General features: G+C 32.0%; 12 protein-coding genes and 9 long non-coding RNA genes across 52 annotated transcripts; 11 read left to right on the top strand and 10 right to left on the bottom strand.

The window, feature by feature from the left end:
• Window positions 1-3,328: 3,328 nt before the first annotated feature.
• On the top strand, window positions 3,329-10,857 carry LOC102578066 (V-type proton ATPase catalytic subunit A). The gene is made up of 20 exons (XM_052444364.1): window positions 3,329-3,667; window positions 4,409-4,535; window positions 4,691-4,746; window positions 4,832-4,888; window positions 5,008-5,119; window positions 5,232-5,269; window positions 5,379-5,480; window positions 6,132-6,188; window positions 6,290-6,361; window positions 6,452-6,553; window positions 6,803-6,865; window positions 6,949-7,081; window positions 7,289-7,395; window positions 8,226-8,420; window positions 8,689-8,775; window positions 8,907-9,011; window positions 9,505-9,602; window positions 9,744-9,822; window positions 10,120-10,208; window positions 10,321-10,857. Exons 1-20 carry the CDS (start codon window positions 3,590-3,592, stop codon window positions 10,433-10,435), a joined length of 1,872 nt encoding a protein of 623 aa, XP_052300324.1. The 5' UTR covers window positions 3,329-3,589; the 3' UTR covers window positions 10,436-10,857.
• On the bottom strand, window positions 10,858-12,448 carry LOC102608161 (AAA-ATPase At3g50940). The gene has a single exon (XM_006465082.4). It carries the CDS (start codon window positions 12,241-12,243, stop codon window positions 10,891-10,893), a length of 1,353 nt encoding a protein of 450 aa, XP_006465145.2. The 5' UTR covers window positions 12,244-12,448; the 3' UTR covers window positions 10,858-10,890.
• A 1,137-nt stretch (window positions 12,449-13,585) lies between these two features.
• LOC102607572 (AAA-ATPase At3g50940-like) lies at window positions 13,586-15,188 on the top strand. The gene has a single exon (XM_025096989.2). It carries the CDS (start codon window positions 13,718-13,720, stop codon window positions 15,065-15,067), a length of 1,350 nt encoding a protein of 449 aa, XP_024952757.2. The 5' UTR covers window positions 13,586-13,717; the 3' UTR covers window positions 15,068-15,188.
• A 1,922-nt stretch (window positions 15,189-17,110) lies between these two features.
• Window positions 17,111-18,721, bottom strand: LOC102607184 (uncharacterized). Of its 2 annotated transcripts, XR_369252.4 has the most exons (4): window positions 18,569-18,721; window positions 18,331-18,481; window positions 18,136-18,221; window positions 17,111-18,038 (listed from the first exon to the last, which is right to left on the bottom strand). It is a non-coding gene; the product is annotated as an uncharacterized LOC102607184 (long non-coding RNA). The 2 variants fall into 2 exon arrangements; XR_369250.4 differs by having other exon boundaries at window positions 18,331-18,662.
• Window positions 18,722-19,996: 1,275 nt separating this feature from the next.
• Window positions 19,997-20,890, bottom strand: LOC107176527 (AAA-ATPase At3g50940-like). Its single transcript, XM_025100180.2, has one exon. It carries the CDS (start codon window positions 20,888-20,890, stop codon window positions 19,997-19,999), a length of 894 nt encoding a protein of 297 aa, XP_024955948.2.
• An 813-nt stretch (window positions 20,891-21,703) lies between these two features.
• LOC102606678 (uncharacterized) lies at window positions 21,704-24,063 on the bottom strand. 2 transcript variants are annotated; one of them, XM_006465078.4, is made up of 3 exons: window positions 23,897-24,063; window positions 22,824-22,976; window positions 21,704-22,178 (listed from the first exon to the last, which is right to left on the bottom strand). In XM_006465078.4, exons 2-3 carry the CDS (start codon window positions 22,969-22,971, stop codon window positions 21,916-21,918), a joined length of 411 nt encoding a protein of 136 aa, XP_006465141.2. In that variant the 5' UTR covers window positions 22,972-22,976; window positions 23,897-24,063; the 3' UTR covers window positions 21,704-21,915. The 2 variants fall into 2 exon arrangements, with proteins under 2 accessions (XP_006465141.2, XP_006465142.2); XM_006465079.4 differs by having other exon boundaries at window positions 22,824-23,009; window positions 23,897-24,040.
• A 1,672-nt stretch (window positions 24,064-25,735) lies between these two features.
• Window positions 25,736-32,640, bottom strand: LOC102631279 (7-dehydrocholesterol reductase). The gene is made up of 13 exons (XM_006465077.4): window positions 32,372-32,640; window positions 31,836-32,058; window positions 31,663-31,718; window positions 30,886-30,988; window positions 30,726-30,791; window positions 30,368-30,481; window positions 29,672-29,798; window positions 28,111-28,211; window positions 27,356-27,481; window positions 27,176-27,240; window positions 26,832-26,913; window positions 26,658-26,740; window positions 25,736-26,195 (listed from the first exon to the last, which is right to left on the bottom strand). Exons 1-13 carry the CDS (start codon window positions 32,470-32,472, stop codon window positions 26,129-26,131), a joined length of 1,314 nt encoding a protein of 437 aa, XP_006465140.2. The 5' UTR covers window positions 32,473-32,640; the 3' UTR covers window positions 25,736-26,128.
• A 3,355-nt stretch (window positions 32,641-35,995) lies between these two features.
• LOC102630575 (putative pentatricopeptide repeat-containing protein At1g16830) lies at window positions 35,996-39,978 on the top strand. Of its 11 annotated transcripts, none has more exons than XM_052431533.1 (5): window positions 35,996-36,322; window positions 36,514-38,322; window positions 38,416-38,512; window positions 38,603-38,767; window positions 39,244-39,978. In XM_052431533.1, the coding sequence occupies exon 2, from the start codon at window positions 36,617-36,619 to the stop codon at window positions 38,153-38,155; it is 1,539 nt and encodes a 512-aa protein (XP_052287493.1). In that variant the 5' UTR covers window positions 35,996-36,322; window positions 36,514-36,616; the 3' UTR covers window positions 38,156-38,322; window positions 38,416-38,512; window positions 38,603-38,767; window positions 39,244-39,978. The 11 variants fall into 11 exon arrangements, with proteins under 11 accessions (XP_052287493.1, XP_052287492.1, XP_052287490.1 ...); XM_052431532.1 differs by having other exon boundaries at window positions 36,443-38,322; XM_052431530.1 differs by having other exon boundaries at window positions 35,996-38,322; window positions 38,416-38,487; window positions 38,664-38,767.
• A 24,336-nt stretch (window positions 39,979-64,314) lies between these two features.
• LOC102611469 (LRR receptor-like serine/threonine-protein kinase FLS2) lies at window positions 64,315-209,620 on the top strand. The gene is made up of 22 exons (XM_052431602.1): window positions 64,315-65,043; window positions 65,250-65,393; window positions 65,675-65,893; window positions 67,026-67,169; window positions 67,451-67,669; window positions 69,921-70,139; window positions 110,635-110,778; window positions 135,828-136,187; window positions 136,613-136,831; window positions 137,985-138,128; window positions 163,072-163,431; window positions 163,857-164,075; window positions 202,864-203,007; window positions 203,123-203,194; window positions 203,283-203,501; window positions 204,077-204,220; window positions 204,496-204,714; window positions 205,293-205,436; window positions 205,552-205,623; window positions 205,712-205,930; window positions 207,131-209,119; window positions 209,250-209,620. Exons 1-22 carry the CDS (start codon window positions 64,344-64,346, stop codon window positions 209,600-209,602), a joined length of 6,666 nt encoding a protein of 2,221 aa, XP_052287562.1. The 5' UTR covers window positions 64,315-64,343; the 3' UTR covers window positions 209,603-209,620.
• LOC127898952 (uncharacterized) lies at window positions 78,210-87,764 on the top strand. Its single transcript, XR_008050713.1, has 2 exons — window positions 78,210-81,008; window positions 86,516-87,764. It is a non-coding gene; the product is annotated as an uncharacterized LOC127898952 (long non-coding RNA).
• Window positions 96,821-100,052, bottom strand: LOC102629497 (uncharacterized). 6 transcript variants are annotated; one of them, XR_008050697.1, is made up of 6 exons: window positions 99,850-100,052; window positions 98,264-98,993; window positions 97,951-98,043; window positions 97,768-97,866; window positions 97,385-97,668; window positions 96,821-97,077 (listed from the first exon to the last, which is right to left on the bottom strand). XR_008050697.1 is itself a non-coding variant. In XM_052431614.1 (4 exons), exons 1-4 carry the CDS (start codon window positions 98,603-98,605, stop codon window positions 97,615-97,617), a joined length of 588 nt encoding a protein of 195 aa, XP_052287574.1. In that variant the 5' UTR covers window positions 98,606-99,843; the 3' UTR covers window positions 97,171-97,614. The 6 variants fall into 6 exon arrangements, 1 of the variants encoding a protein (XP_052287574.1); XR_008050699.1 differs by having other exon boundaries at window positions 98,264-98,555; window positions 99,850-100,048; XR_008050700.1 differs by lacking the exon at window positions 98,264-98,993 and having other exon boundaries at window positions 99,850-100,046.
• LOC127898947 (uncharacterized) lies at window positions 116,623-119,504 on the top strand. Of its 2 annotated transcripts, none has more exons than XR_008050706.1 (4): window positions 116,623-117,147; window positions 117,548-117,589; window positions 117,680-117,770; window positions 119,263-119,504. It is a non-coding gene; the product is annotated as an uncharacterized LOC127898947 (long non-coding RNA). The 2 variants fall into 2 exon arrangements; XR_008050705.1 differs by having other exon boundaries at window positions 116,624-117,265.
• LOC127898950 (uncharacterized) lies at window positions 125,077-128,001 on the bottom strand. 2 transcript variants are annotated; one of them, XR_008050711.1, is made up of 3 exons: window positions 127,097-127,765; window positions 126,461-126,524; window positions 125,077-125,370 (listed from the first exon to the last, which is right to left on the bottom strand). It is a non-coding gene; the product is annotated as an uncharacterized LOC127898950 (long non-coding RNA). The 2 variants fall into 2 exon arrangements; XR_008050710.1 differs by lacking the exon at window positions 125,077-125,370 and having other exon boundaries at window positions 125,483-126,524; window positions 127,097-128,001.
• LOC102622787 (uncharacterized) lies at window positions 143,541-146,748 on the top strand. 2 transcript variants are annotated; one of them, XR_008050704.1, is made up of 4 exons: window positions 143,541-144,515; window positions 144,797-144,838; window positions 144,925-145,015; window positions 146,503-146,748. It is a non-coding gene; the product is annotated as an uncharacterized LOC102622787 (long non-coding RNA). The 2 variants fall into 2 exon arrangements; XR_008050703.1 differs by having other exon boundaries at window positions 143,550-144,396.
• On the bottom strand, window positions 152,308-155,009 carry LOC127898948 (uncharacterized). The gene is made up of 3 exons (XR_008050707.1): window positions 154,341-155,009; window positions 153,705-153,768; window positions 152,308-152,614 (listed from the first exon to the last, which is right to left on the bottom strand). It is a non-coding gene; the product is annotated as an uncharacterized LOC127898948 (long non-coding RNA).
• On the top strand, window positions 170,802-173,995 carry LOC102626484 (uncharacterized). 2 transcript variants are annotated; one of them, XR_008050702.1, is made up of 4 exons: window positions 170,802-171,758; window positions 172,041-172,082; window positions 172,173-172,263; window positions 173,751-173,995. It is a non-coding gene; the product is annotated as an uncharacterized LOC102626484 (long non-coding RNA). The 2 variants fall into 2 exon arrangements; XR_008050701.1 differs by having other exon boundaries at window positions 170,806-171,640.
• Window positions 209,621-211,311: 1,691 nt separating the features above from the next.
• LOC127898949 (uncharacterized) lies at window positions 211,312-214,082 on the top strand. 2 transcript variants are annotated; one of them, XR_008050708.1, is made up of 4 exons: window positions 211,312-211,696; window positions 212,097-212,138; window positions 212,236-212,326; window positions 213,751-214,082. It is a non-coding gene; the product is annotated as an uncharacterized LOC127898949 (long non-coding RNA). The 2 variants fall into 2 exon arrangements; XR_008050709.1 differs by lacking the exon at window positions 211,312-211,696 and having other exon boundaries at window positions 211,987-212,138.
• A 10,248-nt stretch (window positions 214,083-224,330) lies between these two features.
• Window positions 224,331-226,924, bottom strand: LOC127898951 (uncharacterized). Its single transcript, XR_008050712.1, has 3 exons — window positions 226,260-226,924; window positions 225,624-225,687; window positions 224,331-224,581 (listed from the first exon to the last, which is right to left on the bottom strand). It is a non-coding gene; the product is annotated as an uncharacterized LOC127898951 (long non-coding RNA).
• A 20,455-nt stretch (window positions 226,925-247,379) lies between these two features.
• On the bottom strand, window positions 247,380-249,596 carry LOC107175352 (HVA22-like protein k). Its single transcript, XM_052431615.1, has 5 exons — window positions 249,306-249,596; window positions 248,841-248,892; window positions 248,606-248,669; window positions 247,861-248,444; window positions 247,380-247,766 (listed from the first exon to the last, which is right to left on the bottom strand). The coding sequence occupies exons 1-4, from the start codon at window positions 249,316-249,318 to the stop codon at window positions 248,220-248,222; spliced, it is 354 nt and encodes a 117-aa protein (XP_052287575.1). The 5' UTR covers window positions 249,319-249,596; the 3' UTR covers window positions 247,380-247,766; window positions 247,861-248,219.
• An 11,534-nt stretch (window positions 249,597-261,130) lies between these two features.
• LOC127898592 (putative pentatricopeptide repeat-containing protein At1g16830) lies at window positions 261,131-264,734 on the top strand. Of its 9 annotated transcripts, none has more exons than XM_052431612.1 (4): window positions 261,131-263,494; window positions 263,587-263,658; window positions 263,795-263,898; window positions 264,395-264,734. In XM_052431612.1, the coding sequence occupies exon 1, from the start codon at window positions 261,390-261,392 to the stop codon at window positions 263,325-263,327; it is 1,938 nt and encodes a 645-aa protein (XP_052287572.1). In that variant the 5' UTR covers window positions 261,131-261,389; the 3' UTR covers window positions 263,328-263,494; window positions 263,587-263,658; window positions 263,795-263,898; window positions 264,395-264,734. The 9 variants fall into 9 exon arrangements, with proteins under 9 accessions (XP_052287572.1, XP_052287573.1, XP_052287570.1 ...); XM_052431613.1 differs by having other exon boundaries at window positions 263,795-263,922; XM_052431610.1 differs by having other exon boundaries at window positions 263,734-263,898.
• Window positions 264,735-273,863: 9,129 nt separating this feature from the next.
• LOC112495529 (putative receptor-like protein kinase At3g47110) lies at window positions 273,864-285,593 on the top strand. Of its 2 annotated transcripts, XM_052431603.1 has the most exons (10): window positions 273,878-274,657; window positions 275,105-275,248; window positions 275,364-275,435; window positions 275,524-275,742; window positions 276,530-276,673; window positions 277,497-279,485; window positions 279,615-280,007; window positions 280,093-281,216; window positions 281,399-283,933; window positions 284,892-285,591. In XM_052431603.1, exons 1-7 carry the CDS (start codon window positions 274,021-274,023, stop codon window positions 279,965-279,967), a joined length of 3,558 nt encoding a protein of 1,185 aa, XP_052287563.1. In that variant the 5' UTR covers window positions 273,878-274,020; the 3' UTR covers window positions 279,968-280,007; window positions 280,093-281,216; window positions 281,399-283,933; window positions 284,892-285,591. The 2 variants fall into 2 exon arrangements, with proteins under 2 accessions (XP_052287564.1, XP_052287563.1); XM_052431604.1 differs by lacking the exons at window positions 275,105-275,248; window positions 275,364-275,435; window positions 275,524-275,742 and having other exon boundaries at window positions 273,864-274,657; window positions 284,892-285,593.
• The last annotated feature ends 2,765 nt before the right edge of the window (window positions 285,594-288,358 follow it).

Here is a 288,358-nt window from a genome sequence, read left to right as displayed (position 1 = left end):
GCGAAACATTAAATTATTGTATATTCATCTTTTATTTTTTAATCCCAAAAATTAATAACAGTTGTGTAACCTTATCCTTTAAAAAAAACTTCACTGTCTATTATGACAACTTTTATTATTATTATTATTATTATTTATAGGAATCATATGTTTTTCTTTATTCTTCTTAGCTTATTCCATTTTGCATCATTTTTTTTTCTCACAAATGTCATCGTCGAATCTCGACGTGTGTCCTTTATGGATAAATTATTACGGATCTGAGGAAGCTTCGAAGAAAGTGTTCCCTTCAGTTCTTTCTTAATATCTTTTTACATACGTTTTTTTTCAAATTACATCAAAATTTTCTCGATCAAAGTTTTTGTAATGCTGACACAATCACAATCTAAATCAACACAATTATAGTATATTAAAAAAAAATTCCAATATAACTCAAAAATCTCACACATAATAAAAATAAAATTTATTCTCATATGAGGGCCGACCAAATATAAACTTGAAAATTATAGTGATAAAAAACATAAAATTTTCAACATACAAAAATTTCTCTAGTATAGTGAAGAGAAGAGAAATACGACACATAATAAAGTTGATGAATATTGATTTAGTTCAAGATTATGGACTTTGTTAAAGTTCGACAAAGTAAATAAGAGTCTGTTTGGGATTGAGGTATTGTAATTTAAAAGTTACAGTTGCTGTGGAAAAAAAGCTGTAATTATAAAACAAAAGTTAGTAGTATATAGTAAATATAATTTTTAAATAATAATTTTGACACAATTATTAAAGATATAATAGATTTTTCATCATACAAATAAAAAATCATATCAACATAGCTTATAAGCTACAGCAGTTAGTGTTTACCAAACACTTTACTGCTGTAGATTTTAAGATACAGCTGGCCAACCTCAATCCGAAACGCACCTTAAACCATATGATTTTACTGGAAAAATGTCATTTTCATCCCTAGGGTTTAATGTAATAGCTCATTTCATCCATACTTTTCAAAAAATAACCTCAAATATCGTTCTGTTAACTCACCGTTAGTGTAAAACCGTTAACTAATAATTCATTGAGGGCAAAATAGAATTTTTTATTAAAATGATACAAACTATATTAAAATACTTTTTACACAATTAAATAACACTACAAAGTATGCAAAATTCATTGACTTTTTCTTAAATGAAATCAACAATGATATAGTTTGATGTAGCCATTGAATAATTGTCATAAGGAATAAACTGTAATTTACATAATATCTTTAAATCATTAGAAAAAAAAACTCAAAAATGCCACCAATTTTTACGTGCTTGTATGTGCTGAATATCTTCTTTATTTTCAACTCAATTCAAGTCATTTTACAGTGCAATTAGAGAGTATACTTATATGAATAAGAAAATTGTGATATTTTTTATACTTAGATCTAGGGTTTATAAGGCTTTCATGCCGCCAAAATAAAAATAAGTGAAAAAAGAATTGCTTAAAATATAAATTTTTTATTTTTTTCGGGTATTTCCTATTTAGTGAGATTAGATAAAATCATTTTTAATTATATGTCAATTTTTATTTATTTTTTTAATTTTTTCTTTGATGGAAAATCTTTTTTTACCCTTAATGACAGTGAGTTAACGGAAGGATATTTATTTAAAAAATAAAGATGAAATGGGCTATTGCATAAAACCCTAAGAATGAGAACCGCTTTTTCTTGATTTAATAATGCCATTATACAATTAAGTTACATAATTCAATAATTTTTTTTATAGTTTAACAAAGTCAGGATCTTAGATTACAACATTTTTTAAAATTGACATCTATCGGTCACCACATTTCTAAATAATAATAAGAAAAAAAAGTTTTTCATAAAATACTTTCTCTAGTCTCCAAAATACAATATGGAATATTTAAAACTTTATTTCTCAATAATTTAGTTGCCAGAATGTCTCTTTCTCCCTTTAAATTAAAATCTTGTCATCAACTGTGCCTTGTAATTTTTTTTTTTGACTGAAAAAAAAACTGTGCCTTGTATAAAATAGGTGTAAAAAGAAACTTGGATTTTCTTGTCAGACTAAAAATGGGCATTTTCTTTAAAAGAAAAGCTACTTTAATTTAGTTAAATACAGGGGTCAACTCAACGATAATTAGCATAATTGATCAACACACTTTCGTTAATAAAATTAAATTGAAAGAAGAAACAAGAAAGTAAGCCAGTTTCCTTGGGCACGTGACTTGGGCAATTATTAGAAAATTAGTTAATAATAAATTAATAATAAAGGAGGTAGTGACAAATAGAGCCACACTCAGCATGTGCCACGTAAGTCGTAACCTTTTTGCTCGTTTCCCATCCATTCAACTTTGTCGCGGCACATCCCCAAATCCACGTGACAATCTACATTTTCACTCTCAACGGACTAATATAAAGAAATCGACTATTCTACTCTACGACAAGATCTTATTACTTCATAATTAAAAAATAATAAAATAAAACAATAACAAATCAACGGAAACCAGACCCGGCATGAGTAATAATGAGTTATACCGAATTGACCTTTTAATAACAACATAAATTTAAGCCAAATCACCAAAATCTAAATCGACGTAACAAAATAAAATTTACACATATACTTAAATGTTACGAGTAAAATATTATATGATTTAATCAGCTATCTTGTTTATACACTATTTACTTATTAAATTTTAACGATCACTATGTTTAAAGAAATTATTTGATATTTTAATGTTATTTATTTAATATATAAAAATTGTAATATAAAATAAATTAGAAATTTAGAAGACTAATTTGATTGTGAATTAAAACTATTTCTCAACTACACCAATATTTAGAATGTTTGAGTCAAACATAAAACAACTCCACCTATTTAGTTTAAATTTTAAAGCCTGATTATTATTTTTTTAGTATGAGATAATTATTTAGAATTAGGATACGATGAATGTAGAATTTTAGGAAATGTATAATAAAATTCTATGATAAGTTTTAAAAAGTTTCTGTATTTAAGAAAATATGGAAAAATATAAGGGCTTTGCGAGAGATTTCGCTTTTTACTAAATTTGGTTGTATCTAATTTTACGTGGTAAAATCAGAACCCCACATCATGACTCAGTCACCACGTGCAAAAGGACACTCAAGCACGGCGTCATGATACTTGCTCCCAACCCATCATAATCAAAACACGTGTCTCCTTTGAGTGACCAAAACCAAGAAAAAGGAAGTCTAAGAGCTAACAATGTATATGCCCGCACCTGATCAGTCCCTCCCTACACCATTAAAAAAAAAAAAAATGAATCCATTTGCAAATTACAAACCACCCATTTTATTTTTACAACGTAATAATTCTGCTCTTCCTTACAATCACAGGAGCGACTTCACGTTCTCTCGCTCTCGCTCTCGCTCTCTCTCTCTCTCTCTCTGCTGGACATCTGTGGATTCGCTCGATTGAAACCCTAGGGGCTTTGATCGATCCGTGTAACTAAAAATCTCATTTTGATTCTGTAATCAATCAGATCGCAGAATTGAAGCTTAATTATTTCTTTAAATCAACTCCTAACAAATCCGCTGTCGTTTTGCTGAATTGAGAAAATGCCGTCAGTTTACGGAGCTCGATTGACCACATTCGAAGACGAAGAGAAAGAGAGCGAGTACGGATATGTTCGCAAGGTATATCAAAATTCTATCTTTTACGATCTGTCGTCGTTTTGGTTTTACAGTTGATTTTGAACTGATTTATAATTGTGTATATACTGTTCATTGATATGTTTTGATTTTATTTGGCGTTTATTTGATCATTCACTTGATCTGTTTTCTTTCTATTTGAAGTAGAATTTGGAGTGAATCAATTCCATGGATTTTTGAACTCGTGTTTTTGATAATTAAGGTTTATTAAGGCGCTCTGGCATGATTTACTCTGTTTTAAATTATATGTTTTACTCAACGAGATAAAAAGTAGTATGATCACGCAGTATTTACTTCAGTACTCCTTGGTATCGCAGTTGATTGTCAAATTCGTAACTAACTAATATTCAGTTATTTGATTTTACTGGCACTTATGAGAGTAGTCTCGAGATAGATTAACTAACAGATTTTTTTTTTTTGCCTGATTAAGAGTTTCGTTGTTAAAAAGTCATCAGGTTGAAGTCATTTGGTCCCACTTGTTAATTTTCTGCTAGAAATCTTTTTTTGCATATGGAAGGATGTTTATTATTTAGTTTCAGATATTTGGTTCCAATTTTATTGCCTGTGCTTTCTTATATGTTGATATAGTTGTCATCAGTTTTCAGTGAACAGTACTGATTTTTGTTTTAAGTTTGTTATGCTATCTAAATTCAAGAACTACATGGGTTAGCACATGTATTGTATTTTTATCTGTATTTTCCCCCCCTTTTGAATGTTTTTGAACAGGTATCAGGACCAGTGGTCATTGCAGATGGCATGAATGGCGCTGCTATGTATGAATTAGTCCGTGTTGGACATGACAATTTGATTGGTGAAATCATTCGATTGGAAGGAGATTCTGCTACAATCCAAGGTTTCCCCTGATTTTGATATTTGTCTTCTTTTTTGTCGTTATGTTTTCTTCAGCACTATTCTCTGCTGAATCCTATCTTCGTTTTCTTCTCTCATCATATATACTTAAATTTACTTGAAATTGGCAAGAAAATTTATAATCCTTTTATATTTCAGTTTATGAAGAAACTGCTGGCTTGATGGTGAATGATCCTGTTCTACGAACACACAAGGTCATTTTCATTTTTTTTTCTTTTCCTGCTTTTCTGGTGGGTAAGGTGATTGCATTAGTTAATACATGAATCTTGATATTTGCAGCCTCTCTCGGTGGAGCTAGGACCAGGAATATTGGGAAATATTTTTGATGGAATTCAGGTTTGACTGGAACTTGGGCTCAAATCACGTATATAATCATAAATACTTTAGATTAATAAATTGCAGATTTGGATTCGATTTTTATGCTTATCTATTTGAGGTTCTTAAATTTATGATAGAGGCCTTTGAAAACCATTGCAATAAGATCCGGTGATGTGTATATCCCTCGTGGCGTATCTGTCCCAGCCCTTGATAAAGATACACTTTGGGAATTTCAGCCTAAAAAAATAGGTAACGGATGAAAAGTTAATTATATTTTAGGCCACAATTGACCATTAATGTTGATTTGATTTTTCTTTTTTATTCAGTATTGCTTAAATTGTATCCAATTTACTGATTGCAGGTGAGGGAGATCTTCTAACTGGTGGAGACTTATACGCTGTAAGTTTATTGGCATTGAAATTTGTTTGTTCTATCTTCTGAAATGATGTACATTTCTCGTAGTGTTGATTTTCATCTAAGATTTCTCTGGATGGCTTTGGATGTGCAGACTGTCTTTGAGAACAGTCTTATGCAGCACCATGTTGCTCTTCCTCCTGATGCCATGGGAAAAGTCACATACGTTGCACCTGCTGGTCAATATTCTCTAAAGGTTTGTCTCTTTAACTTCTTTAAGTAGTTTTTTTAATTCTATCTTTGATTCTTCATTATCGATGCTGCAACTCATTTTTTCGTTGAGTTCTAGATTATGTTTATGATATGCTATTTGAGGGATGTATCTTTTATCTGCTGAAGGATGTTTTTCTAGCTGATATTTATTCATTTCCTTGTGCTATGGAAGTTTTATTTCCCCAAAGGATAAGGTTTCTCCTAGCTTTATGACTACTTATTTCGACACTGCCATGCTAGTCATAGTTGTTTTAATTCTAGAAACTATGATGGTGAGATCATGGTTTCTGTTAATCAATGCCAAACACTATTTCCTAGTTTATTATACCTGTATGTTCTGTTGTTAATATCTGCAAACATTGAAACTTCGGGGATTGAATGAGCATGGTCTAAAGAGGTGATTTGGGCCTTTATTAGGATAAATAAATAGTGACAAATGGTACTGAATGCAGGGCCTGAAGTGTGATGTTAGGAATCTGTGATTAAATCATTTATTTTACAAGCCTCCATGTCCTTCTTATCTCGTTAATGCACTCCATGACACTAGAAAGAAGGGAAAAAGTGAGGAAATGTGATTGGTGCAATTTATTGATTATTTCTCATGAGTTTTCACTTGATCTTTGCATATTTGCAGGATACTGTGTTAGAGCTTGAGTTTCAAGGTGTCAAAAAGAGCTTTACTATGCTTCAAGTATGTAACTTTGTTTTAATCATTCCTATTCCGGAGTCTGATTCCATGATTACACGACTACAAATTTCTAAATTCTTGTTTTGTGTTTTGACCGTTTGCAGGCTTGGCCTGTACGTACCCCAAGGCCTGTTTCATCAAAGCTTGCTGCTGATACTCCACTGCTTACAGGACAGGTAACTGATTTAGAGAAAATATAGTGGTTGCATCATCTATGAATATTATTTTTGAAAGATGTGGTGACCTGACTACTCGTTCCATGTCAGCGTGTTCTTGATGCCCTTTTCCCTTCAGTTCTTGGTGGGACTTGTGCTATTCCTGGAGCATTTGGTTGTGGCAAAACTGTTATTAGTCAAGCTCTCTCTAAGGTGAACTTTGTATATCTGCAGTATGATCTTACTTTGATTATTTATGATAAAAGGAAGATTGTTGATTTATTGATAAATTAACAAAATTTATACTTTGTTATCAGTCAAGCTTTTTCTAAGGTGAACTTGGCATATTTTCAATATGTTCTTACTTTGATTATTTATGATAAAAGGAAGATTGGTTGATTTATTGATAAACTTTCTGAGTAACAAAGTTTATACTTACATGACTTGTCCATTTACATGCAGTACTCCAATTCTGATACTGTTGTTTATGTTGGTTGTGGGGAGCGAGGAAATGAAATGGCAGAGGTATGTGTTTGTCTTAGTTTGATTGCTCACTTTTTTTGTTTAATTTTCTTGAAGAATTTTGATTCAAGGTATCAATTAATTAGGTGCTTATGGATTTTCCTCAATTGACAATGACATTGCCTGATGGCCGTGAAGAATCTGTCATGAAGCGTACAACACTTGTGGCCAACACTTCTAACATGCCTGTGGCTGCTCGTGAGGCTTCGATTTATACAGGTAAAACCTAATCAGTGGAGCATGTAAAATTGTCGACATATGGATTCTTTATCAAAGATTATTGAACACGCTTTTTAAATGCCTTTGTAGTTAAACAGTTTTTGAAAGTTTTGCCATTACTGATACTTTAAGATGCACTGGAAGTGAGTCTTGTTATGTTGGGCATCATTTTGATACTTCTCTACCTATGTGAATTTGAATCGGCAGGAATCACCATAGCTGAATATTTCAGAGATATGGGGTACAATGTTAGCATGATGGCAGATTCAACTTCTCGTTGGGCAGAAGCGTTGCGTGAAATTTCAGGACGGCTGGTAAGTTCCTTTACTGGGAAAAAGCTCGCCATGATTTGACAATGTTTTGTATTTGTACTCTTGTTAAGAAAACAAGAGATGGCTTTGCAAAAAAATGCTTCATATATGTGGCACAATTGTCGGTCTTGGACAACAAGTTATTGCATGGTAACGCTACAATTTTTTTTGCATTTATTTTATTTTATTTTATTAATTAATTAATTTTATTATCATTTTGGTTAAAAAGTGAAAAGTCTATGAATGATGAAAAGTATGTGCATCTGTAATTTGTAATGTAGACGTCCATGAAAAAAGCTCACAATGAAGGGAGGGAAATGTCACTGTAGGAACAATTTCCAAAACAATCAGAGACTGATGTAGAATGAATACATTGATTGGTTAAATGCAGGGATAGTAGTTACTGGTGCCTGCAGCTCAATGTCATGGTTGATAATAGTACAGTTAGCATTCTGGCCCTGTGGGATATGGCTGACTAGTTGGTAGATTTCTCCCAGATTGAAATTTATGATATGTTTCATTATAAATGTAGTTAAATAGGGGTTTTGTTGAGAATTGTCCATCTGCTAAAAAAATCATGATGCTTATTTAAGAGGCACTAGTGTGAGGAGATATTGCTGCAACTAAGAGCATAGATATTAGTATCTGGATAATGAATTGGCACATGGTGTTGAAATGCCCTGCTACGAAACCCCAAGAACAATGGCAATTTAATGTTTTTTCTATTGTACCTTTTGTATTCCCCTTCATTGGCATTCTTTGTATGCACAGCACATTGGAATGTACATTTTGACTCTACTCTTTAACAATATCTTTGTTGATTTTTCTCGCAGGCAGAAATGCCTGCAGATAGTGGATATCCTGCTTACCTGGCTGCACGTTTGGCCTCATTTTATGAACGTGCTGGGAAAGTTAAATGTCTTGGTGGACCAGAACGTACTGGTAGTGTCACAATTGTTGGTGCAGTTTCTCCTCCTGGAGGAGATTTCTCAGATCCTGTAACATCTGCCACCCTCAGCATTGTGCAGGTAAACAATGAAGTTGCCTATCTGTTTATTTTCACAGGAAAAAAACGTAAAACAAATTATCTTATTAAAGTTGCAATAAAAAGTGTTTGCTGTCTCATTGTACGCCTCATGTTTGGAGTGCACCAAATTGACTTTCAGTCTTAATGGATCTTTGTTTCCAACTTTCTTCATTGGTCCCAGCATGATATGATAAAATAATAATTATTATTATTATACAAAAAGAGCTTGGTATGATCAAATTTTTACGAATTTCAATTTCTTTATTCAGGTCTTCTGGGGTCTGGATAAGAAACTTGCGCAGAGAAAGCATTTTCCTTCTGTAAACTGGCTTATTTCTTACTCGAAGTATTCAACAGTAAGTTCTTGAATCTGTTGTTTAATAATTTATGTTATATTGAAGATCTCTTCTTTGTAAAGCTTCCTGACTCCTATTGTCAGTGTAGATAAAGTACTATGTATTTACTAGTTTGCTTTTGATGTTTTCAGGCATTAGAGTCTTTCTATGAGCAATTTGATCCGGATTTTATTAACATCAGGACAAAGGCTAGAGAGGTGCTGCAGAGAGAAGATGACCTGAATGAAATTGTGCAAGTAGGTTATCTTTGGTCTTTAAGCTTTCACAGTTTTCTCTGCTGTTTCAAAGTCATATGAGAGAGAATTGCTAGGTGCAATAGATATGCCAGATTGTTGTCCCTCTTTTCTCCTACCCCTGTCTCAATGATATGAAGAACATTGAATGTCTAGAAATTTGTGTTTGCTTAGAAGCAAGTGTTATATGGTGATCATAGGACTTTTATAATCCCCAAGCTTTTGTGAAGATGAAGTCTAATACAATCCAACACTTGTTAGCTTTCTAGAAAATCATATACACTAAATTTCGGTGGTTTCCCCTGGGAAAATGGATATATCCCAAGAATATATTTAGACCAATCTGCCGCCCCCTCAGTTTCGTATATTTAAAGTGATTTGTGTGTCTAAACCAATGATACAATTATTTTGTACCATTAGGTAAGAAGATTCTGGAAAAATATGCACTTCCTATTTTTCTTTATATCTGAATCTCTATGTATATTCCTGCTGTCAGCTTGTCGGAAAGGATGCTTTGGCTGAAGGAGATAAGATTACGCTAGAGACTGCTAAGCTTTTGAGGGAGGACTATCTTGCTCAGAACGCATTTACTCCGTAAGTGTTAGTTTCTCTGTGTTTAATCTCTGTAGCATCCATTTTTCTGATATTCTTATTTATTCGGTATGTTGGTTTCACTTGTCATTAGTAGTTTTCTTGTTTCTTACATGCCCTTTTTTAATTGGTTTTCTTTGACAGATATGACAAGTTCTGCCCTTTCTACAAGTCTGTTTGGATGATGCGTAACATTATCCATTTCTATAACTTGGCCAATCAGGTAAACTTTTTATTTCATCTTCCTCAAAGTCCAATATCTCCAGATTCTATGTCGCTTCTTTTGGTCTTTAAAAGATTCTGGTGAAGGAAAGGAAATATGCATATGCTTTAACTTGCTCCGTTTTTCAGTACAAGTGATTATATATATATATATATGTTTCGGTTGGGTACTGGATTGCTGTCTTTTAGGCTTTGAACAGAGACATCTCGTTTAATCCTTTTTTAAGTGTGAAATTTTATGACTGAGAGATGCTTCTTTTGGGTTTGTACATAATAGAAATTGAATCTAATTCTGTAGGCCGTAGAGAAAGGAGCTGGTATGGATGGTCAGAAGATAACTTACACCCTTATCAAGCATCGGCTGGGAGATCTATTTTACAGATTAGTGTAAGTAAACTGTTCTGCTAGTTCATGTAAAAAATGAATTTAAAAAAAAAAAAGGGTATTTGATATATTTGAATGGAAGTATGTCATAATCTGTTGATTCATGGTAATGCAGATCACAGAAGTTTGAGGACCCAGCAGAAGGAGAACCAGCTCTGGTTGCTAAATTCAAAAAGCTGCATGAGGATCTGACCGCTGGTTTCCGCGCCCTCGAGGATGAAACTCGATGATTGAAAGTGTCAAGTTAGATTCTTTGTAGTCCCAGCGGCACCTCTGATCTTACGGTAACAACAGTTGGCTTCTCGATGTTCCATTGAATGGAGAACCAAAATGTTGGTGGGTCCATGTTATGCCACTTTGCAGTGCTTGTTTGGCCTTCTAGTTGCAGTGTGGTAAATTTGATTCTATTATGTATTTTTTTGTTCTTCCTGTCGTTCCCTCAATTCCTTTTTTTGACTAGTGATCAAAAGTTCGAAGTCCAATCCTTATTTATGTATTTATGCAATAAGTGTGTGTATTGAGTGACGCACATGTGTATTGATTTTGTTAAATGGCTTAGGAAAAACTGATGTCCGTTTTTGTTCTCGTTCTCATTCTCGTTCGCACTCTACGCTCGTTCTCCCCAATGGTTAATAAAGCAGAAATTGTCTAATGTACTGCAGAAATTATTTGTCAGTTTATTTCATTAGTTTGTTACTTTATGTTGTTCATTCATCTTTGCATGAAGAAACTTGACAATCCCCTGAAGGGAAATTTCAGCATATTTGCATTTGCTCTTCATCAATTCTCCCGCCACTTCTGCAGGCGTAACATTCACCTTCATTAGCATCTCCTCAATTTGCTCAAAAAGATGATGATGAGAAATCCCGAGATAGTTGAATGCGAGTTGCTCGAAAACAGATGCTGTACAATACGACATGTGAATGTGCATGTCCATGCGACCAGGTCTCAGCAGTGCAGGGTCAAGTTTCTCTTTATGGTTGGTCGTGAAAATTATGATACGTCCCTCGCTGCAACATGACCACAGACCATCAATGAAATTGAGCAGTCCAGAAAGTGTGACCTTATTATCTCCTTGATTGTGTCCTGCTTGATCCTTCGAGTCCCGATTCTCTAGCGTGATAGAGCAATCGATATCCTCTATAACAAGCATTGATCGACTAGGCATGCTAAGCAGCAGAGACCTGAGATCGGAATTCGATTGAACATCCGTTAAATCCAAGTCGTAGATGTCAAATTTTAAGTGATTAGCCATGGCTGCAATCAAGCTTGACTTGCCGGTGCCTGGAGGGCCGTATAGCAAGTACCCTCTTTTCCAGGCTTTCCCAACTCTCGTGTAGTATTCTTTCCCATTCATGAAGTTATCCAAATCCTCCATGATTGCCTTTTTGAGTTCTGAATCCAAAGCAAGGGTGTTGAAGTTCATCGCATGCTTAAGAACCATGTCATTTGCATCCCAACAGCCATACTCTACCGTATGAAGCTTAACCATGTGGTTCTCTTCTTTGATTGCCTTTGCTTTTTCTAAAACATGTGGCAAGTACAAATTTAGCACCACATCTTTGTGTTTCCTGTGAAAACTTAGCTCGTAATGTCTCACTTCTGATCGCAGTCTCGCATTATTATCTTGTTGGAGCAAATTTCTGTTTTTTGTTGCTTGAACTTGTTTGCAGACAAATTTCCATTTCAGCCTTAAATCACCAAAAACATCAACTATTTCTTCATTTCTATTGAGGGTTGTGCCAATTCTCTTTTCTTTCTCGCTCTTCATCACTTGAAATCTTTGAGCCGAGCTGGTGGTTGTCATGGAACCTAAGTACACATTGGCTGCATCAAACACTTCGTTTATCGAGAGCCCTTGGAACTCTTCTACAACAATGGTGATTTGCGGAGAGATATGGCAAGAAAGATTATGAAGGCTAGAATAGATGTAGTCTTGGATATCTGTGGGTAAAAGTTCATTGCAAATGCTCCGAATAAGCATGGCAGATGCAGCAAGTGAGGCTGCTGTCGACAAAACTGATTTTGCTTTAGGCATTTTCTGATTTTTGGCCTATTGAAAAGTGGAACTACGGATGCAAATAACAAACAGTGCTTTATGGAGTGTTTGTCAAGACTTAGCCTCCTCTTGCATTTTGTGTGAGATGCCTCGCGGAATTTATAGTGGCACATAATTTCTGGCCATGACTTGGAATAATTGACATCTACTTTCCTTCTTGAGCAAGGTCCGTTGAGGCAAAATTGACCTGGCATTCTAAGCGTTTCCAAGAATTGGTTTGATTATTAGAAGAAACGTAAAACGTGTGTGACCCATACTAGTCAAATTATGACTCTTCATTCCAAGGCCGACTCACAAATTGATACAGTGGGCGGTAAATAGTTAAATCTTCAGACAATATGATTATTTCAATAGACTTTATAAAATATCCAGAATTCAAACTATGTGACGGCAACAATAAACGACTCTTGCAAGTGATGGCTAGGCAAAGAATCATACAGGAAGTAATTATTAAGAAATAGCTTATTTCATTAAAGAGAGATGAAAGAATGATCCATTTAATTTGCCAAATCTTCTAGAATCACCATAGTTGGTAGCAAAATGATCCTTGGTTGCAAGCGATGCTACATATACATAGTTGGGATAAATAATTTGTATCACAAATGATGTGGGATATGATGTGTCATCATTTGATCGGTGGATTATATTATTTATACAAAATATGTATTCAACCATGTAAAAGCAATATTGTCGTTTGACCCAATTAAACTAATCTAAATTGATTTAATAAGTAGTTGTCATAATGAAACTATTTGATAATATCATGTCATCCACTAACTTCTGTATAATATAAATTTTGGATTTCAATTGTTTAATTAACGAGGGTTACAATTTTTTTTATTTTACTTCACACAATTTTTTAAGAATTTGAACTTTTAATTAAAAAAAAAATTAAGAATTTGAACCAATGTGATAAATGACGAGGATTACAATTTTTTTAAAAAGAATTTGAAGCAATGACTAATGCGATAAGCAAATATATTATCGCATTTCCATAATATTCTTATATATTAGACAAAATGTATTTATATGCACTTGCAGATGGCGGTGCATTGAAAAAATTGCGATTTGATTTAGGCTTCATTTTTCAATTACTTTTTTTTTTCCCTTCAACAATGACTGCCACAAAAACTCATTACCCCATTAAGAAGGAGAAGCTTCTTCAAGACCGATTCTCATTAAAATTGCTTTTTTGAATCCTTGGGCTGCAAGCAAGTAAAAGAGTTAGAATTTTCAAGGTCAAAAGTCTACAAGGCCGAACAAGGACTTCTCCCAGAAGTGTAATATTTTTAATTTTCTCTATAAATTCCATGAGTCTTGTTAGAAAAAATGCAAAAGAGGCAAAGCATTACTATCTTTGCCTACCCATCATCACAAAAAATCAAACATTCCAAAAGCACATTTTTTGGGAAGCGCTTATTTACACAAGTCTTTTCTTTCAGGGTATCAAAAAATGTCCAAAGCAAAAACAGTTTTGTCAACAGCAGCTTCACTCTCTGCATCCGCCATGCTCATTCGGAGCGTTGCCAATGATTTTCTACCAGCTGAGCTTTACGGCTACTTGGATTCCAAGATACATTTGGTTTCTCAATACTTCTCTTCTCAACTCACCATTGTTGTCGAAGAATTCCAAGGATTCTCCATAAACCAGGTATTTGAAGCAGCAAATTATTACTTGGGTAACAAGGCAACTACCACCTCCGCTCAAAGATTCCGGGTGGGAAAAAGCGAAAAAGAAAAGACTTTCGAAATAGCCCTTGATAGAAATGAAGAAACGTTTGATGTTTTTAAAGATGTAACGCTGAAATGGAAATTAGTCTACACACAAGTTCCCTCATCAATGGAATACAGAAATCCAAACTTGGGAGATTACAACGCGTCTCTTCGATCAGAAGTTAGACATTATGAGTTAAGTTTTCACAAGAAACATAAAGACGTAGTACTCAACTTGTACTTGCCCCATGTTCTGGAGAAGGCGAAAGCAATCAAAGAAGAAAGCAAAGTGGTAAAGCTTCATACAGTTATGCATATGCGTTGGGATGCAAATAACATTGTGCTTAAGCATCCAATGACATTCAAGACTCTTGCTCTTGATTCAGAGCTCAAGAAGGAAATCACGGAGGATTTAGAAAATTTTATGAATGGGAAAGAATATTACACAAGAATTGGGAAGGCTTGGAAACGTGGGTATTTGCTATATGGCCCTCCGGGGACTGGCAAGTCAAGCTTGATTGCAGCCATGGCTAATCAACTCAAATTTGACATCTATGACCTGGATTTAAGCGCAGTTAAATCCAATTCAGAACTCAGGTTTCTGCTGCTCACAATGCCAAGCCGATCAATGCTTGTAATAGAAGATATTGATTGCTCTGTCAAGCTACAGAATCGAGAATCATCAGAAGTACAAGCAACGAATCAAGAGGAGAACAAGGTGACACTCTCAGGACTATTGAATTTCATTGATGGTTTGTGGTCTTGTTGTGGTGAGGGTCGCATCATTGTTTTTACAACAAACCACAAAGAGAAACTCGACCCGGCATTGCTGAGACCTGGCCGCATGGACATGCATCTTCATATGTCATATTGCAACACTTCTGTGTTTAAACAACTTGCATTCAACTATCTGGGTATCAGCCATCACCACCTTTTTGAACAAATTGAAGAGCTGATAAAGGAAGTGAATGTTACACCTGCAGAAGTGGCTGGTGAGTTGATGAAGAGCACAAATGCTGAAGTTTCCCTTAACGGGCTTGTCAAGTTTCTCCATGCAAAGATGACTCAACAACAAAAAGCAACAAACTAACAAGGCAGGGACTAATTGTAGAAATTTTTTGGGCAGTAATTTGCCTTATTGAGGACACTTTTTTGGCAACAGATCTCTGTGATGTAAAATAACTAATCTTTATGAACAATTTCTTCTCATATGACCCTTTGCTGCTAGTTTATTACAGTTATTCTAAGATTTTAATTATAAAGTTTGCATAAAATCTCTAGAAATAAGTAGTTCGTAATGAGATCAAACAAATGCATCGTCTGCAATATGCCAACAAAGAAAACAGAGAATATAATGGAGATGAGAGCTGCATAATGGATTAAAATTCTTTACTCACATTTACCAAATAGGCAAATAGTGGTTGAAATATTCACAAGGAGCTCTTTCCCAGGATTTGACTGAGCAATGCAAGTGACACGCTTTCGTCTTCAATAGTCTTCTTTGACATTCATAAAGATGTCTAATATATCTTTGATGATCGTCTTCTGTTTTGAATCGAGAGAAAGGGTCTTGAAAGTCATTGGATGATTAAGTTAAAGAGCAACATTATTTGCAGCTCAATGTTAATGCAAGCATAACCATATAGCAGAGACTTCTTTGATTGCATTTGCCTTTTCCAATCCAGGGGGCAAGTACAAATGAAGTACTGTACCTTTGTGTTTCTTGTGAAAACTTTAGTTCATCTTTTCATTCTATGCACAAAAGCACTTTCATGCATGCTCCATTTTGCAGAGCACACTAACTGAATTCATGGAATTCGCTTCGGACATGCTGGTTTATCTATCTCGCATTTGCTCTCTGCTGATGATAGCTTAATTTTTGCTCAAGCAGATGAAAAAGAGTTTGCACAACTAACGAGCATCCTTGACAAATACTCTTGCAGCCTCAGGGCAGGTGATTAATTTTGAGAAATTTTCTGTTTTAATTTGTCCAAAATCGAAATGCGTCGCAAGGCACTGTCAGCTTGATCAAAATCACATCTAATTTGGCTGTTGTGTACTGCATTTTGCGTTAGGCCTCCCCTTAGTCAACATAGGGTGCTCTATACATCTAGATCCTGTAATTCAGTTTCTCATTGTATAGCAAAAATGGCCTTGTCTATTTTGAAACCTCTCCTGTGGTTAGAGGAGGTTTCGAAAGAGATTGAAGCTTTACAATCATATATATGTGATGAGTACTAAATCTTCTTCTTGGTTGAAAAAACCAAGAATAATTAAAATAAAAAATCAATTTCATTGTTTCAAGTGACAAATCATGATTGCCCCAACCCCAATAGAAGAATATTTCATAACAAAACTGAACACACCATCTTAGAAACAATCCAGAGCACTGCACAATTTTGAACTACTAGCTTCACAACCCCACCCTTTCACATAATGAACTAGGCATACAAGATGGTGTCTACTAGCCATACAAGATGTTGAATTCACCTAATTCTCAAGAATGTTCAACAATCTTTCTACCTCTAAGCCAAACTTAGCATTGCATTTTCCTATGACCTTATTTTGACCATGCTTTAGCATAACTGGTAGCACTATTTCATCATGTCAAATGGAGCTACAACTGGAATCATCAACATGTTTATAGTATATAGGAAAGATATAACCACCAACTGGATAATGATGAGCATAGTGGGACTCCCCAATACAGTAGGAGTTCTACAACATGAAGTAGGAAATACAAGTGAAACCAAAGGGTGAAACAAACATAGATCCCACCCCTGAACAGGCCTATATTGATTGCCGAAGGATGAATATTCGATAAACATATACAACCTAGACCTTTGTACTGCAAGCAACAATACAAAGAAACTGCTTCCAAGAAAAATAATAGGCCCTTATTTCAAGAAAACTGGAAAAATTGAAGGATTTAAGAAACAATAGCCCAGCATCATTATCAACTAAACTGGCAAACAGAACTTAAGCCAGAAGGCAAACTTCCCACTCATATCTGCAGTAATGCCAGAAACCAATTTCCTTATTGCTAGGAAAAATATCCCAAAGGGCTGGAAAAAGGTAATTGTCAGTACTTTGGCATAAGTTAATAGATATAAAGGCTATCATAATCTTGCTATCAATGGCAATGTAGCTTTACTTTATAGAAGAGAAACTCAAAAATAAAATGAGCTAAAATGAAAATAAAATTGTAAACACAATGATCTCCTCTCATTCTGTAAACTCTATACTCAGATATTTCTTTCTTATGCTACTACAGTCACTTCACCTGAGTAATAACTTTACAACATTTAATAGACCATATTCAAACATAAAAGAGAGAAAAAGAGATATATCAATGTACATTTAGTACTCCACCCAACAGACCAAGCTATATACATCACCCCTTGCAGTAGGCTTCCCGCTGGGTAGGCTTCCTGCTGCTGATACTCAAGAGGAAATGTAACCAAATGAGCCTGCTATATCACTGCCAACATGGCTCTCAAAATCACTGATCAAACCAGCAACCGGCAAAGTCTATAACTTGTGCTTCAAACTCTTCATTGAGCAAAATGCTGCTCACTTTGACATCACTACAGATGATTCGTGGAGCAAAGCCATGATGATGAAACACTAACCCATGAGCAATGTCACATGCAATTTTGCAGCTACTTGTTTATTACTTTGCCATAGCCTAAGTCTTACCTTGATCATGTATTCATAAACAGGAGAAGCTACTAGTTTACGAATTGGGACAAATGCTGCAAAATTACTTGTGGCTCCGCTCCTGGGGTAGCATTCCTTCATCACGGCTTTGCTCCGCGAATCATCCACAGGGATATCAAAGTAAGCAACATTTTGCTCAATAAGGAATTTGAAGCAAAAGTTGTAGACTTTGGGCTTGCTTGTCTGATCAGTTGGAAGCCTAGTTAGCGGTGATACAGCAGGCACATTCGGTTACATTACCCCAGAGCACGGCAGAGTGGGAAGGCCATGTATATGTTCTTATTTTCTGTAAGAAGGCCATCAAACATGCTTCCAGATTCACAGGCTTCAAGGTAAAATACCTAATCAATATTTCCAGGGAAAAAAAAAAATTTGTTAAGTCTCATGAATAATTTCTATAATTAAGTGAAGTCACATGAAGAGAGAGTAATTACTTACGATGCGTTTATAAGATTTAGCTTCATGCTTCCTTTCTAACACTGCAATTAGATCTTTGGCGGAAAGGTTATCTCCAGAAGGCATTCCTACAATTAACCCACACATATCATTGATGTGATGAAAATTTCTAATTAAGCTTAAAGAAAAAGAAACTAAAGCATTCAAAATAGTTTAATTTATACTAACGTTACTTACCAAGCATCTCGGGGCTACCATGATCTGCATAATTAAAAATAAAAAATGTACAATGATTTGGACCACTATTCACGACCTTGCCACTGCGCCCTGAAAGAGAAATTTTGTTGCAAAAAAAATTGTTGGCAGTACAGTTTTCACCATTGTAGTCCTGTAAAGGAGAATCATAACTTAAAGATCATGAATATTTTATTGAAAATATTCGAAAAGTAAAAAGGAAGAAAAAGATATATAACACCTGAGGGATTCTGCAGTGAGAAGAAACTAATGGATTGTGCAATGTGTGGATGAACAAAGGCTTTCAAAGCAGAAGTTAAACCATTTCCCTTCACTTCAGCTGCCCCTTTACTACAGGCTATTAGTAATAATAAGTTAGGTAAAGGGGCCATTCTGATTTCTCAAAAAGGCAGAGTGAGGATTATTAAATTTTCAGTCCTGACTTTACATTTTGAGAACTTTGACTGCATGCCCTCCCGTCCTTTACTTTCAAATTACTCAAACTGTAATGACTAATTTAACCCACCTAGAATATCAATTTACATTGTGTGAAGACTAATTTGATATCCCGGCCGCATGGACATGCACATTCATGTGTGCATTTAACTATCTGGGGATCGGCTATCATAATCTTTTTTGAACAAATTGAAGGGCTGATAATGGAGGTAAATGTTACGCCTGCAGAAGTGGCAGGGAAGTTGATGAAGAGCAGAGATGTTGAGGTCTTCCCCTTCAAGGGCTTTTCAAGTTTCCCCCATTCAAGATGACCGAACAAGATAATGCAACAAACTAACTAAGACTGAATTCAACATTTTTTTTTCTTTTTTTCGGATATTTGCCCAATTGATGAATGCCAAAAAAGAGTTTTAGGCTACTCTTTTTGAACAATTTCCCCCCATATGATCCTTTGCCTATCAATTTGTTACTTTCTAATTTGCATTTTAACATCATGAATTTTGAACTTCAAAGTCCTTTGAAGAACCAACAAATTGCATCATCTGCAACAAAGAAAGCAAGAGTATAATGCAGATGAAAGCTGTATAATTAGTTTAAGTTCATACTCATATTTGCCAACTACTAGTCGAAATCATTACAAGGAACAGGCTTTCTTGTCAGAATTGCAAATCCTTATATCATTGTCATTGATCCTTAGATTTTTCATCATAAATCCTCTACAAAGCAGCCGCATAGAAAAAGACAGTTGAAATGCTAATGTCTGATGAAATAGAATTGAATGCTAGCTCGTTAGTTTGTTGCTTGCAACTTTACATGGAGAAACTTGATAAGCCCTTGAAGGGAGACTTGAGCTTCTGCGCTGTTCGCCAACTCACCAGCCGCTTCTGCAGGCGTACCATTCATTTCCATTATCAGCATTTGCTCATAAAGATGATGATGGCTGATCCCCAGATAGTTGAACGCACGTTGCTTGTACACAGATGTGTTGCATTACGACATATGAATGTGCACGTCCATGCGTCCAGGTCTCAGCAAAGCTGGGTCTAATTTCTCTTTGTGATTTGTCCAAAAAAGAATAATGCGACCCTCACCACACCAAGACCACGAACCATCTATGAAATTCAGTAGTCCTGAGAGTGTCACCCTGTTACCACCTTGATTCGTTGCTAGTATTTTTGATGATTCCCGATTCTGTAGCTTGACAGAGCAATCATTATCTTGACCGACTTGGCATTGTAAGCAGCAGAAATTGAAGGTCAGAACTGAATTGAATATCTGTTAAATCCAAGTGATAGATATCAAATTTCAAGTGATTAGCCATAAAAGCAATCAAGTTCGACTTGCCTGTGCCTGGAGGACCAAATAGCAAGTACCCGCGTTTCCAAACTCTCCCAACTCTTCTGTAGTATTCTTTGCCATTCCTAAAGATGTCTAAATCTTTGATGATCATTTTCTTCAGTTCTGAATCAAGAGCAAGGTCCTTGAAAGTCATTGCATGCTTAAGAACAACATTATTTGCATCCCAACAGTTACGCAAAACTGTGTAAAGCTTAACCGTATTGCAATCTTCTTTGACTGCCTTTGCCTTTTTCAAAACATGGGGCAAGTACAAATTGAGGACTGTATCTGTGTGTTTCTTGTGAAAACTTAACTCGTAATGTCTAACTTCTGACCGCAGAGACGCATTGTGATCTTCCAAGTCCGGATTTATGTACTCAACTGACAGCGGAACTTGTGTGCAGATTAGCTTCCATTTCAGTGTTACATCTTCGAAAACATCAACCATTTCTTCATTTCGATCGAGAGTTGTCCGGAAAGTCTTTTCTTTCTCACTCTTCCCCACCCTGAGTCTTTTAGCTGAGCTTGTGGTTGTTCTGTCACCTAGGTATAAATGTGTTGCTTCAAATACTTGGTTTATGATCAATCCCAGAAATTCTTTGATAACAATGGTGATGCGTGAAGAAAGATATTGGGAAACAAAATGGAGGCTGGAATACCAGTAGTCTTGAACTTCGGTGGGCAAAAAATCATTAGCAATACTCCCGATAAGCATTGCAGAGGCAGCAAGTGAAGCTGCTATTGACAAAACTGCTTTTGCTTCGGACATGTTTTTGAAACCCAGGAAGTATAAGAGGTTTTTGCAAACCCAATACGAAGTTAGCTTTCAAAAAATGTTGTTTGGGAATGCTGGTGAAGGTGTGGCTTCTCTTTGCCTTGTACTGTTACCAAGTACCAGTTTTGAATAAGCTTCTCCCTTTCCCCTATTTGGTTGGAGTCAGAAATTGGGTTCTCAAGTACAATGAAAAATTCTAAGTCCAGCAGAGTCACGAGAGAATGCACAAATGTATTCACTATTGGCTACCATAAGCTGAGGTTGAAACCTCCAAAACTGAGGGTGAAACTTGAAACCTTAACGTGAAAAATGTTGACAAAATTATTAAATTTTGAACACAAATGTTGAAAATTTATCCATACAGCGGTGAATCTCATTGTAACGTATACACTTAGATTTTGCCATCTGGAACGAAGCAGTTGATTCTAAATTAGTTTATCTGTCAAAATTATAAATTGAATATTCATACTTGTGTATACTTTTCGCCATTTAAATTGTGTTTATTAACAATATACCGAAAACCTACTTCACTTACAGGATCTAATTCATCTGATTTGAGCTGTAGAAAAAGTCTATATAGTAGTAATCCTGAATATCAACGAATTCAATCTTTCAACTCCATTCAATTAACATCTCTCGAGACAAGTCCAACTTTCATGGCTTTTCCAATCACTTCAGTTTAAAAATGTACAAACTTACAATCTTGTGAACAAATCCAAATATCTCCTTCAGATGCATGCATATATGTAGCTATTTTCTTCAGATTTTTATGTAACTAAAAGAAGAGGAGTTTCAAGCTCAAGCAAATTCAACAAAGGACAGAATATTTCAATTACGTTCTAAAACAGCAAGAAAAACACAAATCGCATCATCTGTGTCACGTTAACAAATAAACAGAGAGGTATATTACGACATATGTGATACACCCACACAGATATATTCATATGATGTGAAATTTAAAAAAAAAAAAAGTGAAGAAGGCCAATACTCAGGCAAGGGTACACAAAATCGCATCTGAATTAACCAGGGCCAACTTTGGGGATGTCATAATGCTCGCTCATGTTTGCCAAATACTGGTTGAAATCTTGAATCCTATCGCGGTGAGATTTATTAGCTTCTTTTGCCAACCTGTTAACATCAAGTTTCTGTCTCTGCTCAATGTATCGTCTCTCAGCCGGCGTGAGATTGTCATCATAAGGAGCAGGCTTCTCTTCCCCAATTTCTTTGGTAGCATCATTTGTCTCTTTCTCATCAGGATCAGCTAATACTTCTGTGCTTCCACCTGCAGCGAAGAACAATCAAACGGGGTTCATAAAATAGTCATAGTGAGCTACAATAGCAACATGATATTATGTTGCACCAAAAAATGTCAACGATACCCACTTTCAGCAGCAAATGTATGTTTCCACTACACAAATCAATCTAACCAGAACAGAAAGTGTTTACACACCAGTAGTAGATATTATGATTGTATGACCATCTACCAATTTTACCAAAAGAAGGTCTTATAACCACAGCAAAGAGAACACAAGTAAGTGACTAAACACAATAATTGAACATTACAAAGTGAACATAAGCCACATTGATACAAGAATCAGATGTCATCATTATGTGAACCTTATGCTAAAGGAAGCAGCTGACCTATATTAACAACGTTTTAGAAGTCAATCCATCCATATTACAGTAACATTTAGGAAATACAACAGTGGCAAGTACCAAACTCGAAAAGGCATCTAAAATCTCTAATAATGTAACCAAAGCTTTTCCAACACCTAGGTTGACATGCATGCAGACAGACAGATCACAACTAAGGAATCTAACCAAGTTAAAGAAGATTACAAGAAAGTCTCATTTGTATGGTACCGTGGGTAAGATTGAACTACTAAACATACCAACTACTTGTTTTGGTAAGGAAAGATTTACCAACCTGCTGAAAGGTCATCTTCTATAACTTGAGCAATTTGATCATGATTCTTCTTATGTTTCTTTTTCTTCTTCATCCCACCAGCCTTCACATCCAAAGCTTTTCCCTTAAGCTTCAGCTTGCCACCAACGACATTATCATACGCTGACATCTTGCCTATGAAGAACAAACATAGGAATACTTCAGGGCCTATTTGACAAGCAATCCAGATCCAATTATTCAATTTTGAAAACAAAATATATATACAAATGCTTTCAGTCAGTAATTTTCACCCAAAAAAAAAAAAGAAAAGAAAAAAGGGATACAATTTTAAGACCGTTTTAAAAACAAGAAATGAAAAGGCTGATTCTCCTACATTCCTATCTGATTATACCCAAATCATAGCAAAGACTACAACAGTATCCTAGCTTTTCAAAATCCATTTTCCTATCGGGAACCAAATTTTCAGTAAACCTCCCAATTTTATTTCTAACCCTTCAGGTATGTTCATAGTTTTCGTATGATTAGATTAGGCGGTGAACCAAACCATAGTCTGACTTCCGGGCAAGTAGTGCTACTCAGTGCGTGCAAGGGACAGAATAAACCACCACAGAGAGTACCAGGCTGCTTTCCCTCAGCTTCTGAGACAATGCTGCAACTTAACCTCGAAAGCATATTAACTAAAAGGATTCAATAATAGCTAATGTTGCACACACATGTACCCATAAAATTAATGATTCCATTCAACAGCCTATGTGGATTAAATGCCACAGCAACTCAATCCCCAACACACCCTTACATCTTCAAACCTAAGTACTAAAAGAAAGTCAAATTTTCGTTTTTCATAGAATTATAAGATTTACAATACTTAACAGGGCCTAAAATACAAACGTCTTGAGCTTCAATATAATATATTTTGAAATAACTAAAACAACCCAGATTTAAATACTCATAATTAAGCAAACAAAGCAAAATACAATAGCCAATTAACAAAATTTTGGAGGGTTTTGCTTCCGGGTAAAAGAGCCAAAACCCTAAAAGTTAAAACAGACAAGCGAATGCATATATTAATGAACATAAAAATTTTTGCTTTGTACCAGAAACAGCGAAAAGCTTCGCTTACGATTACGGAGTACGAACCCCAGAACACCAGAACACAACTTCGGATTTTCAATTCGATTTCCTTTTAACTTGTTCAAAGCGCTGAAAATTTACCCGACCCGAATAAGTCAATTCGCACACCCCAATCTCAGTTGGAGGCCAAGAACATTTGGACCCAACTAGCTAATATATCACATGGGATACAATTACGAATTATTTGGGCTGGTTCTACGTACACGCACAGATTCTAAGTTTACCCCACCAAGAAGTACTCGTGCATTTAATTTTAGAGTGATGATACAGTCATAAATTTTTGTATAAATTTATCTTGTACAATTTGATGTGACATTAATTTATTGGTTGAATGAAAATATAAAATAATAGAAATAAATCATATGAACTAAGAGATATTTAATTCAATCAATAAATTAAAACCACATCAGTTTATACAAAATAAATTTGTACAAGAGTTTGTGGCTGTATCATTACTCTTAATTTTAAGGTGATGTCAGGAATTAACTTTTATCCATTTTTTTTAAAAAAATCTGATATTCAATTTTTTTTTCTTTTTGATTCATCTTATGGTGCGTTTACTTTACAGATTGAAGAATCACAATAATTGACGGCATTTACTTCACAAAAATGGAACAAGAATCAAAATCGGAATCGTAGGGCTCACCACTATTTGGAAATGAGAATGGGAGATTGATTCCCATGGGGAGGTGGTAATCAATCTCTCATTCCCTAGAGTTCCCATTTTTCCCCCATTAACATTCAAGTTTTCTTAAAATGTCCCTCCTTTAAATAAAAAATATAAATATCAAAAATAAAAAAGCCAAATATATAATTAATTAATATATTATTATGATTAATTAATTAGTATATTGATACATTATTAAAAAGAATTATTAATAATTGTAATTTTTGAATAAATAATCACAATAATTAATTAATTATTATACTATTATAATAATTAATTAATTATTATACTAATATAGTTATTATAATTAATTCATATATTATCATTAATTAATTGAAATAATTATTACTATTAATTAATATAAAAACTATAATTAATAATAATAATAAATTTAATTATTATAATTGATTCATATATTATTATTAATGATTAATACATATAATTATTACTATTAATTAATATATTAATATATTATTGATAATAATATATTAATAATCATAGTTTTTCAATAAATAATCACAATAATTAATCTATTTTTATTATTATAATGAATTAATAAATATACTATCATAATAATCATTAATATGATTATTATAATTAATTCGTATATTATTATTATTAATTAATTAATATACTGTTATAATAATTATTAATATAATTATTATAATTAATTCATATATTATTATTAATTAATTAATATAATTATTACTATTAATTAATATATTAATACATTATTAACAACAATATATTAATAATGATAGTTTTTGAATAAATAATCACAATAATTAATATATTATTATAATTAAATAAGTAATATTAACATTATTAATTAATATATTTTATAATAATTATTAATATAATTAATTAATTAATAATTTTTATAATTAACTAATATATCAATATATTATTGACAATAATTAATAATAATAATTTTTGAATAAATAATCACTATAGTTAAAATATAAAATAATAATTATGATAATAATTCATTAAATACTTTTTAGTAATTTGTTATAATCTAACTCATTCCGATTCCAAGACAAAGTAAACACATTTATGATAATCCAACTCATTTCGATTTCGATTAAATTTAATCCAACTGAACCTACATTCCATTAGAGGAAAGATCAAAACATAAGCCAAACTAACACCATCTCCTTTTGATGCCCAAGTAGAAATAACGCATAACTAGAAGCCAATTCAACTCAAAACAATAGAGCAGTTCTACGAAATACACTAATCTGAACCATAGTTATAATATCCCTTCATGCACAATTATCCCTAGCTCATCAAAAGCTGCAAAAGTGAAACCAAGGAACTAATGATCTAAACATTCATCACAGGAATACGCCAAATGCTTCCTCCTACATCACATCAAAACTTACAAGCACTCGAGGAAGTGTCTAGTCAGAGACAACAGTTAGGCGGAGATAAATGGTACATGGACTCACGAACATAACCATCTGATATGAAGAGGCCAAGAAATTTGAAATGAGCCACGGTCAGAGATTCAACATTGATAAATGTCTCAGTAGATTCCAGGAATGATCCGGTAGGGAACCTTCTGGCAGTATATTTTCCAGTATTTCCCGTATCTGCAAGCATGACCTCGTCAAAATTTCATTCAACTTTTACATATTGCTTAGTGACAAATCAATAGTATTACACACTTTTTCATTTCTAAATGGTATATAAACATAAATCAAACCTATCCGAAACTATGATGTGTGAAGTTTCAAATCCTAACCCCGTGTTACCCATAGAAATCTTAACAAGTAAAGCAACTAGTACCAAAATATTACACAGGCACTTAATAGTATCATTTTTTTTTTAAAGTAAACACATCCGCCAATAATTATTGCGTAAGCAAGGAAAATTATAGGGTGGTATGAGTGTTAACACTTTGTAATTGGGTGAAGTGGGCCTGTCTGTGTATGTGAAAGAAACAGGAGCGATACCAAATGCCTACACTTAAAGTCAATCAAAGCTTTAAGATAAAATTCAGTTTTAATGTAAAACATATCATAATTGAAGTTTGAAACTTGGTATCAGCTTACTTGGATCGACATCTATCATCGTCTCTTTTAGCTCGGTCGAAAAGAAGGATCGTAAGAAATATAACGTAGAAGTATGGTAGAAACTGCAGAAGAAGAGAAAAAGCAAGCGACATCAGCAAGATATTCAGTTGAATACTCAAGCAGCAATACTATTACATAATTGCAAATGCTTACATGATTAAAAAGAGCTGGAACAGTCCAAAAAAACGCAGCCAATATTTCAGGTACATAATGGAAATGACGGGCCAAACCCCACCTGCAAATATAGATATTCTTTCAGAAGACATCAACATTATTCACAATTGACATTATATAGGCAGATAAATTCCAAAGCAAAGGGTTTGAATTGACTTGACTTGGATAAACTTGTGGGTAATCTAAACTAGTTGATAAGCTAGCAGATAAGATAATGTGTGTTAGAAAGCAATAAGATAAATTTGCACAATGTAGGAAAAAACCTGTTTAGTACCTAGATCTAAGTATAACATTCAGTTACAACATAAAGATGGAAAACTCACCAGCCTGAGGTTAAAAGAAGGCTTTGTTTTGTTTCCCCAGATGATGTTGTGTATGAAGCAACAATCTGCAAAAGTATCAGAACTAGTCAACTCCAAAATACTCAGAAATGTGGAACCAATATAAGTAGAAAAAATTTTAAATTACAGAAAAAACATCTTGAGTGACACAAGACGAATCACCTTTGATGGTGCTTTGCCCCAAACCAGGCATCTGCCATTTGTTCTACGAAATTCTTGCCTTTGCCTGTCGCAATCATAATTAATGTATATGCAAAGAATGCCTGCCGCTAGAATAAAAAGTGCAAGCTGGAAAGGAGGTTGGGTATTATCAGAATCAAGAATATATAATTTAAATTGAATTCTTAAGATGGTAAACTTAAGTAATTATCCTCAACTAGGTTTCAATTTTGGCCAAGGCATTTTAATCAATCCATGAAATGACGAATTACTTCTTTTTCTTAGTTCTTATCAAACTTTAATTCCTAACTTAGCGAACATTGCAAAATTCATAGTTTAACCCTGCAAACCAGCATCTTTAACATGTTAATTATTTGGTAAAATCTCACAAGTTCACAAATTTATTAGCAAACTTTTTATTATATTATTTGGTACGGCATTCAAATCCAAAATCAAATTTCACTACTACAGTTTTTCCCCAATTCATCACAAGGAGCAAGTTCAACACTACAAGTCACACTCCTGATTCCTTTCGATTGATTAATTTAATGAAACATGATTGGTCAAACCATTTTTTAACTGTATACATGGAAAATCAGAAGGAAAATTTATCTTGTTGTAACACAGAAATTGAAATGTCCTCAATAGTCAATACTAGAACCAATCACTATTTATCAGAAAAATATGGCTAATCAGATACTTCTCAGAAGTCAACTTTATTACATTTGATGAACAACAAATAACAGGACACTACTTACCTGAGTGCCAAGATGCACAGGATGGTTAACTAGGTACATGCCAGGAGATGTATACACAGAAGGAACCCATACCAAGCATCCCCAACAAATATAAAACCCAGCTGGAGAGAAAAAATAAATGAATAAATAAATGTGTAATATATTTCTTTTATTGTATGTAAGAAACTACAAGTGGGAATCTGTCACTTAAACATCCTAGAGTTATTTATTTTCTAACCAAACTAAACATATGTGAAGCAGCAAGATGATATAAAAAGGTAAACAAGGACAATCATGATATGTCTTCCACAAGCGTTTCCATAATAATACATAACCGGGGTCAATAAACAACTCCGGACCAGTTTTATAGCACACCTCATATGTATAATTGAAAAGGAACCAGAAGTTGAAATGCAGATACCAATCTGGATGCGCAAGAAGAAGCCTTCTGTTAAAAGCTTTCTAATCCGCTAGAGCCAGTGGTTAAATGCAATCATATCCAATAAAACTGCTCACATTTTCTCATCCAAATAAAAGAGAGGGGAAAAAAGAAAAAAGTCAATACATTAAACATCTGAACAAACAGGACTTTAGAGAGATGTTTACAAGGCAGCCCCAACACCATGTAAACTGCTATGCTTTCATTTTTCAAAATACAACCACCAGTGATCATTTCAATGAAAATAGCAATCATTTTTTAAAGCTAAACATGAAATAATCTAGCAAAAACTTGTAAGCAAGAATAACTGATGATCAAAATGAAGATGGAACTCAAATGCTTTACTAGTATTTAGCAACAAGGTGCACAAATTTGTAGACAGCAGTTAAAAATCCAAAACTTGCAGCCAGAGTTTTGTTTTCTCATTCACTTATTTACTTTTCAGCCAGAAATTTTTCTTAATCGGCGCAGACAACACTTTTGCAATGGATATCAGGACCTAGCACACAACATCAAACTTTTACGAGAGAAAAGGAAGTTAAATTACTAACTAGAGGTCATCCAAAAAATTAACCAGCAGAACGAATGATAGGAATGAGTAGGGAAACAATAGGAAATGGGGTCTATTTAAGCTATAAGGCATTCATCTCCATGGAAAAGGCGAGGATGCAAGGTGTCAACTCATGAGAAAGTATTGATTGATATTTAACAATAATAAAAAGCAGCAGTACGTGAAATGGGGGAAGGAAATGTAGGTTAGCTTCAGAGACTAGATAAGGTTGAGGCATCAGAGAAGACTAGATGGATAAATCAATCAATAAGAAAATGTAGAATTTGTACAAACCTCACCTAAGTGAACAAATAAATTATTAATATGAGATAACACCATTAGCAGGTAAACAGAGATACAGCTTTGTCAACATAGCAAGAAACTCTAAATATCCCAAGACAATGACAATCACACCAACAGTATGGACTTTCATTGTACCTCTATAGTTCATAAAACATTTACATAAATGTTATCTCATCAAGGTCCAATTAACATTCCAACTTGCATGCACCAACCTTTCAGCTCACATGTTAAGAAACAATGGCTGCAAAACTAGCATGGGAAGAATAAAGGCAATTAGAGAATATGTAAACCTCGATCATGAGCAATGTCCATTGTGCTCCAGTAACCAGCTTCCCACAAGAAGAATTTTGTAACATAAATCAGCATCAATATAGTATTTACAAGCATGGAATCTTCGACTTTTGCATTTGCTTCATACTGGTAGGATAAAGAAAGAAGAAACCAAAAAAAAATGTTTTTAGATTTCTTATACAAAAAATTAGCAAAACATAATTGACTCTTGAAGGACATAAACTCCTGGTAAAAAATCAATGGTAATCTTATGCTAGAAGAAGACCTACAGTTGGAATTGCATCAAAGATAACAGGCCTGAAAGGTAAACAAGCAAATCAAGATAATATTTAATGCTATTCCAAGGTGTGCTTACCAGTTAAGAATTTGGGATCAATGGTCACTCAATATTGTAGCATATCTGACCAAGAGATCTAGAGTTCAAATCCTAAAAATTTCATATTCAATTAACTAAGTCATAGTAATGTTAGTTCATTTTGTGTTGCTTTGGACATGCGAATGAGGGTAGAGGCATATTAGAGTTAAAATAGATGGTGGAACTTTTCCTAGCAGCTAAGTTTGCCAAACACAATCAGTTAAATGACTTTGTCTACAAATTATATAAGCACCTAGAAAATGAGAACTCTCCAGTCTCCACTGCCTAGGTATTTCACTGAATTTAACATTTAGAAACAGAAATATGAAAGAGCTTCTACCTGCTTAATACAATAAGTGACAGCGAGAACAGCCCAAGACATCATCCCAAATCTGCAGTTTGTGAATACTTTGATGTCAAAGTTCTTGCCAATTCGAGGATACAGCTCCATACCCTGTAATAAGAAAGAACCTAATTGAGAACACAGCCTGGACGATACATGTGTACTTAAGAAGAATACATTGTCTAGCATAAATCTAATAATGACATCAACTTCTTTTCTCTAGTCATTAATTGTCACAGTAGATAGTTATTTCTTGGTCTTCTATATGTCTGCTTTTTAAATAGCATTTTTGAGGATAATAAGTGAAAAGGAAACATAAGCAAATGTAGAAATCACAAAGCCTGAGGAAACTCACCCAGTAGAAGTCAATTATTATGTTTCCACATGAACCAGAATCAGTGGAAGATGGGGCCAAGTGACCCTTGTAGACATAAAACATCAGTGTCAGAAATATTAACCAAATTATTAAATAGTGATTAATTAGAATGCCAATTGGCATAACTAGAAACCCTTACTTTAATATATAAGAAAATACAAAAGATGAAGCTTCCAAAAATAAGTGCCGAATATATTTCTCCCAGATGATCATAAACAATGGTGGGGTTGAATATTCCAAACCTGAAGAATGCATACAGTGAAAGCACAAGTCAACTTATTGAAAGTGTGTAAAATACACGAGAAAACAGGTAAGCAAATAGCTGGTAGAAAATTGGACGAGGTTTCCTCCAGAAACCATGCACTTCCAACCAGTGACTACAGGTTGGGGGGGGGGGGGGGGAGAAACTAAACTCCATTGAAAAACAACAAATGCAGCTGTTAAGATCTAGACAAAATATATGAAAACTAAAATAAAAGGATACAAAATACTGAACAATCATGTAAATAGCCATTCATAAATTTTGTTTCTAAATTAGATACAAAGATAGAATTTATATCCTACATAGCATGGAAACAAGTACTCCATCAAGCAGTAATTTAGCAGACCAACTAACCAGAGAGCCTTTTGACTTTGACACAATAACCAAAGAAGACATGAACTAGACTAAGGATAGGAAAACCATTAATGAGTGTATACGAAAATATTTATGAAAAATACAAGAATGAAGCAAAAGAAAAAGTGATATCTATCAGCAACAGTGCACAGCAAAGTTCTAACATCAGCAACAAAAGGAAGAAATGAAAAAAAAAAAAAAAACACCACTCACTACAACCTATAGACAACATCACAAAACACGGTTGTGCGGTACAATGCAATGTTTAGAAAAGAAGAAGTAGATGGAGAACTCCCTCACCACCAAAGGCTTAGATAGGTAATTAACGTAACTGCATATGCGGCCACACCATTTGCCTGCAACAATTGCAAACAAAGTCAAGAAGGATTAAGAATAGAACAAATTTCTTCAATTTTGTGCAACTAAAAGGTCTTAAAACTCCATAAATTCCACCAAAACAGTAAATATAATACCTTGTAAACTGGGCGATGCCCAGTAGGAGAAATCGGACCCTCAACCCTTTTGCCAGGAAGAAGAAGCTGAAGTGCAGCCTCAAATGCTCCGAAACAAGCAATTAATTTCCAAGCAACAGCAGTAGGTCTTGGCCATATATCTATAAACCCCTGCAGCCCATTTTGCCGCAAGTAGTCCCATGATTTGATAACAGACCCATCAGCATGTACCATTGTATACCATCTGGAAAAGGAGTACCAAAATTCAAACTATAGCTGTAAAATTTACACGATTCAATATGAACTTAATTACCCAGTTTATATAACTGGATTCTATTACCGGGTTCGGGTTTATACTGATTACTACAAACACATCTACATCACGATCGATGGACCAATGGTTGCTTATATCTATAAACATTTAACCACAAGGCAATCTTTTTAACTTCCACAAAAAATTAAAAATAATAATAATAACAAGATAATATCATGATGAGTAATTCAGAAAGTAATCAAGAAACAGATTCTTATCGCAGGATGAAGTGTACGAATCTTACAGCAAAATGACAAAAGGAGGGCAGAGAGTGAGGAGTGAAATCATGGAAACATAGGTGACTGCTGCTGAATGAACAGTCTTTGATTCTGTGGCTGCTGCCATTTTCTTGTTTCTTGATTTCTTCTTCACAAAGTCTGTTTATGAAATCCTCACGACTGTGAACTGATATATATTGACTCAGTTGAGGTTGAATTAAGTGTGTTGAGTGTGAGTGTAAGCGTGCTGGCAGGCTTGACTTGGAAAATCGACCTTTTTGGTTTTTATTTTTATTTTTATTTTTTGGGAAAAGACTTGCGTGTAAACTCCGATCTTTCCCCCTTTAATTTTGTATACAGAGAGAGGGAGAGGATCCTTTCCGTTATTAAAATAAGGGGTTGGTTAAAAGATATTAAAAATATATTTTTTTTTAATACATTACATTACATCATAAAATATATTATATTGAATTGTGTATTTTATTTTTTTAGTTTATTTTTCACTTTGATAATTTAAAAAATTTCTTATTTAATAATTACTATATATATGTGTGTGTGCATGCGTGTAAAATGGATAGTGCTAGTGAGGTAGAGTCTAATAAGGAAAATGCTATTTGAGGTCCAAGAAATACTTGTGTAGGGTAAGACATACCATTTTGATACCTTGATAGATATGTACATTATGAGTTCTTTTTTGTACGAAACAATTGCGAAATGTTTTGATTAAGGTCTTATCAATCCCTTGGACCAAATAGTGTTATCATTAATGGTGCAATAAATAATAAACTTAAACTCGAAATATGTATTATTAATTAAGAAGGGAACCCCTAAATTATATTTAATGTAACTTACATTCAATCGGTGTGAGACTCATACACTGTTCATGTCAGTGGTGTAAGTTAAATTAAATGTAACTTAACATTTACCAATTAAGAATTATGATCAAATGTGCATAATTACACACTTTATGATGCACGATGAGACCCGTGTCATGATGTCATTAGTGAAATGTATTACCCCACCAATTAAAAAAATCACGACAAAGTGCATGACAACATGCATCTACTCAGTCCTCTATTAATTAATATTTAAAAACAACTCAAAAATAGATAAAGTTCTAAACTACAAATCGTCCTAAAGTTTTTATACATCATACACTAATTTTTCTTAGATTCTTACTATATTTAAAAATGCACGCAGAGTACAATCCCCCCCCCCCCCCCCAAAATTGCACAAGTTCTTGCCAATTGTGTCCAAATGACTAATATAACCTTGTACATAATTCCAGTGGTTTTGTACATGGGTGCATGACACGTGAGCTTTGGGCAGATAGATGTCCTTTGTTTATTTTTTATTTTTTTTTTGGGGAATCAATCGGTAACAAATTTGAGATTCAGATTGGCACATGCTTGCATATTCAATTAGATTTTAAATTTATGTCAGATTATATTACAAGTGTTAATGTATCTAGAATCCTTACAGATTTTAGATCTAATATGGAGTTCTAATTAATAAATCAAGAATATGAATGGCTTTACTCACCCCTTATTATTATTTTTTTTTGTAATAAAAGAATAAGAACATGAATTTATATTATAATTATTTTTTAAAAAAAAATTATACTAAATATATTCATGTCCATGATTTTTTCATCTTAAGAAATTAACAACTTTTTGATTTTTTTTTTTAACAAAATTAATCATAAATGGAGTTTACTTGTAATTCAAGAGAACGTTTAAGTAGTACGAACCAAATGATTGAACTTAAAACACCTAACAACTTTTGCAAGACCCTTCCACAACACCCCCCGGGGGCCTACCGTGGGAAGTGCTTTAACGACCATGGACTGAGCAGCCTATGGCAACCCAATTTGTGGCAAGACCCATCCTCCAAGCCCACAATCATACTTGGGTTACTCTCGTTAAGATCCCTTGTAATTTTTGTTTTTTGTTTTTCTTGCAATATTTAAGTTTTAATTTGAGTTAGATATGATATAGTATTTATTAATTGGATGGTAGTTAAATAATTTTAGTAATTATGAAATCTACCATTTAATAGAAGAATGACACACAACATTAGGATTTTAGGTTAGATTCAGGGGTTGGTATCCCTAATAAGGGCCGGCTTTAGAGTATCTGGGACCTTAGATAAATTTATTTTATGAGGCCTCTTTTTATTCAGCAATTTCAATACTAAAAATAAATAAATAAAAGAGCTCAAAATTCATTTAATCTTTATTTTTTGAATTCAACAAATAATCAAGAACATCATAAAAAATTTCGAAAAACAAAACCTAAAATTTACTTCCTTTAGGACTTTTACAAAAATAAACAAACAAATAAATGAGAATAATACTATTTTCAAATGGAATATTTAGAATTGTAGCATGTAAAAAGTGGAGATGATAAATTAATGATCAAATAATAGATATGGACTTTGTATTTCAAGAAGTTATTTTTTTTTACTTTTTTGAATGAAATAATTTTCTTTCTAAAGAAGTGAGTAAGAAATTTTTTCATTTATGATTTTTTAGATTATAAAGTTCTTAATAGAAATTAAAGTGAATACCCAAAATCAAAGATTATAATGTTAAATAATTAAGATTTTTTAAGAAATTGAAAAGGTAAAAAATTTATTTATTTTTCTTGGAGAAAAAATAATGAATGAATCAATGATTAAACAACATTATTAATTGTATCTCTTTACAATAAGATTACCAAATATAGATTTTTTATATTAAAAGAATTCTTAATTATGGGATGATTGTTGATTAGGAAGATGTCTAATAGGTTTTACTATCATACATAATTTTTTTTTTAAATCTCTAGTAACTAGAGAATTATTAAATAAAATGCTCAAAAAATGAGCCCTTACTAAAATTTGGGAGTTAAGGCGACCGCCTTATTCGCATGTATTTAAAGCTACTTCTATCTTTAATATTATTGATTTTTGTTAATACCATTAAGAACTCATTGATTTAAAATTTTGTCAACACTGTTGAATGATAACGAAGGTCCTTTATACAACTTTAAGGCAAAAGAAATTGGAATAAATATATGAATAAATCACAAATTAAGATATTTAAGTGACATTATCAATATTACAAGAGAGGACAATCATATTGTGTTCTTAATTCAGGTATTAAACATAAAAAGCTTCTTTCTTTCTTTTTTTTTTGGTTTTTTATGTAGAATTTGACTATTACGTCTTGAAAATCAAATCTTCTATAACTTTATGGATTTTGCTAAATCACATCTATTGTAATTGATAGCTCATTTAAAATATACAAGTCCTACCACTGTAACAATTTTTTACATTATTTTGAAGGGATTGTAAGTTACAGTTACAGCAACTGTAACTTAGCAGCACCCTAACGTTATAGCCCCTTAATGTTATATACCTAAAAAGTTAATCATGATCAATTATTTGTCCGTTATACTCGTAAGTCAGATTATTCAAGAAAGCAAGAACTTATTTGGAGCCTAACGACAGTTAAATCATTTATTTTATTAAAAGATTTTGAGGAGCATAATGCCATCTGACAAGGATCTATATGAAGAAAACTAAAATTTATCGGCTTGGTTGTGATTTACACAAAAATATGAGGGCTTGATGTCATTGCAGCATATAAATATTCAGGGTTTTGCAGAGTTCAATAAACCCTTGAACCGTTCTGCTCTTTCCCTCTCAATATCTTCGCAGTAGTAGCATGAAACCGACTCGTATTTCAATTAGCCCCAAGAAAAATCTATTTTCCGGGAAACAAAACGAAAAAAAAATAAAATTCAACATCTTTGATTAAAACCCACTTCACTTTCTTGTATTGTTGAAAAGTTTTCTGCTAGTTCTCCTCTTCATTATCAAAGCTCAATATGCTATGGAGATGCAAACGGAGCTTGTTTTACACAGCACAAAGGACCCAAATCTTGAAAACGATAATATCCTTCAAGTCAATTCACCAAATTTCATCACCAAAGGTATGTGCAACAACACATCAGGATTTTCCTATCATTCTTGCTCCTCATATTGTGCACTCAACTTTATTGAACTGCCCTTCTGATTTGATTGCTTTGAGTTTTTTCATTTGGTGTGCAAAGCAACGTGATTACTTTCATGATGTTCAATCATTTGATCATATGATTAGTGTGGTTACTCGTTTGACTGGAAGGTTTGAGACTGTGAGAGGAATTGTGGGTGAATTGGCGCGTGTCGGGTGTGTTATAAAGGCACAAACTTTCTTGCTTTTTTTGAGGATTTATTGGCGTGGGGAAATGTATGGGATGGTTTTGGAGGCTTTTGATGAAATGGGTAGGTTTGGTTTTACGCCTAACACATTTGCGCGTAATATTGTTATGGATGTATTATTCAAGATTGGACGTGTTGACCTTGGTATTAAGGTTCTGAAGGAGACCCAGTTGCCGAATTTCTTGAGTTTTAACATTGCATTGTGTAATTTATGCAAGTTAAATGATGTTAGTAATGTTAAGGATGTCATTGGGATGATGGTTAGGAAGGGCTTTTATCCTAATGTCAGGATGTTTGAGATACTTTTAAATTGTTTCTGCAAAATGGGTAGGATCGCTGAAGCGTACCAACTGTTAGGTCTAATGATTACTTTGGGAACTTCGTTGTCTGTGAATGCTTGGACTGTACTCATTGATGGGTTTCGCCGGTTGAGAAGACTTGATATGGCAGGTTATTTATGGGAAAAGATGGTTCAGAATGGTTGTTCTCCGAATGTTGTAACATATACATCTTTAATTAAGGGATTCATGGAAGCCAAAATGTTCAGCATTGCATTTAGTTTTTTAGATATGCTGGAATCTGAAGGGCATGCTCCTGACTTGGTGTTTCATAATGTTTTAATAGATTGCTTATCTAAGATGGGAAGCTATGATGATGCACTTGATGTTTATGATGGTTTGTTAGAACTGAAGTTAGTTCCCGATTCTTATACATTTTGTTCTTTACTGTCTACTGTATGTTTGTCTGGAAGATTCTCTCTTTTACCCAAGTTAGTTTGTGGACTTGAGGTGGAAGCAGATCTAGTAGTCTATAATGCACTTTTAAGTTACTTTTGTAAGGCTGGTTTCCCGAATCAGGCCGTCAAGTTATATAATACTATGCTGGATAAAGGTTTCACGCCAGATAATTACAGCTTTGTTGGATTACTTCGTGGACTATGCGGAGCAAGAAAGATTGATGAAGCAATTAATGTGTACCAGGGGATAGTCATGAATAATCCGGCTGTTAATGCTCATGTCCATACTGCAATTGTGGATAGACTTATAGAAGTTGGCAGATGCCACAAGGCCATCCAATTGTTTAGGAGAGCCATCGTAGAGAAATACCCACTAGATGTTGTATCATACACAGTTGCTATTCGTGGACTTCTCGAGGGTGGAAGGACTGAAGAAGCATATATCTTGTATAGTCAGATGAAGCACATTGCTGTACCTCCCAATGCCTACACATATAGAGTAATGCTCCTTAGTTTCTGTAAGGAACGGAATATTAAGATGGTTAAATGGCTATTGCAAGATGTCATTGATGCAAGGATTGAACTGGACTACCATACATCCATCAGGCTAACTAAATTTATATTCAAGTTTCATTCATCTTCTTCGGCAGTAAATCAGTTAGTTGAAATGTGTAATTTGGGGTTGATACCTGATGAAATGTGGAGGAAGTTGGGGTTGTTATCTGATGAGACGATGACGCCTGTGTCACTGTTCGATGGATTTGTCCCTTGTGAAAGAAGAGCAGGCAATGCAAATCATTTATTGTTGAATGGTGGTGTTGGAAGATAACCAATTTTTGGGATCATCTTGCTCCGACGAACTTTCTGATATCATTGCTGCTTCCCTGATGTCAAATATAGTCGGAATCATAAATTTATATCTACTCAGACAGTGGAGTTTTTGTCATATGGAACTCAGCATGCTCTAGGACATTCAGGCATCTAAAAATCTAGCTGGTAATCTCTCTTTCCTTTTTTTTCTTTTCTCTTTTTCCGAAGAAATTTTTCAATAATCACCTTGGTTTTGCTCATTTTTTCTGTTGCTTTAAGAGGGGTTGTATCGAGGACAATTGCTTGAGATGCAAAGATAAAGCGGAAATATCTACTACATGTTGATCAATTGTATGTGGTATGCAAGGAAATTATGGTAATCGTTTTCCTTCCTGAAGTTTATTATTATTGGTTAGACCCCTGCAGAATTGAGAACTTTATTTTAATCACATCGTTTCCCCTGCAGAATTGAGAACTTTATTTTAACCACATCCTGCAAAATCTTTCCTCATCACACATGGATGCAGAAGGATCATGGGCTGGTTTGAGAGCATTAATCAGGAGAAACAAATGTGAAGTGATTGCACGTGGCTGCAGCAAGTATCTGCAGAAGCAATAGCAATTTTACAAGGTATTGAAATGACATAGATTTCAGGTTTGTAGCCCTTCCTTAGTCATTGAGTCTGACTCTTTGAATGTAATCAAATGAAGCAAAATCTCCATTTTGCTTATTGAAGTGCATGTTTTGGGCAAGAATATTTGATTTTAATAAGAAAATATGGGTATTCAAGAATAATGATCAAATGGTTTAATTTTGTATTAACTTAAACTTTCATAATCTTATCCTGCTGGCAGCGAAGAAAGATTCAGGTATATACATATATTTTTCGTAAAATGTTAAGATCAATTAGGAATGTTGACAGTAAAAAGTAATGACAAGAATATACTGGGGGCTGTTGCACCCTTAAAAAAAAAAAAAAAAAATTCAGCACCCATTCTTAGCAGAAAAATGTAGCACCTATTATTAAGGACAATTTAATTTAATTAAGTTTTTTTGTAATTTATTATTAAGTTCAAGTTATTAACAAGCCTCGGCTATTTTTTCAGATGAAAATGCTCCTGTTAGCAGCAAGAGAACTAGGAGAGGCAAAGCCAAATAGGGACGGCAAAAGTCCCCACGGGGACGGGTACCTTCGGGAATTTTCCCCATTCGGGGAGGGTATGGGGATAATTTCATACCCAATTTCTTATTCGGGGAGGGGACGGGGATGAGGTGGAATCCCCATCCCCTACCCATTTCCCCATTTTAATTTTTTAAAATTACTAGTAAATAAATAATAAATTTTAAATTATAAAATTATAAATATTGGTAAAAATAAAAAATATCAAAATATTTATATTATTAAACTTTTAGGCCTAATTAACTAATTAAAGTCCTAAATTTTTATTTAGGACATTAAAAAGACCGAGTAGATTCTAATAGCTAAACATTTTTTTTTTAATTTTAATATTCTTTAAATATTTTAAACTTAAATCTATTTTTTATTTATTTTTAGATGTTATAATTGCCCACAACGAATCACAATTTTAATATCTAATCTAATCTAATCTAATATTTGCTTTTGATTTGCTCCGATTTAACTATTGTGTTGTAAAGGAAATAGTCTACATTTATAAAGTGCCCACGCCACCATTGAAAAAGTTAATTTTGAATCTAAATTCGATTTTATTTGTAAAAATTTTGTATTAAACTATTAATTTGTCATGATAGTTTGTAAAAGAAGTTTGTATCCCTTGCATGTTGCGTTACTTACTAATTTAATGTATGTGACTTTTGTAATAGATATTAATTTAAGATATATTTCGAACTTTACTTTTATTTGAATTTTTTATTTTAATATGATTAACTCAAAATTGAAAAAAAAAATGTATTAGTTATTCGGGGATCGGGGACCCTCGGGGATTCCCTGTTATTATTCGGGGAGGGGATGTAGATTCTCTCAAGTAATTCTGACGGGGATGGGTACGGGGACATCGGTCCTCTCCCCTCCCCTCCCCATTGCCATCCCTAAAGCCAAATGCTTAAATTGCAAGGTCAAACAAATCCTTTGGTTAAATTAGCAATAGCTGGAACAGGGTTTGGTTTGAATTGTCTGTGTTCTTGAGGGTTCAATTTTCCTCTCACAAAAGAAACATAACTCCAGTTTACAGGAGAGGCAAACCGTGATTAATGATTTTATAAGACTAAACTTTATTTTTTATGTTGTTAATAGCCATCATTGTTAGTCAATATTAATTTGTTAGCCAATAAAGTTAATTTTGAATTACATCTAGGATTTATGTAGATTTTTTCTTTAATGAAAGAATTAATGTTCAATATTGTAATAATATTATGCTTCAACAGACATGAAAATGAATTTGCTTATGTATTGTTTCTTTCTGCACCATACATTATGGTTCAAGTTTTTACTCCAGTTCAGAAACTCTATACATACATCACTGAGAAATTAAATCGTGTAAAGGGGATAAATGATTTCAGATCAAATTGTTATCCTTTTTAGGCAAATTTCTCATAATATAATGCACACATCACATTGCTTCTTGATATAATAAAACAGAACAAGATCTTTGCTTCATCCTGCAGCATATATATTGATGATAAAACTTTTAAGGCCAGGTATAGAACATACGCACACTTATCCTCCATACTCATGGTGCGTTTATCAATTAATAATTGGAATGGACAGAAATTGAAAGAGGTAAGACTTAGAATGGGCTGAAATTAGAAAAGGTAAGAATTAGAATGGATTGGACCATGACCACGCCAAATTCACGACCGCAACCCATCGTGGTTCATTTTGTTGTCGTGGTCGTGGTCCATTTTGATTGTTATTTTCATTATTATTGTATTATTATTATCATGATTATGATTATTAATAATATTATTAAAAGAATAAGAATAATAAGAATAATATGATAATATTTTAATTGAGAAAAAAAGTAAAATTATGAAATTTGGGTAGGATTAAATGGTGAGTTTTAAGGAATGATACTTAATTCCCAACACCCTGTGATAATCAATTTTTCATTCCTTAATTTTAAAAACATGTGGGTCTCGCGCGTTTTATTCTCATTCCCTCTATTATTTTAACAAGTAAATACCTTTAATCATTCACATTCCATATTTTGATTTTCCAATCCCGCCAAAAAAACACACCATCAATGTGAATAAAAGAAGCCACATCTTTGTTGCTTTGCACCTATTTTAATCTAATTTGTTTATTTTTTTATAGCTTTGACACAATTTATTTTCCTCTTTTTCTAAACTTCTTTTCATTTATGTGGAAAGAATATTTGGAAGACATCGTTAGAGCTATTTACTCGATAGCAACCATTTATGGAACACCCCTAACAGAAGGACAAATAGTCAGAATCTTAGGATATCTGTAAGTACATATAATAGAGTTAATTGTCACAAGCCGCTCAAATTTGCCACTAATGGAGGCTAAATTGGTACACACGGGTTTACTCAATAAAAGTCTGCCTAAAGATAAGATGCGCTCAGCAACAAGGTGCGCTTAGCACTGGGCTGTCTCATACATAACTTACTGCAAGTGGACAACCCAAATTCAATAAAGCCTGGCCGATTCTAGATTTCTCTACAACTTGGAAATTGTCTAGAAAATTTTACACTTTTGCATTCAAGTACCTAGGAGATATTTAGGCAACTTGCACCACTTGCTAGCAACCAACTCCATAAATAGGGCTTAACATCCACCATTTTGCTCAACACACACCACCACACCACCACACACACACAACACACAAGCAACTCAAACAATTGTAAAAAACTCTTTTGTATTTTTCTCTTTCGAGTAATAAAACTCGCTTTGGCCATATTGCTCTCTTCTCTCTACCTTTTCCACAAGCATTCTTACTTAACTAGCTTGAAAATTTATCTAAACTTACTTAGCGACTTTTTGTTTTAGAAGTTGTTTAAGTGCCACACGAATTGCTGTGCAACAAAACTCATCCCGAGACATAATCTTGTAATAATTTATAAAATGCGTAGAATTAACTAAGAATCGTAAGGGTGGGAAGAGTCCTGCTGCCAATCTAAGTTTCAATTTTTTTTATTGTCAATTAAATTCATTACTTGGGTAATTGAGCTACAGTTTTGCAAAAGTTTAATAGTTAAATAAGATTAAATAAGATAAAATAAAAGATTTAAATGTTTATCATGTATGTATCTCTTTATTAGTTAAATAGTTTAAATTCGATAAAGGATAAGAAGTCATACCAATTAATTAGGATAGAGAGAGATTTAGGAGGAAACTAATTCAAACACAAAATTAAAGGCCACAAAATCTAGTTATTTAATGCTTTATCTGTATAAAATATAATTAATTCTACTATTTATATATAAAAGGTATAAAAGTTACATTATATAAGTTCTTTCTTATATAAATGATATAAAATTTCATCGCTCATAAACAAAATTGTATCCTATCACTAAATTATAATTAAATTATTTGATTGATGTATATTTCATAATACATTACTTTGATTTTGATAATTTATATGTATAATGAAAAGTTAACAAAATAATCTTCATATATAATGTTTTATCTTACAATTGATGAAAAGCATAACTCATGAAATTCATTTTAATAAGCACAAATGCTCAATTTCTACAACAAATGAATTCTTTTTAAAAAATCTATAATTTATGAAAAAATAAAAATGAAAATAATATAATTGATATGATATTTGGGAATTTGGTTGATTAACAATGATCGAAGCCATCTTTATGTTGATTGACAATCAATTGAATTCTTAAAAAAAAAATCTGTAACTAATGAATAAATAAAAACGAAAATAACACAATTGATATGGTATTTGGGAATTTGATTGTTAACAAAGAATGAAACCATCTTTACATTAATTGACAATCAAGCTTTGTATTATTTAATAGAGGCAATGACAATCAATTTAAGCTTTATTTGGTATAGTTTTTTAAATAAAACTTATTTAAGTAGAGATTTTATTAGTATAGCTTTTATAAGTAGAGCTTTTACATAAAAAAAAATTAGTTGTTTAGTTGTCCAAGAAAGCTTTTATTAAAGGATAAGTTTTTTTAAAGTTATATTATGAAATGAATAATATAAGAATGTTAGAAAAGTAAATAATATTCTAGACATTTTAATATAAAAAAAAAAATTCAACCTCTACTCTCAAAATTCCTAAATTTAAAATTTTGTTAGTGGAGGCAAAATAACTTAGTTAATATTTAAAAGCTCTACTAAAAAATAATAATAATTTTGATAAGTGTTTATGGGGTTAAATGAGTACTTACGACCATTTGATAAGCCCTACTAAATAGGCACTTAAAGTCTTGTGGAATAATTTCACAATGACAATCAATTTAAAGTCTGGTGAAATATTTTTATAATGATTTTGTTTATGATATACGGCCTCATTCAAACAAGTCTAATTATTTCTTTTTTTTTCTTTTTTTTAATCTCTTATAGTGAATCAATGATAAAAAATAATTATTTATTACTTATATGTAAAAAAAAATATTTTTAATAGTAGGATAAGCTAGACCTAAATTAAATTAAGATTTACGGAGTTACCTATAAATTAGGTAACTAGTAACTATTTTCTAAAGATAGCTTCCTAGATTTTAATAAAGTCTAGAATCTTGAACCAGATGGGCAGAATATTTATATTATTTTTTGGTTTGAGATTTTAAAGTGAAGAAAAGTCTGGGAAAGATCTAAAATTATGGGGTTTAAAATTCCCGCAATTTAAAATTTAAAATTAGAAAACTACTATATATATGTGTGGATGGATGGGTGGATTAGATATATTATATGTATGTTCTAATTCAGGATCTTGGATTTTTTAAATACAAGAAAGTTTTTAAGTTATGTGATTTAACAGTGTAATGGTATTATGCGATTAAACCATAATACCATTACAAAAGGGTATTTTTTTGATAAAAATATTTTATAAATGAATAGTTCCAAAATAATTTTTAAAGTGCGAATAATCTCACTTTTTCCCTATTCAAACATAAATATCTTATAATCAAATATAAGTTTTAAACAACAAAAGAAGTAAAACTCTTAAAAGTTCTGATCAAGAATAAAATTTAGACTTTGGACAAAAAAGCGAACAATCCCTTTACGTTTATGTTAATTTTATAAGTCTTAGTCTTATTTATTTATTTATTTATTTGGTGGGGGGAATTTTAGATTTCTCAAAACCCTATGCTATCACCATGCTAATGCAGCAGACCTTTTGCTTAGCAGGGGATGCATACAACGAGGCTGGGTAGCTAGGTAAGCTAAGCAAACGAACACTACTACAAAAATTTAGAGTAAGCACCCCAAAATGATGAGTATTTATATTTGCTTAGCTTTGAAATGAAGTGGGTTTATAATACAAACAATTGGAGGTTTTAGTGCGAATATGTGTTATTGGAGAAGGAGGAGTTTATGAAAAGTTGGTTTTGGCGCCAAGCGATAAGGATCAAGAGTTGTCATCTAGGCGAAAATGATACAAAAGACGTGTCAAATTGATTTTGAGCCGTCAAATGACTTGTCGTACTAACGTTATACGATGTAAACTTTTTTACGACAGGTAGTTCGAATCGTTTACGTGAAAATGCCCACAATAAAATTCTTATTTTAAAACATGATTGTAGCTTTAGGCTATGAATCCTAAGAACAACCTGTTGAATAATTAATATTAGGCTATCTAATAGGCCCGGTTGACAAGGAAAGTTTGCCTGACCAAGCAAGTGAGCCTATAGTTAGTACATAAACACTTTTGAATGCAATATTTTTAGAAGCTCTAGACTAATGATATATTCAAAAATTAAGTCATGAGTTAAGAATACGTTATCCAAATTGATATATATAGCCTAAAAATTATTTTTAGTCGATGTCAAACTCTTCATAATGCTTCATATAATTTTACATTATGATCTAAATGTAAATCGTCTGTCTTATTTTCAGGAAAAATCTGGGTTTAGTAAAACTCCATTCAATCATTTAAATAAAAGACAGTTCCTAATAAACACAAAAAATTAATGTCATTACATTTGCCCATCAAATGGTTGGCAATGAGCTGCTGTTGGACGAACACTTATTTCCAACATTTGCAATTTGTTCTGGCAATCCTAATATGTATAATGGTTTAGGCCTGATTTATTTGTTAATTTTGACTATTTCTAGTGATTATTTTATTTTATTTGTAAGTATTTAGAAAAAAGAAACCTACACCCCTAAGATTTAGGAAAATTATCATAAAGACCCCCAAATTTTCAACGAGGGACACCAAGACCCCTTTTTGACCTCAATACTCTTTGACTCTGTAAATCTCCAAAAAGATAACCCCAAAATTTTATAATAAATAGAAAATGACATTAAAATAAACGTAATAATTTATACATTTCAAAATAATTTTAATATTAATATTTTTATATTTTTCAATATATTATGCGTATTTTATTATATTAAAGTAATTTTTAATAATAGATAGAAACATAATATTAAAATAAATAAATTAAAATTAAAATTACTTTGAATATTATGTAAAAATTAATTTCAATATTATTTATGTGGAGATTTTTTTAATTGCAAAATCTATTTAACCCAAAGATTTATTTAAAATCTTTATAATATTACAAATATATTATTAAAATAAATATAATAATTAAATTTTTTAATATTATTTTAAATGTGAAAAATAATTTAATATTATTAATCTACTAGATAGATTATATTATTAATATTAAATTTGTGTTAATTAAAGACTTTTAAAGTCAATTTTCTAATTATTATAGTTAAAGGGTATTATGGATAAAAAAAAGGCCTTGGTGTCCATTTTTTAAAATTTGGGGATTCCTAATTTCCTATAACCATTTCTCTAAACTTTGAAGGTGTAGGTGTCATTTTCTCAAGTATTTATTGAAGGGCCAAAAGTCAAGGAATACCCTGCTATCTCCCACTTGGTTCAGATGGAGGGAGATCCACACTTTCAGCTAATATGATTTAATTAATTAATTAATAAATGCCATATAATCTAAGATAATTTTTTAGAACAAAAAATTTTACATATGTATCACTATTCTATCACCAGTCGTCTCCTTATAATTCTTATTGTATTGATTTATGTCTTTTCCCAAATTTATTCTATCGATTTAACAACTTAACATTTATTGTCGTTATCATTGTTATTAATATTATCAAATTTAATCACGATGGTCAATGATTTGAATATTTATTGTAAGTGAATTGGAGCAAAGGACATAAAAAACTAAATATATATATATTGTCAAATTGATCGATGGAATCCTTTTTTTTTTTAAGCCCGAAATGCTTGCTATAAAGAAAATCAAAAGCTCAATGGCACGAGATGAGCTGAAACTAAAGTTTAAAAAACTTTAAGAAAATAAATTGATTTGATAATATAAAAAATCAGGGGTATTTAGTTGCAAAGACCTATTTAATATGGCATTTTGAGAGAACATAAAATTACATGAATATTGGAGTTTATTTCCTAAACAATTTGAAATGGATCATTTGTTGGAGAATTAATAAATAAGACAAAAAAAACAAATTATTTTATTTCTTCAACAACACTCCTCACCAATTACAATTCTTATTTTTTCACCCTCTACACCTTAGAAATTTTGTTACTTCACTTGATACTTAAACCAAAGGGGAGAGAGGGTATTTATACATGAAACAAACTAATCACAACCATTCATTTATTCAACTAATACACAAATCCTCACCATCCATTAAAACCTACCACTCACATACTTCACCAACTATACCTACCACACCTAACACAAATAATTCAAACCTCACCAACCGTACCTACTCATGGAATCTTCCATGAGTTAGGCTTGAATTTATTTATCTTGGATCAAGTTTATGATCCAACACCCCTCCTTAAACTTAGATCCTGTGACACCAAACAAACTTCTGAATTTTACGAAGTCTTCTTGTTTGAGTGGCTTAGTGAAGATATCAGCTGCTTGATCTTGTGATTTTACATACTTGATTTGCACTTCTTTTCTTGCAATACACTCTCTTATGAAATGATAGCGAGTGTCTATGTGTTTGCTTCGATCATGAAAGACTGGATTCTTGGATAGGGCAATTGCTGATTTGTTATCAACACAAATCTCGGTTGACTCTTTTTGTGGCAAACCCAACTCCTTCAGCAAATTTCTGAGCCAAATTGCATGACAAACACTTGATGTGGTAGCTACATACTTAGTTTCACAGGTGGATAGCGTGACAATAGGTTGCTTTTTTGACATTCATGTGAAAGCAGTATCTCCCATGAAGAACACAAATCCTGTGGTGCTTTTTCGATCATCTACATCTCCACCCCAATCGCTATTGCTATATCCAACAAGCTTATAGTCATTAGAAAATGAGTATAACAAGCCGAAATTAGTTGTACATTTGATGTAGCGAAGGATTCTTTTTGCAGCTTTAAAATGGGTGGTTTTTGGATTCTGCATATATCGACTCACAAGTCCAACAACATAAAGGATATCTGGTCTTGTGCATGTCAAATAACGTAGGCTTCCAACCAAACTTTTAAAGAATGTTGGATCTATATCTTCGCCTTCATCATGTTTGGATAATTTAACTCCGCATTCCACTGGTGTGCTTATAAGCTTACAATCATTCATCTTGAACTTCTTGAGAATCTCATTTGCATAACTTTCTTGGGAGATAAATATGCCTTCTTCCTTTTGCTTGACTTCAATGCCAAGATAATATGCCATCAGTCTTATGTCAGTCATCTCGAACTCTTTAATCATCACTCTCTTGAACTCTTCAAACAAGCTTGGATTACTTCCAGTGAAGATGAGATCATCCACATACAAGCACACAATCAAAATGTCTCCAGCTTTTTCTTTGACGTAGAGAGCATGTTCATATGGGCATTTGGTGAAGTCGTTCTCTTGAAAATACTTGTCAATTATGCTATTCCATGCCCTTGGTGCTTGCTTTAACCCATAAAGAGCTTTCTTCAATCTAAAAACTTTGTCTTTATGTCCTTTCACTACATAGCCTAATGGTTGTTCGATGTAAACTTCTTCTTCAAGGAATCCATTCAAGAAAGCAGACTTCACATCCATTTGAAAAATCTTTCATTTGTTCTGAGTAGCCAAAGAAATAATAAGTCTAATAGTTTCAAGTCGAGCTACAAAAGCAAATACCTCGTCATAGTCTATGCCAGCCTTTTGACTATAGCCTTTTGCAACTAGCCTCGCCTTGTGCCTTTCAATTTCTCCCTTCGCATTTTTTTTTGTTTTATACACCCATTTGACACCGATCGCTTTGTGACCTTTGGGAAGAGTAGTAAGCTCCCAAGTATCATTCTTCACAATGGCTTTGATTTTTTCATCCATTGCAATTCTCCACTTCTCATCTAGTGCAGCTTCTTGGAAGTTGACTGCCTCACAATCAACAAAGAGGCAAAAGAGAGTGAGATTATCATGTCTCTCAGTTACCTCATAGAGATCTTGAAGACTCCTTGTACGTTCTTCGGTTCTTTCATTTAAAAAAGATGGCGGTGAATCTCCGCATGTGGTTAATGCTGGTGAGATAGGTGGAGTAGCAGGCTCTTGTTGTTCGTCTACTTATTTTATATGTGTATGATCATCTTCTTTAATGGGAAAGAAGTTGAAGTCATCCACACCAGAGCCAAAATCCCATTCTCCTTCTTCATCAAAAACTACATCTCGACTGATCACGATCTTCCCGTTGTTTGGATTGTAAAGCTTGTATCCTTTAGAGTTATTGTTGTAGCCGATGAAGATGAACTTCTCACTTTTGTCATTCAGCTTGGCTCTACTTTCATTTGGTACATGTACATGGGCAATGTTTCCGAAAACTCTTAGATGGGTGATGCCGAGTTTTCTTCCACTCCAAGCTTCTTGTGGCGTCTTGCCCCACACGCATCTTGTTGGAGATCGATTGGATAAGTAGACTGCACATGTAACAGCTTCAGCCCAAAATTCTTTAGGTAGCCTCTTACTCTTAAGTATGCTTCTTGCCATATCGAGGATGATTCTGTTCTTCCTTTCTGCAACACCATTTTATTGGGGGGATCTTGGAATTGTCAAAAGGCGTTGAATTCCATTTGCTTCACAAAACTCTACAAATTCTTTGAAAGTGAACTCTCCACCTCGATCAGATCTCATGACTGTAATCTGGTATCTACTTTCTTTTTCCATTGCAGTTTTAAACTTCTTGAAAGCTTCAAAGTTTTATGATTTTTGCTTCAAAAAATACACCCAAGTTTTTCTTGAAAAATCATCTATGAAGAGAAGGAAGTAGTTACTTTTACCAAGGGAGTTTGTCTTGAATGGACCGCACACATTAGTATGAATGAGCTCGAGTGGCTTCTGAGCTATTGAGTTTGACTCCTTTGGAAAACTCTTTTTGAACTGCTTGCCAAGTAAACATCCTTCACAAAGTTGATCAGGGTGATTGATGTATGGTAAGCCTTTCACCATATTCATCTTAAATAGTAGCTCCAGTCCTCTAAAGTTGAGATGCTCATATCGAAGATGCCAAGTTCAGGATTGATATTTGTGACAGGCTTTGAGATATTTTGCAACATCATTTTAAATATTTAAAGGAAACATTCTATTCTTTGACATTCTCACATTTGTAATTAGATTTCCTTTGTCATCTCTTAGGAAAAGACTATAATCTTTTAAGTGAATATCATAGTTTTTTTCTAAAAGTTGACCCAAACTAAGGATGTTGCTTTTCATATTGGGCACATAGTAAACATTCGAAATTATTTGGTGACTACCATCTTTTGCATGAAAAAGAATGTTACCTCTACCCCTCACTGGTACTTTTGAATCATCTCCAAAAGCAACACTGCCATTCACAGATTCACTTAGTTGCACGGACATGTTTTTGTTTCCACTCATATGATTGCTAGCACCTGTGTCAAGATACCATGTACTTTCTTGACCTCCACTTGTGTCATTGCGTGCTAGTAAAAGTGTTCCATCTTCACCATTTTTCTCTTCAGCATAGTTCACTCTCTCCTCAATTCTGGTGCTTGGAGCTCTGCATTCTAAAACATAATGCCCAACTTTTGACAATTATAGCACTGTACTTGGGATTTGTCATACCTCGATCTTGGATTGCCTCTGCCTCGTCCTCTGGTTGAGCTTTCTCCTTTGGCATAATTGGAGTTGTTGTTGTTGAAATTCCAACCTCGTCCATGACCACGACCTCTACCTCGTCCTTGACCTCTACCTCGGACATAGTGCCTTCTCTCGTTGTTAGAGCTTTCTTTTCTTTTCTTTGGATTGACTTCCATCTTGAGAAGTTGTTCTTCAATTCCTTGCTTCTTTTTTAGTTTTTCTCCATAGGCTTGCAACCTTCCTTGAAGTTGCTCGATCGTCATATCCTCCAGATCTCTTGTTTCTTCAATTGTCACAACAATATGGTTAAACTTCGAGTCTACTGATCGAAGTATCTTTTCAATGATCCTTACCTCTTTTAACTCCTCGCCATTTCTTTTTAATTCATTGGAAACGATCACAACCCGAGTAAAGTAGTCAGAAATTGACTCTGATGCCTTCATGTGTAAGGACTCAAATTCTCCTCGTAATGTTTGGAGACAAACCTTCTTAACTTGCTCCGCTCCTTTGTAAGAGGTCTCTAATTTCTCCCATGCTTCTTTTGAGAAGGTTGTATCAGCAATCTTTTCAAAAGCGTCTTCATTTAATGATTGAAAGATGAGATACTCTGCTTTATTATGTTTCTTCTTTAAGTCTTTTAAAGTCTCCTACTGTGCCGTAGTTAAAGTAGCTTCATTTTTTGGCACAATAAAGCCTTTCTCCATGACATCCCACACGTCATGTACACCCAATAGAGCCTTCATTTTAATACTCTAGTTGTCAAACTTACTTTCCTTTAATTGTGGAGCTTGAAATGACATCATACCACCATTTGCCATAACTCGTAAATTAAGTGAGAGAATTTGGAGATTCTGAATGGACAGATGGATCCGACACGTCGAAAAACCTTGGAAGGGACTCGAGTCAACTTTCGATCAACGGTCAATGCTGGTCAACGATCAACGCTGGTCAATGATCAAAGCCGGTGTAGTTGACTTGGTTCGGTCCTGGTTGGTTCAGTTCGAGTTGGCTAGGTTCGACTTGAATTGGTTCAGCTCGACTCGGCTTGGTTCAACTCGGTGAGTTGACTAAGCTTCAGGACAGAAAACTTCCGGTGACGAGTGTGGTCGCGTCCGACCTCTGATCAGGATGAGTTTTACGACGTCACGTTCCTCTCGTCGAGATCTTCGATTTGATATGCTATATGACTATATATAGCATCGAAAGCTAGCTCTGATACCACTTTGTTGGAGAATTAATAAATAAAACACAAAAAAACACACTATTTTATTTATTCAACAACACTCCTCATCAATTACAACTCTTATTTTTCACTCTCTACACCTTAGAGATTTTGTTACTGCACTTGATGCTTAAACCAAATGGAAGAGAGAGTATTTATACATGAAACAAACTAATCACAACCATTCATTTATTCAACTAATACACAAATCCTCACCATCCATTAAAATCTACCACTCACCTACTTCACCAACCACACCTACCACACCTAACACAAATAATTCAAACCTCACCAACCATACCTATTCATGGAATCTTCCATGAGTTGGGCTTGAATTTATTCATCTTAGATCAAGTTTATGATCCAACATCATCAACTTACATACCCTGTCCAGATGGTGATTGAGATGGTAGTGAAGCAATTAACTTTATGGACTAAGATCGATGGATATTTTACCAATAATAGAAAATGTGTGTGGGTGTGTGTATTAACGCAATGATAGGGAAACATATTTCCTTTTCTTTTTCTTTTTTCCTATTGGGCCAGGTTTAATGATTTGGATATCATCTATTGTAACTTTATTTAATTTGTTGCGATTTTTCTATATCAGCAATAAGTTGTAAAAGAATCTGTTACTAAATCGCGGTGAGTAAAAACTAAAAGGAAACAAAATAACTTAAAAAATGGATTTACCATTTTACAATTTGTATTACGTCTCTATAAATAGTAGGTGAAAAATAAAGTTTTTGCATACAATTTTTCTTTTTCCCTCAAAGAAACATCTGCGTGATTTCTTTTTTGTACTACAACAAATGGAGAAAGCCTCGTTTAAGTTAACTTTTGTTTCATTTTGCTATTACCATGAATTATTGATCTCAAACACTAAAATTTAATTTGCCGGCACCACAATCTTTGAGTTACCAAGTGCTGAAGCCTACACCAGAGGGTTACCAATTCGTTGTACCCAGGATTCTGATTGTGTGAGAGATTGTCCATTTAAAAATGGATTTTGCTGTAAAGATGAAAACAAACAAACCTGTCCTAAAGGCATTTGTTTTTGTACTCCACCTAAATCATTGTAATGTGTGATTTTTGAGTGCATCTTGTGTGTGAGAAGAAATAAATTTTTGTAACTACTAAATTAATAATAAAAATTCATTTGTAATTGAAGTATTTCACATTGTTTCTTCATGTCAACAAATAAGGTGATTTTAAGAAATTTAAAGCTAATTATGGTGTTTGATAATTTTTTAAAATAAGTTTCATAAAATGACCCAATCCTATACATATTTTTAGTGAAATCTAATCTTGAGAAAGTTTTATCTTTTATACAATTTCATATATATACTCACATATATTATATATATATAATTTTAAAATTTATAAATGTGGTACTATTAGTGAATGAATAAGTTAAAATTTAGTTAGAGGTGGACATTGACAACAATCATCTAAGCTCTTAAGTGTCAACTTTTGTATTTATTAACTCTAAAATTTTAGTTAATTTTCATGTATTGATATAAATATATCTGGATATTGTATTCTTTTTGGTGTATTAAAGTTTGAAACTTTGAATGACATCTTTAGATGAAAGAGCAGTCTAGCACATATTACTCCAATTTTTACATAGCTTTATTTAAGAGAGATGTGGAGTAAGGTTTTTTTTTTTTAATACTGATTACACATCATATTACTGCATTACACAAATATTTACAACAACTGCTGTTATAGCAGATATATTACACTGATATTTACAATCAGATATACATAATTGGGACTTATATTATTACATTGAAATATATGAAGTACATGCCCAGACAAATAACCCCTCACAAAAGAGGGATGTCTTCATTCCATTCGCATTTCGTAAGGGAGAAGAATTTATAGATATTAAGAATATTTAGCCCCCACAATGCTTTTGTGGGGGCTTGAACCGGGCAGCAGGCCACCACTTCGACCAAGGTAGAAGTAAATGTGGAGTAAGGTTGAAATGGTTATATGGCTTCCAATTTTTTTTTTTTTTTATACATATGTTGGTTGAATTAATATATGCTGGATAAGGACATAAAGATCCTATTAACATAACATTCCTGAATACATATTAAAACTATTAATTTATTTAGGTCTTGTTAAATTTTGAATTTGATCAATAGTAAAATTATTTTTGTATTAGATTTTTTATTTAATTACTTTAAGGATTGGATATGACGTAAAATTTTCAATCCACATCGAATCCGCAAAAGATTGGATTGAATGTGGATTGTGGCAAATCCGCATTTGATCTCAGATGTATGGATTTGATTTGGATTACATTGACTAATCTATGGATTGGATCAGATTGAAAATCTATAATCTGTAAAATCGTGGGTCCAATATGGATTTGCGTCCAATTTGTAGATCCAATACGTAAAATTCCCTATATAAAATTATTCTTATTTAATTAGGAAATAAAATTATTAAAATTTAAAAGATTATTATTATTACCATTTATATTGAGATAACAAAATTAAAGAATTAAAATTAATAAAATATAAATATATCTATAAGTTGGCAATTATTATCTATAACGCAACAGAAATATATTATATATACATGTATATAAATGGGCAAGTAAATTTTGTTTAGCATTATATCTATTTTAGTCATTTGTATTCTTATAGCAATTTAACACTGAGGTTTACCAAACACATATGATTGAGTTTAAAATTCACAATATTTTTAAAAATAAAATTTAATAAACATTTAATTGATTCTCTTCGTAGTTAAATAATTCTACAGAATAATAAACAACAATTATTTTAAAAGATGCAACATCACCAAACCGACTCTTAGTTTTGAGAGATTATGAAGAATAAGAAATTGTGTTTTAATCGGAAATAAACAAAAATTGTGTTGAATAATTTCTTTCAAGTAGAAATCATTAAGCAAATAAGTTATTGATGAAAATTTAACTTTCAAAATAGAGAATAATCCTTCACTAAATCTCAATGGGGCTAAATTCGAGTAAGATTTGATGGTAAATGATTGACAAATATTAAAATCCTTCATTTTAAACAAGAAAATAAATAAAAATTAAATTTATAGTGGAACTATATATTAAAATGGAGCCTAAAGTTTAGGAGAGCAAATATGATAATAATTCAATTTTTAAATAATAAAATAAAGCTAAAATAGGACTCTAGTAAGAAAGTAAATTAAGAAATAGATTAAAAAATTAGAAAAGAAAGGTAAAACACATGTCAACAGATTAAAAAATTAGAAAAGAAAGGTAAAACATATGTCAATTTTCTTCAATTATTAGACTTAATATACTTTTGACTAATAAACTCACATTTGAAAAAAAAAAAAATCTTCCCTATTGTCGACTTAATACACTTTGTCATTTTTGTTGGCTGTTTGTTTTATTAAATCATTCACCAGCTACTTGTGAATTTATGAAACCCAACTCATATAATATTCTCACTCTTTATTATTGCTCCAAAGCTAACAACCAACTAAACACATTTAATTTTATAGTTCTGAATTAAGTTCTTCAACCATCAGATACAAGATGTATATATCAATCAAGATCCCACAACGAAGACAAGTTACAGTCTTTTATTGACTTATTCCATCTATAAAGTTCATTAGTCATTCCGAATTTTCTGGTCAACTAAGTGAGTTGATTCAGTTTCTGGTCAACTAAGCTACAGTTTTTTATTGACTTAATCTATCTCTAGTTCATTTGTCTTTCCGAATTTCCCCTTTTTTTTGGGGAAAAAAAAGCCCCCTATGTTTCTTCCGGTGAAAATCTGTCCTGAGTCAACTAATTGAGTTGATTCAGTTTCTGTTCTTGGGACTAGTGAACAGTCTTCTGCTTGCAAAATCCATTCTTTCCCTTTTCTTCAATTGTAATTCTTAACTGTTTCTTCCCCACAACTTGAATTCGGTATACAAATATAACGGAAATCAAATAACTAGGAAAGGAAGTTATGTAAAATTCAAAGAGCATAACAGGATATTTTGACCATGAGATAAAAAATTAAAGGATTAACTTCAAATTAGGCATTACATCAAACGATTAAAATGGTACTCGACTAAAGATTGTAAACTAATAAATAATTAGTCTAGGTAGTAGTAAAATGTTTGCCAAGAAAGTACCACCCATTTGACACGTAAAGAATTATTTTACTTTTCATCCAAACTAATAATCATCATAATAAATAATAAACTGGATTGAATTAGTAACATTTGCCTCTGTGGTATAATTAAATAATCCGTTTAGGGTCACTCTATTATTAATCAATCATTGTCCGATTGTCTTTTCTTCCCTTGACAAAAATGTTATAACCCATTCAACACGCATAAATATTGATTAATGGGCCACTAATTTTTTCTTCTTGAAAGTTGAAAGAGAATTTTTGCAGCGAGACCAATTCAAGATAAAGATCATAAATGAGTGTCCCTCTGCATTAAGCCAGTCCTTCGCGTCTTCATCTTAATGCAAGGTGTCCGGGCCTAAAATTATTGCTTCAGTCTTTTTCAACAAGTTAAATTATACCAACCAATGCTTTGCAGCTTGCATTTCCTTTTCTCCTTCGTTTTAGCCCTAGGCTTTTGGTGAAGGCCTGAAGGATTGACTTAACGACACGGTCTACCTATTACCAATGCCAATGTCACATTAACTATTACTTCTTAATAGACAACATTAACATTGTACAAAGTATAAGCAGCTACTCAATTTGTAGAGAGTGAATATATATATATATATATATATATATATATATATATATATATATATATATATATTGTTAAGTTCATTATTTATATAATTAACATCTTATGGCAAGTTTAGTTAAATTGGAATATTATTTATTGCATATCTTGTAGTAGGAATTAATTTATTAATTCCCTAATTTGGTGAGATTTTAATTTATTAAGAATATTTGTTTCCTAATTTAATTAGATGTCTAATTTAGCAAGTCAATTAATGATGGAATTGGTTTAAACATGAAGTTTATTAAATACTCTAGATATTTCTTAGGAGATAAAAAAGGCAAGAAGATCAGATTTATTTCTATTTAGATTTATAAAAATTATAAGAGGAAAGAAACTCTTATTTGGAAAGAATTCAAGTCTTTTAAGACTTGTTATTTTTGTGAAACTCTAGTGCCTATATAAAGAGAGGTATTTCACAATTGAAGGTGCACAACATTGAGCATAAAGCAGAAAACCAAAATTCGGCCTCCTTCCTAGAGAATCCGTATTTGGTGCATAAAGTTGTGTTGATTTATTTTCTTATCTTCTTTTCATCTCTGTGGAGAGTCTATGTGGATCTTGGACCACTAGACATTGAAGAATTGAAGAATTGCTATTTATCACTTTGCGAAGTGTTTTGAGGATCGTTGATCAAGAGAGGTAGCAATTATTCAAGAGAAGCATATCTAGTCTAAGATTGAGTAAACTGTATAGTGATAAATTATAAGTGAAAGTCTTAAGTTTGGTAATTCATAGGTTGTAACATCTCAACTTAATGAATTGTTTTTTATCTGGGTGTGGCCTCGTGAATGTTGGATTGATTAATCTGAGCCACGTAAAAATCTCCGTGTCATTTATTTTCTGTGATTTATTGTGTTTTTGGAAAATTAATATTTTTTATGCAGATGAACAATAACTGTGAACATTATTTTTGAAAATTAATTAAATTGTTAATTCTAGAGTTTTAATTGCTTACATCTATTTGCAATAGATTTCAATTCCTTTCATATATATATATATATATATATATATGAATCCTCATCATCTAATACCAAGCACATGCTATGTTTGCATTCCATTGAGCACTGTTAAATTCTTCCAATGAAAATGATTATTTATATAAAAAGCATTCAGTATTGATTTGGATAATTTTCTGACAACTTGTGACGTCCTCATTGACACGCCAAGAATTTTCTTGAATGTGATATCACAGGCTTGTTTGAATAATTTTCAGGATTAGTAATAAAAGAAAAAAGATAAATATAATTTCAATTTATCCAAAAAATTTGAGTTTCAAGAAATGCAACATTTATATATGTCATGTTACTATAAGAAAATTTTAGAAATTTTTGAAAGGGTAGAAATATTTTGTGATACTATCACAATCACATATAAAAATAGAGTTCTTTTTTTTTTTTAATTTTTCACTCCTACAAATTTAAGAATTTAACTTAATAATTTAATCTATTTAATCAAATTAATAATCTCGTCTTGAGTCTGTAAATACTAAAACTTAATATTATATCCTTTAATCGTAGATGTTCCAAACTCACGAGAAGAAAATTTCTATCATAATTATGAAATTCATTATTAGAAATTTGTATAAAACTTATGATGTTAGAAGTCTGATCATAGGGAATAAATTAATATGATGATTATAAAAGAAAGCAAAACTTACAAGAATCATTCATTAGGATTATCAACAAGTGTTCTGAATGTGGACCTGCGGACTGGCTTCACATAAAATGATTGCACCTTTCGACAATTTATGAGTGTTCTTGCCCGGATGATGATATTTTCTTTCTAATCTTTGTATCAATCCAATTAAGCGCACACTTAAAATCTAAATACTCTAGTCTCATGGAAAGAATTCCTTCTGCCCGGATGATGATCAAGATTACTCGTAGTATTTCACCTTGACCACTAATGCTCATTCCTAGAATAACAGGAAGGTTGATATAAAGATTAGAAAATATTTATTTGCTCGAAAATTAATTGTGTTTAAGCATTTCAATTGTGAACCTTGAAATAAATGTTGATAATAATTTTGAATCTTTTTTTTTTTTAGTATTTGAGAAGAGAAATATAATAGATAAAAGAGGTTTGGATCTTCTCCTAATCTAATATTTTCTAAGTTTTGTATAAGATCATGACATCACGTCATTTAAGTCTTTCTAAGACTTGGATTTAATTTATTTTAGACTTTCCTTATTAAAATTAGAACACATTGTCTTATTGCCTCTAAGTTTAATAACTCTAAGATTAACGGATGTCCAATAAGCTTTAACCTCCAATTTCTTTCACTCTGCCCCTCTTTCTTTTTCTCTTTCCTATTGCATTTTCCTCTATTTCGTGTTCACTCAACAAACTTTGATAACAAATCAAGCATGCTAGATGCTTTTCTTTTCTTTCCTTTTTTTGTTCTTTATCAATCTTTGAAAGTCTTATCGTTGTTCAACTGTAATATTAGTGGCGGCGTTCCTGAGGAGATCAACAGCTTGACCAACTTAATAGCAACTTATTTAAAAGGCGATAAATCGAATGCGTCAATTCTGATTACTCTCCGCAAATTAAAAAATATTCGATTATTGAGTTTTCAAGATAATCAATTGGAAGGATCAATTCCAGACATTTGATGTCGTTTGACTGCCTTATTTCAGCTGGACTTAAACGGCAATAAACTTTCAGGATCCATCCCTACGTGCTTCAGCAATCTCACTTCTCTAAGGAACCTCTATTTGGTGCGCGGGGTCGCGCGGGGGGGGGGGGGGGGACAACCCTTATTTGGGCTTCAATGAGTTGACTTCTATTCCTTCAACTTTATGGAAGACATATTGGACCTTGTCTTTAAATGTTTTTACTGGTCCACTTCCTTTAGAGATTGGAAATTTGAAGGTTTTGTGAAGAATAAATTTGTTGATGAATAATTTTTCAGGTGTTATCCCAACTATAATTAGAGACCTAAAAGATGTACAATACCTCTTTTTCGAATATAATATATTTCAAGGCTCAATTCTTGATTCTATTGATGATTTGATAAGCTTGAAATCCTTGGATTTATCCAATAATAATTTTTCTGAGGCTACTCTTATATCATTAGAAGAACTTTAAAATCTCAAAAATAAAAATTCTTCTTTCAATATGCGAGAAGAAGAGATTCCTATGGAGGAGCATTTAAGAGTCTTGATGTTGAATGCGATATGATAACAAGTATTTGCCATCAAAACCTTATCAAAATCATTAGCAGTTGTTCAAATGATGGTTTTAAAGCGTTGGTATTAAAATACATGCCTCATACAAGTCTGGGTAAGTGTTTGTATACAAGCAACTAGAGCTGGCAAAACGGGTCATCGGGTCGTGTTTGTGTCGTGTTAGCTTCGTGTCGTGTCAAATTTAAGTCGACCCAAACCCGACCCATTTAATAATCGTGTCAAAATATTGAGACCCAAACCTAACACGGAAAAATAATCGGGTTACCCAATAACCCGTTTAATATCTATATATTGAATAAAAGTTACATCAAATATTTACACATTATCATACATACGTATGTACATACATACATACATACATAATTTATCGATATTATAAAATATACATATATACCAATATATTACTCATTTACACTATTGAGGTTTTAATTATATATATATATATATATATATATAATATTATATATCAATATTATAAAATATACATGTCTATCAATTTTTACACATTTACACTATTGAAGCTCTAAATGTATTTAAAATTTTATAAATAAAACACTGTGTTTATATTCATCCTTTTAAAGAATAAAAAAAAGAAAATTATTACTAATATTTGAGTTTTAATGATAAGAATATGTAAATTATTTTAAAATAGAAAATATAATCAAGTCATTGATCGAGTAAATGGGTCAAGAATTTTAATCTTAACCCGACACGGAAAAAAATCGTGTTGACCTAGACCTGACCCGTTTAATAATCGTGTTAAATTTAACGACCTATACCCATTTATTTATGTCATGTTCGTGTCGGGTAATACATTTTGGATATTTTTCAAAGATTAAACATAATGATAGATGTTGCATTAGTTTTGGAATATCTACACTTTGGTCATACAACACCTATAATTAACTATGATTTAAAGTTGAGTAATGTATTAGCACCAATAATGCACTGTGATTTAAAGCTGAGTAATGTATTGCTAGACGATAATATGGTTTTTCATTTGAGTGATTTTGGCATGACAAAGGTCTTATTCGGAGAAGATCAATTAGTAACTCAACCACAAACACTTTCCACCATAGGCTATATGGCACCAGGTCTGCTCCACATTAATTTTTTTTTATTTCTTTAATACTTTCTGATATGTTATTTATTTCTTATGATCTTCATTTGAGCATATTATTGTAATTTATTTTATCTTACTATCTAATTGTTGAAATCCATAGAATATGGAAGAGAAGGACAAGCATCCACAAATGAGGGATGTTTATAGCTTTGAGATTATGATAATGGAAACATTCAGTGGGAAGAAACCTACAAATGAAATATTTATGGAGAAATGACATTAAAGCATTAGGCTAATGATTTGCTACCCAATTCAGTTATGAAAGTTGTTGGTGCAAATTTGCTGTATTAGGAATACAAACATTTTATGACCAAAGAGCAATGCATGTCATTTGTCTTCAATTTAGCTCTGGAGTGTACCGTGGAATCACCAAAACAGAGAATCAATACAAAGAAAATTGTAACGAGACTTTTAAAAGTAGAGAATCAACTTGTTGTAATGAACACCATGACTATAGAAAAAATATAAATAGATTGAACGTTAAAAGTCATGGTTATGAAATTGATTTTAAGAGTCATGGTTAACTTTCACATGAACTTGTTCATAATTCAAAAAAAAAAAATTTAAGTAATCATATACAAGTCTCATTAATTTTATAATAGAAAACAAAATTAAAATATAAAAATATGAACTTGCAAAATCAAAACTTTGATATTGGAGAGAACACACATTAGTTGCGGCGGTAAATTGTAATGCTAATATGATATTTAATGACTTATATATTAGAGTATATGGTAAATAAGACATAATTATATTTTTTGTCAAATTATTAAAGTTTTAATAAGAACTTTCAAAAACTGTGATTGGCTTATTTTAAGTTGTTTATGAAAAATAAACCTTATCTTATTTTAAAAAACTGCATAAAATAGAAAAAATTATGAAATAAGTAATTTTTACAAAATTTATTAAATTTCTACTATAATCCCAATGGGACTATGATTAATCAATGTCTTGTCGTCTTTGCTTTCATTGACTTTTGACTTCTCTTTCATTGACTTCGCAACACGTAATTTCTGAGTTGGGTTGACTATTGACAAAAATGTTATAACCCATAAAGCACGCACAATTAACCGACGGGCCACTGATTTCTTCATCTTCGAAGATAATTTTTGCAGCGAGATCGACAAAAACTAATTCAAGTTAAAAGATCAGAAACGAGTGCCCCTAACAAATACAATTCAAGCCGCGGAGTTTTGTTGGACTTATCGGCACCTGTGAATCCTCGAAGCATCAAACGAATAGCAAAAACATTTCAACGTTTGTTGTCACGTGGAGAGGAATCTTTTCTCGCTTTAATTTCTCTCCTCTATTTTCTGATTTTTCTCTTTCACGTGGAGAGAAATTTAGGTTTCATCATAAATACTTAGAAGCACTTGCGAGTGTCACTTCATCATAAATACTTAATTAGTCATTACCCGATTGTCTTCTGTTACACTGGCTTTGCAATTCATGACTTTTGAGTCGAGCTAAGGATCGACAAAAATGTTATAACCCATAAAGCACGCATAAACACTATTCAATGAGCCGCTAATTTATTCTTCTTGAAAGAGAATACGAAAAATATGAGAGAGAGAATGGGACCGTGCAATTAAATTTAAATTCCAAGTGGGCAGTCCCACTCTCACCATCGCTATCTCTTATGCGTATCAAATTAAATTTGAAAATAGGAATATCTCAGCATGTCTCTGTGATAACGTTTTAATTCTCATGACCTCTTTTAATAGGTAGTCTTGGGTGTCAAAATTTTGAAACATTCAACTTTTATGATTTTTTATCAAGTAAATGCTTGTTTAGTTTTTGTATTTTGATTTAAATACTCATTTAATTCTTATATTTTAAAAAGTACTTCAATATACTATTATTATTAAATATATTATATTATTATCTTTACTTTTTCTTTACCTTTATAATGGTACCCTATCAACAATATTCTCAATATTAATTAATTTATCTAAAAAAATATAATTGCAAGTTAACTAATTATTAATTACCAAATTAATCAATAAATATCAGTATGAAAGAAATAATATTTTTTGTACTTTAACTAGAATCTGACAAATAACTATTTTTAAATAAATTAATATCAACTAACTGAAAGTAATATTTAGTATCATTACAATAATCTTACTAATAATTGTATACAAAAATTTAATTTATCAAATTAATTCTAAAAGTAAAATAATAACATAAAATTTTCTTTAATTTTTATTTTTTAGGCTAATTTGATGAATTAAATTTTTTCATTAATATCTCCAAGATTGTTATTGTAAGGTATTACCATTAAAACTAAAATATTAAAGGCTGGAACCTAATATATTTAATAAGAGAAGTATTTTGAAGTATTTTTCAATATATAAAAATTAAATAAACTCCTAAATTAAAATATAAGAACTAAACCATATAAACAAAGCTCTTGCCATTGAACAACTTTTTCATTAAATCCGATGGCTGAATCCCAAAAGTTGAAGGTTTTGATTGGATCCACATAATAAGAAGAGAGTAAAATATCTAGTGATTCGGAGTGAACCTGAAGGAGTGACTTAATGCAACGCGTTCCCCGAAAATTATATTACACATCTGACAAATTAATCTGTATTTATGAATTAACTATTATGTTTTGAAAATTTTCGCAAATAAAAGTAATATAAACATTATTATTATTTTTTTTTTTGAAAACGAGTTTTCTTTCTTTTGCTCTTGCATTTGCTCTGTATTTCATCATCGTTCAATCTCAATCTCTTGCAAGTTTATTATTAGTTACGAAATTCTGTAGGATTGCATGCACATGACGCCTTTGTAAACATTTATTTTTTCCGGAGAAAATTTTAAAAATTTAGTTCTGTCATCATCCCTAATAAAAGTGAAATGAAAATAGTGCTAATTGTAACCCATAAAGCACACATAATTAACAGGCCACTAACTTCTTCTTCTTAAAAGAGAATTATATATTGCTCAAAGAGAATTTCCATATTAGCCAATCATAGGTGATAACAATTTCCAATTTCCACATGAGATATTCATAATTTGGAGGGAAAAAAAACCAATTCAAGTTAAAGATCAGAAATGAGTGTCCCTCACAAATACAATTGAAGCCACATATTTTTTCCTTTTTGGTTATATTTTTATTGGCACTTGTAAATCCTTAAATGATCATACCAATAGCAAAAACACTCAAACATCTATTGTTCCATTGAGAACTGTTAAATTCCTTCAATGAATATGAATACTTATATAAAAATAATAATCGGTTTCATTGTCTCTTCTTTCATTGACTTAGGCAATTTGTCGTCAACTTATGACGTCCTCATTGACCCGTGAAGAACTTTATTACCCAACGCCAATACTTTGATGAAAGTGACACCACCAGTTCGTAAATTATCTCAAATTCAGAAAAAAAAGCATATAGAAATATAATTTTTTTTTCTAGGAGCATTATATGTCCTGTTACTATATATGGAGAATAATTTTTCTTTTTTAATGAGTAGAACTATTTTGCGATAAATTAATAGGATGATTATAAAGGAAAACAAAACTTACTGCAATCATCCTGAGTGTGGACCTGAAGGACTGGCTTGACGCAGCGGGTCCACATAAAATTTTGCACCTTTCAACAAGTTATGAGCATAGTCTTTTCACTCCTCTATTTTCTTTCTTGCTGCTTCTTCGAAATTTCGGTTTCATTATATATACTTGGAAGCAGCTATGAGTGTTCTTGCATTATCAATCCAATTAAGCACACACTTACAATTTAAATATTCTAGTCTCATGGAAAGAATGCCTTCTGCCCGGATGATGAACAGATTTCTCTTACTCCATTGCTTGATTCTTTCCTTCATGATTGCATCAGCCAACACTACAAGTATTACCACAGACCAACAAGCCCTTCTTTCCCTGAAAGGTCATGTAACTGATGATCCAGCCAATTTCTTGGCTAGAAATTGGAACACAAGTAGCTCTATCTGTAATTGGACGGGCATCACTTGTGATATCCGTACTCATAGAGTCACAGCCTTGAATATATCTAGGTTAAATCTCACAGGCACTATCCCTTCTGAACTTGGGAATCTTTCGTCTCTTCAAACACTTGATCTCAGTTTTAATCGGTTTTCGGGTTCCATTCCCGCCTCTATCTTCAACACGTCTTCTTTACTTTCTATTAATTTTAGAAACAATACACTATTTGGCGAACTCCCACCAAATTTTTGCAATCGCCTTTCCAATTTGGAATCCCTATTTCTTAAAAGTAACATGTTTCATGGCAAGATACCATCCACTTTATCAAACTGCAAACAGCTGCGAAACATATCTTTATCGCTTAATGATTTTTCTGGGACCATACCAAAAGAAATTGGCAACGTGACAAAGCTTATCGGGTTATATTTTCGAGGGAACCAACTCCAAGGTATGATCAATGAGGTTAATTAATTGATGAAAATTAATAATGTCTCACTTTTATTAATCCTGTCAGCCTATAATTATTTAATTCTATTGAGTAAATTTTTTTATCTCTTTTCAGGCAAAAGCTTTTTTTATTTCATTTTTTTCTTCTTGAGCGCCGGTTAATAATAAGTTAAAATAGTTAACGTATATGTTACTCATGGATTTTAGGAGAAATTCCAGAGGAGCTCGGGAATCTTGCAGAATTAGAGGAGTTATGGCTACAAAATAATTTCTTAACTGGAACCATTCCTTCATCAATCTTCAATCTTTCTTCCCTATCGAATTTGGATTTTTCAGTTAATAACTTGACAGGTAGTCTTTGCTAATAATATGCATTTGTGACATCAACACAAAATATTTGACATGAAATCACTGTTTATCTTTATATAATTGGTGATGCCATCGCTAACAAATGATTTCTTAAGAGGCATCATTCCTTCTCAACTTGGGAATCCGTCTTCACTTCAAACACTTTGTCTTAGCTATAAATCCCTCTCCGGTCCAACCCCTTCCTCCATCTTGTGCAAGTTTTCTTAACAAGATAATATTCGTTTTGAATAATGAATATAATATATTATTTGGTGAACTCCCAGGTGAACTCCCGGCAAATATTTGCAACAACCTTCCTTTTCTGGAAATCCTCATTCTAGACGAAAACGACTTTGACGGCAAAATCCCATCGACTTTATCAAGGTGCAAACATCTACAAACATTATCTTTGTCGATCAATGACTTCTCGGGAGACATACCGAAAGAAATCGGCAATTCCACCAAGCTTAAGTATTTATATCTTGACCAAAACAGACTCCAAGGTATGTGTGATTTATATTCATGTCATTTTTCTAGTTATCACTCCTAGTATTTTACCTGGACCACGGTGCGCTTGTTCCTAGAATAGCAGGTGTTTATTTGCTTGAAAATCAATTTAGTTTAAGCATTTTAATTGGAAACCTTATAATAAATACTGACAGTAACTTTGAATAAGCAGAGAATTATAATAGACAAAGGGATTTGGATCCTCTCATATTCTAATCTTTCTTAAATTTTGTATAAGATAATGACACAAGTTGTTTATGCCTTTGTGAGTCTATGATTTAAATTATTTTAGACTTTCCTTATTAAAATTAAAACACATCGTTTCATTGCCTAATTAAAAATCTAAGGCTAACAATTCTAAGATTAAAGAACGTCTAACAAGCATGAACCTTCTATTTCTTTCACTTTGTTAGTTTTTCTCTTTCTCTTTTCTATTGCATTTTCTTTTATTTTGTGATCACTCGACAAATTTTGATAATCTATCAAGCAAATTAGATGTTTTTCTTTACTTTCTTTTTTTGTTCATTTTTTTAATTGCCTTTCTAGGGTCCAAAATCAGATGGAGAATTTGAATGATGGAACAATATCTATAAGTGTGAAAAGTAAAATTGTTTTCACAGATTGCAAATAGAAATTGTGTTCAATTGATATTGTCTACTTCATCTGTCAATAGTTATTGCAGAATACCAATGACAATAACACATCCAATTTTAATCTAATTCCATGACATAAATTCGTAAAAGAATTAAGAATTAATTTACAATGTTTCTTCTTTGCTCATGTTTATGGCAAAAGTTTGAAAGTTAGTGATATAATAAGTAGTAGAGAAGAAGAAGTCAGAAAAAAGCAACAATTTGTGATAATGGCGGTAAGTTCAGACGTTTAATTAGGCATGAAAGCGAGCGTTTTGATTTTGGAATGGAAAGTCTAAACTAGATTAAATCCTACCTTAGAGCATGTTTGGTTCTGCTTATCTCGTCGTTTGACAAAAACTTTATTTATTTATGTTTTCATAAATTGTTTTTTTATTTCTTTTCGGGCAATAACTTTTTTTAGTTCCTTTTTTTCTTCTTGAGTGCCGGTTAATAAGTTAAAATAGTTAACGCATATGTTACTCTTGGATTTTAGGAGAAATTCCAGAGGAGCTCGAGAATCTTGCAGATTTAGAGGAGTTATGGCTACAAAAAAATTTCTTAACTGGAACCATTCCTTCATCAATCTTCAATCTTTCTTCTCTATCGAATTTGGATTTTTCAGTTAATAACTTGACAGGTAGTCTTTGCTAATAATATGCATTGGTGACATCAACACAAAATATTTGACATGAAATCACTGTTTATCTTTATATAATTGGTGATGCCATCGCTAACAAATGATTTCTTAAGAGGCATCATTCCTTCTCAACTTGGGAATCCGTCTTCACTTCAAACACTTTGTCTTAGCTATAAATCCCTCTCCGGTCCAACCCCTTCCTCCATCTTGTGCAAGTTTTCTTAACAAGATAATATTCGTTTTGAATAATGAATATAATATATTATTTGGTGAACTCCCAGGTGAACTCCCGGCAAATATTTGCAACAACCTTCCTTTTCTGGAAATCCTCATTCTAGACGAAAACGACTTTGACGGCAAAATCCCATCGACTTTATCAAGGTGCAAACATCTACAAACATTATCTTTGTCGATCAATGACTTCTCGGGAGACATACCGAAAGAAATCGGCAATTCCACCAAGCTTAAGTATTTATATCTTGACCAAAACAGACTCCAAGGTATGTGTGATTTATATTCATGTCATTTTTCTAGTTATCACTCCTAGTCTTTTACCTGGACCACGGTGCGCTTGTTCCTAGAATAGCAGGTGTTTATTTGCTTGAAAATCAATTTTGTTTAAGCATTTTAATTGAAACCTTATAATAAATGTTGACAGTAACTTTGAATAAGCAGAGAATTATAATAGACAAAGGGATTTGGATCCTCTCATATTCTAATCTTTCTTAAATTTTGTATAAGATAATGACACAAGTTGTTTATGCCTTTGTGAGTCTATGATTTAAATTATTTTAGACTTTCCTTATTAAAATTAAAACACATCGTTTCATTGCCTAATGAAAAATCTAAGGCTAACAATTCTATGATTAAAGAACGTCTAACAAGCATGAACCTTCTATTTCTTTCACTTTGTTAGTTTTTCTCTTTCTCTTTTCTATTGCATTTTCTTTTATTTTGTGATCACTCGACAAATTTTGATAATCTATCAAGCAAATTAGATGTTTTTCTTTACTTTCTTTTTTTGTTCATTTTTTTAATTGCCTTTCTAGGGTCCAAAATCAGATGGAGAATTTGAATGATGGAACAATATCTATAAGTGTGAAAAGTAAAATTATTTTCACAGATTGCAAATAGAAATTGTGTTCAATTGATATTGTCTACTTCATCTGTCAATAGTTATTGCAGAATACCAATGACAATAACACATCCAATTTTAATCTAATTCCATGACATAAATTCGTAAAAGAATTAAGAATTAATTTACAATGTTTCTTCTTTGCTCATGTTTATGGCAAAAGTTTAAAAGTTAGTGATATAATAGGTAGTAGAGAAGAAGAAGTCAGAAAAAAGCAACAATTTGTGATAATGGCGGTAAGTTCAGACGTTTAATTAGGCATGAAAGCGAGCGTTTTGATTTTGGAATGGAAAGTCTAAACTAGATTAAATCCTACCTTAGAGCATGTTTGGTTCTGCTTATCTCGTCGTTTGACAAAAACTTTATTTATTTATGTTTTCATAAATTGTTTTTTTATTTCTTTTCGGGCAATAACTTTTTTTAGTTCCTTTTTTTCTTCTTGAGTGCCGGTAGGCTTGGCAAAATCCGGGTCCGGTCCGGGTTTTGGTGTTGCCCGGGACTGGACCGGATGAGATAAATGCAAACCCGGACCCGAGTTAAAACCCGGTTTTTCCGGGTGCGGTCCGGGCTTGAGCCCGGCACCTTCCGGGTCCGGGTTTTGATCCGGGCTTTTTAAACTCGCATGTGATAAATTTAATTTTTTTTTTCAATTTTTTTCTTCAATTTTTTTTTTCATTTCTATAACAATACAAATTTTTAAAAAGAAAATAATCAAATAAACTCATTCAATTTCAAATTTTAAAAAGAAAATAGTCAAATACAAATATATAACACATTAACAATACAAATTTTGCACAAATGATAAATAAAAATTATTTCAATCTACTTTTTAATACCTAAATTCATCCAATTTCTAACTTAAACTCATTCAATCTATATATAAAATAAATAAATTAAATTCAACAACACAATAATTACACAATAAATTTAAATAACATCCAATATATCATAAATTCATAATTATATATTTATATATAATATATTTATTTTTTTAAAATTTATTAAAAAACCGGGTCCGGTCCGGGTTCCGGGTTTTTTGTGTTGAACCCGGACCCGGGACCGGAAATGTCCGGGTTTTGCCCGGACTGGATTGGCCGGGTCCGGTCCGGGCGGGCTTTTTTGACACCCCTAAGTGGCAAGTGCCGGTTAATAAGTTAAAATAGTTAACGCATATGTTACTCTTGGATTTTAGGAGAAATTCCAGAGGAGCTCGAGAATCTTGCAGATTTAGAGGAGTTATGGCTACAAAAAATTTCTTAACTGGAACCATTCCTTCATCAATCTTCAATCTTTCTTCTCTATAGAATTTGGATTTGTCAGTTAATAACTTGACAGGTAGTCTTTGCTAATAATATGCATTTGTGACATCAACACAAAATATTTGACATGAAATCACTGTTTATCTTTATATAGTTGGTGATGCCATCGCTAACAAATGATTTCTTAAGAGGCATCATTCCTTCTCAACTTGGGAATACGTCTTCACTTCAAACACTTTGTCTTAGCTATAAATCCCTCTCCGGTCCAACCCCTTCCTCCATCTTGTGCAAGTTTTCTTAACAAGATAATATTCGTTTTGAATAATGAATATAATATATTATTTGGTGAACTCCCAGGTGAACTCCCGGTAAATATTTGCAACAACCTTCCTTTTCTGGAAATCCTCATTCTAGACGAAAACGACTTTGACGGCAAAATCCCATCGACTTTATCAAGGTGCAAACATCTACAAACATTATCTTTGTCGATCAATGACTTCTCGGGAGACATACCGAAAGAAATCGGCAATTCCACCAAGCTTAAGTATTTATATCTTGACCAAAACAGACTCCAAGGTATGTGTGATTTATATTCATGTCATTTTTCTAGTTATCACTCCTAGTATTTTACCTGGACCACGGTGCGCTTGTTCCTAGAACAGCAGGTGTTTATTTGCTTGAAAATCAATTTTGTTTAAGGATTTTAATTGGAAACCTTATAATAAATGCTGACAGTAACTTTGAATAAGCAGAAAATTATAATAGATAAAGGGATTGGATCCTCTCATATTCTAATCTTTCTTAAATTTTGTACAAGATCATGACACATGTTGTTTATGCCTTTCTGAGTCTATGATTTAAATTATTTTAGACTTTCCTTATTAAAATTAAAACACATCGTTTCATTGCCTAATGAAAAATCTAAGGCTAACAATTCTAAGATTAAAGAACGTCTAACAAGCATGAACCTTCTATTTCTTTCACTTTGTTAGTTTTTCTGTGTCTCTTTTCTATTGCATTTTCTTCTATTTTGTGATTAGTTAACAAATTTGATAATCTATTAAGCAGATTAGATCTTTTTCTTTTCTTCCTCTTTTTGGTCTTTTTTTAATTGTCTTTCTAGGGTAAAAAATCAGATGGAGAAATAGGAGATGGAATAATATCTATAAGTTTGAAAAGTTAAAGTAATTTCAGAGATTGCAAATAGAAATTGTGTTCAATTGATATTGTCTACTTCAACTGTCAATTGTTATTGCAGAATACTAATGACAGTAGCGCATCCAATTTTAATCTAATTCCATGATGTAAATTTGTAAAAGAATTAAGAATTAATTGGCAATGTTCTTCTTTGCTCATGTTTATACCAAAAGTTCAAAAGTTAGTGATGCAATAAGTAGTACGGAAGAAGTTAGAAACAAGCAACAGTTTGTGATAATGGCGGTTAGGATCAGACGTTTATTTAGGCATGAAAAAAAAGTGTTTTGATTTCAAAAAGGAGAGTCTAAACTCGATTAAATCCTAGCCTTAGAGCATGTTTGTTTCTGCTTATCTCGTCATTTGACAAAAACTTTATTTATTTTTTCATAAATTGTTTTTTTATCTCTTTTCCGGCAAAAAGTTTTTTTATTTCATTTTTTTCTTCTTGCTCGCTGGTTAATACATTAAAATAGTTTACGCATTTGTTACTCTTGGATTTTAGGAGAAATTCCGGTGGAGCTGGGGAATCTTGCAGAATTACAGAAGTTATGGCTAGATAATAATTCCTTAACTGGAACCATTCCTTCATCAATCTTCAATCTTTCTTCTCTGTCGAGTTTGGATTTGTCAGATAATAGCTTGACAGGTAACTTCCCTAACGACATGCATATGTGAAATCTTCCTCTTCTTCGTAATTTTACATCTCCCGTTATAAATTCTCTTATAGGGATATGTCATGTCATTTTCACTATTTAATATTATCTTGTTATTTGTTAGAAATCTATGAGATTATGCAAAATTTTATAAATTATGTTACAGCAGATGGTCTATTAATAAACAATTTCTTAAACGGTACCATCTATTTCATCTGCAACGGCTTGATCTCAGTGATAACCAATTCTCCGGTTCTTTCCCCTCTTTCAAATTCAAAATGTCTTCTTTACAAGTTCTTGATTTCAGTGTCAATAGACTATCTGCTGAACTCCCTGCAAATTTTTGCAACAGTATTCCTTTTTTGGAAGAGCTTTATTTGTCCAAAATTATATTTTATGGCGAAATACCCTCCGACCTAGGAAATTGCAGCTATTTGCGAATCTTACTTTTGTGGTTTAATGATTTCTCTAGAGCCATACCAAAGGAAAACAGTAACTTGACCAAGCTTGAAAAGTTAGATCTTTAGTTTAACAGACTCCAATGTGCTTCTTACTATAGTTCATGTTATATCCACTCGTGTAATATTTTACCTTAATCAATGATGCGCAATCTTATAAGTTACAATATCTTGAAGGTTAGTGTGATATTTTACCTTAATTTAGTGTTTGAGCATTTCAATTGAATAAATTGAGAACCGGTCCTCGGTGGTATTTCAGGTGATAGATATGAAAAATAGGCTAAAAAAGTTATTTTACTGAAATAATAGTTAAGAATAGAGAAGTACAGTACACATTATTATTAAGCCTATAATTAATATTATCATTCCCCAGCTTAGCCCTTTATTTTCCGCCACACATGTGATCTTTTAGTAAGATTTTCTATCATAAATTCTCGGAAGTATTAAGATATATATATATATATATATATATATATATATATATATCATATAATGAAGGATCAAATTAATTTTGGTTCCAAACAATCGCATTTAGTGTTTATCAAATATTTTAATATTGTACCTTAAAAACTAGAGCTACTTAACTTCAATACCAAATACGCCTTAAAACATACTAAAGCATTGATGGATGAGTGGAGCCAAAATTGAGTTTGTTTTTATGTATTGTTTATTCTCTGAAACAAATTTAAATATAGTTAGTTCAAAATACAATTAAGATACCACATGAAATCAATATTCTTCCACCATGATATCAGTTCATATATTCACTGTAGTAGCACATAGAAAAATAAAGTAAAAATTTAGTTTGAAAAAAATTCTGATGTTCATACAAATATTATATTACTAATTCAAATTTATATTAAAATGAGTAGTTTCTTTATTTTTTTATTTAATAATGGCGTGAATCCTGGTATTATTAATATTTATATTTAATTAATAAGAAAAAAATTTATTAATTTATTAACATTTTATCTATGTATAATAATTAATCTTAAACTCATATTTAATCATTTTAATTACTAATACTCATTTCATGATATAAAAGTGTATAATTTATTATTTAAAATAAATTTGAATTATTTTTTTTTAAAATACAGGTGAGATACCATATGAAATCGGTAATCTCCATAATCTGGAATGGATGGCGTTTAGTTTTAACAAATTAGTTGGTGTTGTCCCAACTGCAATCTTCAATGTGTCAACACTCAAATCACTTTATCTTCATAGTAACTCACTCTCGGGAAGACTTTTTTTTACGTAGACGTCCGACTTCCAAATCTTGAAGAACTTCTCTTGTGGGGTAATAATTTTAGTGGCACAATTCCTAGTTTCATCTTCAATGCTTCTAAGCTCTTCACACTAGGGTTGGAAGAAAACTCATTCTCGGGTTTTATTCCAAACACATTTGGCAGCTTAAGAAACCTTGAGTGGCTTAGTTTAAATGACAATTATTTGACATCTTCAACTCCAAAATTGAGCTTTCTATCCTCGTTGTCAAATTGTAAGTATTTGGAGTATTTTGGCTTCTATAATAATCCACTAGGTGGCATTCTTCCAAGGGCTATAGGCAATCTTTCTCAATCTATGGAAGACTTTCAGATGCACAATTGCAACATTAGTGGCAGCATTCCTGAAGAGATCAGCAACTTGACCAACTTGATAGCAATTTATTTAGGCCGAAACAAATTGAATGGATCAATTCCGATTGCTCTTGGCAAATTAAAAAAGCTTCAATTATTGAGTTTGGAAGATAATCAATTGGAAGGATCAATCCCAGATAATCTTTGTGGTTTAGCTGCTCTGTTTCAGTTGGACTTGGGCGGCAATAAGCTTTGTGGGTTCATCCCTGCATGCTCTGGCAATCTCACCAATCTAAGGAAGCTTTATTTGGGCTCCAATCAGTTAACTTCTATTCCTTCAACTTTATGGAACCTTAAAGATATCTTGCACCTTAACTTGTCTTCAAATTCTTTTACTGGTCCACTCCCATTAAAGATTGGAAATTTCAATGTTTTGATACAACTAGATTTGTCGATGAATAATTTTTCAGGTGTTATCCCAACAAAAATCGGAGGCCTAAAAGATCTACAATATCTCTTTTTAGAATATAATAGATTACAAGGTTCGATTCCTAATTCCATTGGTGATTTGATAAGCTTGAAATCCTTAAATTTATCCAATAATAATCTCTCTGGGACTATTCCTATATCTTTGGAGAAGCTGTTAGATCTCAAAGAAATAAATGTCTCTTTCAATAATCTGGAAGGAGAGATTCCTAGAGAGGGACCCTTTAGAAATTTCTCAGCTGAATCATTCAAGGGAAATGAATTATTGTGTGGTATGCCCAATCTACAAGTCCTATCATGCAGAACTAACCACACATCAGGGAAAAATGATCTTCTCATAGGGATTGTTTTGCCATTGAGTACTATATTTATGATGGTAGTGGTTTTGTTGATCTTAAAATATCGAAAGGGAGGGAAATCACAGCTGAATGATGCTAATATGTCATCAGTAGCAAATCAGAAAAGGTTTACATACCTAGAGCTTTTTCAAGCTACAAACGGATTTAGTGAAAACAATCTAATCGGCAGAGGAGGTTTTGGCTCTGTTTACAAGGCAAGAATTCATGATGGGATGGAGGCTGCAGTAAAGGTTTTTGACCTACAATATAGAGGAGCATTTAAGAGTTTTGACATTGAATGTGACATGATGAAACGTATTCGCCATCGAAACCTTATAAAAATCATTAGCAGTTGCTCAAATGATGATTTTAAAGCATTGGTATTAGAATACATGCCTCATGGAAGTCTGGAGAAGTGTTTGTATTCGAGCAACTACATTTTGGATATTTTTCAAAGATTGAACATAATGATAGATATTGCATCAGCTTTGGAATATCTACACTTTGGTTATTCAGTCCCAATAATTCACTGTGACTTAAAGCCCAGTAATGTATTGTTAGATGATAATATGGTTGCTCGTTTGAGTGATTTTGGCATGGCAAAGCCCTTACTCCAAGAAGATCAATCTTTGACTCAAACACAAACACTTGCCACCATAGGCTATATGGCACCAGGTTTGTTACATAATAATTTTTTTATTTCTTTAATACTTTCTCATATGTTATTTGTTTCGATCTTCATTTACACATAATATTATAAATTATATTATCTTACTATGTAATTGTTGCAATCCATAGAGTATGGAAGAGAAGGACGAGTATCCACAAATGGGGATGTTTACAGCTTTGGGATTATGTTAATGGAAACATTTACCCGGAAGAAACCCACAGATGAAGTTTTTTCTGGAGAAATGACATTAAAGCGTTGGGTTAATGACTTCCTACCCATTTCAGTTATGGAAGTTGTTGATACAAATTTGTTAAGTCAGGAGGACAAACATTTTACGACCAAAGAGCAATGTGTGTCATTTATCTTCAATTTGGCTATGAAGTGTACTGTAGAATCACCAGAGCAGAGAATGAATGCAAAACAAATTGTAACAAGACTCCTAAAAATCAGAGACTCAATGCTTAAAAATGTTAAGGGGTAGACGCATTTGACACTCAAATTGATTTTCCTTCACTGGTAACAAATTGTAATCCTTGCAATGAATAACTCTAATAATTTTGTGTGTGAGTATTATCTAACTTTAAATTCTTGCCAATGCTAGGTCTGCTTTCCTTGGTTGTTGTGCCCGCATGTGATCCTGCCTTCTCTCACTTTCAAATATTCATTCTAAATTAGCTATGATTCGGAAGGGAACAAATTTGACGCTTGGTTCGTTTGCTGCATCTTATTCAATTTCTAATATGATTTGTTACTGTGCAATTTAACTCCCTTTAATTTTCCATAGAAATTTCTGCCATTTGTTTAGGTTTAATTATATTTATATTTTTTCTATAGGCAAAATCTGGACTTTCATTTATATAATCAAGTCAGTGTGATTTAATTATTGTTCTTTTGCTTTATGTGTGGAAAATTATTAATATTTTGTAGGACTTAGAAGGATTGAAAGTTTCAGTGCATTTAGTTATATACCCATCAATTTATGCGTATATCACATTTTATGACAACCAAAACTAGTAGATTGAGAAATGGACCTTATTATATGTCAAATGACCTAAATATTTTGCTCAAAACTAGGGAAGCTATTTACAGTTCCTTTTAAAATGATATTCTTACTTGCACGTAAAATTAGAGAAGAACATATATTCCACAGAAATGTTTTCTAAAAAAATGAGATTGAAGCATTGGGTTAATGATTTGCGACCCATTTCAGTTATGAAAGTTATTGATGCAAATCTACTAACTCGGGAGGACAATTATTTTATGACCAAAGAGCAACGTGTGTCACTTGTCTTCAATTCCGCTATGGAGCGTACTGTAGAATCACCAAAGTAGAGAATCAATGCAAAGGAAATTGTAATGGGATTCTTAAAATTTAGATACTCGTTGCTTTAAAATGTTAAAGAACTAGATGTATGAGACAATCAAATAGATTTTCTTTTCTTTCACTGGTAATGAATTATAATCTTTGCAATGAATGCCTTCAATAATAATGTGTAAGAGTATTATCTAACTTTTAATTCATGCCTAATTGCTAGATTTGTTTTCCTTGGCTGTGCCCTCGTATGATCCTGACTTCTCTCATTTTCATATTTATTCTAAATTAGCTACGGTTCGGATGAGAACGGATTTGTCACTTCGTCACTTGGTCAGTTTCATGGAAGTGTGATTGATTATCTTTTTTTTATTTTTTATTTGATTTTGGGTAGCCTTTTTGGTAATGTCAGGGTTACACTTGCGAAGGGACAGAAAGCTTTATTAAGAGGCTTGGGAGTTAAAGCTTGTGATTTAGGTAGGTAACTTTGTGCAATTGATGTTTTGTTATTTCAAAACTGAAAAGTGAGGTTGTTATTGGTTTTACATGTCTAATTTTGTTAGAAAATTGATTATTGAACTCAAAAGAAGATAAATAGTTTATTGGTTCTGCAGAAAATTTAAAGATTGGTGGACTGTTATCATAACTTTGATTGTTTCGAAATATGACTAAATGATGCTTGATTTGCTTGAAATTTTGAGTATTGTATCTTTGGAGTCTGGACATTTTGGAATGAATTGAACTAATAGTTGATTTATAATGGATTCGTCAAATTGGTCAGTTGCTGTTGGAATTCATCAGAAACTGTGTATATACCGTGTTTGGTGATATAAACCAATAATCTAATGGCGTCGAAATGAGCCAAAATTTTGAGATATTAAACTCTACAGCTTTAGCCGCAAACCCCTTGAGAGAACTGTTCACTTGTGTTTGATCTTATGAAACATTAGCTTAATGATATCAGAGAGTTATATGTGTAATTATGTTCTGGGAATTATCATCCCAACATATTGAGCAGTTTAAATTTTAATAAATCACCAATGCTCAGCTGTTTTTGTGTGAATTGAAAAGGCATTTTTGATTTGTTTAGTTCAATCCTGTGAGAACCTATTATAGAGTTGTCCAAATGGCTTGAAAATTTTATATGTTGTGCGTTTATGTGTCTAATAATATTCTGGAAGTTTTCATAATATTCTAAGTAGTATTGAATTTTTAAAGAAAATCAGAAGCTTAGGTTGTTGGTGTTTCCCCTCAATAAACCAGTTTTCTGTAACTCTATATTGGATCAAAGAAATAGTAATAAATGTAACTAAATTGAGCTAAAATGTTATACTCAAGGTTCTTTACATGTCTAGATTATATCTACAAATTTGTATAGTAACTTAAGATGGGTACTCACAAAATTGGTAAAGATTTATCCATTCAGCTTCTTTTTCTTTTATTGTTAATTTTTTGACCAATCTTATTTCAAATGTGTTGATATTCATTATATTACTTTTAATTTTTTTTTTGGCTTTTTTTCAGAAACTTTTATTGATGTTTCTAGAGACCCACCATCATTTACTGTTGCTTGATGATTTAACGCTATATATTGGTGCTATATAATCACCAGCTTTTATTTTTAATTCACCAGCTTTTATTTTTAATAGAAACAGTTAGCAATTTTTTGGGTTATTTGTTGCTCGGAGGTTTTGTTTCAATTATGTAGTGCTATAGATTGGAAGTTTGGAGTTGAGCTATTTGTTAATTTTGGGTAGGCTTTTTGGTAAAAACACCTCAAATTTTAAATAATCTCTTATGATTTTGTTTAATGGAAGTGTGATTGATTATCATTTTTTAAAAAAATTTTGGGTAGGCTTTTTGGTAATGTCAAGGCCGAGGTTAATACTTGCGAAGGTGACAGAAAGCTTTATTAAGAGGCTAGGAAGTTAAAGCTTGTGATTTAGGTAGGTAACTTCGTGCAATTGATGTTTTGTTATTTCAAAATTGAAAAGTAAGGTTGTTGTTGGTTTTACATGCCTAATTTTGCCAGAAAATTGATTATTGAACTGAAAAGATGACAAAGAGTTTAGTGATTCTGCAGAAAATTTAAAGATTGTTGGACTATTATCATAACTTTGATTGTTTCGAAATATGACTAAATGACGCTTGATTTGCTTCAAATTTTGAGTATTGTATCTTTGGAGTCTGGACATTTTGGAATGAATTGAACTAATAGTTGATTTATAATGGATTCATCAAATTGGTCAGTTGCTGTTGGAATTTATCAGAAACTGTGTATGTACCATGTTTGGTGTTATAAACGAATAATCTAATGGCGTCGAAATGAGCCAAAATTTTGAGATATTAAACTTCAATATGTCTATTTAAAATGTGGAAACCCCTTGACAGAACTGTTCACTTGTGTTTGATCTTATGAAACATTAGCTTAATGATATCAGAGAGTTATATGTGTAATTATGTTCTGGGAATTTTCATCCCAACATATTGAGTATTTTGAATTTTAATAAATCACCAAAGCTCAGCTGTTTTTGTGTGAATTAAAAAGGCATTTTTGATTTGTTTAGTTCAATCCTGTGAGAACCTATTATAGAGTTGTCCAAATGGCTTGAAAATTTTATATGTTGTGCGTTTACGTGTCTAATAATATTCTGGAAGTTTTCATAATATTCTAAATAGTATTGAATTTTTAAAGAAAATCAGAAGCTTAGGTTGTTGGTGTTTCCCCTCAATAAACCAATTTTCTGTAACTCTATATTGGGTCATAGAAATAGTAATACATGTAACTAATTTGAGCTAAAATGTTGTATTCTAGGTGCTTTACATGTCTAGATTATATCAACAAATTTGTATAGTAATTGAACCAACCTAAAAATCTAAAGGGATTATTGAACAAGGCCTGTCCTTTTTACGTGGTCTAAAATAACGCCAAAGGTTTCTACAGATTTTCATGAATTTTATTTGTACATCATTTGTTATTTGATCGTTGAAATTATAGACTTTGAAGTTTGGTCTTATAGATCAGAGATTGGCATTGTTTTGGCTTGAATCCAAACTTAAATGGATTCTTGAGATTGATTCTTATGTGTTTAAATGTCAATTTTCTTTTGGAATCTTTGAGCATGTTTTCATGGCCTCTTGGATAAATGAGATGTGATGAGAATCATTATGCTTAAAAGTGTGTGGGCTAATAGCTCATGCCTTGTTTTTTTCAAGTATTTTGTCAATGGAGATGCTGGAAGTAGTTTGTGCGCTATGCTTAGACAATGCTTTGGAGTTTCATAAGTTTTAGCTCACTTCTTGGATGGGGGAGTGACACAGGTCGACACCTTTTTTGTATTAGTAATGGTGAGGGAAAGCCTCCATTGCTCACGACATATGGTGGAAGATGATGATGAAAATTAATTCTTGTATGGCGTGCACCTGCCAACTCTCTTATTTACGCATTTCTTTTCTTTTTTTTTAATTATTACAAAGTTTTAGATTAGATGCCTTTGTTGTTAGGAAATTAAACTTTCTCCCAAGATCACTTCAAGCAATTTGTGAAGTAATAAATTAACAAGAAAAATTAAATGGAGAATACACTAATCACACAACACAAGATTTATGTGGAAAACTCCAAATCCGGAGAAAAACCACGGTCGTTGTAAAAAAACAACTAGAAAAAATATTCACTATGTGGAAAATTATTACAATCACACTTTCAGAAATAATTTCTCTTACCCAAGCTCCAAATACACCCAATTTCTCACTAAATTCTAGAAAACTTCACAAATCCCTCATCTCTTTTTCTCTCACAAGAAAATAGATTTTGGGGATGCTCGAAACTTATGGAGAACTTCCCCTTTTATAGCTAAAAATGGCTATAAAATAATATATTTTTTCTTAAATTTCTTCATTCAAAGATTTAAATGTCAACATTCAAATATTTGAATGTTGATAATGACTGGTGTTTGGGAGGGATACTGTTTGGGACAAATGCGTCGAAGGGACCAGGAATGACGAGCAGACATCTGATGGCGGAGTTCTGCGAACCGGTGTGTTCCGTTAAAGCCTGGCGCGTGGAAGAACAGGAGCAGAAACATCCTGCTCGTCCACGATGTTGTCGTCCGCGAGGCCAATTCCTATAAAAGGCATGAGGCCATTCCGGCTAAAGATCGAGAGGCGAGGAGACCCGGTCGACGGCAGTTGGCAAGACGTGCTCTCCAGCACGAGAATCTAGGCACAACAGCCGCGCTTTCCCCAGAACCGCGACGTAACACGCCAGGTCTCACAGAACCGTGGCAGCCACGCTTTCCCCAGAACCGTGGCGTAACACGCAAGGTCTCACAGAGCCGTGCCAGCCACGCTTTCCCCTGAACCGTGGCGTAACACGCTAGATCCCATGTTTTGCCCATAACGCAGCAGTTGGAGGCCCATACCGCCTCGAAAAGAGCGGAAGACTGAGATTCAGAGGAAGCCTATAAAAAGGTAGCCAACGAAGGTAAAAGGGTTGGCATTCTTGAGAAAAGGGGAGAAAACCACAAGAAACGCCATAAGACCTGTGGCAAGCTTTTCCCGAACCTTCATATCTGACTTGAGCGTCGGAGGGTTTGCGCCGGGAAAACAACCGGCGTACTCTGACTTATCTGTGTACGCAGGGACCTCCGGAGAAGAAGCTTGGCGAGGAGACCTCCTGGTAGTGACGAAGTTGATCGAGCAGAGATCCTGATCGTAGAACGAGGAGAACCGGAATCTCGCATCAACAACTGGTAAAAGATAATTTGATATAGATTAAATAGCTGAAGAAAAATATTATTTCTTTTTCACACTTTTTCTTTACATGATCCTATACAATTTATACAAAGATAAGGAGGTATTTTAGAACTATGTTATGGCTTGACATAGGAGAGTTTCCTATTATATCCACGAAAATTGTGATTTGAGAAAGTTTAGGCTAAAACTAATACTAGCCGTTGTTGTCAAGTCTTGAACTTGGTAAGCCTTTAGCTAGAAAATTTATTCCTTCCTTTTGTAGAGTTCATGATTGCCTTGTTGTCATTGTCTTGATTGTGGTTGATTTAAAATTGATTCTTATCAGCTGGCACCCCATCTAGAAGGGCGGTGCCAGCTTGCCACTTTTCACATTCTCCCACTTGGAGATTTGATTGAGAACCAATCAATCTTCACACCATACTTAATGTCTTCACCTTAGTCATAATTCTCCACATAAAGAATTATCACACTCCACCATAAAGAGTATACCACTTAAAATTAATTACCAATTCTAAGAATTTTACATCGACACATGTCAAATATCCTGCTGAAATTTATGGTGCAACTTCCACGTTGGCTTTCCTGGAAGTTTATGCCTTCCTGGAAGTTCATCAACCATCGACATAAATTCCACCACACATCCTGCATCAATGCCAACCATGCCTTGTGTGCAAATCTTGTGAACCCGCTAGTAGTAACACATTCCCTTTCATGGCACTAACGATATACTATGAGGATGTCGTCGTCATCTGTTTTACAAGGGACCATTGTCTCCTACGATGATGAGAGACTTACCACTAGCAATGCTATCAGTATCTGATATGGAGTCACTTGTCGATCTTGCTCCATTTCTACTATAACAATCTCTTTTTAAATGCCCCGATTGTCCACACCCCCAGCAAACTCCTTTCTTCTTAGATTTATCTTTCTTCCAATTCCCTACAACTGCCAAAGTCGAGACATCTGTAGTTTCAGTACTTTCACCGCTCAGTCTTCTTTCTTCTAAGAGTAAAGTACTAGTAACTTCTTTAAGATCTGTTGTCTCCTTCCGGTACATCAAAGTAGGTAACTTGTGTTTGTAGGAACTTGGAAGTGACCAAAGCAACCAAAGCACCTTGTCCTCATCTTCAATTTTAACTCCAATGGCTTCTAGTTCTGGCACAATACCATTGAGAACACTGAAGTGATCGGAAATTTTTGTACCTTCAGTCATTCGCAGTGTGTGAAATCCCTCCTTCAGGTACAATCCATTTGAGATGCTCTTTGTTTGATATAACTTTTCTAGCTTCTCCCAAAGTTCTTTCGCTATAGGAATATTTCCTACATTTACAAGAATATTTTTTATTAGACACAGTCGTATGGCACTTGCAGCTCTATCATCTAATTCTTCACAATCTTCATCGCTTATATTAGTTTTCCAGAGCCACTACCGGAAGCAGGGGATTGCTTTCCCTTCAATGCATTGTGTAACCCAGATTGAATTAACACATCCTTGACTTAAACTTGCCACAAGCCAAAGTTAATTCTCCCATCGAATTTTTCTATTTCAAATTTCACCAGACTTGAAATTTTCAATCATGACATATTTGCTTTGCAGATCAGCCTTTACTCTTCACTACAGACTATTTGGATTGGCTCCCACTGCTTCACGTCAACAATACCCTATATGTGAACAGTATTGTATACATGAATAGTACCGTTTTATGTGAACAGTGCCCACACCAAAATTTTAATCAATGGCTCTGATACTACTGTAAAGAAATTGAACTTCCTCCTAAGATCACTCCAAGCAATTTGTCAATCAACAAATTAACAAAAAAAATTAAATGAAGAATACACTAATCATACAATATAAGATTTACGTGGAGAACTCTTGTGTGGGGTCAAAATTTATTGTTTTGTTTATGTTGCAATAAGGGTATTTAAAGTGGTGTTAATTTGTACTTTGCGTAGATGAATTGGCAATATATTCTGATATTTTATTTATTTGTAACGTGCTTAATGTGTTAGGATTAGAACTAATTGAAACTGAAAATAGATAAGTTTTAGGTTCATTGTAGTAAAATGTCAAGTGAGTATGAAGATGGGGTTGAAGAATTTATGAAGTTTGCTGTTGGTAATTCTGAAGGCAGTAGCGTCATTAAATGTCCGTGTACTAAATGTATGAATTTATCCTTCCGTACACATAAAGTTGTTCGTAGACATTTGTATTTTCATGGTTTTGATGTTTCTTACACAACCTGGAGTTGGCATGGGGAAGATGTCAATGACACACCACTTCCTAATGTAGATGTAGATGTAGATGTTGATGTTCCATTTGAGTTTATACACTATGATGACGGTAACACAGTAATGGTTAACGATGCTTATAGGGATTGTGTTGCGAATCCTAAAGTATTTAAAGAACTTCTAGAACAAGCTGAGAAGCCTTTGTGCCCAGGATGCATAAATTTCACTAAGTTAGGCACTTTGGTTAGCTTGTTCAATATAAAGGGTAAATTTGGGTGGTCCGACACAAGTTTTACCGAGTTATTAAGTCTTCTAGCCAAGTTGCTACCTGAAAGTAATGAAATTCTTGTGTCTATGTATGAGGCCAAAAAGATAATGTCCGCTTTAGGCTTAGAATATCTGAAAATACATGCTTGCCCAAATGATTGCATACTTTACAGAAAAGAGTACGAAGGGTTGTCTGATTGTCCTAGTTGTGGTTTATCTATATGGAAAAAAAAAAGGATGGTAGTGTTGACCAATATAAGAAAGGGGTTCCTGCTAAAGTTTTATGGTATTTTCCGCCCATACCTAGATTTAAATGCATGTTTCAGTCCTCAGAAACTACTAAGGACTTGACTTGGCATGCAAATGAGAGAGTCGATGATGGTAAGCTCCGACATCCGGCAGACTCGCCATCATAGAAATTAGTAGATAACAAATGGCCTACATTTGCATTAGATCCTAAAAATCTCCGTCTTGGGTTAGCGGCTGATGGAATAAATCCACATAGCTCTCTTAGTAGTACATATAGTTGTTGGCCAATTATTCTTATAATGTATAATCTTCCTCCGTGGTTGTGTATGAAATAGAAATTCATGATGTTGTCCCTACTGACTTCTGGTCCTCAACAACCGAGCAACGACATCGATGTGTACTTAGCACATTTGATAGAAGATTTATAAACTTTGTGGGTAGTTGGAGTAGAGGCTTATGATGCCTACAGGAAGGAGTTCTTTAATTTGCGGGCTGTGTTATTATGGACTATAAATGACTTTCCGGCATATGAAAATCTAGTTGGTTGCACTGTTAAATGATATAATGCATGTCCATATTGTGTAGTAGACACTACTAAATGTAGATTTAAACACAGTGGTAAAAATGCATATATCGGTCACCGTCGTTGGCTTCCTCATGGTCATGAATTTTGAGACCAAGAGAAAGCCTTTGACAACACAATAGAAACAAAGTTTGCCCCGAAATCATTGGATGGGGAGAGTATTTTGCGACTGGTTGAGTCTATTGATTATAAATAAGGGAAGAATAACTTTAAAAAATGCAAAAGTTCTGACAATGATGACCGCATTTGGTGGAAAAAAATCCATATGCTATAACTTAGAGTATTGGAAGCATTTACTTGTATGTCATCAATTAGATGTTATGCACATTGAAAAGAATGTATGTAAGAGCATATATAGAACACTGCTGCATATTTCGGGAAAGACCAAAAATGGTCTTAAGTTAAGGAATGATCTTATGGAAATGAGAATTAGGAATAAATTAGGACCAACTTTAAAAAACAATGTTCTGTAAAGCTTTAAAAAGTATTAAGGTTTCAGCTGGATTTTCCTCAAACATAAAAAATCTTGTGTCAATGAAGGACCTTAAACTTCAGTGCTTTAAGTCACATGACTGCCATGTTCTTATGCAACAACTTTTGCCTATTACCATTCGGTGTGTCCTGCCAAAGCATGTTAAAGAAATTGTGATCAGGCTGTGTTTCTTTTTTAACTTGCTGTGTTCCAGTGTAGTTGATGTGTCAACATTGAAAAAATTACAGGCAGAGCATGTGGTGACTTTGTGCTTGTTAGGAAAATGTTTTCCTCCCTCTTTCTTTGACATGATGATACACTTGACTGTGCATTTAGTTAATGAAGTTAGATTATGTGGCCCAATTTACCTTCGATGGATGTATCCTTTTAAGAGATACATGAAAACTCTCAAGAGTTATGTCTGGAACCGCAACTGTCCTGAGAGTTGTATAGCGGAGAGTTATATTGCGGAAGAAGCATTAGAATTTTGTGCTAAATACATGTCAAACATGAATACAGTTAGGGTTCCACTTGGACATGTGCAAAACCTATCAAAAGATAAGCCATTATCTGGTGAGAAAGTGGTACAAATTCCTCCACATTCACTAGATCAAGCGCACCTGTATATCTTGCATAATACGCAAGAGGTGGTATTATACATTAGGTAATTTGGTGCATTTCTTCTAGTCAATTCTATATAATTTATTTCTATAATTTTCAGTCTAATTTTTTCATGTTCTGGATGTCTAGTGACCAAATGCAGTGGCTTAAAACACGTTATTCACATCAAAATGACAAATGGTTGCAAGAGGAACACAACCGTACCTTTGCCGATTGGCTAACTGATAAGGTTCCAGCATGTATATAATTAATTTTCACAAAGAAATCTCAACTTTTTTTTCACTTAATAAAGATGTTTACTTTTCTTCCTTGTCTTGTTAGGTATATGACTTGATTGAAAAGGGTGATCACATATCGGATACTTTGCGATAGTTATCGCATGAGCCTCTTCCTTTTGTAACTAAACATAATGGTTATGACATTAATAGTTTCCATTTTATTTCACGAGATCGAGACACAAGTCGAGTAACTCAAAATAGTGGAGTTAGTGTAGGTGATTCTAAAATATGTGATATGACATATTATGGAGTTATAGATGAAATTTAGGTACTTGACTATCATTTGTTGAAAGTCCCTACGTTGAAGTGTGATTGGGTTCAAAGTAGTTGCGTGAAGAAGGATGAGTTTGGATTCATCTTAATAGACTTAAACCGATTAGGATATTAATCTGATCCATTTATATTGGCTTCTCAAGCCAAACAAGTATTTTATGTAAACGATCAGATTCAAACAAAGCGGTCTATTGTCCGTCATATGCCTAGTAGAAGTAATCCTAATCAAATAAATGAAGATAAGGTCAATAATGTAACAGAATATCCTCCCTTCACCAGAGAATTCCCAACTAATGATTTGTTACGTTCCGCAAATGGTGACCGAGCAATCTATGCACGAAATAGCAAATAAGGAATTTGGGTTACCAATTGATTAACTTTTTCCTAGTAAGTGTTTATTCAATTATTCAGTCTATGTTACAAACTAATATGATAATGAATTATTGTAGCTACTTTATTCTTGCAACTGATTGAATGTTATATAGTTTTATATTATCAGTTAACTAATACAATTTAATTTACTTATTTCAGGTGCAGTAATATGGCTAAGGGAAACATGTAGTGGCTGATGTTGCTTCTGATCAGGAAGCTTATTTGGAAGATGAATACAACGACTTATTTGCCGAGATAGATAATTTAGCAGATGCAGAAAACGAGGCTCATTTTGATGGTGCTTAGATGGATGGTGTTGAGTTTGATGGAGGTGATAATGATGGTGCTGATTTGGATAGAGGTGATTTTAATGGTGCTGAGATGGATGGTGTTAATTTCGTTTCTCCTGATGCTGATGTTCCTGAAAGTAGTAACTCTAGGAGAGGTGTAAATATGGGAGCTATGCAAAATAAAAGACTTAAAACAAAGAAGGGAAAGATTATGGTACAATACAATGAAATGGGCGTTCCAATAGGCAATGAAGCCACTGAGTTGGCTTCGTTTTTTAGGGAATTAGCTCGTACATCAATTTCAATTCTCTATTCCGACTAGCATAAGGTTCCGCTGGAGACAAAAGAGCATTTGTGGAAATCTGTTCTAGTAATTCTTAAAAATCCATTGCATTCTACTTAATCCTTTTGCTGTCATTTTTCAATTATGTACTTTTATGTAACATAATTTTTATTAACTGTCACTTAAACAATCTTCCTCTTATCTAGGGTCGTTTCATTATTCATCCTAGAAGTAGGAAGCAGGTGATACAATCAATTGGAACAACATTTTGGAACTTCAAGTATATGCTGGCCAAAAACTATATCTGGAAGTCCAGAAATGATAAAAAGGAATTGTATGCACCCCCATTGGGTATTTTGATTGATTCCGAATAGATTGGTATTGGTTTGCTGGATTTCAGTTGGAGGGTTGCTGGGTATGTGGCTGGAAGATATAGCAGTGGTGTGGACAAATGTTGGGTTGGAAGATGTTGGGTTGTTGCTAAATGTGTGTTGGGAGTGTTGTTGAGTAAGTGGCTAGAATAGCAGTGAAGTGTAGTTAAAAGATGTATTGTTGTTGGAGGTTTTTGTTGGTGTGGAAAGATGTATTGGCTTGCTGCCATTATGCCAGTGGTGTGGAATGATGCATGTATTGGCTTGGTGGCTGGAATTTGGAAATCTGTTCTTGTAGTTTAACTGGATGAATTTTTTTTTTTAAATTTCGGATGTTGCTTATATATGTATTGGTAGTGATGAGAATATTAGATACTAGATGTATTTAGTTTGAAATTAACTTGTTGGAATGAATGGATGCTAATTAATATTAATTGTTAATTAATATTAATTATTTTTATCTTTATTTTTTTCATGATACTCATTTTTATTAATTAATTAAATTTGTAAACATGAATACAAAAATTAATTATAATCATTTTTTTAAATTAACTTTATGACGGGAAATTCCCATCATATGGTCTGTCATAAAGAATTTCCCGCCAAAAAATGAATAATAAATTTACAAATGATAACATAATTTCATGCAAAAACTGAATAAAAAATTTACCAATTACAATAAAATTTCCCGCCAAAATTCAAAAATTTGGCGTGAAATTTTAAATAAATTCAAATTTTAATTTAATTATTTTTTCACATTAAAATATTATGTGACAGATATATGACTATAAAATACCATCGTTAATTTATGACAGTGAATATTATGTCATACATTAATGAAAGTAACATAGATGACAGATGAAGTGTTTGTCATGCACCCCTTTTTATGAAGTGTTTGTCATGCACCCCTTTTTATGACGGTTATTTCCCGTCATCTATTGCATGTTTTCTTGTATTGTTCATTGGCTACACTCAAGTGCAGCGGAGTATTTGGATTCAAGAGTCAAGAATATCCGAAGGTTGTTCAAGATGCAAGGCTGTATCTTTGTAAATATATGCGATGCTAGCAAGTAAGGTATAACAGATTGCGCTGGTACCAAAGATTGTATATTAAATTATTAATTAGTAATTAGTCTTAGGGGGTTTGTTTAAGTGAGCGTGGTTGCTTATTGTGAGTGATGCACCACGTGGCCTCATTAGCAAAACCATGGGTTCCATTGCACTACTAATCCAATAAAAAACTGCCACAAGGCTCATCTGATAGTTGATTTGACGTTAGGACCTCTACCTTGTATTTTACGTTCTGTGACTTTCTAATAAAGATTTTCTTGTCTTGCATCAGTACATGAAAAGTCTTCTTCTTTCACGAGAGCTCTCATGCGAATAGAGCTTCATGAATGGAAGCATTCTTAAGGGCTGTAGGACCCATATGGTCACTCCAAGAGTGAGTGATTTAGTTTTTACCAGTAGGCCTTTTAGCTAGGGCTTTGGAAGGAAGGCAGCGAAGGAGTGTGAAGAGGTGTTAATGGGTATTAATAACTCAGTGTTAGGTTGGTTAGGTGCTTAAAGTATTCTTACCCTCTGAGCATTAATTTATCCATGGATACAGAGGAGTTAATTTGCAAATGCAGAGCAATCACAATAAGAGAGGAAGACAGACCCCAAATGTCGGTGGAAGTAAATATGAAAGCAAAAAGAAGAGAAGTTTTGGCAGGATGCCTGGTTGGCAAAGTTCTTCTTTCTAGAAGTGTCAACAAAGAAAGTCTCAAAAGTGCTTTGCAACAGGCCTGGCGAACATTCAAAGAAGTAAAAAATGAGAGCTTGGGAAGCAATATATTCATGTTTAAGTTTGCAGCTGAGGCAGACAAAAGAAGAGTAATAATGGGCGGCCCGTGGCACTTTGATAGAGCTTTGATTGTCCTTATCGAGCCGAGAAGAATTGGAGAGATCTCCAAGCAATCATTTACTTATGTTTCTTTTAGGGTGCAGATCCGCAATGTTCCAATTGTGTGTATGGAGAAGGATTTTCTCTACGAGCTGGGGGGAAAGATTGGTGAAGTAGAAGAGGTGGAGACAGACGAAAATGGAGATTGCATCAGGGAACTTGCTAGAATAAGGATAACTATCAACTTAACACAACCATTGAAGAAAATATTATTCCTCAAACAAGAAGGTGAAACAGATATACCAATGCCAGTGGTGTATGAACAGTTGCCCGACTTTTGCTTATGTTGTGGTATCATTGGGCACCAATACAAGGAATGCTCCAAGTACCAGGGGCAACCAAAAGAAGATTTTCCTTTTGGGATGTGGATGAAAGCTATCACAATTGGAGGACGCCTAAAGAAATATCGTAACAAAGAGAGATGGCAAAACGAAGGAGATAGAGCTGAGAAATCAGTAAGCTCGGAGCATCATGAACTGTCGCAACAATACCAGCAAGAACAGATGAACCCGAATGATCAAACACAGGTTAGAACCTGATATGGAGGAAATGGGTCAAACTAAAGAGCATGACAGCAACAACGAGGTGCAACGGGTAATTGAGAAGCATTTAATGGAGGGAGGGACAGAACTGACGGCTAAAAAGCAAGTAGACGGCTAAAAAGCAAGTAGAGAACAAAATGGAAAGAGTGGTTACAGGCAATGTAACAGCTCCTAAACAACTGAGAATTCAAGCTAGAGATGAAGTGACAAAAGTGAGGGAAAATTTGAAAGCAACTGGGGTTGAGATGCATAAGGAGATAATGGGCCCGAAAGTTATTCTCAATAGCCCAACCAAATTAACTCATGAAGAAACGGAGGCCGATAGAATAAAAGATGGGTTGGGAGTTTTTCAAAGTCAGGTTAATCGAAAGAAATGGAATAGGCAAACTCGTGCCTTAAAGAATGAAGGAGGAATCAAGTTGGGATTAGGTGCTCAAAAAAGACCAAACAATGAGGCAATAGGGCCAAGCCCGAAGCAAAAGAGCTGTAGAGGTGCTAGCCCTTCTCCAGCTGAAACAAAGAAATACACTACTTCAGCAGCAACAATAACTAAACAGCACTAGGAGCCATTGGAAATGGAAAAGATGGAACTCACAGTTGCAATCACAAAAGAGAGATCGGTAGAGGCTGGCAGCCAGCCCCGCCGGAAGCCATGATAGTTCTCAGTTAGAACATTCAGGGTTTGGGGAATCCCCGAATGTTTTTAGCTCTCAAGAAAAATCTCCAAATGCATGGTCTTCACCTTGTTTTTTTATGTGAAATAAAGTTGATGACCTCACAAATGAACGGGGTGTGCAATAAGCTTAATTATGAAAATTGCTTTGCTGTAAGTAGTATCGGTAGAGGAGGTGGTCTGGCTATGCTTTGGAACTCCGAAACGAATGTGCAAGTCAAATCTTTCAGCAAGCACTATATCGATGTTGAAATTCAGATGGAAAATGGTAGACAGGTTCGGTGCATAGGGGTCTATGGTCACCCAGAAATGAGACAAAAACGGCACACTTTGACTTTACTGAGGCGTCTAACAGATTTATCTTCTAGTCCCTGGCTTTACTTCGGAGATTTTAACGAAATCCTTCATCCTTGTGGAAAGAGTGGAGGAAATGAGAGACATCCAAATTTAATCCATGACTTTAGAGAGGCCTCGAGGGATTGTGACCTCCTGGACGTGGGATTCAAGGGGTACCTTTTTACTTGGAGTAATGGCAGGTATGGTCCTGGCTTCGTTGAAGAAAGGCTTGACAGATTTATGAGTAACAATACTTGGAGGGACATATTTTCGGACTGTACAGCCACCAACATTGACACATGGACTTCAGATCATTGTTTAGTATTGATGAAGGTTCAAGAAAGGGGTAACGGGATAATCAATAACAAAAGGCAGGCTACTCAAAGCTACTACGAAGGTATGTTGAGCCCTTACGATGCGTGTAAAGAGATTATTGAGGAGGAATGGAGCTAGCAAGGAAGCGGGAATAATGAGAACCCTGTGCACCTATTTCAAAAGGTTTCCAAGAAATCTTTGTCCAGGCTACTGCAGTGGAGTAAGGAAGAGTTCAGAGGTAGACAAAAGAAGCTGGAGAAGCTAATGAAGCAACTTCAAAGCCTCAAGCAAAGAAGAGTGCAGTATGAAAATGGGGATTCGATTAAAGAGGTGGAAAGGAAAATCGAAAATATGCTAGCTAATGATGAAATGTATAGGAAACAACGCTCAAGGGCTGACTGGCTGAAAGAAGGGGACAGAAACACAAAATTTTTTCACCATAAGGCTTCATCAAGAAAAAAAAATAACCGGATTTGGGGAATCGAAAATGAAGATGGAAGGTGGATTGATAAAGCTAAGGAAGTTAGTATGAATTCTGCAAATATTTCTCAAATTTGTTCACTTCATCCAAACCGAACCAAGCTCAAACAACAGCTATTCTTTCTGAAATTTTTCGGAGAGTTACTAGTGAGATGAATGAAAAGCTAAAGACACCTTTCACAGCTGACGAAGTAGTGGAAGCCCTTTCTCAAATGTGCCCGACCAAGGCTCCGGGTCCCGATGGCTTGCCAGCAGTGTTTTATCAAAAGCACTGGCACTTGGTTAAACAAGGGGTTATCTCTACATGCCTTCACATCCTCAATAAGCAAGGTACCATAGCCCCTCTCAACCACACTTACATTGCTTTAATTCCGAAAAAAGAGAAACCTAGGAAAGTTACCGACTTTAGGCCTATTAGTCTATGCAATGTCATTTATCGGATTGTTACTAAAGCCATAGCTAATAGACTTAAGCATGTTATGCACAAAATTATCTCCCCACTACAAAGTGCCTTCATTCCCGATCGGTTGATTACCGACAACATCATTATAGGCTATGAGTGCCTCCATAAGATAAGGCACTGTAAAGGGAGAAAAAATGGATTAGTGGCCCTGAAGCTTGATATCAGTAAAGCTTACGACAAGTTGGAATGGAATTTCTTAGAGCACACAATGGAGTCTATCGGTTTTTTGAAAGGTTGGATCAACCTAATTATGAGATGTGTAAGCTCCGTTTCATTTTCAGTTGTTATTAGTGGTGCTGTGAGCAAGGTAATTCAACCTCAGAGAGGTTTACGCCAAGGCTGCCCCCTTTCCCCGTACTTGTTCATCATGTGTATAGAGGCTTTTTCTTCCCTGCTGCTGCAAGCGGAGCAACAAAGGCTCATCCATGGTCTGTCATTTGGGAAGGACTTAAAGATCTCTCATCTCTTGTTTGCGGATGATAGTTTGGTCTTCACGAGAGCGTCGGTTGCCGATTGTCAAAACTTAAAAAGGTTCTTTGACTGCTACTCGACAACCTCTAGTCAGTTGTTCAACTTTGAGAAATCGTCTATGTTTCTCAGCGGTAACATCTAGGATGGGCAAGCTTCAACAATTAAGAATATTTTTCAGCTCAACATTGTCTCAAGGCATAAAAGATACTTAGGATTGCCTTCTATGATTGGAAGAGAAGTAATTTTTTAATGACATCAAGCTGAAGATTTACAACAAGGTATCAAGTTGGCAGCATAAATTCTTCTCCTTTGGGGGTAAGGAGGTCTTGATTAAGACTGCAGCTCAGGACATTCCTGCATACGCAATGAGCGTCTTTAAGATTCCCTTGGGCATTTGTGATGATATTCAGAGAGTAATAGCAAACTTTTGGGGGGGCTCAAAGAAGGACAAGAAGAATATTCATTGGTCAAGATTGGATAAGCTAAGTCAGTTCAAGTGCAAAGGAGGTATGAGATTCAGGGACTTTTTGAGCTTCAATCAAACGTTAATAGCAAAGCAAGGCTGGAGGATTTTGCAATTTCCAAACTCCCTAGTGGCAAGAATTTTACAAGCTAGATACTTCCAGAACAAGGAGTTTTTGAATGCTGGGCTCGGCTCCCAACCCTCCTTCATATGGAGAAGCATCTTATGGGGCCGACAAGTTATTTCCCAAGGTTCAAGATGGAGGGTGGGAAATGGTCAAAGCATTTTGGTTCATAAGTCGAATTGGTTACCCAGGCCCTCTTCCTTCAAACCAATTGCCAGACTAAATTTACCAGCTGATGCAATAGTTGTTGAGTTAATTGATGATGAGCATTGCTGGAATGAGAGACTGATTTACAGCTTTTTTGACAAAATAGATGCGTCAGCAATTGTTAGGATCCCTCTCCCTAGAAGACCAATGAGGGATGAAGTTATTTGGCATTATGATAAGATAGGCCAATACACAGTCAAGAGTGATTATCAGATTGTTTTGAGCCTGAAACTTCCAGCCACTCCATCAAGTTTAGAAAATTCCAACAGCCAATGGAAGTTTATCTGGTTGCTCACTATGCCTGAGAAGATAAGAATTTTTGTGTGGAGGGCTACAAAGAACATTCTTCCATCAGCTGAAAATCTGTAGAAGAGGAAGATTATTCGGGAACCCTTGTGTCAGCTCTGCAAGAATGGAATGGAGACTATCTTTCATGCTGTAGTAGGCTGCTAGGCTACTAAGAAAATCTGGAAAACCACCAGATTTGCAGATGACCTAAAGAGTAGTAGTGATCAAGATATCATGAGTTTTTTGCTGGATTTAAATTCAAAGAGAAGCAAAGTTGATATAGAATCTCTGGTGGTGATTATCTGGATGACATGGAATGCAAGGAATAGCTGGCTTTTTAAAGGTAAAAAAGATATTCCTCAAATCCTTGTTTCCAAGGCTGAAGCTGTGATGGAAGCTTATCAAAGAACCCAAATTCCAGCAGCTACTCATATTGGCAATCAACGAAGCTTGATCCGCAAGGCTTGGAATCCTCCCCAAAGAGGGTACTTCAAAGTCAACGTGGATGCTGCTACCAACTCAGAGAAGCAAATCTCAGGCCTAAGGGCTGTAATTCGAGATGAGAATGGGAATATGATTGCAGCTGCTATTAAGGTATCAAAATACTTTGGGGAAGCTGCTTATGCAGAGGCAGAAGCTATTGATTGGGGCCTGCAGATTGCTGATTGTGCAATCTTAAACTTGCTGGTGGTGGAATCAGATGCTCAAGAGGTTGTTAAGCTGGTAAACAACAACCAGGGCTGTAGATCCGAGATATATTGGATTATTTCAGAGGTGCAAAGTATGTTGAAATTTTTTCACTCTGTATGTGTTCATTATACTCATAGATCCTGTAATGCTTTAGCCCACTCTCTAGCAAAACTAACTTTAGAGAGACTTGAAACTGTTGTGTGGATGGGTTCATTCCCTTCTCATTTGCTGTACTTATTTTCTTCTGTGAAATGAATGTATTTTCCTTTCAAAAAAAAAATAAATAAAGATTTTCTTTGTTTCATTCACTTTCTCTTCCATTTTCCCGACTTAAACTATCCGCAAGAAACAACGAATCTATCTCATTTCTTCGCTAATTAAAGGGCATTCCTTCCTTCACGAAACTAAAAGTACTGCCTATTAGACAAGTTTAAACATTATTTTACTTTTCATTCAAAATAATAATATTCCAAATAAGTTGGATTGAATTAATTATATATTTTTGCCTCTTGTGGTATAAATTGCATAAGATTGAAATTTTTATACAAAAATATTTTTTTCATTCAAATCAATATGACCATATTTTATCATTAATTTTCTTATATTTTATATTATTTATTTTCTTAAATTATTTTTACCTGTGTGGTATAAATTGTATTGTTGTTTTCTCAAACTGTAGAGATTAAAAAACATTTCCCTGAAAAAAAAAACACAAAAATACGAAACCACGTGCTAATGTTTGCATTCCGGCCCAGTTAGGTCAATAGATCAGACTAGTTCATTTTTGTTACTTCAGTTTTTTAACAAATTTGTGAGAGTCTGACCGATCAATCTACAAATATATTATCAGTAGAGATTGCTATAAGGATACATGTATATGCTAAACTAAATTAAATTGAACCAATTTAATAGGTTTAATCACACTCGCAAAATAACTAAGTAAAACAAGACAATTATGACAATAATAAAATAAATCGGTTTAGTGTCAAACCATATTATTAAACGAATAGGAAATCCTTTCTCACTTTGATGTAATACACGGACTTTACATTAAAACAAACATTGTCCTGTTGTTGAAAAAAAACTTATGTTAAATTGTTTAATTAACTAAATTTTGACAAATGCAAGAGAGGGATGGCACCGTCCAATTAAATTTAAATTTCCAGTCCCACCATCATTGTCTCTCATGTTTGTCAAATTTAAATTTGAAAATCAGAAGGTCTCGCCACATCTATATGATGATGGCGTGGGTCCTATGGAATTGTTTCACCTAAGATTTTTTCCTCAGGACCTCCTTTAATAGAAAAAGTCTCGAGCGTTCTTAGTCAGTGGCAAATTCAGGATTTTGTTTCGATAGAAGCCATAGTGATTAAACCATAAACTTAACTTTGTTATGACATAAAAATCAGTGTTGTAAAATACTTACAATTTATATAGACATGACAATGATGTCTATTCCTGGAGAACCACACAACCCATATAAAGCATGACAATTAACATGACAATTCAAGATTAGTCCTCCAAAAGTGTCAAAAACCTTCAAAAACATTTGCCAAATATCCATAGAAGAATAGTTCAACACAAAATCTGAAAATAGAGTTTGACGCATAACACATTTGGTAACACATTAAGTTGTGACCAATTGCCAAATGCATTTGTAAGAACATTTTGAATTAAGTAGTGCAGCGATACAAAAGGTTTTGGGCATCTTACGCTAACATAAAGTTTCGTTTCGATCTCTGCACTGTCCTATGTTTGTATTCATCAAACTCTTTCTTCAATTCAAATAGTTGTTAATTAAATGAACCATAACTATCTAACCATGCCACAAAAAGAATTTGGCCGTCCAAGGAACATTGAGATGCCAGATCTTATTTCGACCCCTTGATGAACTACTAGAACTTTTTGCAACATCCATATTCTCCCAAGCCAAAGACATAAGATACCCTGATTTAACGGTATAAATGTCATCCTTCATAAAATGTCGTAACACCTCATTAGCCATTGGAGTACTAGGCAAATGAATCCAAAAAATGGATTCAACATCCATAGGCACAAAATACTCCCACATCAAAGAATCATTCCTACGATTACCATCCAATAATATAGGAGACACTTTTGCATCAAAACGAGGCACTAGAGACTGTGCAAAAATATTTGAGCAGTGAAATCCACACTACAAGAAAATGGGTCATTTCCGAGGGCAAATACCCTCAGAAATACACAAAGACCCTCAGAAAAACTCATTTTCGAGCAGGGTATGTCGTCGATCGTTGTCGTATTAAGTCTTATTGGAAATGTCAAATTTCCAATGAGTCATCAGAGAAAAAAATTATTTCCGAGCGCATTGCCGTCAAAAATGGAATTAAATGCTCTCGAAAATAAAAGATATACTGTCGAAAATAAACTTATTTTGCTGTTTAATGGCCCCCTTTATTTTATTTAATAATATTATTTCATTCATTTTTTTATTTTTATTGTTGAAATATCTATATTAGAGAAGTGATGTAACAAAAGTAATAATAATATTCTAAATGTACTAAATGTAACTTCATTAATTCCAAAAATTCATAAAATCACATTCATCATTCAAAAATACAACAAAAAATTCAATTTTATAGTATCTTTTATGCAAAAAATATACCAAATGTATATATGATATTATCATATCTTGAATGTGTTCAATCATCCTCTAAAGCAACTTATTCAGTTTCTGAATTATTTGCCTCAACTTCATCATCCTCATACCCATCATCATCTTCTTTCGTCAAAACAATATCCTAGGTAAAAGAAAGAATTTTAATCACTATTATTACCGAAATGAAAATTGGTATAAAATATAATAAAGATGCTGAGACTAATGAGAAAAATAGTGAAATAAAAAAAACTCTATATAAATGCAGTCTGTTTCAAAAAAATCTAATAATTATTTCATCATCCACCTATATTATAAGCTTGTCCATAGTCACTTAAGTTCATTAACTAACAGAGCAATGACAAGTCACCAATCATTTTCCACGAGGACTCAAAACATAGAACGTACTCATTCACTTAATCTATTAATAAAATGAACTAAACAACCTATACCTTTTGAGATGATTCTTGTGCAGACTTTCCAAGAACGAGCTTTATCAATCTTTTCAACTTTTTGACTTCTTTCTCTAAGTCTTTTTACTTTCACTTCCAAATTAGTACATTGATGCTTGTTACCTCATTGACTTGGAGAACCATACACATCCTTGCCTTTGATGCCTGCTCCCCAACCAACAACATGACCATGTGTTGGTTCTCCTGTTACTTCTCAATATATTTTCCATTCATCGACCGACGCCTCGACCTATAACAGTTGATCTCATTGATTCCACTATTTCCTATAATAAATACATATATTTGTCTGAGTGCATATAGTAATGAAATCATGCAAAAAAAAAAAAAAAAGGAATATCCTGGAAATTTAATATCAAACACACATGCATTTCCTTTGCCTTGTTACTTGCCCATATTCCATTCTTCCTTACATGAAACATCTTGAATAAATCAAGTGGACTAAGTTCAATACCTATTTGTTGCTGCAATAAAGAATTGAAATTCAATAAGATCATAATAAATAAAAACCATTTTTGTTATAATCAGAGTCAAACATATTCTCTTACCATTTCTTTTCTATGCTTAGCCATTGGGATCGAACTTGTAGTATGAATAAGTTTGGACTTGGTTCGGTTCCTCTTGTTTATTGTGCTTGTTTTCTATATATAAGTTTAAAAAAAAAGCATAAAATCAACTTAGTTATTCTAAAACCGTCAAGAACAACTCATGTATAAAGCACATGAATAAGATTTATAAGTTCCTATTTCTATAATGATTCTAGCAAATATAATTCACTGATGAATTAAAACAACAGCAAAACTTAGGAAAGAAAAGCACAGAAAAATACTATGCCAAATTGCCAATAGTCATTATTGATACCTTCCACCCCTCATCCATCCATTTGTCAACCATTTGTCTCCATATTCTTGGAGGCACATTTTCAGGAGCATGTGCATAACGCTCTCCAACAGTTGGATACTTCTTAAAAATTCCCCTCCTCAGCTCTGACATCCAACTTGAAAAACGAATTTTTACATGAAGTTCTATGACATCTTTAAGCTCATGTTCTGTACATATATAAGAAAATTGTGCTTCCTTGAAACGAGCAAATAGCGTCTCAAATTCTTCCTTTGGATATTCAGAATATTTAATATATGGTCCATTGATGCTGCTGTTGAAGATGACACCAATTTCACGTACAACTTTCAGTGTTATGATCATTACAAATTTTGAGAAATATTAAGTAAATTTCAAGCCATTAAAACTAAAAGAATTAAATTACATACAAAACCAAAAACAATGCAACTTTATTTCCTTGCCTATTTGTATCAAACTAGTTACAATCAAACAATGCAACTTTATTTCCTTCTATATAAGAAAGCTCAACAATGTCTTTTATAAGTTCATAGTAAGATATATTTTCATTTTCATGTTCCCTTCTCACCAAAACTCCACAATTTTGAGTTGTACTTGTTTCATCACAATCCATAGTGTGAAACCTAAAACCATTAACATTACAGCATGGGTAACAAGTAATACGCCTGCCAGGACCATGGGCTAAAGAAAGCATTTCCCTGTCAACTTGTCCATCATTATAAAGCTTAATGATCTATATATAAAAGATAAAAAAAATTTATTAAAATGTAGTTAAATAAATGAAAATGATAAAAATACCTAAATGTTAGACATTGTATCTATCTTACCCTACATCTAAACCAATCAACAAATTCTTGTCCATGCACACTCTCCATGTTTTCAACACCTGAACTAACAAGTATGCTCTTGTGTTCCTTGTCAATATGAACAACTCATTTCAATATTACATTTTTTCCAGTCATGTTTAATTTCTACAAAGTAGCCATCGTTCTTGTAATGCATTTAATTAATTATCATAATGTCAACAAAGACATGTCTTTTTTGCTAGCGTCAACCCATCAGTTAGCTCTAGCAAACAATTCTATATGCACATGAGACCCCAAATGTTTGTTTCACTTCATCTCCCTCCAACTCCTCAAAATTAAAAAATATCAACATCCTTTAGAGTCCATACTTAGCATCACATAACATTAAAAATGGAAAAAAAAAATAATTAATGAAATCCAGCAAAAAAATCATTAAAAGTAATCCAAATCTAATAACAAACAATGAATTCTAAATAATTAGCATCACAAGTAAGAGCTCCAAAATAAAAATTAAAAAAAATGCAATAACATCATCGGACTTACAGGAAGCTACCATTTGGCCTAAAACAAAATCGGAAGCAGCAAAAACAAATTAAAAACAAAATTAGAAGCAGAGAGTGAGCGATTATGCAAGAGATGGTAACAATTACAAACTTAAGAAAAATAATTAGCCTTCAGACTCATCATCAATGATGGAAACTATAACCTAACCCTAAGTTAATTGAAGGAAAAAAAAGAGATGAAATCTAGTGCAAATAGAGAAAGAAACAGTGAAATAATTACCAAAGTGATTGGGCGAGCAATGGACAATGAAAAATTGAAAAGTGAGAGATGTGAGTGCTTGCGCTGCAATGATTGAAGAACTTTTCCCTTCTTTTTCTTTCTTTTTCGTTCTTTTTAACTTCGTTCTTTTTCGTTTTGTTCTTTTTCGTTTTCTTTTGAACTTTCCCCTTTTGTTTTTATTTTTTTCCTTTTGTTTATTTTTTCGTTTCTTCCGTATTTTCTTAGCTTTTTAATTGTATTTCATTCTTTTAGGTTTTTAATTTTACCAAGAGTAATTAAATTTATAAGAAAAAAAATTATTGGAAGTTATGGTTGTGGGCTTGTGGTTTTAGTACTCTACTCCAAAGACCGGGCCCGAAGTGTGTAAATTTTGGGGTGCTTCTAGTTAAGTCTAGCAGGATTTTCGAGAAAGTATTCATTATCACCAAGGGCAAACTGCCCTCGGAAATATTGATCATATTTTCATCCTTATCCGACGGCCATCTTACACCTTGGGAAAAAGTACTTATTATCAAAGGTATTTTACGCCTTCGGAAATATTTTGGTCGGTGATATAACTGTTTATTGTAGTGGAATAGGAAAAGATCTTTGTTCCTTTTGAAGTCAAGGATTAATCGAGCAAAATTTTGAGACAAATGTTAGCGCTGATATAGCAGGGACATTTAAATTTGAACGAACTTTGGTTTGTTGGGTGATTTTGAAGATGAAGAAGAAATAGGCTGCTGATCATTTTTTGGAATCCCATAGTAGTAATTCAAAGCCAATGGGCCTGTATTTAGTTTTGTACCGCGCCAATTTCTGAAATGTTCAGTTCAGTTTGTTGAAATTTTTATGGAACTATATTTGGAAACTTGTTTCTCATGTTACTGCTTGATTAACAAGCATGAGCTTTAAACCATATGCTGGATTCTTCATCATGGGCCCCATGATTGAATAACTTTCTAGTAGTAAGTTGGCCCAAAACACCCAAGTCCAGCTGTCAAACATGTATATGGTTCCAGTTTCTTGGTGGGTCATCATCGCACAGGCCCATTTAAGTTAAAACTAGGATAGTAGGAAATTGAAACACTAAGCCAAAATAACGCTTTAAAGAGCAAAATTTTAGAACCCAAAATTGTTGCATTTGATCTAAAAGCCTCTCCAGTGACTTGAAGCAAATCCGTATTGAGCATTAACCACTCTAGTGGGAAAAATTGTTACATTTTTTCTAGGCATGAAAATGGCTGTTTTGTGGAACTCTAAAACATCTTGAGAGTTTGTGTTTATAGAGATGTTTGAATCATCTTTCTGTACGAAGTGGGTGCGTAGTGCACTGATTTAAGTTTCTATTTTATAGAGTTTGTGGAACTCTAAAATATTATAATCTTCTTGCAAATAGCATAAAAAGTGGTGTAGTGGTTGATCTTGATGGTACCCGCTTAGTAAAAGACTGCAAATACTATGGCCAATGTGCTTTTCATTGAATGAAGTGATGCTTTTGAAAAGCACTTCAATATTAGGTGAATGTTGAGTCCATATAAATATATATTATATTGACGGAGATACGGACTTATGTTGAGCTCAAATAAGTTGATTCGGTTTTAGGCGAAGACACCTCCTCGGAAATGTATACTTTCTGGAGTTTGAGGAGCTAACTAACGAACCGAATAATTAAAGAGGTTCCATACCTGCTATAACCATGCCAGAGGTCCCAACCTAACTCAAAGATGTCCTAGATATGGGTATTAAATGTTTATTTTAAAAATTACTATAATTAAAAAATTTTATACTATTAATTATTTTGGGGTTATTCTAATATTCTCGTTGAGATTCCTCGTAATTTTTGTTAATATAATGAATATCTCATTGATTTAAAAATAAACTTTTTAGTAGTGCATCTGTGCATGTCAGTAAATTCTAAATTAAGATAATTCAAAAGACATCTAGATTATAAGAGAGGCCAATGAGGTTACTTTCTTAATTCACTTAGCAACCATATACTTAACTTGAAACTTGAAAGAAAAAATTGGGGTACCTTTTAGCATTTTTTCTCATTGCAAAACCATATGCATATTTTACTTTTACAAGCAAACAATCAAAATTGTTAGTGCAATGATTTGTCTGATAATACCCTTAAAATTGAATTATCCATAGAGTTATTTTTATTCAAATTGTTTTCAGGCTATAATAGTTAAATCAAGATGGTCAATGATTTTAAGATTTATTATGAGTGAATTGAAGCAAAGGACAAGTTAAAATAAAACAAAATGTCGTAAATATATATCACGATCGAATAAATCATGCTATAAAACATTAATGAAAGAAAACTAAGTTGAACAATTATTAATAAGTCGATCGATTGAATCAATTTTTTAATTTCAAATGGTAGCAATAAATAGAAGAAAGTCAAAAACTCAATGGCACGAGATGAATTCAAAGTAAAGTTGAAAAATATACATATATATGGCCTTAAGACAATAAATGGATTCAATGATACAAAATCTGGGATATTTAGTTAATTGCAAAATAGACCTACTTCATATGGTATTTTTAGAGATTATAGAAATTTCATGAATATAAGAAAACTTCTTTTTTTTAACCCTAATCAACGTGAAATGGAAAATGTGTCTGCGTTGTTAATGCGAAGTTGGAAAAAAAATTAAAAAATTAATTTTTTTTCCTTTTTTATTGTTTCCTATTGGGCTAGGTTTAATGATTTGAATATTACTGTGTTGTAAGTTTATTTGATTTGTTGTGATTTTTCTATAAAATAACTTAGAAGTTGGGTGTGCCATTTTACCATTTTTATATTACATCTCTATAAATATTAGGTGAAGAACAAAGTTCTTGCATACAATTTTTTTAGAATTTTTTTTCCCACTCAAAGAAACATCCTGCATAATCTTTTTCTTACAGCAAATGGAGAAAGTCTCGTTTAAACTAACTTTCTTGGTCGTCCTCATGATCGTTGCATTTGGTTAGTCAATGTCCCAAATATCTCTCTCTCTCTTTGTATATTTTTTTACTAATTACTAACACATTTCGCTTTTTATTTCATTTCTCTATAATCATGAATTATTGATCTCAATTTGCAGGCACCACAATCTTTGAGTTACCAAGTGCTGAAGCCTACACTGGAGGGTTACCAATTCGTTGCACCCAAGATTCTGATTGTGTGAGGAATTGTCCATCTAAAAATGGATTTTGTTGTAAAGATGAAAACAAACAAATTTGTCCTAAAGGTTTTTGTTTTTGTACCCCCACCTAAATCATTATAAGCCGTGATTTATGAGTGTATCACGAGTATAACAAGAAATAAAGTTCTATAACAACTATAATAATAATAAAAATTTAATTTACAATAGAGGCACTTTCGCATTATTCCTTCATGTCAATTTTTTGAAAAGTATTGACATATAGCTGATTAAAAATTGACATATAGCTGATCAAAAATATTGTAAAAGCATGCTTAATTATAAGCCGACGAACAAATGAAAAATCATCGTGTATATGTATATGTATATATATATATATTGTTTGAAAAGTTAATTTTTTTATCTTTTATTTGAACTAAAGATAATTCGTTCAAATCCCAAGACCAACGTGGTTCTAATATATAGCTGATTAAAAATTGAAAAACAAGTTATTTTATGAGAGAGAAGAAATATATATTTTATATATATATTGTTTGACAAGTTAATTTGTTATCTTTTATTTGAACTAAAGAGTTATATAGCTGCTCAACTCATCCTAATAGATATGTATATAAGAGAGAAATGGTAAAGCTTGTGACTCTCACATTTTTCTTGCTTTAAATTGCAAGTTGCGATTCTAAATACCAACGTCCCCATTTTATCCATTCATTATCTAAATTTAATATGTAAATCAACAATCTAATTTATTTTCTTCTTCATCTGTTTAGTTTAACTAAACTTTAAAACTGAATGTCGCTAAAACAATAAATAATAAATAAATAAACTCTAAAAGTGAATGCAAAGTAGTGAATTTGTTGGATTCGTGCTTGGGTCAATCATTTTTGTTTATTTTAAGATAAATGATTTTTTTTTAATTTAGTTAATTAAAAATTTAAACAATAGTCAAGGCAATCAATATTTTGATTGAGATTTTCAGATATTCTAAATAATAAATTAGGAAAAAATTTATATTAAATCTCAACTAATTTTAAATTAATTTTTAAAAAAATTATATTGAATTGAACTCTATATGGTTCAGGACGAGATTCCCAATCCCAATAAAAATTTGGATAATTCTACTAACTTAAAGGTAATATTCTAAATTATATAAATTAAAAAGTGGCATAATTGTGATTATTTTGAACGAATTGGGTAATAAAACAAATAAAAGAAGGCATTAAATTCAAAAGACAAGACATGACACATGAGCTTGATAAATAAAAGGGCAATATTCACTAGCCACCTGTATGATACGAAGGAATTTGGAGTTAAGGGTAGAAAGGAATAAGACAAAGTGGGAACTGTTGGTGATAAAGCTACTTGCCTTTATTGAATTCATTCAGGCTATAAATATAGCCATACATGGAAGAGAAAATAACAACAAAGCTGGAAAATAGGAAATGCTGCAGAATAGGCAACAGAATAGCAACAGAATAGCACCACTCTACTACCCAAGACTTATTCAATAACCGACTCAATAATTAATGACTGAACAAACAAACTAGACTAAGTCTTCCATCTTGCCAGTAGGCCCACTATCACTTTCCATCTTGTTGCCACTACTAGCACGTGTATGCACATATCACTGTATTTTATGCTTTTTCAAAAATTTAAAAGACTAGAATCCACCACACATCAAGGGAAAATGATCCTCTCCTAGGGATTGTCTTGCCATTGAGTACTGTATTTATGATAGTACTCATTGTGTTGATCTAGAGATATGGAAAGAGAGGAAAACGAATACCAAAGTCCAAATGATACTAATATGCCACTAGTAGCAACTTGGAGAAAGTTTTCGTACCTAGAACTTTTTCTAGCTACAACGGATTTAATTAAAACAATCTAATCGGCAAAGGAGGTTTTGGCTCTATTTACAAGACACGAATTCAAGATGGGATGGAGGTTGTAGTAAAGGTTTTTAACTTGCAATATGGAGGAGCATTTAAGAACCTTAATGTTGAATGCAATATGATGAAAAGTATTCACCATCAAAACCTTATCAAAATCATTAGTAGTTGTTCAAATGATGATTTTAAGGCATTGGTATTAGAATACATGCCTCATGGAAATCTGGGTAAGTGTTTGTATACAAGCAACTACATTTTGGATATTTTTCAAAGATTAAACATAATGATAGATGTTGCATCAGCTGTGGTATATCTACACTTTGGTCATTCAACACCTATAATTCATTGTGATTTAAAGTCGAGTAATGTTTTGCTAGATAATAATATGGTTGCTCATTTGAGTGATTTTGGCATGGCAAAGCTCTTACTCAGAGAAGATTAATCATTGACTCAAACACAAACACTTGCCACCACCGAGTTTGTTCTACATTAATTTTTTTATTTCTTTAATACTTTATGATATGTTATTTATTTTTACGATCTTCATTTGAGCATGCTATTGTTAATTATTTTATCTTACTAGTAATTGTTGAAATCCATAGAGTATGGAAGAGAAGGATAGGCATCCACAAATGGGGATGTTTACAGCTTTGGGATAATGATAATGGAAACATTCAATGGGAAGAAACCCACAGATGAAATTTTTAATGGAAAAATGACATTAAAGCGTTGGGTTAATGATATGCTACCCAATTCAATTATGGAAGGTGTTGGTGCAAAATTGCTAAGTTCATGTCATTTGTCTTCAATTTCGCTATAGTGCGTTACTGTGGAATCACCAAAGTAGAGAATCAATGAAAAGGAAATTGTAACAAGACTCTTAAAAGCAGAGAATCAACTCGTTGTAATGAATACCGTGACTATATAAAAAATATAAATAGGTTGAACGTTAAAAACTATAGTCATGAATTTGATTTTAAGACTTATGATTAACTTTCACATGAACTTGTTCATTGTTTAAAAAAATTTATGTAATCATGTACAAGTCTCATTAATTTTATAATAGAAAATACAATTAAAATATAAAAAAATATGAACTTATTAAATCAAAATTTTGATATTGAGAGAACTCAAACTAGTTGAGACAGTAAATTGTGGTGGTAATATGATACTAATAGCTTATGTATTTTAGTGTATGAAAAAAAATAAGAAATAATGATCTTTTTGTTAAATTATTAATATTACAATAGAAACTTTGAGCAATTGTGGTGGCTTATTTTAAGCTACTTATGAAGAGTAAATCTCAACTTGTTTTTAAAAACTGCAGTAAAATAAAAAAATTATAAAATAAATAATTTTTATAAAATTTATTAAATATTATTTTTATAAAGAATTATGAAATAAGAAATTTATTAAATTTCTACTTTAATCCCAAATGATACTTAAGTGTCCCACCATATTATGATTAGTCAATGTCTTGCTGTCTTCGCTTTCATTGACTTTTGTCTTTTCTTTCATTGACTTCGCAACACGTAATTTCTGAGTTGGGTTGACTGTTGACAAAAATGTTATAACCCATGAAGCACGCACAATTAACGAGTGCCCCTAACAAATAAAATTCAAGCCAAGGAATTTTGTTGGACTTATCGGCACCTGTGAATCCTCGAAGCATCAAACGAATAGCAAAAACATTTCAACGTTTGTTGTCACGTGGAGAGGAATCTTCTCTCGCTTTAATTTCTCTCCTCTATTTTCTGATTTTAGGTTTCATCATAAATACTTAGAAGCACTTGCGAGTGTCACTCCATCATAAATACTTAATTAGTCATTACCCGATTGTCTTCTGTTACATTGGCTTTGCAATTCATGACTTTTGAGTCAAGCTAAGGATAAGGATGGCAACTGGATCGCTCTATAATGGATATCCACAATATCCATCTAATTGGATCGGATAATATCCATCTAAAAATTTTTGAATTTTGAAATGAATATTTTAAAATTATATCCAGATGGATATGGATAATTATTTTTATCCAATGGATATCCGTTTAACCCAACATAAGTTTAAAAAATTTTAATTTTATAAAATAAAAAATAAAAAATATAATAGACAAACAATTGTAAAAATATTATATTAACTAGTGAAAATTTTAAATTCCTCTCATATTAAAAACTAAAGTTTTCAAAATTATCTTTTAATTTTTTAACTTATTTAATACTATTAATAATTATTATTTTATTTTATTAATTTAATATTATAAATGGACATCCACCGGAAAGTCGCCGGACCACCACCGGACCTCGCCGGAATGTCGCCGGACCTCCGCCGGGATTCGCCGGAAAGTTGCCGGACCGCCGCCACCGACCACCGGACCACCATTTTATTATATATATATTATTAGTAATATAAATAGTTTAATAACCAAATTTAATTAATATTGGAATTTTAACTATTTTATATTATTATTTTTATATAAGAAAAATAAAATATATATGGATATCCATGGATCTCCATAGTTATATGGATAAAATCCATATCCATATCCAATATTAAATACTGGATATGGATATGGATATATCCATTATGGATAATTATGGATTTGTGTTTATCCATCCATAATTGGATATTTGCCATCCCTAGCTAAGGATCGACAAAAATGTTATAACCCATAAAGCACGCATAAACACTATTCAATAGCCCGCTAATTTATTCTTCTTGAAAGAGAATACGAAAAATATCCGAGAGAGAATGGGACTGTGCAATTAAATTTAAATTCCAAGTGGGTGGTCCCACTCCCACCGTCACTATCTCTTATACGTATCAAATTTAAATTTGAAAATAGGAATATCTCAGCACGTCTCTGTGATAACGTTTTAATTCTCATGACCTCTTTTAATAGATAAGTCTTGGGTGTCAAAATTTTGAAACATTCAACTTTTATGATTTTTTATCAAGTAAATGCTTGTTTAGTTTTTATATTTTGATTTAAATACTCATTTAATTCTTATATTTTAAAAAGTACTTCAATATACTATTATTATTAAATATATTATATTATTATCTTTACTTTTTCTTTACCTTTATAATGGTACCCTATCAACAATATTCTCAATATTAATTAATTTATCTAAAAAAATTTAATTGCAAGTTAACTAATTATTAATTACCAAATTAATCAATAAATATCAGTATGAAAGAAATAATATTTTTTGTACTTTAACTAGAATATGACAAATAACTATTTTTAAATAAATTAATATCAACTAACTGAAAGTAATATTTAATATCATTACAATAATCTTACTAATAATTGTATACAAAAATTTAATTTATCAAATTAATCCTAAAAGTAAAATAATAACATAAAAATTTCTTTAATTTTTATTTTTTTAGGCTAATTTGATGAATTAAATTTTTTCATTAATATCTCCAAGATTGTTATTGTAAGGTATTACCATTAAAACGAAAATATTAAAGGCTGGAACCTAATATATTTAATAAGAGAAGTATTTTGAAGTATTTTTCAATATATAAAAATTAAATAAACTCCTAAATTAAAATATAAGAACTAAACCATATAAACAAAGCTCTTGCCATTGAACAACGTTTTCATTAAATCCGATGGCTGAATCCCAAAAGTTGAAAGTTTTGATTGGATCCACATAATAAGAAGAGAGTAAAATTAATCTGTATGTATGAATAAACTATTATGTTTTGAAAATTTTCGCAAATAAAAGTAATATAAACATTATTATTATTTTTTTTGAAAACGAGTTTTCTTTCTTTTGCTCTTGCATTTGGTCTGTATTTCATCATCGTTCAATCTCAATCTCTTGCAAGTTTATTATTAGTTACGAAATTCTGTAGGATTGCATGCACATGGCGCCTTTGTAAACATTTATTTTTTCAGGAGAAAATTTTAAAAATTTAGTTCTGTCATCATCCCTAATAAAAGTGAAATGAAAATAGTGCTAATTGTAACCCATAAAGCACACATAATTAACAGGCCACTAACTTCTTCTTCTTAAAAGAGAATTATATATTGCTCAAAGAGAATTTCCATATTAGCCAATCATAGGTGATAAAAATTTCCAATTTCCACATGAGATATTCATAATTTGGAGGAAAAAAAAAACCAATTCAAGTTAAAGATCAGAAATGAGTGTCCCTCACAAATACAATTGAAGCCACATATTTTTTCCTTTTTGGTTATATTTTTATTGGCACTTGTAAATCCTTGAATGATCATACCAATAGCAAAAACACTCAAACATCTATTGTTCCATTGATATTCCTTCAATGAATATGAATACTTATATAAAAATAATAATTGGTTTCATTGTCTCTTCTTTCATTGACTTAGGCAATTTGTCGTCAACTTATGATGTCCTCATTGACCCGTGAAGAACTTTATTACCCAACGCCAATACTTTGATGAAAGTGACACCACCGGTTCGTAAATTATCTCAAATTCAGAAAAAAAACATATAGAAATATAATTTTTTTTTCTAGGAGCATTATATGTCCTGTTACTATATATGGAGAATAATTTTTTTTTTTTAATGAGTAGAGCTATTTTGCGATAAATTAATAGGATGATTATAAAGGAAAACAAAACTTACTGCAATCATCCTGAGTGTGGACCTGAAGGACTGGCTGGGTCCACATAAAATTTTGCACCTTTCAACAAGTTATGAGCATAGCCTTTTCACTCCTCTATTTTCTTTCTTGCTGCTTCTTCGAAATTTCGGTTTCATTATATATACTTGGAAGCTGCTATAATTGTTCTTGCATTATCAATCCAATTAAGCACACACTTACAATCTAAATATTCTAGTCTCATGGAAAGAATTCCTTCTGCCCGGATGATGATCAGATTTCTCTTACTCCATTGCTTGATTCTTTCCTTCATGATTGCATCAGCCAACACTACAAGTATTACCACAGACCAACAAGCCCTTCTTTCCCTGAAAGGTCATGTAACTGATGATCCAGCCAATTTCTTGGCTAGAAATTGGAACACAAGTAACTCTGTCTGTAATTGGACGGGCGTCACTTGTGATGTCCGTACTCATAGAGTCACAGCCTTGAATATATCTGGGTTAAATCTCACAGGCACTATCCCTTCTGAACTTGGGAATCTCTCGTCTCTTCAGACACTTGATCTCAGTTTTAATTGGTTTTCGGGTTCCATTCCCGCCTCTATCTTCAACATGTCTTCTTTACTTTCTATTCGTTTTACAAACAATACACTATTTGGCGAACTCCCACCAAATTTTTGCAATCACCTTTCCAATTTGGAATCCCTATTTCTTAAAAATAACATGTTTCATGGCAAGATACCATCCACTTTATCAAACTGCAAACGGCTGCGAAACATATCTTTATCGCTTGATGATTTTTCTGGGACCATACCAAAAGAAATTGGCAACGTGACAAAGCTTATCCGGTTATATCTTCGAGGGAACCAACTCCAAGGTATGATCAATGAGTTTAATTAATTGATGAAAATTAATAATGTCTCACTTTTATTAATCCTGTCAGCCTATAATTCTTTAATTCTATGAGTAAATTTATTTTTTTATTCTCTTTAGGCAAACACTTTTTATTTTTTTATTCTCTTTAGGCAAACACTTTTTTTTTTAATCTCCTTTTTTTATTCTTGAGTGCCGGTTAATAAGTTAAAATAGTTAACGCATATGTTACTCGAGCCATTCCTTCATCAATCTTGACAGGTAGTCTTTATCGCTCAATGATTTTTTAGGAGAAATTCCAGAGGAGCTGGGGAATCTTGCAGAATTAGAGATGTTATGGCTACAAAATAATTTCTTAACTCGAGCCATTCCTTCATCAATCTTCAATCTTTCTTCTCTATCGAATTTGGATTTGTCAGTTAATAACTTGACAGGTAGTCTTTGCTAATAATATGCATTTGTGACATCAACATAAAATATTTGACATGCCATCGCTAACAAATGATTTCTTAGGAGGCATCATTCCTTCTCTACTTGGGAATCAATCTTCACTTCAAACGCTTTATCTTAGCTACAACCAGCTCTCCGGTCCAATCCCTTCCTTCATCTTATGCAAGTTTTCTTTACTAGATAATATTCGTTTTTAATATAATATATTATTTGGTGAACTCCCAGGTGAACTCCCGGCAAATATTTGCAACAACCTTCCTTTTCTGGAAATCCTCTTTCTAGACGAAAACGACTTTGACGGAAAAATCCCATCGACTTTATCAAGGTGCAAACATCTACAAACATTATCTTTGTCGATCAATGACTTCTCGGGAGACATACCGAAAGAAATCGGCAATTCCACCAAGCTTAAGTATTTATATCTTGACCAAAACAGACTCCAAGGTATGTGTGATTTATATTCATGTCATTTTTCTAGTTATCACTCCTAGTATTTTACCTGGACCACGGTGCGCTTGTTCCTAGAATAGCAGGTGTTTATTTGCTTGAAAATCAATTTTGTTTAAGCATTTTAATTGGAAACCTTATAATAAATGCTGACAGTAACTTTGAATAAGCAGAAAATTATAATAGATAAAGGGATTGGATCCTCTCATATTCTAATCTTTCTAAAATTTTGTACAAGATCATGACACATGTTGTTTAAGCATTTTAGTGAGTCTATGATTTAAATTCTTTTAGACTTTCCTTATTAAAATTAAAACACATCGTTTCATTGCCTAATTAAAAATCTAAGGCTAACAATTCTAAGATTAAAGAACGTCTAACAAGCATGAACCTTCTATTTCTTTCACTTTGTTAGTTTTTCTCTTTCTCTTTTCTATTGCATTTTCTTTTATTTTGTGATCACTCGACAAATTTTGATAACCTATCAAGCAAATTAGATGTTTTTCTTTACTTTCTTTTTTTGTTCATATTTTTAATTGCCTTTCTAGGGTCCAAAATCAGATGGAGAATTTGAATGATGGAACAATATCTATAAGTGTGAAAAGTAAAATTATTTTCACAGATTGCAAATAGAAATTGTGTTCAATTGATATTGTCTACTTCATCTGTCAATAGTTATTGCAGAATACCATGACAGTAGCGCATCCAATTTTAATCTAATTCCATGACGTAAGTTTGTAAAAGAATTAAGAATTAATTGGCAATGTTTCTTCTTTGCTTATGTTTATACAAAAAGTTCAAAAGTTAGTGATACAATAAGTGGTAGGGAAGAAGAAGTAAAAAACAAGCAACAGTTTGTGATAATGGCAGTTAAGTTCAGACGTTTATTTAGGCATAAAAAAAGTGATTTTATTTTGTAAAGGAAAGTCTAAAATAGATTAATTGTTTTTTAAATCATGAAATCAATATTCTTCCACCATGATATCAATTCCTATATTCACTGTAGTAGCACCTAGAAAAATAAAGTAAAAATTTAGTTTGAAAAAAATTCTTATGTTCATACAAATATTATATTAGTAATTCAAATTAATATTAAGATGAGTAGTTTTTTTTTAATTTAATAATGACATGAATACTGAAATTATTAATATTTATATTTAATTAATAAGAATAAAATTTGATAATTTATTAACATTTTATCTATGTATAATAATTAATCTTAAACTCATATTTACTAATTTTAATTACGAATACTCATTTCATGATATAAAAGTGTATAATTTATTATTAAAAATAAATTTGAATTATTTTTTGTTTCAAAATACAGGTGAGATACCACATGAAATCGGTAATCTCCATAATCTAGAATGGATGGCATTTAGTTTTAACAAATTAGTTGGTGTTGTCCCAACTACAATCTTCAATGTGTCAACACTCAAATCACTTCATCTTCAGAGTAACTCACTCTCGGGAAGACTTCCATCAAGCGCAGACGTCCGACTTCCAAATCTTGAAGAGCTTTACTTGTGGGGTAATAATTTTAATGGCACAATTCCTAATTTCATTTTCAATGCTTCTAAGCTCTCCAGACTAGAGTTGGAAATAAACTCCTTCTCCGGTTTCATTCCAAACACATTTGGCAACTTAAGAAACCTTAAGCGGCTTGGATTAAATGATAACTATTTGACATCTTCGACTCCAGAATTGAGCTTTCTATCCTCGTTGTCAAATTGCAAGTATTTAAAGTATTTTAGCTTCTCTGATAATCCACTAGATGGCATTCTTCCAAGGGCTATAGGCAATCTTTCTCAATCTATTGAAGAGTTTTGGATAGTTAGTTGCAACATTAGTGGCGGCATTCCTGAAGAGATCAGCAACTTGACCAACTTGATAGCAATTTATTTAGGTGGAAACAAATTAAATGGAACAATTCCGATTACTCTCGGCAAATTACAAAAGCTTCAATTATTGAGTTTTGAAGATAATCATTTGGAAGGATCAATCCCAGATGATCTTTGTCATTTAGCTGCACTATTTCAATTGGACTTGGGCGGTAATATGCTTTCTGGGTTCATCCCCGCATGCTTTGGCAATCTCACCAATCTAAAGAAACTCAATTTGGGCTCCAATCAGTTAACTTCTACTTCTTCAACATTATGGAACCTTAAGTACATATTATACCTTAACTTGTCTTCAAATTCTTTTACTGGCCCACTCCCACTAGGGATTGGAAATTTGAAGGTTTTGGTACAAATAGATTTGTCGATGAATAATTTTTCAGGTGCTATCCCAACAACAATTGGAGGCCTAAAAGATCTACAAAGTCTCTTTTTAGAATGTAATAGATTACAAGGCTTAATTCCTGATTCCATTGGTGGTTTGATAAACTTGAAATCCTTAGATTTATCCAATAATAATCTCTCTGGAGCTATTCCTACATCTTTAGAGAAACTTGTAGATCTCCAATATATAAATGTTTCTTTCAATAAGCTAGAAGGAGAGATTCCTAGAGAGGGACCTTTCAAAAATTTCTCAGCGAAATCATTCAAGGGAAATGAATTATTGTGTGGTATGCCCAATTTGCAAGTCCCACCATGCAGAACTAGAATCCACCACAAATCAAGGAAGAATGATCTTCTCATAGGGATCGTCTTGCCATTGAGTACTATATTTATGATGGTAGTGATTTTGTTGATCTTAAGATATCGAAAGAGAGGGAAGTCACTACCAAATGATGCTAATCTGCCAGCAGTAGCAAATCAGAGAAGGTTTACATACCTAGAACTTTTTCAGGCTACAAACGAATTTAGTGCAAACAATCTAATCGGTAGAGGAGGTATTGGCTCTGTTTACAAGGCAAGAATTCAGGATGGGATGGAGGTTGCAGTGAAGGTTTTTAACCTACAATATAGAGAAGCATTTAAGAGTTTTGATATTGAATGTGACATGATGAAACGTATTCGCCATCGAAATCTTATAAAAATCATTAGCAGTTGTTCAAATGATGATTTTAAGGCGTTGGTATTAGAATACATGCCTCATGGAAGTCTAGAGAAGTGTTTGTATTCGAGCACCAACATTTTGGACATTTTTCAAAGATTGAACATAATGATAGATGTTGCATCAGCTTTGGAATATATGCACTTTGGTTATTCAGTCCCAATAATTCACTGTGACTTAAAGCCCAGCAATGTATTGTTAGATGATAATATGGTTGCTCATTTAAGTGATTTTGGCATGGCAAAGCCCTTAGTCAAAGAAGATCAATCTTTGACTCAAACACAAACACTTGCCACCATAGGCTATATGGCTCCAGGTTCGTTACATAATAAATAGTTTTTATTTCCTTAATACTTTCTGATATGTTTTTTATTTATTTTGATCTTCATTTGCGCATACTATTATAAATTATATTATCTTACTATGTAACTGTTGCAATTCATAGAGTACGGAAGAGAAGGACGAGTATCTACAAATGGGGATGTTTACAGCTTTGGAATTATGTTAATAGAAACATTTACTCGGAAGAAACCCACAGATGAAATTTTTTCTGGAGAAATGACATTAAAGCGTTGGGTTAATGACTTGCTACCCATTTCAGTTATGGAAGTTGTTGATGCAAATCTATTAAGTCAGGAGGACAAACATTTTATGACTAAAGAACAATGTGTGTCATTTGTCTTTAATTTAGCTATGAAGTGTACTGTAGAATCACCATGGGAGAGAATCAATGTAAAAGAAATTGTAAGAAGACTCTTACAAATTAGAGATTCATTGCTTAAAAACGTTGAGGGTAGACGCATGTGACACTCAAATTGATTTTCTTTTCTTTCACTGGTAATGATTTATAATCTTTGCAATGAATAGCTCCAATAATTGTGTGTATGGGTATTGTCTAACTTTTAATTTGTGCCAATGTTAGGTCTGCTTTCCTTGGTTGCTGTGCCCGCTTGTATCCTACCTTCTCTCACTTTTAAATATTCCTTCATTCCAAATTAGCTATGATTCGGAAGGGAACAGATTTGACACTTGGTCAGTTTGCTGCATCTTATTCAACTTCTAAGGTGATTTGTTATTGTGCAATTTAAGCCCCTTTAATTTTCCTTAGAGATTTATGCCATTTGTTTAGGTTTAATTATATTTATATTTTTTCTATAGGGAAAATCTAGACTTTCATTTGTTATAATCAGGTCAGTGTGATTTAATTATTGTTCTTTTGCTTCATGTGTGAAAAACTATGAATATTTTGTCGGATTTAGAACGATTGAAAATTTCAGTGCATTTAGTTTTATACCCATCAGTTTATGCATACATCGCATTCCATGAAAACCAAAGCTGGTAGATTGAGAAATGGACCTTATTATATGTCAGATGACCTAAATACTTTGCTCAAACTAGGGAAGCTATTTACAATTCCTTTTAAAATGATATTCTTAGTTGCGCATAAAATTAGAAAAGAACATATATTACACTGAACTCACAGATGAAATTTTTTCAGGAGAAAATGAGATTAAAGTATTGGGTTAATGATTCGCTACTGATTTCAGTTACGACAGTTGTTGATGCAAATCTACTAACTTGGGAAGACAAACATTTTATGACCAAAGAGTAACGTGTGTCATTTGTCTTCAATTTAGCTATAGAGTGTATTGTAGAATCACCAAAGCAGAGAATCAATGCAAAGGAAATTGTACTGGGTTTCTTAAAATTTAGATGCTCGTTGCTTTAAAATGTTGAAGAGCTAGACGTATGAGACAATCAAATTGATTTTCTTTTCTTTCACTGGTAGTGAATTATAATCTTTGCCATGAATGCCTTCAAAAATAGTGTGTAAGAGTATTATCTAACTTTTAATTCATGCCAACGCTAGGTCTGCTTTCCTCGGTTGTTGTACCCACATGTGTCCTGCCTTCTCTTATTTTCAAATATTCATTCTAAATTAGCTATGGTTCGGATGGGAACGGATTTGTCACTTGGTCAATTTGCAGCATCTTATTCAATTTCTAAGGTCATTTGTCCCCATTAATTTTCTATAGAGAACTCTTGCCAAATTGTTTACTATAATCAGCTTATGCGTGTACTGCATTTTGTCAATATCAAAGCTGGTAGATTGAGAAATGGCACCTATTACATATCAAATGATCTAAATACTTTACTCAAAGCTAGGCAAGCCATTTACTATTCTTTTTTAATGAAGCAAAATATAACGAGTTTTACTTGCTCATAAAATTAGAAAAGAAAACTAGGATTATTGCTCCATAAAGTTGTCGTTTACGATAAGTACATTATAGATTTTACACCTAATTTATTATGTCTGTAAATTCACCAATACAAGTTCTTATATATTAACAGTTGTATAAGGGTTAAAGCTACAATGCCCGGCACTAAGCCCGGACACCATATTGAAAATTGAAATCAAACCGTTCGATTGAACTTGAGATGTTGGTTCTCAAGTATATATTAATAAACATTTTATACCATCAGATTTCTCATTCATTTGAAATCCATAATTTTTCTCATCCATTTAACCCCCCCGGCCCCACTCTCGCCAATCTGATTTCTTCGCTTTCTTAAAAGGGAAATCCCTAAATTTCTTCCCTCTTTGAAATCCATAATTTCTATCATCTGATTTCTTTGCTCATTACCTAAAATCAAATCCATTTTCTCTCTCACACTAATCAACCAATCGGAGTCATCTACCCTAGTATTTGGTTTGTATACGAGAGCTAGGGAGAGGCAAAGTTGGTATCACGTCTGTTGCTGCGTTTCCAACCGCCCACCATTATTTCTGTCGTACCATTGACTATACCATCAGTTCTTCAACCTTCACTGCCGTCATCCTAGCTTTGGCCAAAATCGTGGCCGCGTGGGCTTCCTGAAGCCACCAGCGAAAACCCTCAAAACAAGTTAATTTTTTTCTCTTGATATACTATTTTTTTTCTTGTTTGGTTTTTGGTGTTGTTTGCTTGTTTTGAGATCTGCAATCATTGTTCGGAATCCTAAAGATGGGTGCTCACTAATTTGGTAAAGATTTCCCCATTCAGCTTTTTTTCTTTTATTTTTATTTTTTTGACCAATCTTATTTTATATGTGTTGATATTCATTATGTCATTTTTAAGCTGTTTTTTGCCCTTTTTTTAGAAATTTTTATTGATGTTTCTAGAGACTCACCATCATATACTGTTGCTTGATGATTTAATTCTATATATTGATGCTATATAATCACCAGCTTTTATTTTTAATTGAAAGTCTTAGCAATTTTTTGGGTTATTTGTTGATCGGTGGTGGTATGTTTCAATTATGTAGTGCTATAGATTGGAAGTTTGGAGTTGAGCTATTCGTTAAGAGGTGAAACGCCTCAATTTTTAAATAAGCTCTTATGACTTTGTTTAATGGAAGTGTGATTGATTATCATTTTTTTTTATTTATTTTGGGTAGGCTTTTTGGTAATGTGAGGACTGAAGTTAATACTTGCGAAGGTGACAGAAAGCTTTATTAAGAGGCCAGGAAGTTAAAGCTTGTGATTTAGGTAGGTAACTTGGCGCAATTGATGTTTTGTTATCTCAAAACTGAAAAGTAAGGTTGTTGTTGGTTTTGCATGTCTAATTTTGCTAGAAAATTGATTATTGAACTGAAAAGATAATAAATAGTTTATTGATTTTGCAGAAAATTTAAAGATTGTTGGACTGTTATCATAACTTTGATTGTTTCAAAATATGACTAAATGATGCTAGATTCGCTTCAAATTTTGAGTAATAAAAGCCGGATTGTATATTTCAAGTCTGGACATTTTGGAATGAATTGAACTAATAGTTGATTTTTAATGGATTTGTCAAATTGGTCAGTTGCTGTTGGAATTTATCAAAAACTGTGTATGTACCATGTTTGGTGTTATAAACGAATAATCTATTGGTGTCAACATGAGCTAAAATTTTGAGATATTAAACTTCAATAAGTCTATTTTAAATGTATTTTAAATGTTGAAAGTTCCTTGGTAATTGAACGTCTGGTTCTCTTTTGTTTTTTATGATTTTTCAAACTCCACTACTTTAACCGTAAACCCCTTGACAGAACTATTCACTTGTGTTTGATCTTATGAAACATTAGCTTAATGATATCAGAATGTCTTGAACTTTTAATATGTTATCAAGTTATATGTGTAATTATGTTCTGGGAATTTTCATCCCAACATATTGAGTATTTTAATTTTAATAAATCACCAAAGCTCAGCTGTTTTTGTGTGAATTAAAAAGGCAGTTTTGATTTGTTTAGTCCAATCCTGTGAGAACCAATTATGGAGTTGTCCAAATGGCTTGAAAATTTTATATGTTGTGTCTAATAATATTTTGGAAGTTTTCACAATATTCTGAATAGTATTGAATTTTTAAAGAAAATCAGAAGCTTAGGTTGTTGGCGTTTCCTGTCAATAAAGCAGTTTTCTGTAACTCTGTATTGGGTCATAGAAATAGTAATAAATGTCACTAAATTTGAGCTAAGATGTTATATTCTAGGTGCTTTACATGTCTAGATTATATCTGCAAATTTGTATAGTAATTGAACCAACCCAATAATTTAAAGGGGTTATTGAACAAGGCCTGTCCTTATTACATGGTCTAAAATAATGCCAAAGGTTTCTATAGATTTCCATGAATTTTATTTGTACATCATAATCATTTGTTATTTGATCATGGAAATTATAGACTTTGAAGTTTGGTCTTATAGATCAGAGATTGACTTTTTTTCGCTTGATTGCAAAATTGATGGATTCTTAAGATTGATTCTTATGTGTTTAAATGTCAATTTTCTTTTGGAATCTTTGAGTATGTTTTCATGGCCTCGTGGTTAAATGAGATGTGATTAGAATCATTATGCTTAAAAGTGTATGGGCTAATAGCTCATGCCTTGCTTTTTTCAAGTATTTTGTTAATGGAGATGCTGGAAGTAGTCTGTGTGCTATGCTTAGACAGTGCTTTGGAGTTTCATAATTTTTAGCTCACTTCTTGGATGGGGGTGTGACACAGGTCGACACCTTTTTCGACACCTTTTTTGTAATGGTAATGGGGAGGGAAAGCCTCCATTGCTCACGACATATGGTGGAAGATGATGGTGAAAATTAATTCGCGTATGGCGTGCACCCGCCAACTCTCTTCTTTACGCTTTTTTTTTTTTGTTTGTAATTACAAAGTTTGAGATGCCTTTGTTTATGGGTTTCATTTACAAGCTCTGATGAAATTAATCCAAAATAATTAATGTGTTGTATGTATTATTTGATTTTTAAAATAAAAAATTTACAAATTACCAATTGCACTAAAAAAAAGAAGGTTATTTGGTAATTTAAAATTGTCATCATAGTTATTTTCGTTTGAAGAATTAAACAAATTACAAAATAATGAAACAAATAATAACTAAAATGATAAATTATTACTTGGAGTGATAATGATCACTTAAATTATCAAATAATTTTAACACTAAAGCAACATTTTCATTTATTTTTTTCTTAATAGATGGGGCTTAATTAAACTTAATTAATTAATAATAAAAAAGAATATGAAACAAATAATTTTGATTATAAATTATCACTTGAAATGTCAAGAAATTTTGAAATGCAACATGATATTTATACATGTGTTAGACAATGTGATACATGAAATATCAACATCAAACATTCATTGTACTAGTTAACCGTTTCATTTGTTGTGAAATAAGCTGAGTAACTGTTTCATACTTAGTTGTTTTTGGAGTGGAAGCAGCTAACTGCTTAATTCTTTGCTTAACAATTTGGCTAACTGTTTCATTGTTAGCTATTTTCTTGAACGCAAGCAGTTAACCACTTGATTCCTTGTTAAATTAGTCGACTAACCACTTAATTGTTGAGTGTTTCAGGAGTGGAATCAATAAACCGCTTAATTCTTCGTTAAATCAATTGGCTAACTGTTTCATTGTTGGGTGTCTCTGAAGTGGAAGTGGTTAACCGCTAGATTCATTGTTAAATAAGTTGGCTAGCCAACTTAGTGATTATATGCACTGTTACTTTGTCTTCCTCACCTATTCTCAATTTTTCTCTTTATTCAAGACATGGAACAATTCAAGTAAAACAGGCAACAAGTGAGGTCAAACATATAACATGAAATTTATATTTAAAAAGGTCATGTAAAATATGCAATATCTGATGTCAAACATGCAATAGATGAGGTTAAACATGAGAACCACATCAACATGCAAAAATTCACTTGAAAGATGCAAAGACGGAAGTCAAACATGCAACATGAACGTGAAACATGAAACGAGTGGAACAATTTTCATTTTTTGGCTTTATTCAAGATATGCAACAATCCATGTGAAACATGCAACAAATGAGATCAAACATGCAACATGAAATTTACATGTAAGAGGGTCACATGAAACATGGAACGTATGGGGTCAAACATGCAACAGATGGGGTTAAACATGAGAACGACATCAACATGCAACAGTTAATGTGAAAGATGCAACACGAAGATCAAACATGTAACACAAACGTGAAACATGAAACAGCCGAGAAAATTTTCATTTCTGGCTTTATTCAAACATGCGAAAATCCACATGAACATGCAATATGAAATTTACATGTAAAAAGGTCAAGTAAAACTTGCAACACCAAAGGTCAAACATGAAACAGATGAGGTTAAAGATGAGAAACATGCAATAGTTCACGTGAAAGATGCAACAATGGAGATATACGAACGTGAAACGTGAAACGAGTGGGAAATTTTTTACGTGTAAAAAGGTCACGTAAAACATGCAACAGTTAAGGTCAAACATGCAACGCATAAAGTTAAACATGAGAACCACGTCAACGTGTAACAGTTCACATAAAAGATGCAATAACGGAGATCAAACATGCAACGCAGGCGTGAAACATAAAATACGTGGGATAATTTTCATTTTTTGGCTTTATTTAAGACATGCAACAATCCACGTGAAACATGTAACAAGTGCGGAGAAACATGTAATATATGAGGTTAAACATGAAAACCATGTCAACATGCAACAAGTCACATGAAAGATGTAAGAACGGGGGTCAAACATGCAATAAGGACGTCAAACATAAAACGGGCGGGAAAAAAAACTTTTTGGGTTATTTAGAATAACAAAGTTGAGAAAAATAACAAAACATGTAGAAAATTTTGATGTTAAATATGACACATCACATATAATATATGAAACAAACATTTTTAATTTATTATATAAATTTTTTCTTGATTTTGACAACATTATATCTTTCTTTTATTTTCTATTTATTTTTTACTATTAATATTTTTTCTATAATTTCTAAATTAATATATTATTTTATTTAATTTTTTAAATTTAAAATAATGTGCAACCGGTTAATAAACGGACTGTACCGGGTCTTTAGCTGCCAAATGATAGCCAAAGACAGCTTTTGAGAGCTCGACACTATACCGGCTCCTTGTATAAAACTCTGTTCTAAACATATCATGAAGGGATTCATTTATGTAGTTATGTTTTTTTTATGCTTTCACTTCACTTAAATTCATCTTGTCTATCCGTTACAAAACTTGCATATTATAGCTAAGGAAGGACCACGGTTCATTGGCTACACTCAAGTGTAGCGGAGTATTTGGATTCAAGAGTCAAGACTATCCGAAGGTTGTTCAAGATGCAAGGCTGTAGCTTTGCAACTGTATGCGACACTGGCAATATTAATTATATATTTTTCCACATCTATATAATAATAATTATTATATATTCAAAATAATAATAATAATCAGAATAAGTTGGATTGAATTAATTATATATTTTTCCTCCTGCGGTATAAATTGCATAAGATTGGAATTCTTATACGAAAATATTTTTCTTATTCAAACCAATATAACCATATTTTATCATTAATTTTCTTATATTTCATATTATTAATTTTCTTAAATTATTTTTACCTGTGTGGTATAAATTGCATTGTTATTTACTCTTATTTTTACCTGTGTGGTATAAATTGCATTGTTATTTACTCAAACTGTAGAGATTAAAAAAATTTACTGGAAAAAAAAATATGAACCCCCATGCTAATGTTTGCATTCCAGCCCTGTCAAGTCAATAGATCGGACTAATTTATTTTTGTTACTTCAGTTTTTTAACAAATTTGCGAGAGTTTGACCGATCAATCTACGAGTGTATTATCAGTAGAGATTGCTATAGGGATACATTTATGTATATGCTAAACTAAATTAAATAGAACCAATTTAATCGGTTTAATCACATTCGCAAAGTAACTAAGAAAAATAAGACAATTATCACAATAATAAATCAGCTAAGTGTCAAACCATATTATTAAACCAATAGCAAATCCTTTCTCGCTTTGACGTAATACACTGACTTTACATTAAAACAAACATTGTCTTGCTGTTGAAAAAAACTTATGTTAAACTATTTAATTAATTAAATTTTCACAAACATGAGAGAGGGATGGCACCGTCCAATTAAATTTAAATTTTCAGTCCCACCATCATTGTCTCTCATGTTTGTCAAATTTAAATTTGAAAATCAGAAAATCTCACCACATCTATATGATGACGGTGCGGGTCCTGTGGGATTGTTTCACCTAAGATTTTATCCCCAGGACCTCATTTAATAAAAAAAGTCTCGAGCATTCTTAGTCAGCAGCAGATTCAGGATTTTGTTTTGATGGAAGCCGTAGTGATTAAACTATAAACTTAACTTTGTTATGACATAAAATCAGTGTTGTAAAATATTTACAACATTGCAAACATAAGCGTGTGCGTGTATTTGTGTGTGTGCGTGTGTGTGTGTGACAATTGATATCTATTCCTATAGAACCACTCAACCCATATAAAGCATGATAATTGACATAAGAATTCAAGATCAGTCCTCCAAAAGTGTCAAAAACCTTCAAAACCATTTGCCAAATATCCACAGAAGAATAGTTCAACACAAAAATCTCAAAATGGAGTTTGACACATAACACCATTGGGTAATATATTAAATTGTGACCGATCGCCAAAGGCATTTGTAAGAACATTTTGAATTAAGCAGTGCAGCGATGCAAAAGATTTTGGGCACCTTACACTAACATAAAGTTTGGTTTCGATCTCTGCACTGTCCTATGTTTGTATTCATCAAATCCTTTCTTCAATTCAAATAGCCGTTAACTAAATGAAACAGAACTATGTAACCCTGCCACAAAAAGAATTTGGCCTTCCAAACAACATTTAAATGCCAGATCTTATTCCCATCCCTTGAAGAACTACTAGAACTTTTCGCAACATCCATATTCTCCCAAGCCAAAGACATAAGACACCTTATTTAACAGTATAAATGCCATCCTTCGCAAAATGTCGTAACACCTCATTAGCCGTTGGAGTACTAGGCAAATGAATTCAAAAAATGGATTCAACATCCATCGGCACAAAATACTCCGCAACAAAGCATTATTCCTACGATTACTATCCATCAGCACAAGGAGACACTTTTGTATCAAAACGAAGCACTAGAGACTGCGCGAAAATATTTGAGCAGTGGAATCCAATTGCCGTGATAGACATCCACTTGTGAGTTGCGTGACCCACACTTAATATGTCACCAAATACCTCGTTCAAGAACGCCATGCCCCCATAGAAGACTTCACCAGATATAAGATAAGGGTTATGACCATGCTTTGCGGTAAGAAAAGAACTGTGTTTAAAGTATCGAGCTTTCAGCACCCGAACTACCAAAGAATGTTCAAAGACCAATCACCAACGTTGCTTAGCCAACATCGCTCTATTTTTCTTTTTTTCTTTTTTTCCTTTTTTCCCCGAAAGGAACACCCCACTATTCAAAGAACAAAAATCTCTGAATCCATTACAAGTCTACAAATCAAAACGACCAAGCAACCAAGCCTACAAAGTGTTGAAGATAATTGTGCAAGCCGAATAGCAATTAGAAAATACCCTTATTCAATTAGAAAATGTTATCAGTAAATTTACGAAGATAATTATTATTATGATTTTTTGTAATTCACATATACTCCTCAACCTAGCTATTTGTTATCAATTCTTTTGAGAAATTAAAATAAAAAATAATATTTAATAAATGTGTTTTTATTGAGTCTTGCTTGATTTCCTGGATGTCAAGAGCGGAAACAATATTGGGCTGCCCTTTGGTCCTTTTGCACTTGGGCTTGCTTATTGGGCCATGTTACTGTTAACCATGCCGGTGATGAAGATCATATCGAACAATTGCCCCTTGTACTTTGTGCTTTGATGCCAAGGTGCAAAAGGACACGAAAAAAATAAAAATTTATCGTGAATAGAATGACTGAATCATGCTATAATCGTCATTGAAAGAAAATCAAGTTGAATTATTACAAGTGCTATCCACGAATAAGAAATATAATTATGCAGTAACTTGCTTGTATAATAATTTGTTCATAGAGTTTTTGGGCATCGCCGGGGGTTAATTATGAATAAACTTTTATTTAATTTAGAAGCCGGACCTTTAGATATCGGTTCATATTATAATTTTAAACTAAAGATGACTTGTTCAAACACCAACACCAATGTGATTTATAGATGTTGCTCACAAACTTATGATTAAAAAATAAATAAATAAAAGATATTTTAAGAAGAAAAAAAATCCTTAGCCTCAATCCAAGTAAATATTTTTCTACGTGGAAGGCAGCAGAACAATCTCTACAATTATGAACATGAGTCTCCAAGTTGGATTATGAAACGACCCGCCCCGCACTCCCCCAGGGCGAGTCTATCTAAACTCGTAAAATCGAATCAATACTATTTATGAAATCTAATAATACTATAAAAATTTCGGTAGAATCTCCCTTATAAATAAAACATTCTCAACCTGCAATTTATAAAACAATACTCCCAAAATAATTCAATATTCATCCATCCTCCACAACCGACTTCTCAAGCCAACATACCAAATACCACCCAAAATCATTCTAATGTTAAAATACAATGATTATCCTTAATTACAAAATATAATAAATAAATACAATTCGCAATATCCCAAATATCAAAATAATTAAATCTACGACATCCTGTCACCATCACATGGCCACAATTTCAAATCTAACTATCGTTATTGGGTCGACTGATGTACCAGCAAATCTCCTGTGGGTGGGGGGAAATATAATAAAAACGGGATGAGTATAAAACTCAGTGAGCTCAGTGAGTGGATAGTAATTTTTGACAAATAAATAAATCTATTTAAAATGATTCAATCTTTCTCAAATCAATTTCTCAAATCAATTTCATCAAAATATCATAAGAACTTACATAAACTTATTTAAGTCAAATCAATCACTGAAATACTATATTACATAAATCTGCATAAAATCGATGGAATCATAATACTTATCATATCAAATACTGAATACCAAAAACTATCATCAAACAAGTACCCAGGGGACTAATCTTATCATATCCGGACCTCGACGGACGGGCAATCAGGGAACCATCATGCTCCGGAGCTACAACGGATAGATGGGAAAAAAACTTATCATATCCGGACCTCAACGGACGGGCAATGACGCACTATCTGGGTAACGTCACGCCCCGGAGCTACACGGATAGATAGGGAAATACTATCTCATATCTCATCATATCTATGCATGCATAATCTAGTCCCCAAAGGACAAAAGCGCCCAAGTACACGGCCCAAAGCCTCTGTGTGTACTCAGACGGGCCCCAAAGGCATGTATCTCAACTGTCTGTTTCTCATATCTGTATCACTGTATCTCTGTATCTCAATAACTGATCTGTATCCCATATCTGTATCATTGTATCTCTGTATCTCAATAACTGATCTGTATCCCATATCTGTATCACTGTATCTCAATAACTGATATGTATCTCATATCTGTATCTCTGTATCTGGAGGGAAGGGTACTGTCTAATGATTTCAAAAACAACATTTATACACATGTACATAAACATATAATCACATCTGAAATCTCATTTTCTTTCTATTCAACATATCTCAAATCTGCTCAATTCTAATCTCATGCATTTACTCAAAATCGATAGTAAAATCATTAATCAAACTCATTCTCAATAACAATAAATATCAACACATAAATAAAAATCAATTTTCTAGAAAATCATTAAATCGAAGCATTAAACACTTATTTATCAAAACATACTGCACTGTATCATAAAATCATCATGTACTTTGAAAATAGGTTTTGTATATTCCACTCACAGTGACAATGTCCAGACTCGGTGTCGACAACGTCCGCGAGTTAAATTCTCGTTCGCGAATCCTCCTAATCAAGGAAACGCCATAATCATTCTCCGTAACTTTGAAATACAACCAATTTTATATAATAAATCTCGAAACGAATATCTATCAAAAATAAACTATTCCCGCATGCACAAAATTACCGAAATACCCCTACATACCAAAATTACCAAAATGCCCCCAACATCATTATTTTACCAAATTATCCTCAGAATCTTCAATTACCAAATTGTCCTTAATTCAGATCACATAAATAACCACAATGTCAAAAATTACGAAATTACCCTCGGAGTGTAAATTTACCAAAATGTCCTTAACAACTTAAGTTACCGAATTACCCTCGAAATCTCAAATTACCTCACTGCCCTAACTTAAAATTACCAAATTATCCATTGATTCCACAAATTACAGATTCACCCTCAAGTTTATGAATTTACCAAATTGCCCTTGAATTCAATATTACCAAAATACCCTCATATCAAAATTACCAAATTAACCTCAAAATCATAAATTACCAACTTTATCCTCAATTACAGCAATTACCAAAATACCCACAAAATCTGAAATTACAAAATTGCCCTTAGACTGTGAAATTACCAAAATACCCTTGCCGGTCAACGGTCACCGGAATTCATCCGACAGCAACGTGAAGCTCAGAACTGAAATTTAAAGCCACGATGAGTCCAATGGTGCCGGCGGTGACCTCCCACGCGCGGCAACGGCGGCAAATCGAGCTTCCAAAACCGCGAGCTTCCCAAGTGGTTGATCGCCGGCAATCCGGCCGTTTCAGGTGACGAGGTTGGTCGGAAAATGATGCTGGTGACGTGAGGAGTAGAACCCAGCTGGAAGTGTGCCCAAACTCCGGCGAAATCGATGGCGGCGAAAACGGGTTTTGGCCGCGAGTTTTCGAGCTCAAATCGCCGGCGTTCTGGTCGGTTTCCGGCGACGAGGACAGCTGGGATATAACGGTCGGCTTCCAAGCTTCAGATCGATACCAAGCTCGGCCGGTGAGGTGGCCGGAATCGGGAGATACAATCGTGTCAAGGTCGCGGGTTTCCGGTCGGATCCGGGTCAATGTCGGGTCAAACTCTTTCTCTCTCTCTCTCTCTCGTGCCTTCTCTCTCTCATTTCTCTTCAAAAACAGTTTCCCCCCTTTTTCCATATATAAAACCCGACTTTTTCTTCCTCTTCTTTCTTCTTTTTTTTTTTTCCCACTTAAGCTTAATACAAATTAAGCTAATACCGGACCCGTGACGAAAAAAAAAATCCGACTATCCGAGCGTTTAATCGCGCTCAATTTATATAGGTGAAGGGTCAAAAATAATCGGGTGTGGGGTATTACAGATTAGGATTCTCTCTTAATTTTTTTTTCTATCCTAAACTCTCCTAATTTTTCAAATCTAATTAAAAAAAGTTGGCTTAATCGTAAATAAAAAAAAAAGCTGGCTTGATTATCAACATTAAAATTTAAAACTCAATTTTACCCACTCATTAAAATATGAGTTAAAAAAAAAAGGAACTATGAATAGGAAAAGATCGTTGTTCCTTTTGAAGTCAAGGATTAATCGAGCAAAATTTTAAGACAAACGTTAGTACTAATATAGCAGGGACATTTAAATTTGAACAAACTTTGGTTTGTTGGGTGATTTTGAAGATGAAGAAGAAATAGGCTGCTGATCATTTTCGGAATCCTATAGTAGTAACTCAAAGCCAATGATCTTAATTAAATTTTTAAGAAACAACCATATTTATTAAAATGAGAGATATATATTAAGCTAAAACGAGGATAGTAGGAGCCATTGATCTTTGTACCTCTTCTTGATAATTGAAACACTAAGCCAAAATAACGCTTTAAAGAGCAAAATTTTAGAACCCAAAATTGTTGCATTTGCTCTAAAAGCCTCTCCGGTGACTTGAAGCAAATCCGTATTGAGTATTAACCACTCTGGTGGGAAAAATTGTTACATTTTTTCTAGGCATGAAATGGTAGTTTTGTTTAACTCTAAAACATCTTGAGAGTTTGTGTTTATAGAGATGTTTGAATCTTCGTTCTGTACGAAATTTATGTGTAGTGCACTGATTTAAATTTCTATATTATAGAGTTTGTGGAACTCTAAAATATTTATAATCTTCTTTCAAGTAGCATAAAAAGTGGTGTAGTGGTTGATCTTGATGGTACCCGCTTTGTAAAAGACGGCAAATACTATGGCCAATGTGCTTTTCATTGAATGAAGTGATGCTTTTGAAAAGAACTTCAATATTAGGTGTATGTTGAGACCATATAAATATATGTTACTTAGAGGGAGATACAAACTTTTGTTGAGCTCAAATAAGTTGATTTGGTTTTAGGTGAAGAAACCTCCTCGGAAATGTATACTTTCTGAAGTTTGAGGAGCTAACTAAGGAACCGAACAATTGAAAAGGTTTCATACCTGCTATGACCATGCCTGGGGTCCCAACCCAACTCAAGGATGTCTTAGCTATGGGTATTAAATGTTTATTTTTAAAATTACTATAATTAAAAAATTTTATATTATTAATTATTTTTATTTTATTTTTCTTTCTCTCTCATCATCACCATCGCCTATCATTGGAAGGTTTGAATTTTTCCGTAAGTATGGGAGTAAAATTTTAGATCTTTTAGAAAATATAAAGAAAGGGGTGAATAGAATTATCATTTGTAAAAATGAATTTTACTAACATATGTTATATAATGGGGCAAAAGTTTGATTGTAAGTTCTAGCTTTTCGAGAAGGCCTAAATGAGGAAAGGTCTATAAAATATTTATGAAGATTTTAATATCTTAAAAAATATTTTCTGCAAAATTAACAATATCAACTAGAACTAATGTAGGACGTTATTTTAGAAATTTTAAGATTCTAGAATTTTATTATTCTAAGATTTCTATTTTAATTAGAGTCAATTATGGTATTTTATTATTTTAGAACTTTCTATTTTTATTAGAGTCAATTAAGGCATGAGATTTAGTTAACTTAGAGAAAGTATATTTTATTTCCATTATAATTACGATTTAGTTTTCCTTTTTTTAAGTTAACTTAGGAAAATGGGTTTACTCTATTATAAATATAGAGGTCTTGTTATTATTTTCACAACTTCAGATTCAATTATTTAATAAAATTTCCTCTTTTATAATTTCCTCTGGAATTATCTATCAAAATATCTCTTGTAGAGTTGTTTGGATTAAAACGTTATATAATCTCACTTTAAACGTTATTAAAAATCTTATTGAGTCGTTTGGATTAAAATGATATCTAATCATGCTTCGATTAAAGCGTAACCTAATCATGTTGGCTTGGTCAAGTATTAGAATGATATTTAGTGTTTTCTATCCTATCAATTCCACTTCCGCTTTGTCTTACCCAATCAGTTTTGCTTCCGCTACTCTCGCTCCATCAAGAACTCACAAAATATTATTTATTCAACTTTTTCTAGGATGTTATGGCCGTAGATTGAGCATAAACCAGCCCAACTTGTGGCGAGAACCAGTCTTCAAGCCACAATCATCCTTTTTATTATTTTGGGGTTATTCTAATATTCTCGTTGAGATCCCTCGTAATTTCTGCTAATATAATGAATATCTCATTGATTTAAAATGTTGTCACCATTGGTGAAGCATAAAGAAGAAGATCACTTATGAGAACAAAAAAGTTAATTATCAATTAGTGTATGTCAATAAATTCTAAATTAAGATAATTCAAAAGACATCCATATTATAAGAGAGGCCAATGAGGTTACTTTCTTAATTCACTTAGCAACCATATAATTAACTTGAAACTTGAAAGAAAAAATTGGGGTACCTTTTAACATTTTTTCTTATTGCAAAACCAGTTATACAAATGCATATTTTACTTTTGCAAGCAAACAATCAAAATTGTTAGTGCAATGATTTGTCTGATAATACCCTTAAAATTGAATTATCCATAGAGTTATATTTTTTTTCAAATTGTTTTCAGACTATTATAGTTAAATCACGATGGTTGATAATGATTTTAAGATTTATTATGAGTGAATTGAAGCAAAGGAAACATAAAAAAAATGTTGTAAATATATATCACGAATGAATCATGCTATAAAACGTTAATGAAAGAAAACTAGGTTGATCAATTAAATAAAATTAAGTTGATCGATTATTAATAAGTTGATCAATTGAATCAATTGTTTAATTTCAAAATGGTAGCAATAAACAGAAGAAAGTCAAAATCTCAATGGCACGAGATGAGTTCAAAGCAAAGTTAAAAAATATACATATATACAGCCTTAAGGCAATAAATGGATTCAATAATACAATGGATTTAATTAAAACAATCTAATCGGCAGAGGAGGTTTTGACTCTATTTACAAGACACGAATTCAAGATGGGATGGAGGTTGTAGTGAAGGTTTTTAACTTGCAATATGGAGGAGCATTTAAGAATCTTAATGTTGAATGCAATATGATGAAAAGTATTCACCATCAAAACCTTATCAAAATCATTAGAAGTTGTTCAAATGATGATTTTAAGGCATTGGTATTAGAATACATGCCTCATGGAAATCTGGGTAAGTGTTTGTATACAAGCAACTACATTTTGGATATTTTTCAAAGATTAAACATAATGATAGATGTTGCATCAGTTGTGGTATACCTATACTTTGGTCATTCAGCACCTATAATACATTGTGATTTAAAGTCGAGTAATGTTTTGCTAGACAATAATATGGTTGCTCATTTGAGTGATTTTGGCATGGCAAAGCTCTTACTCAGAGAAGATCAATCATTGACTCAAACACAAACACTTGCCACCACCGAGTTTGTTCTACATTAAATTTTTTATTTCTTTAATAGTTTATGATATGTTATTTATTTTTACGATCTTCATTTGAGCATGTTATTGTTAATTATTTTATTTTACCATGTAATTGTTGAAATCCATAGAGTATGGAAGAGAAGGATAGGCATCCACAAATGGGGATGTTTAGAGTTTTGGGATAATGATAATGGAAACATTCATTGGGAAGAAACCCACATATGAAATTTTTCATGGAAAAATGACATTAAAGCATTGGATTAATGATATGCTACCCAATTCAATTATGGAAGTTGTTGGTGCAAAATTGCTAAGTTCATGTCATTTGTCTTCAATTTCGCTATAGAGCGTTACTGTGGAATCACCAAAGCAGAGAATCAATGCAAAGGAAATTGTAACAAGACTCTTAAAAGCAGAGAATCAACTTGTTGCAATGAATACCGTGACTATAGAAAAAATATAAATAGATTGAACGTTAAAAATTATAGTCATGAATTTGATTTTAAGACTTATGTTTAAATTTCACATGAACTTGTTCATTGTTTAAAAAAATTTGTGTAATCATGTATAAGTCTCATTAGTTTTATAATAGAAAATAATATTAAAATATAAAAAAATATGAACTTACTAAATCAAAATTTTGATACTGGAGAAAACTCAAATTAGTTGCGATAGTAAATTGTGGTGGTACTATGATACTAATAACTTATGTATTAAAGTGTATGAAAAAATAAAACATAATTATCTTTTTTGTTAAATTATTAATGTTATAACATAAACTTTGAAAAATTGTGGTGGCTTATTTTAAGTTACTTTTGAAAAGTAAATCTCAACTTGTTTTTAAAAACTGTAGTAAAATACAAAAAAATTATGAAATAAATAATTTTTACAAAATTTATTAAATATTATTTTTATAAAGAATTATGAAATAAGAAATTTATTAAATTTCTACTTTAATCCCAAATGATACTTAAGTGTCCCACCATATTATGATTAGTCAATGTCTTGCTGTCTTTGCTTTCACTGACTTCTGTCTTCTCTTTCATTGACTTCGCAACACGTAATTTCTGAGTTGGGTTGACTATTGACAAAAATGTTATAACCCATAAATCACGCACAATTAACGGATGGGCCACTGATTTCTTCATCTTGGAAGATCATTTTTGCAGCGAGATCGACAAAATTTAATTCAAGTTAAAAGATCAGAAACGAGTGCCACTAACAAATACTATTCAAGCCGCGGAATTTTGTTGGACTTATCGGCACCTGTGAATCCTCGAAGCATCAAACGAAGAGCAAAAACATTTCAACGTTTGTTGTCACGTGGAGAGGAATCTTTTCTCGCTTTAATTTCTCTCCTCTATTTTCTGATTTTTCTCTTTCACGTGGAGAGAAATTTAGGTTTCATCATAAATACTTAATTAGTCATTACCCGATTGTCTTCATTTCAAGGATTCTCCAAGGATCGACAAAAATGTTATAACCCATAAAGCACGCATAAACACTATTCAATGGGCCGCTAATTTATTCTTCATGAAAGAGAATGCGAAAAATATCAGAGAGAGAATGGGACCGTGCAATTAAATTTAAATTCCAAGTGAGCAGTCCCACTCTCACCATCGCTATCTCTTATGCGTGTCAAATTTAAATTTAAAAATAGGAAAATCTCAGCACGTCTCTGTGATAACGTTACGGCATTGTTTCATCTAAGTTTTAATTCTCATGACCTCTTTTAATAGATAAGTCTTGGGTGTCAAGATTTTGAAACATTCAACTTTTGTGATTTTTTATCAAGTAAATGCTTGTTTACTTTTTGTATTTTGATTTAAATACTCATTTAATTCTTATATTTTAAAAAGTACTTCAATATACTATTAGTATTAAATATATTATATTATTATCTTTACTTTTTCTTTACCTTTATAATGCTACCCTATCAACAATATTCTTAATATTAATTAATTTATCTAAAAAAATTTAATAGCAAGTTAACTAATTATTAATTACCAAATTAATCAATAAATATCAGTATGAAAGAAATAGTATTTTATTGTACTTTAACTAGAATTTGACAAATAAATATTTTAAAAAAATTAATATCAACTAACTGAAAGTAATATTTAATATCATTGCAATAATCTTACTAATAATTGTATATAAAAATTTAAAATAATAGCATAAAAATTTACATTAATTTTTAATTCTTTAGGCTAATTTGATGAATAAACCTTTTTCATTAATAACTCCAAGATTGTTATTGTAAGGTATTATTATTAAAAAGAAAATATTAAAGGTTGGAACCTCATATTTAATAAGAGAAGTATTTTTCAAAATATAAAAATTAAATAAACTCTTAAATTAAAATATAAGAACTAAACCATATTTTACAGTTTTTTTTAATCAAATAACAGGGTAATCTTAAAAACCTAATAAACAAAGCTCTTGCCATTGAACAGCTTTTTCATTAAATCCAATGGCTGAATCCCAAAAGCGGAAAGTTTTGATTGGATCCACATAATAAGAAGAGAGGAAAATATCTAGTGATTCTGAGTGGACCCGCGAAGAACATTTTTACCAGACGACCAATATTTTGATGAGAGTGACATCACCGGTTTGTATAATTTTTTTCACGAATAGTAAATTATCTCAAATTCAGAAAAAAAAATATAGAAATATAAATTTTAACTTATCTAAAAATTTGAGTTTCTAGGAGCATTATATGTCCAGTTACTCTAATATGGAGAAGAATTTTTGTTTTTAGTGAGTAGAACTATTTTGCGATAAAACTATCGAAATCACATTTAAAAAGGATTTTTTAAAATAAAAAAACCACTCCTCTTCCTACATAATGTAAGAATTTAACTTTGTAAATTTATCTATTTAAGTAAAGTAATAATCTTTTCTTGGATCTGCAAATATTAAAACTTAATATTATATCCTTTAACCATATTTGCTCCAAACTCACGAGATTACGAAATTCATCATTAGGAATTTGTATAAAAGTTATGAGGTTAGAAGTCTAATCATAGGAAATAATTTAATAGGATGATTATAAAGGGAAACAAAACTCACCACAATCACTAATTACGATTTACGATTATGAAATATCTAGTGTTCCTGAGTGTCGACCTGAAGGATTGGCTTGACGCAGCAGGTCCACATAAAATTTTGCACCTTTCGACAAGTTATGAGTATAGTCTTTTCACTCCTCTATTTTTTTTCTTGCTGCTTCTTCGAAATTTCGGTTTCATTATATATACTTGGAAGCAGCTATGAGCGTTCTTGCATTATCAATCCAATTAAGCACACACTTACAATCTAAATATTCTAGTCTCATGGAAAAAATTCCTTCTGCCCGGATGATGATCAGATTTCTCTTATTCCATTGCTTGATTCTTTCCTTCATGATTGCATCAGCCAACACTACAAGTATTACCACAGACCAACAAGCCCTTCTTTCCCTGAAAGGTCATGTAACTGAGGATCCAGCCAATTTCTTGGCTAGAAATTGGAACACAAGTAGCTCTGTCTGTAATTGGACGGGCGTCACTTGTGATGTCCGTACTCATAGAGTCACAGCCTTGAATATATCTGGGTTAAATCTCACAGGCACTATCCCTTCTGAACTTGGGAATCTCTCGTCTCTTCAAACACTTGATCTCAGTTTTAATTGGTTTTCGGGTTCCATTCCCGCCTCTATCTTCAACATGTCTTCTTTACTTTCTATTCGTTTTACAAACAATACACTATTTGGCGAACTCCCACCAAATTTTTGCAATCACCTTTCCAATTTGGAATCCCTATTTCTTAAAAGTAACATGTTTCATGGCAAGATACCACTCACTTTATCAAACTGCAAACGGCTGCGAAACATATCTTTATCGCTTAATGATTTTTCTGGGACCATACCAAAAGAAATTGGCAACGTGACAAAGCTTATCGGGTTATATCTTCGAGGGAACCAACTCCAAGGTATGATCAATGAGTTTAATTCATTGAAGAAAATTAATAATGTCTCACTTTTATTAATCCTGTCAGCCTATAATTATTTAATTCTATTGAGTAAATTGTTTTTTATCTCTCTTCAGGCAAAAACTTTTTTTTAGTTCCTTTTTTTTCTTTTTGAGTACCAGTTAATAAGTTAAAACAGTTAACGCATATGTTACTCATGATTTTTAGGAGAAATTCCAGAGGAGCTCGGGAATCTTGCAGAATTAGAGGAGTTATGGCTACAAAATAATTTCTTAACTGGAACCATTCCTTCATCAATCTTCAATCTTTCTTCTCTATCGATCTTGGATTTGTCAGTTAATAACTTGACAGGTAACTTCCCTAACGACATGCACATGTGTCTTCTTTGTAATTTTACATCTCCTATTATAAATTCTCTTATGGGGACATGTCATGTCATGTCCACTATTTAGCATTATCTTGTTAATTGTTAGAAATCTATGAGATTATGCAAAATTTTGTAAATTATGTTATAGCAGATAGTCTATTAATAAACAATTTCTTAAACAGGCACCATTCCTTACGCTGGAAATCTATTTCAGCTGCAATGGCTTGATCTCAGTGATAACCAACTCTCTGGTTCTTTTCCCTCTTTCAAATTCAAAATGCCTCGTCTACAAGTTCTTGATTTGAGTGTCAATGGACTATCTGGTGAACTCCCTGCAAATTTTTGCAACAATTTTCCTTTTCTGGAAGAACTTTATTTGTCCAAAAATATGTTTTATGGCGAAATACCCTCCGATCTAGCAAATTGCAGCTATTTGCGAATCTTAGTTTTGCAGTTCAATAATTTCTCTGGAGCCATTCCAAAGGAAATCGGTAACTTGACCAAGCTTGAAAAGTTAGATCTTCAGTTTAACAGACTCCGAGGTGCGTCTTATTATAGTTTATGGTATACCCACTCGTGTGATATTTTACCTTAATCAGTGATGCTCAATCTTATAAGTTAGAATATCTTGAATATCAATCTTCAATCTTTCTTCTCTATCGAGTTTGAAGTTGTCATATAATAACTTGTCAGGTAGTCTTTGCTAATAATATGCATTTGTGACATCAACATAAAATATTTGAGATGAAATCACTGTTTATCTTTATATAGTTGGTGATGCCATCGCTAACAAATGATTTCTTAAGAGGCATCATTCCTTCTCAACTTGGGAAACCATCTTCACTTCAAAAACTTTATCTTAGCTATAACCAGCTCTCCGGTCCAATCCCTTCCTTTATCTTATTTAAGTCTTTTTTTCTAGAAAATATTCATTTCCAATATAATATATTATTTGGTGAACTCCCAGGTGAACTCCCCGCAAATATTTGCAACAACCTTCCTTTTTTGGAAATCCTCTTTCTAGACAAAAACTACTTTGGGAGCAAAATCCCATCGACTTTATCAAGGTGCAAACATCTACAAACATTATCTTTGTCGATCAATGACTTCTCGGGAGCCATACCAAAAGAAATCGGCAATTTGACCAAGCTTAAGTATTTATATCTTGACCAAAACAAACTCCAAGGTATGTATGATTTATATTTATGTCATTTTTTTAGTTCTCACTCTGAATGTCTTACCTCAACCACCGTGCGCTCGTTCCTAGAATAGCAGGTGTTTATTTGCTTGAAAATCAATTTTGTTTAAGCATTTTAATTGGAAACCTTATAATAAATGTTGACAGTAACTTTGAACCTCTTTGTTAGTATTTAAGCAGAGAATTATAATAGATAAAGGGATTTCAATCCTCTCCTATTCTAATCATTCTTAAATTTTTTATAAGATCATGACACGTGTTGTTTATGCCTTTCTAAGTCTATGATTTAATTATTTTTTACTTTCCATATTAAAATTAAAACACATCGTTTCATTGCCTAATTAAAAATCTAAGACTAACGGCTCTAAAATTAACGAACGTCTAACAAGCACAAACCTTCTATTTCTTTTACTTTGTTAGTTTTTCTCTTTCTCTTTTCTATTGCATTTTCTTCTATTTTGTGATCACTCAACAACTATTGATAATCTATCAAGCAGATTAGATGTTTTTCTTTACTTTCTTTTTTTGTTCTTTTTTTTAATTGTCTTTCTAGGGTCCAAAATCAGATGGAGAATTTGAAAGATGGAACAATATATATAAATGTGAAAAGTTAAATTATTTTCAGAGATTGCAAATAGAAATTGTGTTCAATTGATATTGTCTACTTCATCTGTCAATTGTTATTGCAGAATACCAATGACAATAACACATCCAGTTTTAATCTAATTCCAAGACATAAATTCGTAAAAGAATTAAGAATTAATTTGCAATGTTTCTTCTTTGCTCAAGTTTATGGCAAAAGTTTAAAAGTTAGTGATATAATAAGTAGTAGAGAAGAAGAAGTCAGAAACAAGCAACAATTTGTGATAATGGCGGTTAAGTTCAGACGTTTATTTAGGCATGAAAGCAAGCGTTTTGATTTTGGAAAGGAAAGTCTAAACTAGATTAAATCCTAGCCTTAGAGCATGTTTGGTTCGGCTTGTCTCGTCATTTGACAAAAACTTTATTTATTTATGTTTTGATAAATTGTTCTTTTTTTAATTTCTTTTCAGGCAAAAACATTTTTTAGTTCCTTTTTTTCTTCTTGAGTGCCGGTTAATAAGTTAAAATAGTTAACGCATATGTTACTCTTGGATTTTAGGAGAAATTCCAGAGGAGCTCGGGAATCTTGCAGATTTAGAGGAGTTATGGCTACAAAAAAATTTCTTAACTGGAACCATTCCTTCATCAATCTTCAATCTTTCTTCTCTATCGAATTTGGATTTGTCAGTTAATAACTTGACAGGTAGTCTTTGCTAATAATATGCATTTATGACATTAGCATAAAATATTTGCCATGAAATCTCTACTTATCTTTATATAATTGGAGATGCCATCGCTAACAAAGTATTTCTTAACAGGCATCATTCCTTCTCAACTTGGGAATCCATCTTCACTTCAAATACTTTATCTTAGCTATAACCAGCTCTCCGGTCCAATCCCTTCCTCCATGTTGTGCAAGTTTTCTTAACTAGATAATATTCGTTTTGAATAATGAATATAATATATTATTTGGTGAACTCCCAGGTGAACTCCCGGCAAATATTTGCAACAACCTTCCTTTTCTGGAAATCCTCTTTCTAAGCGAAAACAGCTTTGACGGCAAAATCCCATCGACTTTATCAAGGTGCAAGCTTCTACAAAAATTATATTTGTCGGTCAATGACTTCTCGGGAGACATACCAAAAGAAATCGGCAATTTGACCAAGCTTAAGTATTTATCTCTTTACCAAAACAGACTCCAAGGTATGTGTGATTTATATTTATGTCATATTTTTAGTTATCACTCCGAGTATTTTACCTGGACCACTGTGCGCTTGTTCCTAGAATAGCAGGTGTTTATTTGCTCGAAAATCAATTTTGTTTAAGCATTTTAGTGAGTCTATGATTTAAATTATTTTAGACTTTCCTTATTAAAACTAAAATACATCGTTTCATTGCCTAATTAAAAATCTAAGACTTAACGGCTCTAAGATTAACGAACGTCTAACAAACATAAACCTTCTATTTCTTTCACTTTGTTAGTTTTTCTCTTTCTCTTTCTATTGCATTTTCTTTTATTTTGTGATCACTCGACAAATTTTGATAATCTATCAAGCAGATTATATGTTTTTCTTTACTTTCTTTTTTTGTTCTTTTTTTTAATTGTCTTTCTAGGGTCCAAAATCAGATGGAGAATTAGAAAGATTGAAAATATCTATAAGTGTGAAAAGTTAAATTAATTTTAGAGATTGCAAATAGAAATGGTGTTCAATTGATGTTGTCTACTTCATCTGTCAGTTGTTATTGCAGAATACCATGACAGTAGCGCATCCAATTTTAATCTAATTCCATGACGTAAGTTTGTAAAAGAATTAAGAATTAATTGGCAATGTTTCTTCTTTGCTTATGTTTATACAAAAAGTTCAAAAGTTAGTGATACAATAAGTAGTAGGGAAGAAGAAGTAAAAAACAAGCAACAGTTTGTGATAATGGCAGTTAAGTTCAGACGTTTATTTAGGCATAAAAAAAGTGTTTTTATTTTGTAAAGGAAAGTCTAAAATAGATTAATTGTTTTTTAAATCATGAAATCAATATTCTTCCACCATGATATCAATTCATATATTCACTGTAGTAGCACCTAGAAAAATAAAGTAAAAATTTAGTTTGAAAAAAATTCTTATGTTCATACAAATATTATATTAGTAATTCAAATTAATATTAAGATGAGTAGTTTTTTTTTAATTTAATAATGACATGAATACTGAAATTATTAATATTTATATTTAATTAATAAGAATAAAATTTAATGATTTATTAACATTTTATCTATGTATAATAATTAATCTTAAACTCATATTTACTAATTTTAATTACAAATACTCATTTCATGATATAAAAGTGTATAATTTATTATTAAAAATAAATTTGAATTATTTTTTGTTTCAAAATACAGGTGAGATACCACATGAAATCGGTAATCTCCATAATCTAGAATGGATGGCGTTTAGTTTTAACAAATTAGTTGGTGTTGTCCCAACTACAATCTTCAATGTGTCAACACTCAAATCACTTCATCTTCAGAGTAACTCACTCTCGGGAAGACTTCCATCAAGCGCAGAAGTTCGACTTCCAAATCTTGAAGAGCTTCACTTGTGGGGTAATAATTTTAATGGCACAATTCCTAATTTCATTTTCAATGCTTCTAAGCTCTCCGGACTAGAGTTGGAAATAAACTCCTTCTCCGGTTTCATTCCAAACACATTTGTCAACTTAAGAAACCTTAAGTGGCTTGGATTAAATGATAACTATTTGACATCTTCGACTCCAGAATTGAGCTTTCTATCCTCGTTGTCAAATTGCAAGTATTTAAAGTATTTTAGCTTGTCTAATAATCTACTAGATGGCATTCTTCCAAGGGCTATAGGCAATCTTTCTCAATCTATTGAAGAGTTTTGGATAGTTAGTTGCAACATTAGTGGCGGCATTCCTGAAGAGATCAGCAACTTGACCAACTTGATAGCAATTTATTTAGGTGGAAACAAATTAAATGGAACAATTCCGATTACTCTCGGTAAATTACAAAAGCTTCAATTATTGAGTTTTGAAGATAATCAATTGGAAGGATCAATCCCAAATGATCTTTGTCGTTTAGCTGCACTATTTCAGTTGGACTTGGGCGGTAATATGCTTTCTGGGTTCATCCCTGCATGCTTTGGCAATCTCACCTATCTAAAGAAACTCAATTTGGGCTCCAATCAATTAACTTCTACTTCTTCAACTTTATGGAACATTAAGTACATATTGTACCTTAACTTGTCTTCAAATTCTTTTACTGGCTCACTCCCACTAGGGATTGGAAATTTGAAGGTTTTGGTACAAATAGATTTGTCGATGAATAATTTTTCAGGTGCTATCCCAACAACAATTGGAGGCCTAAAAGATCTACAAAATCTCTTTTTAGAATGTAATAGATTACAAGGCTTAATTCCTGATTCCATTGGTGGTTTGATAAACTTGAAATCCTTAGATTTATCCAATAATAATCTCTCTGGAGCTATTCCTACATCTTTAGAGAAACTTTTAGATCTCCAATATATAAATGTTTCTTTCAATAAGCTAGAAGGAGAGATTCCTAGAGCGGGACCTTTCAAAAATTTCTCAGCGAAATCATTCAAGGGAAATGAATTATTGTGTGGTATGCCCAAACTGCAAGTCCCACCATGCAGAACTAGAATCCACCACAAATCAAGGAAGAATGATATTCTCATAGGGATCGTCTTGCCATTGAGTACTATATTTATGATAGTAGTGATTTTGTTGATCTTAAGATATCGAAAGAGAGGGAAGTCACTGCCAAATGATGCTAATCTGCCACCAGTAGCAAATCAGAGAAGGTTTACATACCTAGAACTTTTTCAAGCTACAAACGAATTTAGTGCAAACAATCTAATCGGTAGAGGAGGTATTGGCTCTGTTTACAAGGCAAGAATTCAGGATGGGACGGAGGTTGCAGTGAAGGTTTTTAACCTACAATATAAAGAAGCATTTAAGAGTTTTGATATTGAATGTGACATGATGAAACGTATTCGCCATCGAAATCTTATAAAAATCATTAGCAGTTGTTCAAATGATGATTTTAAAGCGTTGGTATTAGAATACATGCCTCATGGAAGTCTGGAGAAGTGTTTGTATTCGAGCACCAACATTTTGGATATTTTTCAAAGATTGAACATAATGATAGATGTTGCATCAGCTTTGGAATATCTGCACTTTGGTTATTCAGTCCCAATAATTCACTGTGACTTAAAGCCCAGCAATGTATTGTTAGATGATAATATGGTTGCTCATTTGAGTGATTTTGGCATGGCAAAGCCCTTACTCAAAGAAGATCAATCTTTGACTCAGACACAAACACTTGCCACCATAGGCTATATGGCACCAGGTTCGTTACATAATAAATATTTTTTATTTCCTTAATACTTTCTGATATGTTTTCTATTTATTTGGATCTTCATTTGCGCATACTATTATGAATTATATTATCTTACTATGTAACTGTTGCAATTCATAGAGTACGGAAGAGAAGGAAGAGTATCTACAAATGGGGATGTTTACAGCTTTGGAATTATGTTAATAGAAACATTTACCCGGAAGAAACCCACAGATGAAATTTTTTCTGGAGAAATGACATTAAAGCGTTGGGTTAATGACTTGCTACCCATTTCAGTTATGGAAGTTGTTGATGCAAATCTATTAAGTCAGGAGGACAAACATTTTATGACTAAAGAACAATGTGTGTCATTTGTCTTCAATTTAGCTATGAAGTGTACAGTAGAATCACCATGGGAGAGAATCAATGTAAAAGAAATTGTAAGAAGACTCTTACAAATTAGAGATTCATTGCTTAAAAATGTTGAGGGTAGACGCATGTGACACTCAAATTGATTTTCTTTTCTTTCACTGGTAATGATTTATAATCTTTGCAATGAATAGCTCCAATAATTGTGTGTATGGGTATTGTCTAACTTTTAATTTGTGCCAATGCTAGGTCTGCTTTCCTTGGTTGCTGTGCCCGCTTGTATCCTACCTTCTCTCACTTTTAAATATTCCTTCATTCCAAATTATCTATGATTCGGAAGGGAACAGATTTGACACTTGGTCAGTTTGCTGCATCTTATTCAACTTCTAAGGTGATTTGTTATTGTGCAATTTGAGTCCCTTTAATTTTCCTTAGAGATTTATACCATTTGTTTAGGTTTAATTATATTTATATTTTTTCTATAGGGAAAATCTAGACTTTCATTTGTTATAATCAGGTCAGTGTGATTTAATTATTGTTCTTTTGCTTCATGTGTGAAAAACTATGAATATTTTGTAGGATTTAGAAGGATTGAAAATTTCAGTGCATTTAGTTATATACCCATCAGTTTATGCATACATCGCATTTCATGAAAACCAAAGCTGGTAGATTGAGAAATGGACCTTATTATATGTCAGATGACCTAAATACTTTGCTCAAACTAGGGAAACTATTTACAATTCCTTTTAAAATGATATTCTTAGTTGCGCATAAAATTAGAAAAGAACATATATTACACTGAACTCACAGATGAAATTTTTTCAGGAGAAAATGAGATTAAAGTATTGGGTTAGTGATTCACTACTCATTTCAGTTACGACAGTTGTTGATGCAAATCTACTAACTTGGGAAGACAAACATTTTATGACCAAAGAGTAACGTGTGTCATTTGTCTTCAATTTAGCTATAGAGTGTATTGTAGAATCACCAAAGCAGAGAATCAATGCAAAGGAAATTGTAATGGGTTTCTTAAAATTTAGATGCTCGTTGCTTTAAAATGTTGAAGAGCTAGACGTATGAGACAATCAAATTGATTTTCTTTTCTTTCACTGGTAGTGAATTATAATCTTTGCCATGAATGCCTTCAAAAATAGTGTGTAAGAGTATTATCTAACTTTTAATTCATGCCAACGCTAGGTCTGCTTTCCTCGGTTGCTGTGCCCACATGTGTCCTGCCTTCTCTTATTTTCAAATATTCATTCTAAATTAGCTATGGTTCGGATGGGAACGGATTTGTCACTTGGTCAATTTGCAGCATCTTATTCAATTTCTAAGGTCATTTGTCCCCATTAATTTTCTATAGAGAACTCTTGCCAAATTGTTTACTATAATCAGCTTATGCGTGTACTACATTTTGTCAATATCAAAGCTGGTAGATTGAGAAATGGCACCTATTACATATCAAATGATCTAAATACTTTGCTCAAAGCTAGGCAAGCCATTTACTATTCTTTTTTAATGAAGCAAAATATAACGAGTTTTACTTGCTCATAAAATTAGAAAAGAAAACTAGGATTATTGCTCCATAAAGTTGTCGTTTACTAGAAGTACATTATAGATTTTACACCTAATTTATTATGTCTGTAAATTCACCAATACAAGTTCTTATATATTATCAGTTGTATAAGGGTTAAAGCTACAATGCCGGGCACTAAGCCCGGACACCATATTGAAAATTGAAATCAAACCGTTCGATTGAACTTGAGATGTTGGTTCTCAAGTATATATTAATAAACATTTTATACCATCAGATTTCTCATTCATTTGAAATCCATAATTTCTCTCATCCATTTAACCGCCCCGGCCCCACTCTCGCCAATCTGATTTCTTCGCTTTCTTAAAAGGGGAATCCCTAAATTTCTTCCCTCTTTGAAATCCATAATTTCTATCATCTGATTTCTTTGCTCATTACCTAAAATCAAATCCATTTTCTCTCTCACACTAATCAACCAATCGGAGTCATCTACCCTAGTATTTGGTTTGTATACGAGAGCTAGGGAGAGGCAAAGTTGGTATCACGTCTGTTGCTGCGTTTCCAACCGCCCACCATTATTTCTGTCGCACCATTGACTATACCATCAGTTCTTCAACCTTCACTGCCGTCATCCTAGCTTTGGCCGAAATCGTGGCCGCGTGGGCTTCCTGAAGCCACCAGCGAAAACCCTCAAAACAAGTTAATTTTTTTCTCTTGATATACTATTTTTTTTTCTTGTTTGGTTTTTGGTGTTGTTTGCTTGTTTTGAGATCTGCAATCATTGTTCGGAATCCTAAAGATGGGTGCTCACTAATTTGGTAAAGATTTACCTATTCAGCTTTTTTTCTTTTATTTTTATTTTTTTGACCAATCTTATTTTATATGTGTTGATATTCATTATATCATTTTTAAGCTGTTTTTTGCCGTTTTTTAGAAATTTTTATTGATGTTTCTAGAGACTCACCATCATATACTGTTGCTTGATGATTTAATTCTATCTATTGATGCTATATAATCACCAGCTTTTATTTTTAATTGAAAGTCTTAGCAATTTTTTGGGTTATTTGTTGATCGGTGGTGGTATGTTTCAATTATGTAGTGCTATAGATTGGAAGTTTGGAGTTGAGCTATTCGTTAAGAGGTGAAACGCCTCAATTTTTAAATAAGCTCTTATGACTTTGTTTAATGGAAGTGTGATTGATTATCATTTTTTTTTTTTTTGGGTAGGCTTTTTGGTAATGTGAGGACTGAAGTTAATACTTGCGAAGGTGACAGAAAGCTTTATTAAGAGGCCAGGAAGTTAAAGCTTGTGATTTAGGTAGTTAACTTGGTGCAATTGATGTTTTGTTATCTCAAAACTGAAAAGTAAGGTTGTTGTTGGTTTTGCATGTCTAATTTTGATAGAAAATTGATTATTGAACTGAAAAGATAAAAAATAGTTTATTGATTTTGCAGAAAATTTAAAGATTGTTGGACTGTTATCAGAACTTTGATTGTTTCAAAATATGATTAAATGATGCTAGATTCGCTTCAAATTTTGAGTAATAAAAGCCGGATTGTATATTTCAAGTCTGGACATTTTGGAATGAATTGAACTAATAGTTGATTTTTAATGGATTTGTCAAATTGGTCAGTTGCTGTTGGAATTTATCAAAAACTGTGTATGTACCATGTTTGGTGTTATAAACGAATAATCTATTGGTGTCAACAAGAGCTAAAATTTTGAGATATTAAACTTCGATAAGTCTATTTTAAATGTATTTTAAATGTTGAAAGTTCCTTGGTAATTGAACATCTGGTTCTCTTTTGTTTTTTATGATTTTTCAAACTCCACCACTTTAGCCGTAAACCCCTTGACAGAACTATTCACTTGTGTTTGATCTTATGAAACATTAGCTTAATGATATCAGAATGTCTTGAACTTTTAATATGTTATCAAGTTATATGTGTAATTATGTTCTGGGAATTTTCATCCCAACATATTGAGTATTTTAATTTTAATAAATCACCAAAGCTCAGCTGTTTTTGTGTGAATTAAAAAGGCAGTTTTGATTTGTTTAGTTCAATCCTGTGAGAACCAATTATGGAGTTGTCCAAATGGCTTGAAAATTTTATATGTTGTGTCTAATAATATTTTGGAAGTTTTCACAATATTCTGAATAGTATTGAATTTTTAAAGAAAATCAGAAGCTTAGGTTGTTGGTGTTTCCTGCCAATAAACCAGTTTTCTGTAACTCTGTATTGGGTCATAGAAATAGTAATAAATGTAACTAAATTTGAGCTAAGATGTTATATTCTAGGTGCTTTACATGTCTAGATTATATCTGCCAATTTGTATGGTAATTGAACCAACCCAATAATTTAAAGGGATTATTGAACAAGGCCTGTACTTATTACATGGTCTAAAATAATGCCAAAGGTTTCTATAGATTTCCATGAATTTTATTTGTACATCATTTGTTATTTGATCATTGAAATTATAGACTTTGAAGTTTGGTCTTATAGATCAGAGATTGACATTTTTTTCGCTTGATTGCAAAATTGATGGATTCATAAGATTGATTCTTATGTGTTTAAATGTCAATTTTCTTTTGGAATCTTTGAGTATGTTTTCATGGCCTCGTGGTTAAATGAGATGTGATTAGAATCATTATGCTTAAAAGTGTATGGGCTAATAGCTCATGCCTTGCTTTTTTCAAATATTTTGTTAATGGAGATGCTGGAAGTAGTTTGTGTGCTATGCTCAGACAGTGCTTTGGAGTTTCATAATTTTTAGCTCACTTCTTGGATGGGGGTGTGACACAGGTCGACACCTTTTTCGACACTTTTTTTGTAATGGTAATGGGGAGGGAAAGCCTCCACTGCTCACGACATATGGTGGAAGATGATGGTGAAAATTAATTCGCGCATGGCGTGCACCCGCCAACTCTCTTCTTTACGCTTTTTTTTTTTTTTTTTTTTGTAATTACAAAGTTTGAGATGCCTTTGTTTATGGGTTTCATTTACAAGCTCTGATGAAATTAATCCAAAATAATTAATGTGTTGTATGTATTATTTGATTTTTAAAATAAAAAATTTACAAATTACCAATTGCACTAAAAAAAAGAAGGTTATTTGGTAATTTAAAATTGTCATCATAGTTATTTTCGTTTGAAGAATTAAACAAATTACAAAATAATGAAACAAATAATAACTAAAATGATAAATTATTACTTGGAGTGATAATGATCACTTAAATTATCAAATAATTTTAACACTAAAGCAACATTTTCATTTATTTTTTTCTTAATAGATGGGGCTTAATTAAACTTAATTAATTAATAATAAAAAAGAATATGAAACAAATAATTTTGATTATAAATTATCACTTGAAATGTCAAGAAATTTTGAAATGCAACATGATATTTATACATGTGTTAGACAATGTGATACATGAAATATCAACATCAAACATTCATTGTACTAGTTAACCGTTTCATTTGTTGTGAAATAAGCTGAGTAACTGTTTCATACTTAGTTGTTTTTGGAGTGGAAGCAGCTAACTGCTTAATTCTTTGCTTAACAATTTGGCTAACTGTTTCATTGTTAGCTATTTTCTTGAACGCAAGCAGTTAACCACTTGATTCCTTGTTAAATTAGTCGACTAACCACTTAATTGTTGAGTGTTTCAGGAGTGGAATCAATAAACCGCTTAATTCTTCGTTAAATCAATTGGCTAACTGTTTCATTGTTGGGTGTCTCTGAAGTGGAAGTGGTTAACCGCTAGATTCATTGTTAAATAAGTTGGCTAGCCAACTTAGTGATTATATGCACTGTTACTTTGTCTTCCTCACCTATTCTCAATTTTTCTCTTTATTCAAGACATGGAACAATTCAAGTAAAACAGGCAACAAGTGAGGTCAAACATATAACATGAAATTTATATTTAAAAAGGTCATGTAAAATATGCAATATCTGATGTCAAACATGCAATAGATGAGGTTAAACATGAGAACCACATCAACATGCAAAAATTCACTTGAAAGATGCAAAGACGGAAGTCAAACATGCAACATGAACGTGAAACATGAAACGAGTGGAACAATTTTCATTTTTTGGCTTTATTCAAGATATGCAACAATCCATGTGAAACATGCAACAAATGAGATCAAACATGCAACATGAAATTTACATGTAAGAGGGTCACATGAAACATGGAACGTATGGGGTCAAACATGCAACAGATGGGGTTAAACATGAGAACGACATCAACATGCAACAGTTAATGTGAAAGATGCAACACGAAGATCAAACATGTAACACAAACGTGAAACATGAAACAGCCGAGAAAATTTTCATTTCTGGCTTTATTCAAACATGCGAAAATCCACATGAACATGCAATATGAAATTTACATGTAAAAAGGTCAAGTAAAACTTGCAACACCAAAGGTCAAACATGAAACAGATGAGGTTAAAGATGAGAAACATGCAATAGTTCACGTGAAAGATGCAACAATGGAGATATACGAACGTGAAACGTGAAACGAGTGGGAAATTTTTTACGTGTAAAAAGGTCACGTAAAACATGCAACAGTTAAGGTCAAACATGCAACGCATAAAGTTAAACATGAGAACCACGTCAACGTGTAACAGTTCACATAAAAGATGCAATAACGGAGATCAAACATGCAACGCAGGCGTGAAACATAAAATACGTGGGATAATTTTCATTTTTTGGCTTTATTTAAGACATGCAACAATCCACGTGAAACATGTAACAAGTGCGGAGAAACATGTAATATATGAGGTTAAACATGAAAACCATGTCAACATGCAACAAGTCACATGAAAGATGTAAGAACGGGGGTCAAACATGCAATAAGGACGTCAAACATAAAACGGGCGGGAAAAAAAACTTTTTGGGTTATTTAGAATAACAAAGTTGAGAAAAATAACAAAACATGTAGAAAATTTTGATGTTAAATATGACACATCACATATAATATATGAAACAAACATTTTTAATTTATTATATAAATTTTTTCTTGATTTTGACAACATTATATCTTTCTTTTATTTTCTATTTATTTTTTACTATTAATATTTTTTCTATAATTTCTAAATTAATATATTATTTTATTTAATTTTTTAAATTTAAAATAATGTGCAACCGGTTAATAAACGGACTGTACCGGGTCTTTAGCTGCCAAATGATAGCCAAAGACAGCTTTTGAGAGCTCGACACTATACCGGCTCCTTGTATAAAACTCTGTTCTAAACATATCATGAAGGGATTCATTTATGTAGTTATGTTTTTTTTATGCTTTCACTTCACTTAAATTCATCTTGTCTATCCGTTACAAAACTTGCATATTATAGCTAAGGAAGGACCACGGTTCATTGGCTACACTCAAGTGTAGCGGAGTATTTGGATTCAAGAGTCAAGACTATCCGAAGGTTGTTCAAGATGCAAGGCTGTAGCTTTGCAACTGTATGCGACACTGGCAATATTAATTATATATTTTTCCACATCTATATAATAATAATTATTATATATTCAAAATAATAATAATAATCAGAATAAGTTGGATTGAATTAATTATATATTTTTCCTCCTGCGGTATAAATTGCATAAGATTGGAATTCTTATACGAAAATATTTTTCTTATTCAAACCAATATAACCATATTTTATCATTAATTTTCTTATATTTCATATTATTAATTTTCTTAAATTATTTTTACCTGTGTGGTATAAATTGCATTGTTATTTACTCTTATTTTTACCTGTGTGGTATAAATTGCATTGTTATTTACTCAAACTGTAGAGATTAAAAAAATTTACTGGAAAAAAAAATATGAACCCCCATGCTAATGTTTGCATTCCAGCCCTGTCAAGTCAATAGATCGGACTAATTTATTTTTGTTACTTCAGTTTTTTAACAAATTTGCGAGAGTTTGACCGATCAATCTACGAGTGTATTATCAGTAGAGATTGCTATAGGGATACATTTATGTATATGCTAAACTAAATTAAATAGAACCAATTTAATCGGTTTAATCACATTCGCAAAGTAACTAAGAAAAATAAGACAATTATCACAATAATAAATCAGCTAAGTGTCAAACCATATTATTAAACCAATAGCAAATCCTTTCTCGCTTTGACGTAATACACTGACTTTACATTAAAACAAACATTGTCTTGCTGTTGAAAAAAACTTATGTTAAACTATTTAATTAATTAAATTTTCACAAACATGAGAGAGGGATGGCACCGTCCAATTAAATTTAAATTTTCAGTCCCACCATCATTGTCTCTCATGTTTGTCAAATTTAAATTTGAAAATCAGAAAATCTCACCACATCTATATGATGACGGTGCGGGTCCTGTGGGATTGTTTCACCTAAGATTTTATCCCCAGGACCTCATTTAATAAAAAAAGTCTCGAGCATTCTTAGTCAGCAGCAGATTCAGGATTTTGTTTTGATGGAAGCCGTAGTGATTAAACTATAAACTTAACTTTGTTATGACATAAAATCAGTGTTGTAAAATATTTACAACATTGCAAACATAAGCGTGTGCGTGTATTTGTGTGTGTGCGTGTGTGTGTGTGACAATTGATATCTATTCCTATAGAACCACTCAACCCATATAAAGCATGATAATTGACATAAGAATTCAAGATCAGTCCTCCAAAAGTGTCAAAAACCTTCAAAACCATTTGCCAAATATCCACAGAAGAATAGTTCAACACAAAAATCTCAAAATGGAGTTTGACACATAACACCATTGGGTAATATATTAAATTGTGACCGATCGCCAAAGGCATTTGTAAGAACATTTTGAATTAAGCAGTGCAGCGATGCAAAAGATTTTGGGCACCTTACACTAACATAAAGTTTGGTTTCGATCTCTGCACTGTCCTATGTTTGTATTCATCAAATCCTTTCTTCAATTCAAATAGCCGTTAACTAAATGAAACAGAACTATGTAACCCTGCCACAAAAAGAATTTGGCCTTCCAAACAACATTTAAATGCCAGATCTTATTCCCATCCCTTGAAGAACTACTAGAACTTTTCGCAACATCCATATTCTCCCAAGCCAAAGACATAAGACACCTTATTTAACAGTATAAATGCCATCCTTCGCAAAATGTCGTAACACCTCATTAGCCGTTGGAGTACTAGGCAAATGAATTCAAAAAATGGATTCAACATCCATCGGCACAAAATACTCCGCAACAAAGCATTATTCCTACGATTACTATCCATCAGCACAAGGAGACACTTTTGTATCAAAACGAAGCACTAGAGACTGCGCGAAAATATTTGAGCAGTGGAATCCAATTGCCGTGATAGACATCCACTTGTGAGTTGCGTGACCCACACTTAATATGTCACCAAATACCTCGTTCAAGAACGCCATGCCCCCATAGAAGACTTCACCAGATATAAGATAAGGGTTATGACCATGCTTTGCGGTAAGAAAAGAACTGTGTTTAAAGTATCGAGCTTTCAGCACCCGAACTACCAAAGAATGTTCAAAGACCAATCACCAACGTTGCTTAGCCAACATCGCTCTATTTTTCTTTTTTTCTTTTTTTCCTTTTTTCCCCGAAAGGAACACCCCACTATTCAAAGAACAAAAATCTCTGAATCCATTACAAGTCTACAAATCAAAACGACCAAGCAACCAAGCCTACAAAGTGTTGAAGATAATTGTGCAAGCCGAATAGCAATTAGAAAATACCCTTATTCAATTAGAAAATGTTATCAGTAAATTTACGAAGATAATTATTATTATGATTTTTTGTAATTCACATATACTCCTCAACCTAGCTATTTGTTATCAATTCTTTTGAGAAATTAAAATAAAAAATAATATTTAATAAATGTGTTTTTATTGAGTCTTGCTTGATTTCCTGGATGTCAAGAGCGGAAACAATATTGGGCTGCCCTTTGGTCCTTTTGCACTTGGGCTTGCTTATTGGGCCATGTTACTGTTAACCATGCCGGTGATGAAGATCATATCGAACAATTGCCCCTTGTACTTTGTGCTTTGATGCCAAGGTGCAAAAGGACACGAAAAAAATAAAAATTTATCGTGAATAGAATGACTGAATCATGCTATAATCGTCATTGAAAGAAAATCAAGTTGAATTATTACAAGTGCTATCCACGAATAAGAAATATAATTATGCAGTAACTTGCTTGTATAATAATTTGTTCATAGAGTTTTTGGGCATCGCCGGGGGTTAATTATGAATAAACTTTTATTTAATTTAGAAGCCGGACCTTTAGATATCGGTTCATATTATAATTTTAAACTAAAGATGACTTGTTCAAACACCAACACCAATGTGATTTATAGATGTTGCTCACAAACTTATGATTAAAAAATAAATAAATAAAAGATATTTTAAGAAGAAAAAAAATCCTTAGCCTCAATCCAAGTAAATATTTTTCTACGTGGAAGGCAGCAGAACAATCTCTACAATTATGAACATGAGTCTCCAAGTTGGATTATGAAACGACCCGCCCCGCACTCCCCCAGGGCGAGTCTATCTAAACTCGTAAAATCGAATCAATACTATTTATGAAATCTAATAATACTATAAAAATTTCGGTAGAATCTCCCTTATAAATAAAACATTCTCAACCTGCAATTTATAAAACAATACTCCCAAAATAATTCAATATTCATCCATCCTCCACAACCGACTTCTCAAGCCAACATACCAAATACCACCCAAAATCATTCTAATGTTAAAATACAATGATTATCCTTAATTACAAAATATAATAAATAAATACAATTCGCAATATCCCAAATATCAAAATAATTAAATCTACGACATCCTGTCACCATCACGTGGCCACAATTTCAAATCTAACTATCGTTATTGGGTCGACTGATGTACCAGCAAATCTCCTGTGGGTGGGGGGAAATATAATAAAAACGGGATGAGTATAAAACTCAGTGAGCTCAGTGAGTGGATAGTAATTTTTGACAAATAAATAAATCTATTTAAAATGATTCAATCTTTCTCAAATCAATTTCTCAAATCAATTTCATCAAAATATCATAAGAACTTACATAAACTTATTTAAGTCAAATCAATCACTGAAATACTATATTACATAAATCTGCATAAAATCGATGGAATCATAATACTTATCATATCAAATACTGAATACCAAAAACTATCATCAAACAAGTACCCAGGGGACTAATCTTATCATATCCGGACCTCGACGGACGGGCAATCAGGGAACCATCATGCTCCGGAGCTACAACGGATAGATGGGAAAAAAACTTATCATATCCGGACCTCAACGGACGGGCAATGACGCACTATCTGGGTAACGTCACGCCCCGGAGCTACACGGATAGATAGGGAAATACTATCTCATATCTCATCATATCTATGCATGCATAATCTAGTCCCCAAAGGACAAAAGCGCCCAAGTACACGGCCCAAAGCCTCTGTGTGTACTCAGACGGGCCCCAAAGGCATGTATCTCAACTGTCTGTTTCTCATATCTGTATCACTGTATCTCTGTATCTCAATAACTGATCTGTATCCCATATCTGTATCATTGTATCTCTGTATCTCAATAACTGATCTGTATCCCATATCTGTATCACTGTATCTCAATAACTGATATGTATCTCATATCTGTATCTCTGTATCTGGAGGGAAGGGTACTGTCTAATGATTTCAAAAACAACATTTATACACATGTACATAAACATATAATCACATCTGAAATCTCATTTTCTTTCTATTCAACATATCTCAAATCTGCTCAATTCTAATCTCATGCATTTACTCAAAATCGATAGTAAAATCATTAATCAAACTCATTCTCAATAACAATAAATATCAACACATAAATAAAAATCAATTTTCTAGAAAATCATTAAATCGAAGCATTAAACACTTATTTATCAAAACATACTGCACTGTATCATAAAATCATCATGTACTTTGAAAATAGGTTTTGTATATTCCACTCACAGTGACAATGTCCAGACTCGGTGTCGACAACGTCCGCGAGTTAAATTCTCGTTCGCGAATCCTCCTAATCAAGGAAACGCCATAATCATTCTCCGTAACTTTGAAATACAACCAATTTTATATAATAAATCTCGAAACGAATATCTATCAAAAATAAACTATTCCCGCATGCACAAAATTACCGAAATACCCCTACATACCAAAATTACCAAAATGCCCCCAACATCATTATTTTACCAAATTATCCTCAGAATCTTCAATTACCAAATTGTCCTTAATTCAGATCACATAAATAACCACAATGTCAAAAATTACGAAATTACCCTCGGAGTGTAAATTTACCAAAATGTCCTTAACAACTTAAGTTACCGAATTACCCTCGAAATCTCAAATTACCTCACTGCCCTAACTTAAAATTACCAAATTATCCATTGATTCCACAAATTACAGATTCACCCTCAAGTTTATGAATTTACCAAATTGCCCTTGAATTCAATATTACCAAAATACCCTCATATCAAAATTACCAAATTAACCTCAAAATCATAAATTACCAACTTTATCCTCAATTACAGCAATTACCAAAATACCCACAAAATCTGAAATTACAAAATTGCCCTTAGACTGTGAAATTACCAAAATACCCTTGCCGGTCAACGGTCACCGGAATTCATCCGACAGCAACGTGAAGCTCAGAACTGAAATTTAAAGCCACGATGAGTCCAATGGTGCCGGCGGTGACCTCCCACGCGCGGCAACGGCGGCAAATCGAGCTTCCAAAACCGCGAGCTTCCCAAGTGGTTGATCGCCGGCAATCCGGCCGTTTCAGGTGACGAGGTTGGTCGGAAAATGATGCTGGTGACGTGAGGAGTAGAACCCAGCTGGAAGTGTGCCCAAACTCCGGCGAAATCGATGGCGGCGAAAACGGGTTTTGGCCGCGAGTTTTCGAGCTCAAATCGCCGGCGTTCTGGTCGGTTTCCGGCGACGAGGACAGCTGGGATATAACGGTCGGCTTCCAAGCTTCAGATCGATACCAAGCTCGGCCGGTGAGGTGGCCGGAATCGGGAGATACAATCGTGTCAAGGTCGCGGGTTTCCGGTCGGATCCGGGTCAATGTCGGGTCAAACTCTTTCTCTCTCTCTCTCTCTCGTGCCTTCTCTCTCTCATTTCTCTTCAAAAACAGTTTCCCCCCTTTTTCCATATATAAAACCCGACTTTTTCTTCCTCTTCTTTCTTCTTTTTTTTTTTTCCCACTTAAGCTTAATACAAATTAAGCTAATACCGGACCCGTGACGAAAAAAAAAATCCGACTATCCGAGCGTTTAATCGCGCTCAATTTATATAGGTGAAGGGTCAAAAATAATCGGGTGTGGGGTATTACAGATTAGGATTCTCTCTTAATTTTTTTTTCTATCCTAAACTCTCCTAATTTTTCAAATCTAATTAAAAAAAGTTGGCTTAATCGTAAATAAAAAAAAAAGCTGGCTTGATTATCAACATTAAAATTTAAAACTCAATTTTACCCACTCATTAAAATATGAGTTAAAAAAAAAAGGAACTATGAATAGGAAAAGATCGTTGTTCCTTTTGAAGTCAAGGATTAATCGAGCAAAATTTTAAGACAAACGTTAGTACTAATATAGCAGGGACATTTAAATTTGAACAAACTTTGGTTTGTTGGGTGATTTTGAAGATGAAGAAGAAATAGGCTGCTGATCATTTTCGGAATCCTATAGTAGTAACTCAAAGCCAATGATCTTAATTAAATTTTTAAGAAACAACCATATTTATTAAAATGAGAGATATATATTAAGCTAAAACGAGGATAGTAGGAGCCATTGATCTTTGTACCTCTTCTTGATAATTGAAACACTAAGCCAAAATAACGCTTTAAAGAGCAAAATTTTAGAACCCAAAATTGTTGCATTTGCTCTAAAAGCCTCTCCGGTGACTTGAAGCAAATCCGTATTGAGTATTAACCACTCTGGTGGGAAAAATTGTTACATTTTTTCTAGGCATGAAATGGTAGTTTTGTTTAACTCTAAAACATCTTGAGAGTTTGTGTTTATAGAGATGTTTGAATCTTCGTTCTGTACGAAATTTATGTGTAGTGCACTGATTTAAATTTCTATATTATAGAGTTTGTGGAACTCTAAAATATTTATAATCTTCTTTCAAGTAGCATAAAAAGTGGTGTAGTGGTTGATCTTGATGGTACCCGCTTTGTAAAAGACGGCAAATACTATGGCCAATGTGCTTTTCATTGAATGAAGTGATGCTTTTGAAAAGAACTTCAATATTAGGTGTATGTTGAGACCATATAAATATATGTTACTTAGAGGGAGATACAAACTTTTGTTGAGCTCAAATAAGTTGATTTGGTTTTAGGTGAAGAAACCTCCTCGGAAATGTATACTTTCTGAAGTTTGAGGAGCTAACTAAGGAACCGAACAATTGAAAAGGTTTCATACCTGCTATGACCATGCCTGGGGTCCCAACCCAACTCAAGGATGTCTTAGCTATGGGTATTAAATGTTTATTTTTAAAATTACTATAATTAAAAAATTTTATATTATTAATTATTTTTATTTTATTTTTCTTTCTCTCTCATCATCACCATCGCCTATCATTGGAAGGTTTGAATTTTTCCGTAAGTATGGGAGTAAAATTTTAGATCTTTTAGAAAATATAAAGAAAGGGGTGAATAGAATTATCATTTGTAAAAATGAATTTTACTAACATATGTTATATAATGGGGCAAAAGTTTGATTGTAAGTTCTAGCTTTTCGAGAAGGCCTAAATGAGGAAAGGTCTATAAAATATTTATGAAGATTTTAATATCTTAAAAAATATTTTCTGCAAAATTAACAATATCAACTAGAACTAATGTAGGACGTTATTTTAGAAATTTTAAGATTCTAGAATTTTATTATTCTAAGATTTCTATTTTAATTAGAGTCAATTATGGTATTTTATTATTTTAGAACTTTCTATTTTTATTAGAGTCAATTAAGGCATGAGATTTAGTTAACTTAGAGAAAGTATATTTTATTTCCATTATAATTACGATTTAGTTTTCCTTTTTTTAAGTTAACTTAGGAAAATGGGTTTACTCTATTATAAATATAGAGGTCTTGTTATTATTTTCACAACTTCAGATTCAATTATTTAATAAAATTTCCTCTTTTATAATTTCCTCTGGAATTATCTATCAAAATATCTCTTGTAGAGTTGTTTGGATTAAAACGTTATATAATCTCACTTTAAACGTTATTAAAAATCTTATTGAGTCGTTTGGATTAAAATGATATCTAATCATGCTTCGATTAAAGCGTAACCTAATCATGTTGGCTTGGTCAAGTATTAGAATGATATTTAGTGTTTTCTATCCTATCAATTCCACTTCCGCTTTGTCTTACCCAATCAGTTTTGCTTCCGCTACTCTCGCTCCATCAAGAACTCACAAAATATTATTTATTCAACTTTTTCTAGGATGTTATGGCCGTAGATTGAGCATAAACCAGCCCAACTTGTGGCGAGAACCAGTCTTCAAGCCACAATCATCCTTTTTATTATTTTGGGGTTATTCTAATATTCTCGTTGAGATCCCTCGTAATTTCTGCTAATATAATGAATATCTCATTGATTTAAAATGTTGTCACCATTGGTGAAGCATAAAGAAGAAGATCACTTATGAGAACAAAAAAGTTAATTATCAATTAGTGTATGTCAATAAATTCTAAATTAAGATAATTCAAAAGACATCCATATTATAAGAGAGGCCAATGAGGTTACTTTCTTAATTCACTTAGCAACCATATAATTAACTTGAAACTTGAAAGAAAAAATTGGGGTACCTTTTAACATTTTTTCTTATTGCAAAACCAGTTATACAAATGCATATTTTACTTTTGCAAGCAAACAATCAAAATTGTTAGTGCAATGATTTGTCTGATAATACCCTTAAAATTGAATTATCCATAGAGTTATATTTTTTTTCAAATTGTTTTCAGACTATTATAGTTAAATCACGATGGTTGATAATGATTTTAAGATTTATTATGAGTGAATTGAAGCAAAGGAAACATAAAAAAAATGTTGTAAATATATATCACGAATGAATCATGCTATAAAACGTTAATGAAAGAAAACTAGGTTGATCAATTAAATAAAATTAAGTTGATCGATTATTAATAAGTTGATCAATTGAATCAATTGTTTAATTTCAAAATGGTAGCAATAAACAGAAGAAAGTCAAAATCTCAATGGCACGAGATGAGTTCAAAGCAAAGTTAAAAAATATACATATATACAGCCTTAAGGCAATAAATGGATTCAATAATACAATGGATTTAATTAAAACAATCTAATCGGCAGAGGAGGTTTTGACTCTATTTACAAGACACGAATTCAAGATGGGATGGAGGTTGTAGTGAAGGTTTTTAACTTGCAATATGGAGGAGCATTTAAGAATCTTAATGTTGAATGCAATATGATGAAAAGTATTCACCATCAAAACCTTATCAAAATCATTAGAAGTTGTTCAAATGATGATTTTAAGGCATTGGTATTAGAATACATGCCTCATGGAAATCTGGGTAAGTGTTTGTATACAAGCAACTACATTTTGGATATTTTTCAAAGATTAAACATAATGATAGATGTTGCATCAGTTGTGGTATACCTATACTTTGGTCATTCAGCACCTATAATACATTGTGATTTAAAGTCGAGTAATGTTTTGCTAGACAATAATATGGTTGCTCATTTGAGTGATTTTGGCATGGCAAAGCTCTTACTCAGAGAAGATCAATCATTGACTCAAACACAAACACTTGCCACCACCGAGTTTGTTCTACATTAAATTTTTTATTTCTTTAATAGTTTATGATATGTTATTTATTTTTACGATCTTCATTTGAGCATGTTATTGTTAATTATTTTATTTTACCATGTAATTGTTGAAATCCATAGAGTATGGAAGAGAAGGATAGGCATCCACAAATGGGGATGTTTAGAGTTTTGGGATAATGATAATGGAAACATTCATTGGGAAGAAACCCACATATGAAATTTTTCATGGAAAAATGACATTAAAGCATTGGATTAATGATATGCTACCCAATTCAATTATGGAAGTTGTTGGTGCAAAATTGCTAAGTTCATGTCATTTGTCTTCAATTTCGCTATAGAGCGTTACTGTGGAATCACCAAAGCAGAGAATCAATGCAAAGGAAATTGTAACAAGACTCTTAAAAGCAGAGAATCAACTTGTTGCAATGAATACCGTGACTATAGAAAAAATATAAATAGATTGAACGTTAAAAATTATAGTCATGAATTTGATTTTAAGACTTATGTTTAAATTTCACATGAACTTGTTCATTGTTTAAAAAAATTTGTGTAATCATGTATAAGTCTCATTAGTTTTATAATAGAAAATAATATTAAAATATAAAAAAATATGAACTTACTAAATCAAAATTTTGATACTGGAGAAAACTCAAATTAGTTGCGATAGTAAATTGTGGTGGTACTATGATACTAATAACTTATGTATTAAAGTGTATGAAAAAATAAAACATAATTATCTTTTTTGTTAAATTATTAATGTTATAACATAAACTTTGAAAAATTGTGGTGGCTTATTTTAAGTTACTTTTGAAAAGTAAATCTCAACTTGTTTTTAAAAACTGTAGTAAAATACAAAAAAATTATGAAATAAATAATTTTTACAAAATTTATTAAATATTATTTTTATAAAGAATTATGAAATAAGAAATTTATTAAATTTCTACTTTAATCCCAAATGATACTTAAGTGTCCCACCATATTATGATTAGTCAATGTCTTGCTGTCTTTGCTTTCACTGACTTCTGTCTTCTCTTTCATTGACTTCGCAACACGTAATTTCTGAGTTGGGTTGACTATTGACAAAAATGTTATAACCCATAAATCACGCACAATTAACGGATGGGCCACTGATTTCTTCATCTTGGAAGATCATTTTTGCAGCGAGATCGACAAAATTTAATTCAAGTTAAAAGATCAGAAACGAGTGCCACTAACAAATACTATTCAAGCCGCGGAATTTTGTTGGACTTATCGGCACCTGTGAATCCTCGAAGCATCAAACGAAGAGCAAAAACATTTCAACGTTTGTTGTCACGTGGAGAGGAATCTTTTCTCGCTTTAATTTCTCTCCTCTATTTTCTGATTTTTCTCTTTCACGTGGAGAGAAATTTAGGTTTCATCATAAATACTTAATTAGTCATTACCCGATTGTCTTCATTTCAAGGATTCTCCAAGGATCGACAAAAATGTTATAACCCATAAAGCACGCATAAACACTATTCAATGGGCCGCTAATTTATTCTTCATGAAAGAGAATGCGAAAAATATCAGAGAGAGAATGGGACCGTGCAATTAAATTTAAATTCCAAGTGAGCAGTCCCACTCTCACCATCGCTATCTCTTATGCGTGTCAAATTTAAATTTAAAAATAGGAAAATCTCAGCACGTCTCTGTGATAACGTTACGGCATTGTTTCATCTAAGTTTTAATTCTCATGACCTCTTTTAATAGATAAGTCTTGGGTGTCAAGATTTTGAAACATTCAACTTTTGTGATTTTTTATCAAGTAAATGCTTGTTTACTTTTTGTATTTTGATTTAAATACTCATTTAATTCTTATATTTTAAAAAGTACTTCAATATACTATTAGTATTAAATATATTATATTATTATCTTTACTTTTTCTTTACCTTTATAATGCTACCCTATCAACAATATTCTTAATATTAATTAATTTATCTAAAAAAATTTAATAGCAAGTTAACTAATTATTAATTACCAAATTAATCAATAAATATCAGTATGAAAGAAATAGTATTTTATTGTACTTTAACTAGAATTTGACAAATAAATATTTTAAAAAAATTAATATCAACTAACTGAAAGTAATATTTAATATCATTGCAATAATCTTACTAATAATTGTATATAAAAATTTAAAATAATAGCATAAAAATTTACATTAATTTTTAATTCTTTAGGCTAATTTGATGAATAAACCTTTTTCATTAATAACTCCAAGATTGTTATTGTAAGGTATTATTATTAAAAAGAAAATATTAAAGGTTGGAACCTCATATTTAATAAGAGAAGTATTTTTCAAAATATAAAAATTAAATAAACTCTTAAATTAAAATATAAGAACTAAACCATATTTTACAGTTTTTTTTAATCAAATAACAGGGTAATCTTAAAAACCTAATAAACAAAGCTCTTGCCATTGAACAGCTTTTTCATTAAATCCAATGGCTGAATCCCAAAAGCGGAAAGTTTTGATTGGATCCACATAATAAGAAGAGAGGAAAATATCTAGTGATTCTGAGTGGACCCGCGAAGAACATTTTTACCAGACGACCAATATTTTGATGAGAGTGACATCACCGGTTTGTATAATTTTTTTCACGAATAGTAAATTATCTCAAATTCAGAAAAAAAAATATAGAAATATAAATTTTAACTTATCTAAAAATTTGAGTTTCTAGGAGCATTATATGTCCAGTTACTCTAATATGGAGAAGAATTTTTGTTTTTAGTGAGTAGAACTATTTTGCGATAAAACTATCGAAATCACATTTAAAAAGGATTTTTTAAAATAAAAAAACCACTCCTCTTCCTACATAATGTAAGAATTTAACTTTGTAAATTTATCTATTTAAGTAAAGTAATAATCTTTTCTTGGATCTGCAAATATTAAAACTTAATATTATATCCTTTAACCATATTTGCTCCAAACTCACGAGATTACGAAATTCATCATTAGGAATTTGTATAAAAGTTATGAGGTTAGAAGTCTAATCATAGGAAATAATTTAATAGGATGATTATAAAGGGAAACAAAACTCACCACAATCACTAATTACGATTTACGATTATGAAATATCTAGTGTTCCTGAGTGTCGACCTGAAGGATTGGCTTGACGCAGCAGGTCCACATAAAATTTTGCACCTTTCGACAAGTTATGAGTATAGTCTTTTCACTCCTCTATTTTTTTTCTTGCTGCTTCTTCGAAATTTCGGTTTCATTATATATACTTGGAAGCAGCTATGAGCGTTCTTGCATTATCAATCCAATTAAGCACACACTTACAATCTAAATATTCTAGTCTCATGGAAAAAATTCCTTCTGCCCGGATGATGATCAGATTTCTCTTATTCCATTGCTTGATTCTTTCCTTCATGATTGCATCAGCCAACACTACAAGTATTACCACAGACCAACAAGCCCTTCTTTCCCTGAAAGGTCATGTAACTGAGGATCCAGCCAATTTCTTGGCTAGAAATTGGAACACAAGTAGCTCTGTCTGTAATTGGACGGGCGTCACTTGTGATGTCCGTACTCATAGAGTCACAGCCTTGAATATATCTGGGTTAAATCTCACAGGCACTATCCCTTCTGAACTTGGGAATCTCTCGTCTCTTCAAACACTTGATCTCAGTTTTAATTGGTTTTCGGGTTCCATTCCCGCCTCTATCTTCAACATGTCTTCTTTACTTTCTATTCGTTTTACAAACAATACACTATTTGGCGAACTCCCACCAAATTTTTGCAATCACCTTTCCAATTTGGAATCCCTATTTCTTAAAAGTAACATGTTTCATGGCAAGATACCACTCACTTTATCAAACTGCAAACGGCTGCGAAACATATCTTTATCGCTTAATGATTTTTCTGGGACCATACCAAAAGAAATTGGCAACGTGACAAAGCTTATCGGGTTATATCTTCGAGGGAACCAACTCCAAGGTATGATCAATGAGTTTAATTCATTGAAGAAAATTAATAATGTCTCACTTTTATTAATCCTGTCAGCCTATAATTATTTAATTCTATTGAGTAAATTGTTTTTTATCTCTCTTCAGGCAAAAACTTTTTTTTAGTTCCTTTTTTTTCTTTTTGAGTACCAGTTAATAAGTTAAAACAGTTAACGCATATGTTACTCATGATTTTTAGGAGAAATTCCAGAGGAGCTCGGGAATCTTGCAGAATTAGAGGAGTTATGGCTACAAAATAATTTCTTAACTGGAACCATTCCTTCATCAATCTTCAATCTTTCTTCTCTATCGATCTTGGATTTGTCAGTTAATAACTTGACAGGTAACTTCCCTAACGACATGCACATGTGTCTTCTTTGTAATTTTACATCTCCTATTATAAATTCTCTTATGGGGACATGTCATGTCATGTCCACTATTTAGCATTATCTTGTTAATTGTTAGAAATCTATGAGATTATGCAAAATTTTGTAAATTATGTTATAGCAGATAGTCTATTAATAAACAATTTCTTAAACAGGCACCATTCCTTACGCTGGAAATCTATTTCAGCTGCAATGGCTTGATCTCAGTGATAACCAACTCTCTGGTTCTTTTCCCTCTTTCAAATTCAAAATGCCTCGTCTACAAGTTCTTGATTTGAGTGTCAATGGACTATCTGGTGAACTCCCTGCAAATTTTTGCAACAATTTTCCTTTTCTGGAAGAACTTTATTTGTCCAAAAATATGTTTTATGGCGAAATACCCTCCGATCTAGCAAATTGCAGCTATTTGCGAATCTTAGTTTTGCAGTTCAATAATTTCTCTGGAGCCATTCCAAAGGAAATCGGTAACTTGACCAAGCTTGAAAAGTTAGATCTTCAGTTTAACAGACTCCGAGGTGCGTCTTATTATAGTTTATGGTATACCCACTCGTGTGATATTTTACCTTAATCAGTGATGCTCAATCTTATAAGTTAGAATATCTTGAATATCAATCTTCAATCTTTCTTCTCTATCGAGTTTGAAGTTGTCATATAATAACTTGTCAGGTAGTCTTTGCTAATAATATGCATTTGTGACATCAACATAAAATATTTGAGATGAAATCACTGTTTATCTTTATATAGTTGGTGATGCCATCGCTAACAAATGATTTCTTAAGAGGCATCATTCCTTCTCAACTTGGGAAACCATCTTCACTTCAAAAACTTTATCTTAGCTATAACCAGCTCTCCGGTCCAATCCCTTCCTTTATCTTATTTAAGTCTTTTTTTCTAGAAAATATTCATTTCCAATATAATATATTATTTGGTGAACTCCCAGGTGAACTCCCCGCAAATATTTGCAACAACCTTCCTTTTTTGGAAATCCTCTTTCTAGACAAAAACTACTTTGGGAGCAAAATCCCATCGACTTTATCAAGGTGCAAACATCTACAAACATTATCTTTGTCGATCAATGACTTCTCGGGAGCCATACCAAAAGAAATCGGCAATTTGACCAAGCTTAAGTATTTATATCTTGACCAAAACAAACTCCAAGGTATGTATGATTTATATTTATGTCATTTTTTTAGTTCTCACTCTGAATGTCTTACCTCAACCACCGTGCGCTCGTTCCTAGAATAGCAGGTGTTTATTTGCTTGAAAATCAATTTTGTTTAAGCATTTTAATTGGAAACCTTATAATAAATGTTGACAGTAACTTTGAACCTCTTTGTTAGTATTTAAGCAGAGAATTATAATAGATAAAGGGATTTCAATCCTCTCCTATTCTAATCATTCTTAAATTTTTTATAAGATCATGACACGTGTTGTTTATGCCTTTCTAAGTCTATGATTTAATTATTTTTTACTTTCCATATTAAAATTAAAACACATCGTTTCATTGCCTAATTAAAAATCTAAGACTAACGGCTCTAAAATTAACGAACGTCTAACAAGCACAAACCTTCTATTTCTTTTACTTTGTTAGTTTTTCTCTTTCTCTTTTCTATTGCATTTTCTTCTATTTTGTGATCACTCAACAACTATTGATAATCTATCAAGCAGATTAGATGTTTTTCTTTACTTTCTTTTTTTGTTCTTTTTTTTAATTGTCTTTCTAGGGTCCAAAATCAGATGGAGAATTTGAAAGATGGAACAATATATATAAATGTGAAAAGTTAAATTATTTTCAGAGATTGCAAATAGAAATTGTGTTCAATTGATATTGTCTACTTCATCTGTCAATTGTTATTGCAGAATACCAATGACAATAACACATCCAGTTTTAATCTAATTCCAAGACATAAATTCGTAAAAGAATTAAGAATTAATTTGCAATGTTTCTTCTTTGCTCAAGTTTATGGCAAAAGTTTAAAAGTTAGTGATATAATAAGTAGTAGAGAAGAAGAAGTCAGAAACAAGCAACAATTTGTGATAATGGCGGTTAAGTTCAGACGTTTATTTAGGCATGAAAGCAAGCGTTTTGATTTTGGAAAGGAAAGTCTAAACTAGATTAAATCCTAGCCTTAGAGCATGTTTGGTTCTGCTTGTCTCGTCATTTGACAAAAACTTTATTTATTTATGTTTTGATAAATTGTTCTTTTTTTAATTTCTTTTCAGGCAAAAACATTTTTTAGTTCCTTTTTTTCTTCTTGAGTGCCGGTTAATAAGTTAAAATAGTTAACGCATATGTTACTCTTGGATTTTAGGAGAAATTCCAGAGGAGCTCGGGAATCTTGCAGATTTAGAGGAGTTATGGCTACAAAAAAATTTCTTAACTGGAACCATTCCTTCATCAATCTTCAATCTTTCTTCTCTATCGAATTTGGATTTGTCAGTTAATAACTTGACAGGTAGTCTTTGCTAATAATATGCATTTATGACATTAGCATAAAATATTTGCCATGAAATCTCTACTTATCTTTATATAATTGGAGATGCCATCGCTAACAAAGTATTTCTTAACAGGCATCATTCCTTCTCAACTTGGGAATCCATCTTCACTTCAAATACTTTATCTTAGCTATAACCAGCTCTCCGGTCCAATCCCTTCCTCCATGTTGTGCAAGTTTTCTTAACTAGATAATATTCGTTTTGAATAATGAATATAATATATTATTTGGTGAACTCCCAGGTGAACTCCCGGCAAATATTTGCAACAACCTTCCTTTTCTGGAAATCCTCTTTCTAAGCGAAAACAGCTTTGACGGCAAAATCCCATCGACTTTATCAAGGTGCAAGCTTCTACAAAAATTATATTTGTCGGTCAATGACTTCTCGGGAGACATACCAAAAGAAATCGGCAATTTGACCAAGCTTAAGTATTTATCTCTTTACCAAAACAGACTCCAAGGTATGTGTGATTTATATTTATGTCATATTTTTAGTTATCACTCCGAGTATTTTACCTGGACCACTGTGCGCTTGTTCCTAGAATAGCAGGTGTTTATTTGCTCGAAAATCAATTTTGTTTAAGCATTTTAGTGAGTCTATGATTTAAATTATTTTAGACTTTCCTTATTAAAACTAAAATACATCGTTTCATTGCCTAATTAAAAATCTAAGACTTAACGGCTCTAAGATTAACGAACGTCTAACAAACATAAACCTTCTATTTCTTTCACTTTGTTAGTTTTTCTCTTTCTCTTTCTATTGCATTTTCTTTTATTTTGTGATCACTCGACAAATTTTGATAATCTATCAAGCAGATTATATGTTTTTCTTTACTTTCTTTTTTTGTTCTTTTTTTTAATTGTCTTTCTAGGGTCCAAAATCAGATGGAGAATTAGAAAGATTGAAAATATCTATAAGTGTGAAAAGTTAAATTAATTTTAGAGATTGCAAATAGAAATGGTGTTCAATTGATGTTGTCTACTTCATCTGTCAGTTGTTATTGCAGAATACCATGACAGTAGCGCATCCAATTTTAATCTAATTCCATGACGTAAGTTTGTAAAAGAATTAAGAATTAATTGGCAATGTTTCTTCTTTGCTTATGTTTATACAAAAAGTTCAAAAGTTAGTGATACAATAAGTAGTAGGGAAGAAGAAGTAAAAAACAAGCAACAGTTTGTGATAATGGCAGTTAAGTTCAGACGTTTATTTAGGCATAAAAAAAGTGTTTTTATTTTGTAAAGGAAAGTCTAAAATAGATTAATTGTTTTTTAAATCATGAAATCAATATTCTTCCACCATGATATCAATTCATATATTCACTGTAGTAGCACCTAGAAAAATAAAGTAAAAATTTAGTTTGAAAAAAATTCTTATGTTCATACAAATATTATATTAGTAATTCAAATTAATATTAAGATGAGTAGTTTTTTTTTAATTTAATAATGACATGAATACTGAAATTATTAATATTTATATTTAATTAATAAGAATAAAATTTAATGATTTATTAACATTTTATCTATGTATAATAATTAATCTTAAACTCATATTTACTAATTTTAATTACAAATACTCATTTCATGATATAAAAGTGTATAATTTATTATTAAAAATAAATTTGAATTATTTTTTGTTTCAAAATACAGGTGAGATACCACATGAAATCGGTAATCTCCATAATCTAGAATGGATGGCGTTTAGTTTTAACAAATTAGTTGGTGTTGTCCCAACTACAATCTTCAATGTGTCAACACTCAAATCACTTCATCTTCAGAGTAACTCACTCTCGGGAAGACTTCCATCAAGCGCAGAAGTTCGACTTCCAAATCTTGAAGAGCTTCACTTGTGGGGTAATAATTTTAATGGCACAATTCCTAATTTCATTTTCAATGCTTCTAAGCTCTCCGGACTAGAGTTGGAAATAAACTCCTTCTCCGGTTTCATTCCAAACACATTTGTCAACTTAAGAAACCTTAAGTGGCTTGGATTAAATGATAACTATTTGACATCTTCGACTCCAGAATTGAGCTTTCTATCCTCGTTGTCAAATTGCAAGTATTTAAAGTATTTTAGCTTGTCTAATAATCTACTAGATGGCATTCTTCCAAGGGCTATAGGCAATCTTTCTCAATCTATTGAAGAGTTTTGGATAGTTAGTTGCAACATTAGTGGCGGCATTCCTGAAGAGATCAGCAACTTGACCAACTTGATAGCAATTTATTTAGGTGGAAACAAATTAAATGGAACAATTCCGATTACTCTCGGTAAATTACAAAAGCTTCAATTATTGAGTTTTGAAGATAATCAATTGGAAGGATCAATCCCAAATGATCTTTGTCGTTTAGCTGCACTATTTCAGTTGGACTTGGGCGGTAATATGCTTTCTGGGTTCATCCCTGCATGCTTTGGCAATCTCACCTATCTAAAGAAACTCAATTTGGGCTCCAATCAATTAACTTCTACTTCTTCAACTTTATGGAACATTAAGTACATATTGTACCTTAACTTGTCTTCAAATTCTTTTACTGGCTCACTCCCACTAGGGATTGGAAATTTGAAGGTTTTGGTACAAATAGATTTGTCGATGAATAATTTTTCAGGTGCTATCCCAACAACAATTGGAGGCCTAAAAGATCTACAAAATCTCTTTTTAGAATGTAATAGATTACAAGGCTTAATTCCTGATTCCATTGGTGGTTTGATAAACTTGAAATCCTTAGATTTATCCAATAATAATCTCTCTGGAGCTATTCCTACATCTTTAGAGAAACTTTTAGATCTCCAATATATAAATGTTTCTTTCAATAAGCTAGAAGGAGAGATTCCTAGAGCGGGACCTTTCAAAAATTTCTCAGCGAAATCATTCAAGGGAAATGAATTATTGTGTGGTATGCCCAAACTGCAAGTCCCACCATGCAGAACTAGAATCCACCACAAATCAAGGAAGAATGATATTCTCATAGGGATCGTCTTGCCATTGAGTACTATATTTATGATAGTAGTGATTTTGTTGATCTTAAGATATCGAAAGAGAGGGAAGTCACTGCCAAATGATGCTAATCTGCCACCAGTAGCAAATCAGAGAAGGTTTACATACCTAGAACTTTTTCAAGCTACAAACGAATTTAGTGCAAACAATCTAATCGGTAGAGGAGGTATTGGCTCTGTTTACAAGGCAAGAATTCAGGATGGGACGGAGGTTGCAGTGAAGGTTTTTAACCTACAATATAAAGAAGCATTTAAGAGTTTTGATATTGAATGTGACATGATGAAACGTATTCGCCATCGAAATCTTATAAAAATCATTAGCAGTTGTTCAAATGATGATTTTAAAGCGTTGGTATTAGAATACATGCCTCATGGAAGTCTGGAGAAGTGTTTGTATTCGAGCACCAACATTTTGGATATTTTTCAAAGATTGAACATAATGATAGATGTTGCATCAGCTTTGGAATATCTGCACTTTGGTTATTCAGTCCCAATAATTCACTGTGACTTAAAGCCCAGCAATGTATTGTTAGATGATAATATGGTTGCTCATTTGAGTGATTTTGGCATGGCAAAGCCCTTACTCAAAGAAGATCAATCTTTGACTCAGACACAAACACTTGCCACCATAGGCTATATGGCACCAGGTTCGTTACATAATAAATATTTTTTATTTCCTTAATACTTTCTGATATGTTTTCTATTTATTTGGATCTTCATTTGCGCATACTATTATGAATTATATTATCTTACTATGTAACTGTTGCAATTCATAGAGTACGGAAGAGAAGGAAGAGTATCTACAAATGGGGATGTTTACAGCTTTGGAATTATGTTAATAGAAACATTTACCCGGAAGAAACCCACAGATGAAATTTTTTCTGGAGAAATGACATTAAAGCGTTGGGTTAATGACTTGCTACCCATTTCAGTTATGGAAGTTGTTGATGCAAATCTATTAAGTCAGGAGGACAAACATTTTATGACTAAAGAACAATGTGTGTCATTTGTCTTCAATTTAGCTATGAAGTGTACAGTAGAATCACCATGGGAGAGAATCAATGTAAAAGAAATTGTAAGAAGACTCTTACAAATTAGAGATTCATTGCTTAAAAATGTTGAGGGTAGACGCATGTGACACTCAAATTGATTTTCTTTTCTTTCACTGGTAATGATTTATAATCTTTGCAATGAATAGCTCCAATAATTGTGTGTATGGGTATTGTCTAACTTTTAATTTGTGCCAATGCTAGGTCTGCTTTCCTTGGTTGCTGTGCCCGCTTGTATCCTACCTTCTCTCACTTTTAAATATTCCTTCATTCCAAATTATCTATGATTCGGAAGGGAACAGATTTGACACTTGGTCAGTTTGCTGCATCTTATTCAACTTCTAAGGTGATTTGTTATTGTGCAATTTGAGTCCCTTTAATTTTCCTTAGAGATTTATACCATTTGTTTAGGTTTAATTATATTTATATTTTTTCTATAGGGAAAATCTAGACTTTCATTTGTTATAATCAGGTCAGTGTGATTTAATTATTGTTCTTTTGCTTCATGTGTGAAAAACTATGAATATTTTGTAGGATTTAGAAGGATTGAAAATTTCAGTGCATTTAGTTATATACCCATCAGTTTATGCATACATCGCATTTCATGAAAACCAAAGCTGGTAGATTGAGAAATGGACCTTATTATATGTCAGATGACCTAAATACTTTGCTCAAACTAGGGAAACTATTTACAATTCCTTTTAAAATGATATTCTTAGTTGCGCATAAAATTAGAAAAGAACATATATTACACTGAACTCACAGATGAAATTTTTTCAGGAGAAAATGAGATTAAAGTATTGGGTTAGTGATTCACTACTCATTTCAGTTACGACAGTTGTTGATGCAAATCTACTAACTTGGGAAGACAAACATTTTATGACCAAAGAGTAACGTGTGTCATTTGTCTTCAATTTAGCTATAGAGTGTATTGTAGAATCACCAAAGCAGAGAATCAATGCAAAGGAAATTGTAATGGGTTTCTTAAAATTTAGATGCTCGTTGCTTTAAAATGTTGAAGAGCTAGACGTATGAGACAATCAAATTGATTTTCTTTTCTTTCACTGGTAGTGAATTATAATCTTTGCCATGAATGCCTTCAAAAATAGTGTGTAAGAGTATTATCTAACTTTTAATTCATGCCAACGCTAGGTCTGCTTTCCTCGGTTGCTGTGCCCACATGTGTCCTGCCTTCTCTTATTTTCAAATATTCATTCTAAATTAGCTATGGTTCGGATGGGAACGGATTTGTCACTTGGTCAATTTGCAGCATCTTATTCAATTTCTAAGGTCATTTGTCCCCATTAATTTTCTATAGAGAACTCTTGCCAAATTGTTTACTATAATCAGCTTATGCGTGTACTACATTTTGTCAATATCAAAGCTGGTAGATTGAGAAATGGCACCTATTACATATCAAATGATCTAAATACTTTGCTCAAAGCTAGGCAAGCCATTTACTATTCTTTTTTAATGAAGCAAAATATAACGAGTTTTACTTGCTCATAAAATTAGAAAAGAAAACTAGGATTATTGCTCCATAAAGTTGTCGTTTACTAGAAGTACATTATAGATTTTACACCTAATTTATTATGTCTGTAAATTCACCAATACAAGTTCTTATATATTATCAGTTGTATAAGGGTTAAAGCTACAATGCCGGGCACTAAGCCCGGACACCATATTGAAAATTGAAATCAAACCGTTCGATTGAACTTGAGATGTTGGTTCTCAAGTATATATTAATAAACATTTTATACCATCAGATTTCTCATTCATTTGAAATCCATAATTTCTCTCATCCATTTAACCGCCCCGGCCCCACTCTCGCCAATCTGATTTCTTCGCTTTCTTAAAAGGGGAATCCCTAAATTTCTTCCCTCTTTGAAATCCATAATTTCTATCATCTGATTTCTTTGCTCATTACCTAAAATCAAATCCATTTTCTCTCTCACACTAATCAACCAATCGGAGTCATCTACCCTAGTATTTGGTTTGTATACGAGAGCTAGGGAGAGGCAAAGTTGGTATCACGTCTGTTGCTGCGTTTCCAACCGCCCACCATTATTTCTGTCGCACCATTGACTATACCATCAGTTCTTCAACCTTCACTGCCGTCATCCTAGCTTTGGCCGAAATCGTGGCCGCGTGGGCTTCCTGAAGCCACCAGCGAAAACCCTCAAAACAAGTTAATTTTTTTCTCTTGATATACTATTTTTTTTCTTGTTTGGTTTTTGGTGTTGTTTGCTTGTTTTGAGATCTGCAATCATTGTTCGGAATCCTAAAGATGGGTGCTCACTAATTTGGTAAAGATTTCCCCATTCAGCTTTTTTTCTTTTATTTTTATTTTTTTGACCAATCTTATTTTATATGTGTTGATATTCATTATGTCATTTTTAAGCTGTTTTTTGCCCTTTTTTTAGAAATTTTTATTGATGTTTCTAGAGACTCACCATCATATACTGTTGCTTGATGATTTAATTCTATATATTGATGCTATATAATCACCAGCTTTTATTTTTAATTGAAAGTCTTAGCAATTTTTTGGGTTATTTGTTGATCGGTGGTGGTATGTTTCAATTATGTAGTGCTATAGATTGGAAGTTTGGAGTTGAGCTATTCGTTAAGAGGTGAAACGCCTCAATTTTTAAATAAGCTCTTATGACTTTGTTTAATGGAAGTGTGATTGATTATCATTTTTTTTTATTTATTTTGGGTAGGCTTTTTGGTAATGTGAGGACTGAAGTTAATACTTGCGAAGGTGACAGAAAGCTTTATTAAGAGGCCAGGAAGTTAAAGCTTGTGATTTAGGTAGGTAACTTGGCGCAATTGATGTTTTGTTATCTCAAAACTGAAAAGTAAGGTTGTTGTTGGTTTTGCATGTCTAATTTTGCTAGAAAATTGATTATTGAACTGAAAAGATAATAAATAGTTTATTGATTTTGCAGAAAATTTAAAGATTGTTGGACTGTTATCATAACTTTGATTGTTTCAAAATATGACTAAATGATGCTAGATTCGCTTCAAATTTTGAGTAATAAAAGCCGGATTGTATATTTCAAGTCTGGACATTTTGGAATGAATTGAACTAATAGTTGATTTTTAATGGATTTGTCAAATTGGTCAGTTGCTGTTGGAATTTATCAAAAACTGTGTATGTACCATGTTTGGTGTTATAAACGAATAATCTATTGGTGTCAACAAGAGCTAAAATTTTGAGATATTAAACTTCGATAAGTCTATTTTAAATGTATTTTAAATGTTGAAAGTTCCTTGGTAATTGAACATCTGGTTCTCTTTTGTTTTTTATGATTTTTCAAACTCCACCACTTTAGCCGTAAACCCCTTGACAGAACTATTCACTTGTGTTTGATCTTATGAAACATTAGCTTAATGATATCAGAATGTCTTGAACTTTTAATATGTTATCAAGTTATATGTGTAATTATGTTCTGGGAATTTTCATCCCAACATATTGAGTATTTTAATTTTAATAAATCACCAAAGCTCAGCTGTTTTTGTGTGAATTAAAAAGGCAGTTTTGATTTGTTTAGTTCAATCCTGTGAGAACCAATTATGGAGTTGTCCAAATGGCTTGAAAATTTTATATGTTGTGTCTAATAATATTTTGGAAGTTTTCACAATATTCTGAATAGTATTGAATTTTTAAAGAAAATCAGAAGCTTAGGTTGTTGGTGTTTCCTGCCAATAAACCAGTTTTCTGTAACTCTGTATTGGGTCATAGAAATAGTAATAAATGTAACTAAATTTGAGCTAAGATGTTATATTCTAGGTGCTTTACATGTCTAGATTATATCTGCCAATTTGTATGGTAATTGAACCAACCCAATAATTTAAAGGGATTATTGAACAAGGCCTGTACTTATTACATGGTCTAAAATAATGCCAAAGGTTTCTATAGATTTCCATGAATTTTATTTGTACATCATTTGTTATTTGATCATTGAAATTATAGACTTTGAAGTTTGGTCTTATAGATCAGAGATTGACATTTTTTTCGCTTGATTGCAAAATTGATGGATTCATAAGATTGATTCTTATGTGTTTAAATGTCAATTTTCTTTTGGAATCTTTGAGTATGTTTTCATGGCCTCGTGGTTAAATGAGATGTGATTAGAATCATTATGCTTAAAAGTGTATGGGCTAATAGCTCATGCCTTGCTTTTTTCAAATATTTTGTTAATGGAGATGCTGGAAGTAGTTTGTGTGCTATGCTCAGACAGTGCTTTGGAGTTTCATAATTTTTAGCTCACTTCTTGGATGGGGGTGTGACACAGGTCGACACCTTTTTCGACACTTTTTTTGTAATGGTAATGGGGAGGGAAAGCCTCCACTGCTCACGACATATGGTGGAAGATGATGGTGAAAATTAATTCGCGCATGGCGTGCACCCGCCAACTCTCTTCTTTACGCTTTTTTTTTTTTTTTTTTTGTAATTACAAAGTTTGAGATGCCTTTGTTTATGGGTTTCATTTACAAGCTCTGATGAAATTAATCCAAAATAATTAATGTGTTGTATGTATTATTTGATTTTTAAAATAAAAAATTTACAAATTACCAATTGCACTAAAAAAAAGAAGAAGGTTATTTGGTAATTTAAAATTGTCATCATAGTTATTTTCGTTTGAAGAATTAAACAAATTACAAAATAATGAAACAAATAATAACTAAAATGATAAATTATTACTTGGAGTAATAATGATCACTTGAATTATCAAATAATTTTAACACTAGGCAACATTTTCATTTTTTTTTCTTAATAGATGGGGCTTAATTAAACTTAATTAATAATAAAAAAGAAGATGAAACAAATAATTTTGATTATAAATTATCACTTGAAATGTCAAGAAATTTTGAAATGCAACATGATATATATACATGTGTTAGACAATGTGATACATGAAATATCAACGTCAAACATTCGTTGTACTAGCTAACCGCTTCATTTGTTGTGAAATAAGTTGAGTAAGTGTTTCATACTTAGTTGTTTTTGGAGTGGAAGCAGCTAACTGCTTAATTCTTTGCTTAACAATTTGGCTAACTGTTTCATTGTTAGCTATTTTCTTGAACGCAAGTAGTTAACCACTTGATTCCTTGTTAAATTAGTTGACTAACCACTTAATTATTGAGTGTTTCCGAAGTGGAAGCGATAAACCGCTTAATTCTACGTTATATCAATTGGCTAACTGTTTCATTGTTGGGTGTCTCTGGAGTGGAAGTGGTTAACCGCTACATTAATTGTTAAATAAGTTGGCTAGCCAACTTCGTGATTATATGCACTGTTACTTTGTCTTCCTCACCCATTTTCAATTTTTCTCTTTATTCAAGATATGGAACAATTCAAGTGAAACATGCAACAAGTGAGGTCAAACATATAACATGAAATATATATTTAAAAAGTTCATGTAAAATATGCAACATCTGATGTCAACACATGCAACAGATGAGGTTAAACATGAGAACCACATCAACATGCAAAAATTCACTTGAAAGATGCAACGACGGAAGTAAAACATGCAACACGAACATGAAACATGAAACAGATGGAACAATTTTCATTTTTTGGTTTTATTCAAGATATGCAACAATCCATGTGAAACATGCAACATGCAACAAATGAGGTCAAACATGCAACATGAAATTTACATGTAAGAGGGTCACATGGAACATATGGGGTCAAACATGCAACAGATGGGGTTAAACATGAGAATGACATCAACATGCAACAGTTAATGTGAAAGATGCAACACGAAGATCAAACATGTAACACAGACGTGAAACATGAAACAGTCGGGAAAATTTTCATTTCTGGCTTTATTCAAACATGTGAAAATGCACATGAAACATACGACAAGTGAGATCAAACATGTAACAAGTGAGATAAAAAATGCAACATGAAATTTACATGTAAAAAGGTCAGGTAAAACTTGCAACACCAAAGGTCAAACATGCAATAGATGAGGTTAAAGATGAGAAACATGCAATAGTTCACGTGAAAGATGCAACAATGGAGGTATACGAACGTGAAACATGAAACGAGTGAGAAATTTTTTATTTTTTGGCTTTATTCAAGACATGCAACAATCCGTGTGAAACATACAATAAGTGAGGTCAAACATGCAACATGAAATTTACGTGTAAAAAGGTCACGTAAAGCATGCAATAGATGAGGTCAAACATGCAACACATAAAGTTAAACATGAGAACCATGTCAACATGTAACAGTTCACATAAAAAATGCAATAACGGAAATCAAACATGCAACGCGGACGTGAAACATAAAATAGTGGGATAATTTTCATTTTTTGACTTTATTTCACGTGAAACACATAACAAGTGAGAACAAACATGTAATATATGAGGTTAAACATGAAAACTATGTCAACATGCAACATGTCATGTGAAAGATGTAAGAATGGGGGTCAAACATGCAATAAGGACGTCAAACATAAAACGGACGGGAAGAAAAAACTTTTTGAGGTTATTTAGAATAACAAACTTGAGAAAAATAACAAAACATCTAAAAAATTTTGATGTTAAATATGACACATCACATATAATATATGAAACAAACATTTTTAATTTATTATATAAATTTTTTCTTGATTTTGACAACATTATATCTTTCTTTTATTTTCTATTTATTTTTTACTATTAATATTTTTTCTATAATTTCTAAATTAATATATTATTTTATTTAATTTTTTAAATTTAAAATAATGTGCAACCGGTTAATAAACGGATTGTACCAGGTCTTTAGCTGCCAAATGGTAGCCAAAGACAACTTTTGAGAGCTCGACACTATACCGACTCCTTGTATAAAACTCTGTTCTAAACATATCATGAAGGGATTCATTTATGTAGTTATGTTTTTTTTTATGCTTTCACTTCACTTAAATTCATCTTGTCTATCCGTTACAAAAATTGCATATGTGATACTTGAAATGCAAGTTATGCAACCCAAGAGGGGGGGTGAATTGAGATTTTAAAATTTATGCAATACAATTCGTACAACAATTTAATCTATTGCCTTAATCAAATCAAAAAATAATAAATTCAATCAAGCACAATATTTAAAGAGTAAGGGAAGAGAAAACAAACACAAGGATTTTATGTGGTTCGGCTATCCCCGCCTACGTCCACGCCTCCAAGCTCACCCGGCTTGAGGATTTCACTAACCAAGCCTTCAAATACTCTCTATAATTATACTACGGTCCAAAATATCATAAAACTTTACAAATAGGTCCAATTTCAGAATTTCCTAAAAATAGTTGTCTTTCCCAAACTTTTTGAAATTATTATATGGCCCCGAAGATATTATTATTTTGCAAAAAGGTCCTTTTCAACATAATACCCATATTTTTCAAAGTTCTCAAAACTTCCACTTTAGTCCAAAATATTCATAAATTATAGTATGGCCCAAAACATTTCAAATGTTTGTACAAACGTCCAACTCTGAAATTTAATAATAATACTTATTAAAATCAAAGATTTCAAAACTTAGCATTTAAGTCCAAATTACTCAAATCCACAAAATACTTTACTTTATAAAAATAAAACTTTTAGTTTATGAAAAGTATTTAATTAAATTACTCTCTTGAGCTTCTCAAATGCTAAATCATGCATCAATTAAATCATACCGGCTTTACAAGAATTTATCACACTAATTTGTCCGTTTGAGCTCTAAACTTTATTCTTGATTTCGCCGTTGTCTGTTGAGTGTCTTGAGCTTAATTTCACTTGATTCACTTGCATAAATATTATCCTTCAAAAACTAGTGAAAATTGTGAAATACAATATTTATTAAATTGTTTAATAAACATGTTTGTTATCATCAAAATTACATTATATGTAGCCCTTTAGGCTAACAATACTCCATCACATGATCATATTATAGCTAAGGACCACGGTTCATTGGCTACACTCAAGTGTAGCAGAGTATTTGGTTTCAAGAGTCAAGACTATCCGAAGGTTGTTCAAGATGCAAGGCTGTAGCTTTGCAACTGTATGCGATACTGGCAATATTAATTATATATTTTTCCACATCTATATAATAATAATTATATATTCAAAATAATAATAATCAAAATAAGTTGGATTGAATTAATTATATATTTTTCTTCCTGTGGTATAAATTGCATAAGATTGGAATTCTTATACAAAAATATTTTTCTTATTCAAACCAATATAATCATATTTTATCATTAATTTTCTTATATTTCATATTATTTATTTTCTTAAATTATTTTTACCTGTGTGGTATAAATTACATTGCTGTTTACTCAAACTGTAGAGATTAAAAAAAATTACTTGAAAAAAAAATATGAACCCACATGCTAATGTTTGCAGTCTAGCCTAGTCAAGTCAATAGATCGGACTAATTTATTTTTGTTACTTCAGTTTTTTAACAAATTTAATCTTGAAAAGTTTAATCTTTCATACAGTTCCACGTATAACCTCATATATATTATACAGACATAAAATTATCATTTTTTAATTAGAAAATACAATTAATAAATTTATGAAAATAATTATTATTTTTAATTTGCGCACACTCCTTGACCATATTTCTCAACCTAGCTATTTTGTTATCATTTTTTTATTGAAAGTAAAAGAAATAAAATTAATAAATGTGTTTTTAATAAGTCTTGCTTGAGGAAGATTCCATTTGCTGTGTCTGGTGTGTCAAGAGTAGAAACAATATTGGGCTTCCATTTGGTCCTTTTGTTGTTGGGCTTGGTCATTGGGCCTTCTCATAGTTAATCATGCGGGTGATTTTCGTATACAGCAATTGCCCCATGTCCTTCGTTGCTTCGGCAGCAAGGTGCAAAAGCCGACGAACAAATGAAAAATCATCGTGTATATGTATATGTATATATATATATATATTGTTTGAAAAGTTAATTTTTTTATCTTTTATTTGAACTAAAGATAATTCGTTCAAATCCCAAGACCAACGTGGTTCTAATATATAGCTGATTAAAAATTGAAAAACAAGTTATTTTATGAGAGAGAAGAAAAAACAAAAATTTCAAGTCTCAACTCATCCTAATAGATATGTATGTATAGGAGAAATGGTAAAGCTTGTTATTCACACACACTTCGTACTTTATATTGCAGGTTGCGATTCTAAATACCAACGTCCCCATTTTATCCATTCATTATCTAAATTTAATATGTAAATCAACAAACTAATTTATTTTCTTCTTCATCTGTTTAGTTTAATTAAACTTTAAAACTGAGTGTCGTTAAAAAAATAAATAATAAATAAATAAACTCTAAAAGTGAATGCAAAGTAGTGAATTGTTTGGATTCGTGCTTGGATCAATCATTTTTGTTTATTTTAAGATAAATGATTTTTTTTTAATTTAGTTAATTAAAAATTAAAACAATAGTCAAGGGAATCAAGATTTTGATTGAGATTTTCAGATATTCTAAATTATAAATTGGGAAAAATTTTATATTAAATCTCAACTAATTTTAAATCAATTTTTAAAAAATTTATACTGAACTAAACTCTATATGGTTCAGGACGAGATTCCCAATCCCAATAAAAAATCGGATGATTCTACTAATTTAAAGGTAATATTCTAAAATATATAAATTGAAAAGTGGCATAACTGTGATTATTTTGAATGAATTGGGTAATAAAAAAATAAAAGAAGACATTAAATTCAAAAGACAAGACATGACGCATGTGCTTGATAAATAAAAGGGCAATTCCATATGCCACCTATTTTTTATATTTTTTCAAAAATATACAATTTTTCTTTTTATAAAATTCCATCCAAAATTTACAAAATGTATTATTATTTTACTATTGTCTAAACGCCATAAGAGAATTTAACATAATATTAATATGCTGATTGTTTTGCTCTTTTAATGTAAAATTACTATTTCACCGATCTAAATGACAAAAATATTAGATGACTTTGATTATTTTTTGCAATTTAGATATTAAATAAAAAATAAAATTATAATAAATGAAACAAAATAATCAAAATTAAAAATGAAAATAATTAAAAGAATTAAAACCCAAACCTAATCCCAAACTCAATCCAATAACCAAATCACAAAACCAAAAAATTAAAAGAATTTAGGCAAAGTAGTAGAGAAGAAGAACGAAAAAAAAAAAAAAAGCATCAGCAGCAGCAAGGCGCAAAGCCTATCTTCAATCTATTTCAAAATGAAACAAGTCTTCTTACTTCCTCGCACCAAATTCAGCTTCTTCTCTCTCTCTCTCACTCTCTTTTCTTTTTCTAATGGTCAGCCTCTTCTTGGTCTCCAACAAAAATTGTAGTCTCATCTCTTCTTTCTCTAAAAAAAAAAAAATTCATTACCTTCTCTTCTCAGTCAAATAAATTTTGTAGCCTCTTCTCTTGTCTTTCACTCATTACCATCTTCAGTCACGATAAGTTATCCTGCCACTGCGTGACATCACTGAACGCAGCATCAAGTAGATTCAGCACCCCCATTCCTCACACCACCGCGCCTTGCCACACCATGCCACCAACACTAGTTGCTGTTCACCAGTGATGCATCTTTTTGTTATTATTTGATTAAAAATTAAATAAAATTTCATTTTGATTTTGATAATTCTGACGTCAACAAATTTCTAATAGAGTTTAGACCACAATGAAACAAGTGAAAATAATGTCAACTTCAAGGGAAATTTTATCAGAAAAAAGAAAGAAAAATTTGTGCTTTTTTAAACTTGTGTGAAAAATGAGTAGTAAGTGGATAATCACTTATGAATAAAATAAAAAATAATGTAGTAAACACGTGTCTAATCGAATTGTTTAAAGACCGATTGACCCAGCATCCCTGTTTTTTTTTTAAAAAAAATTTTTTCACAAAAGTGATGATGATACAATCAAGAAAAAGAAAGCATTTATTTCAGGCATTCTAATTGGGATCATGAATCAGGTGGAAATTACCAAGCATAGCTACAAGATAAAAGATCGAATTAATTTCAGTTTCATCATTACTTTTATTTATTTGTGATGTTATAATAGATGGTGGTGGGTCAATTTCCTACGTTCTATGCAATTTAATGCCATTAATGCAATCACTCGGACAAAAGGCAGAGTGGCCTCATAAACAATTATGAGAATAACAGTTTGAGTTTCCACATAATATTCTGAGGTTAAATCCCTTATTTAATTATTTATTGTCTTCCCTTTATGAAATGTGAATAGAATAAAAGTTTCTTATGAGAGTAAAAATTTGGGCAAGAAAAATACTTTCATTTCTATAATTTTAGCTTCTCTAAAGCCTAAAACCGCCGCCTAGCAATGTTGGATACCATATTTCTTCATTAGGTTGGATACCATATTTCTTCATTAGGTATAGAGAAATTTTCAAGATTTTGAGTTAATTACTTTGGAAAAAAATAATCAATCAACTCAACAAGTGTGTAATTTTGATTTTATTGACTATGCTATCCATTGATTTGTTAAAAGTATTATTAATTAGTTAGATAGATTCTTAATTATCAAATGGATGAAAATTTAATCTTCATCATATTTCTACATATAAAATTAATGGAGTTTGAAATATATTTCTTTTTACCTATATAGAGAACAAAATTTATGTTAATGCTATTTTTTCCTTTAAAACTATTTTCAGTTGAGTATTGCAAATTGCAATATTGGTGGATATGTAATTTTGACACTAATTTGAATACTTTCAAATTTCAATTAGCTAGTGTTAATTAATATATCCTTCAAAAGTTGGTTGAGAGACTTGAATCCTCACATTTTCACACAGAATTTCTAACAGTCAACTCCTAACACCCTTTTTCATCATTTCGTTTCTCAATAAAACAAACAAATACATACACTCTCTTTTTCTCTCTCACACACAAACACATCAATTCCTTTTCTTTTAATGTGTTTTTAGACTTCATTCTGCTTTGTTTGATAATTGACTTCATTCTTTTAGACTTCAACATGTCACCATTTTTGCTCACAAGAACCATTTCATCAACCCTCTCAAGACAACTTTTTTTTTTCCTGGTGTTGAGTAATGAAAAGTACCAGCTCAGCTATGTCCTCATCTCTCACCCTGAGGCAAATCTCCCCAGTTGAATGGCCCAAGCAGAGTCCTGGTAAATATCGTGTACGGGCATGTGCCAACTAGAAACGAGCACCGACCCGAGATATGTACCGACCAGATGCTCATCACCTAAAGGAAGAGCACACGATCTCACGAAATCACGACAGTTTCGCCATGCCCCGAACCATGGGGGAGAACACGACATCCCACGTTTACCCACGATTCGGTGGTTGGAGGCCCATGAGGGTCTGCCATCACCCGAAAATGGGGGGCATGAAGAATACTCAGAAAACGTGGGATGATGGCTATAAGAAGCTGAGAGACCGATGAAGAAGGGGATGAAAAAATTGAGAGAAAAGGGAAAACTCTGCCAAATTAAAATCCGAACTCATCTTTACACAGATCTTCGATACAGATTGTGCCGAGAATACTGTATTCAGTTTACTCGTTTAAATCATACAATTTACCCGTAAACACCTTGTTCTAACTTAAGTATCGGAGGGTTTACGCCGGTAAAACCACCGGCGTCTCTGACTTGTTTCTATGAACGCATGCTTGGAAAGGCGAGAAAGGGTGATTTGGGTCCCAGGAACACGGGCAATTGCTCGAGCAGGGAGAGTGCAACCTTCCCTTCGTGGACAACACAAACGTTGGTGGAACGATCAGGTCGGGCAAAGGACGACCAGATTTCAGCATCAACACCTGATTTTCTCATTGCTATGGGGGAGTCCACGTGTAGCAAGCCACCCACTCGTCGAACCAAAGACTTCTTTGCCTCTCCTGCGCTCTCTCTAAGCCTTCTATAACTCCAAAATCCTAAATACTTTATTGTTTTATATTTTTTTTCGTTATTTGCTTTGCTATGTCATTTTTTAGTAGTTTATTTCATTTTTGTTGATGTGGGTGTTGTGTTCTTGACGAATTATTAATTATCATTAGCAGGCTGGAGTATTCCGGGACACGGACGCTGCGGCGGCGATGAATAATGAGGTGGAGGAAGGAGATGAAGGCAGTGGAGGAGCAGGAGAATGATCATCAAGATCGGATGATGACTTTGATGGAGGTGGTGATGATGATCAGCAAATTAGAGAAATGGAAGCGTATTTTTTGGCTCAGTGCAAACTAGTTGGAAAGGCTTACGTACCCACTTGGAATGAACTACCACAAGTACGCCTTTCAAATGCAAATGACAAAATTTATCAACATACCTTTTATTGATTACAAAATTTATTAACATATGATAAGCATTTCTGCGCATTTGTTACTTTCATCATTGATGGTCATCATGAATATTAGAGCTATATATTTTCACCCATGCAAGATCTCAGCATAACTATAACCATAAAGGTAATATTCAATTTTTTTGGCCAACTGATCAAAGCATCTAACAGGAAAACGCTTGGGCTAAAAATAATGGATGCAGAGGAAATTTGGGAATCTATGAAAACCTCATGTACCAAAACAAGCAAGGTGACAAGCCTAACAAAAAATAATAATAATAAATTATAAAAATAAAAATAAATTCCAACCTGCCTAATACATGAGCCACTTTTGTTGCTCATCTTCATCTTTCCTCTCAATTGCCTTGAATGTTGAGTACACTGGTAAAGCAACACCCAGAGCAGCTGTACAAGCACCCAATAATGACAAATAAAAATAAGAATAAAAAATTATCTAGATTATTTAGCACTGGACACGCAGACCGGACATCGCCATGTGGCACTACTACTCACCGTAAGGTGAGAACCGTGTTCACCCACAAGATCATTACTCCAAGATTAAATTGATATCTATGTAGCACATTACAATAATAGTCGATGCAAGGTTTTGCGCACATGATTTCTCTATTTTCTTTAGGATAATTTCTCTATTTTTTTTTCAATTTATTCATAAACGTGTGAACTGTGAAGATAACTGACATTTGCACTTCAGTGAAGTGACTCCTTGGCAGTTTTTTGCGTGGCGAGCAAGGAGAACAAAACGGTGTCGTTCACTATGAAACTTGGGAAATTTATGCTCAGTGGCCGAGAAGAATCGGTGTCGTTGGATCAGGTTGTGGGCTTTTCGATGGTTGATTCATAAAGCCCACGTAAATCAATTATACACATATTTTGTCATGTGAATTCTAAAAATTCTTAATATTTTTTTTTTTTGGGGTATCGATGATATTCTGATCAGTGAAGCGATTTGTTTTAATCAATTTAAAAATTGTAGTACAAATACTCATGTATTAGCACCCTGCACTGCTCAGATCTAACTACTGAAGAAGAAAAATTTTAGCTTTAAGTTATTAGCAGTATTAGAAGTGAATGAGAGTAACTGTCGAATCAAAGTTGTTTGAAATTAAATCTCTTTGAAACAAATCGCTTTTGGCGAAATTTGTTTCCCTCAGGGTCTTAACGGTGAATTCAACATTGGTAGTTAATTTCAATCATCATCATCAAAATTTTATAATTATTATTATTTCCTAATACGGTGTGTGGGTGTGACGCTCGTCACTGTCAGTGGGCTGGGAAAAGTTGAATGAAGTCACCGCTTGTGGATTTTTGGGTAGGGAGCATGGAGAACAAAACGGCGTCGCTCACAATAGAAATTTTGTCCGTGGTGACCAAGGAGATGATATGGTGTCGTTAAGGCTAGAAATTTAAGAGGATTCCACTACCCTGAGGAGGTCTTCTTCTTGTTTCACCCTTTTCTTATAAAATATAATATAATTATATTCATTAAAATAAAATAATGTTACATTTATTTAAAAGTAAAAATATCATATCTATTTAAATAATATTATTATATTATTTAATAATAATACATTTATTAAAAATAATAATATTAGGCTTATTAAATATAATATTATTATATTTATTTAATTTTAATAGTATTATATTTCTTTAATATTAATTAATTAATTAATAATAATAATAATAATAATAAATAGTTTATTCTAAGAAAATATTAACCTTGCAGTATATTATTAATAATGATGTTTCATTTGTGTTGCCCTTATCAATAATTTTAGTTTAATTAATTAAATTAAAATTAAATAAAAAATTGTGGTTTATATAATTAAGAATATTGATAATTATTATTAATTTATATAATTAAAATTAATAATAAAATAAATATTTTATTTTATAAATATATTTTTCATTCACTTGTAACTAAAATCTACAATTTTTTAAATAAGGGTAAAATTATAATTTAAAACAATTGACTCTTAATCTAAAACAAATAAACACATAAATGGAATTTTGATTCCTATTCTATACTCTCATTTTAATGTAAGTAAACAACCTATTTTTACTCTCAATCTCACAATTCCTGCTCTAATATGAGAAGTAAATGCTACCTAAATAGCAGCCAAAGGTATCAAAAAGGAAGCAACTAGACTGATCCAGGCCTAAGATCTATTAAATAAAATTATGGTCCAGTCTCATTAGATAGGCGTGTTAGCTTTGTTCTAGTCCCATATAGGGATGGCAAAAAATCCCTACAAGCACAAGGGACTGTTACGTTAAAATTAGGCGTCAGGTCTAATTTTATCTATATTTTATAAAAAATTGAATAGGGATATAAATTTTTATACCTATTCATTGGGTGCATTAGGTATGGATATAAAACACTAATACGTGTACGCAATTACTAAACCCTTTGACCATTGTCTACTTATTTATTTTAAATATTTTAAAAATTAAAAGTAACAGCTAAATCAAATAAATTCTAAAGTAAAAAAAATTAAAACTCTAAAATGTAAACATTAGCAGTTAATAGCTTAGTATTTGGATTGACCATCCTAGACATTTATTTGAAGATTTTAGTTGTTTAATGTACTACTCATTTGCTAGACGATCTATAATCTTAACCTAATCAGAATCAAATGAGAATTGAATAATGTTTAAATCAAGGTTAGTCAAAGGAGTGAAGGCTGGACAAGGCAATGCCAACATGAAGGCTTTTATTTTCGATCCAAATATCTAGTAAAATATTAATTAAAGTTGAACTTAACAATCATCAGATTATAGTGAATATTTACTTAAAATTCAAAATGATTTTTAAAATTTTTTTTAGAATAAATGTATAATTTAGGGTGAAAAGTGTGGAGTATATTGAGAAAAGTTGCAGCATAATAGCAATTTTTATTGCCAACTTGGAACTGAACCTTGCAACTTAATGCCCTTCCCTACATTTCCTACATCTTACAATTTAGTAAAATATATTGGCTGCATATTCATCATCAATCTATAGACTACATTTCCTTCTGTGTTTCTTAGGAAAAACAAAATGTTTGTTTTTTTAGTAGATAGTCGATGCTTCCAATGCGCATCAACACCGTCATGCAGTTATGCTGCAAATTATGACGTCTATTTATAGATAAATACTTTTACTTGTAAAATTATGATTCATTATTTTTCATATGTTCAATGTTGATATTATTTTTGGAAAATGAATATTAGATTTGCAAATTAACTAAGAGTTTCAACAAAGGATAGAGACATTAACAGTTGTACCAGAGCGCTTCTAATTATTGCTAGCAAGAAGTGCTTAGTTATATAATTATGATATTTAAGTGTGTTTGTCTCGCACATTTTTAATATATTGTTGCTTCTATTGTAGGCTATCGTTTGATAAGATGCATTGGAGACCCCTGGATTCACACTTTTTCTTTTTTTTGTAAGACTTTGTATCGTAGGCTTGTATTTGCATCTGTGTATACTTTTAATTTTTGACTTGGAGACTTGCGGCTTGATGTTAATCTCTCATTTTCAGTATATAATTTGAACTTTATGGATGGTATCATGATAATTAATTTTAGTGTTGTACTGTTGTAATGAACAATGTTGAATTTTTGTTGTCATTGACAAATATCAGGAAAATGAGATAAAATATTGACAAATAGTCAAATATCACAAAATTATGAATAATTAAGCATTACAAATTTGTGACAGCTTCCACCTGTCACAAAACTTGCATCCAACCCATTACTTAATGTGGCCGCATTTAGGTGGTTTTTTTTTTGGTGACCGTTACTACCTTTTGTTACTGCACGCCAAAAGTACAGTTAAAAAGCATTTGCAACGGTTACAAAGCTTTTGCAATGGCCGCGTATGTAACCCCTCTCTGCCGTTACATAGCTGTCATATAGGCCATACGTAACTGCAAAATAGTGGTCACATAAATAACTTTTTCTTGTAGTGGGATTAATTAGTTTGAAAATGTGTTGAAATTAGACAAGTAAATTATTATATTACTCCTATTTCGCATTTTGCATTCTGAGCATGGTGAGTGGTTAGTGAATGAGCGTGAGTCTCCTAAAGAGTGCTGGAAAGAATTGTTCATAAATGAGAAGATGAAATCATTCATCTTGTTGAAAAAACCAGTGACATGATCGCTAAATCATTTTTTTTTTAAAAGATAAAAAGAAAAACAAACATTTTGGTCCAGTTGAAATCATAGGCAACAGATGATAATATTTCTCAATTGGGTTTCATTATTGACTGTGCTTAAACTCCTTAGTGCTGAGAAATGAAAAGAGCCAAATTCCCATGAGTATGGAATATTCCTAGGTAACCTCAGATAAGAAGCTTCAAATTGTTCAAATCATTTTCCTCTTGACCTAATTGCCATGTTAAGAAAGAGATTAAGAACTAAAAAGGTAAAATATAGGTCAATTTTCTTCTAGTAATGTTATTCTATCCTAACTCAGCCGACTGAGTTGATTCAGCTTCTGTTCTTAGGACTGAGTGAAGAATCTTCCGCTTGCAAGGCGACAACGATGTCCTCAAGTGACCCGGAATTGCAGAATCTCTTCGTACTAGAGAAGAAAATTCTATATTCGGAACCACTTCTAGAGATTATGGTTCCCTAACAGGAAATTCACATCAAGATCAATCTCCATAAGTGACTCTGAAAGAGAAGTGCTCATCAATACTCATTTTGTTGAGGAGAAGCTACTAATTTGTTAATAATAATTTGTCCATCGAATCAAATTAGATGTCAAAGAATATCTACGGAGAATCTGTAATATCATGAGATTGACATTCTTCAAATTTCATATATGGTTTAAATAAGTAAGTAAAAGCAACTTCAGAGATCAATAAGAAGTATTAGTACCTAAGGGATTGAGTGAAAAATATTTGTGTCTAAAATTATCCTTACTTAATTAAGAAATAAAATTATTAAATTTTAAAAAATAATAATTATTACTATTTATATTGAGATAAAAAATTAAAGAAATAAAATTAGTAAAATATAGATATATTTTTTAGTTAGCAATCAATCATGATTAGATAACTTTACCTTTGCTCATTGTTCCTATAGAAGAAATAAATTTTTATGTGTATTATAATAAAAACGAACGCACACCATTCACAAGGACAACAGAAGGTAACCAATTTTCTTTTTCCCCTCTTGCTCCTAATGATAAATGATTGATAAAAACGAAAGTATTTTATGCACTAACGCAAACCTCGTAAGGTGACCTGGATGGGCTGATTACATTAATTAAGCCCAGGAGAGTCCCCAGGCTACGATATGCTGAGAAGCATCCTTGGTAACAAGAGAGATCCACGGCCCGAAAATTCTTCTCGCACTCGTGCGAGCGGCTGAGACACGTGTGGAGCTCCGAATTTCTTCAATGGTATTTGGCCGATTACACAGTTATTCACGGTGCTTACAATCTTGCTGTTCATTCTTTTTTTAATAAAATGATATAAAATATCATTTATTCATTAATTAATAGCTCTATTAATAAAAAATTATAAATAATGAAATTTTAATATTATTTGGTTACATCTTGAGTAGAGTTTTTAATTATTAAATATCATTTAATTGACGACCAAATAACACAATCTTTTTTTATAAAAGCTTTGCTTATTAAAATTCTACTAATAGAAGCTCTACTTAAATAGACTTTGCTTGAAAATATATACCAAACGAAGCCTAAAAAACTTAAATGACATGTCATGATTTTATTCAAAAGCTTAGCAAAGATTTGTGTTAAGTCAATTATTATAGAGTTAGCATCTTATGGCAAGTCTAGTTAAATTTGAAGTTTATTTATTGCATATCTTGTAATAGAGATTAATTTATTAATTCCCTAATTTAGTGAGATTCTAATTTATTAGGAATATCTGTTTTCTAATTTAATTAGATGTCTAATTTGAAGGTTTTGTTAAGAATAGATTTGTCGACGAATAATTTCTCATGTGTTTTTCCAACTACAATTGGTGACGTAAATGATCTATAATATCTCTTTTTAGAATATAATAGATTGCAAGACTCACTTCGTAATTCCATTGGTGATTTGACAAGCTTGAAATCCTTGGATTTGTCCAATAATAATTTCTCTGGGGCTATTCCTATACCATTAGAAAAACTTTTAGATCTCAAAGATTTAAATCTTTCTTTCAATACGCTCGAAGGAAAGATTCCTAGACCTTTTAGAAATTTCTTAGTTGAATCATTGAAGGAAATGAATTATTGTGTGGCACACCCAATCTGCAAGTTCCACCATGCAGAACTAGAATCCACCACACATCAAGGGAAAAGGATCCTCTCCTAGGGATTGTCTTGTCATTGAGTACTATATTTATAATAGTACTCATTGTGTTGATCTTGAGATATCGAAAGAGAGGAAAACACATACCAGATGATACTAATATGCCACCAGCAACAATTTGGAGAAAGTTTTTATACATAGAACTTTTTCAAGCTAAAACAGATTTAGTGAAAGCAATCTAATTAGCAGAGGAGGTTTTCAATCTAATTAGCAGAGGAGGTTTTGGCTCTATTTATAAGGCAAGAATTCAAGATGGGATGGAAGTTGTGGTAAAGGGTTTTAACCTGCAATATGGAGGAGCATTTAAGAACCTTGATGTTGAATGTAATATGATGAAAATTATTCGCCATCAAAACCTTATCAAAATCATTAGCAGTTGTTCAAAGGATGATTTTAAAGCATTGATATTAGAATACATGCCTCATGGAAGTCTAGGTAAGTGCTTGTCTACAAGCAACTACATTTTGGATTTTTTTCAAAGATTACACATAATGATAGATGTTGCATCAGCTGTGGAATATCTACACTTTGGTCATTCAACACATGTAATTATTCATTGTGATTTAAAGTCAAGTAATGTATTGCTAGACGATAATATGGTTGCTCATTTTTTGGCATAGGCTATATGGCACCAGGTTTGTTCCACATTAAATATTTTTTCATTTCTTTAATATTTTTTGATATGTTATTTATTTCTTACGATCTTCATTTGAGCATATTATTGTAAATTATTTTATCGTAGTATATAATTGTTGAAATCCATTGAGTATTAAAGAGAAGGAAAAGTATCCGCAATGGGGATGTTTATAACTTTAGGATTATGATAATGGAAACATTCAGCGGGAAGAAACCCACAATTAATTTTTTTCATGGAGAAATGACATTAAAGCATTGGGTTAATGATTTGCTACCCAATTCAGTTATGGAAGTTGTTGGTGCAAATTTGCTAAGTCGGGAGGACAAACATTTTATGACCAAAGAGCAATGTATGTCATTTGTCTTCAATTTGGCTATGGAGTGTACTGTGGAATCACCAAAGCAGAGAATCAATGCAAAGGAAACCGTAACAAGATTCTTAAAATAAGAGAATCAACTTGTTGCAATGAGCATCATGAGCATCATGCATCATGACTATAGAAAATAGATTGAACGTTAAAATCTATGGTTATGAAATTAATTTTAAAAGTCATGATTAACTTTCACATGGACTTGTTCGTAATTAAAAAAAATGTAATCATATATAAGTCTCATTAATTTTATAATAAAAATAAAATATAAAAAATATGAAATTACTAAATCAAAACTTTGATATTGGAGAGAATGCACATCAGTTGCATTGGTAAATTATTATGCTAATATGATATCTAATGGCTTATAAACTAGAGTGTATGGAAACATAAGCTATGATTATCTTTTTTGTTAAATTATTAATGTTATAATATAAACTTTGAAAATTTGTGATGGCTTATTTTAAATTGCTTATGAAAAGTAAATTTCAACCTTTTTTAAAAAAAATGCAGTAAAATAAAAAAATTATAAAAAAATAATTTTTACAAATTTATTAAATATTATTTTCATAAAAAATTATGAGATAAGAAATTTATTAAATTTCTACTTTAATCCCTAGGGATACTTAATGTCCCACCATGCTATCATCAGTCAATGTCTTAATGTCTTTGCTTTTATTGACTTTTGTCTTCTTTTTCATTGACTGTGCAACTCGTGATTTCTGAGTTGGGTTGAGTATCGACAAAAATGTTATACCATAAAGCACACACAATTAACTCCTTTATTTTTGGAAGATAATTTTTGGAATTTTTCTTGGACTTATCGGCAATTGTGAATCCTCGAATCATCAAACGAATAGCAAAAACATTTCAACATCTGTTTTCACGTGGAGAGGAATCTTTTCTCGCCTTCAGTCCTTTATTTTCACGCGGAGATAAATTTCAGTTTCATTATAAATAATAAATAATTGGCTTTGCAATTATTTATAATAAATACTTAAAAGTCTTGGGTGTCAAAATAACTTCTATGATGTTTTATCAAGTAAATACTTGTTTGGTTTTTATATTTTGATTTAAATACTTATTTAATTCTTATATTTTAAAAAGTACTTTAATATACATTTATTATTAAATATATTATACTATCATCTTTACTTTTTCTTTACCTTTATAGTACTACCCTATCAACAATATTCACATATACTCCTCAACCTAGCTATTTGTTATCAATTCGTTTGAGAAATTAAAATTAAAAAAATATTTAATAAATGTGCTTTTATTGAGTCTTGCTTGATTTCCTGGGTGTCAAGAGTGAAAACAATATTGGGCTTCCATTTGTTCCTTCTGCACTTGGGCTTGCTTATTGGGCCATTTTACTGTTAACCATGCCGGTGATCTTCATATCGAACAATTGCCCCTTGTACTTTGTGCTTTGGTGCCAATGTGCAAAACGACACGAACAAATAAAAATTTGTGATAAACATAATGACTGAATCATGCTATAATCGTCATTGAAAGAAAATCAAGTTGAATTATTACAAGTGCTATCCACGAATAAGAAATATAATCATGCAGCAGCTTGCTTGTATAATAATTTGTTCATAGAGTTTTTGGGCATCGCCAGGAGTTAATTATGGACAAACTTTTATCTGATTTAGAAGCCAGACCTTTAGATATCGGTTCGTATTATAATTTTAAACTAAAGATGACTTGTTCAAAATCAAACCTCAACACCAATGTGATTCATATATGTTGCTCACAAACTTATGATTAAAAAAAAGATATTTTAAGGAAAAAAAATCTCTAGTCTCAATCCAAGTAAATATTTTTCTACGTGGAAGGCAGCAGAACAGTCTCTACAAGTATCAACATGAGTCTCCAAGTTGGATTAGGATTCTCTCTTAATTTTTTTTTTCTCTCCTAAACTCTGCTAGTTATTCAAATCTTTTTTTTTTTTAAAGTTGGCTTAATTGTAAATAAAATTAAAAAAAAAGCTGACTTGATTATCAATATTAAAATTTAAAATTCAATCTTAGCCACTCACTAAACTATGAGAGTAAAAAATAAAAATAAAAATAAAAATAAAAAAGGACTAGGGATAGGAAAAGATCGTTGTTCCTTTTGAATTCACGGATTAATGGAGCAAAATTTTGAGACAAATGTTAGCACTGATATAGTAGGGACATTTAAATTTGAACAAACTTTGGTTTGTTGGGTGATTTTAAAGATGAAGAAGAAATAGGGTGCTTATCATTTTCGAAATCCTATAGTAGTAATTCAAAGCCAATGATCTTAATTAACTTTTTAAGAAACAACCATATTAATTAAAATGAGAGATACATATTAAGCTAAAACTAGGATAGTAGGAGCCATTGATCTTTATACCTCTTCTTGATAATTGAAACACTAAGCCAAAATAACGCTTTAAAGAGCAAAATTTTAGAACCCAAAATTGTTGAATTTGCTCTAAAAGCCTCTCCGGTGACTTGAGGCAAATCCGTATTGAGTAATAACCACTCTGGTGGGAAAAATTGTTACATTTTTTCTAGGCATGAAATGGTAGCTTTGTTTAACTCTAAAACATCTTGAGAGTTTGTGTTTATAGAGATGTTTGAATATTCTTTCTGTACGAAATTTATGCGTAGTGCACTGATTTAAGTTTCTATATTATAGAGTTTGTGGAACTCTAAAATATTTATAATCTTCTTTGAAATAGCATAAAAAGTGGTGTAGCGGTTGATCTTGATGGTACCCGCTTAGTAAAAGACTGCAAATACATTGGCCAATGTGCTTTTCATTGAATGAAGTGATGCTTTTGAAAAGAATTTCAATATTAGGTGTATGTTGAGACCAGATAAATATATGTTACTTAGAGGGAGATACAAACTTTTGTTGAGCTCAAATAAGTTGATTTGGTTTTAGGTGAAGACACCTCCTCGGAAATGTATACTTTCTGAAGTTTGAGGAGCTAACTAAGGAACCGAACAATTGAAAAGGTTTCATACCTGCTATGACCATGCCTGGGGTCCCAACCCAACTCAAGGATGTCTTAGCTATGGGTATTAAATGTTTATTTTTAAAATTACTATAATTAAAAAATTTTATATTATTAATTATTTTTATTTTATTTTTCTTTCTCTCTCATCATCACCATCGCCTATCATTGGAAGGTTTGAATTTTTCCGTAAGTATGGGAGTAAAATTTTAGATCTTTTAGAAAATATAAAGAAAGGGGTGAATAGAATTATCATTTGTAAAAATGAATTTTACTAACATATGTTATATAATGGGGCAAAAGTTTGATTGTAAGTTCTAGCTTTTCGAGAAGGCCTAAATGAGGAAAGGTCTATAAAAGATTTATGAAGATTTTAATATCTTAAAAAATATTTTCTGCAAAATTAACAATATCAACTAGAACTAATGTAGGACGTTATTTTAGAAATTTTAAGATTCTAGAATTTTATTATTCTAAGATTTCTATTTTAATTAGAGTCAATTATGGTATTTTATTATTTTAGAACTTTCTATTTTTATTAGAGTCAATTAAGGCATGAGATTTAGTTAACTTAGAGAAAGTATATTTTATTTCCATTATAATTACGATTTAGTTTTCCTTTTTTTAAGTTAACTTAGGGAAATGAGTTTACTCTATTATAAATATAGAGGTCTTGTTATTATTTTCACAACTTCAGATTCAATTATTTAATAAAATTTCCTCTTTTATAATTTCCTCTGGAATTATCTATCAAAATATCTTTTGTAGAGTTGTTTGGATTAAAACGTTATATAATCTCACTTTAAACGTTATTAAAAATCTTATTGAGTCGTTTGGATTAAAATGATATCTAATCATGCTTCGATTAAAGCGTAACCTAATCGTGTTGGCTTGGTCAAGTATTAGAATGATATTTAGTGTTTTCAATCCTATCAATTCCACTTCCGCTTTGTCTTACCCAATCAGTTTTGCTTCCGCTACTCTCGCTCCATCAAGAACTCACAAAATATTATTTATTCAACTTTTTCTAGGATGTTATGGCCGTGGATTGAGCATAAACCAGCCCAACTTGTGGCGAGAACCAGTCTTCAAGCCACAATCATCCTTTTTATTATTTTGGGGTTATTCTAATATTCTCGTTGAGATCCCTCGTAATTTCTGCTAATATAATGAATATCTCATTGATTTAAAATGTTGTCACCATTGGTGAAGCATAAAGAAGAAGATCACTTATGAGAACAAAAAAGTTAATTATCAATTAGTGTATGTCAATAAATTCTAAATTAAGATAATTCAAAAGACATCCATATTATAAGAGAGGCCAATGAGGTTACTTTCTTAATTCACTTAGCAACCATATAATTAACTTGAAACTTGAAAGAAAAAATTGGGGTACCTTTTAACATTTTTTCTTATTGCAAAACCAGTTATACAAATGCATATTTTACTTTTGCAAGCAAACAATCAAAATTGTTAGTGCAATGATTTGTCTGATAATACCCTTAAAATTGAATTATCCATAGAGTTATATTTTTTTTCAAATTGTTTTCAGACTATTATAGTTAAATCACGATGGTTGATAATGATTTTAAGATTTATTATGAGTGAATTGAAGCAAAGGACACATAAAAAAAATGTTGTAAATATATATCACGAATGAATCATGCTATAAAACGTTAATGAAAGAAAACTAGGTTGATCAATTAAATAAAATTAAGTTGATCGATTATTAATAAGTTGATCAATTGTTTAATTTCAAAATGGTAGCAATAAACAGAAGAAAGTCAAAATCTCAATGGCACGAGATGAGTTCAAAGCAAAGTTAAAAAATATACATATATACAGCCTTAAGGCAATAAATGGATTCAATAATACAAAATCTGGGATATTTAGTTAATAGCAAAATAGACCTACTTCATATGGTATTTTTAAGAGATTATAGAAATTACATGAATATAAGAAATTTTTTATTTTTATTTTTTACCCTAATCAACGTGAAATGGAATTAATAGTGGGATCATCAACTTACATTTACTGTCTAGATGCTGATTGACATTGTAATGATGCAATTAATTTTATGAACTAAGATGGATGGAGATTTTACTAACAACGGAAAATGTGTCTGCGTTGTTAATGCGAAGCTGGAAAAAAATGAAAAAAAAAATTTTTTTCCTTTTTTTATTGTTTCCTATTAGGCTAGGTTTAATGATTTGAATATTAATTTGTTGCAAGTTTATTTGATTTATTGCGATTTTTCTATAAAATAACGTAGAAGTTGGGTGTGCCATTTTACCATTTGTATATTACATCTCTATAAATATGAGGTGAAGAACAAAGTTCTTGCATACAATTTTTTTAGATTTTTTTTTCCCACTCAAAGAAACATCCTGCATAATCTTTTTCTTACAGCAAATGGAGAAAGTCTCGTTTAAACTAACTTTCTTGGTCGTACTCATGATCGTTGCACATGGTTAGTCAATGTCCCAAATATCTCTCTCTCTCTGTATATTGTTTTGCTAATTACTAACACATTTCGCTTTTTATTTCATTTCTCTATAATCATGAATTATTGATCTCAATTTGCAGGCACCACAATCTTTGAGTTACCAAGTGCTGAAGCCTACACTGGAGGGTTACCAATTCGTTGCACCCAAGATTCTGATTGTGTGAGGGACTGTCCATCTAAAAATGGATTTTGTTGTAAAAATGAAAATATACAAATCTGTCCTAAAGGTTTTTGTTTTTGTACCCCACCCAAATCATTATAAGCTGTGATTTATGAGTGTATCTTGAGTATAACAAGAAATAAAGTTCTATAACAACTATAATAATAATAATAATTTAATTTACAATAGAGGCACTTTCACATTATCCCTTCATGTCAACAAATAAGAAGTTATTTCAAGAAGCAAATGGGACGCTCAAAAATAATTTTGAAAAGTTTAAAACTAATTATGGTATTTGGTGATTTTTTTTTAAAATTTTCTTAGGTGAAAATCACCTAATCCTACACTATATTTTTAGTAAAATTTAATATTGAAAAGTTTGATCTTTCATGCAGTTCCACATATAACCTCATATATATTATACAGACAAAAAAGTATCCTTTTTTAATTAGAAAATACAATCAATAAATTTATGAAAATAATAATAATTTTTTTTTAAAATTTGCACACACTTCTTGACCACATTTCTCAACCTAGCTATTTTGTTATCAATTTTTTTTTGAAAGTAAAAGAAATAAAATTAATAAATGTGATTTTAATAAGTCTTGCTTGAGGAAGATTCCATTTGCTGTGTCTGGTGTGTCAAGAGTAGAAAGAATATTGGGCTTCCATTTGGTCCTTTTTCTGTTGGGCTTGGTCATTGGGCCTTCTCATAGTTAATCATGCGGGTGATTTTCGTATCCAGCAATTGCCCCACGTCCTTCGTTGCTTCGGCACCAAGGTGCAAAAGCCAACGAACAAATGAAAAATCATCGTAATTATATATATATTGTTTGAAAAGTTAATTTGTTATCTTTTATTGGAACTAAAGAGTTATATGGCTGCTCAACTCATCCTAATAGATATGTATATAAGAGAGAAATGGTAAAACTTGTGACTCTCACATTTTTCTTGCTTTATATTGCAAGTTGCGATTCTAAAGACCAACGTCCCCATTTTATCCATTCATTATCTAAATTTAATATGTAAATCAACAACCTAATTTATTTTCTTCTTCATCTGTTTAGTTTAACTAAACTTTAAAACTGAATGTCGCTAAAAAAATAAATAATAAATAAATAAACTCTAAAAGTGAATGCAAAGTAGTGAATTTGTTGGATTCGTGCTTGGGTCAATCATTTTTGTTTATTTTAAGATAAATGATTTTTTTAAATTTAGTTAATTAAAAATTAAAACAATAGTCAAGGCAATCAATATTTTGATTGAGATTTTCAGATATTCTAAATAATAAATTAGGAAAAATTTTATATTAAATCTCAACTAATTTTAAATTAATTTTAAAAAAATTTATATTGAATTGAACTCTATATGATTCAGGACGAGATTCCCAATCCCAATAAAAATTTGGATAATTCTACTAACTTAAAGGTAATATTCTAAATTCTATAAATTAAAAAGTGGCATAATTGTGATTATTTTGAACGAATTGGGTAATAAAACAAATAAAAGAAGGCATTAAATTCAAAAGACAAGACATGACACATGAGCTTGATAAATAAAAGGGCAATATTCACTAGCCACCTGTATTTTATGCTTTTTCAAAAATTTAAAAGACTAGAATCCACCACACATCAAGGGAAAATGATCCTCTCCTAGGGATTGTCTTGCCATTGAGTACTGTATTTATGATAGTACTCATTGTGTTGATCTTGAGATATGGAAAGAGAGGAAAACGAATACCAAAGTCCAAATGATACTAATATGCCACTAGTAGCAACTTGGAGAAAGTTTTCGTACCTAGAACTTTTTCGAGCTACAACGGATTTAATTAAAACAATCTAATTGGCAAAGGAGGTTTTGGCTCTATTTACAAGACACGAATTCAAGATGGGATGGAGGTTGTAGTAAAGGTTTTTAACTTGCAATATGGAGGAGCATTTAAGAACCTTAATGTTGAATGCAATATGATGAAAAGTATTCACCATCAAAACCTTATCAAAATCATTAGTAGTTGTTCAAATGATGATTTTAAGGCATTGGTATTAGAATACATGCCTCATGGAAATCTGGGTAAGTGTTTGTATACAAGCAACTACATTTTGGATATTTTTCAAAGATTAAACATAATGACAGATGTTGCATCAGCTGTGGTATATCTACACTTTGGTCATTCAACACCTATAATTCATTGTGATTTAAAGTCGAGTAATGTTTTGCTAGACAATAATACGGTTGCTCATTTGAGTGATTTTGGCATGGCAAAACTCTTACTCAGAGAAGATTAATCATTGACTCAAACACAAACACTTGCCACCACCGAGTTTGTTCTACATTAATTTTTTTATTTCTTTAATACTTTATGATATGTTATTTATTTTTACGATCTTCATTTGAGCATGCTATTGTTAATTATTTTATCTTACCATGTAATTGTTGAAATCCATAGAGTATGGAAGAGAAGGATAGGCAACCACAAATGGGGATGTTTACAGCTTTGGGATAATGATAATGGAAACATTCAATGGGAAGAAACCCACAGATGAAAATTTTCATGGAAAAATGACATTAAAGCGTTGGGTTAATGATATGCTACCCAATTCAATTATGGAAGTTGTTGGTGCAAAACTGCTAAGTTCATGTCATTTGTCTTCAATTTCGCTATAGAGCATTACTGTGGAATCACCAAAGCAGAGAATCAATGCAAAGGAAATTGTAACAAGACTCTTAAAAGCAGATAATCAACTTGTTGCAATGAATACCGTGACTATAGAAAAAATATAAATAGATTGAACGATAAAAATTATAGTCACGAATTTGATTTTAAGACTTATGTTTAAATTTCACATGAACTTGTTCATTGTTTAAAAAAATTTGTGTAATCATGTATAAGTCTCATTAATTTTATAATAGAAAATAATATTAAAATATAAAAAAAATATGAACTTGCTAAATCAAAATTTTGATACTGAGAGAACTCAAACTAGTTGTGACAGTAAATTGTGGTGGTAATACGATACTAATAGCTTATGTATTACAGTGTATGAAAAAAATAAGAAATAATTATTTTTTTGTTAAATTATTAATATTATAATAGAAACTTTGAGAAATTGTGGTGGCTTATTTTAAGCTACTTATGAAGAGTAAATCTCAACTTGTTTTTAAAAACTGCAGTAAAATAAAAAATTATAAAATAAATAATTTTTATAAAATTTATTAAATATTATTTTTATAAAGAATTATGAAATAAGAAATTTATTAAATTTCTACTTTAATCCCAAATGATACTTAAGTGTCCCACCATATGTCTTGCTGTCTTCGCTTTCATTGACTTTTGTCTTCTCTTTCATTGACTTCGCAACACGTAATTTCTGAGTTGGGTTGACTATTGACAAAAATGTTATAACCGATGGGCCACTGATTTCTTCATCTTGGAAGATAATTTTTGCAGCGAGATCGACAAAAACTAATTCAAGTTAAAAGATCAGAAACGAGTGCCCCTAACAAATACAATTCAAGCCGCGGAATTTTGTTGGACTTATCGGCACCTGTGAATCCTCGAAGCATCAAACGAATAGCAAAAACATTTCAACGTTTGTTGTCACGTGGAGAGGAATCTTTTCTCGCTTTAATTTCTCTCCTCTATTTTCTGATTTTTCTCTTTCACGTGGAGAGAAATTTAGGTTTCATCATAAATACTTAGAAGCACTTGCGAGTGTCACTCCATCATAAATACTTAATTAGTCATTACCCGATTGTCTTCTGTTACATTGGCTTTGCAATTCATGACTTTTGAGTCGAGCTAAGGATCGACAAAAATGTTATAACCCATAAAGCACGCATAAATACTATTCAATGGCCCGCTAATTTATTCTTCTTGAAAGAGAATACGAAAAATATCAGAGAGAGAATGCGACCGTGTAATTAAATTTAAATTCCAAGTGAGCAGTCACACTCTCACCATCGCTATCTCTTATGGGTGTCAAATTTAAATTTGAAAATAGGAAAATCTCAGCACGTCTTTGTGATAACGTTACGGCACTGTTTCATCTAAGTTTTAATTCTCATGACCTCTTTTAATAGATAAGTCTTGGGTGTCAAAATTTTGAAACATTCAACTTTTGTGATTTTTTATCAAGTAAATGCTTGTTTAGTTTTTGTATTTTGATTTAAATACTCATTTAATTCTTATATTTTAAAAAGTACTTCAAAATACTATTAGTATTAAATATATTATATTCTTATCTTTACCTTTATAATGCTACCCTATCAACAATATTCTTAATATTAATTAATTTATCTAAAAAAATTTAATAGCAAGTTAACTAATTATTAATTACCAAATTAATCAATAAATATCATTATGAAAGAAATAGTATTTTTTGTACTTTAACTAGAATCTGACAAACAACTATTTTTAAATAAATTAATATCAACTAACTGAAAGTAATATTTAATATCATTACAATAATCTTACTAATAATTGTATACAAAAATTTAATTTACCAAATTAATCATAAAAGTAAAATAATAACATAAAAATTTCTTTAATTTTTATTTTTTTTAGGCTAATTTGATGAATTAAATTTTTTCATTAATATCTCCAAGATTGTTATTGTAAGGTATTACCATTAAAACGAAAATATTAAAGGCTGGAACCTAATATATTTAATAAGAGAAGTATTTTGAAGTATTTTTCAATATATAAAAATTAAATAAACTCCTAAATTAAAATATAAGAACTAAACCATATAAACAAAGCTCTTGCCATTGAACAACGTTTTTATTAAATCCGATGGCTGAATCCCAAAAGTTGAAAGTTTTGATTGGATCCACATAATAAGAAGAGAGTAAAATATCCAGTGATTCGGAGTGGACCTGAAGGAGTGACTTAATGCAACGCGTTCGCCGAAAATTATATTACACATCTGACAAATTAATCAGTATGTATGAATTAACTATTATGTTTTGAAAATTTTCGCAAATAAAAGTAATATAAACATTATGTTGTGTTTTTTTTTTTTGAAAACGAGTTTTCTTTCTTTTGCTCTTGCATTTGCTCTGTACTTCATCATCGTTCAATCTCAATCTCTTGCAAGTTTATTATTAGTTACGAAATTCTGTAGGATTGCATGCACATGACGCCTTTGTAAACATTTATTTTTTCCGGAGAAAATTTTAAAAATTTAGTTCTGTCATCATCCCTAATAAAAGTGAAATGAAAATAGTACTAATTGTAACCCATAAAGCACACATAATTAACAGGCCACTAACTTCTTCTTCTTAAAAGAGAATTATATATTGCTCAAAGAGAATTTCCATATTAGCCAATCATAGGTGATAAAAATTTCCAATTTCCACATGAGATATTCATAATTTGGAGGAAAAAAAAAACCAATTCAAGTTAAAGATCAGAAATGAGTGTCCCTCACAAATACAATTGAAGCCACATATTTTTCCTTTTTGGTTATATTTTTGGGTCCGGCTACGGTGCAACTATGGTACCGTGCCACAGTTGCATCCAGCCGTTGGATGCACTTGAATAAGTGGGGTCCACTGACATCCAACGGCTGGAAGCAACTGTGGCACGGTACCACAGTTGCACCATAGGTTTTCCCTATATTTTTATTGGCACTTGTAAATCCTTGAATGATCATACCAATAGCAAAAACACTCAAACATCTATTGTCCCATTGAGAACTGTTAAATTCCTTCAATGAATATGAATACTTATATAAAAATAATAATCGGTTTCATTGTCTCTTCTTTCATTGACTTCGGCAATTTGCGTCAACTTATGACATCCTCATTGACCCGTGAAGAACTTTTTTACCCAACGACACCACCGGTTCGTACAATTTTTTTCAGAACTAGTAAATTATCTCAAATTCAGAAAAAGCATATAGAAATATAATTTTTTTTTTCTAGGAGCATTATATGTCTTGTTACTATATATGGAGAATAATTTAATTTTTTTTTAATGAGTAGAACTATTTTGCGATAAGTTAATAGGATGATTATAAAGGAAAACAAAACTTACTGCAATCATCTTGAGTGTGGACCTGAAGGACTGCCTTGACTCAGCGGGTCCACATACAATTTTGCACCTTTCAGCAAGTTATGAGCATAGCCTTTTCACTCCTCTATTTTCTTTCTTGCTGCTTCTTCGAAATTTCGGTTTCATTATATATGCTTGGAAGCAGCTATGAGTGTTCTTGCATTATCAATCCAATTAAGCACACACTTACAATCTAAATATTCTAGTCTCATGGAAAGAATTCCTTCTGCCCGGATGATGCTCAGATTTCTCTTACTCCATTGCTTGATTCTTTCCTTCATGATTGCATCAGCCAACACTACAAGTATTACCATAGACCAACAAGCCCTTCTTGCCCTGAAAGGTCATGTAACTGATGATCCAACCAATTTTTTGGCTAGAAATTGGAACACAAGTAGCTCTGTCTGTAGTTGGACGGGCCTCACTTGTGATGTCCGTACTCATAGAGTCACAGCCTTGAATATATCTGGGTTAAATCTCACGGGCACTATCCCTTCTGAACTCGGGAATCTTTCGTCTCTTCAATCACTTGATCTCAGTTTTAATTGGTTTTCTGGTTCCATTCCGGCCTCTATCTTCAACATGTCTTCTTTACTTTCTATTGATTTTAGAAACAATACACTATTTGGCGAACTCCCACCAAAATTTTGCGATCACCTTTCCAATTTGGAATCCCTATTTCTTAAAAGTAACATGTTTCATGGCAAGATACCATCCACTTTATCAAGCTGCAAACGGCTGCGAAAGATATCTTTATCGCTCAATGATTTTTCGGGGACCATACCAAAAGAAGTTGGCAACGTGACAACGCTTATCGGGTTATATCTTGGAGGGAACAAACTCCAAGGTATGATCAATGAGTTTAATTAATTGATGAAAATTAATAATGTCTCACATTTATTAATCCTGTCAGCCTATAATTATTTAATTCTATTGAGTAATTTTTTTTTTATCTCTCTTCAGGCAAAAGCTTTTTTTATTTCATTTTTTTCTTCTTGAGTGTCGGTTAATAATCAGTTAAAATAGTTAACGCATATGTTACCCATGGATTTTAGGAGAAATTCCAGAAGAGCTCGGGAATCTTGCAGAATTAGAGGAGTTATGGCTACAAAATAATTTCTTAACTGGAACCATTCCTTCATCAATCTTCAATCTTTCTTCTCTATCGAATTTGGATTTGTCAGTTAATAACTTGACAGGTAGTTTTGGCTAATAATATGCATTTGTGACATCAACATAAAATATTTGACATGAAATCACTGTTTATCTTTATATAATTGGTGATGCCATCGCTAACAAATGATTTCTTAACAGGCATCGTTCCTTCTCAACTTGGGAATCCATCTTCACTTCAAAAACTTTATCTTAGCTATAACCAGCTCTCTGGTCCAATCCCTTCCTTTATGTTATTTAAGTCTTCTTTACTAGAAAATATTCACTTTGAATATAAAGATATTATTTGGTGAACTCCCAGGTGAACTCCTTGCAAATATTTGCAGCAACCTTCCTCTTTTGCAAATCCTGTTTCTAGACGAAAACAACTTTGACGGCAAAATCCCATCGACTTTACCAAGGTGCAAACATCTACAAACATTATCTTTGTCGATCAATGACTTCTCGGGAGACGTACCAAAAGAAATCGGCAATTTGACCAAGCTTAAGTATTTATATCTTGACCAAAACAAACTCCAAGGTATGTATGATTTCTATTTATCTCATTTTTTTAGTTATCACTCCGAGTATTTTACCTGGACCACTGTGCGCTCGTTCCTAGAATAACAGGTGTTTATTTGCTTGAAAATCAATTTTGTTTAAGCATTTTAATTGGAACCCTTATAATAAATGTTGACGGTAACTTTGAATCAGCAGAGAATTATAATAGATAAGGGGATTTGGATCCTCTCATATTCTAATCTTTCTTAAATTTTGTATAAGATCATGACACGTGTTGTTTATGCCTTTCTTAGTCTATGATTTAAATTATTTTACGCTTTCCTTATTCAAATTAAAACACATCGTTTCATTGCCTAATTAAAATTCTAAGACTAACGGCTCTAAGATTAACAAACGTCTAACAAGCATAAACCTTCTATTTCTTTCACTTTGTTAGTTTTTCTCTTTCTCTTTTCTATTGCATTTTCTTCTATTTTGTGATCACTCAACAAATTTTGATAATCTATCAAGCAGATTAGATGTTTTTCTTTACTTTCTTTTTTTTGTTTTTAATAAGTTAAAATAGTTAAAGCATATGTTACTGATGGATTTTAGGAGAAATTCCAGAGGAGCTCGGGAATCTTGCTGAATTAGAGATGTTATGGCTACAAAATAATTTCTTAACTGGAGCGGTTCCTTCATCAATCTTCAATCTTTCTTCTCTATCGAGTTTGAAGTTGTCAGTTAATAACTTGACAGGTAGTATTTGCTAATAATATGCATTTGTGACATCAACATAAAATATTTGACATGAAATCACTGCTTATCTTTATATAATTGGAGATGTCATCGCTAACAAATGATTTCTTAGCATGCATCATTCCTTCTCAAGTTGGGAATCCATCTTCACTTCAAAAACTTTATCTTAGCTATAACCAGCTCTCTGGTCCAATCCCTTCCTTTATGTTATTTAAGTCTTCTTTACTAGAAAATATTCATTTTGAATATAAAGATATTATTTGGTGAACTCCCAGGTGAACTCCTTGCAAATATTTGCAGCAACCTTCCTCTTTTGCAAATCCTGTTTCTAGACGAAAACAACTTTGACGGCAAAATCCCATCGACTTTACCAAGGTGCAAACATCTACAAACATTATCTTTGTCGATCAATGACTTCTCGGGAGGCGTACCAAAAGAAATCGGCAATTTGACCAAGCTTAAGTATTTATATCTTGACCAAAACAAACTCCAAGGTATGTATGATTTCTATTTATCTCATTTTTTTAGTTATCACTCCGAGTATTTTACCTGGACCACTGTGCGCTCGTTCCTAGAATAACAGGTGTTTATTTGCTTGAAAATCAATTTTGTTTAAGCATTTTAATTGGAACCCTTATAATAAATGTTGACGGTAACTTTGAATCAGCAGAGAATTATAATAGATAAGGGGATTTGGATCCTCTCATATTCTAATCTTTCTTAAATTTTGTATAAGATCATGACACATGTTGTTTATGCCTTTCTTAGTCTATGATTTAAATTATTTTACGCTTTCCTTATTCAAATTAAAACACATCGTTTCATTGCCTAATTAAAATTCTAAGACTAACGGCTCTAAGATTAACAAACGTCTAACAAGCATAAACCTTCTATTTCTTTCACTTTGTTAGTTTTTCTCTTTCTCTTTTCTATTGCATTTTCTTCTATTTTGTGATCACTCAACAAATTTTGATAATCTATCAAGCAGATTAGATGTTTTTCTTTACTTTTTTTTTGTTTTTGTTTTTAATAAGTTAAAATAGTTAAAGCATATGTTACTGATGGATTTTAGGAGAAATTCCAGAAGAGCTCGGGAATCTTGCAGAATTAGAGGAGTTATGGCTACAAAATAATTTCTTAACTGGAACCATTCCTTCATCAATCTTCAATCTTTCTTCTCTATCGAATTTGGATTTGTCAGTTAATAACTTGACAGGTAGTTTTGGCTAATAATATGCATTTGTGACATCAACATAAAATATTTGACATGAAATCACTGTTTATCTTTATATAATTGGTGATGCCATCGCTAACAAATGATTTCTTAACAGGCATCGTTCCTTCTCAACTTGGGAATCCATCTTCACTTCAAAAACTTTATCTTAGCTATAACCAGCTCTCTGGTCCAATCCCTTCCTTTATGTTATTTAAGTCTTCTTTACTAGAAAATATTCATTTTGAATATAAAGATATTATTTGGTGAACTCCCAGGTGAACTCCCGGCAAATATTTGCAACAACCTTCCTTTTCTGGAAATCCTCTTTCTAAGCGTAAACAGCTTTGACGGCAAAATCCCATCGACTTTATCAAGGTGCAAACTTCTACAAACATTATATTTGTCGGTCAATGGCTTGTCGGGAGACATACCAAAAGAAATCGGCAATTTGACCAAGCTTAAGTATTTATCTCTTTACCAAAACAGACTCCAAGGTACGTGTGATTTATATTTATGTCATGTTTTTAGTTATCACTTCGAGTATTTTACCTGGACCACTGTGCGCTTGTTCCTAGAATAGCAGGTGTTTATTTGCTCGAAAATCAATTTTGTTTAAGCATTTTAGTGAGTCTATGATTTAAATTATTTTAGACTTTCCTTATTAAAATTAAAATACATCGTTTCATTGCCTAATTAAAAATCTAAGACTTAATGGCTCTAAGATTAACGAATGTCTAACAAGCATAAACCTTCTATTTCTTTCACTGTGTTAGTTTTTCTCTTTCTCTTTTCTATTGCATTTTCTTTTATTTTGTGATCACTCGACAAATTTTGATAATCTATCAAGCAGATTATATGTTTTTCTTTACTTTCTTTTTTTGTTCATTTTTTTAATTGTCTTTCTAGGGTCCAAAATCAAATGGAGAATTAGAAAGATTGAACAATATCTATAAGTGTGAAAAGTTAAATTAATTTTAGAGATTGCAAATAGAAATGGTGTTCAATTGATGTTGTCTACTTCATCTGTCAGTTGCTATTGCAGAATACCATGACAGTAGCGCATCCAATTTTAATCTAATTCCATGACGTAAGTTTGTAAAAGAATTAAGAATTAATTGGCAATGTTTCTTCTTTGCTTATGTTTATACCAAAAGTTCAAAAGTTAGTGATACAATAAGTAGTAGGGAAGAAGAAGTAAAAAACAAGCAACAGTTTCTGATAATGGCGGTTAAGTTCAGACGTTTATTTAGGCATAAAAAAAAGTGTTTTTATTTTGTAAAGGAAAGTCTAAAATAGATTAATTGTTTTTTAAAACATGAAATCAATATTCTTCCACCATGATATCAATTCATATATTCACTGTAGTAGGACCTAGAAAAATAATGTAAAAGTTTAGTTTTGAAAAAAATTCTTATGTTCATACAAATATTATATTACTAATTCAAATTAATATTAAAATGAGTGGTTTCTTTATTTTTTTAATTTAATAATGACATGAATACTGGAATTATTAATATTTATATTTAATTAAAAAGAATAAAAATTTAAAATTTTATTAACATTTTATCTATGTATAATAATTCATCTTAAACTCATATTTAATAATTTTAATTACGAATACTCATTTCATGATTTAAAAGTGTGTAATTTATTATTAAAAATAAATTTGAATTATTTTTTGTTTCAAAATACAGGTGAGATACCACATGAAATCGGTAATCTCCATAATCTAGAATGGATGGCGTTTAGTTTTAACAAATTAGTTGGTGTTGTCCCAACTACAATCTTCAATGTGTCAACACTCAAATCACTTCATCTTCAGAGTAACTCACTCTCGGGAAGACTTGCATCAAGCGGAGACGTCCGACTTCCAAATCTTGAAGAACTTCACTTGTGGGGTAATAATTTTAGTGGCACAATTCCTAGTTTCATCTTCAATGCTTCTAAGCTCTCCAAACTAGCATTGGAAGAGAACTCATTCTCCGGTTTTATTCCAAACACATTTGGCAATTTAAGAAACCTTAAGTGGCTTGGTTTAAATGACAATTATTTGACATCTTCAACTCCAAAATTGAGGTTTCTATCCTCGTTGTCAAATTGCAAGTATTTGGAGTATTTTGGCTTCTATAATAATCCACTAGGTGGCATTCTTCCAAGGGCTATAGGCAATCTTTCTCAATCTATGGAAGACTTTCGGATGCACAATTGCAACATTAGTGGCGGCATCCCTGAAGAGATCGGCAACTTGACCAACTTGATAGCAATTTATTTAGGAGGAAACAACTTGAATGGATCAATTCCGATTGCTGTTGGCAAATTACAAAAGCTTCAATTATTGAGTTTGGAAGATAATCAATTGGAAGGATCAATCCCAGATGATCTTTGTCGTTTAGCTGCACTGTTTGAGTTGGACTCTGGGGGCAATAAGCTTGATGGATTCGTACCAGCATGCTTTGGCAATCTCACTAATCTAAGGAATCTCTATTTGGGCTCCAATAAGCTAACTTCTATTCCTTCAACTTTATGGAACCTTAAGGACATTTTGTACCTTGACTTGTCTTCAAATTTTTTTACTGGTCCACTCCCATCAGAGATTGGAAATTTGAAGGTTTTGGTACAAGTAGATTTGTCGATGAATAATTTTTCAGATGTTATCCCAACAACAATTGGAGGCCTAAAAGATCTACAATATCTCTTTTTAGAATATAATAGATTACAAGGCTCAATTCCCGATTCAATTGGTGATTTGATAAACTTGAAATCCTTAAATTTATCCAATAATAATCTCTCTGGAACTATTCCTATATCTTTAGAGAAATTGTTAGATCTCAAAGATATAAATGTTTCTTTCAATAAGTTGGAAGGGGAGATTCCTAATAAGGGACCTTTTAGAAATTTCTCAACTGAATCATTCGAGGGAAATGAATTATTGTGTGGTATGCCCAATCTACAAGTCCCACCGTGCAGAACTAGAATCCATCACACATCAAGGAAAAATGATCTTCTCATAGGGATTGTCTTGCCATTGAGTACTATATTTATGATGGCAGTGATTTTGTTTATATTAAGATATCGAAAGAGAGGGAAACCACTGCCAAATGATGCTAATATGCCACGAATATCAAATCAGAGAAGGTTTACATACCTAGAAATTTTTCAAGCTACAAACGGATTTAGTGAAAACAATCTAATCGGCAGAGGAGGTTTTGGCTCTGTTTACAAGGCAAGAATTCAGGATGGGATGGAGGTTGCAGTAAAGGTTTTTGACCTACAATATGGAAGAGCATTTAAGAGTTTTGATATTGAATGTGACATGATAAAACGTATTCGCCATCGAAACATTATAAAAATCATTAGCAGTTGTTCAAGTGATGATTTTAAAGCATTGGTATTAGAATACATGCCTCATGGAAGTCTGGAGAAGTGTTTGTATTCGAGCAACTACATTTTGGATATTTTTCAAAGATTGAACATAATGATAGATGTTGCATCAGCTTTGGAATATCTGCACTTTGGTTATTCAGTGCCAATAATTCACTGTGACTTAAAGCCCAGCAATGTATTGTTAGATGATAATATGGTTGCTCATTTGAGTGATTTTGGCATGGCAAAGCCCTTACTCAAAGAAGATCAATCTTTGACTCAAACACAAACACTTGCCACCATAGGCTATATGGCACCAGGTTTGTTACATAATAAATATTTTTTTATTTCTTTAATAATTTCTGATATGTTATTTATTTGTTTTGATCTTCATTTACGCATAATATTATAAATTATATTATCTTACTGTGTAATTGTTGCAATCCATAGAGTATGGAAGAGAAGGACAAGTATCCACAAATGGGGATGTTTATAGTTTTGGGATTATGTTAATGGAAACATTTACCCGAAAGAAACCCACAGATGAAATCTTTTTTGGAGATATGACATTAAAGCATTGGGTTAATGACTTACTACCCATTTCAGTTATGGAAATTGTTGATGCAAATCTGTTAAGTCAGAAGGACGAACATTTTACGACCAAAGGGCAATGCGTGTCATTTATCTTCAATTTGGCTATGAAGTGTACTGTAGAATCACCAGAGCAGAGAATCAATGCAAAAGAAATTGTAACAAGACTCTTAAAAATTAGAGACTCATTGCTTAAAAATGTTAAGCGGTAGACGCATGTGACACTCAAATTGATTTTCTTTTCTTTCACCGGTAATGATTTGTAATCTTTGCAATGAATACCTCCAATAATTGTGTATGGGTATTGTCTAACTTTTAATTCGTGCCAATGCTAGGTCTGCTTTCCTTGGTTGCTGTGCCCGCATGTGATCCTGCCTTCTCTCACTTTCAAATATTCATTCTCAATTAGCTATGATTCGGAAGGGAGCGGATTTGACACTTGGTTAGTTTGCTGCATTTTATTCAATTTCTAAGGTGATTTGTTATTGTGCAATTTGAGTCCCTTCAAGTTTCCATGGAGATTTTTGCCATTTGTTTAGGTTTAATTATATTTATATTTTTTCTATAGGGAAAATTTGGACTTTCATTTGGTATAATCAGGTCAGTGTGATTTAATTATTGTTCTTTTGCTTCATGTGTGGAAAATTATGAATATTTTGTAGGATTTAGAAGGATTGAAAATTTCAGTGCATTTAGTTTTATACCCATTACTTTATGTGTATATCGCATTTTATGAAAACCAAAGCTGGCAGGTTGAGAAATGGACCTTATTATATGTCAGATGACCTAAATACTTTGCTCAAACTAGGGAAGCTATTTACAATTCCTTTTAAAATGATATTCTTAAAATTAGAAAAGAACATATATTACACTAAAGTCACAGATGAAATTTTTTCAGAAGAAAATGAGATTAAAGTATTGGGTTAATGATTCGCTACTCATTTCAGTTACGACAATTGTTGATGCAAATCTACTAGCTTGGGAAGACAAACATTTTATGACCAAAGAGTAACGTGTGTCATTTGTCTTCAATTTAGCTATAGAGTGTATTGTAGACTCACCAAAGCAGAGAATCAATGCAAAGGAAATTGTAATGGGTTTCTTAAAATTTAGATGCTCGTTGCTTTAAAATGTTGAAGAGCTAGACGTATGAGACAATCAAATTGATTTTCTTTTCTTTCACTGGTAGTGAATTATAATCTTTGCCATGAATGCCTTCAAAAATAGTGTGTAAGAGTATTATCTAACTTTTAATTCATGCCAACGCTAGGTCTGCTTTCCTCGGTTGCTGTGCCCACATGTGTCTTGCCTTCTCTTATTTTCAAATATTCATTCTAAATTAGCTATGGTTCGGATGGGAACGGATTTGTCACTTGGTCAATTTGCAGCATCTTATTCAATTTCTAAGGTCATTTGTCCCCATTAATTTTCTATAGAGAACTCTTGCCAAATTGTTTACTATAATCAGCTTATGCGTGTACTGCATTTTGTCAATATCAAAGCTGGTAGATTGAGAAATGGCACCTATTACATATCAAATGATCTAAATACTTTGCTCAAAGCTAGGCAAGCCATTTACTATTCTTTTTTAATGAAGCAAAATATAACGAGTTTTACTTGCTCATAAAATTAGAAAAGAAAACTAGGATTATTGCTCCATAAAGTTGTCGTTTACTAGAAGTACATTATAGATTTTACACCTAATTTATTATGTCTGTAAATTCACCAATACAAGTTCTTATATATTATCAGTTGTATAAGAGTTAAAGCTACAATGCCGGGCACTAAGCCCGGACACCATATTGAAAATTGAAATCAAACCGTTCGATTGAACTTGAGATGTTGGTTCTCAAGTATATATTAATAAACATTTTATACCATCAGATTTCTCATTCATTTGAAATCCATAATTTCTCTCATCCATTTAACCCCCCCGGCCCCACTGTCGCCGATCTGATTTCTTCGCTTTCTTAAAAGGGAAATCCCTAAATTTCTTCCCTCTTTGAAATCCATAATTTCTATCATCTGATTTCTTTGCTCATTACCTAAAATCAAATCCATTGTCTCTCTCACACTAATCAACCAATTGGAGTCATCTACCCTAGTATTTGGTTTGTATACGAGAGCTAGGGAGAGGCAAAGTTGGTATCACGTCTGTTGCTGCGTTTCCAACCGCCCACCATTATTTCTGTCCCACCATTGACTATACCATCAGTTCTTCAACCTTCACTGCCGTCATCCTAGCTTTGGCCAAAATCGTGGCCGCGTGGGCTTCCTGAAGCCACCAGCGAAAACCCTCAAAACAAGTTAATTTTTTTCTCTTGATATACTAATTTTTTCTTGTTTGGTTTTCGGTGTTGTTTGCTCGTTTTGAGCTCCACACTCATTGTTCGGAATACTAAAAATGGGTACCCACAAATTTTGTAAAGATTTATCCATTCAGCTTCTTTTTCTTTTATTTTTAATTTTTTGACCAATCTTATTTTATATGTGTTGATATTCATTATATTACTTTTAAGTTGTTTTTTTGCTGTTTTTCAGAAACTTTTATTGATGTTTCTAGAGACTCACCATCGTATACTGTTCCTTGATGATTTAATGCTATATACTGATGCTATATAATCACCAGCTTTTATTTTTAATTGAAACTGTTAGCAATTTTTTGGGTTATTTGTTGATCGGTGGTTGTATGTTTCAATTATGTAGTGCTATAGATTGGAAGTTTGGACTTGAGCTATTCGTCAAGAGGTAAAAGACACCTCAATTTTTAAATAAGCTCTTATGACTTTGTTTAATGGAAGTGTGATTGATAATCTTTTTTTTTTTTTAATTTTATTTTGGGTAGGCTTTTTGGTAATGTCAAGGCCGAGGTTAATACTTGCAAAGGTGACAGAAAGCTTTATTAAGAGGCTAGGAAGTTAAAGCTTGTGATTTAGGTAGGTAACTTTGTGCAATTGATGTTTTGTTATCTCAAAACTGAAAAGTAAGGTTGTTGTTGGTTTTGCATGTCTAATTTTGCCAGAAAATTGATTATTGAACTGAAAAGATTATAAATAGTTTATTGATTCTGCAGAAAATTTAAAGATTGTTGAACTATTATCATAACTTTGATTGTTTGAAAATATGACTAAATGATGCTTGATTAGCTTCAAATTTTGAGTAATACAAGCTAAATTGTATATTTCGATTCTGGACATTTTGTAATGAATTGAACTAATGGTTGATTTTTAATGGATTCGTCAAATTGGTCAGTTGCTGTTGGAATTTTTCAAAAACTGTGTATGTACCATGTTTGGTGTTATAAACGAATAATCTATTGGTGTCAACATGAGCTAAAATTTTGAGATATTAAACTTCAATAAGTCTATTTTAAATGTATTTTAAATGTTAAAAGTTCCTTGGTAATTGAACAACTGGTTCTCTTTTGTTTTTTATGATTTTTCAAACTCCACTACTTTAGCCCTAAACCCCTTGACAGAACTATTCACTTGTGTTTGATCTTATGAAACATTAGCTTAATGATATCAGAATGTCTTGAACTTTTAATACGTTATCAAGTTATATGTGTAATTATGTTCTGGGAATTTTCATCCCAACATATTGAGTATTTTAATTTTAATAAATCACCAAAGCTCAGCTGTTTTTGTGTGAATTAAAAAGACAGTTTTGATTTGTTTAGTTCAATCCTGTGAGAACCAATTATGGAGTTGTCCAAATGGCTTGAAAATTTTATATGTTGTGTCTAATAATATTTTGGAAGTTTTCACAATATTCTGAATAGTATTGAATTTTTAAAGAAAATCAGAAGCTTAGGTTATTGGCGTTTCCTGTCAATAAACCAGTTTTCTGTAACTCTGTATTGGGTCATAGAAATAGTAATAACTGTAACTAAATTTGAGCTAAGATGTTATATTCTAGGTGCTTTACATGTCTAGATTATATCTGCAAATTTGTATAGTAATTGAACCAACCCAATAATTTAAAGGGACTATTGAACAAGGCCTGTGCTTTTTACATGGTCTAAAATAATGCCAAAGGTTTCTATAGATTTCCATGAATTTTATTTGTACATCATTTGTTATTTGATCATTGAAATTATAGACTTTGAATTTTGGTCTTATAGATCAGAGATTGACTTTTTTTCGCTTGATTGCAAAATTGATGGATTCTTAAGATTGATTCTTATGTGTTTAAATGTCAATTTTCTTTTGGAATCTTTGAGCATGTTTTCATAGAATGCCTTGCTTTTTTCAAGTATTTTGTTAATGGAGATGCTGGAAGTAGCCTGTGTGCTATGCTTAGACAGTGCTTTGGAGTTTCATAATTTTTAGCTCACTTCTTGGATGGGGGTGTGACACAGGTCGACACCTTTTTCGACACCTTTTTTGTAATGGTAGTGGGGAGGGAAAGCCTCCATTGCTCACGACATATGGTGGAAGATGATGGTGAAAATTAATTCGCGTATGGCGTGCACCCGCCAACTCTCTTCTTTACGTTTTTTTTTTTTTTTTTTGTAATTACAAAGTTTGGGATGCCTTTGTTTATGGGTTTCATTTACAAGCTCTGATGAAATTAATCCAAAATAATTAATGTGTTGTATGTATTATTTGATTTTTAAAATAAAAAATTTACAAATTACCAATTGCACTAAAAAAAAGAAGAAGGTTAATTGGTAATTTAAAATTGTCACCATAGTTATTTTCGTGTGAAAAATTAAACAAATTACAAAATAATGAAACAAATAATAACTAAAATGATAAATTATTACTTGGAGTAGTAATGATCACTTAAATTATCAAATAATTTTAACACTAAGGCAACATTTCATTTTTTTTTCTTAATAGATGGGGCTTAATTAAACTTAATTAATAATAAAAAAGAATATGAAACAAATAATTTTGATTATAAATTATCACTTGAAATGTCAAGAAATTTTGAATGCAACATGATATTTATACATGTGTTAGACAATGTGATACATGAAATATCAACGTCAAACATTCGTTGTACTAGTTAACCGCTTCATTTGTTGTGAAATAAGCTAAGTAACTGTTTCATACTTAGTTGTTTTTGGAGTGGAAGCAACTAACTGCTTAATTCTTTGCTTAACAATTTGGCTAAATGTTTCATTGTTAGCTATTTTCTTGAACGCAAGCAGTTAACCATTTGATTCCTTGTTAAATTAGTCGACTAACCACTTAATTGTTGAGTGTTTCCGGAGTGGAAGCGATAAACTGCTTAATTCTTCGTTAAATCTATTGGCTAGTCGTTTCATTGTTGGGTGTCTCTGGAGTGGAAGTGGTTAACCACTAGATTCATTGTTAAATAAGTTGGCTAGCCAACTTCGTGATTATATGCACTATTACTTTGTCTTCCTCACCCATTTTCAATTTTTCTCTTTATTCAAGACATGGAACAATTCAAGTGAAACAGGCAACAAGTGAGGTCAAACATATAACATGAAATTTATATTTAAAAAGGTCATGTAAAATATGCAACATCTGATGTCAAACATGCAACAGATGAGGTTAAACATGAGAACCACATCAACGTGCAAAAATTAAAAATTCACTTGAAAGATGCAACGACGGAAGTCAAACATGCAACACGAACGTGAAACATGAAACAAGTGGAACAATTTTCATTTTTTGGCTTTATTCAAGATATGCAACAACCCATGTGAAACATGTAACAAATGAGGTCAAACATGTAACATGAAATTTACATGTAAGAGGGTCACATAAAACATGGAACATATGGGGTCAAACATGCAACAGATGGGGTTAAACTTGAGAACGACATCAACATGCAACAGTTAATGTGAAAGATACAACATGAAGATCAAACATGTAACACAGACGTGAAACATGAAACAGCCGGGAAAATTTTCATTTCTGGCTTTATTCAAACATGCGAAAATCCACATGAAACATGCAACAAGTGAGATCAAACATGCAACATGAAATTTACATGTAAAAAAGTCAGGTAAAACTTGCAACACCAAAGGTCAAACATGCAACAGATGAGGTTAAAGATGAGAAACATGCAATAGTTCACGTGAAAGATGCAACAATGGAGGTATACAAACGTGAAACGAGTGGGAAATTTTTTATTTTTTGGCTTTATTCATGACATGCAACAATCCGCGTGAAACATGCAAGAAGTGAGGTCAAACATACAACATGAAATTTACGTGTAAAAAGGTCACGTAAAACATGCGACAGTTGAGGTCAAACATGCAACACATAAAGTTAAACATGAGAACCACGTCAACATGCAACAGTTCACATAAAAGATGCAATAACGGAGATCAAACATGCAACGCGGACGTGAAACATAAAATTGGTGGGATAATTTTTATTTTTTGGCTTTATTTAAGACATGCAACAATCCACATGAAACATGTAACAAGTGAGGACAAACATGTAATATATGAGGTTAAACATGAAAACCATGTCAACATGCAGCAGGTCACGTGAAAGATGTAAGAATGGGGGTCAAACATGCAATAAGGACGTCAAACATAAAACGGGCGGGAAAAAAAACTTTTTGGGTTATTTAGAATAACAAAGTTGAGAAAAATAACAAAACATCTAGAAAATTTTGATGTTAAATATGACACATCACATATAATATATGAAACAAACATTTTTAATTTATTATATAAATTTTTTCTTGATTTTGACAATATTATATCTTTCTTTTATTTTCTATTTATTTTTTACTATTAATATTTTTTCTATAATTTCTAAATTAATATGTTATTTTATTTAATTTTTGCCAAATGGTAGCCAAAGACAACTTTTGAGAGCTCGACACTATACCGGCTCCTTGTATAAAACTCTGTTCTAAACATATCATGAAGGGATTCATTTATGTGGTATGTTTTTTTTTATGCTTTCACTTCACCTAAATTCATCTTGTCTATCCGTTACAAAAATTGCATATGTGATACTTCATCACCGGATCATATTATAGCTAAGGAAGGACCACGGTTCATTGGCTACACTCAAGTGTAGCGGAGTATTTGGATTCAAGAGTCAAGACTATCCGAAGGTTGTTCAAGCTGCAAGGCTCACTACTAGAAAAATGGGCTTTACTGACACCAATTTAGTGTCAGTAATAACTTTTACTGACACTTGTTAATTGTGTCAGTAATGCTCCAGCTAGAACACACTGACACTAATTTTTGGTGTCAGCGTTTTTCGTGTCAGTAATTCGTGTTACTCTAGTATCACCAAAATAATGACACTATGGCGTTAGTACTTAATGATACTATTTACGTGTCAGTAATTCATGTCACTATAGTATCACTAAAATAATGATACGAAGTGTAAACATTTAATGATACTATTTACATATCAATATTTAAAATTGAGTCAGTATTTAGTGATGTTATGCTGCTTTTGGTTAGTAATATATTTTTATTTTAATTATATTTTTCCAGTTTGTTTTACAATTAAAAAAAATAAATATATTAAATATATCAAATCTCCCAACACAATTCACATAATAAATATCCCAAATACATCACTTAAATTAACATAATTCAACTACATCATTGTTTGGAAAAAAAAAGAACATAAGTATCAAATTAAGTTTTCGACAAGTTTTAAGCAACAAAGTACTAAATTCAATTTCAACGAACATTAACCAACAATAATAAGCACAAGAATATCCTGAATATCCATACGTGGCTTCATTTTTTTCCCCCACCTACAAGCACATAAAATCAATTAGAACACCACAAAAAATAAGTCTTAGAGATTTGGAAGCAAAAGTGGTCCTAAATTACTCATATATTACCTCGCGATTGTAGGTTTTAATTAACTTGGCAACTTATGTAGCCTATTGATCACGAAGTTGCGAGAGCTCTTTCATCGAGTACTCATCAATTCCCTTGAACTTTAATTTCCAAACAAGAAGTTATTCGCCAAAAGTTAAATTGTAAACTTCTTAATTATCATTCATTTAAATATATTCGTGTGATAACAATTCAAAACACTTTATGCACTTGAAATGAACTCCAATAATGTTACTCTTCTATCCAAAATTATACAGGCAAACACTAAATATCTTGAAAACCATGCTAATAAGAAAAATTTTTCAACGAGTGTTGATCTACATGATTATATAGTGATGTTTGAAGCCGAAGCAACTTGTGAACACCAACACTAACCACTTTAATGCAAATGTGGATGTAGATATAAAACCTCAATAGGTATATCTTCATCAAAGTGAAGTAAAAGCAACAATATTGTAACATGTTGCCACTAATAACAACTTTGCAACAAACCCATTAAAACATAAACGAGTGATGAGCAGTAGAAGATGGACAGGTAAAAGTAGATATTTAGAAGGTTTATAATTAAGCACTTATAATAGTAATTTGAACAAAATCCTAAAATTGAAACAAAAGAAGCTTTGAAAGCAAAACAGAAGATGAACAAGCAAGAAGGGCCCTAATGGTTTTTTATTAAGTCAAGCTAATTCATAAGTGAAGTAACTAATAAAAATTAAGACTTAAAATAAAATAAAAAGTCTTCATATTGTTTAATCATCATATAAATTTTTTTTAATGTTTAAAGTATATGTATAGAGAGAGAACACTCAATTTTACAACCTACTTATGAATTAAAATTTATCCACAAAAAAGCAAAAAAACACAAAGCTAAAGTTTTAATTAAAAACATAGTGGTACTATCTGTAAACTATGCTGCCTGAGTGGAGTTAGAGACTGCAAATACTAGTTTTACTAATAAAGATTACCTTCAGTTCCATCTAATTCTATTATTCTACTAAAATCAATGCTACCAAATACAAGCCAACCTTCAACTATAATCTTGTAATGTGCCATTTCACATTAAAAAGTCTCTAATTCTCTTATTACAGGCAAAAACTATAACAAAAATTATAAAATTACAATGGTCCCAATCAAGTTATTTCTAAACAACTCATTTTGCCAATTGTAACTCGGCATTAAACAAAATAAAGAGCCCTGAAAAAAGACAAAAGGCCAATCAAGGGCATGTTGTTTTACTTTTAGTTTTCCTTTTTCCACAATATTTCAAAAGCTTAACGTCTCATACAACTTTCTTTAAATTTGTAGGAACTCATAGAGGTGATAAGTTGTTTATGTGAATTTACCCAGTGCAGCTTGATGATTCATTTATGTTCACAATCATACCTGGATATTCTGCAATTGATGATCTGTACATGAGGCCATAGACAAGCTGTTGTTTGCTTCCACGTCCTCAGCAATAATACTTGGGTTATGAACCTACAAAAGATACAAACAATCAAATATTTGATATCAGCTCTGATGTAGCCATAGTACTACAAAAACAATCGTTAATTACATAAAAGATTTCTAAATCTAACAGAGGCACTCTAGCATTATAAATATAAATTATAAAATAAATCTTTTATAGTCATTTAACGACTGAATTACTAATTTACAAATGCATTTAAGTTAATGGAATCTCACAATTTTTATATTGCCTTCTTCCACAACACTTCAAAAGTTTGTCGACTCATGCAACTTGTAATAAGACAAAAAGAAAGCAAACTAAAAAGTAAAAGAGAGACAATTGATGCAAAGTTGTATTTCAACATATAAAAGAATGTACAAAAGAGGGGTTATATAGTTAGTGAGCCCCTACATTAAATGAATGCCTTGATTCATATAATAGCCTAGGATCAAGTAGCATATGGCTAGAATTAGCCAAGGGACAACAAATTAATCCTAGACTCGAGCATAATTGCCATGCCGTCATATATTCTAACACAAGTTTATTTAAATTTGTAGGAGGTAATAGAGGTGATGAGTTGCTTACATGAATTCCCCCAGTGCAGCTTGATATTTACAATTATATTCACAATCATACCTGGGAATTTCACAGTTGGTGATCAGCAGCTGGGGCAATAGGAGAGGCAAAGCCTGATGAATTGGAAACTCCCCCAGCATATATAATATTAAATGCAGCAACAATTATAGCAAAGACTAGTGAGAAAACATATGCATCAAAGCTGTTTTTGACACCCAATTCTGCCAGAATAAAATTAGCAAGCGTAACAACTAATTGAACCACAGAGAAAGAAATTTCCGCAGTCCTAACTAGTTGCATCTGCCTATGTACTCTAGTTGCAGTTCTGGTTCTTCCCATGATATAAGTATACATACTCGTAGCAAAACCAAATGCTGACAATAGAAATGCAGCAAGAAGAATTATTCTCTTCATTTTTCCCAAGGTAGATTGCCAATTTTTCTGTTACTGTTATCTCCTACCATTTTTGTAATCTCTAATAATTCCCCTAACAACATAAGTTTATAATATTACACTTATTTTCAAATACACTTTTATTCATATTTATTATAGATTAAATAAATCACATGAATCATTTGATTTTTATTGCCTGATCGAATTGAACCGAACTGCCATAATACAGCTCAATTAGATTCAGTTTGGATTGAACCAAGTCAAATGCTCACCCCAATCAAGACCATGTTATTCTACTGTTCGTTTTCATTTCAACTTGGGAAGAACCAAATAGAAAAAAGGGAAACAACCATTTAACTCTCCTCCCTGTTTGAAATTTCAATGGCGTGGGATTCTCTTTGAAATTTCCATTGAAAACTAAAATCAAACATAATTTTCATACCCGACTTCATAGCAATCCAAATCTAGTTGAATTAAGTACACATAGACAAATGTATAGCTTATGTGTGTACATATTTGTTAATATTACAAAAGGGTTCATGAGTCCCTCTCACTCTACAATAGGCAACTACAACTGCAACCCACTCCTTTTTTCTTTATTACATTACAATACCCACCAGGACCATCTCCACCTACTTGCCTCTACTGCCGCCAGATGCCTAATGCTACTGCATTTACCCTCCACTTCACTTTTTTGTTCATGACTTTTATTTGCCCATCATGCCATTTTCAATTAAGCCCATTTTTCAATTTAAAGTCATCATGGATAACCTAGATATTTCTATTAAGAGATGCTAATAACATGTCGATAATCAAAGACTCATTGCAACAATAATTCTAGTACATGTTCAAGAGCAATACTTCATCAAAATCAGTATAGTTAATGTGTGCGGTAAGTAAATTCTATCACGTCGCATGTATAAGTAATAAGTTGGCGATAATGGACAGAAAAATAAAATTTCTTTATAAATATTTCAAAATAAATTTGATCTCGTCAAAATAATAATTATAACAAAATTATCAAAATAAATCTTAATTTGTAATTGTAGTCAATTAGAAATTAAGGAGAGCACAGAAAGAAGACCAATGAAAGAAATAAATTAAAAAAGGCAGAGATTGAGGCAGTCATAAGATTGAGCTTACCTTGAATAGAGATTGAGGCAGTACGGAAGCGACGACGGAGATTGAGGTAGTACAACAGCGACCACAAAGGCTGATATATTATACCAATGATGAATAGCTGAGTATTGATGATGGGTGGAAGCTGTTACGACCTTAGGGTGATGACGACAGTGGATTTATTACCGATGATGACACAAAATCATAAATCACGACAGGGGATTTTGAACTTTCACGACAGGGGATTTTGAACTTTGGTGCACAGGAGATGATGACAGCAAAAGAGACCAGACTTTGGTGCATGGGAGTCGACGGCAGTGGGTAGTCGAGTGACGGCAGTGATAGGAGAGGTTTTGGGTGCGTCGGCGGCGTGGTAGATTTAGGGATTTTGTAAGTTTTCGTTTGTAAGTTTTATTCACTTAGACGAAATGAGGGGAAGAGATCGATTGGGGATTTTGTTTTTTAATTTTTGTTCTTTAATCTTTTAATATAATATTTGGGTCTTAATTCTATCGGTCTGATGGTTTGCGGAACAAACATAAGTATTTTAAATTTTAGAAGTCTTAGGTTCGAGTTCAAAGTTTTACAAATTCTAATTATTTTTTTTAAACTTTTGATACTTTAGTATCAGTGATTTTTAATATTTAATTTACTGACACGTTAGTATCAATAATTTATAATATTTGTTTGTTAAAAGCGGAAAATGGTGCATATGTACATAATTACTGATACTTTTTATAAAGTGTCAGAAACTAAGTGTTAGTAAAGGTCATTTTTTTAGTAGTGGCTGTAGCTTTGCAACTGTATGCGATACTGGCAATATTAATTATATATTTTTCCACATCTATATAATAATAATTATATATTCAAAATAATAATAATAATTAGAATAAGTTGGATTGAATTAATTATATATTTTTCCTCCTGTGGTATAAATTGCATAAGATTGGAATTCTTATACGAAAATATTTTTCTTATTCAAACCAATATAACCATATTTTATCATTAATTTTCTTATATTTCATATTATTTATTTTCTTCAATTATTTTTACTTGTGTGGTATAAATTGCATTGCTGTTTACTCACACTGTAGAGATTAAAAAAAATTTACTTGGAAAAAAAAAAATGAACCCACATGCTAATGTTTGCATTCCAGCCTAGTCAGGTCAATGATCGGACTAATTTATTTTTGTTACTTCAGTTTTTTTAAAACTTTGCGAGAGTTTGACCGATCAATCTGCGAGTGTATTATCCGTAGAGATTGCTATAGGGATACATTTATGTATATGCTAAACTAAATTAAAGAGAACCAATTTAATCGGTTTAATCACATTCGCAAAATAACTAAGAAAAATAAGACAATTATCACAATAATAAATCAGTTTAGTGTCAAACCATATTATTAAACCAATAGCAAATCCTTTCTCGCTTTGACGTAATACACTGACTTTACATTAAAACAAACATTGTCTTGCTGTTGAAAAAAACTTATGTTAAACTATTTAATTAATTAAATTTTGACAAACATGAGAGAGGGATGGCACCGTCCAATTAAATTTAAATTTTCAGTCCCACCATCATTGTCTCTCATGTTTGTCAAATTTAAATTTGAAAATCAGAAAATCTCACCACATCTATATGATGACGGTGCGGGTCCTATGGGATTGTTTCACCTAAGATTTTATCCCCAGGACCTCATTTAATAAAAAAGTCTCGAGCATTCTTAGTCAACGGCAGATTCAGGATTTTGTTTTGATGGAAGCCGTAGTGATTAAACTATAAACTTAACTTTGTTTTGACATAAAATCAGTGTTGTAAAATATTTACAACATTGCAAATATAAGCGTGTGCGTGTAATTGTGTGCGTGTGTGACAATTGATATCTATTCCTGTAGAACCACTCAACCCATATAAAGCATGATAATTGACATAAGAATTCAAGATCAGTCCTCCAAAAGTGTCAAAAACCTTCAAAACCATTTGCCAAACATCCATAGAAGAATAGTTCAACACAAAAATCTCAAAATAGAGTTTGACACAGAACACCATTGGGTAATATATTAAATTGTGACCGACCGCCAAAGGCATTTGTAAGAACATTTTGAATTAAGCAGTGCAGCGATGCAAAAGATTTTGGGCACCTTACACTAACATAAAGTTTGGTTTCGATCTCTGCACTGTCCTATGTTTGTATTCATCAAACCCTTTCTTCAATTCAAATAGCCGTTAACTAAATGAAACATAACTATGTAACCCTGCCACAAAAAGAATTTGGCCTTCCAAAGAACATTTAAATGCCAGATCTTATTCCGATCCCTTGAAGAACTACTAGAATTTTTCGCAACATCCATATTCTCCCAAGCCAAAGACATAAGACACCCTTATTTAACAGTAGAAATGCCATCTTTCGCAAAATGTCGTAACACCTCATTAGCCGTTGGAGTACTAGGCAAATGAATTCAAAAAATGGATTCAACATCCATCGGCACAAAATACTCCGCAACAAAGCATTATTCCTACGATTACTATCCATTGGCACAAGGAGACACTTTTGTATCAAAACGAAGCACTAGAGACTGCGCGAAAATATTTGAGCAGTGGAATCCAATTGCCGTGATAGACATCCACTTGTGAGTTGCGTGACCCACACTTAATATGTCACCAAATACCTCGTTCAAGAACGCCATGCCCTCATAGAAGACTTCAACAGATATAAGAAAAGGGTTATGACCATGCTTTGCGGTAAGAAAAGAACTGTGTTTAAAGTATCGAGCTTTCAGCCCAAAGAATGTTCAAATACCATTCACCAACCTTGCTTAGCCAACATCGCTCTATTTTTCTTTTTTTCTTTTTTTCCCTTTTTCCCCGAAAGGAACACCCCACTATTCAAAGAACAAAAATCTCTGAATCCATTACAAGTCTACAAATCAAAACGACCAAGCAACCAAGCCTACAAAGTGTTGAAGATAATTGTGCAAGCCGAATAGCAATTAGAAAATACCCTTATTCAATTAGAAAATGTTATCAGTAAATTTACGAAGATAATTATTATTATGATTTTTTGTAATTCACATATACTCCTCAACCTAGCTATTTGTTATCAATTCTTTTGAGAAATTAAAATAAAAAATAATATTTAATAAATGTGTTTTTATTGAGTCTTGCTTGATTTCCTGGATGTCAAGAGCGGAAACAATATTGGGCTGCCCTTTGGTCCTTTTTCACTTGGGCTTGCTTATTGGGCCATGTTACTGTTAACCATGCCGGTGATGAAGTTCATATCGAACAATTGCCCCTTGTACTTTGTGCTTTGATGCCAAGGTGCAAAAGGACACGAAAAAAATAAAAATTTATCGTGAATAGAATGACTGAATCATGCTATAATCGTCATTGAAAGAAAATCAAGTTGAATTATTACAAGTGCTATCCACGAATAAGAAATATAATTATGCAGTAACTTGCTTGTATAATAATTTGTTCATAGAGTTTTTGGGCATCGCCGGGGGTTAATTATGAATAAGCTTTTATTTGATTTAGAAGCCGGACCTTTAGATATCGGTTCATATTATAATTCTCAACCTGCAATTTACAAAACAATACTTCCAAAATAATTCAATATTCATCCATCCTCCACAACCGACTTCTCAAGCCAACATACCAAATACCACCCAAAATCATTCTAATGTTAAAATACAATGATTATCCTTAATTACAAAATATAATAAATAAATACAATTCGCAATATCCCAAATATCAAAATAATTAAATCTACGACATCCTGTCACCATCATGTGGCCACAATTTCAAATCTAACTATCGTTACTGGGTCGACTGATGTACCTGCAAATCTCCTGTGGGCGGGGGAAAATATAATAAAAACGGGATGAGTATAAAACTCAGTAAGCTCAATGAGTGGATAGTAATTTTTGACAAATAAATAAATCTATTTAAAATGATTCAATCTTTCTCAAATCAATTTCTCAAATCAATTTCATCAAAATATCATAAGAACTTACATAAACTTATTTAAGTCAAATCAATCACCGAAATACTATATTACATAAATCTGCATAAAATCGATGAAATTATAATACTTATCATATCAAATACTGAATACCAAAAACTATCATCAAACAAGTACCCAGGGGACTAATCTTATCATATCCGGACCTCGACGGACGGGCAATCAAGGAACCATCATGCTCCGGAGCTACAACGGATAGATGGGAAAAAAGCTTATCATATCTGGACCTCAACGGACGGGCAATGACGCACTATCTAGGTAACGTCACGCCCCGGAGCTACATGGATAGATAGGGAAATACTATCTCATATCTCATCATATCTATGCATGCATAATCTAGTCCCCAAAGGACAAAAGCGCCCAAGTACACGGCCCAAAGCCTCTGTGTGTACTCAGACGGGCCCCAAAGGCCTGTATCTCAACTGTCTGTTTCTCATATCTGTATCACTGTATCTCTGTATCTCAATAACTGATCTGTATCCCATATCTGTATCACTGTATCTCAATAACTGATCTGTATCTCATATCTGTATCTCTGTATCTAGAGGGAAGGGTACTGTCTAATGATTTCAAAAACAACATTTATACACATGTACATTAACATATAATCACATCTGAAATCTCATTTTCTTTCTATTCAACATATCTCAAATCTACTCAATTCTAATCTCATGCATTTACTCAAAATCGATAGTAAAATCATTAATCAAACTCATTCTCAATAACAATAAATATCAACACATAAATAAAAATCAATTTTCTAGAAAATCATTAAATCGAAGCATTAAACACTTATTTATCAAAACATACTGCACTGTATCATAAAATCATCATGTACTTTGAAAATAGGTTTTGTATATTCCACTCACAGTGACAATGTCCAGACTCGGTGTCGACAACGTCCGCGGGTTAAATTCTCGTTTGCGAATCCTCCTAATCAAGGAAACGCCATAATCATTCTCCGTAACTTTGAAATACAACCAATTTTATATAATAAATCTCGAAACGAATATCTATCAACAATAAACTATTCCCGCATGCACAAAATTACCGAAATACCCCTACATACCAAAATTACCAAAATGCCCCCAACATCATTATTTTACCAAATTATCCTCAGAATCTTCAATTAACAAATTGTCCTTAATTCAGATCACATAAATAACCACAATGTCAAAAATTACGAAATTACCCTCGGAGCGTAAATTTACCAAAATGTCCTTAACAACTTAAGTTACCGAATTACCCTCGAAATCTCAAATTACCTCACTGCCCTAACTTAAAATTACCAAATTATCCATTGATTCCACAAATTACAGATTCACCCTCAAGTTTATGAATTTACCAAATTGCCCTTGAATTCAATATTACCAAAATACCCTCATATCAAAATTACCAAATTAACCTCAAAATCATAAATTACCAACTTTATCCTCAATTACAGCAATTACCAAAATACCCACAAAATCTGAAATTACAAAATTGCCCTTAGACTGTGAAATTACCAAAATACCCTTGCCGGTCAACGGTCACCGGAATTCATCCGACGGCAACGGGAAGCTCAGAACTGAAATTTCAAGCCACGCTGAGTCCAATGGTGCCGGCGGTGACCTCCCACGCGCGGCAACAGCGGCAAATCGAGCTTCCAAAACCGCGAGCTTCCCAAGTGGTTGATCGCCGGCAATCCGGCCGTTTCGGGTCACGAGGTTGGTCGGAAAATGATGCTGGTGACGTGAGGAGTAGAACCTAGCTGGAAGTGTGCCCAAACTCCGGCGAAATCGATGGCGGGGAAAACGGGTTTTGGCCGCGAGTTTTCGAGCTCAAATCGCCGGCGTTCTAGTCGGTTTCCGGCGACGAGGACAGCTGGGATATAACGGTCGGCTTCCAAGCTTCAGATCGATACCAAGCTCGGCCGGTGAGGTGGCCGGAATCGGGAGATACAATCGTGTCAAGGTCGCGGGTTTCCGGGTCGGATCCGGGTCAATGTCGGGTCAAACTCTTTCTCTCTCTCTCTCTCGTGCCTTCTCTCTCTCATTTCTCTTCAAAAACAGTTTCCCCCCTTTTTCCATATATAAAACCCGACTTTTTCTTCCTCTTCTTTCTTCTTTTTTTTTTTTCCACTTAAGCTTAATACAAATTAAGCTAATACCGGACCCGTGACGAAAAAAAAATCCGACTATCCGAGCGTTTAATCGCGCTCAATTTATATAGGTGAAGGGTCAAAAATAATCGGGTGTGGGGTATTACAGATTAGGATTCTCTCTTAATTTTTTTTTTTCTATCCTAAACTCTCCTAATTTTTCAAATCTAATTAAAAAAAGTTGGCTTAATCGTAAATAAAAAAAAAAAGCTGGCTTGATTATCAACATTAAAATTTAAAACTCAATTTTACCCACTCATTAAAATATGAGTTAAAAAAAAAAGGAACTATGAATAGGAAAAGATCGTTGTTCCTTTTGAAGTCAAGGATTAATCGAGCAAAATTTTGAGACAAACGTTAGTACTAATATAGCAGGGACATTTAAATTTGAACAAACTTTGGTTTGTTGGGTGATTTTGAAGATGAAGAAGAAATAGGCTGCTGATCATTTTCGGAATCCTATAGTAGTAACTCAAAGCCAATGATCTTAATTAAATTTTTAAGAAACAACCATATTTATTAAAATGAGAGATATATATTAAGCTAAAACGAGGATAGTAGGAGCCATTGATCTTTGTACCTCTTCTTGATAATTGAAACACTAAGCCAAAATAACGCTTTAAAGAGCAAAATTTTAGAACCCAAAATTGTTGCATTTGCTCTAAAAGCCTCTCCGGTGACTTGAAGCAAATCCGTATTGATTATTAACCACTCTAGCGGGAAAAATTGTTACATTTTTTCTAGGCATGAAATGGTAGTTTTGTTTAACTCTAAAACATCTCGAGAGTTTGTGTTTATAGAGATGTTTGAATCTTCTTTCTGTACGAAATTTATGTGTAGTGCACTGATTTAAATTTCTATATTATAGAGTTTGTGGAACTCTAAAATATTTATAATCTTCTTTCAAGTAGCATAAAAAGTGGTGTAGTGGTTGATCTTGATGGTACCCGCTTAGTAAAAGACGGCAAATACAATGGCCAATGTGCTTTTCATTGAATGAAGTGATGCTTTTGAAAAGAATTTCAATATTAGGTGTATGTTGAGACCATATAAATATATGTTACTTAGAGGGAGATACAAACTTTTGTTGAGCTCAAATAAGTTGATTTGGTTTTAGGTGAAGACACCTCCTCGGAAATGTATACTTTCTGAAGTTTGAGGAGCTAACTAAGGAACCGGACAATTGAAAAAGTTTCATACCTGCTATGACCATGCCTGGGGTCCCAACCCAACTCAACGATGTCTTAGTTATGGGTATTAAATGTTTATTTTTAAAATTACTATAATTAAAATTTTTTATATTATTAATTAATTTTATTTTATTTTTCTTTCTCTCTCATCATCACCATCGCCTATCATTAGAAGGGTTGAATTTTTCCGTAAGTATGGGAGTAAAATTTTAGATCTTTTAGAAAATATAAAGAAAGGGGTGAATAGAATTATCATTTGTAAAAATGAATTTTACTAACATATGTCATATAATGGGGCAAAAGTTTGATTGTAAGTTCTAGCTTTTCGAGAAGGCCTAAATGAGGAAAGGTCTATAAAAGATTTATGAAGATTTTAATATGTTAAAAAATATTTTCTGCAAAATTAACAGTATCAACTAGAACTAATGTAGGACGTTATTTTAGAAATTTTAAAATTCCAAAATTTTATTATTTTAGGATTTCTATTTTAATTAGAGTCAATTATGGTATTTTATTATTTTTAAACTTTCTATTTTTATTAGAGTCAATTAAGGCATGAGATTTAGTTAACTTAGAAAAAGTATATTTTATTTCCATTATAATTGCGATTTAGTTTCCCTTTTTTTAAGTTAATTTAGGGAAGTGGGTTTCTTCTTTTATAATTTAGTTTCCTCTTTTATAATTTCCTTTGGAATTATCTATCAAAATATCTCTTGTAGAGTTGTTTGGATTAAAACGTCATATAATTTCGCTTTAAGCGTTATTAAAAATCTTATTGAGTCATTAAGATTAAAATGATATCTAATCATGCTTCGATTAAAACGTAACCTAATCGCGTTGGCTTGGTCAAGTATTAGAATGATATTTAGTGTTTTCTATTCTATCAATTCCACTTCCGCTTTGTCTTACCCAATCAATTTTGCTTCCGCTACTCTCGCTCCATCAAGAACTCACAAAATATTATTTATTCAACTTTTCCTAGGATGTTATGGCCGTGGATTGAGCATAAACCAGCCCAACTTGTGGCGAGAACCAGTGTTCAAGCCACAATCATCCTTTTTATTATTTTGGGTTATTCTAATATTCTCGTTGAGATCCCTCGTAATTTCTGCTAATATAATGAATATCTTATTGATTTAAAATGTTGTCACCATTGGTGAAGCATAAAGAAGAAGATCACTTATGAGAACAAAAAAGTTAATTATCAATTAGTGTATGTCAATAAATTCTAAATTAAGATAATTCAAAAGACATCCATATTATAAGAGAGGCCAATGAGGTTACTTTCTTAATTCACTTAGCAACCATATAATTAACTTGAAACTTGAAAGAAAATATTGGGGTACCTTTTAACATTTTTTCTTATTGCAAAACCAGTTATACAAATGCATATTTTACTTTTGTAAGCAAACAATCAAAATTGTTAGTGCAATGATTTGTCTGATAATACCCTTAAAATTGAATTATCCATAGAGTTATATTTTTTTTCATATTGTTTTCAGACTATTATAGTTAAATCACGATGGTCGTTAATGATTTTAAGATTTATTATGAGTGAATTGAAGCAAAGGACACATAAAAAAAATGTTGTAAATATATATCACGAATGAATCATGCTATAAAACGTTAATGAAAGAAAACTAGGTTGATCAATTAAATGAAATTAAGTTGATCAATTATTAATAAGTCCATCGATTGAATCAATTTTTTTAATTTAAAAATGGTAGCAATAAACAGAAGAAAGTCAAAAACTCAATGGCACGAGATGAGTTCAAAGTAAAGTTAAAAAATATGCATATATATAGCCTTAAGGCAATAAATGGATTCAATAATACAAAATCTGGGATATTTAGTTAATAGCAAAATAGACCTACTTCATATGGAATTTTTAAGAGATTATAGAAATTACATGAATACAAGAAAACTTCCTTTTTTTTTTTTTTACCCTAATCAACGTGAAATGGAATTAATAGTGGGATCATCAACTTACATGTACTGTGTAGATGTTGATTGAGAGATTGTAATGATGTAATTAAATTTATGAGCTAAGATGGATGGAGATTTTACCAACAACGGAAAATGTGTCTGCGTTGTTAATGCGAAGCTGGAAAAAAATGAAAAAAATTATTTTTTTTCCTTTTTTTTATTGTTTCCTATTGGGCTAGGTTTAATGATTTGAATATTAATCGGTTGCAAGTTTATTTGATTTGTTGTGATTTTTCTATAAAATAACTTAGAAGTTGGGTGTGCCATTTTACCATTTGTATATTACATCTCTATAAATATTAGGTGAAGAACAAAGTTCTTGCATACAATTTTTTTAGATTTTTTTTCCCACTCAAAGAAACATCCTGCATAATCTTTTTCTTACAGCAAATGGAGAAAGTCTCGTTTAAACTAACTTTCTTGGTCGTTCTCATGATCGTTGCATATGGTTAGTCAATGTCCCAAATATCTCTCTTTCTTTGTATATTTTTTTACTAATTACTAACACATTTCGCTTTTTATTTCATTTCTCTATAATCATGAATTATTGACCTCAATTTGCAGGCATCACAATCTTTGAGTTACCAAGTGCTGAAGCCTACACTGGAGGGTTACCAATTCGTTGCACCCAAGATTCTGATTGTGTGAGGGATTGTCCATCTAAAAATGGATTTTGTTGTAAAAATGAAAACAAACAAATCTGTCCTAAAGGTTTTTGTTTTTGTATCCCACTCAAATCATTATAAGCTGTGATTTATGAGTGTATCATGAGTATAACAAGAAATAAAGTTCTATAACAACTACAATAATAATAATAATTTAATTTACAATAGAGGCACTTTCGCATTATTCCTTTATGTCAACAAATAAGAAGTTATTTTGAGAAGCAAATGAGAGGTTCAAAAGAAATTTTGAGAAATTTAAAACTAATTATGATGTTTGGTTATTTTTTAAAAAAAAATTCTTAGGTGAAAATCACCTAATCCTATACTATATTTTTGTAAAATTTAATATTGAAAAGTTTGATCTTTCATACAGTTCCACGTATAACCTCATATATATTATATAGACATAAAAATATCTTTTTTTAATTAGAAAATACAATTAATAAATTTATGAAAATTATTATTATTTTATTATTTTTTAAAATTTGCACACACTTCTTGACCATATTTCTCAAATTAGCTATTTTGTTATCAAATTTTTTATTGAAATTAAAAGAAATAAAATTAATAAATGTGTTAATAAGTCTTGCTTGAAGAAGATGCCGTTTGCTGTGTCTTGTGTGTCAAGAGTAGAAACAGTATTGGGCTTCCATTTGGTCCTTTTTCTGTTGGGCTTGATTGCTGGGCCTTTTCGTATCCAGCAATTGCCCCATGCCATCGAGCAAATGAAAAATCATCGTAATTGTCGTGACTGAAATAATTTGAATTATTACAAGTGTTATAAACCAAAGTTGGTTGGTGTAAGTGGTTTGACACTTTCACTTCTTAAGAGAGGTCAGTGATTCAAGCCCCGTTCTCGTATGGAGTCACCACTTTGGCCAGTACTTTACCCTTTACAAACCGACCTGGTGCGAGTGAAGATTAGTCTAAGTTGTGGTACGGACTTCAAGGTGCCTCTTACAGTTGGGGCCCACTTAGGACCACCTCGTGGTTCAGACCAAAAAAAAGAAAAAAGAAATATAATCCTTTAGTAACTTGCTGATATAATAATAAGAGTTGATCGTGAATAAATTTTTTTTGGCTTGTATAATAATTTGTTATGATTTTTTTTTTTGAAAAGTTAATTTGTTATCTTTCACTTGAACTAAAGATAATTCGTTCAAATCCCAAGACCAACGTGGTTCTTATATATACCTGATTAAAAATTGAAAAACAAGTTATTTTAAGAGAGAGAGGGAAAAAAATATCAAGTCTCAACTCATCCTAATAAATATGTATATAAGAGAGAAATGGTAAAGCTTGTTACTCACACACTCTTCTTGCTTTATGTTGCAAGTTGCGATTCTAAATGCCAACGTCCCGATTTTATCCATTCATTATCTAAAATTTAATATGTAAATCAACAAACTAATTTATTTTCTTCTTCATCTGTTTAGTTTAATTAAACTTTAAAACTAAATGTCGTTAAAAAATAAATAATAAATAAACAAACTTTAAAAGTGAATGCAAAGTAGTGAATTTGTTGGGTTTATGCTTGGGTCAATTATTTTTGTTTATTTTTAAGATAAATGATTTTTTAATTTAGTTAATTAAAAATTAAAATAATAGTCAAGGCAATCAAGATTTTTGATTGATATTTCCAGATATTCTAAATAATAAATTGGGATAAAATTTTATATTAAATCTCAACTAATTTTAAATCAATTTTTTAAAAAATGATACTGAACTGAACTCTATATGGTTCAGGACGAGATCCCGAATCCTAATAAAAATTTAGATAATTTTGTTAACTTAAAGGTAATATTCTAAAATTATATAAATTGAACAAGTGGCATAACTGTAATTGTTTTGAACAAATTGGGTAATAAAACAAATAAAAGAAAGCATTAAATTCAAAAGACAAGACATGACACATGTGCTTGATAAATAAAAGGGTAATATCTACCGATCACCCATTTTTTAAATTTTTTAAAAAAATATATAAATCTTTTATTTTTTACAGAATTCCATTGAAAGTTTACAAAATATATCATTATTTTACTATCGTCTAATGTCTATGACTGTGAGAGAATTTAACATAATATTAATATAATGATTGTTTTGATCCTTTAATGTAAAATTACTATTTCACCGAGCTAAATGACAAAACCGAGCTAAATGACAAAAGTATTAGATGACTTTGGTTATTGTTTACAATTTATATATTAAATAAAAAATAAAAATAATCAAAATTATAATAAATGAAACAAAATAACCAAAATTAAAAATGAAAATAATTAAAAGAATTAAAACCCAAACCTAATCCCAAACTCAATCCAATATCCAAATCAAAACCAAACACTAAACAAAAAAATTAAAAGAATTTAGGCAAAGTAGTAATAGTAGAGAAGCAAATTGTGCCCATTTTGTTATTGAATCAGACTCTAAAGAAGTTGTGGAGCTTGTTCTGAAAAGGAAGAGCAGCTTAGCTGAAATATCATGGAACATAGAAGAAATTTAGGAATGTTTAAAAGGGCAGAACACGGCATCTATTCTTTTTGTACCAAGAAGGTGTAATGTCATGGCTCATAACTTGGCAAAGGTAGCTTTAGATCGTGTAGACCCTATCCTTTGGATAGGAAACTGCCCAGTTCCCGCTGTGGATGTTATTCTCCAGTTTTAATCAATGGAAAGGCTTACTTTCTCAAAAAAAAAAAAAAGTAGTAGTAGAGAAGAAGAACGAAGGAAACAAAAAAAAAGCATCAGCAGCAGCAAGGCACAAAGCTTATCTTCAATCTCATTCAAAATAAAACCAGTCTTCTTACTCACTTGCACCAAATTCAGCTTCTTCTTCTCTCTGTCTCTCTCTCTCTCTTTTCTTTTTTTAATGGTCAGCCTCCAACAAAAATTGTAGTCTCACCTCTTCTTTCTGAAAAAAAAAAAATTCATTACCTTCTCTTCTCAGTCAAATAAAATTTGTAGCCTCTTCTCTTGTCTTTCACTCATTACCAACTTTAATCACGATCAGCTATCTTGCCACTGCGTGACATCACCGAACGCAGGATCGAGTAGATTCGGCAACCCCAATCCTGACATCACCGCGCCTTGCCACACCACGCCACCGGCACTAGCTACTGTTCACCAGTGATGCATCTTTTTGTTATTATTTGATTAAAAATTAAATAAAATTTCATTTTGATTTTGATAGTGTGTGGCTGTTAGAGTTAGGGTTAAGGCTGAGCATTTTTCTTTCAGTTGAATTAATGGATTTACATTTTGATAATTTGTGGCATTGAGTTTTTTATTTGATTTGGGGTCGTTTTTGTTTGTTAAAATTAAATGATAATTTTACCCTTATGACATTAACAAATTTCTAATAGAGTTTAGGCCACAATGGACGAGTGAAAATAATGTCAACTTCAAGGAGAATTTTCTGAAAAAAAAAAAGTTTGTACATGTTTAAACATGTGTGAAAAAATAAGTAGTTAGTGGATAATCACTTATGAATAAAATAAAAAAAACAATGTAGTAAACGCGTGTCCAATCGAGTTGTTTAAAGAGTGATTGACCCAGCATCCCTCATTTTTTTCTTTTTTTTTTATTTTAAAATTTCACAAAAGTGATGATGATACAATCAAGAAAAAGAAAGCAGTAATTTTAGGCATTCTAATCGGGATCATAAATCAGGTGGACATTACCAAGTATAGCAACAAGGTAAAAGCTCCAATTAATTTCCATTTCATCTTTACTTTTATTTATTTGTGATGTTATAATTAGATGGTGGTGGATCAATTTCCTACGTTCTATGCAATTTAATGCCATTAATGCAATCACTCGGACAAAAGGCCGAGTGGCCTCATAAACAATTATGAGAACAACAGTTTGAGTTTCTACATAATATTTTGAGGTTAAATCTCTTATTCAATTATTTATTGTCTTCCCTTTATGAAATGTGAATAGAGTAAAAGTCCCTTATGAGAGTAAAAATTTGGGCAAAAAAGATACTTTCATTTCTACAATTTTAGCTTCTCCAAAGCCTAAAACCACCGCCTAGCAATGTTGGATACCATATTTCTTCATTAGGTATAAAGAAACTTTCAAGATTTTGAGTTAATTACTTCGGAAAAAAATAATCAATCAACTCAGCAAGTATATAATTTTGATTTTATTGACTATGCTATCCGTTGATTTGTTAAAGCATTCTTAATTAGTTAGATATATTCTTAATTATCAAATGGATGAAAATTTAATCTTTATCATATTTCTACATATAAAATTAACTGGAGTTTGAAATATATTTCTTTTTACCTATATACAGAACAAAATTTATGTTAATGCTATTTTTTCCTATAAAACTATTTTCAGTTGAGTATTGCAAATTGCAATATTGGTGGATATGTAATTTTGACACTAATTTGAATAATTGCAAATTTCAATTAGCTAGTGTTAATTAATATATCCTTCAAAAGTTGGTTGAGGGACTTGAATCCTCACATTTTCACACAGAATTTCTAACAGTCAACTCCTAACACCCTTTTTCATCATTTCGTTTCTCAATAAAACAAACAAATACATACACTCTCTTTTTCTCTCTCACACACAAACACAACAATTCCTTTTCTTTTAGGTAGCGTTTACTTTTTGGATTGGATTGGAAATCCTGAGGAGTGGGAATCCTAGGATTGTGAATCCTAGGATTGGGAGTGTGGAGTGGGAGTGGGAGTAGGTTGTTTACTTACACTGGAATGGAAGCATGGAATGGAGATCAGAATCCAATTTATGTATTTACTTTGTCTTGGATTGGGAGTAAATAGTTTCAAATTACAATTTTATCCTTATTTAAAGAATTATAGTTTTTAATTACAAAACTAATAAAAAATATATTTAATGAATAATATTTATTTTATTATATTTGTAAATTTATTATAATTATTAATATTCTTAATTATGAACAATAAATTATTAATTTTAATTTTAATATAAAATGAAATGTTATTTTATTTTATTTAATATAATTATATTAAATTTATTATTATATAAAATAATAATATAATATTATTTAGTACAAAATTAATATTTTATTAGAATAAAGTATTTATTATTATTAATATTAAATAAATATAGTACTATTATTTTTAAAATAAATATAATAATATTATATTTATTAATTCTCTATTAATATAATAATATTATTTTAAAATAATTTTAACTTAGAATCAATGTAAATTATTATTTAGTTAAATATAATATTATTATTCAAATAAATGTAATATTATTTATTTTATTTTATTAATTATAAAACATAAAATAAAAAAAAGGATAGAAATGGGAGAGGTGGGAGTGGATTCCCACTCCCCACTCCAAAAATGGGTGGGGCCCACGGAGTGGGACTCCCAATCCCTCCCCATTTTAAGTAAGTAAACGCTGGAGTGGGAGAAATCCACACTCCTCACTCCCACTCCAGCAAGTAAACACAACATTAATGTGTTTTTAGACTTCATTCTGTTTTGTTTGATAATTGACGTCCTTAAATCAAAGCTCACCCCACTTCAACATGCCACCATTTTTGCTCACAAGAACCATTTCATCAACCCTCTCAAGACAACAACTTTTTTTTTCTTGGTTTTCTCATTGCTATGGGGGCGTCTGTTGGGGAAAAATTAGGTTTTTAAATTTTTATAAAACCTTTTAAGGACCGCTCTCATATAATATATAGGAATACGTAATCCAGAAATCGTACCTTGAAAATCCGAGTTGGCTTTTCCTGCTGAAGTGTTTTAGGCTCCTAGATCACGATCCGCCACCACCACTCCTGTTAGATCACGATCCGTCACCACCACGCTTGTTAGATCACGAACAGTCTCCAATGATCTTCCAGGTTATGACTCAGGTTCGATCTGCACTTAACGTGTGGGCGCCTTTATCACTACCAAAGCAACTAGCACGAGAAAATTTTTCTCTCAACAATAGAGAGAAAAATCTTTTTCTCTGATCTGTATAAAGTGGCTTCCGTCTTTTTCTTTAGGAAAAAATAAGCCTTTTATATCACCCTTTAGTGAAAACCCTAGGCTCCAAATAATGCTCTAAATAAAACTCACGTTATTTTCTTTTTCAATAGGGGACCCACCTTGTAAAATAACATAAGGCCCCTTATACAAAAGCTAATTAAATGGAGCCTCTCACTAAATGATATATTTAGGCTTTTGACCCAAATAGCTAGTTATCTTACTTATTAGTCCAGTAGTGGTGCAGTCAATTAAATGAGCTAACCCGGGGATCATTTGGGAACATACAATAGTGGCTACAATAATTAGGCCTGTAATTAAACTAGCCCAATTATTTAATTCCAAATCTACTCCACTAAAAGATTGGAACTGACTTCCATAATTGTATGCTCGAATAATAATTCGTCCCAAGCCACATTGATTTCTTTACTGCACAATCCTTTGTACCACATCGTTAATTAAATTGATATCTCAACTGTCCAATCAATTTAATAACATCTTATTCCTTGATCCTTACTGGTTTTCTCTAATGATCATTTTCAACATACTAAATATGTTGACACACTCTGGCCAGAGAATTCTATGATCAAGTACCGAAAACCTATCAAGAGATGTGTTTGTACAAATTCTATATTGTTAATCCATAACTCCAATACTCATAATTGCTCCCACCAAGATACCGGGTAATCTTGACCACAAGGATGTGTCGTGCCCATTGGTAACTCAAATGAAATAACAATCACAATCATGAAATCATAATTAACTCAAGATTAAGATTACAGTAAAATCAACGCCTATGAGATTTAATAAGTCTGACAGTTATTACAAAGTTAATTAAATCTCATATGTGATCCTGTTCAATGTAGTCATACTACATCAATAAATTCATACATGATTAAGACAAATCATTCAATGAATTTATTACAGTCTATACCTAAATAAAGTGCCCAACTTTATTTATCAACTGCGAACTAAATTTATTTAATCATAAGATAACTTATATTTATGTCTTCTGTGAATCCACATGGTGATCACATAAATACATATAATATGATTAAATGGACTTTAATACAAATATTATTACAATTAAGATATTTGAATAAAATACCTCATTTATTTTATTAATCAGAAAAATTGTTTATTACAATTAAATAAACACATATGCTTTTAAAGAGCATATTTTCCCAACAATCTCCCACTAGCTCTCAAAGCATATCTGGCATATTGCACATGCTCTAGGGCTCTAAGTGCAGGTTATAAAGGTTTCCCACTAATGGCCATTGTAATAAGATCTGCCATTTAGCATCTAATGCCATTTGGGGCACTTTTATATAACCTTTCTACACTATTCCCTTATAAGATGATACTTCCTTTCAATATGTTTTGTTTCTTGTGGTTCCTTGGTTCCTTAGATTGAGCTACCGCACCACCATTATCACAAAATAGTTTAAGGGGTGCAGTTACAATAGGTACCACCTCAAGATTTCGTAGGAACTTACAGAGCCATATAGCTTCTTTTGCAGCTTCAGATGTAGCCACATATTCAGCTTTAGTTATTGAGTCTGTGATACAAGATTGTTTCACACTCATCCAACTAATAGCTCCACTTCCCAATGTAAACACATAGCCGGAAGTTGATTTTCTAAAATCCTTATCTGACAAAAAATCAGAATTAGTATAACCCACTAGAATAAGTTTATCACCAGAATACACAAGCATATAATTTTAAGTTCTTTTCAGATACTTCATTATAGGCTTGTCCCCAGTCCAGTGTTCAGGTCCAGGATTAGATTGATATCTACTAACCATCCCTACCGCAAAACAGATGTCTGGCCTAGTGCAAAGCATGACATACATGAGACTTCCCACAGCTGTTGCATAGGGAACTCGTCTCATTCTCTCTATCTCTTCAGATGTTTTAGGTGATTGATCCTTAGAGAATGTAATTCCATGTCTGAATGGTAATAAATCAGTCTTGGAATTTTCCATGCTAAATCTAGCCAATATCTTATCGATATAGACCGCTTGAGACAAGGCTAAAGTTTTATTCTTCCGGTCTCGTAGTAACTTGATACCAAGAATATAACTTATCTCTCCCAGGTCTTTCATATCAAATTATTTTGCTAACCAAATCTTTATTGTAGTCAATACTCCTATATCGTTTCCAATCAGGAGAATATTGTCTACACAAAGAACTAGGAAGGCTACAAATTTTTCCTGAATTTTCTTGTACACACATGGTTCATCAATGTTCTGAATGAATCCAAGCGATTTTATCGCTTGATCAAATCTGATGTTCCATGACCGAGATGCTTGCTTCAATCTATAAATGGATCTCTGCAACTTACATACCATGTGTTCTTGGCCTTTTTGTATAAATCCATCTGGTTGCTACATGTAGATGTTTTCTTCAAGATGCCCGTTAAGAAAGGCAGTCTTGACATCCATTTGCCAAATTTCATAATCTAGCACTGCAATAATGGAGAACAGAATCCTGATGGATTTAAGCATAGCAACCGGAGAAAAGGTTTCCTCATAATCGATTCCTTCTTTCTGAGTAAACCCTTCGGCTACTAATCTTGCTTTAAATGTTTCCACCCTTCCGACTACTCCTCTTTTTCTCTTGTAGATCTACTTGCACCCTATAGGTTTTACCCCATTTGGTGCCTCTACAAGTTCCCAGACTTTATTGGAATACATAGATTCCATTTCTTGATTCATGGCCTTTTTCTAAAATTCAACATCTCTATCTATTAGAGTTTCGTTGTAACTAGTGGGATCTTGTACATGTTCATCTGAGATAGCCGTATAGGTTTCTCCCAAAAGCATGTATCTCGCAGGTAACCTAGTTACCCTCCCACTACGACGAGGTTCTAAAAGTGATGGTTGTTCAAGGATAATCTTGTATTGATCAGCTGGTTGTTGCTGTTCTTCCTGTTCTATAACAGGTGTTGAAAGTTGAGCATCAACCTGATCTCTTTTATTTCTCTAGTTTTACCTTACTCTTAGGTTATAAGTCATTATATAGTATTCCTCAAAGAAAGTAAAGAATATTTCTATAAATACATTCCTATCTTGAGGACTATAATTCAGACTTTCCCTTATTCCTTTAAGATACCTAAAACATGCAAGCTTCTGAACACGAATCCATCTTCTCTATCTCTGATTCTAGTAAATTCCAAATACGAATGTGTCTCAAACTATGTTTGTGACTTTTTCATAATATCTTGGAGTAGTAGACACCGAGATAGATAAAACTAAGTTCAATAAACTTTGTAGTTTCAAATACTAGTATCTGGAATCAAAAAGGTAAATGATAAACCACTTAGTATATATCTTGTCTTATCCAAAAGAATCTTGTTTCTCCATTTAATTACACTATTGTATCATAGTGTTCATTGACAACCAAATAGTGCTTGAATTCTCCATAGAGATATTCTTTGTTTCGATCATATCGAAGTTCTTTTATGTTCCTGTCTAATTGCTTCTGTCTTATCCACGTACTCTTTTGAATTTCAAAAGCAATGGAATCATGACGCATTTAGACAAACATAAATAAAATGAATATTCATCAACAAGATTGATAGAATACTCATAACCTCTTATAACATGTAAACTGATTAGTCCGTATACATTTGTATGCGCTAAATCATCAAATACAATGTTATGCTTTTAGCTCAAAAAGAGCATTCTTGTCATATTACTTTTCTAAATAAGATTTATAGAGTTACAATGATCAATCTTAATAGGCCAACAAGTCTATCATTAATCATTTTCTTAAAATCTTATTATAGTTTATATGACTTAAGCATAAATATCAGAGGTGATTTTTGGTTAGAAGAAACATTTCTTTTCTTAGATAAATGCATATACTTTTTATCATTATATCTTACTTTGAATAGATCAATGTACTTCTATGATATAAATTGTCTTTATAAATAACCAAAATAAGTAATAAACAGAGGATCCATAAATAACAGTGTACTCCTGTTTATTAAAACAAGCCACCGAAATTAAATTCCTCTAATATTTGGAAAAATAAAGACAAATACCAAAACTAAAGTCTTGTAAAATTGATCTAGTCTTTCAATTGATATAAACTAGCACGTCCTCAACTGCTGTTTGAAGCTTTCTTCACTTAATCTCTTGGTTTCCTGAAAACCAAATAAATGAATTATAAATAAGATTAGTTATCTCAGAATTTATTATTGAATGAATCAATAGAAATCTGAACTAATTAGGAAGCTTAAAGATTTCCTATACCTGATTTTAATAATCTTAGGACAATCTTTCTTCCAGTGACCCTTCTGTCCACATTTGTAACACTTGCCTTTTGGCTTGCCACTTCTTTTAGTGGACAGTTTGCCGATCCCAACTCTTGCTTGCTCATTCTTGTCTTTCGACTTAAGCCTTGAAGAGAATCCTTTTTCAGGAAGTTTTCTGCTATGATAAAATTCTTCTATAGCATGTAGTTCGTGCATTAATTCAATTAAGGTCATATCTTTATTGTTTAAGATATAGCTGACCTTAAACTCTTTGAATGTATCAGGTAAAGATTCAATCACCATGTTAATCTTTGATTTATCATTGATTTGAACACCATGAATCTCTACCTCATTCAAATAGTCCATCATTTTGAGGACATGATCACGAACTTTTGTGCCCTCTTCCATCTTAGTATCCGTAATACGTTTTAATGCTGCTTCTCTGGCAAAATGGGTATTTTGCTCAAACATCTGATGAAGACTAGCCATTATTTCAGTGGCTGTTTCCATGCTCCGATGTTTCTTATGCAGTTCCATAGAAATCGAAGCCAATATATAGCGCTTAGCCATTTTGTTAGCTTCGCACCATTTCTCATAAGGCTCCCTCTGATTTCTATAATCGTATAACGATGGTTCAGGAGGGCAAGGCTGGGTCAACACATATTTGCTTCCTTTAGCAATGAGGATATTAAATAGATTGCGTTTCCAATCTAAATAATTTTCGCCAGTGAGTTCATTTTTAACAAGGATAAATAATAATGGGTTGATGGAAGACATTTTCTGAAAAAACAAAATACACATGCATAAATACTTTGAAACAATATTCACAATAAATGACAAAAATGCAAAAAATCATAAATGCATTTTAATTTATTGTAACGATAATCTAGTACCGCTTCGACAAGCTATCCGTTGGGGAAGTCATGTCTACACTTACTAGACCCAATTATCCATTAGATTATTTACTTTCATGTAAAGACATGATAAATAATTATCGTTCTCCTTTTGGGCCTAAATTTGTTAACAGAGCTTCGTTGGGAAGGTTAATAACAAACTTTAGTTGAGTGTATAACCATTGTTTCAATCTACGTATTTTTCATATCAATAGTCACCGTTGGGGTGAACAATCGATTGAAAAATATTTCAATTTTATCTTTGAAGAAGTTCATCAAATAAAATATCTAATATATATACCCTCCGAAGGGAGCATCACCGTATCATGAAGTCGAGGTATATATATAATTTTATTATTGAACTAACAATGGAGCCCGTGGGAAAAATTATCTTGAATTTTCCCTCTCCCACTCAATATTTTAAAATTGATTTTTCATTTTTAAAACATACATATTGTTAATTGCATGCTTCCTATAATATTATCTAGATGATATCCAATATTATTAAGCATAGGCAAATTTCAAACAATATAATGAAATTCATAATTAATGAATGACATGTATCATTATGCATAGAGTGGCACCACCTATTCTATATGACATGTTATCATGGCATGTTGACATCCAAAACATAACATATAGAAAAACAATTAAATAATCTTAATTCATGGCTTTCCTAATAATGAAAAATAGATTAACCCTAAGCCTAATCTTCATTGGGCTTCTTATCAATGTCCATCTTCCATAATCTTGTTTTTGTTAATGGACTAGGGGAAATTGGGCTTTTAAATTTATAATTGGTCCAATTTTAATTTTGAAAGGAAATAAATAAATAAATAGTTTTATTTTTTTTTAATTATTAAAATAAAACTTTTGGACCAAAAATAAATTTAATGTATTTAATTTTGTCTATGCATTTTTAATCCATTAAGCCCAATTGAAATTGGGCCTAAAACTAGGATTCATTAAACCCAAAACTGTTTTTGGATTTAAACGCAAAAAATTAAAACTTTTCTGCCCAAATGAAAACTTATGGAACCATAGGGACCTCCATGATAGAAACCATGAAACCCTAATTCCATATTTTTCTTTCTCTCTTCCCCAGCCGCCATCTCCAAAAACCTATCCCCTGTTCACTGTTTCCAGCCATCGACGCCGAACCACCCGCCGCCATGTTGCCGGAAACGCTCCAAACTCGCGCACGCAACTTGCTGCTCGTGCAGCTCGCGCTACTGGCCACGCTGGCCGCGCGCGCTGTTTGCTGCGCGTGCAGCCTGTGCCAGCGCGTGCTGCGCGCACAAGCCACGCTTCCCGCGAGCGCTGGCTGCTGGCTTGCAGCGCGCGCTTGCTGGCAACATGTGTTGCTGGCCGTGCGCTGCTTGCTGCTGGTTGCCGCTGTCAAAATTCCCGGCCTCCGTCGCTCCGATCTTGAAAATCCGAGATTAATTTACAAATTTCCTAGGCCAATTTTGGCTTACAAAAATTCTATAACAGTAAAATAAATCATGAGGGAAACATGGTGATAAAAAACCACCCCTCCTATTACAGATCCAAAGAAAAAATACAACAGAAAATCTAACCATGATTAAGACAAACCAAAACATGCTTTATTCATATATTAAACAAATAATATATATCTGAATAAATTGTGCCACTCTAATACATAAATATCAAGATTAATTTCATACGAAATTCTTATATATTAATATGAGATGGCTCTGATACCAATTGTTGGGGAAAAATTAGGTTTTTAAATTTTTATAAAACCTTTTAAGGACCGCTCTCATATAATATATAGGAATACGTAATCCAGAAATCGTACCTTGAAAATCCGAGTTGGCTTTTCCTGCTGAAGTGTTTTAGGCTCCTAGATCACGATCCGCCGCCACCACTCATGTTAGATCACGATCCGTCACCACCACGCTTGTTAGATCACGAACAGTCTCCAATGATCTTCCAGGTTATGACTCAGGTTCGATCTGCACTTGACGTGTGGGCGCCTTTATCACTACCAAAGCAACTAGCACGAGAAAATTTTTCTCTCAACAATAGAGAGAAAAATCTTTTTCTCTGATCTGTATAAAGTGGCTTCCGTCTTTTTCTTTAGGAAAAAATAAGCCTTTTATATCACCCTTTAGTGAAAACCTTAGGCTCCAAATAATGCTCTAAATAAAACTCACGTTATTTTCTTTTTCAATAGGGGACCCACCTTGTAAAATAACATAAGGCCCCTTATACAAAAGCTAATTAAATGGAGCCTCTCACTAAATGATATATTTAGGCTTTTGACCCAAATAGCTAGTTATCTTACTTATTAGTCCAGTAGTGGTGCAGTCAATTAAATGAGCTAACCCGGGGATCATTTGGGAACATACAATAGTGGCTACAATAATTAGGCCTGTAATTAAACTAGCCCAATTATTTAATTCCAAATCTACTCCACTAAAAGATTGGAACTGACTTCCATAATTGTATGCTCGAATAATAATTCGTCCCAAGCCACATTGATTTCTTTACTGCACAATCCTTTGTACCACATCGTTAATTAAATTGATATCTCAACTGTCCAATCAATTTAATAACATCTTATTCCTTGATCCTTACTGGTTTTCTCTAATGATCATTTTCAACATACTAAATATGTTGACACACTCTGGCCAGAGAATTCTATGATCAAGTACCGAAAACCTATCAAGAGATGTGTTTGTACAAATTCTATATTGTTAATCCATAACTCCAATACTCATAATTGCTCCCACCAAGATACCGGGTAATCTTGACCACAAGGATGTGTCGTGCCCATTGGTAACTCAAATGAAATAACAATCACAATCATGAAATCATAATTAACTCAAGATTAAGATTACAGTAAAATCAACGCCTATGAGATTTAATAAGTCTGACAGTTATTACAAAGTTAATTAAATCTCATATGTGATCCTGTTCAATGTAGTCATACTACATCAATAAATTCATACATGATTAAGACAAATCATTCAATGAATTTATTACAGTCTATACCTAAATAAAGTGCCCAACTTTATTTATCAACTGCGAACTAAATTTATTTAATCATAAGATAACTTGTATTTATGTCTTCTGTGAATCCACATGGTGATCACATAAATACATATAATATGATTAAATGGACTTTAATACAAATATTATTGCAATTAAGATATTTGAATAAAATACCTCATTTATTTTATTAATCAGAAAAATTGTTTATTACAATTAAATAAACACATATGCTTTTAAAGAGCATATTTTCCCAACAGCGTCCACGTGTAGCAAGCCACCCACTCGTCGCACCAAAGACTTTTTTGCCTCTCCTGCGCTCTCTCTAAGCCTTGTATAACTCCAAAATCCTAAATACTTTATTGTGTTATTTTATTTTATTTTTCCGTTATTTGCTTTGCTATGTTATTTTTTAGTAGTTTATTTCATTTTTGTTGGTGTGGGTGTTGTGTTCTTGACGAATTATTAATTATCATTAGCAGGCTGGACTATTCCGGGACACGGACGCTGCGGTGGCGATGAATAATGAGGTTGGGGAAGGAGATGAAGGCAGTGGAGGAGCAGGAGAAGGATCATCAAGATCAGATGATGACTTTGATGGAGGTGGTGATGATGATCAGCAAATTAGAGAAATGTAAGCGTATTTTTTGGCTTGGTGCAAACTAGTCGGAAGGGCTTTCGTACCCACTTGGATTTAAGTTATAATGAGTTCGATGGTGAGTTTAATACTTGTTCTTTGTCACACATTTTGAGCTTGGTGGGGCTTCAAAAACAAAGGATTAAGCTCACCAGCAAGCTCATTATAGCTTAAATCTATGTGGGTTTGTAAGCTATTTCAAGTTCCCAAAACTAGTTGGAATTGAGCCAGATAACTTATTCCTCGCCAAATTCAACTTTTTCAAACAACTGAAACGACCTAAGCTCTCAGGGATGGAACCTGTAAGCTTGTTATTTTCCAAATAAAATACTTGAAGATGGAGAGAGTCACAAAATTCTGGTGGAACGGAACCTGTTAAGCACCGGTTCCGAAATAATATTGTAAGATGTGAACGATATCATAATATCATGCATATTATCCATAGTGTAACAGATATAAACTCAAGTTAACTTTGATATCTTTCGGAAACTTCAATACATGATTGCTACTAATTGAGAGCTTGATTGTACATTTTCCTCAAACCTACTGTAAAGAAAATCTACTGTATTATATACAATCCACTATCAGCAGGCAGGGCCGGCTTTAGAGTATATGGGGCCTTAGGCAAAATTTTTTTGTAGGGCCTTTTTTTATTTTGTAATTTCAATACTCAAAGAAATATAAAAGACTACAAAATTTATTCGACTTTTAACTCTTGAATTTTAATAGTAATAAAAAAGATCTTAAAAATTTTCAAAAACCAAACTTAAAAAAATAAGCAAGAAGATATCTTTTTTACTTCCATTAAAATTATTACAAAAATAAACAAACAAATAAATAAAAACAATATTTTTTTCAAATAGAATATTTTTTTATTTAGAATAGCAGAAAATTGAGATGATGAATTGATTATCAAATAATAGATATGCACTTTGTATTTTAAGAAACTAATTTTTTCTTTTTAAAATGAATCAATGAATGTAATAATTCTCTTTGTAAAAAAAAAAAAAAAGAGAGCAAGAAACCTATTTATCTATTGATTTTTTATACTACAAGGAATTAAAAGGAATATTAAAAGTCAAAATTTTTCATTTTTTTAGGAAAGTTAAAAGGTAAAAAATGTAAATTTTTTTAAAAAAACTAATAATGAATGAATTAATGACTAAACAATTTTATTAATTATATCTTTTGAACATTAAGGCTACCAAATATTGATTTTCTATAAATAAATAAAAAATAATTCTAAGTTATGGTATAATTGTTAATTATAAAGATGTCTAATAGGGTTTTCTACAATACATAATTTTTTTTAAAAAGATATTTATTAATTAAAGAACTATTAAGAAATACTCAAAAAAAAAATGAGGCCTTAAAATAATATAGGACCTTAGGCAATCGCTTTTCTCGCCTATACTTAAAGCCACCATTGTCAGCAGGATAAGAATATGAAAGTTTCAGTTAATACAAAATCAAATAATTTATCACAATCATTGAATATCAAGATTTTCTTAGAAGAAAAAGTACATATAGTTCATCCAAAACATGCACACCAATTTCAGTAATATTTTTCATACCACGTGGGAAAATATAAACAGAACGTTTCTACTGGTTTTAGATTGAGAATTAAAGACCAATGACTATCTTAATTAACTTAAGATTATTAATATAATAGGTTTCCTAATAAGTATGCCTATTTAGAGTATTTGGGGATGCTACTAGAAAAACGAAATTTAAATTGTACAGAACCTAGTTATCTGATGTTAAAATCTGAAACTTCGAGAATCCATACAAAAACATAGTTGATTTCTACCAGGTGCAGTTCGTAATTGAAAATTTACAATACCATGTCCACTGAATCTCAAACTTTTTACTACAAATTAACCACTACATCAAAAGATAAATTCTGGGAATGAACTACCACAAGTACGCCTTACAAATGCAAATGACCAAAAGATTTTTGAGATTGTAAAGAGATGATACTGAGGGATAACGTATGTTCATGTTGTCCCATTTAGGTGGCAAAGAAGCCTTGATTATTCGAGCAGATACGATTTGGAAATCCTACGATAGGGTCTCGGTTCATAACAAGAGTAACTCAATTTGCCGAAACTGACATGCATGATCAAAGTCTCCTCAACCTCAAGATCAGACTCAGTGTCTGTGTCTGAGGTTATTCCATCCAGGTCTTCAACCGCATTTCGTCCTTCAGGTTTATTTGGATCTATATTTTGGAGCTGGTCCAGAAACAAGTAAAATACTTCGAATCTACATGGAAATCACTGAACTAACAAGACAAGCATGCACCAAAAGAAAGGTATCTACCATTACCTGACCAGAAAAATGCAAAGAATGTATCCCCCCCACATTTAATTTCTGCCTTGATTGAGCTGATACGTCCAACCTGTAAATTTTAGCAGAGCATATACTTCATCGGAAACAACAGGGGAAGTGTTGAGTGCAATACAGCAAGACTTGCACAGGGTATCTATGGGTTGAGGTTGACCCAATATAAACAATTTTAAAGTGCCTTATTTACCACAAGTTACAATTTCGCAATGGAAGCGAAAGTCGAACTTTGCTCAGAGGTTTCAACTTTCTGTATATTCTTGAGAATATGGGGAGTACCACACTATCATTCAATCAAACGGATAAGTCAAACTAGTATCGCCCATAATATGATAACAACACTACATAACATACCATGTCTCAATGGCCCTCAGTTGATCAATTTTAGCTTGACACGTCAACAAGAATGGACGCAGTGTGAGGGCCCTGAGTTGATCGACCTTAGCTTGTGTAATGGCCCTGAGTTGATCAAATTTAGCGTGTGTAGTGGCCCTGAGTTGATCAGCTTTAGCTTGACACCTCAACAAGAATGGACTCAAGTAGTTCTCGTACAACTGCCTTGCCCCCTAACAAGAAATAAGGAAGTTTATCACCATGAGTTAACTTGAAGTCAAAAGTTAAACATATTAAGCTACATTAATTTTCATCACAAATAAATATAAATACAAGTACACTTCCCCATTTTTTCAATATGATCCAAAGTTACAAGCGTTATTTTTAAACTTACATCAGTAGATGGAAGCTGAAGCCATACAAGAAATGCAAATTTCAGGTGATAATACATGGGAAACCTGAAATGATGAAACAAGATAAGGCAGTAACATCAATTAGGCATAGATAATTAAGCGTCGTGCGTATATGCGTGGGAAAAGATGTACACTTGCTTATCTTTTCGAAATATATATGATAAATACTTACTACACAAGCAAAAGGAAGAAATCACTAGTACTCAAAAACTTTACCAAGTAAGAAACTTGTCTGCAAAAGCCTCAGCAATGCTAAAAGTTCCATAAGCTGCAAATAGTCAGTAGGACAAGTACTATCAAAAGTTCATCAAGGGCAAGCACCAATGCCAGATATATATCCTCAGATCAAACCAGCCTTATCTTTTATTGATTACAAAATTTATCAACATGTGATAAGAATTTCTGCACATTTGTTACTTTCATCATTGATGGTCATCATGAATAGTAGAGCTATATATTTTCACCCATGCAAGATCTCAGCATCACTATAACCATAAAGGTAATATTCAATTTTTTTGCCCAACTGATCAAAGCATCTAACAGGAAAACACTTGGGCTAAAAATAATGGAAACAGAGGAAATTTAGGAGTCTATGAAAACCTCATGTAACAAAACAAGCAAGGTGACAAGCCTAACAAAAAATAATAATAATAAATTATAAAAATAAAAATAAATTCCAACCTGCCCAATACATGAGCCACTTTTGTTGCTCATCTTCATCTTTCCTCTCAATTCCCTTGAATGTTGAGTACACTGGTAAAGCAACACCCACAGAGCAGCTGTACAAGCACCCAAAAATGAAAAATAAAAATAACAAAAACAAAAATAAGAATAAAAAAATTTCTCTAGATTATTTAGCACTGGACACGCAGACCGGACATCGCCATGTAGCACTGCTACTCACCGTAAGGTGAGAACAATAAAAGATTACTCCAAGATTACATCGATATCTATGTAACACATTACAATAATAGTCGATGCAAGGTTTAGCATACATGATCTACTATTAATCAAACAAACAAATAAGCTGGATCTGGAGAGAGCCATTTCAATAATCTTTTGAGGATAATTTCTCTATTTGTTTTTCAATTTATTCATAAACGTGTGAACTGTGCAGATGACTGACATTTGCACTTCAGTGAAGTGACTCCTTGGCAGTTTTTTGCGTGGCGAGCAAGTAGAACAAAACGGTGTCGTTCACTATGAAACTTGGGAAATTTATGCTCAGTGGCCGAGAAGAATCGGTCTCGTTGGATCATGTTGTGGGCTTTTCTGTGGTTGATTCACAAAGCCCACGTAAATCAATTATATACATATATTTTGTCATGTGAATTCTAAAAATTCTTAATATATTTTTTTTGGGTATTGATGATATTCTGATCAGTGAAGCGATTTGTTTTAATCAATTTAAAAATTGTAGTACAAATACTCATGTGTTAGCACCCTGCACTGCTCAGATCTAATTACTGAAGAAGAAAAACTTTAGCTTTAAGTTATTAGCAGTATTAGAAGTGAATGAGAGTAACTGTCGAATTAAAGTTGTTTGAAATTAAATCTCTTTGAAAGTCTATTCGTAATCTAATGAAAAATAGTGTAATAAAGTTCAAATAATTTCTGATTTTGGTTGCATGTATTTATTTTAAAATTTTGGATTAATCATGATGATGGAGCGGGACAGCGAGAGCAGAATTGATACTTCATGATAACATAGCAAGGTAGCGAAAGTGGAATTAATAGTGAAATTGTAGATTACATTCTAATTGAAACTGATTAAATCTCATTCTAATGCAAACAACTAAATAAGAATTTAATAATGTGTTAAATGAGATAAGATTACACTCTAACCCAAATGATTCTACAAGAGAGGTTTCAATAGATAATCCCAAAAAGAATTTTAAAAGAAGGGTTTTATTGAATAAATAAAGCTAAAGTTATGAAAACAATAAAGAGACATCTCTATTTATAATGAGGTAAAAGTTAAGCTAAAAAGGAAACTAAATAATAATTATAATAGAAATAAAAAACTAAAACATGGTGCTAATTAAAATAGAAAATAACAAAATACCTATAATTATATAATTCTAAAATTCTAAAATAACGTCTTATATCACACGATAATCTTGAATGTTAAATCAATAATTCTTTATTAATAATGGCATGTTTATCAACTTTGACATGTCCTTGGCCATGTAAAATTACATGAAGCTCACACGGCACAAGTATAAAATCTCAACCTATGTACCCCAAATTGCCTTAATAAAGTTATTACTTGGAACATACATGCATATTTTTTAGACTGATATTACAATCAGATAACTACTGATCTGTTTATATTTTCTACGCTTACTAATTTTTTAGGAATATCTACTCCACTTATATTTTATAATGAAGAAAACAGTCTCCACTCAATTTTTTTTTTTAATTGATGGAGGAATTCAATCTCCATATTTCAATATGGAATCATTTGGCCGAGTAGCAAATACACATTTTTCTAATTCCAATAAATGATATACCAACGAGACGCATAACAGTAAAATTATATATACAATATTTTGAGATCAAGATTTTGGCGCCAATAAATTTGTTTCCCTCAGGGTCTTAACGGTGAATTCAACATTGGTAGTTAATTTCAATCATCATCATCAAAATTTTATAATTATTATTATTTCCTAATACGGTGTGGGTGTGACGCTCGTCACTGTCAGTGGGCTGGGAAAAGTTGAATGAAGTCACCACTTGTGGATTTTTGGGTAGGGAGCATGGAGAACAAAACGGCGTCGCTCACAATAGAAATTTTGTCCGTGGTGACCAAGGAGATGATACGGTGTCGTTAAGGCTAGAAATTTAAGAGGATTCCACTACCCTGGGGAGGTCTTCTTCTTGTTTCACCCTTTTCTTATTAAATATAATATAATTATATTTATTAAAATAAAATAATGTTACATTTATTTAAAAGTAAAAATATCATATCTATTTAAATAATATTATTATATTATTTAATAATAATACATTTATTAAAAATAATAATATTAGGCTTATTAAATATAATATTATTATATTTATTTAATTTTAATAGTATTATATTTCTTTAATATTAATTAATAATAATGATAATAATAATAAATAGTTTATTCTAAGAAAATATTAACTTTGCAGTATATTATTAATGATGATGTTTCATTTGTATTGCCCTTATCAATAATTTTAGTTTAATTAATTAAATAAAAATTAAATAAAAATTACGGTTTATATAATTAAGAATATTGATAATTATTATTAATTTATATAATTAAAATTAATAATAAAATAAATATTTTATTTTACAAATATATTTTTTTATTCACTTGTAACTAAAATCTATAATTTTTTAAATAAGGGTAAAATTATAATTTAAAACAACTGACTCCCAATCTAAAACAAATAAACACATAAATGGAATTTTGATTTCTATTTCATACTCTTATTTTAATGTAAGTAAACAACCTATTTTTACTCTTAATCTCATAATTCCTGCTCTAATATGAGAAGTAAATGCTACGCAAATAGCAGCCAAAGGTATCAAAAAGGAAGCAACTAGACTGATCCAGGCCTAAGATCTATTAAATAAAATTATGGTCCAGTCTCATTAGATAGGCATGTTGGCTTTGTTCTAGTCCCATATGTGGATGGCAAAAAATCCCTACAGGCACAAGGGCCTGTTACGTTAAAATTAGGCGTCAGGTCTAATTTTATCCATATTTTATAAAAAATTAAATCGGGATATAAATTTTTATACCTATTCATTGGGTGCATTAGGTATGGGTATAAAACACTAATACTTGTACGCAATTACTAAACCCTTTGACCATTGTTGACTTATTTATTTTAAATATTTTAAAAATTAAAAGTAACAGCTAAATCAAATAAATTCTAAAGTAAAAAAATTAAAACTCTAAAATGTAAACATTAGTAGTTAATAGCTTAGTATTTGGATTGACCATCCTACACATTTATTTAGAGATTTTAGTTGTTTAATGTACTACTCATTTGCTAGACGAATAATGTTTAAATCAAGGTTAGTCAAAGGAGTGAAGGCTGGACAAGGAAATGCCAACATGAAGGCTTTTATTTTCGATCCAAATATCTAGTAAAACATTAATTAAAGTTGAACTTAACAATCATCAGATTATAGTGAATATTTACTTAAAACTCAAAATGATTTTTAAAAATTATTTTAGAATAAATGTATAATTTAGGGTGAAAAGTGTGGAGTATATTGAGAAAAGTTGCAGCATAATAGCAATTTTTATTGCCAACTTGGAACTGAACTTTGCAACTTAATGCCCTTCCCTACATTTCCTACATCTTACAATTTAGTAAAATATATTGGCTGCATATTCATCATCTATCTATAGACTACATTTCCTTCTGTGTTTCTTAGGAAAAACAAAATGTTTGTTTTTTTAGTAGATAGTCGATGCTTCCAATGCGCATCAACACCGTCATGCAGTTATCCTGCAAATTATGACGTCAAATTATAGATAAACGCTTTTACTTGTAAAATTATGATTCATTACTCTTCATATGTTCAGTGTTGATATTATTTTTGGAAAATGAATATTAGATTTGCAAATTAACTAAGAGTTTCAACAAAGTATAGAGACATTAACAGTTGTACCAAGAGCGCTTCTAATTATTGCTAACAAGAAGTGCTTAGTTAAATAATTATGATATTTAAGTGTGTTTGTCTTGCACATTTTTAATATATTGTTGCTTCTATTGTAGGCTATCGTTTGATAAGATGCATTGGAGACTCCTGGATTCATTACTTATTTTTGTAAGACTTTGTATCGTAGGCTTGTATTTGTATTTGCGTATACTTTTAATTTTTGACTTGGAGACTTGCGGCTTGATGTTAATCTCTCATTTTCAGTATATAATTTGAACTTTATGGATGGTATCATGATAATTAATTTTAGTGTGTTAATGTTGTAATGAACAACGTTGAATTTGTGTTGTAATTGACAAATATCAGGAAAATGAGATAAAATATTGACAAATAGTCAAATATCACAAAATTATAAAAAAATTAAGCATTACAAATTTGTGACAGCTTCCACCTGTCACAAAACTTGCATCCAACCCATTACTTTATGTGACCGCATTTAGGTGGTTATTCATTTTGGTGACCGTTACGACCTTTTGTTACTGCACGCCAAAAATACAGTTAAAAAGCATTTGTCGTTACAAAGCTGTCATGAATGTCATATGTAACTGCAAAATAACAGTCACATAAATAACTTTTTCTTGTAGTGGGATTAATTAGTTTGAAAATGTGTTGAAATTAGACAAGTAATACAATTAATATCATGAGATTGACATTCTTTAAATTTCATATATGGTTCAAATAAGTAAATAAAAGTAACTTCGGGGATTAATAAGAAGTATTAGTACCTAAGGGACTGAGTGTAAAATCTGTGTGTCTAAAGTTACCTTAATTGATTAAGAAATAAAATCATTAAATTTTAAAAAATTATTATTATTACTATTTACATTGAGATAAAAAAAATTAAAGAAATAAAATTAATAAAATATAAATATATTTTCTAGTTAGCAATCAAACATGATTATATAACTTTACTTTTGTTCATTCTTATGGTTTCTATAAAAGAAATAATTTTTTATGTGTATTATAATAAAAACGAACACACACCATTCACAAGGACAACCGACGGTAACGATTTTTTTCCCCCCTCTTGCTCCTAATGATAAATGATTGATAAAAATGAGTAAAGGTAAAGTTTTCTAATCATGTTTGACATGAATCACATGATTTTAATTTTTTTTTTTTTGGTCCCACATCGCAAAAACTGAAAATTCTTAAGCGTAACAAAAAAAAGTATTTTATGCGCCCAGGCAAACACCGCAAATTGACGCGGATGGGCTGAGAAAAATATTTAAGCCCAGGAAAGTCCCCGGGCCTCGTTATGCTGAGAAGCATCCTTGGTAACAAGAGATCCGCGGCCCGGAAATTCTTCTCGCACTCGTGCGAGCTGCTGAGACACGTGTGGAGCTCTGAATTTCTCATGGTATTTGGCCGATTACACAGTTATTCACGTGCTTTCATAAAGCAACTGAACGGGGCTTACAATCTTGCGGTTCATTCTTTTCTTTAATAAAGTGATATAAAATATCATTTATTTCTTAATTTAAAAGCTCTGTTAAAAATAACGGAACGGAACTTTCATATTATTTGGCAGCATCTTAAGTAGAGTTTTTAATTATTAAATAAGTTATTTTGTCTTAATTTTTAGAAAATTTTAATTTTGGGCCATATCTTTTCTTATGGAGAGGGTATGGCATGAGTTCAACTCTTATTGGGAGAGTTGTGGCTCTCACTTCTTACTCTATCAAAATCCTTAGATTATTTGACAAAGTTTAGTCCAATTATAATTAAACTTAAACTCATATATTTTAAATAAGTTTAATTACGAATGTTCATTTCATGATATAAATTTGTATATTTATACTATTTTACAATTACTAATAGAATGTTTTGAGATAAATATTTAAATTTATATTAGTAGTTTCAACTATCTAATTTTATTTATAAATCATCAATTAGTCCAATCTAATCCTCAATAAATAATTTTGTTCAATCCTATCAAATTCAGTTTAATACAATCTTATTTAATGAGCATATATTCTGTTTAATCCAGCTTACCAAATGTGAATCTTGCATTCCTCCTATAATCCAGCACGGCACACTTTTGATCTTTTAGCTTTTTCCACACACAATCTATCTACTACCTCTTGCTTACTTGCCGTATACCTATTTAATTTTAACAGATATTAGTCAAATATTTCACTACAAACATTGGCAATATTTATGTACATAACTAAAGCACTATTTTTTATTCACTTCAGGCACTAATTACTTTTGTTTCATTTCTTTTATTCTTGAGAGCTGGGTAATAAGTTAATAATGTCTACGCATATGTTACTCATAACATTTGAGGAGAAATTCCAGAGGAGCTGGGGAATGTTGCGGCAGGATAATTTCAATCTAACATTGAAGATGTTATGGCTACAAAATAATTTCTTAACTGGAATCATTCCTTTATCAATCTTCAATTTTTCTACCCTATTGAACTTGGATTTGTGATGTAATAACTTAGCAGGTAGTCATCAGTCTTCACTAATAATATGCATGTGTGACATCTATATAAAATATTTGGCATGGAATCGCTACTTATCTTTATATAATTGAAGATGCCAGCGCTAACAAATAATTTCTTAATAAGCATTATTCCTTCTCAACTTGGGAATCTATTATCACTTCTAAAAACTTTATCTTAGCTATAACCAGCTCCCTGATTCTTTCCCTTCCTTCATCTTAAGCAAGTCTTCTTTACTAGCTAACATTTATTTTGAATATAGTAGGTTATTTGTTGACCTCCCAACAAATATTTGCTACAACCTTCCTCTACAAAAATTATCTTCGTCAATCAATGATTTCTTGGGAGCCATATCAAAAGCAATTGGCAACTTGACCAAGCTTAAGGAGTTATATCTTGACCAAAACAGACTCCAGGGTAAGCATAATCATAGACTTTATATTCATGTCAATTTTTTATTCATTACTCGTAGTATTTCACCTTGACCACTAATGCTCATTCCTAGAATGAGAGGAAGGTTGATATAAAGATTAGAAAATATTTATTTGCTAAAAAATTAATAGTGTTTGAGCATTTCAATTGCGAACATTGAAATAAATGTTGATAATAACTTTGAATCTTTTTTTTTTAATATTTGAGAAGAGAAATATAGGGATCTTCTCCTAATCTAATCTTTTCTAAATTTTGTATAAGATCATGACACATGCCATTTAAGTCTTTCTAAGGCTTGGATTTAATTTATATTAGACTTTCCTTATTAAAATTAGAACACATCGTTTTATTGCCTAATTATTTTAATAGCTCTAAGATTTATACTGATTACTACAAACACATCGACATCACGATCGATGGACCAATGGTTGCTTATATCTATGAACATTTAATCACAAGGCAATCTTTTTAACTTCCACAAAAAATTAAAAATAATAATAATAACAAGATAATATCATGATAAGTAATTCAGAAAGTAATCAAGAAACAGATTCTTATCGCACGATGAAGTGTACGAATCTTACAGCAAAATGACAAAAGGAGGGCAGAGAGTGAGGAGTGAAATCATGGAAACATAGGTGACTGCTGCTGAATGAACAGTCTTTGATTCTGTGGCTGCTGCCATTTTCTTGTTTCTTGATTTCTTCTTCACAAAGTCCGTTTATGCAATCCTCACGACTGTGAAGTGATATATATTGACTCAGTTGAGGTTGAATTGAGTGTGTGACTGTGTGAGTGTGAGTGTGAATGTGCTGGCAGGCTTGACTTGGAATATTGATTTTTTATTTTTGGGAAAAGTCTTGCGTGTAAACTCCGATCTTTCCCCTTCAATTTTGTTTACAAAGAGAGGGAGAGAATCCTTTCCGTTATTAAAATAAGGGGTAGGTTAAAAGATATAATATATATATATATATTATATTAAATTGTGTATTTTATATTTTTTTAATTTATTCTTTACTTTGATAATTTAAAAAAATTTCTTATTTAATAATAATTATATATATGTGTGTGTGCATGTGTATAAAATGGATAGTGGTAGCAAGGTAGCGTCTAGTAAGGAAAATGCTATTTGAGGTCCGAAAAATACTTCTGTAGAGTAAACATATCATTTTGACACCTTGATAGATATGTACTATTATGAGTTTTCTTTTTGTATGAAACAATTGTGAAATGTTTTGATTAAGGTCTTATCAATCCCTTGGACGAAATAGTACTATCATTAATGGTGTAATAAACTTGAATCAAAATATGTATTATTTATTAAGAATTATGATCAAATGCGTACAATTACATACTTTATGATGCACGATAAGACGCGTGTTATGATGTTATTAGTGGAATTGTATTACCCCACCAATAAAAAATCACAACAAAGTACATGGCAACATGCATCAAATCAGTCCTCTATTAATTAATATTTAAAAAACAATTCAAAAATAGATGAAGATCTAAACTACAAAATGTCCTAAAGTTTTTATACATCATACACTTATTTTTCTTAGATTCTTACTATATTTAAAAATGCACGCAGTTCAAACCCCCCCCCCCCCCCCCCCCCAATTGCATAAGTTCTTGCCAATTGTATCCAAATGATTAAAAGAGCTTATTGTATAAGAAAGTATGCAGATATACCCTTGTACAGAATTCCAGTGGTTTTGAACATGGGTGCATGACACGTGAGCTTTGGGCAGATAGATGTCCTTTGTTTATTTTTAATTTTTTTTTCTTCGGGAATCAATCGGTAACAAATTTGAGATTCAGATTGGCACATGCTTACATATTCAATTAGATTATAAACTTACGTCAGATTATATTACAAGTGTTAATGTATCTAGAATCCTAACAGATTTTAGATCTAATATGGAGTTCTAATTACTAAATCAAGAATATGAATGGCTTTACTCACCCCTTATTATTATTTTTTTGTAATAAAAGAATAAGAACATGAATTTATATGATAATTATTTTTTTTTAAAATTATACTAAATATATTCATGTCCATGATTTTTTCATCTTAAGAAATTAACAACTTTTTGAAATTTTTTTTAACAAAATTAATCATAAATGGAGTTTACTTGTAATTCAAGAGAACGTTTTAAGTAGTACGAACCAAATTATTGAACTTAAAACACCTAACAACTTTTGCAAGAACCCTTCCACAACACCCCCCTGGGGCCCACCGTGAGAAGTGCTTTAACGACCATGGACTGAGCAGCCTATGGCAACCCAATTTGTGGCAAGACCCATCCTCCAAGCCCACAATCATACTTGGGTTACTCTCGCTAAGATCCCATGTAATTTTTGTTTTTTGTTTTGTTGAGAAGTGTAATTTTTGTTGAGCAGTGCTCGACACTGCAATATTTAAATTTCAATTTGAGTTAGATATAATATAGTATTCATTAATTGGATGGTAATTAAATAATTTTAATAATTATGAAATATACTATTAATAAAAGAATGACACACAACATTAGGATTCAAGGTTAGATTTTAGGAATTGACATCCCTAATAAGGGCCGGCTTTAGAGTATCTGGGACCTTAAATAAATTTATTTTACGAGACCTCTTTTTATTCAGCAACTTTAATACTAAAAAAATAAAAACAAAAGAGCTCAAAATTCATTTCATCTTTAGTTTTTGAATTCAACAAATAATTAAGAAGATCAACAAAAATTTCGAAAAACAAAACCTAAAATTTACTTCCTTTAGGACTTTTAAAAAAATAAACAAATAAATAAATGAGAACAATACTATTTTTAAATAGAATATTTAGAATTATAGTAAGTAAAAAGTTGAGATGATAAATTGATGATCAAATAATATATATGGGCTTTGTATTTCAAGAAGGGAAAAAGTTCTTCCCATCCTTAGGGTTTCATGTAATAACCTATTTCATCCTTACTTTTTAAACAATATACCGAAACATTCTTTCGTTAACTCACCATTAGTTGATTGTCGTTTGTTAGTAATTCATTTAGGGTAAAAAATGATTTTCCATCAAAGAGAAAATTAGAAAAATAAATAAAAGTTGACATATAACTAAAAATGATTTTATCTAATCTCACTAAATAGGAAATACCGAAAATGATGAAAAACTTCCATTTTAAGTAATTTTTTTTACTTCTTTCTATTTTAGCGGCATGAAAGCCCTATAAACCCTAGATCTAAGTACAAAAAATATCACAATTTTCTTATTCATATAAGTATACTCTCTAATTGCACTGTAAAATAACTTGAATTGAGTTGAAGATAAAGAAAATATTCAGCACATACAAGCACATAAAAATTGGTGGTATTTTTGAGTTTTTCTTCCAATGATTTAAAGATATTGTGTTAATTACAGTTTGTTCCTTATGGCAATTATTCAATGGATATATCAAATTATATCATCGTTGATTTCATTTAAGAAAAAATTAATGAATTTTGCATACTTTGTAATGTTATATAATTGTGTAAACAAATTATTTTACTATAGTTTGTATCACTTTAATGAAAATCATATTTTGCCCTCAATGAATTACTAGTTAACGGCTTTACACTAACGGTGAATTAACGAAAGGATATTTTAGGTTATTATTTGAAAAGTAAGGATGAAACGTGCTATTACATTAAACCTTAGGGATCAAAAGAGCTTTTTCCCTTTCAAGAAATTAATTTTTTTACTTTTTTGAATGAAATAATGCATGAAATAATTTTCTTTATAAAGAAGAGAGTAAGAAATTTTTCCATCTATGATTTTTTAGATTATGAGGATCTTAATAGAAATTAAAATGAATGCCCGAAATCAATCATTATATTGTTAAATAATTAAGTTTTTTTAAGAAATTGAAAAGGCAAAAATTTTATTTATTTATCTTGGAAAAAAAATGAACGAATAAGTGGTTAGACAATATTATTAATTGTATCTCTTTACAATAAGATTACTAAATATGAATTTTTTTTATTAAAAGAATTCTTAATTATAGGATGATTGTTGATTGGAAAGATGTCTATTAGATTTTACTAATGTGTATTAGATTTAACCATCATGCATATTTTTTTAAAATCTCTAGTAACTAGAGAATTATTAATAAAATATTCAAAAAATGAGCCATTCCTACAATTTGGGGCTAAGGCAACTGCATTTTTCGCTTGTATTTAAAGCCACTTCTATTCTAAATATTATTGATTTTTGTTAATACCATTAATAACTATTTGATTTAAAATTTTGTCAACATTATTAAATGATAACGAAGGTCCTTTATAGAACTTTAAGGCAAAAGAAATCAGAATAAATAGCAAATTAAGATATTTAAGTGACATTATCAATATTGCAAGAGAGGACAATCATATTGTGTTCTTAATTCACTTATTAAACATAAAACTTCTTCTTCCTCTTTTTTTTTTTTTGGTTTATTATATAAAATTACGTATTCAAATATGCCAATATAAATTCGCTTTTACAAGAAACTAATCAAAATTGGAAGCGCAAAAATTTGACTGTTATCTTCTATAACGTTATGGATTTGGTAAGTGACATATGCGGTAACTGACATCTTCTTTAAAAATATATGGGTCCCACCACTATGACAACTTTTATATTATTTTAAAGGAGCCGTAGGTTACCGTAACTATAATTTAGGAGCACCCTAACATTATATTCCTAAAAAGTTAATGATGATCAATTATTTGACCGTTATACTCGTAAGTCAGATTATTCAAGAAAGCAAGAACTTATTTGGGGCCTAACGACAGTTAAACCATTTATTTTATTAAAAGATTTTGAGGAGCATAATACTATTTGACAAGGATCTATATGAAGAAAACTAAGATGTATTGACTTAGTTGTGATTTACGCAAAAATATGAGGGCTTGATGTCATTGCAGCATATAAATATTCAGGGTTTTGCAGAGTTCAATAAACCCCTGAACCGTTCTGCCCTTTCCCTCTCAATATCTTCGCAGTAGTAGCATGAAACCGACTCGTATTTCAATTAGCCCCAAGAAAAATCTATTTTCCGGGAAACAAAACGAAAAAAAAAAAAAAATTTCAACATCTTTGATTAAAACCCACTTCACTTTCTTGTATTGTTGAAAAGTTTTCTGCTAGTTCTCCTCTTCATTATCAAAGCTCAATATGCTATGGAGATGCAAACGGAGCTTGTTTTACACAGCACAAAGGAGCCAAATCTTGAAAACGATAATATCCTTTAAGTCAATTCACCAAATTTCATCACCTAAGGTATGTGCAACAACACATCAGGATTTTCCTATCATTCTTGCTCCTCATATTGTGCACTCAACTTTATTGAACTGCCCTTCTGATTTGATTGCTTTGAGTTTTTTCATTTGGTGTGCAAAGCAACGTGATTACTTTCATGATGTTCAATCATTTGATCATATGATTAGTGTGGTTACTCGTTTGACTGGAAGGTTTGAGACTGTGAGAGGAATTGTGGGTGAATTGGCGCGTGTCGGGTGTGTTATAAAGGCACAAACTTTCTTGCTTTTTTTGAGGATTTATTGGCGTGGGGAAATGTATGGGATGGTTTTGGAGGCTTTTGATGAAATGGTTAGGTTTGGTTTTACGCCTAACACATTTGCGCGTAATATTGTTATGGATGTATTATTCAAGATTGGACGTGTTGACCTTGGTATTAAGGTTCTGAAAGAGACCCAGTTGCCGAATTTCTTGAGTTTTAACATTGCATTGTGTAATTTATGCAAGTTAAATGATGTTAGTAATGTTAAGGATGTCATTGGGATGATGGTTAGGAAGGGCTTTTATCCTAATGTCAGGATGTTTGAGATACTTTTAAATTGTTTCTGCAAAATGGGTAGGATCGCTGAAGCGTACCAACTGTTAGGTCTAATGATTACTTTGGGAACTTCGTTGTCTGTGAATGCTTGGACGGTACTCATTGATGGGTTTCGCCGGTTGAGAAGACTTGATATGGCAGGTTATTTATGGGAAAAGATGGTTCAGAATGGTTGTTCTCCGAATGTTGTAACATATACATCTTTAATTAAGGGATTCATGGAAGCCAAAATGTTCAGCATTGCATTTAGTTTTTTAGATATGTTGGAATCTGAAGGGCATGCTCCTGACTTGGTGTTTCATAATGTTTTAATAGATTGCTTATCTAAGATGGGAAGCTATGATGATGCACTTGATGTTTATGATGGTTTGTTAGAACTGAAGTTAGTTCCCGATTCTTATACATTTTGTTCTTTACTGTCCACTGTATGTTTGTCTGGAAGATTCTCTCTTTTACCCAAGTTAGTTTGTGGACTTGAGGTGGAAGCAGATCTAGTAGTCTATAATGCACTTTTAAGTTACTTTTGTAAGGCTGGTTTCCCGAATCAGGCCGTCAAGTTATATAATACTATGCTGGATAAAGGTTTCACGCCAGATAATTACAGCTTTGTTGGATTACTTTGTGGACTATGTGGAGCAAGAAAGATTGATGAAGCAATTAATGTGTACCAGGGGATAGTCATGAATAATCCGGCTGTTAATGCTCATGTCCATACTGCAATTGTGGATAGACTTATAGAAGCTGGCAGATGCCACAAGGCCATCCAATTGTTTAGGAGAGCCATCGTAGAGAAATACCCACTAGATGTTGTATCATACACAGTTGCTATTCGTGGACTTCTCGAGGGTGGAAGGACTGAAGAAGCATATATCTTGTATAGTCAGATGAAGCACATTGCTGTACCTCCCAATGCCTACACATATAGAGTAATGCTCCTTAGTTTCTGTAAGGAACGGAATATTAAGATGGTTAAACGGCTATTGCAAGATGTCATTGATGCAAGGATTGAACTGGACTACCATACATCCATCAGGCTAACTAAATTTATATTCAAGTTTCATTCATCTTCTTCGGCAGTAAATCAGTTAGTTGAAATGTGTAATTTGGGGTTGATACCTGATGAAATGTGGAGGAAGTTGGGGTTGTTATCTGATGAGATGATGACGCCTGTGTCACTGTTCGATGGATTTGTCCCTTGTGAAAGAAGAGCAGGCAATGCAAATTATTTATTGTTGAATGGTGGTGTTGGAAGATAACCAATTTTTGGGATCATCTTGCTCTGATGAACTTTCTGATATCATTGCTGCTTCCCTGATGTCAAATATAGTCGGAATCATAAATTTATATCTACTCAGACAGTGTAGTTTTTGTCATATGGAACTCAGCATGCTCTAGGACATTCAGGCATCTAAAAATCTAGCTGGTAATCTCTCTTTCCTTTTTTTCTTTTCTCTTTTTCCGAAGAAATTTTTCAATAATCACCTTGGTTTTGCTCATTTTTTCTGTTGCTTTAAGAGGGGTTGTATCGAGGACAATTGCTTGAGATGCAAAGATAAAGCGGAAATATCTACTACATGTTGATCAATTGTATGTGGTATGCAAGGAAATTATGGTAATCGTTTTCCTTCCTGAAGTTTATTATTATTGGTTAGACCCCTGCAGAATTGAGAACTTTATTTTAATCACATCCTGCAAAATCTTTCCTCATCACACATGGATGCAGAAGGATCATGGGCTGGTTTGAGAGCATTAATCAGGAGCAACAAATGTGAAGTGATTGCACGTGGCTGCAGCAAGTATCTGCAGAAGCATTAGCAATTTTACAAGGTATTGAAATGACATAGATTTCAGGTTTGTAGCCCGCCCTTAGTCATTGAGTCTGACTCTTTGAACGTAATCAAATGAAGCAAAATCTCCATTTTGCTTATTGAAGTGCATGTTTTGGGCAAGAATATTCGATTTTAATAAGAAAATATGGGTATTCAAGAATAATGATCAAATGGTTTAATTTTTTATTAACTTAAACTTTCATAATCTTATCCTGCTGGCAGCGAAGAAAGATTCAGGTATATACATATATTTTTCGTAAAATGTTAAGATCAATTAGGAATGTTGACAGTAAAAAGTAATGACAAGAATATATCAAGGTGCAAGTATTTCGCAATTGGCTGGGGGCTATTGCACCCTTAAAAAAAAAAAAATTCAGCACCCATTCTTAGCAGAAAAATGTAGCACCTATTATGAAGGACAATTTAATTTAATTAAGTTTGCTGTAATTTATTATTAAGCTCAAGTTATTAACAAGCCTCAGCTATTTTTGCAGATGAAAATGCTTCTGTTAGCAGCAAGAGAACTAGGAGAGGCAAAGCCAAATGCTTAAATTGCAAGGTCAAACAAATCCTTTGGTTAAATTAGCAATAGCTGGGACGGGGTTTGGTTTGGATTGTCTGTGTTCTTGAGGGTTCAATTTTCCTCTCACAAAAGAAACATAACTCCAGTTTATAGGAGAGGCAAACGGTGATTAATGATTTTTTATGACTAAACTTTATTTTTTATGTTGTTAATAACCACCATAGACTATATGGCACCAGGTCTGTTCCACATTAAATGTTTTTTTTTTTTATTTCTTTAATACTTTCTGATACGTTATTTATTTCTTATGATCTTCATTTGAGCATATTATTGTAAATTATTTTATCTTACTATCTAATTGTTGAAATCCATAGAATATGGAAGAGAAGGACAAGCATCCACAAATGAGGGATGTTTACAGCTTTGGGATTATGATAATGGAAACATTAAGTGGGAAGAAACCTACAAATGAAATATTTTATGGAGAAATGACATTAAAGCATTAGGCTAATGATTTGCTACCCAATTCAGTTATGGAAGTTGTTGGTGCAAATTTGCTGCATTGGGAATACAAACATTTTATGACCAAAGAGCAATGCATGTCATTTGTCTTCAATTTAGCTATGGAGTGTACTGTGGAATCACCAAAACAGAGAATCAATACAAAGAAAATTGTAACGAGACTTTTAAAAGCAGAGAATCAACTTGTTGTCATGAACACCATGACTAGAAAAAATATAAATCGATTGAATGTTAAAAGCCATGGTTATGAAATTGATTTTAAGAGTCATGGTTAACTTTCACATGAACTTGTTCATAATTCAAAAAAAAAATTTAAGTAATCATATACAAGTCTCATTAATTTTATAATAGAAAACAAAATTAAAATATAAAAAATATGAACTTGCTAAATCAAAACTTTGATATTGGAGAGAACACACATTAGTGGCGGCGGTAAATTGTAACGCTAATATGATATTTAATGACTTATATATTAGAGTATATGGTAAATAAGACATAATTATCTTTTTTGTAAAATTATTAATGTTATAATAAGAACTTTCAAAAACTGTGATTGGTTTATTTTAAACTGCTTATGAAAAATAAACCTTATCTTATTTTAAAAAACTGTAATAAAATAGAAAAAATTATGAAATAAATAATTTTTACAAAATTTATCAAATTTCTACTATAATCCCAATGGGACTATGATTAATCAATGTCTTATCGTCTTTGCTTTCATTGACTTTGACTTCTCTTTCATTGATTTCTTCATCTTGGAAGATAATTTTTGCAGCGAGATCGACAAAATTTAATTCAAGTTAAAAGATCAGAAACGAGTGCCCCTAACAAATACAATTCAAGCCGCGGAATTTTGTTGGACTTATCGGCACCTGTGAATCCTCGAAGCATCAAACGAAGAGCAAAAACATTTCAACGTTTGTTGTTACGTGGAGAGGAATCTTTTCTCGCTTTAATTTCTCTCCTCTATTTTCTGATTTTTCTCTTTCACGTGGAGAGAAATTTAGGTTTCATCATAAATACTTAGAAGCACTTCCGAGTGTCACTCCATCATAAATACTTAATTAGTCATTACCCGATTGTCTTCTGTTCCATTGGCTTTGCAATTCATGACTTTTGAGTCGAGCTAAGGATCGACAAAAATGTTATAACCCATAAAGCACGCATAAACACTATTCAATGGGCCGCTAATTTATTCTTCTTGAAAGAGAATACGAAGAATATGAGAGAGAGAATGGGACCGTGTAATTAAATTTAAATTTCAAGTGGGCAGTCCCACTTCCACCATCGCTATCTCTTATGCGTGTCAAATTTAAATTTGAAAATAAGAAAATCTCAGCACGTCTATGTGATAACGTTACGACACTGTTTCATTTAAGTTTTAATTCTCATGACCACTTTTAATAGATAAGTCTTGGGTGTCAAAATTTTGAAACATTCAATTTTTATGATTTTTTATCAAGTAAATGCTTGTTTACTTTTTGTATTTTGATTTAAATACTCATTTAATTTTTATATTTTAAAAAGTACTTCAATATACTATTATTATTAAATATATTATATTCTTATCTTTACCTTTATAATGCTACCCTATCAACAATATTCTTAATATTAATTAATTTATCAAAAAAATTTAATAGCAAGTTAACTAATTATTAATTACCAAATTAATCAATAAATATCAGTATGAAAGAAATAGTTTTTTTTTGTACTTTAACTAGAATATGACAAATAACTATTTTTAAATAAATTAATATCAACTAACTGAAAGTAATATTTAATATCATTACAATAATCTTACTAATAATTGTATATAAAAATTTAATTTATCAAATTAATCCTAAAAGTAAAATAATAACATAAAAATTTCTTTAATTTTTATGGAGAGGGACACTGCATGTATTCAACTATTATTCAGAGAGTTGTGAGTCGACCCACTTCACATGTTTCCTAATTAGAGTTCGACATGTGCAATGTTACTCTCCATAAGGCGGTCAATGACACCACTCTTTTGATCAAAATCCTTAGATTATTTTGACAAATTTTATTCCAACTATAATTAAACTTAAACTTGTATATTTTTAATAATTTTAATTAATATTGTGAATATTAATTTCATGAATAAAAATGTATATTTATAACACTTTGCCATTATTAATAAAATGTTTTGAGATAAATAATTGAATTTATATTAGTATTTTCCAATTATTTAATTTTATTTATAAATTATCTATGAATTCATCCAAACCCACTATAAATAATTTAGTCAAATCCTATCTAATTTGCTCTAATACAATCTTATCTAATCATATATTCAGTTTAATCCAGCATTACAAATATGAATCTCTTGCATTCTTCCTGTAATGCAGTATACCACACATTTCATCTTGCAAGCATATGGAGTTTTTTAGCTTCTCCAATAATCCACTAGATGGCAATCTTTTAAGAGCTATAGGCAATCTTTATCAATCTTTGGAAGTCTTATCGTTGTTCAACTGTAATATTAGTGGCGGCGTTCCTGAGGAGATCAACAGCTTGACCAACTTAATAGCAACTTATTTAAAAGGCAATAAATCGAATGAGTCAATTCTGATTACTCTCCGCAAATTAAAAAATATTCGATTATTGAGTTTTCAAGATAATCAATTGGAAGGATCAATTCCAGACATTTGATGTCGTTTGACTGCCTTATTTTAGCTGGACTTAAACGGCAATAAACTTTCAGGATCCATCCCTACGTGCTTCAGCAATCTCACTTCTCTAAGGAACCTCTATTTGGTGCCCCGGGGGGGGGGGTGATGCAGCGGAAGTTTAATGTTCAAAATATTCCGTTGATTCTAGAGAATACCGGAACAAAAGAACAACTAAATTCATGTTGATTCAAAAGAATACCGCGAATTTAGGGGTTAAGACTCGTTGATTCCGCAGAATACCAAGAATTAATTGTTCAAATACTCACAAAGAGATTTGAAAATTGAAATATTATTAAACTCAAAATTCTCTGCTTGTAAAAGCTACAAAAGACACTTATTTATATTAAGTAAGACTTATCCTAATATGATTAGAAAACCTATTTTAATAAGACTTATGCCTAAATTAGGAATATTACCCAAATAAACAATACCTAAACAATAAGACTCTAAATAGGAAACCAAATTAAACTAGAATACAAATTAATTAAAATATTCCTAAATATTATACATTTAAATATAATTAGGATTTCTTCAATTTCTTGCTCTGCATCATTCCCGCCAGGTTGGAGAAAATTCGTCCTTGAATTTTGTATGTTGTAGTCTTCAAGAACATCTTCATGTGCATAAGGATTAATTTTTAAAACAGAGCTTTGACATAGATGACAAACTTTAAATTTTCCAACTTTTGTTATAACGTCCATCCAATCACTCCAATGGCGTAAAATAAATTCTTCTATCAACAACTTCTCCAATAATGTCTTCTCGTATTGTTCGTGTCGAACTTCAACATAGTTAAGGAGAAATGATTTCTTCTCATAATCCACTAACTGTTGAAAAATATCACAACTCTTTTTGTCTTCTTTCAGCAAATCAAGAGAACAATAAGAGATTGTATCAACAACTATCTCTCTCTCCTCCACAAGATCAAAAGATGGATAAACAATTACCTCTTCTCGTCCCACAATATCAAGATACTCATCAAATTTCGGCGATTGATCCAAATCAATATTGTCTTTGTGTTGAGGATTTGTTGTAGACATGAATGGCCAATTAATATTCTCCTCGGAAGGAATAATATTGTCGAAAGGAACAAAGTTACAATTTTCCTCATTATCTTCATAACAAACATCATCGTGAACAACTTCATCAAATCCATATGCATGCTTTATGTGTAAAGATTTTCTATCTCGAATTTTCTCTAAATCTTGAGAAATTGAACGCAAAATCCTCAACATCTTAACTAAAACATTTCTCAAGATGAAATCTTCACGTCGATGTTGTGATTTCATGATATAATTTTTTTCTTTTTTTTTCCTATGCTTTTTTTGGTGTTGTTTGGGTTTTTTTTTAAAACTAAATGGAAAAAAAAAACAAAAAAGGAAAAAAGGAAAGGTTTGGTGGTAGATGGAGTTAGATTGGTGAGACCAGGTTTTGGCTTTGATACTAAACTGATGTAGCGGAAGTTTAATGTTCAAAATATTCTGTTGATTCTAAAGAATACCGGAACAAAAAAACAACTAAATTCACGTTGATTCAAAAGAATACCGCGAATTTAGGGGTTAAGACTCGTTGATTCCGCAGAATACCGAGGATTAATTGTTCAAATACTCACAAAGAGATTTGAAAATTGAAATATTATTAAACTCAAAATTCTCTGCTTGTAAAAGCTACAAAAGACACTTATTTATATTAAGTAAGACTTATCCTAATATGATTAAAAAACCTATTTTAATAAGACTTATGCCTAAATTAGGAATATTACCCAAATAAGCAATACCTAAACAATAAGACTCTAAATAGGAAACCAAATTAAACTAGAATACAAATTAATTAAAATATTCCTAAATATTATACATTTAAATATAATTAAGATTTCTTCAATTTCTTGCTCTGCATCAGGGGGGGACAGTCTTTATTTGGGTTTCAATGAGTTGACTTCTATTCCTTCAACTTTGTGGAAGACATATTGGACCTTGTCTTTAAATGTTTTTACTGGTCCACTTCCTTTAGAGATTGGAAATTTGAAGGTTTTGTGAAGAATAAATTTGTCGATGAATAATTTTTCTGGTGTTATCCCAACTACAATTAGAGACCTAAAAGATGTACTATACCTCTTTTCCGAATATATTATATTTCAAGGCTCAATTCTTGATTCTATTGATGATTTGACAAGCTTGAAATCTTTGGATTTATCCAATAATAATTTCTCCGAGGCTACTCTTATATCATTAGAAAAACTTTAAAATCTCAAAAATATAAATTTTCTTTCAATACGCGAGAAGAAAAGATTCATATGGAGGAGCATTTAAGAGTCTTGATGTTGAATACGATATGATAAAAAGTATTTGCCATCAAAACCTTATCAAAATCATTAGCAGTTGTTCAAATGATGGTTTTAAAGCGTTGGTATTAAAATACATGCGTCATGCAAGTCTGGGTAAGTGTTTGTATACAAGCAAGTACATTTTGGATATTTTTCAAAGATTAAACATAATGATAGATATTGCATTAGTTTTGGAATATCTACACTTTGGTCATACAACACCTATAATTCACTGTGATTTAAAGCTGAGTAATGTATTGCTAGACGATAATATGGTTGCTCATTTTGAGTGATTTTGGCATGGCAAAGCTCTTACTCAGAGAAGATTAATCATTAACTCAAACACAAACACTTGCCACCACTGAGTTTGTTCTACATTAATTTTTTTATTTCTTTAATACTTTATGATATGTTATTTATTTTTACGATCTTCATTTGAGCATGCTATTGTTAATTATTTTATCTTTCCATGTAATTGTTGAAATCCATACAGTATGGAAGAGAAGGATAGGCATCCACAAATGGGGATGTTTACAACTTTGAGATAATGATAATGGAAACATTCAATGGGAAGAAACCCACAGATGAAATTTTTCATGGAAAAATGACATTAAAGCGTTGGGTTAATAATATGCTACCCAATTCAATTATGGAAGTTGTTGGTGCAAAATTGCTAAGTTCATGTCATTTGTCTTCAATTTCGCTATAGAGCGTTACTGTGGAATCACCAAAGCGGAGAATCAATGCAAAGGAAATTGTAACAAGACTCTTAAAAGCAGATAATCAACTTGTTGCAATGAATACCGTGACTATAGAAAAAATATAAATAGATTGAACGTTAAAAACTATAATCATGAATTTGATTTTAAGACTTATGGTTAACTTTCACATGAACTTGTTCATTGTTTAAAAAAATTTGTGTAATCATGTACAAGTCTCATTAATTTTACAAAAGAAAAAAATATTAAAATATAAAAAATATGAACTTAATAAAATCAAAATTTTGATACTGGAGAGAACTCAAATTACTTGCGATAGTAAATTGTGGTGGTAATATGATACTAATAACTTATGTACTAAAGTGTATGAAAAAATAAGATATAATTATCTTTTTTGTTAAATTATTAATGTTATAACAGAAACTTTGAAAAATTGTGGTGGCTTATTTTAAGTTATTTTTGAAAAGTAAATCTCAACTTGTTTTTAAAAATTGTAGTAAAATAAAAAAAATTATGAAATAAATAATTTTTATAAAATTTATTAAATATTATTTTTATAAAGAATTATGAAATAAGAAATTTATTAAATTTCTACTTTAATCCCAAATGATACTTAAGTGTCCCACCATATTATGATTAGTCAATGTCTTGCTGTCTTTGTTTTCATTGACTTTGACTTCTCTTTCATTGACTTCGCAACATGTAATTTCTGAGTTGGGTTGACTATTGACAAAAATGTGTATAACCCATAAAGCACGCACAATTAACCGATGGGCCACTGATTTCTTCATCTTGGAAGATAATTTTTGCAGCGAGATCGACAAAATTTAATTCAAGTTAAAAGATCAGAAACGAGTGGAGAGGAATAGCAAAAACATTTCAACGTTTGTTGTCACGTGGAGAGGAATCTTTTCTCGCTTTAATTTCTCTCTATTTTCTGATTTCTCTTTCACGTGGAGAGAAATTTAGGTTTCATCATAAATACTTAATTAGTCATTACCCCATTGTCTTCTGTTACATTGGCTTTGCAATTCATGACTTTTGAGTCGAGCTGAGGATCGACAAAAATGTTATAACCCATAAAGCACGCACAAACACTATTCAATGGGCCGCTAATTTATTCTTCTTGAAAGAGAATACGAAAAATATGAGAGAGAGAATGGGACCGTACAATTAAATTTAAATTCTAAGTGGGCAGTCCCACTCTCACCATCGCTATCTCTTATGCGTATCAAATTTAAATTTAAAAATAAAAATATCTTAGCACGTCTCTGTGATAACGTTACGACACTGTTTCATCTATGTTTTAATTCTCATGACCTCTTTTAATACACAAGTCTTGGGTGTCAAAATTTTGAAACATTCAACTTTTATGATTTTTTATCAAGTAAATGCTTGTTTACTTTTTGTATTTTGATTTAAATACTCATTTAATTTTTATATTTTAAAAAGTACTTCAATATACTATTATTATTAAATATATTATATTCTTATCTTTACCTTTATAATGCTACCCTATCAACAATATTCTTAATATTTATTAATTTATCAAAAAATTTTAATAGCAAGTTAACTAATTATTAATTACCAAATTAATCAATAAATATCGTTATGAAAGAAATAGTTTTTTTTGTACTTTAACTAGAATATGACAAATAACTATTTTTAAATAAATTAATATCAACTAACTGAAAGTAATATTTAATATCATTACAATAATCTTACTAATAATTGTATATAAAAATTAATTTATCAAATTAATCCTAAAAGTAAAATAATAACATAAAAATTTCTTTAATTTTTATTTTTTTAGGCTAATTTGATGAATTAAATTTTTTCATTAATATCTCCAAGATTGTTATTGTAAGGTATTACCATTAAAACGAAAATAGTAAAGGCTGGAACCTAATATATTTAATAAGAGAAGTATTTTGAAGTATTTTTCAATATATAAAAATTAAATAAACTCCTAAATTAAAATATAAGAACTAAACCATATAAACAAAGCTCTTGACATTGAACAACTTTTTCATTAAATCCGATGGCTGAATCCCAAAAGTTGAAAGTTTTGATTGGATCCACATAATAAGAAGAGAGTAAAATATCTAGTGATTCGGAGTGGACCTGAAGGAGTGACTTAATGCAACGCGTTCCCCGAAAATTATATTACACATCTGACAAATTAATCTGTATGTATGAATTAACTATTACGTTTTGAAAATTTTCGCAAATAAAAGTAATATAAACATTAATTTTTTTTTTTGAAAACGAGTTTTCTTTCTTTTGCTCTGTATTTCATCATCGTTCAATCTCAATCTCTTGCAAGTTTATTATTAGTTACGAAATTCTGAAGGATTGCATGCACATGACGCCTTTGTAAACATTTATTTTTTCCGGAGAAAATTTTAAAAATTTAGTTCTGTCATCATCCCTAATAAAAGTGAAATGAAAATAGTGCCAATTGTAACCCATAAAGCACACATAATTAACAGGCCGCTAACTTCTTCTTCTTAAAAGAGAATTATATATTGCTCAAAGAGAATTTCCATATTAACCAATCATAGGTGATAAAAATTTCCAATTTCCACATGAGATATTCATAATTTGGAGGAAAAAAAAAACAATTCAAGTTAAAGATCAGAAATGAGTGTCCCTCACAAATACAATTGAAGCCACATATTTCTTCCTTTTTGGTTATATTTTTATTGGCATTTGTAAATCCTTGAATGATCATAGCAATAGCAAAAACACTCAATCATCTATTGTTCCATTGAGAACTGTTAAATTCCTTCAATGAATATGAATACTTATATAAAAATAATAATCGGTTTCATTGTCTCTTCTTTCATTGACTTAGGCAATTTGTCGTCAACTTATGACGTCGTCATTGACCCGTGAAGAACTTTATTACCCAAGCCAATACCTTGATGAAAGTGACACCACCGGTTCGTAAATTATCTCAAATTCAAAAAAAGCACATAGAAATATAATTTTTTTTCTAGGAGTAGTAAATGTCCTGTTACTATATATGGAGAATAATTTTTTTTTTTAATGAGTAGAACTATTTTGCGATAAATTAATAGGATGATTATAAAGGAAAACAAAACTTACTGCAATCATCCTGAATGTGGACCTAAAGGACTGGCTTGACGCAGCGGGTCCACATAAAATTATTTCACCTTTCAACAAGTTATGAGCATAGTCTTTTCACTCCTCTATTTTCTTTCTTGCTGCTTCTTCGAAATTTGGGTTTCATTATATATACTTGGAAGCAGCTGTGAGTGTTCTTGCATTATCAATCCAATTAAGCACACACTTACAATCTAAATATTCTAGTCTCATGGAAAGAATGCCTTCTGCCCGGATGATGAACAGATTTCTCTTACTCCATTGCTTGATTCTTTCCTTCATGATTGTATCAGCCAACACTACAAGTATTACCACAGACCAACAAGCCCTTCTTTCCCTGAAAGGTCATGTAACTGATGATCCAGCCAATTTCTTGGCTAGAAATTGGAACACAAGTAGCTCTGTCTGTAATTGGACGGGCGTCACTTGTGATGTCTGTACTCATAGAGTGACAGCCTTGAATATATCTAGGTTAAATCTCACAGGCACTATCCCTTCTGAACTTGGGAATCTCTCGTCTCTCCAAACACTTGATCTCAGTTTTAATTGGTTTTCGGGTTCCATTCCCGCCTCTATCTTCAACATGTCTTCTTTACTTTCTATTCGTTTTACAAACAATACACTATTTGGCGAACTCCCACCAAATTTTTGCAATCACCTTTCCAATTTGGAATCCCTATTTCTTAAAAGTAACATGTTTCATGGCAAGATACCATCCACTTTATCAAACTGCAAACGGCTGCGAAACATATCTTTATCGCTTAATGATTTTTCTGGGACCATACCAAAAGAAATTGGCAACGTGACAAAGCTTATCGGGTTATATCTTCAAGGGAACCAACTCCAAGGTATGATCAATGAGTTTAATTAATTGATGAAAATTAATAATGTCTCACTTTTATTAATCCTGTCAGCCTATAATTATTTAATTCTATTGAGTAAATTTTTTTTATCTCTCTTCAGGCAAAAGCTTTTTTTATTTCATTTTTTTCTTCTTGAGCGCCTGTTAATAATAAGTTAAAATAGTTAACGTGTATGTTACTCATACGTTCAGACGTTTATTTAGGCATGAAAGTAAGCGTTTTGATTTTGGAAAGGAAAGTCTAAATCCTAGCCTTAGAGCATGTTTGGTTCTGCTTATCTCGTCATTTGACAAAAACTTTATTTATTTATGTTTTCATAAATTTTTTTTTTATTTCTTTTCAGGCAAAAACTTTTTTTAGTTCCTTTTTTTCTTCTTGAGTGCCGGTTAATAAGTTAAAATAGTTAACGCATATGTTACTCTTGGATTTTAGGAGAAATTCCAGAGGAGCTCGGGAATCTTGCAGAATTGGAGGAGTTACGGCTACAAAATAATTTCTTAACTGGAACCATTCCTTCATCAATCTTCAATCTTTCTTCTCTATCGAAGTTGGATTTGTCATATAATAACTTGACAGGTAGTCTTTGCTAATAATATGCATTTGTGACATCAACATAAAATATTTGACATGAAATCACTGTTTATCTTTATATAATTGGTGATGCCATCGCTAACAAATGATTTCTTAACAGGCATCATTCCTTCTCAACTTGGGAATCCATCTTCACTTCAAAAACTTGATCTTAGCTATAACCAGCTCTCTGGTCCAATCGCTTCCTTTATGTTATTTAAGTCTTCTTTACTAGAAAATATTCATTTTGAATATAAAGATATTATTTGCTGAACTCCCAGGTGAACTCCTTGCAAATATTTGCAGCAACCTTCCTCTTTTGCAAATCCTGTTTCTAGACGAAAACAACTTTGACGGCAAAATCTCATCGACTTTATTAAGGTGCAAACATCTACAAACATTGTCTTTGTCGATCAATGACTTCTCGGGAGACATACCAAAAGAAATCGGGAATTTGATCAAGCTTAAGTATTTATATCTTGACCAAAACAGACTCCAAGGTATGTGTGATTTATATCCATGTCATTTTTCTAGTTATCACTCCTAGTATTTTACCTGGACCACTGTGGGCTTGTTCCTAGAATAGCAGTTGTTTATTTGCTTGAAAATCAATTTTGTTTAACCATTTTAATTGAAACATAACCTATCAAGCACATTAGATGTTTTTCTTTACTTTCTTTTTTTTTTTAATTGTCTTTCTAGGGTCCAAAATCAGGTGGAGAATTTGAAAGATGGAACAATATCTATAAGTGTGAAAAGTTAAATTATTTTCACAGATTGCAAATAGAAATTGTGTTCAATTGATATTGTCTACTTCATCTGTCAATTGTTATTGCAAAATACCAATGACAATAACACATCCATTTTTAATCTAATTCCATGACATAAATTCGTAAAAGAATTAAGAATTAATTTGCAATGTTTCTTCTTTGCACATGTTTATGCCAAAAGCTTAAAAGTTAGTGATATAATAAGTAGTAGAGAAGAAGAAGTCAGAAACAAGCAACAGTTTGTGATAATGGCGGTTCAGTTCAGACGTTTATTTAGGCATGAAAGCAAGCGTTTTGATTTTGAAAAGGAAAGTCTAAAGTAGATTAAATCCTAGCCTTAGAGCATGTTTGGTTCTGCTTATCTCGTCATTTGACAAAAAAATTATTTATTTATGTTTTCATAAATTATTTTTTTATCTCTTTTCACGCAAAAACGTTTTTTAGTTCCTTTTTTTTCTTCTTGAGGGCCGGTTAATAAGTTAAAATAGTTAACGCATATGTTTCTCATGGATTTTAGGAGAAATTCCAGAGGAGCTCGGGAATCTTGGAGAATTAGTGCACTTATGGCTAGACAATAATTTCTTAACTGGAACCATTCCTTCATCAATCTTCAATCTTTCTTCTCTATCGATTTTGGATTTGTCACATAATGGCTTAACAGGTAGTCTTTTCTAATAATATGCATTTGTGACAATAACACATCCATTTTTAATCTAATTCCATGACATAAATTCGTAAAAGAAACCAGAATTAATTGGCAATGGTTCTTCTTTGCTCATGTTTATACCAAAAGTTTAAAAGTTAGTGAGATAATAAGTAGTAGAAAAGAAGAAGTCAGAAACAAGCAACAGTTTGTGATAATGGCGGTTAAGTTCAGATGTTTATTTAGGCATGAAAACAAGTGTTTTGATTTTGAAAAGGAAAGTCTAAAATAAATTAAATCCTAGCCGTAGTGCATGTTTGGTATCTTACAAACTAAAGCTACCTAACTTCAATACCAAATAACCTTAAAACATACTAAAGCATTGACGGATGAGTGGTAACAGAATTGAGTTTGTTTTTATTCTCTGAAACAAATCTGAATATAGTTATTTCAAAATATAGGTGAGATACCTCATGAAATCAATATTCTTCCACCGTGATATCAATTCATATATTCACTGTAGTAACACATAGAAAAACTAAAAATTCAGTTAGAAAAAAATTCTTATGTTCATACACATACTATATTACTAATTCAAATTAATATTAAAATGAGTAGTTTCTTTTTTTTATTTAATAATGACATGAATACTAGAATTATTAATATTTATATTTAATTAATAAGAATAAAAATTTAATAATTTATTAACATTTTATCTATGTATAATAATTAATCTTAAACTCATATTTAATAATTTTAATTACGAATACTCTTTTCATGATATAAAAGTGTATAATTTATTATTTAAAATAAATTTGAAATTTGTTTTTTCAAAATACAGGTGAGATACCACATGAAATCGGTAATCTCCATAATCTGGAATGGATGGCGTTTAGTTTTAACAAATTAGTTGGTGTTGTCCCAACTACAATCTTCAATGTGTCAACACTCAACTCACTTTATCTTCAGAGTAACTCACTCTCGGGAAGACTTCCATCAAGCGCAGACGTCCGACTTCCAAATCTCGAAGAACTTCTCTTGTGGGGTAATAATTTTAGCGGCACAATTCCTAGTTTCATCTTCAATGCTTCTAAGCTCTCCAGACTAGAGTTGGAAATGAACTCGTTCTACGGTTTTATTCCAAACACATTTGGCAACTTAAGAAACCTTAAGCGGCTTAGTTTAAACTATAATTATTTGACATCTTCAACTCCAAAATTGAACTTTCTATCCTCATTGTCAAATTGCAAGTATTTGAAGTATTTGAGCTTCTCCAATAATTCACTAGATGGCATTCTTCCAAGGGCTATAGGCAATCTTTCTCAATCTATGGAAGTCTTTTTTATGTTTAATTGCAATATTAGTGGCAGCATTCCTGAAGAGATCAGCAACTTGACCAACTTGACAACAATTTATTTAGGAGGAAACAAATTGAATGGATCAATTCCGATTGCTCTCGACAAATTACAAAAGCTTCAATTATTGAGTTTGGAAGATAATCAATTGGAAGGATCAATCCCAGATGATCTTTGTCGTTTAGCTGCACTGTTTCTATTGGACTTGGGCGGCAATAAACTTTCTGGATTCGTCCCAGCATGCTTTGGCAATCTCACTAGTCTAAGGAACCTCTATTTGGGCTCCAATCAGTTAACTTCTATTCCTTCAACTTTATGGAACCTTAAGTACATCTTGTACCTTAACTTGTCTTCAAATTCTTTTACTGGCCCACTCCCACTAGAGATTGGAAATTTAAGGGTTTTGGTACAAATAGATTTGTCGATGAATAATTTTTCAGGTTTTATCCCAACAACAATTGGAGACCTAAAAGATCTACAATATCTATTTTTAGAATATAATAGATTACAAGGCTCAATTCCTGATTCCATTGGTGGTTTGATAGACTTGAAATCCTTAGATTTATCCAATAATAATATCTCTGGAGCTATTCCTATATCTTTAGAGAAACTATTAGATCTCAAATATATAAATGTTTCTTTCAATAAGCTGGAAGGAGAGATTCCTAGAGAGGGACCTTTTAGAAATTTCTCAGCTGAATCGTTCAAGGGAAATGAATTATTGTGTGGTACGCCCAATCTGCAAGTCCCACCATGCAGAACTAGAATCCACCACACATCAAGGAAAAATGATCTTCTCTTAGGGATTGTCTTGCCATTGAGTACTATATTTATGATGGCAGTGATTTTGTTGATCTTAAGATATCGAAAGAGAGGGAAATCACAGTTGGCTGATGCTAATATGCCATTAGTAGCAAATCTGAGAAGGTTTACACACCTAGAACTTTTTCAAGCTACAAACGGATTTAGTGAAAACAATCTAATCGGCAGAGGAGGTGTTGCTTCTGTTTACAAGGCAAGAATTCAAGATGGGATAGAGGTTGCAGTAAAGGTTTTTGACTTACAATATGAAGGAGCATTTAAGAGTTTCGATATTGAATGTGACATGATGAAACGTATTCGCCATCGAAACCTTATAAAAATCATTAGCAGTTGTTCAAATGATGATTTTAAAGCGTTGGTATTAGAATACATGCCTCATGGAAGTCTGGAGAAGTGTTTGTATTCGAGCAACTACATTTTGGATATTTTTCAAAGATTGAACATAATGATAGATGTTGCATCAGCCTTGGAATATCTGCACTTTGGTTATTCAGTCCCAATAATTCACTGTGACTTAAAGCCCAACAATGTATTGTTAGATGATAATATGGTTGCTCATTTGAGTGATTTTGGCATGGCAAAGCCCTTACTCAAAGAAGATCAATCTTTGACTCAAACACAAACACTTGCCACCATAGGCTATATGGCACCAGGTTTGTTACATAATAATTTTTTTTTATTTCTTTAATAATTTCTTATATGTTTCTTATTTATTTTGATCTTCATTTGTGCGTAGTATTATAAATTATATTATCTTACTATCTAACTATTGCAATCCATAGAGTATGGAAGAGAAGGACGAGTATCCACAAATGGGGATGTTTACAGCTTTGGAATTATGTTAATAGAAACATTTACCTGGAAGAAACCCACAGATGAAATTTTTTCTGGAGAAATGACATTAAAGTGTTGGGTTGATAACTTGCTACCTATTTCAGTTATAGAAGTTGTTGATGCAAATCTATTAAGTCAAGACGACAAACATTTTGTGACCAAAGAGCAATGCCTGTCATTTGTCTTCAATTTAGCTATGAAGTGTACTGTAGAATCACCAGAGCAGAGAATCAATGCAAAAGAAATTGTAACAAGACTCTTAAAAATTAGAGACTCATTGCTCAAAAATGTTAAGGGGTAGACGCATGTGACACTCAAATTGATTTTCCTTTCTTTCATTGGTAATGTTTTCTAATCTTTGCAATGAATACCTCCAATAATTGTGTGTACGGGTATTGTCTAACTTTTTATTCGTGCCAATGCTAGGTCTACTTTCCTTGGTTGCTGTGCCCGCATGTGATCCTACATTCTCTCACTTTCAAATATTCATTCTAAATTAGCTATGATTCGGAAAAGGAACGGATTTGACACTTGGTTAGTTTGCTGCATCTTATTGAATTTCTAAAGTGATTTGTTATTGTGCAATTTGAGTCCCTTTAAGTTTCCATAGAGATTTTAGCCATTTGTTTAGGTTTAATTATATTTATATTTTTTCTATAGGGTCATTTGGTATAATCAGGTCAGTGTGATTTAATTATTGTTCTTTTGCTTCATGTGTGGAAAATTATGAATAATTTGTAGGATTTAGAAGGATTGAAAATTTCAGTGCATTTAGTTTTATACCCATTAGTTTATGCATATATCGCATTTATGAAAACCAAAGCTGGTAGATTGAGAAATGGACCTTATTATATGTCAAATGACCTAAATACTTTGCTTAAAACTAGGGAAGCTATTTACAGTTCCTTTTTAAATGATATTATTATTTGCGCGTAAAATTTAAAAAGAGCATATATTACTGTTGAGTTGTGTCTCACATTGGCTAGTAAATGAGAGATACTTGGATTTATAAGGTGGTAGGTCACTCCACTTAAAACGCTAGTCTTTTGCGTTGGATACCTAGAAATCTTATGCTAAGTCCCCCCAACAAGTGGTATCAAAGCTAGACCCTAATAGCCGGAATGTGGTGGTGGAACAACTCAGGTGTGTCGAACGAAAGGACCAAAGTCTTGGCAATGGTTTCATCCGAGGGGGGGATTGTTGAGTTGTGTCCCACATTGGCTAGTAAAGGGGAGATACTTGGGTTTATAAGGTGGTAGGTCACTCCACCTAAAAAGCTAGTCTTTTGGGTTGGATACCTAGAAATCTTATGCTAAATCCCCCAACAATTACATTGAAACCCACAAAAAAAAAATTCTAGAGAAATGAGATTAAAGTGTTGGGTTAATGATTCACTACTCATTTCAGTTACGACAGTTGTTGATGCAAATCTACTAACTCGGGAGGACAAACATTTTATGACCAAAGAGCAACGTGTGTCATTTGTCTTCAATTTGGCTACGGAGCGTACTATAGAATCACCAAAGCAGAGAATCAATGCAAAGGAAATGGTAATGGGATTCTTAAAATTTAGATACTCGTTGCTTTAAAATGTTCAAGAGCTAGACGTATGAGACAATCTAATTGATTTTCTTTTCTTTCACTAGTAGTGAATTATAATCTTCGCAATGAATGCCTTCAATAATAGTGTGTAAGAGTATTATCTAACTTTTAATTCGTGCCTCATTGCTAGGTCTCTCTTCCTTGGTTGTGCCCTCGTATCTTCGCAATGAACGCCTTAAATAATAGTGTGTAAGATTATTATCTAACTTTTAATTCGTGCCTCATTGCTGGGTCTCTTTTCCTTGGCTTTGCCCTCGTGTGTTCCTGCCTTCTCTTATTTTCAAATATTCATTCTAAATTAGCTATGATTCGGATGGGAACGGATTTGTCACTTGGTCAATTTGCTGCATCTTATTCATTTTCTAAGGTCATTTGTTACTGTGCAATTTGTGTCTCATTAGTATTCTATAGAGAACTCTTGCCAAATTGTTTACTATAATCGGCTCATGCGTATACTGCATTTTGTTAATATCAAAGCCGGTAGATTGAGAAATGGCACCTATGAAAAATCTATGATGCCGTAATTAAAAACACAGCATCAATGTCGTAATTATTATGAACCGTTAGATTAAATCAACAGTTTACAATAATTATAAAATAATAAAATTTTTTAATTAAATTACATCTAACCGGTTATAAGCCGGTTAAGTACTTTTTAAAAATAAAAATTTACCGGTATAACTTTAAAGGAAAAAAAGAAGATTTATGTTTTAAAGAAATAAAAAAATAAAAAGGGAAAACTCGTTCATATTGAAATCCCTAATTAATGAATTCCAAAAGAAACCCACTGCCGCGTTAACTTCCGTTTAGGTGCACCGGCGACACGTCTGCAGATTGCAGCCGTTGAGTTGATTTTCTGTCTTGTTCGAATTGCTGAGTCTCTGCCGTCACTGCCTCTATCTTGGTTTGGCCGTCGTCCCTGTGCAAGGTAAGTTTAATCCTCTGTCTCGCTCGAATTGCTAAGCAATTTCGTTTTCTTTCATGGTCATAATTTGTTCACAGAATTGAATCTAAGAATTAAGAAGTCGCTGCAAAGTGTTTGGGTCTGCATAGTTTTCTTTCATGGTCATAATTTCTGCATTTGTTCACGGAATTAAGTTCCTGTGCAAAGTGTTTGGGTTTGCCGGCTAATGCGATTTTGTTTTCCTCCAATACTTTTTTCCTGCCAATCATTGCTTTGGAAGTTGCTTGAAGCGAAAACAGAGGTGAAAAAGAAGCAAAAAAGAAATATGGATAAATTAAATTAAGAAATATAGAGCATGCACTAGACTTTGATACGATTTGTTTCTGTTATTACAAGTAATATGGATAAATTAGATTAATTGATTTATTTTGCTGGTAATATGGTTGCTTGAATACAGTAATATGTCCTGTTCTGAAAACACATATTGTTGAATTATGTAATGTTCATTTGGTTCGTATCTTATAAGAATCTTAGCTGGACACTTTTGAAATTGATCAAAGAAATTAGATGTAGCTGCTTGAGTTCACTACGGGCTAAGCATGGGGAAGGAAAGAGGGAAGAAGTTTACCAGTTGTAGCTTTAGTGCAATGGTCCCTCTCTTAGATATATTGAAACTGAAATTGTTGGTGATTTTTTTTTTGTGGTTTCTGTTTGTTTTATATTTCACTTCGAGGAGAAGATTTGTTACTGCGGGTTGTAATTTGCTTTCACAGTTTGTGATGATCAGGTAGTTAGAGATATTTCATTTATTGTTGATCAATTATTATCGTTACTTAGGACACCAAATTAATTCATACTCTCCTTAAGAATATCATTCAATCTGAGGGTCATAAGAAAGATTCAATTCATATTGAAGTGCTGGTCTAATTTCACGAAACATTATTTTTTTATATGTATCTTATTTTAGTTTCGATCTAACTATTATTCCATTGTAATATATAGGTCAATTAATAAATCTATCTTGTTATCCATTAGAATGTTATTTTTTTTTTAGCCTAAATATATGTGTTTAGGATGATTTTTGAATATGGGTGAATGATAAGAGCTAAAGGAACTCCCTGCGCATATTTTATTGCCTTGTGTGTGAGCTCTGTATAACTTGCATCAAGATGCCCTCCCATAAAAGCACACTGACGGAAAAGCTTATGAGCACTAGCATATACTAATTCCTTCATTCGATATATTTGACTTAAGCTTCGAGTGTGGGTGAATGATATACAGTGCTATATGAGTTATGCTAACTGTTGTGACCTTGATTTTGTATTATTGTGTGCATTGATTTTGGTTTATAAACAAATGTGTGGTGGATCATGGATGGATGTATGGATGGGGATAACAAATAAATGAAAATATACATCAGACAAAAGTAGATAAATTAAGGGTAAAGGGATCAAAATTCTGAAACTGGAAGTGGGTTTTTGTCTCAAATATAATTGACGTGACAGAGAATTATGTGAATTTGCAAAAAAATTTTGGGTTTGATATGCCTTTGTTTATGGCCAAATTTTTTGCTGTATTTGGGATGATTTACTGCTGTTTTTGATTAAATTTTTCTTGTGTTTTGGACTTCATTTGCTGCTGTTTTTAGGTTAAATTTTTTGCTATTTCTGGGTAAATTGGCTGCTGTTTTTCAGTTTATTTTTCTGCTATTTTTAGATAAATTTACTGCTATTTTTGGGTTATATTTTTTGCTGTTTCCAGGTAATATTTTTTGGTGTTTTGGGCTTCATTTGCTGCTGGTTCTGGGCTAAATATTTTGCTGTTTTGGGGTAATTATATTGCTGTTTTTCAGTTAAATTTTTTGCTGTTTTTGGATGAATTTTCTGTTGTATTTGTAATGAATTGCTGTTGTTTTTGGTTAAATTTTTTTGGTATTTTTGGCTTAATTTACTGCTGTTTTTAGGTTAAATTTTCTGCCATTTTTGGGTAAATTGGCTGCTGTATTTCAGTTTATTTTTCTGCTATTTTTAGATAAATTTACTGTTATTTTTGGGTTATATTTTTTGCTGTTTCCAGGTAATTTTCTGGTGTTTTGGGCTTCATTTGCTGCTAGTTCTGGGCTAAATATTTTGCTATTTTTGTGTAAATATACTGCTGTTTTTCATTTAAATTTTTTGCTGTTTTTGGATGAATTTTCTGTTTTATTTGTAATGATTTGCTAGTGTTTTTGGTTAAAATTTTTTGGTATTTTTGGCCTAATTTGCTGATGTTTTTAAGTTAAATTTTTTGCTATTTTTGGGTAAATTGGTTGCTGTATTTCAGTTTATTTTTCTGTTGTTTTTAGATAAATTTACTTATATTTTTGGGTTATATTTTTTGATATTTCCAGGTAATTTTTTCTAGTGTTTTAGGCTTCATTTGCTACTGGTTCTGGGCTAAATATTTTGCTGTTTCTGGGTAAATATACTGCTATTTTTCAGTTAAATTTTTTACTTTTTTTGGATAATTTTTTTGCTGTATTTAGGATGATTTGCTGCTGTTTTTGGTTAAATTTTTATGGTGTTTTGGGCTTCATTTGCTGCTGTTTTTAGCTTAAATTTTTTGATGTTTCTGGGTAAATTGTCTGCTGTATTTCAGTTTATTGTATTTCATTTTATTTTTCTGTATTTTTTAGATAAATTTACTACTGTTTTTGGGTTATATTTTCTGCTGTTTCCAGGTAAGTATTTTTGGTGTTTTGGGCTTCATTTGGTGCTGTTTTTAGGTTAAATATTTTGCTGTTTTTGGGTAAATATACTGCTATTTTTGGATAAATTTATTGCTGTATTTGGGATGATTGGCTACCGTTTTTGGTTAATTTTTCTGGTGTTTTGGGCTTCATTTGCTTATGTTATTATGTTAAAGTTTCTACTGTTTCTGGATAAATTGGCTGCTGTTTTTCAGTTAAATTGTCTGCTATTTTTAGATAAATTTACTACTGTTTTTGGGTAAAATTTTTTGCTGTGTTCAAGTAATTTTTTTTGGTGTTTGGGCTTCATTTGCTGCTGTTTTTAGGTTAAATTTTCTGTTGCTTCTGGGTAAATTTGCTGCTGGTTTACAGTTAAATGTTTTCCTATTTTTGGATAAATTTATTGCTATTTTTGTGTTAAAGTTTCTGTTGTTTCTGGGTAAATTTGTTGTTGTTTGGATAAATTTATGACTGTTTTTGGGCTAAATTTTCTGTTGTTTCCATGTAAATTTCTGGTGTTTTGGGCTTCATTTACTGCTGTATTTGGGTTAAATTTTCTATTGTTTTTGGGTAAAATTTGCTACTATTTTTCAGTTAAAGTTTTTGCTGTTTTTAGATAAATTTCTTGCTGTTTTTGGGTTAAATTTTCTGTTGTTTTACAGGATCCAAAACTTGTGATATTTGACATTTCTTTTTGTGCCTAAATCTTCACGTACAGGTTTTTGTAAACTCGAAAATGGCTGAAATGATACAAATATATCCACTTCAAGGTCTGAAACATGATACTGCAATGGTGTTTCAATAGAAGATCAGGTACCTGTCTCTGGAAATGCTTCAATGAACATCTTCATTTCCTCCCCACCAAGGCCAGATAAGAAGCATATCCGTGGCAGTGACTCTGCAACCTGAGGAGCGAAATACACTTTGTAATCTAAATAAAGAAAGAAAATTGAATACAAGATAAATCTTAACAAGAGTCATCATATCAGATGAAATGATTCTCAGTCTATAAGCTTCTAAAACCTTAAGAGGTTGAACTTTCCTGCTAAAGTCTTCTCATGTCATAAAAAACTTAACATGGCAGTATGTTAATAGTAGCTGAAAGATAGACAGATCAGCTCACAAGCATGGCTGCAAAATACATCACAACCCCATTCAAAAGCAAAAAAGACCCAATTATATTGTCCGATTCTGTATGCTTTGTTCTTTTACAAGCTCATCAAATTGGTCAAATTAATGTCCAAATAGTCCAATTTCCCTATGCTTTGTTCATTTATAAGCCCATCAAATTGATCAAGGCAGTACCTGTCTCTCCATCAGCATACAATATGTAAACACATAGTATGTTCAGACAGATGGAAAACAAGAAAAACTGAGTTTTCAGACAGGCAAGAAAAAAATTTTCAATAGTATATTATTGCCAGCAAATAAATTTTAAACCAAAAAGTTCACACAGGGCATTATGTTCTTGGAAAACACAATACTCTTATTATGCTCCAAAAGACATTACCAGACATATTTGTCAAAACTATTCTTGAAAATCATTAGAAAACACAATTTTCAAATATTCTAAGTCTAAGCTTCTTGTCTTCATTCTCGATAATAATTTGTGAAAAAAAGAAAAATTCTAAAATGATTTTCCAGATTGCTTACCTCGCGCGATGCGCGCCAAACCGATCTGCAAAGTTTTGGAGTTGAAACACAGTTTCAGGGTTAAAACTAGCGATGCTTTTGGTGCTCTTCTTGGTTTCTTCCACAGCCTTACCATCACCAGAATCTGAACGACAATATGCATGTCATCTCTTCGACAATATGGATTGTGATCGACGGTTTCACGGTTCACGTGCCAGCGGATTCGGGTTCGGATTTGGCGAATCTTGGCTTAAAATTTAGAAGAACTGAGACAGAAATTCACATTTGGGAATGAACATGAGGGGCGGACAGGGCGGTGCTTTTTGTTTTGATTTTTTTTCTTCTACAGTGACGTTGAGAGTCAATGGGAAATGTTTTTTTTTCCGCCTTTTATTTTCAAAAAAGGGGAAAAAATAGATAGTATAAAAAAAGTTTTTTTATAACTTTTTTGCTGTTGATGCTGCCATAATTGTTATAATATTGAATTTTTTTAATAAAGTTTGATGGATTTTATCTCAACTTATTAAAAAGTAGACCATGTTAGAATTTCACTAACTCTATCAAACCCAACTCATGCCCACCCTTATTTTATTCTATCTAAATCATAAAATGCCAATAATCCAACTCTTTAACCATTTTCACATTGGATTTAAGTTGAGGCAATTGACCTAAACTACATAACCTAAATTCCAACTAAATGTGAAATAAGACAAAAATTTTCTAAACTACACGTATGACTCGTAGATTGAAGGTGAAACGGGTAAATTAGCGTTAGAGTGGTAAAATGGTCTACAAAATAAAAAAAAAACTTGTAAATTGACATTAATTATGAAATGAAATAAAAGATTTGTAATTCACACTTGGAAATAGTAAAAAAAGGGAAAATTAGTAAATTAAAGTTGGAGTGGTAAATTAGAAGAAAAAATTGCAAACAAAATAAAAACTTAGAAAAATCACATAAATCTTGTAAATTAACATTAAGTGTGAGATAAAACAAACAATTTGTAAACCACACGTAAGGCTAATAAATTGATGGAAAAAGAGAGTAAATTAATATTAGAGTTGTAAATTGCAAGAAGAACTTGTAAACAAAACAAAAATTTAGAAAAATGAGGTAGAACTTGTAAATTGACATTAAGTGTAAAATGAAACAAAAAATGTGTAAACCACACATAAAACTAGTAAATTGATGGAAAATTTGGTAAATTAATGATGGAGTTGTAAATTACAAGAAAAAAGTGTACAGAAAACAGAATCTTGAAAAAAGGACTTAAAATTTGTAAATTAACATTAAGTGTAAAATGAAACAAAAAATGTGTAAACCACACATAAAACCAGTAAATTGATGGAAAAGTGGGTAAATTAATGATGGAGTTGTAAATTAGAAGAAAAGAGTGTAAACAAATCAAAAACTTGGAAAAATGACTTAGAAGTTGTAAATTAACATTAAGTGTGAAATGAAACACACAATGTGTAAATCACACATAAAACTAGTAAATTAATGGAAAAAGGAATAAATTAATGATGGAGTTGTAATTTGCAAGAAGAACTTGTAAACAAAACAAAAACTTATAAAAATGACATAGAACTTGTAAATTGACATTAAGTGTGAAATGAAACAAAAAATGTATAAATCACACATAAAACTAGTAAATTGATGGAAAAAAAAGATAAATTAATAATGAACTTGTAAATAAGAAGAAAAAACTGTAAAGAAAATAAAAACTTGGAAAAATGACTTAAACTTGTAAATCGACATTAAATGTAAAATGAAACAAAAAATGTGTAAACCACACATAAAAGTAGTAAATTGATGGTGACACAAC

This window comes from Citrus sinensis, chromosome 7 (assembly GCF_022201045.2).
Source record: "Citrus sinensis cultivar Valencia sweet orange chromosome 7, DVS_A1.0, whole genome shotgun sequence".
Lineage (NCBI taxonomy): Eukaryota > Viridiplantae > Streptophyta > Magnoliopsida > Sapindales > Rutaceae > Citrus > Citrus sinensis.
The sequence above is the reverse complement of the archived record's forward strand: the minus strand, read 5'-3'. Positions and strand labels throughout refer to the sequence as shown.

What these genes read in the sequence shown, in the direction of transcription:
- LOC102578066 (XM_052444364.1), top strand. Translation starts at nt 3,590, where the DNA reads ATGCCGTCAGTTTACGGAGCTCGATTGACCACATTCGAAGACGAAGAG. An exon ending in ATTTCAGCCTAAAAAAATAG is followed by an intron (nt 5,120 to 5,231) that starts GTAACGGATGAA and finishes TACTGATTGCAG; the next exon opens with GTGAGGGAGATCTTCTAACT. An exon ending in CTCCACTGCTTACAGGACAG is followed by an intron (nt 6,362 to 6,451) that starts GTAACTGATTTA and finishes GTTCCATGTCAG; the next exon opens with CGTGTTCTTGATGCCCTTTT.
- LOC102608161 (XM_006465082.4), bottom strand. Translation starts at nt 12,243, where the DNA reads ATGCCTAAAGCAAAATCAGTTTTGTCGACAGCAGCCTCACTTGCTGCA.
- LOC102607572 (XM_025096989.2), top strand. Translation starts at nt 13,718, where the DNA reads ATGTCCAAAGCAAAAACAGTTTTGTCAACAGCAGCTTCACTCTCTGCA.
- LOC107176527 (XM_025100180.2), bottom strand. Translation starts at nt 20,890, where the DNA reads ATGTCCGAAGCAAAAGCAGTTTTGTCAATAGCAGCTTCACTTGCTGCC.
- LOC102606678 (XM_006465078.4), bottom strand. Translation starts at nt 22,971, where the DNA reads ATGTCAGCGTATGATAATGTCGTTGGTGGCAAGCTGAAGCTTAAGGGA. An exon ending in AGAAGATGACCTTTCAGCAG is followed by an intron (nt 22,179 to 22,823) that starts GTTGGTAAATCT and finishes TCTTCGCTGCAG; the next exon opens with GTGGAAGCACAGAAGTATTA.
- LOC102631279 (XM_006465077.4), bottom strand. Translation starts at nt 32,472, where the DNA reads ATGGCAGCAGCCACAGAATCAAAGACTGTTCATTCAGCAGCAGTCACC. An exon ending in TTCCAGCTCTTTTTAATCAT is followed by an intron (nt 26,741 to 26,831) that starts GTAAGCATTTGC and finishes CTTCTTCTGCAG; the next exon opens with TTTCTACCATACTTCTACGT. An exon ending in GATGATAGATGTCGATCCAA is followed by an intron (nt 26,196 to 26,657) that starts GTAAGCTGATAC and finishes TCATGCTTGCAG; the next exon opens with ATACGGGAAATACTGGAAAA.
- LOC102630575 (XM_052431530.1), top strand. Translation starts at nt 36,218, where the DNA reads ATGCTATGGAGATGCAAACGGAGCTTGTTTTACACAGCACAAAGGACC.
- LOC102611469 (XM_052431602.1), top strand. Translation starts at nt 64,344, where the DNA reads ATGAGTGTTCTTGCATTATCAATCCAATTAAGCACACACTTACAATTT. An exon ending in TGACCAAAACAGACTCCAAG is followed by an intron (nt 65,894 to 67,025) that starts GTATGTGTGATT and finishes CTTGGATTTTAG; the next exon opens with GAGAAATTCCAGAGGAGCTC. An exon ending in TGACCAAAACAAACTCCAAG is followed by an intron (nt 136,832 to 137,984) that starts GTATGTATGATT and finishes CTTGGATTTTAG; the next exon opens with GAGAAATTCCAGAGGAGCTC.
- LOC102629497 (XM_052431614.1), bottom strand. Translation starts at nt 98,605, where the DNA reads ATGATCATAACACTGAAAGTTGTACGTGAAATTGGTGTCATCTTCAAC. An exon ending in CTAAGCATAGAAAAGAAATG is followed by an intron (nt 97,867 to 97,950) that starts GTAAGAGAATAT and finishes TCTTTATTGCAG; the next exon opens with CAACAAATAGGTATTGAACT. An exon ending in ACAAGGCAAAGGAAATGCAT is followed by an intron (nt 97,669 to 97,767) that starts GTGTGTTTGATA and finishes TATTTATTATAG; the next exon opens with GAAATAGTGGAATCAATGAG.
- LOC107175352 (XM_052431615.1), bottom strand. An exon ending in GCAGACAAGTTTCTTACTTG is followed by an intron (nt 248,670 to 248,840) that starts GTAAAGTTTTTG and finishes TCATCATTTCAG; the next exon opens with GTTTCCCATGTATTATCACC. An exon ending in TTCAGCTTCCATCTACTGAT is followed by an intron (nt 248,445 to 248,605) that starts GTAAGTTTAAAA and finishes ATTTCTTGTTAG; the next exon opens with GGGGCAAGGCAGTTGTACGA.
- LOC127898592 (XM_052431612.1), top strand. Translation starts at nt 261,390, where the DNA reads ATGCTATGGAGATGCAAACGGAGCTTGTTTTACACAGCACAAAGGAGC.
- LOC112495529 (XM_052431603.1), top strand. Translation starts at nt 274,021, where the DNA reads ATGGAAAGAATGCCTTCTGCCCGGATGATGAACAGATTTCTCTTACTC. An exon ending in TAGCTATAACCAGCTCTCTG is followed by an intron (nt 275,436 to 275,523) that starts GTCCAATCGCTT and finishes CTGAACTCCCAG; the next exon opens with GTGAACTCCTTGCAAATATT. An exon ending in GTCACATAATGGCTTAACAG is followed by an intron (nt 276,674 to 277,496) that starts GTAGTCTTTTCT and finishes TTCAAAATACAG; the next exon opens with GTGAGATACCACATGAAATC.